Raw genomic sequence first — 288,358 nt, forward strand, 5'->3', positions numbered from 1 at the left:
TAAGGGGGGGGAAAAAAAGCCCCATTTAATTTCCCACAGATAACACACCGAATTTCTAGTTTAACACTACCTCTACTAAGAGGGTAATTCTGGCATTCGAACAATCAGGAAAAAAAAAGCCCCAAAACAAAAAAACCCACCAACCTGAAAGTATAATCAGTCATGCCTAAGTAGCCAGATCTGGCCACTTTAGTCGTTGCTGAAGGCTGAACTATGTTCTTGTAGTGGGACTCTTTCATCATGAAGGCAAAGTTACATGCTCAGGCACACTGGATTTTGGGTCTTTTCTTTTTGCCCTCTCCTCCCTCTGCCAGCATTTGTTAAGTTTATAGACTGCTGTGAATGTGTGGATGTTTCCTTAGGGATCTCAGGGATTCAACTAATAATATCCTCCACTAGAATAAAGTTAATGTGTCTGTAGGTAGCTTTGGATGTGCTAGATGCACCTTGTTGATAATATATTTCAGTTCATCTTCAGTGTAAGTGCGATGGCTGTGATTTTATTAATGTGTGTTTCAGTCCTCTTCCTATCTTTCTATGAAAAGTCTTTAAATTCAATGCAGCCTGCTATGTGATGCTTGAATTAGTAGCTTAATTACCTCCTTTCTCCTATCTGTTATCCATAGCAATGTCTTAGATATATGTGCTATAGCATTGATGGGACAGAAAACATGCTCAAAATGCAATCCCTTGTGAATTAGGAAAATCTCTTAAGTTTTAGAGGAGGCTTTCCCCTACCTCCAAAGGAAAACAGCAGTTTCCAAATGAGAAATGTGCTGCTGCTTTGTCTTCCTTTTGACCACTTGGCACCTCTCAAGGGCAATTTTTATCCAAATCACATGTAAAATTTGTGCTGCAATCATGGTGCCCTGCTACTGTTCCCAACTTTATATCTTGTTTCATTCAATGTTATATGTAACTGTCTTCTAGAACTGTGAGTTCTAGAAAATGGCAGTTCTGATTTGATTCATGCAGTCGTGTCCCACCATGCAGTAAACTGAGGGACCTAGAGGGCAAACCCGCATGTCCTTAGGTGTGCTCATAACCTGATAGGGAGTCTGGGCTTTGCCAGCAAATTATGGGAATACTTCCTCCTCCTCAAGAAGATTGTACTGGTGGAGGGAAAATGGTGATGGTCTCTAGAAAATATTAGACCGCATGAGGAAGATGATCTCGCACTGTACAGTGTTTCTGTAGAAAACCCTGGAGACACAAAGCATGGGACAGAAACAGCTATTTTCACACTTTGTTCTCAGCAGAGCTTTAAATGTGGCTCTAGTTTTCCATGTGCCCCAGCTCCTGTGTGTTTAACTATTTCGTTGCTACATTTAGCTCTTGTCCAGTATTATTCTCCTGCCCTCACCCAGGGAACAAATTCTTCTTCATACATGTTTGAATGTGTGCTTTGCTCTAGTGATTTACACAAGCTGCAGTTTACCAGAAGTGAGTAGCTTGTGAGTAGCAAGATGACTTACTGTAGTTTCCATGTAGTTTCTAGTGTAATGATTAGGAGTAGGCACCTAATGAAGTGTGTGAGCAGGAGGTGCCTTTTTGCTATTGAACTACTGCATAGCTCAGTCCTTGCAAGAGGCTCGATTTGGCTCATGTGAGCCAAACACATCTGCAGTAAACTGGGAGTATTTGCAAGCAGGCTCAAAAAACAGGATTTTCAGCCAGACCTGCACTCAGTTTCCATTTTAGTTGAGGCAATTATGAATGTGCAGGTTTGTACCCGTCATTATTCATTGAACTACGAATAGAGAGATCAGAACCAAGACATCCAAGCTACTTCAAGTGCAAAGTGTTTTTAAGTTTGCTCACTTGGTCATCTATTCACACAGGCATTAGCAAAGCACAGTTTTAGATCTGAGCAGAAGCATTTACGAACGGACCCTTTGAAAGTCTGTTCTGATTCTCCTTCTTCCCTTCTTTCTCTGAAAGCAAGTGAGTTTTTATTTAATTTGTCAGATACAGGGGATGAGATTTTTGTTACAATTTCTTAAATCTCTTCCCTTCCTCCCCTCCCTTTCCCTTTTTTTGTATGTGATGATTTTTTTTTTTAATAACTGGTATTTATCCCAGAGTTCTTGAGTCAGGATAAGTGAGTACTTGCAAACAATTTATTTCCTGTAAATGTGTATTAATAAAAAAAGCTTATGTCATAAGGTTGCTGATTTAATTGATTGTGTTAACAAATACAATTCTGCTGTTTGCGCATCTGTCCTGTTGTGGTGGTGGTGGTTTGCCAAGCCTGCCATGACTTCTGTGGATGTTGTCATCTTCTGTGGCAGTCTGGCTCCTGTACAGCACTGGATGTTTTGGAAAAGTAACACTGATCCATGACAGTGTTGAACTTGACATTTGAAAAATTAAAAAGGGATATTTAACTTTTATTCATATGCCAAAAAGCAATGTTCATTGGTGGACCAGAATCCTATGCAGGTTACTGATTGCAAGCAGTGTTTTGCTTTATTTTCTCGATTCCTTGCTTTTTAAGGCAAGGTGGTACTTTGTTGAAAGCTTGTAAGTAGGGGAAAACTCTGCCCTGTGTTTAGAGAAGGTATGTGTTGAAGATGTCAGAATTATGGCTTGTTTATGCATGCTCACTGCATATTTTCCCAAGGATTGCATTTTGGAAGACTTTGCAAGTAAGTCTGCAGCATGTAACTTTCCCAGCAAGACCACTTATGTAGTCCCTGAATGTCTCAAAAGAAGAAAAGAAAAAAAAACTAACCCAAAAAACCCCACCTGAGTGCTATGCAAGCTTTGGTCAAATCCTCAGATTTCAGACAGGACAGTCTTCTGTTCTTATGTAGCTTATTTACTTGATAATGTCTCATTTGCAGTGAGGTTCTTACCAGACTTGATAAAGATCTCCATTCCTCTTGAAGGTAGGGTATGTCATGCAACAGCTTGTGTCCTCTGAGTAAAACCTCATTTTTACAGAAGTGTGCAACCTGGGCCCGTTTGCAAGATGTGGAAGGTGCCTCTGTTGCACACAAGTGAACTGGTTGGGCTTTCACTGGCTAGTGCTACCATTTACCCCAGAAAAAAATTACCCTTCTGTTTGAGAATACTGAAAACCACTTGCATTTCTGCAGATCTTGGAGGCTGTGCAAGTATACCTCTATTGTTTCTCAACTGGTTAAGGCTATATGACTCTGAAGTTAACCATCAGTAACAAGTTTGGAGAAGGAACAGGAAAAAGTTTGTCACAATACAAAACCCACCAGGATATATTACAGTAATGTACTAATTCACTGCAAGTGCATGCTGGACTTTGCTGTCACTGGAAGGATCTTAAATACTCCTTCTCTTCCTTAACCATATTTCAGGGACTGAGGTGGGGCTTCTGACATGTTTCGAGTTGACCTTCATTTCCCTGGGGTGGTCACCTTACATCAGATTGACTGGACTGGAGGAAATGTTTGTCTTGTGAGATCTCACGTATTTCTAGAGGGGCTTTTCTCGCTTAGAATTGTACATCCCTGATATGCACATAAATTTCCAAAATGGCATAGAAAGGGTTACAAGAGGACCTGTGATGCAGTAAGACAGGCTAGGAAGTTCAATAGTCCTTCTAGATGAAAAAGTCTTGTGGTTTTGGCTTATCAAGTCAGCCATCTTTGTCCAGTCCATAAAATGCTGAACTGAGAAGCATTTGGGATCCTGTTCCTAAATCTCCTATAACTTGCTGTGTGACTAGGTAAGTTGCTTCAGTTTTAGTTTGCTTCATTTTCCCAATGAAATGGGGAAAAAGTGTTACGACTTTCCCTGGTACAGTTCTGCGAAGCCCCAGATGAAAAGCACTGCATCAGTGTTGGTTGTGTATCGTTAAGTGAGGCATCTGCTGTCCATCTGAGGGGTGTTAAAATACCTTTGTAACAGGGAGATTCTGAAGCAGGGCAAGGAGCTGTGATGGCTTCTTGCTTATTCTCAACACCTCAATCCCACCTGCGTAGGAAGTGCTGTGCTGCACAGGATGGTGGTTGGGTGTTGATGGGAATAGGGAAAAATCAAGGTCAGATTCGCCAGGTACCAGTTGCTATATTTCAACATGAATTACATAAAATGCAGATGTCATCGTTTCTGTACAGAAGAAGATGGAGTGAAGCGGAAGAGGTCCAGAGCAATTCTACTTGTGACTGCCCTAGACAAAATTAATCCCACAGGCGCATCTGTTGAACGTGAAATCTCAGGTAAAAATTAAATGGTGGGGATATGTAATGTGCCTGTGATGTCAAGAATGATGGGCGGGTGGGAAGTGGAGAAGGAATAGCATATGGAAAAAATTAAAGCATTGGAATACCTAAAGGTAACGCGGTAAGGGCTGGTGATACATGTGCTGAGATACGTTCCATGCACTCCAGGAAACAGTCTGCAGGAAAAAAAAAAAAGGAATCTCTGCTGCTTCTGATACTTTGGGTATATGGTTACAATGATAGAAAAAAGTGATGTCCTGATTTTCCCTTAGACTTGTTCTGGAAAGAAAGTGCATATGGCGAATACATCTAATAAAAGCTGTTCTGGCAGATGAGAACTCAAGGAGGAACAAAATTAGTGCCTCCTTGGCCAAGCTGCTGCTGCTACTTTTGGACTGTTTCATGGAAGACATGAATTTGATTCATTTCCAAAGACGGCTTGGAAACTCCAGGCAGCAGAGGAAGGGACTCCCCCTTGACTTAGCTGTTTTTCTCTGAATGCATTGCACTTGTGTGAAATGCAGTCAGCGCTGCTTCTCAGGTCATTTCTGGGGGAAGGTCAGTGCATGAGGACTGACCCTTCGTTCCTCAGTTTGAGTGACTTGGGAGCCTCGGTGCCTTAGAACACACTGGACTTCAAGCAGGGTTGGGGAACTTGCAGCCCCTGCTGTGGGCACCTCAGTTAAGAAAGGAAAACTCCCTTTAACTTCGAACAAGAGTAGATCCAAACTGCATATTGGAGAAGCCTCTGTCTTTCTACTGATGGCCAAGGACTCCTGGATCCCCCTCTGGTTGCCTCCAGGACTAAGCTGGGTGATTGGGACTGGTTTAGTCCCTCCAGGCCTCCCTCCCTCCCTCCCTTCAAGGCTGAATGAAGATGGTTGCTGAATTCCATGTTGTTCATTCATTCAACAAAGTCAAACAGTTTTATCCACTTTTAATTTGAAGCATGTATATTAGGGTGGTTAGAAACTAATAGTTGATTTACCTAGCTGAAAATAATTCATGTGAGGGCCAGGCTGCCTAAATAGCAGAGCTAAGAGTAGGGAGAGCATGGTTTGGTGAGTGCTCTGAGAGTAAATTGCCAGCTCTGATGGGAAACAATAATAGGGAGTAAGAGGCAGTAATCAGTGAATCAATACGTATGGTTTGTTTAAAAATACCTCCTTTTTTGTGGCTTTGGTTACAAGAATGCTTTGTGGGCAGCAGAAGAAAGGCATTAATAGTTGTTTCAAACAAGCCATATTCTAATTTCATGTTTCATGAAGTCCCGTGAACCTCTGAGCAAGAGAATTTCCACCCATGTGCGTGTCGGAGGGAGAGGGGAGAGCAAATGGGCAGTGGATGTTTTAAGCAAGCAGTTGCAATTAGAGTAAGCAAGAGCTTCTGTAAGTAGTGCTAGATTGCGGTCAAGGAGTACATTTTTTTGAGAACGGACAGGATGAGACACTAGAAATCCCATTTCAATAGAAGCTCCCAAGATGGTGCCTGAAGGAAATATTTGACAATGAAGTTGCATGTAATGGCCATCTTCTCCCGGGAAATGGTAATAAATAGGGTCGTGTCTCCATCATGTAAAGTAAAACCTGCACAGCGATGAGGATTGCCTGCATGTGCATCCCAGCTGGCTCTGTGCCTTGACACACGACATGCCCTACCTTCCCAGAGGGCTCGTGAGCTTGGGTGCAGCCGGGTCCAAATGCACAGAGCCAGGCCAGGGCTAAGCTGAGCTGAGCACAGACGCACAGCGTGGTTTACTGGCAAACTTTATAAGCTGTGCCCCAGGCAACTGGGAGCTGATTGTGCATGGGTAATATTGAACATGTTCTGTTTGGGAGAGGATTAGCCTGAAGACCTGGAGGGGAAGCTTTAAACATCGAGCGCAATCCTAAGATAAACCTTTAATGCACATTTTCAGACATCAATGACACTTTGGGCGGTTTTGCTTTTTAGCCACCCTTCAAAGGGAGGGTGATCAATATTCTTGGTGTGTCACATGCGTTGCAGCTTTAGGAAACAGGAGCTTTGTATTTCAGGGATGATTTCTATTAGGCCGTGAAGATGCAAAGTCATTCCTGGAGGGAAGTCGTAGCAGTCAGAAAAAGGAAGACCTCTATTATGATACACCTTTCCTTCCACCTGTCGATAATACTTAGGTGTGGGAAGATTTTATGAAGATTACATTCTAGAGAGGAGTAATTTATTTATTTAAACAAGACTACTGATGGTGTATAGCCTAATCTTAAGGTTTCAAAAGAACTTCCAGCAAGGTGGTGTGTTTAAAACCCTCCTGGTATCTGACGGCTTGAACAATAAACATGACAGTTGTTTGACTTATGCAGATGTCCGCTGTGACCGTCTTTGAAAGCAACACATAAAATGTAATGGAAAAGAAAAGCTCGTAGTCATTGCTTGACTTTGGGTTGTCATCAAATTTCTCTTTTTCCTACAGTCTTCTAGAGCTTTGCAGCAATGATTCTCAGTTTCTGTCACTGTTGGTGTGTTGGACAGTTGTGGTGCATGCTTGTTAAGACCCTGAAGGTGAACAGTCATAACAGATAACCTGATCTTAATGGGGTTTGTAATGGCCTGGCTCAGTGAAGGTAAGAGAAAAGCACAATGATGTTTTTAGAAGAAAGCCAAGCAAGGCTTTGATTTTGGTCTGTTGGTTTCCTGCTGCTTAATCACAAGGGGAAAGCTCTACAAGCAAATAGCGGCACCTGTGGGAGCTGGAAGGAAAATTTGGAGGGACTTTCAGGAGCTGCATTAAGTTTCCTGAGAAAGATACAGTGAGGTAGAGTGAAGTTTTTGTTTTGGATTTTCTGAGAGGGCAGAAAAGATGGCTAATATTGTGTGTAAACAGAAAAATGAAAGGAAAAGGACTCTTCTTCAAGAATTATGTTGACTATTGTATCTCAATGCACCAAAAAAAAACCAGTAATGAAAACATGATGACTAGCTGAAGTGATGTTTTAGTCCAGAGTGTATACACAAACTGGCTGCTAGTGAACTGTACTTGGCAGTGCAATGGTTGCAGCACTGTTGTAGTGAGGAGTGGGAATATGAGGAGAGAGCATGAATGCTCTGGTAGAGAAGATTTAGGACTTGCAGACTGAGACTACGTAAGCCCATGCTGACATCTGATGTTCTCCTGAGCAGTGGGAAGCTAGCCCCAGCTTTCCACTCTTTGTACTGGTATTTTGTACTTTAAAGTTCTGCCTATGTGGAGGGGTGAAAGGAAGCCAAAAGTGCAGCTGGAAGATGATGTTGCAGGTGGACAGCCTCTGCTCCCTTAAGCTCTGAGGAGCTTGATTAAAGTGTGCACTAAGTTGAATATATTTTCTGAGTTCTGCAGGTATAACATGGGGGGTTTTTTTGTGCTGTTTAGTGGCACCAACAGTTATCCTCATCCCGAGGCACTGGAGACACCTACACTTGTCAACCTTGTGCGCCATAGCTGCTTCGTGCATTCATAGACTGAAGACAGAGGTGATTCTCTGCTGCTTCTGTATCACTCTGTATCACTTCTCCATGCTGGAACAACCCTGTTCTGCCTTATGGACCTTCCTTGAATGGTCTCTGTGCTCTGGAAATGTGAGTTAATATTTTAAAGTGTAAATTTATAGATTGGAAGTTCCCAAAAGGATCCTTTCAACTTCTGGCAAGTGTCAAAATTATGGGAACTTGGTTCAAGGAGGCCTTTGAGGGAAGAGGAAAGAATTGGTCCCAAGCAGAGCTGGAGCAGCCCTTTTAACACGGGTTCCCAAATGAGCCTCAGGCAGCAATAATGATGTTCTTGAGTTCCCTGCCCCTGTCAGACATTTCTTTTCTTTCCTAATGAGGACAACTTGTACTGCTGCTTCTCCAACAATACGGTATGATCCTCATTTGCCTTACGAAAATTAAGCACCCTCCTTGGAGCTCTCCCAGTCCTTTGTAGAGAGGACGCCTATCCCAGACACAGGATTACTGGAGCATCCAGACACTGTGCTGTCTAACATATTGAGATACATTACACATTAAATAGATACTGGTCTAACTTTCAGGCTGGAATTTAGGCAGATAGGGAAAAACATCACTGAGACCGTGTCCTGGGACTGCTGTTAGTAATATGGTGCTGCCAGTGCTGTGGAGGCTTGGAAGCAACTGTGCCAGTAAAGTCCTCACCCGAGAGATGCCTCAGAAGCCCCGATACCCATGCGTGTGCTGTTTTATGCGGAGCATTTACCATTACTCAAGAAGCACTGTGCCAGCAGGGAATTTTGTCCACATCCCTTTAAATGCTGCTGACTGTCCTTTTCAAAAAATCTTTTAAAAAGTCATTGCCTTGCAGCTGGGGAGGGAAACCTCATAATTCACAGCTGCTTGGGTAGTATAGCAGCAGGCAGCCCATTGCATTGGCAGGACCAGGACCGTCTGTCTCTCTGCAACAGGCAGCTCCTGGCCTGGACACTTTGTCCCCAGCGAAGCCAGTGGGGAAACTCCTGAGCTCAGTGACAGCAGGATCTGGCTTTCGGTGCTTTGAGTAGCAGTTTGTTAAGGCCAACAAGTGGCCATTTCTTTGTTCTTTTTTTTTTTATTATTTTTTTTTTATTTTTTTTTCCCCCTTCTCAAAGCAGCCAGCTGCAGCACCCGCTTGGTGGAAAGGCTAACACAGTAACCAAGAGCTGTAACAGGATTTTGCCTTACATAAGATGAAATCACGTCACTTCTCTACTTCTCATACCATTGCACTATCACAAATAGATCCACCCATCTGCAAGGACAAAAAGTCTGTAAAAGAAAAGGGTTAGAGAAGCTTTAAATCACCAGGCAGGTTTGATAACACACTCTTCACAGCAAGTATTGGCAGCGATTTGTACGCTTCTCAAGAAATAAGAGCTGGGGAGCAGTGCAAGGAGATTTTGGAGGGCTTTGTAAGTCTGGTAGGTCTGAATACGCAGAGGTGTGATAATAAGGAGGGAAGAACTGTCCCATGATGGACCTGAGGTGCTGCAGGAAAACCAGGGGCAAGTTACCCACGCCAGCCTCTTGCTCTGACCAGTAGCCCATGGTACCTTCTTGCTCAGTCACAGCCAGAACTGCATTTGCTGTAAACAAGCACAACAGACAGGTTTTTTAACAGGCACTGTATTTGTTGACCCAATCCACAGCAAAAAGAAACAAAAAAAAAAAGAATTATATAACAAAATGAGTAATGCTAAGTGGGTGAGGGAATTTCTTGGTGTTTGCTGGCACGAAGTGCCTTCAGTAGAAGTGTGCGTGGCTAAGCTTGCATCACTGACAATGAGAAAAACTTTATTTTGCTTCAAAAGGGAAGCATTCGCCCATGCTAGTAAGTCACCTTTCAGAGTATCCTTCCTGTTCATGCTAACCAGGGGTAGCCATGCATGCAGCGATCTCTTTTTTTTTTTTTTCATCATTAGAGAAGAGCAACCTCATACAAAAGTTAATGCAATAGGCCATCCAGGCTGCATCGGCTGTCAACAGTTGCTAGAGCTCTTAACTCCTCAGAAGGTAGCATGGGCCAGCATCAACTGTCAGGCGAAATCCAGAGAATATTCAGGATTTTCCTGAGATAAAGTGAAACAAAGCGAGGTGGACAATGCATTTTAAAAGGGGAGTTTTTCCCATGTCACTAAAAGGAAAGCAGCATCCCCCTGTCACTGAAAATTTCCCTCCCCACCTTTGCAAATCTCCCCTTGGCGGTCAGTGCTTTGCTTCAGCTGCTGTGAAGCAAGCGAGTACAAAACCAACCCCTGCCCATAGGAAACGCTCTGGATGTGTGCACATGCTCTCGCTCGTGCAGGGCATTCCCCGTTCTCCCTGCCAGCACTGGCTACCAAACGCTGTTCTCCTGACAAGACTGGCGCGAATTGCAGTGCTACACTTGCTACGGCCCCCCCTCGCACGGTGATACCGAAAGCTGCTGTGATCTGGAGTGGAGAAAGGTGGGAGGAGATGTGATCACGTATTGTTAGTATAATTTCACATCTTTACTGTTCAGCGAGACATTTCCAAAAGCAGCCAATTCTCTTTTTCCAAGGTGGCTACAACGCTGTGAAGTTTCCTCCTGCCTTCTGACAACATTTCAGCTCTTGTGTATTTTCTCTCACATATAGTAGTTTTGCTCTCCATCACCCAGGTGTTTGCTTGCTCTTTGCAGATTATGGTATGCTCTCTGCATCTTTGCAAATAAGGCTTTATGAGCACTGTGCCACTGAGCTCTCCAACGAAGGAGAAGCATCCCTGAGCCTCCCTCCATCAGGCTTTACTGGCCGGGGGGAGAGAAGTGTGCCTCACATCCAGCTGAGGAGTGATGCAGCCATCACTCTCCTCCCAGCTCTTGGCAGTAGCCTGCTCTTTGGAGAGCACCTGCACCTCCAGCTTTCAGGTCTTCCTGGCAGGTTTACATGTGGCTGGTACCTGTGCAGGGCACAATGCAAGGCAAGCCCTGGGGAGGCCCGCTCCAACCTCCTTGTTCCACCTGGCCCCATGCCCAGGGGATCAAGCATCAGTAAGGAGAAGCCTGGTTACACTGCACCTTCCAACCTGCGCCACAGTATGGAAAACACACACCAAAGCTCCTCTAGGCAGAAAGATGCTGATGTCCTAGAAGGGGTAGATTACTTAGAGCAATTTATTAAAGTTTTGTAGTGTCAGACACTCTCCATTCTCCCATTCTCTCTCATTTATAAAGGCACCTGGCAAGGAGGACTGTAACACAAATGTCCCAATTGTCACAGGATTGCAGAAGGACAATTTCCCCCCTGCAAGGGCTTGTACTGAAGCCCCTGCCTAGGGCAGCTGGCCTGTTGAGCGGTTTGTGCTGCCCTGTGATCTGAGCACTGGAGCTGGAAACGCTGAGGATCCAGTGGTTCATCTGGCGCCCTGCTGTAAAGCGACATTTGATTGCATTTGGTGTTGCAGTTAATGAAGGTGTTTCATGTTTTTGAAAACTTCCAGAAAGCATTCACTCATTTATGTACGTGCTAGACTGATAATTGATAGCAGGAGAAATTCTGACTGGACGTACTTGCTATCCCCCATTCTCGCCCTCCACCGAAATCCTTGTTTACAAAGACTTGTTTCTTTTTAAATCATTCTTCTGCACATCTAATAGGGCTGACCCGCTTCTTTTCAAAGTGAAATACCACTGTACATTCATTTAGGGCTCGCATGCACTCCCTCTAGATTACAGCCAAACTTGCATTGTGCTACTGTGAATGACGAGTCAGGTCTCTCCTCAACAGAAAACACAGGCAGGTTATCTGTGTTGCTACCTAAGGAAGAGCAATTAATAAGTGGATTTTTTTTCTTTAAATAATTCATATTATAGCCCCCCTTGCTTTTTCCTTTGGGGCTGTAAGTTCCTCTTTTGTCAATCAAAAAGAAGGTGGTAACATAAACTGCTAGACCATCGCCACCACCTTTCTCACGACCACCTGCATCTCATCACCATCTGCTCAGTAAATCCAGGCTGAGGATTTACCCCTCACTAATCAAGACAGGATGAAACCAAATCATGTTTGAAATTGTACAGGGTATGCTATACCTATGGTCTCTAAAACATCTCCCTCCAAAAGGATGTATGGGCCACCAGTGATTTCCACCCTACAATGGCCACAGACAAGAGGAGACCTTCCCAGTTTCTTTAAAGGAGAAAAAATCTCAGTGGCAGCCACATCTACAGTTTTCGTGAAACTTCCCAAAGCTCCATCCCTTCTGAGTCCTCTTTGCTATCATTTAAATTCCTGCGTTGCACTGCTTTTGACAGAGGTGATCCAATTCAAAAGGACAGAAAACCCAGACAGTTTTATATTTAACAGAGGATTGTAGTAGGTAGTGGGAGCGGAATGGGCAATACATACATGGCAATACAGATCTCGTGGATTTTTTTAATATTCACTGTTTAGTTTTCAGTGATTTTTCTTCTTGTATCACCCTAATCTCTTCCCTCTCCAAGTCATTTTCTGATTTAACTGGGCTCCTTGCATCTCAGTTTCTTTGAAGTGGAACCTCAACCCCAAAATATACAAAACCAAGTTGATCTTTTGAACCCAGGAAGTGATGTGGGTTTGAACTTAGATACAAATGAGCCCGAGCACAATACTTACATTATGCTGGTCTGAAAGCAGACAAAAAATGGTTAAAGCAAAAATACTTAAAGTGGTCACATTGGCAGCCTCCCTTCCCGCCGAGCACAGGGCTCTTGCAATGTCCCAGGTTGTCCAACAGTTGAGGTGTCATCCAGCCATAGACCCTTGACAAGCTCAAAATGTGCCAGGAATCAACCATCACACCAGCCAGTGCTCAGTGCTCCCCAAATCCCTGGAAATTTGCTTCTTCCTTGCTGGAGGAAAGGACTCGAGGGTGATGCTGGGCAGCCCCACCCCAGTCCATGCACCCAGCTGGCAGCCCCCCCATCACCGGCTGCATCCTTGTCCCACTCCCACAACAGCCATCCTGGTCCTCTTCCTATGTGTCCCACAGTCTGGAAATGCACTCGAAAAGTGAGTTTTTCTGAGGGCATGAATTCAGCCTTTACCTTGTTCTTCACTGTAATAAATCATGTTTAGATCGGGTTCCGCCTCTGGAGCAGTCCCACCGCTCCACTCTGGTGAGATACGATCCCCAGCCTGGTTTAACTTCTTCTGTGATCAAGATGCAATAAAGGGTTTTCTCAGCATTAGTCACATTTGGGATGTTTTCAGCTGAGTGCAGCTTGTAAACTACATTTATGGGCAATGCGCTGAGGACACAACATAGCTGAAGAAATTTGGCCAGGTGGGTTGATGGCCTGAAATCTAGCTGCCTGTCCACCCCGCCTTTTTACTCCAAACAAAGCAGGTTGGATGTGGAAAAAAAAGATGGTAATCCTGCACTTTGGATTTAGAAGGCTCCCAGCTTCGCTGGCAAAGGACCAGTTTCCTTGGCTCACGACCGGCAGTCCCGGGCAGTCCTTGACAGCTGCCCAGCAGAGATGCGAGTCTGAAATTACTTGAGTTAATGGAGAGGTGTTTCTCAGCACCTCCTGGCCAGCCCCGGAACATGAGGCAGAGCTGGCCAGTTTGTTTACTGGAGGTCATTAGAAGACAAATATTTTTGCACTTAAAAACAAGAAAACCAGAAAACACCAAAATAGAAGTTGATAAAATATTCTGTCTGTGGTAAGCAAATAAAAACATGCACATTTTGAAAGCCTTGAAAAGAGAATTCTAACAGGTTTTTCATTTTTTTCTGTTTTGTCAAACATCAAGCACATTAGGTTTTGAGTTTTCACATGAAAACTGAACAAATTTTAAAAAGTGTTTTTCTAAACAAAGTTCTCTATTCTTTTTAAAAAGTGGTCAGGAAAAAGATTTGGCTTTTTTCTCAATCTGCTCTCCATGGTTGAGATTTTTTTCTTTGTTGTAAATTTTAAATTCTTGCAGCAATATGTCATATTCAACTATATGTTTTTATTTTAAGGGTCCCTCCCCTGACTTACTCAGGACAGGTTATCTCTCCAAAGCTTTTGTGTTGGGAGTGATCCTCTAAAAAAAAAACAGGGACCGATACAGGTACTTACTATTATTTAATACAACACATTTTGAAGAATGGAAATGGTCGCACCAGGTGAGTGACCACGTTCACCGGACGGACAGTCAGCGTGATGCTCATCTCCCCAAGGAGAAGGCTCCCTCCCTCGCCTGAACTCATCAGGGAGAGCTGGAAGAGAGGTGAAGGTCATCAACACGTCAGCTGCTCAGACGGTGACAGTAAATAACGATCATGCAATGACTGCTTGTGAATTAAAGGCATTATTTCAAGGCATTAAATGCATTATTGCAAGACAAAGTGAACATTTTATTTGCAAATACATTCATATATCTGCTCAGAATTTTTCAGAAATTCACTTTTTTAAGTGACAGCAACCATGCTTTCCTTATTTTTTTGTTTGAAAACTACTTACAGTTTTTTCTTTTTTTTTTTCCCCAATTTTTCAGTTTTTTTTAAATGATTAACTGCTGCTTGCTGATGAAAGCGGCTGGACTAGCATAGGTTGAACTGCTTTGGGGAGATGGGGATGGGGAGGGAGGATGACTGTATTTGGAAATAAATACAGCTAGCGCAGAAAAAGAGAATGGGAAAAGGATGCTGCTCTGGTGTAAGCCGCTGCACTTCAAATCCAGCCTTGGCACAAAAGAAGTCCAATTTCTTGCTCGTTCAGCAACAAACTCTCAATATTGTTTTTATTCATAACGTTGATGATTTGCAACACTACTCACTCACATGTTTTCATTTCCTCAGCTTGGTGGAATCATCAGATTTGTGTGTCCAGCGTAAACATGACTGCAGAGTTTTTCCAAAGTTTCAGGAAGCTTCACCTCATCTTGTTTGACGACGATCCAGAGCTGCCCTACAGCTTTCAAGGAGTGAAGAGTGAGCTTTAAAAATATTTTTTCTGGAAAATTGGAATTGTTACCAGCATCCTGTAAAACAGGCACACGGGTGTATGTGCAGACACGCAAAACCCCAGGTTTTTCTCCCTCACAAAATTAATAAAACCTAGAGCACCTCAAGAGTAAAGCCCGCTCCTCCCAATAGTTTTAGACTGGAAATGTTCATCCTTTGTGGTTCCAGATGGCTACAACAGGCAGTTTGAACACTGGAGCGGTACCTAAATCCTATCCTTCACACTCCTTTTTACTCCTCTGTCTTCCCAAGGAAAATCCCATCTTTACCATTCGGTTTCCCTGCACTTTCTCAGGGCACTTGGCATTTTCCTTAGACAGCAGTGGTATTTATTAATTACCTCCTGTACCTGCTATAGAAACAAATATATGTTAGATAATAACCTTTAGCAGCTTTTGCCCCCAAGGTTACGCAATCTTACAATGGTTATTTCCAAGTCGTATGGCTTTTCACACATATTCTGCATATTGAAGAAAATAGTCCATAAATCTGAACATGAGTTATTCCTTATTTCATAAATCTGCTCGTAAGACACGCTCTGTTTGTATCTCCTTTCCCAGCTAAGGTGTGAGGTGTCAGAAAGCACCAGAAGCAGGTCATGAAAGGGCTGTTCAGATGTACCCCTCTGGATCCCAGCTCAGCAATTCAGCGGGGCATTTGGGAAAACAGAAAAGTTATTGGGGTACTGATGGGAAGGGGGTTAATAATGATCCGAGAATAACCAGAGATCCCTGAAAACATATGGAAAGGTAAATTAAAGGGGGGGGGGCAGGGAAGAGAGCATGGAAACACCTCTGATTTCCTGAAAAAGTAAATTAATGCTTAGAAGTGCCATTAGATGCGAATAGATTGATTACATTATCATCAAAACAGTCTCCAGCATCCAGCGAATGGCGTTGCTCTCAGTGGAGCTCTTGCTTCTGGCAGTAGACATCGATGGCATGATCTCTCCCTTCAGGTGCCTGATGGTGGGACCCGAGCCCTGGGGGCACGGCTGGCAGGCGCAGACGGGGCGGCAAGGCTTAAGCTGCTGAATCCTGTCATCCCCCAGTTCCAGCAACAGAGCCTCCCCCGAGCCTGTTTTAACCAAGAAAACACCATCAGCCCAACACTAGCTGCCCAAGCAGCCTGCTGCCCAAACAGGAGGCCCAGAGGAGCGGGAAGTCCGTAAAAATTTTGCTGTTGGTTTGCAGGGCTGAAGGCATCAGCCCAGGGTTTCTAAGCTCCTGGCCTGATGGCCCAGCACTGGGGAAGAGCTCCTTGCTGCTCGTGTGCTGTGTTGTTCGGATGTGCATGCCAACCTTTTCTCTTCAAAGGAAAGCCGCAGGATGACTCAGGTCACGCGGTGAAAGGCTATTTTTCATCCCAGGCACAGGCTGATGTACAGAGGCATGAAGGCAGCCTTATGAAAGGCGGTTTGAAATATTCTTGGCTACAAAGCAGAGGGGAAGTACGTGAAAAGAAAACAAAATGTACACCAAATTCACCCAAAATTGTCGCAACTGGACCGTGAGACTTTTCTTCTGAAAAGACATGGCCACGCTCGTCGGTTTGTTTTATTTCTAACAGTTTAAAATGACTGTGTAATTAGTAATATGGAAGATATATGATAGACTAATGCTGTTTCAGAAGTCACTATTTTAAATGGAGGAACTGCAAATACCCTCCCAAAATGAGAAGGGAGGGCTTAGGACATCTGAAGTTACCATGACAGAGGATGCTTAAAATCACTTGTTGTGACTCAGGTTAGACTGCTTGTAGAGCAGGTGGAATAAAAGACAGTAATTGGGAATCTGCCACAAATTTCCACGTGTCTTTGAATTCCACTGATGCCATTCACAGAGCTCTTTCTGCAGTGTGACTTGTGAACTCAGCCCCATGCCTCAGAGCTGTTGACTGAACCGTGGGGTTGTGAGGCTTTAATAGTGCTGCTTCTTGGGGTCTGAGTTGTGCTGCTGCTTCGGGGAGCGGAGGGCTTCATCTCACAGGCATTTGCAACCAGGGATTTGAGAGGGCTTCTGAGGGAAGGTGGCACCCAGTAGAAACTGGTGCCAACAACAAGGTGTTGGGCGCTTCAAAAACCTCCATCTCAGGAAAGGGGTTTTGAGGCAGCTAAAGATGTAGACAAGCAGCTGTGGGCTTTTCAAAACCACTTTTAGGGGCTTAATCCACTTCTGAAAATGCATTTGCCGATGTCATTTTTCAAGAGCTTCAGCACAAACTTTGCTGCGTTCCTGAATACCCTGGTCAGGGTCTGCAGCCATGACTAGAGCTGGACAGCAGGGGAAGGAGCTTGCTTGCTGCCTTGCTCCTTCTCACCGGTGGGTCTGCTCTGAGCTGCAGCGAGTGCACGGGGCTGGGGCGGGGGGTAGACCTTTACTGCCCACTGGGACCTGCCATCAGAAGCACATTCCCACCAGAGCCGCGGGCGGGTGTACAGCCAGTGTGTCCAGGGTAGCCCTTCCACCCCAGGTGGGAGCAGCGCCAGGGAGTGGGCACCCCTCGCTCCCCCTCGGCAGGTTCCTCTTCTGCACCGAGGAACTCCCCCTGTGCCGGTGCCTGAGGGGATTTCTCAGTCTCTGGTGCGGGGACAGCCCCGGAACGAGCGAGTGGCAATCCTCAAAGGGCCTCTGCTGCCAGACATGTTGTCTCCGGGATGTTTCTGACAGGTCCCTCTGGCTTAGAGACTGGGTTCACCAGGTGATTTTTTAAGCAGGCAGGAGAGCCTTTGCCCCCAGGAGACCAAGGGCAACCATCCTGGAGGAAAGGAGGAATAAACTCCTGAGTGCAAGAGCGTTTAATACGTCTGCCCTTTGGCTCAGCACCACAGCTTTCCGTAGGGACCCATTTCCAAGAGCCCCCAGCAGCTGGTCTGAGCTGGCATCTTTCTTTGCTTTTCTGCCTTGGGTGCAATTCCCGGGTGAGTCAGCTGGGACTTCAGAGGGGTTTGGTGAAAGCAGAAGCCAGCTTTCTATGCGCAGAGGGCTTGCGAGCAACTGTTGAGAAGAAACAGTCACTTTTCCTGGCATGCCTTTAGTCAGTGTGACCTTAAGAGTGTGAAAACCAGGGGGCCCGGCGGTGGCTGCTGTGGTTAAACAGCAGCAAGAGCATTTTCACAAGAGGGCTTCAATTCGGTCACCGACACACAAAACTTCCATGAAGGCAGTGGGGCTTTTGGGTAAGGTTTGAAGGATCAGGCACTCGCAATGGTGTGGAAATCACTAGAAAAAGATGAACAGGCTGGAGGTGCTGTAAGTGTTCAGATCACCAGCAAGGCCGGTTAGGGAGGAATCGCCTCTTCACATATGCAAAAAGCACCCAACGAAAGTTTGCCGGCGCACTGCTGCAGCATTTAATGCAGACACCACAGCTGTGTTATTGATCAGAGTTTTCTACTTTACAGACCGAAATGGTGGTCCTAAATTTTTTTTGCCTTCTTAAATGGAAATGGCTGACATCCAGAAACCCCGAGTAATGAAGTCAGCAAAGCTAATGAGATTAGCGTGCCTTACTCATGAGCAGAATTATTTGCAAAGGCCAAGTATGTATGTAGGGGTCTGGCTTTAAGCACCCCCTCTAAAATTTAGGCAACTGGAGATAGTTTTCTAATGGAGCTCTTGCTTGCACAAAGTCAGTAACCAACCACCCAGCCATGTAATTTCCCACATATGTATTGTCTGGATTTTTTATGATTGACGTTGTCTTCTCTTAAAGATTTCTGAATGCGTAACCTGTCTACCTCTCTCTGTATACCTGGATTTCTTTGGACAAGAACAACTATTTTTGTGAAAATATTCTCCAGCATTTGAGAAGGATGGTTTTTTTTTCCCCCTGAAGGGTTTGACCTAATGCAGATCAAATCTGCATGTTTCACACTGGCCCAGGATTTGCCGTCTTAAAAGATGCAAAAGAGAGAAGGCATTAGAAGTGTTCGTTTTATAGTGATAAATTTCAAGATGGTTTTATACTTAATGAAATTACAGTTGGCGCCCTGAGTACCACACCGTCTTGCCCCTAGGAATCAAAATTGGATTTTTAGAAAGCTTTTCAGATGGCTTTTGGTAAAGCTGTGGTTGCTCATCTTGATTTATAGTGGCAGTCACCTCCAATTTCAAAGATGTATTTTAATGTTTTGAAGGTGCCTTAACTTATGACTGAAAAGATTTTGGATGGGCACTGCCAATTCATTTTTTAGAGGATGATGGTGTGTTATAAACCCCTATCTAAAAATGTCCGCACTTCTCACTTCTCCCTCAAAACGTGGTGATAATTACATTTAAATTTCAGAAGATGGCGTTGAAGATTTGCAATTAATATCCTAAACTCTGCGTGTACCCTCCACACCGGCGGCCTGCCAGCACAGCGCGCGCAATGACTGGTTTTTTGATCTGATACGTTACAGCAGAAAGGATGTGGATGTGTGTTGGAGACGTTAAAACAGAACAACAACAAGAAAGTGTCGTGGCATGAAACACGTCTTTGAAACTCGAAAGGCAGTAAGAAAAGACTTTCATGCAAGCCCGCACCTCGCTCCTTCATCCCTCCTCGGCTCCCACAACGTTAGGGCAGGGGACTTTGCAGGCAGGCAAGCGGGTGGGTTCCCCCCCACGCAGCCCCGGCTCTAGCGCCGGTACTTAAGCCGGGCTTTCCTGGGGCAGCATCCCCGGAGCAGAGCGGGGCGGGAGCCGCTCCCGGCCGGGGCTGGCGGCTGCCCCCGGGCTCCGGCTGCTGCCGTCCCGTCGGGGCTCGCTGCCTGCGGGGCCCGGCGCCGCTGCTGCCCCCTACTTTGTCCCCATTTCACACCTTACGGGCTGCGAAGCACGGGGCGGGCTCGCCGGGGGATAGCCTGAGCCCCAAGCCCGCCGGCTCGCCCTCGCCTCGGAGTGGGGGTTCTCATCCCCCTCCGCGCTCCCGGCTCGGTGGCCTGGGCAAAGCCGGGTTGGGTGGCAGGGGGTGCGGGCAGGGGGTACCGGCCCCCGGCGCGGCGTGGGTGGGTGGGTGGGCGGGCGGATGTCCCCGCCGTCTCTCTGCGGCGCCCGGGGGCCCGGCCGGCGCCGTCTAGCACGTTTCTGGTGGGTGTAGCTAGCTGGGTCTTTTACAGTAAAAGCCGCCTGGCTATCATAGGTAGGAGTTTCCCCATGCTATTTATGTGTATGTGTCTGTCTGTATAGATTAAAAAAAAAAACAACGCGGACGGAGGGAGGGCGCCGGGCTTCGCTCCCCCGCGCCCCGCCACCCGTGTTTACCAGCAATGGGCTTGTGTCACTGCCTCAGATGTTTTCCAGCTCGCAAAGTCCCCGCTCCCCTCCGCCGGCTCCACCTCCGGGCCGGGGCCCGCCTCCCCCCACCCCCCGCCCGGCACGACGCCCTCCATCATATAAAGAAACTTCCCGGTGCCACCGGCCCAGTCGCCGTGCGCCCCGTCTCAGCAGCCGTCCCGGCAGCCGGCGGCCCCAGCCCTCTCCCAGCACCGCGACAGAGGTAAGCGGCGGCGGCGGAGCTTCCCCCGGACCCCCCCTGCCCCGCCGGGCCGCCGCAGCGCTCCGCCCGCCCCCCGCGTAGAGCGGCCCCGCCGCGGGACCCGACGGGTCGGGGAGGGAGACCGCGGTGGGCGGTGCGGCACCTCGGCTTTCCCTCGCCTGGACTTCTCCCGGTGCTGTCAGCACCTGAGCGAGCCGGTTGGCCTTTTTTTTTTTTTAAATTTTATTTTATTTTATTTTATTTTATTTAATTTTATTTTATTTTATCTTATTTTTTCCCTAATTTAAAGCAAAAAAATAATACCCACCCCGTGATCTGCTCCCGAGGTGAAGGTGCGCACCGGCCCCTGGCGCTGCCGGTTCCCCCTGCCCTGGGGAGGGTCGCGGGAACAGGTTGGGGGGATCCGCTTCGTGCCCTGTCTAATGGGAGGAAAAGACTTTTGTGGGGTCTTTGCACGCGCTCCAGTGGGCCACGCGCGGGAGAGCAGCGGCCCCGACCGCCCCTCAGGCACATCGTGCCCGGGGGAGAAGCTGGGGGTCAGGGTTTGGTGTTCAGGGGGATGCTGCCAGCTGAGGAGGGGTGTAAGGGGTGCGGAGCTGCCCTTCTGCCCGCCGTAGTGTGCACCTGTCTGACAAGGGTCTCAGAAGGTCTCCCTGTGTCTAGACGCAAAGACTCTGGGCGAGGAATGACTTTTTTTATTAGATGTAATGGGGGGAAAAAACCCACCAAAATAAGCTTTTGGGCATTCAAGCACTTTTTCAGCTCAGGGTGACAAACCTGACGCCAGGTGCCCATCACTGGTGTCGGTGTCCTCACGTTAGGACTTTTGCAGCGGGTGCCCATCACTCTGGAACCACACCGCTCCCAGTGCACGTGTGCACCTCTGCCTGTAGCTAGGGCTCTGTGTGGCTGGCTGCAAGCTCCTGCATCTCTGGGGACAGTGCCCTTGTGCCAGGCTCCGTTGGTTGGTGTCTTTCCACTTTTAGGTATTTGCAATGTATAGATATGGATGTTACTATACATGCGTGTTGGGAGCAGCTGGAGGGGTAGGTGTGTGTAGGACATCATGTGTTCAAATGTGTCTTGCTTAAGTGAGCTTGTGAAAACTACTTTGATGGTATAGTGAGGTGCCGTATAAATCGTCAGTGCATGAGAAGCCCTCCAAATTGTGTGCTGGTGTCTAACGTTACATATGTGCACTGTCATATGCAAATACATCTTTATGCATTTTTTTTTTTTCTTTTTTGGTTAAAAAGTACAACCCCAGTTGAACTCTGAGCAGGACAGGGGGGCTGCGCCTTAAGTCACTTGCAGTGAAAATTTCAACAACCCGTGTATGTTCATGCAAAACAGTGTCGGGACAGGGGGGAAGTCTGTCAAAAAGTCAGCAGCACGAGTGGTGCCTGGGGAGGGCTGTGGGGGGCTGTGCCCGGTTTCCTGAGGCTCTGTACCGTGTTTCCCGAGCTCCCCGGGGCCCCCCTGCACACCATAGTTGCCATTTGGCATGATACGTGTGGCACCGGGGACTGGGGACCGCTGGTGGGGCTCTAAACGGGGACTTCAGCCAGCACCTGACCTATGGGTTTTGCTCTCCCCAAATCCTGCCCCTCTACCCCTCCTCCACAGCCCCCCAGAGAGCTGGTGCTTGTGTGTGTGCAGAGAGGTGGGCTCGGTGAGGCACCACAAAAGCCCCCGGCCCGACCCCTGACACGAGTGGCATGAACTTGGAGCCAGGCGAGTGCGGGATGAACTCGGTGAGCTGCGGCAATGGGAAACTCCGCCAGTGGCTGATCGACCAGATAGACAGCGGCAAGTACCCAGGGCTGGTGTGGGAGAACGACGAGAAGAGCATCTTCCGCATCCCCTGGAAGCATGCCGGCAAGCAGGACTACAACCGCGAGGAGGATGCTGCCCTCTTCAAGGTAGGGCTCAGCCCAGGGTTGGGGCTGTGGGATACAGTCGGGATGCCTGGAGGCTCTGGGGTGACCCCTCGCCATCCCGTCCTCACCACCCGCCTCTGCAGGCTGGCTCTGCTGGGTGCCAGCTGCCACCAGCTGTCTGCCTGGTGGCCCTGGCTGTGCCCAGGTGTCCCCTGTCTTGGTGGGATGAGACCGCCCGCCCTTTCCCACTTCTCTGTGTGGAGCTAAATGCTTGTGGGACCGCAGCACATCTATTTCCATATTCGCCTTGGATCATTTTCTTGCTTCCCTTGTGCCAGCTAAACTGTTTTTCCCACCTTACTGTGCTGCTTTTTTCTTAGCCTAAATCCGTAGGCAGTAAATTCATGCACATATAAGTGCACGCATATATGCTGTTTCAAGCATTGTGGACTTGCACCTTGTAGTTGATTCTTTTTCTTTTTTTTCTTTCCTTTTTTTTTCCCCCTTGTTCTTTTGATTATCTGAAATGTTTCTAGGCCTGGGCTCTTTTTAAAGGAAAGTTCAGAGAGGGCATTGATAAACCAGATCCCCCTACCTGGAAGACAAGATTAAGGTGTGCTTTGAACAAGAGCAATGACTTTGAAGAACTGGTGGAGAGAAGCCAGCTGGACATCTCAGATCCCTATAAAGTGTACAGAATAGTGCCAGAAGGAGCTAAAAAAGGTAAAGCATCTCACATTCCCCATGTAACAGAGTGTGAATATGGCTCATTGTAAGCGTACGAGGACTGAAGCGTGCTTTCCTGGAATGGCCATGCAGTCTTTTACAGTCCTTTAAGGAGCCAAAATGCAGGGCTTGAGTGCAGCTTGTTCTGATGACTTAAGAGGCTGCGTCTGCGGGAGGGCTGCTGGCATTTGAGTTGGAGCGTTGAAAGGGAGCCCTCGCAGAAGATGCAGACAGGCGCCCTGCACATCGCTGGAGGAATTGCTCTTTTAGCTGGAGCCTCTCTGCCAGTTCTGTGTAGTGAGAGCCAAGCCAGTGGCTCAAGGGACAGGCAAAAAAAAAAAAAAATGCTTGCCGGATCTAAGTTTTGAATACAGGGAAGAGCAGAAGTATTTTGAGCCAGACAGTAGGTAACTGCTGTGGGGGGAAGAGCTGGGAGCGAGGGATGCCCAGCCTGCAGCCTCCTGGGCAGAGGCCGGTGGCAGTGCCTGCTCTCCAGGAAGCCCCTGGTGTCAGGCAGGGCTTGCGGGAGGCACAGGCTTGGCAGGGCCCGGGGAGGGCATTGTGGCCCACTGGGTATGGCTGGGCGGCGCTTTTCTGTGGGGCACCAGGGAGCCCAGTGGGACAGACTGCCTCCAGGAGCTGCCTGCAAGGGAGAGCTGGGAATCCTGTCCCAAACGGGCACTGGAGGGCACTTTAATCCTCTGCTTGTTCAAAGGCAGGTTGTATGGATTTGTCTTCAATGTGCCAATTTCAGATTTCCTTAAGATGTGGTTGACACCATTTATTTTCATCCCTCTGGTGAACACAGGTGCAAAACAGAGCATGGAGGAGCAACCGTTAATGATGAACCATCCCTTTCCAATAACATCTCCTTATACTTCACTACCATCTCAGGTATGACATTAGTTACCCTTTTTGCTTGGTGCTTGTACGTTGGGCAGCATCATTTCTGTGCTGTGCGCTATGTCTGTCTTTGTTGGTGTGGCTGTCTAGTTCTCTCTGGGAAGAAACTTTATTATGAAAACTGAGCAACAGAGAAGCAACTTTTCTAATGTCGTATGAGGCCACAGGGTAGTTGATTTCCCTTGGTGTTGTTTATCCCTGAGTAACAGCTCTTCTCTGTTGGGTGATAGATATTAGTGCGCTGCCATTCTGTTGATGCCAGAATGTAAGCACTCAACGAAGCCTTGCTCTTCCAAGCCGACATTTACCAGCAATGCTTTGACTGCCTTTTGTTATTCCACCCTGCTTATTATTTACACTAGTGGTGAGAAGTTCATTTGAAAGCCTCATTGGTGGTGGTGGCGAAGTGCCATTCGTGTAGCCCGGGCAATGCTTAGACCTCCGTGGGCTTTGGCAGAGAAAATCAAGGAGCTGAAATGTGAAAGCTGATGCAACGCTTAGAATTAATTTTGACAGCTGCTGAGTAAAAGAATATCTCGTTAAATCAAATAGGTACCGAACTACATGGTGCCCCACGAACGGAACTGGAGGGAGTTTGCCCCAGAGCAGCCGCATCCCGACATCCCCTACCAGTGCACCGGCGTCCCCTTCGCAGCTCGCGGTCATCACTGGCAGGGGCCTGGCTGTGAAAATGGTAAGATGCTCCCGTTTAGGGTTGCTCGCTGAGGTTGGTCACCTAGAAGGACCACAGGTTTCTGGTTTTTTATTCGTGGCTTTCATTGGAATTAACAGAACTGGCCGGAGATGAGTGCTGGGCTCCCTTCAAAGAGAGCCACGGGGCCTGTGGCCAGAGCCTTTGTCCTGGCTTGTGCTCTCGCTGCCACCATACATGTGGTGTGTGGGCTACACAATCCTCCAAGTTGATACAAATCAGCCCCCAAAAGTCCTCAGCTGTCTCAAAAGCCCTGAGCAATAAAAAGGCAACCAATCCCCCCCCCCCCCCAAAAAAAAAAACCAAAGGGGAATATGTTCTTTAGCTTTGCTTTCTGATTTTGGACCTTTTGAGACACACATCAGTGAGGTTTGCCCTCCAGCCCTGTGGATTAGAATGGCATTATTCTCCCGAGAGCAAAGCTGAAATTATTACTTGATTTTAGTGCTGTGGCAGTGGGACAACTTGTCATGCATTGAGTCTCTCTTGGGGCTGGTACAGCAGAAACAGAATAAAGGGACATTCCCTTCCCCGAAGATCTCACAGTACGAGAGTCTTAACATAACCATGGCTCTCCAAGCTCTGCGTCCTTAGGAAAAAGCCTAAATTGTGAAAACTGGCAACGCTGAAGCCTGCAGGGTATAAAACCTAAGAGAAAGGGAACTGTGTGCCATAGACCCTTGCAGGATAACTCACCTGAGGGCACAGGCTTTTGCTTCGTGAGGAGGAGCAGCTGGTTCAGAAGGGCGGGAAAGGCTGGGAAGCGAGGGAGGACTTCTCAGAGCAGATGCTACATTTTCAGAGGACAGTTCTCTAGAGGTTTTGGTGCAGAGAAAGAAACTTCTGTTTCTTTGGGTCTGCTAAAAAGTAAATGCTCAGTGCACTGCAGCTTTTGCTGGCAGTGTATTGGAACTATTAGGCAGAATCCTTTGCTTTTAATTGAGCTGTTCGCTAATAAAAAAATTGAGGTAGCAAGCTGAATGAACTGTGTCCTGAAGTACATCCTCTGCAGCAGTCAAACACGTTCGGACACTTTGCTGAATTTGGAGGCAGTTGTTAGTGGCTGGTATTGGGTTTCTCATTGGGCTCTAAGACTTCTCCAAGAGATGCGGGTGTGTTGTATCCGCATCGCTCCAGCTCCTGATGGTGGTGGGTTCTGCCATTGGGAAAGGTAGCGTGCGCTTGTCTGCAAGTCACCCGCATCATCCTCCAGAGACTGTTCATTGATATTAAGAAACAGAGGAAAACACCAATTGGCTGCGTCATAATCCACTTAACTGATAGGCACCTCTTGGAGCAGTCTAATAGTACTCCTGGTAATAAAGCCCTAGTAATCTCCTGCTGCACAATGTTCTTTACCTGCTTTTTAAACAGTGCTAATTCCAGCTTTATTGTTACACCTGTCTTCAGTAAAATTCCTTATACTGAATGGATTATTTTATGCAGGCAACTTTTAAGAGCACTGTAATCTAGTGAAAAATGTAAATTATTTCTGTGATAGAATAACACGTTAGGTAAGGAAAAGTACTAGGGGGAATACTGAAATGCCAAGGGAGTATTTCATGCAGACCCAAATAAAAATACAGTCCAAATAGCATCTAGAGAGACTGGGAGTGTTGGCATACCTGGAAGAATTGGGAAATAAGACCTTTTTAAGTAGAAAGAGGGAAGAGAGGGAGTTCCTGGTAGAGCCCAGAAAAACTTGCTTTTGCATTGCTGTGATCTCTGCCTGAGCTTTTCTTTTAGGATTTAGGCAGCCATCACTGACTTTTGTTTGTGAAAACAGGTTGTCAGGTGACAGGAACCTTTTATGCTTGTGCCCCTCCTGAGTCCCAGACTCCTGGCATCCCGATTGAGCCAAGCATAAGGTCTGGTGAAGCCCTCGCCCTGTCAGGTAAGGTTGGTAACCCCCCGGGCTTTCTGGGGAGCTTGACAAGAGACTCCCACTTCTGACTTGCCCTGGCACTGTCTCTACTTGCTGATGGAAAGAAAAAAGAAGAAAAAAAAAAGAAACCTCTTTAATGAATGAATTCAGTGTACAGGCTTAAGCCTCTTCTTGCTAGGATAGCTAAGCACTTGTAGCCCCAGCTCCAAGGGATCGAGGGACTGTGGTTAAAGTTAATGGAAGTGCTTCGCTGGCTCATGGGGTTAGTCCTGGGTTGCTCTGGTGAACCACCGAATCAGGCCCTACCAGGGGAGTCTGGAAATTTTGGGGTTGTCAGTGACTTTTAGCTCAGTTTTTCACTGAGGAGGAGCCCTCACAAAAGCTGGTGTTACCTGGGTGCCTTGCTGTGCTCCTGCTGGTGCCGTCTGGCTTTGCTCTGCTTCATTATTCCTGGTGAAAAAAAAGGCATTTGGGAAAGAAAAGGAAAGTTATTTCAGCCAGGTTTGCAGATGTCCGGGTGCTGGGGGACTTTCTGAATAACTGGGAAAAGGTGTGGGCATGTGCTTTTCTCAGAAATAATGGATAAACCTGTAATGTGATGCTCGGCAGGTTTCTTGGGCGGGCGTGTTCTCCAGAATCAGGGTCTGTGTGTATATATGTTTGTGTGTTTGTGTATATGCGTGTATATATATAAACATGTTATGTACACATATATATATTTTGTGTGCTTATATATATATATATTTTCAGTGCTGTGTGAGTTCTTAGGGGTCAGCCAAGTTGATCGAGTGGCCATTTGAAAGTAAGGCTGGGGATTTCAGGTGCAGCCCAGTTGGAGCTGGAGCCAGCAGTTGCTTCTCTTCAGGCAGCTGAGTGCGAGTTTGCAGGTCCCCTCTGCAGAAGCCTCTATTATATGCAGAATCTGGGGAGAAACACATCTACTTCCTGATTAAATCTGAGGAAGTGTACTGAGCCGATGGGTTTAATTGTGACGTGAACTTGGAAAATGTGACAAACAACCATTTCTTTGTGTGCAGACTTTTCCTTTTAAACAGAAATCTGAAGTTTGCAGGATGTTAGTTCCTACCAAATTCCCACATCAGTAGCCCTTATAATAAAATGAGAGAGCATTACTGCTACCGTGCCCCAAAAGTTTTAGTATTTATATTCTTTAGATGATTTTTTCTAATGCGAGTCTGTCTTCTTGGTGGTGGTGACCACCAGGCTCAGAAATCTCAAGCAAACTTGTCTGTTGGCATTAGTACAGATCTGAAACATAAAACATTTGTACTAGTGTATCACAGTGATTCTTTTTTTCTCCTTGTAGACTGTCGGCTTCACATCTGCTTATATTACCGTGAAATACTGGTAAAGGAGGTGACAACTTCTAGTCCTGAAGGTTGTAGGATATCCCATGGCCAAAGTTACGAAGTCAGCAGCCTGGAGCAAGTTATCTTCCCTTATCCAGAGGATAATGGCCAGAGGAAGAACATAGAAAAACTACTGAACCACCTGGAACGAGGAGTGATACTGTGGATGGCACCTGATGGCCTCTATGCTAAGAGACTTTGCCAAAGCAGGATCTACTGGGACGGGCCTCTGGCACTCTGCAGTGACCGACCCAACAAGCTGGAGCGGGACCATACATGCAAGCTGTTTGATACTCAGCAATTTTTAGCAGGTAATTCCCACTATGGCTTTGATATCATTTCCGGAGATGTCACCCGGTCACTCTCCACATCAGCTTTGGGGGAGTGCTCTTTTCTTGTTACCTTACAAGTCACAGTAAGAATTACCCCTCACTTCTTCTTCTGGGCAAGCACAGTCAAGAGGTAGTTGACTCCTGAATAATCCTGTCAAATTCTGCTCTCTGTGCACATTCAATGCCCCTGCACAAACCGGCAGCAGTGAACTGATGCTCAGCTGGTGACACCCCAAACTTCACATCTCTGTAAGAAGTGTAAGGAGGAACCTAACAAAATAGTCTTTCCACATATTGGGTGACAGAGGAAAGTGAATCCTGATCTTGGATCTGCTAGTGTAAGTCCTGGGTAGGTCTGTGGTCTGCACTCGTACTGCTCTCAACTTGACCCAGAGCGAGCCTGAGATCTTGCTCAGAGTATACAAATATCAGCGTGAATTTCAGTAGAAAGCCTTCTTTTCAATCTGTGCCAGTGTTTAAAAGATATTTGGAGGGTGAAAAGGATTTCACAAGCTCTGGAGTTTCCAGATTGCTCTAACCAGGGAGGTGCATTACCTTCAGGATGGTGCCTTCTCTTTCCAGCCCGTGGAGGCAGAGCCTCAACCCCACTTCCCAGCACTTCTGAGCAGTTAGAGGGAGGAAAGCTGTCCACCCAGAGAAACTGGTGGAAGCTGGTCATTGTCCCAGAGGACAACTTGGGCAGCAGGAATACGTTGTCCCTTTTTTGAGATGTGTGGCATTGCTACAGGTGAACTGAGTGCCTATGGTTTGGCGTGTCTTCCCATTAGAACAGAGCATCAGCACTGGCATGAGTCTCTTAGGAGAATAATGCCTTGCAAAATTAAAAAAAAAAACAAACCCAAACCCACAGCTTTAGCCTACTTTATATTCCAAGGTTGACGCACCATCCTAGCAAAATGGTCAAGCAAAAAATGCGTTTAAAGAGAGAAATCTTGTATGGATGTGAAAATTGACAGTTAGAAAGGGGAATTTGAGGTCAGGGTATTGGCTTGGGCTTCAATCACATGCTAATTTAGAGACGTATAATTCTGCCTCTGATGATGGTTTTGGAAATCCCTTTCCCTTTTCTCAGGTGGTTTTTTAGATGTACTTTGGGTTCTTCCAAACGGTTGACAGGACATCTCTTTTTAGACGCCTAACCCCAAAGATAAGGTCAAGCAATAGTTATTTTTCCCCTCTCCTAAATTACTTATGCATCAGTGCCTGTGCAAACCCAAGCACGTGGTTGAAGTCATAGTCTGCAGTGTGTGCAAAGTGAGTTTTTGCATGTGTTGGTGCTCAGCTAGGTTTGTAAGTGACTTGTCATGGGTGTATCACATTTGCATGTTAATTGACTGTGCTGAGGTCCTGGACGGCAGGCAAGCTTGGGGATTCCCCCTTAGGAAACCAGAGCTTCCTTGGGAGGAGACGCAGGAAACCTCTGCCAGGAGAGGAAATATTGAACAGCAGAGAAAGGGCCAGAAGCAGCACTGCTGTGGACCACAGCTATTAGGACTCTGTTGAGGAGCTGGACCCTGCAATGCAAACTGCGCTGGAGCGTGGAGGCCCGTGCTGAGCAGCCTGTAATATTGAGAAGGCTAAAATGGCAATAAATCTGAAAACAAGTGAAGGGTCTCTGGGGAGTGCTGCATAATCAATGCAGTAACTTGGGCTGGGTAGAGAGTAGGAGGAGAGACAAAGAGAATTTGGGAGCTTGAGGGCGGCAACCAGAGGAGGGTCAGCTTGGCAGAAGTAAGGGCGGCTGGAGCCGGAGTAGCAGGAGATGGGGAAGGTCTGGGGAGGCACGTGGGGAGCCCTGCAGTGCAGGAGGAGGCGCCTGGTCCTGGAAGGGGAGATGGAGCGAGTGGAGGGTTTTGGAGAAGTGCAAGGCTGACCTCAAGCCCCAGTTATCCTGCTGGTGGGAAAGAAAGGGCTTCCTTCTCCAGGTCCATGCCACGGGCTGCTGCGTGGCTCTCCCACAGATATTCAGGATTTGGAGAACTGCTGAGGCCGAGTAAAACTGGGGGAAAGGAAGGTGGCAGAAGTTCCCCATTAGCAGCATGGCTTTGGACTGGCCTTGGGTGGATCATCCTTCCCTGTCCTGTGGCAGCACAGAGGCACGGTCCTATGGAAAATCTCCTCTCTCCTGGCATGCCTTCAAAAAGTTCACGGTACTTTTAGGGGTTTTTGGGGAGACTCTGGGGAGAATTACACTTTACTCTGTTTTTTAAGTGAGCTGCCTGTTGTTTTACTCTTGTAATTGGCCCTCCCAGTAAGAGCAGTAGTCCCAAGCCAGGGTTGGGACACTATTGTGGTAGCCGCTGAATTCACACCTTGGTCTGAAAAGCTTGCAGTTAGAGTAGAAATGTCAGGGCTGTATCTTTGGAAAAGGTGCATTTGTCATGCCAAGTTTGAAGATTCTCCTTTCCCTGTATAGCAGAGGGTGCTTCAGTGTAAGACATCGGTTTTAATATTAATTTCAACTTTTTCCAGAAAGCACAAACAGGGTTATAAATTAAAATGAAACCTTCACCAATCAACTATGTAGCAATACTGCACATAATGCAGACTTTAACGAGGATGTTGTGTTAGATGGACTTTTCTCTTTTCTGGAAGGAAATGCAGTGTCTAAAACACAACATAGTGGTTTTGGTCTGAGGGGAAGTCTCTCATAAAGGCCTCCCCCACTGTCTTTCGTAGGACACTTTGACTATTCGAATAATTATATAATTTGACCTTTTCCCTTTGTGAAAGGGTGTGGGTTAGTGAAGAGAGTGCAGGAGCGCAGAAGACACAGGCTCTTTTGCTGGCTTGGTGCATGGCGTGAATAAGGTCCTTCACCTTCCCACGCCTCCCTGTCCCCCACTAGGCACAGTGATGACAGTGGCTCTGTGACTGTGTCTGGCTGAGGCTGAATTTCGTGCCTGGCAGTACTTTGAGACTCTGGCTCTGCTAAGCCATTGGTTTCAGTGCTGCTGTTGGGTGTCCGCTTGAGTGGGTCCTGGCTACGGCTGGCATCTGCTCCAGGAGGTTGTGCTGTCGAGGCCCAATAGAAATACTGACTGGAAGACATCCCTGTTGGTGTGTTTGAAATGACTTGTGAGGCAAGGCAAATAGAAAAATTGCAGTGTTATAACTAGCTCCCCCTGATCTGTGGGAAAGTCTCCAAACTCGGTGTCTTCTCCTTACCTCTTGTCTTTTTCCTGACCTCTCTCATCCTCCCCTGGAGTGACTTCATCTTCTCCGACTGTGCTCCAGGGTCCTCCATTTGGATCTCAGCCATCCACAAAGTCTTTCTTACTGGCCTGTACTGGTTTTGGCTGGGATAGAGTTAATTTTCTTCATAGCAGCCCATGCGGTGCTATGGTTGGGATTTGTGATCAAAAAACAGTGCTGATAACACAGGGATGTTTTAGCTAATGCCGAACAGTGTTGCACAGTGTCAAGGCTTTCTCCATATCTCACTCTGCCCCCACAGCAAGTAGGCTGGTGTGGACAAGAGGTTGGGAGGGGACACAGACGGGACAGCTGACCCAAGCTGACCAAAGGGATATTCCCTACCGTGTGACCTCGTGGTCAGTGGTAAAACTGGGGGGGAGGCAGTTTGCCAGAGGTTGCTGTTGTTTGGGGACTGGCTGAGCATCAGTCAGCTGGTGGTGAGCGATTGCTTTTTGCATCTCTTGTTTTTCTTCATTTTGTTTTGTCTTTTGTTTTTTTCTTTTTACCTATTAAACTGTCTTTATCGCAACCCACAAGTTTTCTCACTTTTGCCCTTCTGATTTTGTCCTCCATCCCGGCGGCGGGAGTGAGCGAACGGCTGCGTGGTGCCTATCTGCCTGCCGGGGTTAACCCAGCCCTTTCTCTCTTCCCAGAGCTGCAAGCCTTTGCTCACCATGGACGCCCGCTGCCGAGATACCAGGTGGCTCTGTGCTTTGGGGAGGAATTTCCAGATCCACAGAGGCAGAGGAAACTAATTACAGCCCATGTAAGTAGGACTTCTGCCTTACCTAAAAGAAACATATTCCTTGGAGGATATGAATCTGCCACTCAGGCTTTTCTACCTTGTGTGGATTGTGAGGGAGGTAATAAATTCTTGAAAATGCAGCACTGTCCAGACTGGGGTTGAATCCCCAGATCTACCAAGGCCTGACTGGTAGCTGTCAGTAGGGCAGAGCACCTGATTTCCCTTTCCGTAGAGCATCAGTGATCTCTTCTGCGAATCCCTTCAAAACCTAAAGCTGAAAGACACCCTGGAAGAGCTGGTCTGTGTTGTTATTGGCAGCCCGGTTGTGCAGATCCTTGGGCTGACAGGCCAGTGCAGGATGTGGTGCTTTCACAACCTCTGCACCTGAAGGTGCTCCAGAATCCCAGCCTGCATCTTAGGGACCTCAGCTCTTAATGGGATGCAGAGGCTGCCTGTGCAGCTTTGAGGTTAAGGTAGCTGGCAAGCTTATGGGCTGACTGACCACAGTTCACACACACTCAAAGCTAGTGTTTCGGGATGCTGTCTGAGGGAGGGTGATGACGGAGACTGAGACCAGGTACTTTCTAAATTGGCTGTATTGGCCTGTGAAACCACAAGAGAGGTGATAATGCACACATTAGCGGCAGGGCTTAGCTTATTGCATCCTTTGGAAGAAAACTGGTGCCTCTTTTAAATTTGTTGAAAGCTCCTTTGGTAGTAGCACGGGTCCCAAGTCAGACTTTTGTCATAAGCCGTGGCCTCCCCTTAGCTGCGTAACTTTCGTACTGCCACACTGCTGCTTAGTGCGTCTCTGGGGTGGAAGGTGGGAAGCTCACAAATCCATCCCAAGCTATCCACCTCTCTTTCCTCCTATCCCATCTCCAGCCCCTTTCTCCATCTCCTGTTCTGACAGCTTCTCTGTGAAGCTGTACCTCCTGCTTTTTCCAGAGCTTTGCTTCCCCCTTACCAGTTGCTGCTCAACTTCTCAAGCTGTGCCGGCTTGTGGGCTGGTAGGGCTCCAGCATCCCACCAAACAGCTATGCCTAGGAGCTGTCTGGCTCACCTGCCCTGCTGCCTTCCCATCTCCCGCATGGTGGGAGAGGAGGTGCTCAGCTGCTTCCAAATGCCAATGAGAGAAGGGGAGGGGGATCAATGGGTCTGCTCCAAGGCAACAATCCCTTCTGGCTGTCTTCCTCCCCAGAGGTGGGACCCACAGACAGTGTATTTTCCTTCCAAAATGGTGCCCTTGTGTTAACGCTGGGGCTGGCTGACCAGCAGGAGAGGGTTGTGGAGAAGAGTTGTCCGACCTGTCCGTCCCCTGAGAGTAAGGAGAGCTTCAGGTGTTTGTTCTCAGTGTGCACCTTAAATATTTGCAGTCAGAGCCCAAAGCCCTGAGGGGGAACGGTGGTTTCTGAAGAGACAGAAGTGAAGGCAGTGTTAAATCCTACAAAACCTTCTTGGTGATTGAACAGATTCCTCATCAGAACTTGAATGAACAGAAACAAGAGTAACCTTGGTGTTAATTGAAGTCTAATTTCAAACACAGTCATTTGGCGATGTATTTCAGTCTATCTGAGGGCTCCAGCATTTCAAGTTAAGTCCTCAAAGTACTTTACAACGCTGATGAGACTTCCAGCACTTTGTGTATGTATTTGAACACGTCAAGTGGCCACGGACATGTCTGGCCATGTAGGATCGCTCACACCCAGGGGCTGGCTAAGGGGCTGCAATTGCTAATACATAATTTGTGTCACTGGTACGTGCCCTTCTAAACGAAGGCCGTGGAGTTAAGGAGTGTGCGCGGTTAGCAAAGCACTTGGCAGCAGAACAGGCAAGCCCTAGCTTAAAACAGAGATTAGTGAGACCACTGAAACCATTTTCCCATTCTGGTAAGCAGAACTGTTTTGTCCTGCCTTTTTTCTGACTTAAAACCACCGTAAATAACTTAAGATGAGGAGCATGAATTTTTGTCGCATGTCTGATTAACATTTTGTCTGTTCTTAAGGTTGAACCAATGTTTGCCAGGCAGCTGTATTACTTTGCTCAACAAAACAGTGGACATCTTCTGAGAGGCTATGATTTACCAGAACTTGTGACTAGTCCAGAGGATTATCACAGATCTATTCGCCATTCCTCTATTCAAGAATAAGATCCTCAGAAAGAGTGTTTTTAAAGGCACTGTAAAGATTATGCAGAGTGGAGGAGCAGATCTGGGTCGCAATTTGGAGATCCACATCACAGCTGAATGTGTTCAGGGGTTCAATGATAGGAAATTGAACTAGGACAACCATATTGTATGATTCAAATGACGGGTCTTCAATGTTTGGATGCTACATCTCACATAGGTTCCACTGTCACTGAGAATAACTCAAAACTGACGAAACGATTGCTATGTTTACGTTTGCTTAATGTTCTCCCTGGGTTTTGAGGACTGATTCTTACCGAAGACTTAAATCCAGAGTTTACACTGTTACATTTGCAGGGCTATTTATTTTGGATTACTGATCTCAGGGAAGGTACATAAATTTGTGGTGTTCCCAGTTTGAAACTGTAGCTACTATAGGTGGGTAACAAACGTAGATGGTTTATTGAGAATAGCTGATACATGTAACTGGTTATAAATTTAGATTCCTAAGTGTGATGCCTATATTCTTGTATAGAATATTTCAGTGTATTTTTTAAAAACAATGCAATTCTTCAGAGACATATTTTTTTAATGCCTGACTGACATTTCGTCCTGACAATGAATTTTATTGCTGCCACTGTTGTTACTGGATTAGCCCCCCTAATGGCAGTTTCTAAGTGGTACTGTGTTAAGAAAAGTGACCGTTCAGCTCATATTACCTGTGGATTTAGTGGATTAACCACTAAAATTCCAAAGTCCCAAAGAGCAGATTTAAAAATAAATCACATTTTTCTCATAATTGAAAGCTACTGTGCATTTTATATATATATATGTATGTATGCATTGGAATTAAGTTGGCAGACCTTGAAAATAGCACAGGAATGGTCCTGCTAGCCCCTTTTTGATGATACATGCATGAGCCAGGTTAAAATAACTACCATCTCTGGCTTGTACAGAGCCAGCCCTGCTCTTCGTGTGCCCTCGCAGCTTCCTTCCAGTAGTACTGGAATGAATGTGAAGGGAGAGTTCAAGGAGAGCAGCATTTGGCCTCCCATTTTAAGGCAGTCAAGGAAATACTTGTTTTAACATTTGTTTTCAAAAATTTTACAAAAGTATAATTTGATGCGATTTGCAGCTTTTAGTGGTAGGGTGCCGTTAAAGATGAAGAGGTCTGTTGGATATGCGTGTCAGTGAAATTTCCTTGCTGGCGGGCAGACCATGTGATCTGACTAGCTTTAACTCCAGAACACGGGTCTCCCTGTGCTTAACAGACATACTTCGCTTGAATTTCTAAATGAGGAAGAAAAACCGGTACTTGGTCTGGCAGCAGACTTGTGTTCTAGGGACTTTGGATTTATACATCTTAAAGATGCATACTCTTTTGGGATATATTATCCCACTCCTTCTCCACAGTGCCAAGTGGAATTAACAGATCATTTTTACTTTTGTTCTTTGTTACTTGAACTGTTTTTCCTGGCTTAAAGATTTTCATATGGAAGACTTCCCTCTTAGTCATTAAAAGCACTGCTCTAGGTGACTTTCGGAGCTTCTGCATATGTTTTTGGCCTGTGCATGCATTTTACCAAAAGGGATTTTTGTCTTCAAACTGAACTGGTACAATACAAATATTTGACGCGTTTTTCACTTTTTCCGAGTGATCGTTGCTTCGTATTCTCATTGCTTAAGCTCACATCTTAGAATAAAGTCCTTATTCTGTACCAACTCGATTCATATGTGTTGTTTTCAGTAGCGGGGCAAATCTAACGGGCTCGGTTCTGCACTGCAAACTTGGGCAGCACTGCTGGCTAAGTCTATGGGGAAATGTGTTTGAAGCCAAAAGTGCAGGGAAAGGTCAAAAGGTAAGGACTGCTCCTTACAAAAATGTCTGCAGTACTAGCTACCATTAGTAGAAAAAGGGAAAACAGGGAGGTTGCCCTTTGGCTGTTGGTTTCCCAGACCCTGGATGATGCAGCAGAGCCCTGCAGCTGGGGATCTGGCACTGCCACATGCCTGAGGGCTCTGCCCCATCCGTCCGTGGCTTCCAGGGCTGGGGACCGGGGTGGTGCCCCCCCTGCCCAGCCCAGCGCTCAGGGACCCTCTGATATGCAGCTTGCCGGGCTGGCAGCTGGAGCTGGCAGTGGTGGTTGCTGGTCACTCTAGTTTCCAGAGTGCTTCCAAGTGAGAAAAGTTGGGAAAGGGTGTAATGGAGGATGACAAGTGAACTGAAATAGTGAAGTTAAGAATCTGAGTGAATTTCATCGGGCAGACCCTGTTTACTGGAAGTCAGGGTCCCGAGAAGGGTTCTTGGGTGCAGTAGCTCACAGACAGACTAAGGTGTGAAAAGTAGTTACGAGATCTGTGAAGTGTCTGAAGATGGGGGCGGGCATTTTCTCTTTATGTGGAGGCTCCTGTTGACTATTGAGATGCATTATCGGTTTTGGCTTTGGAATGAGCTTTTCATTATTTTCCTTGAAGAACCATGATTTAAAATCAGCAGCTGTGAAGAGGGAGGAAGAAGAGCACCATCTACGTTCTGGCCAAACACAACTTGCTTAGTTTGAATGCAGAGAGATGCAGGTGAAAGACTTACTTTAACCAAGCAAAGAGGATGAGATATTTCTCTTGGAGGGATGGGGCAGGGGCAAGAGTGGAAGGAAAATCAAGCTGTTGATTTGTACCGTAAATTGTTTTGCACGTGAGGACTTTAAAGCTGTGTTTGACTTTTGTGACCATCTCTTACTGTTCAAAATAACTAATGGATACGTAAAGTGGAAAAAAAAAGCAAACAAGAAAAAAACCCTGAAAACATTTTCTCCTCTTAGTATCTTTTTTACAGTCACTACGTGAAAGCATTTGAAGTACTTCCTACTTCTGTTAACTTCTGTTTATAGTTTCTGAGGTCTACTTCCTTCCTGTTATGATTTCGGTGGCGTTATAAATGACATGTTTTACTCCCATCAACGCCGAAGGCATAGCTGGTGTTTTTTCAAACGATTTCAGCGTGCGATGTGTGTCAGTATTGGTTTCTCTGATTTTAATACGGCCACACTTACAATAGCTTCTTGAAAGGATTTCATGCCAGAGCTCTGCAGCTGAAGTACCTATATTCAAAATTTGGTTCTGCTAAGTGGTTTTGCCTACTGCTATAAATTCTATGACCCTTAAAGGGATTGTAGGTTAACCAGAAATGGGGAGATGATGATAGATATTTTAAGCTGAAATACAACGTAACAGGGTTTGTGGAAAAAACACAGGATTCACGTGAAAACCCCCGTGGCCTTTTAGATGGGCATATGCATGCTGTTTACATCAGCGTTTGTCAGCAGCGTGGAGGTGGGGAAACACCACCTTCAGCAGAGAGCTTTCAGGAAAAAGTAAAGCATTTTCTCTTGCACGCTCTCAGATCATTGTCTGTGAATACTTGTAGAGAGGCAGAGGAGGGGGGAAGAGAGAAACAGTACTTACCAAAAAAAAAAAGTTGTTTGAAAAAAAATCATAATATTTACTTTCCCAGGCAGAACTATGTGTCAAGTTTAGCTGAACTCGGACAGCAAGATTTTAGAGATTGCCAGGGTGTTTTTTATCTGAACTCTGATCTGGCTAGTAAGAGGCTAAGAGTTATTTATTTGTGATCAAGTGCTTGCGAGTTTGGTTGGCTCTGATGAGAAGTCGACAGGTCCCTGTGACTCGGAGCAGTCGGGAGGTAGCTGGTGTGCAGCTCAATCAAGCATTGAGCTTTCAAGCGTGCAGCCAGGTAACCCATCCTCTTTGCATCCCAGCAGGGTGGTTACATCCACTGCGCCCCACAGCCAGCTCCACTGCTGGGCTACGGGTCCCAACTGCCTGAATGCCTGCAAAATGCTTAGTGCCTTGAACGTGCTGAAATGACAGTCAAGGAGGAGCCAACTTAGGTATCTCAGAGTAACACACCTTGAACTGTAGACATCGAATAACTGATGAACATGCTGGGGTAGGATAGGATGGGTTGCCATTGCCCTTTTGGCCACTGGCAAGAGGGTAGGGCAATCACCTGTGCTCAAGTGGGAACTGAAAAACAGGCCAGATGCCTTGGTTCTGGGCTTGGATTTGTTTTTCCACTTCGCACTGGCAGAGTCTGACCTGAAAGCTGATGTCTGGGTGGCTCTGCACAGGGTGATGTTTCGCAAAAAAAAAACAATTGTCACGAAAGGGTAGAGCCCAGTCTGTATTTTCAGCTCTTGAGCAGGAGTAGCTTTATGCCCTGGGAAACAATGGAGATCAAACACAGGACTTCATTTTGCAAAGGCGTTTTTACTGTTTCCGCAGCCTTGGTGCAGCACGGCTGCCTCGCACGTCTCTGTGGGCCAGCTGGCAGACTCCTGCCACTCCAGTTATGGTGCTGCTGACTGAGGCCAGGCATGGGACTGTGCGCTGGGTGCTTTTCTGAAATCAGTCTCCCAGGCTTTGGCTATCATTTCCTGCTCCCTTCAAAAGACAGGTCATGAATTTTGCACAAATTCTCTTTCTCAAGCCAAGAGAACAGACAGATTTAAGTGACTTCTTTTGCACAAACCACAGGTAATATGTGTCCTCTGTATTCCTGGGAAGTGGTTTCATCTTTGACCCTTGGGCTTGCTCTGTTTTGGTTTCAGGACAAGCTTCTGCATTATTGCTTTAGAAATGTCTGAAATCCAAAAACGTGTGGATTCTGGTTGGCCTGGCTTCTCACCCCAGCTTTTAATCCCTTTCCTGGCCAGGCAGAAATGATGTCCATGTAGTATCAATGAAACCACCTACCAGATGACGTTCTGTGAATGTCCACGTGAACCTGGTGAGGTTAGAGCAGATATTTGCACCTTAGCAGCTGAAATATGCTTGCCAAGCTTTCTCAGCTATATCAGTACTAGTGCAATGTGTGCATCACCATGTGCATGAAACACATTTCATTGCATCCTCACCATGTTGTCCATCTTGCTCCTTCTTACTTCCTTCGGGAAGAACAGATGTTTAAATCTGGATCAGGCAGCTAGAGGAATGCCCTGATTTCTTCAGGTCTGCAAAATGCAGAATTTCTCTCTGAGCTAGGGATGGCCAGCACAGCACAGGCAGAGGTCAAGATGCTTTCAGGTTCAAGCACTTCTGCTGTTTGTCTCCAAAATGCGTTAGCCTGTCTCTGTCCATGGATAAGTCCTACTCATATATCAGGGGACTGTTTATCTCATGTAGTCTTATGCCTTCTTCTCCTGGTCTAATGTAGGTACCAGCCTTGGCACATGCACATGAAGAAATTTTCTTCTTTACTGGAGGTTGCAGCCATCTAGTAATGTGCGTTGCTAAATACCTTGTTGTGGGTCTAGCTAACACTTCTGGCTCTCTCTTGGGTCCTCTCTCAATCTTCCTCTACATTGATAGCAAAATCTAAAGGCAGGCAGATTTTCTTACTCTTTGGTCAGTGTCAAACATGACGGGGGCACCACCTTTGACGGTGAGCCTCTAGAAAACACCACAGTTCCTATAATCGTGAGTAGGATGTTTTTGGGTCTTGCCAGTTGTGATTCTCACCCTAGAAACCATAAAATGCTCAGTAGAATATAATCGTGGCAATCATTTCTGCTAGGCTTTCCCGTAGGAAGCTGATGTGCAGCTTTTTTCAGTCCAAGCCACCACATTCAAATTACTTTCTCTCAAGGAGGTGATTGAATCAGTTGTTTCTCACGTTCCTGTTACAGCCATTCATTATTCTCTCATAAAAGTGAAGGCTGAGCATTTCCACTTTCTAGCACAGAACATCTAGCTTCAGATAAAATCGCTTTTAGAGCTAGATGCCCTACCTTTTTCCTTTCAAATTTCTCCTGGGTTTCATGATTTTTATATCCTCAGAAACCAAAGTTATGGGTCAGGTCTAGTTACAACTCCAATAACTCATTTTCATTTCCTTTTTTCACACATGATCAAGAGGTTTAGCCCTCTTCATGACTGTCCCCTCCCACAGAAAAAACCCATGCAAGGAGTAGCGAGAGAGAAAGACTGCAAAAACAGGGTGAGTGACCTCATCATGTATTTACTGTAGAGACGTCAGTCTCCAAGAAATAGGAAAGGTCAGAGCTGTTTAGAGCAAGGGGTTTTTCACAGCACAGCTGAAAAACCCAGACTGGGTCTGAAGAATTCATCCTATCCTTATCCCTTAACTCATCTTTTCCCCAAATATTTGGAGGCTTTCCATCCAGAGGAGTTGCTGCTGTGTGATTTTTAACAGAGGTTACCATCCTGAAGCACCAGTCACAGTATCTTTTGCCAGGCTTGGACTTTCCAAAAGAAAAGGTGAAACAAATGCCAGACATTTGCATGGGAATAGTGCAAAAGCTCTTCTTCCTTTTAAATGAAACACATTTTTTTTTCTTCCAGAGCTCCTCCCACCCCCAATATAACCAAATCCTGGAAGTTTTCTTTGCACCACCTTAACAATTTTATTATTTGGACTAATTAGCCTGGATTGTTGCTGGGCTTTGCAGAGCAGATAGGAGGGAGACGGACAAGCCTTCTCCGTGGTGGGGTGGCAGGAAGGTGGAGGAGCCCAGAGCTGCGTCCCAGGCACTGTGGGCTGGGGTCATTCCTACCCGCGCATGAGATGGCACTGACCTGAAGGGTGACTCTGAAGTCTCACTTTCCTTTAAAACCATCACTCTACAAATAAAATGGCTTACCTACAATCCCCACACAGATACAGGCACCGTTTAAATATAGCAAGCATTGATGTCTATCTGTAAATTACAAGGAAATGAATAAATCGAGGCGACATAAACCGCAAAAAGGAAGTTTGAAATCAGCCTGGAGCTGTGATAGGTCAGGTCCTGCCGAGGGACCCTGCCAAACCTTCACCATCCACTACGGCAGTGACACAGCCACCGAACCCGTCTCCCCGCCGGCTCCCTGGCACGCATACCCACGTGCCACCACTCGCCAGGGATCTGGCCCATGTCTAGTGGTCTAGACCTGTGCCATGGGAGCACTTGTGCCCACGGAAAAGCTGGACGCCCCCTGCACCCGGGATCCCTGCTGCAGGGAGGGGATGTGCGGTGTTTTCTGGAAACTAATGAGCTCATTTCTGGGACGCGGTGGTGGGGGGTGCTTCAGCGCGCGAGGGGGTGCAAAGAGGATTAATGCAGGAAGTTGGGGGGAAAGGTTTTCTTTCTTTTTTCTTTTTTTTTTTTTTTTGAAACTGAAGCATAGTTTCTACGCTGCTTACCATCCCGCAGCCTGCTAGGTGCAGATATTTGGCAAGGGTATTTGGCTCGGCTTCATTTTTATTATGAAGGCTGATTTTTTTTTTTCTTTGCAAAGTTTATATTAAAGACAGAATCATTAAGTAAAGCACGAAGGTTTTGCTTACATCACGTGTATGTGTGCAGCTAGCAAGCCACCTTCACCCCTCTAAAATGTCATCTTACACAGTTGGCCAGGTTCATTCCCATGTGAGTGACGGAAAGGGTGCTAATGAGGTCCTAGAAGTTTTATGAAAATATTGGGTTAGGGTGAGGAGAGAAAGAAAGTTCAAGAAGGCACATGCAAATGGATGTCTGCTGCAGGCTCTCGACATGTATTAGGCACTTAATTTTTAAGACTCCATGTGGGGAGGGGTGTGCATTGATGCCTCGTACCTTATTACACCATGGAGGCCACACTATAGGACATGGACAGGCAGGCCTTGCTAACTGTGCTGCTCCTAAACTCCCATCTTTCCTGCAAGATCTTATCAAAAACAAACCACACACTCCAAGGGCCCTGATAAACCCATTTCTCCTCATTCCCCATGCTTGGTGCTCCCAGGATGAAGGCAGTAACTCTGGTACTGCCAACTCCTTCCCCTGGCCACCAGCTCAGGGAGGTGGGCTCGACTTCTGGCGGGGAAGGCAAGTGATCATGTGCAGCCTCTCCTTCCAGCCTCTCCTTCCATCCTCTCCGGCACACCCCTGCAGAGGGGCTGGTACTGAAATTAGTCTGGCGGATGCAAGGATTATCAGCATTGCTGTTTACCATGCAGGCCAAACCACGTCTTCCCCAGGAAAAACTCTCCATCTTCGGATGGATGAGGCAGAGCAGGACCCAGTGGTTGCAACGAGCAAGCGTGGAGGAGGACAGCTGGCTGAGGACAGTTCTCTTGCCAGGTTTAGCGGGGGATCACTTAGGGCCATTTAGTATGAGCTGCTAAGGTGAATTAGCCTTGCCTTTCACAAGGGAAGGGGTGAGCAGGTCTGGAGTGGAGAAGTGGGTTTTGGCCAGAAGGAGAAGTCAGCTATTTCTCAGAAATAAGGCAGCACGTGCAGACGTGAGGAGCAGGAAAGACACACAAAAAAAATAATCAATGCATAAAGACAGGCCCCCCCCTCCCAACCTTCCCCCCCACCAAAAAAAAAGGAAGAGAGAAGCTAAAACCGGCTGGAAAAAAAGAGGAGGGCAGGTATGAGCTGCTGCTTGTGGCTGCACAGGGAGTCGGTTATGGGGGGTGGAGGAAATCGGAACCGTGATGGGGCCAGGAAGAGGTCCGCGAGGGGTGAGGGAGGGACACCATAAGGGAGCAGGCCAGCAGTAAGTCTGGAGGCCACCCCAGGGGAGAATGGAGGAGGGGAGAGGGTGCAAAAGTGATCCCCAAGGGGCAGCAGTGGCCGTGGCCTTGGCCATGGGGGAAGGCAGCAGTGGGGCTGCTAAGTGGAGGTGTAAGCGGAGGGCAAGGGAGAGTTTGGGGAACACAGTGCAGCAGGTTGTGCTTGGAGTAGAGGAGAGAGCTTGAGGAAGAGGCTGGAGGGATGGAAGGGGCAGAAGAAGGCACAGCAAGAGGGGTGTTGCAGCCACTGGTGCTCTGGAAAACAGGAGGAAGGGAGGCCAGGGAAGAGGATGAAGGTTGGTGATGGTCAGAAATAAGGAGCTGATTGTGTTTAGAGGAGTCAGTGCTCTGTGGCTAGGTCTAGAGTTGCTGAAGGAGAGGGTTATTGGAGGGCCTTGCCAGGAGGCTGTCAGCCACACTGGGAGAATGGGAAAAAGCAGATCTTGAACTGGGATAGAGCTTACCAGAATGGACTTGGTGCTAGAGGGAGAGGAAAGCGGGAGACTCAAAGCTGTTGGAGACTTCCTGAATGAACTTATCTGTGCAGAGGGGCAAGGGGAGGCTGAAAACAGCAGCAGAGCCACAGCCAGTGATACAGCCGAGGTCATGGCAAGGCCAGGCAGAGAGACGAGAAGATGATGCTGAGGGAGAAGAGAAGGTGGCCATAGAGAAGGAACTGAGAGCCCAGAGATCAGATAAGGAGCAGTGTGTAGACTGAAGAACATTTTTAAGAGGAGTGAAAGTTAACAAGTGGTCCTGATGTGGTGAAGCCTTAGTGAAAGTGGGATGTTGAATAATTCCTTGGTTCCTCAACAAAGTCAAGCAAAGCTTCCTTGGCTCCAGGTAAGCATCTCCCCACAGCCACCCACATGCTCCTGCTCCTGCCCAGCTCTCTCTAGCTCCATGTTCAGAAAGAGAAGGCAAAGGCAATTCTTCTTGGAACAAAGACAGCAATTCCTGCTCAGTCCACCAGGGAATCTCATCAAGACTGCAAAAGATTTAATGGGCCAGGAAGGCTGATTTTAAGTAGTGAATAGTTGAGTTAGTCATTAATTTTATCGCCAATGACACAAAGGTATGAACTGCCATTGCTAGTCAACACTTCTTTTCTGGGCAGTGCCAGTCCCTTGGACTGGCAATGCCATGACCATGCTCCCAGCAGAAGGCATCACTGTGAGCTGCACGGGTGCAAGGAAACGCGTGTGCCCAGCATGCACGGAGCTGCTTTGAAGCAACTGGTCCAGCAGGGATGGTCCTTCCTCTTCCACAAGTAGGCAGCTAACCCTGCACATCGAGTGTCTCCATCTCCCCCCGAGCCCCTCACAGACACTCTGCGGGCTGGCTGGGGGAACCACCGCTCCTCTACTCTGTCCCATGGGCAGAGAGAAGAGACCAAATGCACCAGGCAAGGGGCATCTACACTGTGCTTAAGAAGGATTCACACTGGCAGGAGTGCCTGTAAAACCTCTCCAAGCTCACAGCCCCTCTATTTTGGGTCTTGTACAAGCACGAGGCAAGGTCCTCTACCTGGCAAGAGGGAAGGTTATCCTGCTGTCAGTATGTGCAGGGAAACGCTTGGTGAAGTTTGCCAAGGGGCAGATAAAAGTCTGCGATAGGTCTAGAGTAAACCCATGATTAAAGGCTATTCAAAGCCATCCTTCCACTGCTGAAATAGTCCTGTGTCTATTTGTGAGAACTTATTTAGATCTGCTTTTAAACACGTTAGAAGCAGGTGAGTTTTAAGATAGATACACAAAGCAAACGTGCCATTTATCACTTCTTATGCTGATGATTAAGCAAAGGTTTTCTTTTCTCTCTAAGGAATATTGTGAGCTGTGTTCAATCATGTTAATGATGGTAGTAACAACAACAGCAGTAAGTATTATTTTAGTGGAAACTGAGGTGTTTGTGAAATGTTTATAGTCTGAGAAGCTGGAGTGGGGCAGGGCTGGGGGGGAGGTTCAAAATCCTGATTCCACTGACTTGGTGGGCTGAGATTTCACCCCAGATAGTGAAGTCTGAGGTTTTAAAAAACAAAGATGACTTCAATTATTTGGGAGAAGGTCTGTGATGTTACTTAACTGCCGAGGACATCCCATGAACCTCACAGCCGCCTGTGTTTTGATGGCCAATTTGGAACCGAAGCGAGTGATGCGGTGGAAATAATTATCTCACCGTCTCATTTAGTCACTCCGCCAAGGTGTTCGCAGAACGTAGCTGCCTTGTATAGGATAACAAAAAAGCAATGGGCTGGCTAATTCAATTAAAAGCAAATAGCTACAGTCTAGGCACTGACAGCATGTGGGAGGAAGTGGTGTTGTTTCCACTGTGACTGGCAGTGAGCGACTCGCGAAAACAAGGTGGTTTGAGGAACGCTTGCGTGTTAATGGCATTTCCCTGTTCTGTTTGTCAAGCAAAGGTGGGAATATAGAGTCAGAATTTACTTGAATCGGTTCTTTTACAAGAAAAGATGGGGGGCTGCCATGGGAACGACAGGCGGGGCTACTACGATGTACAGACAGCGCCCCGAGCTCGCCTGCAAAGCGCGCGCCTGTGCGGCAGGTACTCAGACAAAGTCTCTGTGGGTGAAACAGAAAAAAAATATCGCTGTGCACAGGATCGTCTGGAGATGGCCGTTTGTCTGCCGGGAGTGCTGAGTTGCTCTCGCTCTCTTTCTCTGTGAGGCAGCAGGGCTCCTACCGCCTGCTGCCAGCTGGCACCTTGCACCCAGAGAAAGGCTGCCCGTGGCAGAGCTGATTCACTTCAGGCTCGCAGCAGTTGTAGGCCCATGTTGCAGCCATGGGCTCAGCAGTCTGGCTGTGGTGTTGGGCTGGAGTGTTTCCAGAAGTGAATCAGACTCTCAGCCTGGTGGCCGTATCGGACGTGATAACCCAACAGCGTTTAACAGCATCTTCTTCCGTCTCTGCCTCTGTGTGTGTTCATCTTTCCCTCGCTATTAAGCTAAAAATGCCACTTGTGATGGCATTGGGCGCTCTGCTGGGCAGCCTATAGGATGTTAATTCCCTTCTGACCACCTCAGATGACTTTGCATAAACAGAAAATATTTCTTTATCAAAACTCACTTTAAAAGAAAATTGCCCGTAAATAATTAATTCCAGCCTTTCAGTGGCTTAACCTTTCAGCCAGCATCTCGAGAGAAAGACAAAACTGAGGCGCGGCCTGGAGAGGGGCAGTTCCCGGGCTCACGTGAGGCTGGCAGTGAGCGCGGCTGGCAGCCCCTGCCTGTCACAGGGGTGTTTCGTGTTCCCAGCATGCCCCCCACGCTGAGGGGCTGGCTCCTTCCTTCATGAGCCAGGAAGGAGCCCGGCGGGTACCTTTGTTTTGGCAGGAGCCTGGTTCAATGATGCATGGGGATGTGCAACAGCGTACAGCGATGGAGGGGAGCGTGGTGTGCGTGGGAGGGGGCCCTAGGCAGCGGTCTGAAGGCTGAGCCTTCCTCACTGCTTACCTGCAGCAGTGAGGGGTACTGCAAATGGCGGGGAGCAAACCCCCCATCCCTTGGGCCCCCGTGGAAGCAGCACACAGGGGAGTCGGGGCTGTAGCTGCCTCCACTACACGTCTGCAGAGAACTGAGTATGTGTGTGTAGAGGAGGGGGCAGGAGCTTCTTGGCGCAGAAATTTGGCCTGTAGCTGGTGAGGCACCAGCTGAGAAGTACGTGATGCTTCTTGTACTGGAGCGGGGATTCCTCTGCAGCTCTGCGGTCCTGCTTACAGCTCTTACCCTAGTTCAAAAACTGCCACCCCTGACTGGTACCAAACTCCTCGCTGTAAGTCAGGCTCAGACTTCTCATAGGTCTCATTTCTCCTCAAATGTATAACAGCAAAACCAAAAGAAATATGAGGATTCCTTCCCTCAATTGGCAATTTAAACAGAGGGGAGATGCTCCAGACTTACCTCTGTCATTTCAAAGATGAATACATGAATACTTACATGGCATAAGTGTGGAAAAGCTCAGGCTTGAACTGTCATTACCCATCCTGATCTTTCCATGTTGGTTTAGGTGATTTTTTGTCTGCATCTTGGTTCAAATTAGACTGCAAACTCCTTGGCACAGTGCATGTGCATTTCTCTATTGCTAAGCACCAGGAACTGACAGGCCCAGCTGGGAGCTCTGTATGGTGCCATGCTACAAGGACTCGCCATGCTAGGAGAAAGCAGCAGGGTGTATATAACAAATGCAGTCAAGAACGAGCATTGCTATAGCATGATCTGCTGGAAATTACCAGTCACACACTTGCTGGCATACCATAGAGCACAGACCTCCCAGGCTTGCTGGGTGTCTTGGATGGCAGAGCCTGCAAGTATGTCCTGCAGCACCCCTGCCACCAGCTGCAGGGGCATTCCCAGGAAAATGGTGAGAGGAGAGGCAGAGGGTCTCCTGTGCAATCAGAATTGCCTTAATACCACTGAAATGAGTGTCCAAAGCCCTTGAGGTGGTTTCATATTAAAAAAAAAATCATAACCCAAGGATGTGCCCAAAGCAAAGTTAGTAAGAGCATGGCCATGCAATGTACGTGGCCATACTGCACTGCTCCAGGGCTTTCCAGTCCTGTGCTCTCAAACCATGTCCACAGCTCATGGTATCAGACATTTTGGTTGTCTGAAACGGTTTTCATTCCCACCCCTGGGAAGGGCAGCTCCTGGTGCTCAGTAATGGGGCTTGCATGAGCTGGGGACTGCTGGGGAGGGAGTAGGGTGCTTCACCTCCAGGTAAAACCCTTGTAGCCCTGGTGAACCAGCCGTACAGAGACAGCAGCTACTTGACCACATTTAGTTATGTAAAAAAAAAAGCAGTTCTTTTTGTTCTGTGGTTGGCATCGGGAACTTCACACCAGTGAATTTTTTTTAAAAAGTTGTTGTTTTCTTTTATGCAGTTTGAATGGGGCTACCTCCTGCTCTCCCCTCACTCCACCCGCACCGTTTTGTTATTCTCACTTACTGCTTCTGCCTCCTTGTAATTCAGCACTGCTGGCTGAGGAGGGATGGGTTTCAGGCAGGGAGGCAGGCAAGGTGGCTTGCTGGCGTTCGTTTTTTTGCAGCAGTTGCATTGTCACTGCCTGCGCTGGTTTGGCTTCGGGTCACGTCTCACACAGATGGGAAAACAAACTCCCTGGCATTTGTGTGGCTCTATGCCATGTTAAACTCCTCTCTAGCCCAACTGGATGTGGAAAGTCCTTGTCCTGGGTGATGGGAACATCCCCAGCCCCACACTCCCCAGTACCTCATGGCTCCATGGCCCAAGCTGTGCTCGTAGCAGCAGCATCGTTCTTGGGAATTGAGCTGCATCCCGTGTGGGAGAGGGTTTGTGATTTTTCTTTCTTGTTTTGTTTTGGTTTGTTTTTTTTCCACTGCCGTCACAGGTCTGTCTGCTTTGCCTCTGCCTGTCAATAAGTCGGGGCTGCTGGACAATAAGAATTCTGTTTTGCAGAAGAAGCAGTGAGGTTTGTGACATTTGGGGTTTGGGCTTTTGTTTTTGTTTGTTTGTTTGTTTGTTTGTTTTTATTTCAGTGAGGGGTGGGGAAAAGCAAAATTTCAGTACGATTTTTCCTGGGGGAAAAAAACCTCCAAGAAACAAGGAAAAATATAAGAAATAAATAAAATGAAATCAAAAAGCAGCCACTCAAAAGCTTTGATAGTACTCCACACCAGTAGGGAAGCTGGAAATCAGGAGGCGGGTGCTGGCCGAGCCCAGTCTCCCCAGTCACCTGCCTGCTCTGCTGTGGACACCCATGCCATGCATGGGTGCAGGTGGCTCAGCAGCAGCACTGGGATGCCCAGACACCTCCATCCCTGGAGGAAGGCTGCCCATAGCCAAGGTTGAACAAGGGAAGCTTGAACTCGATGGAGGAGAGGCTCGGTGGTGGGGAGGACACCCCTTCACAGTCTTCAAGAGCAGCAATTTCGAGGCTCAGCCCTGCTGCCAGCATCCCTGCTGCCTGGCTTTCTGGGGCTGTGCCCCGCGGGTGCTGGAGGGAAGCCCAGACAGGGGGATGCAGGTTGGGCCTGCGTGACTCAGCTGGAGCGTGGTTTCGGGTGCTCGGGCGACAAGGTGGGGGCTGCAGGGAAAACTTTTCCTTGGGGCTCCTCACAGCCCTGCAGCAGGCATGCGTGGCAGCGCAGCGGGGCTGAGCCCGCTCAGGGCTCGTCTGCATCACCCGGCTTTTTCTAAAAACAGAAGACTTACTCAGAAGCAGACTCGAGGTGCCACTTGCCTTTACTCCAGCTCTTTTATATATAGTCCCCATTTCTCCTGATTTTACTTCAGCAGTTACTGTATGAATTGTCACTCAGAAGTGGTGGGGAGGGGGAGGGGAGCGGGGATAACTGGGCGCTGCTGGCCAAGCTGGAGCTGCTGGTTTGCTGCTGGATGTGGGGAGTTCCCTCTGCAGGGGCTGGGTCTGAGAGCAGCCTTCATCCACCAGTTGCTGGGGTATGTGAGTGGGATGCTAATGTTACCTTACATGAAATCTGTGTCTCTTCTTTTTCCTGAGGGACAGATCATTAGTATTTTCTTTAGTGTTTTCCTTCCATTTTTTGTGTTGTTTTTCTTTGTTGTTTTTTCTTCTTTTTTTTTTTTTAAAAAAAATTTTTTTTAAGCAGCATAGCCAAGCTGCAAAACTAAAAGCTTTGCTTCCCTGCAATGTAGGATGATGCAGAGCTTTTGCGATACGCACTTGGATTAGCCTCCAGCCTTTTCAAGGGAGGTGCCCGATGCCACCTCCAAGAAGCACGTTAGCTCAAAACTTACACTCAAAGGGAAGGAAGGAGAGCAATGGTGGTTTGACCTTACCCTTAGGCACCTTGATGTTGGAGGCGGCAATAGGCTGCTTTCAGTTTGTCTGCAACTCAGAAGATCCCCAGACCCATCAACCAAATGTCTCGAGGAACCGCAGCGTTCCTGTTACCCTTTCCCCAGCACGCCTCATGGTGATGTATGTTGAAGCTGCATTTACTTCATGGGTTCCCAAACGGATGAATCAACGCCTCTGCTCATGACAGCAATTCAAAACACACATAAATAGGAGGCCAGTTTCTTTCTCTCTTGGCATTTTTACAAAGCTATGCCAACACAAACAGAGATTCATAGCAGCCAGAAGAGAGATCACTGGAGCAATCTGAAGTATTTTCCTAGAAAAGATTCATATAGACGTGAGTCTTTGGTCCATGTTGTTATAAGCAGAGATAAACAGAAACGTCTCTTTTTAAACACTGAGGCTGTTCTACTCAGAGTTAGGGAATTTAAAAGTGAGGGACATCTTTCCATGTTGGTCACTTTAGAGAATCAACCTGATTTTTCTTTTTACTTGTGGTACAGTGTAACTTCTGAAAAAGCAGCATGTCTCTGTCTGATGTTTCCGACTTTGATTAATAAAAGCAGTGCATGATCAGTGCACAGAAAATACACACACACACACACACAAATCAGGTCATCTTCATGTTGGAGTCAAAATCAAAACAGACCCAAAAAAACCCAAACCCAACACAAATCATGGAAAAATTCAGAGGTTTGACTTCACCTTCAGTGAAGGCGAGCTTGAGACCGTCAAACAAGAACTTTCACGCATTTGGGTGCTCAGTTTTTATTAATGCTCTCCTCTGTTTTACTGTCTAGACACCAAACCAAAATGAGGTTACACGGCGCAGTAGCATCTAATAAGAGACATTTCTTGTCCTCAGAAGCTTCCTGTCTAAATCAATGGGGCAAGTGGCAGGAGAACAGTAGCATCACTAACTAGATTCCTCCTCTACCGCCACCTTTGAAAAAATGATGCAAAGAGAGGGTTGAAAACAAAAAGATCAAGGTTTTGATAATTAAAAATAAAAGAAAATAGGAAAAAATTACTCAAGACGTGGACAGCATTTTTTGAATGGAGTCATATGCCTAGAATTGCTGGAAATCGCACCAGGGACCCCTTTGCAGTCTTAGGCACTGGACTTGCATCTTCCCTGGGTACTCAGGGCTGCTGTAACCAGCCCCCCCAGGTGCCCAGACCCAGGCAGCCCTGGCAGGAAGGCCCCATAACTCCCCCTCCTGAGCTGACAGCCTCAGACATCTCCCTTGCCTGAGAAGTGCTGTCCTAACTGGCAGGGAAGGGAGCATTTCCAGGAGCTGATCCTGCTGCTGCTCCCTGCTTGTCCGTGCTCACAGGCAGCCGAGAAAGGAAGGATCAGGCACACATGTAGCTGCAGACAGGGCTGGTAGGATGCTTTTCCGGCCCTATGCTGATAGTCAAGGTCTCAACACAGTGTACAGAGATGTGGGGTTGGTGGGGAGCTTGTGGGGCCACTTTACAACCTGGGACTTTCACATGGGCTCTGAGGTGCTGGCCGGACTGATGGTGGGATGGTGCCTCGCACTTGTGTGGTGGCAGCGAGAGGTAGATGTAGGCTCAGGGTTACCTTAGAGGTTGCTTTTGAATGGACCGAGCAACTTGCTAATGATCACAGGGGAAAACCTGGTAAGCTGGTAGCTAAACTGGGAATTAAAGCAAGCTCCCTTACATCCTTTCAGCTCTGTAAGAGGAAGGTTTCTGAACCACACTTTGGAGAGATGGCGCCACAGGGAAGGACCAAGATGGCAGCAGTGATGAAAACAGACCTGTCTAAAGTAAAACCAACCAACACAAACCCCCAACAACCCATTTTTATAAGCAATTTCAGCCATTATCCTAAATAAGAAGAAAATCTCAGAATTCTGGACAAGGGTTGGGGGTGACTGGAGGAATTACTCACCATCTCCTCCTGGTGGCAGGTACTTCAATGGGTGCAAAAGGAGGCAAAACCAGCTGAAGAATGCAAATGCAGCACATGAAACTTCTCTCTGCCAAGCTAGGAAAGAAGAGCAGAGATAAGGAGTAGTTTTGGCACAGGTCTCAGTATAGAAAGGCCTCGTGGCCCGTGATTCAGAGGTGCTGGTCACCACTGTGGCTCTGTCTGAACTGGTGGGTGTTCAGCTTGTCAGAAAGTCAATCCTTTATTTACAAACCCACTCATCATTTACAAGCCCACTTATTTACAAAGCCTGTTGATGAAAGTGCCTTGCCTTGAGCTCTCATAGGAAGTATCTTTAATCACAGAAGTTTCAGATCGCTTATTTGGTTATCAGGTTGTTTTTTTCTTTTTTTTTTTAATTTCGCATTTCACATACAATATTATGCAGAGAGAGGAGAAAATTATGAAGGCTACATAAGCAAAAGTTAAGAAATATCAGCACTGGACTTGTTTGTGTGGTGTTTGCATGCCTGGGTATGTGGTTCCCTTAGCCTAAGGAGACAGAAAGGAAAGGGAGAGCAAACTCAAGCAACAAAATGTGATTACATTATATTGGACCCTTTGGCTGTAGTCTGCTGCTTCAGCTCATACTCAAAATTGCCGTCCTCATCCAGTATGTCCCCCACATGCTCCCTCCAGACACTTGCTCCTCTGCTGCTCTTTGTCTCCTCCTGGACCTCGTTCCCCCTACTTTATCTCCTGCCCTTGTTTCTCTCTGCTGTTGGTCCCAAGCTCCTTCGAACCCAATTTCATACTCCCCACCCCCAGTCCCAGCAAGCTGGTGAGAGGATGGGGAGCCATTTCCTTCACCGATTTCTACTTTTGCTTCCCTGTCCCATCACCACTACCTCTAAGGCACAATTTCTCCCTCTGTCTTTCATCCCTAGTCACACCCCAAGCCACGTCTGCCTTCCCCTCCACCTCCAGCTCTTTCTGCTTTGCCATGGACAGTGCCAGGACTCAGGCTGCTGCTGCCTAGCACCATCACGGCTCATGGTGGTGGGACCTTCCTCTGGGTGAGACCCAACCAGCCCCAGCCCCTGGGCTGCAACACTAAATTTCATGCAGTGGGGCTCAGGTACAGACCTCGGGGGGTTCACAGGGAGCCGTGAGACTGTAATAAAGCTAGGGAGGACTTTTTTTAGCTGTCCAGATTTAGCAAGTGTTTGTGAGTGAGATGATTTATCTCTTCGGAGGCTTGTAACTTGGCAAAATTTGGATGGAGGTTTTTCACAGGCAAGCAGCACATTCCTGACACACAAGCCAAAATCCTGCCACATTTCAAGTCCTTTTTCCAAAGCCTGGGGACATGAAGAAAAGGTCACCAAATTTCTTGAAGCATGGGGGGGAAAAAAAGAGCATATTTTCTTCCAGCTAAATGATCAGCAACCACTTAAAATTTCCAGGCAGAGAAAATATACTGGGGCAGACTCCAACCTGGGATATTTTAGCCCAAACAGCTGTCATTTGACAAAATTACAAGCGATCATAATTATGAAGCAACAGGTAACTGCTGGATTTGCTGGTGCCCCATTAAATCACTCTTTGTATGTTTTTCAAAGAATGAAAGCTGCTGTGCAGGTGTATTTGCTATGGTTGGGAAGAAGTAGCACTCCACTTTTCTTCTCCGCCCGCCTCCTTTTTTCTGAATGAAAGTGTTTTACAAATGAAAAATGAGGTTTCCTGAAATGAAGGGCTGCCTCTTCTTTTGAGCTGGCTTCCATGAAATGTATTTGAGAGCCTCCCGTCCTTAACTCTGAACTTGCTGCGGGGTGACAAGCGACTGTCCTGTCTGGGTTGGCTTGGCCAAGCAAGTGGCTGGGCTGGGCAGAGTCCTGTGGACCTGGTGGGGCATCTGAGGAGGTTCTGGGCAGCCCCAGGAAAAGGCTTGCCATGCTTTTTGTTGCCTGCCCCCACATTCGGAGTTCAACCCCATGGCTCTCTGCTTCTCGTCCTCAGGGCTCGCGGGGTGTCCTGGGAGGCACAGGCTGCAGGAGGGCTGCCTCCCCGTCACACCCCAGGGCTGCAACCCCGGCCAGCGCACCCTCCTGCTGACGTCCCGAGGAAAGGCTTGGCTGCCTAGGCAGCATCACCCGCCTCGCTTGGGCACCGAAGGGTTTGGTTTCCCCAAGCCAGAGTGCGGAAGGTGTCCCTGGACTGCTCACCAGGAATGACCTGCACTTGCCCTGGGGGCTACTGGTTGACTTGCTCTCCCTCACACTTCCTGACTCATCTCCACTTTCCTCCAGGTCTTTTCTCTCTCTCTCTTCAAAAACCTCCCTTTGTGCCCTAGTCCCTCTTTTCCCTTTCATTGCTATTGCCTGGGCACCACTGGGAAGGGTGGGAAGCAGTAAGGATATGCAACAAGTCCTGTCCCCATGGAATGAGAAAGCACAAGTGCCTCCAGAAGTGCAGCCTGACCTGCACAGCGCCCATGGGCAAGTGACACAGAGAGGAAGCATCGGGCACGTGTTGGAGACTTGCGGGCCGAGGCTGCTGCGAGTTTATCTAGGAACAGCCGGTACACATGAGGGGAGACTCCTGCATGGGAATGGCAGCACCCCAGTACGCTTAGCGGTACTCGGTCGTACAGTGAGCACCAAAACTCTCCCCCACAAGGAAAAAGCGGTGCGACTGTGTATGATAAACTGTTACGTGCAGTTCTTTTTGCTTAGGTTAGAATAGCCTGAATGGCACGTGAGCACAGGAGGAAAAACTTGTAGCTGTTCACTCTCTAACGTTAACCTGTGGACACACTGCCTCTTTCCCTTTGTCCATAGTGCTGATGGGAAAAGCACAGCAGTGCAGCAGAGGAAAAGCCATCTTGATGCAATCCTGTGCAGACATTAAGAACTGCAGGGATGCTGTAGTGAGATCTTCCACCAGGTAGGCTGGAAGGACAGGCTATGGCCCATAAAGCTGGGGCACTTACTCCTCCTCACACTCAGGAAGGCATCGTGCTTTTTAGAGCAGTCCTGCCCTGAGTTTTCATCCTGTGGGGCAAACATAAAAGCAGAAGAGTGTGTTTGTGTCTGTGAGCAGGGGTAGATCTACCAGGGGACAGGTCTGAGGAGACTGAGCCTTTGTTCACTCCTAACTATCTCCTGCCAGTGTTGCTGCCACTGCACATCCTCTTCTTTCCCAGGATTAAAATGGCACAGTTTCTTATGTCACGTAACAGATCTTATAAAACAGATTCCCTTTCGCCAGAGAGAAAATCTTTGTTATGCTGAAGTTAAGACTGAAATAATATATTGGTGAGAAGTGCAAATTTCAAAAAAAAAGACTTTGCCACTGCAAAATCCCCCTCAAGTAACACCTCCCTCCAATAAATAAAATACATAAATAAACCCTTCCCAATAAAAGTCCAAGCAAACCAAACTGAAAACAAAAGAAACACAAAACCCAAACGGACCGACGAGCCCCAAAACTCAGACAAAAGGACAGCAATTTGGTTTCAGTGGAACATGGTGAACTGAGTAGATGAAAACCCAAACAAAATGCAGATACGAGAAGTGGGAAAAAAACCCCACCAAGATGAAGAATAGAAGGAAATAAATGCCTGGGGCATCATTCCCAAAAGCCTAATATTTTGTGGTGTGAAAAGTCACTTCGGATGATGCTCCACCAGCTCCGTGTGGCTTTGTTCCCCTCCCCACTCTGTGCAGCATGATAAAAGCACAGGAAGGATGTTCGATGGCAGATTGGCCATCAGCCACTTTCAAAGGGGAGTCATTTAGTGAGATTCACTCATACTTGTATAAGCTGTAACAAAAAAAAATGAACAACATTGGTAAAGCAACCAGACTGATCTTGCAAATACACTTCATCTTGGACCTGGCTGATGGGAAAAACACTCTGTTATAGAGAATGTAACATTATGAATACCGATAACACCTCCCAGGAAGCCTCAAACACCTATTTCCAGATGAGTGTTTACCACCACGTGGTCAGTCGGGGCTGACCATATTGTGTACAAGTCTGATTATCACAGCCCTAGTGTTGTATTGGTTTTGCTTTTCTCTAAATATAGGTGCGTATGGAGGGGGAGGGGGGCTTTTGACTCATCCTTCATTTCTGTAGCACACTGGAGCTGTCATGCTTAGACCAGAATCTGTGAGCTGTTCAACCCAAAGTGGTCAACCTGATAAAAAAAAGGCTCCCCAGAAAGGCTGAACCATTTTTAAGAGTAAACGTTTATCACTTGCTATCCTTGGTAAAAGCTAGCTAGTCAGACTTAAGGTCATAAGAGATAGAGATAACCCACAGTATTTCTTCAGTTATTTGAGTGATATGCTCCTCCCAGAAAAGCTGAGAAAGCTTTTGAAGCCTGGATAGTTTTTCATTCATGAGAACTGTGGGTTTTTTTGTTGTTTGGTTGGTTTTGGGGCTTTTTTTTTTCTTTATTTTTTTCCTTTTAAACCCCTCTTGCAGATAAAACTTGACACCATTCACCGCTGGCAGGAAACCTTGGAGGGTGCGGTCTGCTGGGTAGAGCAGAGGCCCCGGGCTTTGCATGTCTCACTTCCATCCCTGCTGGTGGCACTGACTCACCAGCTGGCTGGGCATGAGACACCTCCCTGCTCCGTACCTCCTGGGGAGACACCATGGCATACCTGGTGGGACAACTCTGCTATTTAAGTTAGTTAGCACCAGGCATATGATTTTTGGGACTACTGAAGCCAATGAGCAGTGTCCGTTGGCTTTCACAGGTTCTGGTGTTTGTCCCTGCAAAACACATCAGGATTCAGAGATCAAAGGCCCAGGGTGCTACTAGAACTATGCTGGATTTGTAAATTGAGTTTTCAGTATGCTCACGGATTGCACATGAGGATATTGGTTGAGTTAGAGCAATGCTGCCTTCACTGAAGCGTTAAAGGCTTGCCATGTGTTAGCCAACCAGAATTACCATGACTTTCCTCAAGAAGGACTTCCAGGTTCATGTCTCTGCTCTGGCATCAATGCACGTGATCACAGGGGAGGCACCAAGGCTGATCTCATGCCAGGAGGGGAGCCTTGGGCACTTTGTCCCACCTCAAGCAGGGCTGCTCTCAGCCCATCCAGCCCTGGACCATATGTTCCTCGTCCCTGGTTCCTACCTTCTTCCTTGCACCAGCCCTTGTGTTTTGGCAACCATCTGCTCAACAATCTGATGCAATTGATGATGAATTTGAGGAAAAGGTGGAGGGCCAGGCCAGGCTGGCAATGCAGCAGTCTCACACTCCTCAGAGCTATGTGTTAAAATGTTGTGTCCAACTTTGCAATGCCTCAGTCCCACAGCAGAATCCATTCCTAACACATTAAGGAAAGCACCTTAACAAGGTGTTTCAAAAGCACATAAGCTGAATGAGAGGCACCTACATGAGTTGTTAGGAAAAGTCAGAAGCTAATCTTTAAACATTCCTTAGCCACAACATTTCAGCAGTCTTCAAAACTGAAACGTAGGTCTTTCCTTGTCCTTAGTTCTCACTTTAGGCAATCAAACACCACTTTGCTCCTTCTTTCTGACCAAAGAAACCTTGAATTCTTTCCTGCACAGCTTAAACCATGGTGATGGGGACTCCCTACCCCAGCACAACCCACAGCAGAGGAGCTATGACATGGCTGCCAAAGGCAAGGGAGGACACAAAAGCAGAGGCCCTCTTCCTGAGAGTGTACTCTACCCAGGGTCTTGTCTTGAAGACCCAGGCTGAAGCATCTATGTGGAGCTCCTGGCTGTAGGAGGGCACAGGAGGAGTTCAGCTCTAGGACCGCAGTTATGTTTCAGGTATGAGGAGGATGCCTGTAGCTAATCAGCAGTACTCAGCTGCAAGCAGCTACACACACACCCCCTGCAAACATGACGGAAACCATGCGCTTGCCTATCATGTTTAGGAATTGCAGGCACAGGCAAGGAGATGCTGTGTGGCACTCCCACTCTTCAGCTGCTGTTTTTTGCCTCCATCCCATCTTAGGTGCCAAAATCTGCTTGTGAAGATGAGCATATAAAATTATGGGACCGGTGCTGGGAAAGTAAGTACACTAGTTCTGATGTGCTATAAAAGGGTCCCCAAGGGCATTCAGGAGGCTGGACTGAAGTATGATAGGATTAACACAGTTCAGATGGGTCTGTGTAGCGAGTGCTCTCAGGAGAAAAATACATACATACAGCACATATTGTACTGGCACACAGCGTCCTGAGGGAGTGGAGTTTGTTAAGGTTCAAAAAGAGATTCAACATTGTCACCATCCCTGGAGGTACTTAAAAGACCTGTAGATGGGGTGCTTAGGGACATGGTTTAGTGGTGGACTTGGCAGTGCTAGGTTAATGGTTGGACTTGATCTTAAAGGTCCTTTCCAACCAAAATGATTCTATGATTCTATGACGCACATATGCGCGACCCTCAGAAAAATTGTGTATTTTGCTCATGAACTAATCCATGAACAACCTGGGTTTGTAAACCAGTTGCTGATTAAGTGAGCTAGAAATCAGCTTTCCTGTTTGACACAACACTTAAATGATTTCCCAAAAAAGTATAACCTAGGCAGTGCTGCTGCACAAGGGTAAGACATGCTTGTGAGAGAGACCTTCCTCAGAGACTGTACCACGATGAGGCCAGTTGTGTTGCTGACTTTGGAAGTTTCAAAACAGAGAATAGACTTGATCCTTGTGAGACAGAACATTTTGCTGGGGTTTGTTTTATTCAGTTGGGTAGCATTTTAATTATTCCAGAGAAACATCTCGCCTTCTGCACCGAGGTATCACCTTCTCTTGGTCTCCAGCATCAGTGGGCGGAGATGGCTGAAGAGCTGTGGATTCCCTTCCCTGCGCAAGCTGTACCAAAAAGGGTTACAACAGGTGTCTACCAACATTTTTAACCCCAATGGTTCAGAGCTCTCTGGTCTCCATTTATTTTCAAATCTATGTCTGCTCATATTTATGTCAGGTTCTAAAAATAACTAGCACCGTTAACATTTTGAATTTTAATTATCTACTGAATATCTAAAAAGATAAGCTAGAAGGGGAAGCCCCTCTGCGAGCAGAAGTACAATCTAGTTAAATGAGTGAAATTTATCAGAAAAAATGAGTAATGAGCAGTGAGGAAGACTGTCTCATTTTGCTAATTTTACTTTATAAATTATCTGATTTGACATTCTCTGCTAAAAATCTGCCTATGAACGAAGAAAAGCGAGGGACCTACTCCACTTCGCTGAAGCAGACTCTGTGGCCACAAAAATTTTGCTGCATTAGTACTGCAGCATGAAACCCCCTACCACCAAAATGAAGACTCTCGTGGTTGTTTCTAGATCACCATGTCTCTAGAAATAGCTAGGTACACTGGTCTTCGGGCTTGAGTCTACACAGAGCCTCCTGGTTATCTGCAGTCACATCACAACTGCATTAATTTCACTGCACAGGTGTCATCAACGCACAGAAGTGCTAAGCAAAGTCGTCCTTCTCCCTACCTGCACCCCTAAACCCATTGCAGGAATGAAGGAAAAGATAATCCTTAATCCTTATCTTGTATTTAATGCATTTTTAATGAGCTATATTGAGACTATCCGCCCATTTTATTTAGGTGCTTTTGCCTGGGACTGGCAATGAACTTCTAATACTAAAGTTATTTCAGAAGAAAGAGGCGAACGGGTGCCAAAATAGGCTATAAAACCAAGCATGTGTTAATAGCATCTGTTACAAATAAGGCTGGATTCCACTTTCCATTGTCTTACTCCTTTTTCCTCAAGTTGTTTAAATTTTCCAATTCAGAAGGAATTTGGCTGAAGATTTCCCTTACTTGGTCCTGACCTCAAGGAGGGCTGCTTGCAGAAGAGTTGTACAAAATCTATTACAAGCCTTTAAATAGCGAGAGCATGAGAAAAAAGGAACACAGATGTCTTCTTGGATGTTCAGACTAGAAAAAATCAGGCGCAGTAAAGGAGCTCCTCTAGCCCCCCACTGATCCCAAAATTAAACTGCAGCAGATCTGTTAGTGCTGCTACTCCAAAAGCAGCAAGTTCCCCTCCCTGTTCCGTGCAATGATAAATGTCGCAAACTGTGTCATTTCAGTTACTCACCGACACACATTATTTTAAAAAACTTCAAGGGTGCATTGATGACTCTCCAAATGAAAGCCCCCTTGGGTTGTGAAGTAATACTGAAAGAAGTATATAATTTACATGATAAACACCTTGTTCTGAAATAAATATACCATTGTGGACATGTTTTCTTAATATCTTCATTAAAGACAAGCTTTTAGAGCTCTGAAGCTCAAACAGCACAAAGAGAAAGGGAATTAAATTACACAAATCTCCTCTTTAACCTATGGTAGCACTATATAGAAACAGAACTTTGAAAAAGTGAAGACAGAAATGGCTATCATGTTGCCTAATGAAACTGGGTTCCCAGTTTTCCCTTTTATTTCATGCCAAAAAAACTCTCAACGTGTAATACAGGTTGTACAAAATTATTTTTGCCTATAAGTAACCATCTAGCTTTTTTTGATGGCTTCCTTTAACAATATTAAAAGAAACAACGTCATGTGTTAACACGGCAGAAGCAGTCTTAACTCCACAAACATCCTGATGTGTGCACACTTAATACTAAGATCTAATACAGAAGAATAGGAAAAGTGCTAATGAGGACATAGCAGGTAAACTGAACCATCTCTTCATCAGTATACGGAGAGGCTGGGATGTAACGAGGGATAAATGTTCGAGCAGGACTTTTTGTTATTTTTTTCCCTTGAATTGTAAACCCACTGGATTCTCTCCTAAAAACCTTTTACACAAGTTTACAAGTTACAATGATTTTTCTTTTCTTTTTTTTTGGATAAGGGTTGTCACCCAGAACTCCTCCAGGTACACAGTTGGGCCAGAAATGCCAAAAGACTGAAGGACCCAAGTCCTCTTTGAAGTCTATCATCATGTTTAACAAATCCCCAAATATTTCAACCTCCCTGGAAGCCTGACTAATTCAAAACATACTGGTGTCTTACTATTTAAATAATGCATGTGCTGTTGCCTGTTTTGACAGTAGTCAGAGCCTATTACTAACTCCTGGTGGATGCTAAAATTTTAAGTGCCATGCAGGAACTACAATTCCTAAGTCAGGAAGAGATTGAAGATGATGTAACCTCAGGGGTCCCTCTTTCTGTCCCAGGATAAGGTGCACCTGATCAATCAGATCCAGAGAGCCAAAGCTTTACAATGTTAAAGATCCAGATCTGAATTTTGAATCTCAGGCTTCGGCAGGAGCACTGCATTCATTTTTCAGTTTCGATGTATTATGACAAGGTTAAAGATCTTTTCCTTCTAATTTTTAGAGATATTATAGACTGAAAAGAGCAAAATAGCAGTACATTTATAGTGTGTAAACATGTAAACCCCCTCACTGCTCATGAGTCCAGACACATATTCGGACACAAAGATCAGTATTTTCATCCATTGATACCATCAATATTGTATCAATTAATATTCTCAGGAAAATCACAGCGCTTCAAGAGTATTTTAGCAGGACAGGTCCAATGAAGTTGGCTGGAGTTGACTTAAATATGGTCTGGCAGCAAGTATAAATTCCCTGTATAGTATTCTCTCTGATAATTGTGTGTAACCATGGCAAAAGATTCTTGTCTTGATGTTTCCTTCTTCACGAGGCCAAAATTGTATCTAGGAAATTGCAATCTTCTACCTGCTCTTGGATTAGAAGCAGAAAATGCCTGTTACTACATTCAAAGTTAAGAAGGAGTTAAATTTGTGAATATTTTTAATTACATATTTCCTAGGGCTTTGCCTAGCTAAACATTAGATGTTCACAGGCGAGGGACTTTCTGTATGTCATTTAGTAGGCTCAGCAAAGAGCTCCATGAAATTCTTCTATCACAATAATTTTTTTAGAATATTGATCACCATTACACCTTTGTTTATATAAACAATCAATTCTTGTTCTTGTTTCTTCTGAATATACGCAAGAGTATTTTTAACTAAAGCAGAATCAGAATAAGCAATAACCAAGTTTATCTATCTTTCAGCTCCATACTCAGTACAGTATTACACTAGTTTTTGCAGCTCTATTCTATCTGCATCTCTCTACTTACCAATACAGCCACAGAAACGTGCTATTACTTCAGAAATGTTTCCTTTGCTCTGGATGGCAAAAGGCTGTCTGGGTAGAAAACAAAAAAAATCTCACCTTCAACATAAAGTACCCTCTCTTCAGGGAGATGCAATGGCTTTGGCAAAGGTTGGGAGACTGGACCTACTTCTACAAGCCAACAGCCACACGTTATTGCTGCAGCCAAAAGTGCCCCTACGAAGCATAACTCTGCAGCACTCACAGCACAGACTTCTCATTTCCTTCTCTGTTGCCATACAGTGAAATTAAACTGGTTGGAGTCCTGGGTCTTTTTATGCAATAGAGGAAGATGCAAGGGGTTTAGCCCATGGAATAAACTGAAAGAGGGTAGATTACATTAGATATTAGGAAGAAATTCTTTCCTGTGAGGGTGGTGAGACACTGGAACAGGTTGCCCAGAGAAGTTGTGGATGCCCCCTCCCTGGCAGCGTTCAAGGCCTGGTTGGATGGGGCTTTGAGCAACTTGGTCTAGTGGAAAGGTGTCCCTGCCTGTGGCACAGGGTTGGAACTAGATGATTTTCAAAGGTTGCTTCCAACCCAAACCATTCTATGATTCTATGATTACAACTTCCCTGATACTCAAAAGGCAGCCACGTGTGCGCAACATTTGAAGGCGATTTCCTAAGCAAGTTGTCTCATGTCTATTCATATGATTGAAATTCATCACATGCAGGAAACTTAGCAGGACTGTGGTTCTTTTTATATTTTTTAAACTCTCTAAGTGGCTTTTTAAAGCTATAGGAAGGTGTTTAACTTCGACAATGATTCACTATGAGCACATTTCATAAACATATTTTCTAAAGAATATGAATGTAAAACAAACATTTTGTGGGTGAGAAGGGGCAGGACTTCTTAATTGCTTCATGCTACTTATTTGATCTATTTCATTAAGTTAACACCCAGGCATGTAATGAATTTTTCCCTATTTTTTCCCCATTATTTTACTGGGGGATTTAAATATTTTTTCCGTATGTGTCCCCCCTCCCATTACATTGATACAGCATTTACTTTTTATGACTTCTTTGCCTACCTCCTGAACTACTCATGACTATTCAAAATAAATGTTCAAAATACAGTAACAGGAGAATACCTCAACATCTCCAGAGGCTGAATATCTCAACACAGCATATTACGGTTGAATTTTCCTCTCTTTACCTACTTTTAGCAAGATATATTTTACAGCCTTATTAGTTCCTAAATTTTTCTCTTAAATGAGAAATAAAGCTCTCCAGGTTTTTATTTCAGTGTCAATTTTTTCCAGTCTGGATTGATTTTAGATTTTTCTAGAGGTTCAAAGTTCATGTAATAATTCACTTTATGTTCTCTTGTACTGTTTTCAGCACTTACCTTTGCTTTAAATGTCAGAGCCTTTCACTTCTGTTACTTTGATTTCCTTGCTGCCTCTCTTTTCTCTGCAAGCCCCGATTGTGTATTTTGGTGTGGTCTCCCCCTGTTTTTCCACTTCCAATAATATTTTTTAAACATCATTGTATCTTTGGACAGGTTTTTTTTTTTTTTTTTGCAAAAACCACACTGACCACTTCTTGCTTTTTGTAATCTTCTTTTCAGGGGAACTGCAGCCTGCTGTACATTGGCTATGAAGTCCCAGCAGTCCCAACTCTCCTTCCATGCAAAGGGAGTCCAATATATACTGTTGCGGCATGACGCTCACTGAATTCCTTAATTCCACCAAGTGCATTTATTGAAATCCAGTGCTCCGACTTGACTGTGAGCATTTACTTCATATCAGGTTGAATTCAAGTAATATTTTGATCCCTTACATATTCTTCTCTTGTTTGCTCAATGACACATTTTGAAGTGTTACTTCAGAAAGGCAACTAAACACAAACACCTGACTTCGGTTTTACAGACAAGCAACAAGCCATTGTAACAGAAGATGAGTAAGAGAATGATATTACAATGAAGAGATGCCTGAATATATATTAATTCAGTACAGATGATAAAATAGGTTTTCAATACTTCAGAACATGTCTGATACAAATGTAGAAAATGTGGACTGGCAAAATTCATGAAGAAATCACATTTCTTGGAAAGTGAGGAATTCAAGAAGAGCTTATAACCATACTTCTTAATATTTTATTATTCTGAAGTGAAATCCTTCACAGATTGAGCTAAATGGATGACTATTTCAGTTAATACCAGCAGCTGAGACTATGACCAGCTTAGAATGGACAACATTTAACAAAAACATTGCTCCAGGTGTTTAACAATTCTCCCTGAAAGCCGATCATGACATAGATTTGAAGTTTCAAACTTCCATTCAACATGCTATTACTACTTACACACAATTTTTTTATGAGTAAATACATGTGCATCAAACTGTTTCTTCAGTATTTCATATTACAGGAACACTACGCTGTATTTTTAAAGCACATAACTGAACTGGCAAAAGAAAATAGTTGACATTAAAAAATTGTTTGAAAACTCAGTGCACTGTTTCTGAAAAGTCCCACTCAAAATGACTGTAAGTACAGAAAGAATACATTATTACTGCATGATTTACTTGCGAGTCATGATTTCAATTATAAAATTAAACCCACCCCTCACCCCTCAAAACAAGACCCCTTTCTGTTAGTTGCTCTCTGTTACAGCTTCCTGCATATCAAGTCCCAAAGTGAAAGTCAGTGTCACATCCTCCCTGCTGGGAAGATGGTTGTTGACCTTTGTGTAACTACATCTTATTGGCAGGAAATTTGTTCTTTCCTTCTTCATCTCTATTCCCCTGCACACAGATTCAATAACTGGTGGTGAAAAGAGGACTGACTAACAAGAGGGATGGGGAAGACAGTGGTGGTAAGCTTGTAAGAACAAGAAAAGACAAGAGGAGTAAGAAGGAAGGAGCAAAACCAATGACATATTGCACTCCTCCTTACTTCTGACTATGCGAGAGGAGATTAACTATTGTACTCCTTAACACCAAAGAATATTTTACTTGAACTTTTTTTTAAAAAAACTTCTACTACTCTTATAAACTTGGAGTGCTTTTCTGTTAATTGCCAATGAAAGGAGAGCTTATTTCAAATGTGAAGGTTATCAATATTCCAATAGAAGGTAGAAACAAAAGAGGCAGGAACACCTTTAATTAAAAAAGAAGCAAGAAAGTAAAAGCCTCCCAAGAAATCAGACTTACAACCACTGAAACTGTAGATGATAACACCAAAAAAGTGATAGTTTTTAAATGCAAAAGCAGCAGTGTCCTTCTCCATATTGTATCTGAACACTTACTAGTCAGCTGTATGTAGTAATGTTTATTACATACTTCTCAATAGTTTACAGAAGTTGAATCTTCCAGTCACATCAGTATCACTCTACATCTAGAAAGCAACAGATTGATACATTGAACAACATGAGTAATACTCGCATTTAAGGTGACATTTGCTAAAAATACATTTCAGTGTATTTTTAACAAATGAATCTGGGATTGCAGCACACCAATGAATATTTCTTCACGAACATATTGCCAAGAAGCACGTATGTAAAAAAACCCTGGCTTAATCCCCTCCACAGAATGAAATACAGTAGACAGAAAGCCATTTTATAAAGGTATTTACGACCCGAAGTCTCACTCAGCAGGATACCCCATACCATTACTCAGAGTTGTATCTCAATTTCTTTTTCAGTGAAATTCCTTTTGTTTTCTTCAGTCTTCAAAGGAACTGAAGTACAGAAAAAACTGGTGATGTTTAAGCACATAGTCTTTTGAGTTGCCTGCATTGTGTCGTTGTCTATGTTTTCATCATTGCTGATGAGGAAGCTTGAAAACAGGTCAGCTGCAAGTGCATGCTGCTTTTAAATTTGTTTAGCAACTCTTCTAGTAACCTGTAAAAGGAAAATAGTTACAACTTTGGCAGATTCTGAGAAGTGAACAACTACCAAAGGTTTTGCGTATTCTGTCTGTGACTTCAAGTACATTGTCTGCTTAAATAAAGGCCCTAAAATTAGATCTATTCAAATATTATAGATATTTAGAAGTATACCAATGTGTCAGGATCATCTGCGGCCAGAGAAGGACTTAGCCACAGAGATTTTATCAAGGTGATAAAATAGCCCTTTATAGAGCTTTCCTTCCAGATAAAGATCATCTTCGTGAGAGAAACATACTTGCAAAACACAATGGCAAAAGGACTTGCAGAGAGCATCGTAAGATACTTTTGTAAGGAAAATCCAGAAACTGCCAGACTATGTACCATAAAACCAGTATCCCTTATCAAGGCTATGGCTTTTCGTGTGCAGCTGAATTGCGAATTTCAGTTCTCAAACTTGTCTTTGGAAGGTATTTTGTTGATTTCTCTTTAAGTATCACGGCTGAAAGATCAGAGATGGTATGACTGTTCTAGGAGAAACCTTAATTCACTGGCAACCATGTGTTTTTATCCTTCGTAGATAAAAAACCATGTATGAGTTCATTTTGGAGTACAACAATGGTCTGTTTACATCTACATAGCTGCCAAGAAGGTACTTGATGCAGTGGATAATATTTATTATAATTCACAAACTACAGGTGTAGGACCAAGGGTGTTGATGGCTCTGTTGTAGAAGATATTTATTGTAACAGTGGAGATGTATTATGAAGTTTTACAGTCTTGCCTGTGTGTTTTATTTTCCCCTTATTCTAAGGAAGAATGGGTTCTCCAAATTTTTTGCTCTATTTCAAAAACAAGATAGATAGGTGTCCTGGTTTGGCCTAAACCAGGCCAATTTTCCTTTCAGTGATTTTTACTTTCAGCTAAGTCTCCTCTAAGTAACTGCACTTTCTGAAACTAACTGCATGTTTTGCAGACAGTGTCTGCTTCCAGGACTGATAACGCTCGAAGTTTGTAGTTATCACTGAGGCACCGGTAGGGATGTTGTGCAGAAAGGCTCTTGCTGTACTTGTTCTTAGAGAAACCAAGGTCACTGCTAAATTCCTCACTGCTTACGAGTGAAGAATCGAAGGGGGGGTCGCAGCTGCAGGGGGGAGCGGACAGGACAGGTGACCCAAAATTGACCAACGAAGGTATTCCATCCCATACACGTCATTCTCAGTATAAAGAGGGGGGATCACGAGGGTCTCACTCTCTTTCTGCTATGGCCGGTGTCCAAAGAGGACTCCGTCTGTTTTCCTGCTGCCCCCGATCCCGATCCGTGCATTCCTGAATCCAGCTCTCGACCGTCGCTAGGCCCAGCCTGGGCCTTCCCGGAGCCTGCCCTGCAGTGCCGGTGGTGACGTAGCTGACTTCAGGGGAGCTCAATCTTGGTTTTGTATATATATTTGTATATATTTGATTATTTCTATTATTGTTATTACACTCTTTTTCATTATTATAGTTTATTAAAACTGTTTTAACTTTCCAACCCGGAAGTCTCTCTCCCTTTTCCCTTTCCCTTTCCCTTTGCGGGGAGGTGGGGGATAAGAGAGAGCATCTGCCACAGGTTTAATAGCCGGCCCAGCTTTAAACCGTGACAATAGGGTAGACACATATCACTTCAACTTTTTTGGCAAGCTGTAATTATTGATTGGCTAGTAACAAGAAATTATACTGTAAGTTACAAAAAAACCAAACAAACCCAAGAAAAACAACTTGAGCACAAAATCAGTATCTGCTTCCTCAGCAGGTCCTCTGGAAGATGACTATGGCCACATTCATCATTTAGTATCATAGTAATGACTGTGAATGAACAGAAATGAACAGCTCTAAATCACTGCACAAATGTGTGTTATTTTACACAAATGCATGTAGATTACAATGAGCTGCCTGGCACAATGACAATTATGGTGTAACGACCTGGGAAAGATAAGTTTTGCACTGTCTAGGGCTCAGAACTCTGAGGCAGATGTAAAAATGATGCAGTTCTTGATTCTCATCTGTTGCATGAAGCTCAAATGCTTGTGACTAAATGAAAAAAAAATTTTCTACAGGTGTTTCGGAAAGTCAGAGTTGAAAGAACTCTCCTTACTCAAAACTGATTCCTATCTTTAATAAAGCATAAGAGCTAAGTAAGGCAAGGAGGTATCTTGAGACTTGTTGTGGCTAGTGAGGAGTAGGCTTGAATAAATAGACAGAGGACATCTGGAAGAAGGCACAGTCAGCGGACCACAGGCTGCACAAACAGTCTCTTCATGCGTCTACAAAATATTCTAAATTCTGGCTGTTAAGTGCAAACTGATTTGTCTCAGTTCAGTTCCTGAAAGTACCATAATACCAATCTCAAGTTCAAAACATCTATACTTGTACTAATATACTCATCACAAATCCATCCTAGTTTTACCATACTACTCTTTATTAAGCTACGCTTGTAAAACAGACTATCGAATACTAGGTTGGATGCAGCAAAGCAGCTTGGTAGTTGCTATGGTGTGGAAGGAGGAACCCAAAACTCCTCCTGATGTTAAGAAAGAACCACAGACCCTTCTTATTTGTTTTTAAAATGAACCAGGCCCGTTTTGAGAGTTCCCCATATATCAACTGGCAAAAGCTTGGACTTTGTTCCTCGGCCCTTTTTTTAATTGCTGCTAAATACAGTAAGACAAGACAATGGACCTCACAGAAACTTTACGATTGACAAGGAAGGCTAAAATAGACTGAAATTATGAAATAAATACAAAGCTACATTGAACTGACAAGACTAGGATAGGCAAGAGGGATATGCCACAAAGCTGTCGACTCTATGTAATTTAATAGGCCATGATGAACAAGGACTTAGTTTATTCTTAACTCTGTCCAAAGAGACTTCTGCTCTGTAATTCAGAAGGGTCAAATACAGTGAACGTTAAGCCTCTTATAACAAAGTTCTGATACAAGAGTAAAAAGCAATGGCTCCAGAGACCAGGAAGGAGACAAGAAGGTGCATTATACTCACTTTTTGTCAGTTCCACTTGAAAGCTGAGGCAAGGCTTCCAAAGCTTGCTTAAAGCTCGAGCTGCAAGGAAAACAAAAATACCCATATTCCACTGGTACAAGTCTCAGCATTCACAGTTTCTCTCTGTCAATTCCATGGAGATATGCTATATTTCATCCATTCTTATTTCAATAAATTACGAAAATATTAACTTGACACCTGACACTCATGTGCAAATTGAACATAAAGTGGTCATGGGTTCCAGGAGGTCTCTTGACACTCCTAGGGTGATGTATACCATACAACAACAGGAAATGTTAAATCAGCAGCCGATTTAAGACTGTGCTTGATATCCTGGACTCTTCAAGAATTACAGATAGTTGCCAGTCTGCCTTCTGCCTCAAACTAAGTGACCACCAGAGTATGAAGCACAGATAAAACATTGGTTTTGGCTTTCTGTGCTCAGTAGACAGGTCACTGCATTCTCCCCTATAGAAGGGGGCCTACACAGAGAATTACACTAGGTTTGTATTGAGGTAATGTAGATTTATAGAATAATTTAGGTTTGAAGGGACTTCTGGAGGTCTTTGGGTCTAGTCCCCTTCTCAAAGTAGGGCCAACTTTGAGGTTAGCGGAGGTTTCTTGGGGCATTATCCAGTTGAGTTTTGAGTAAGTCCAAAGACTGTGTTTTCCCCATCTGTTTTCTCTCTGGGCAACAGATGTGAAACAGAAGTGCAGAGAATGATTCAGGACCTGCACAGATAGGTACAATCTTGTCAGCAAAAGATGAATATGGTGACTTGTGGCAACTATTACTAGTGATAAGTTCAGGAATAAAAAGGCATCAATGAAGCTCCAGCTTCCCGGGTTCACTGTGTTTTGCCCCGATGCTGATGGGAGACAATACCACTTCCATTTTATCCAATTTGAGCCAGTGCCGAGTAGTTTTCATTTAGAGCTCTTCATCACAATCAGACACTCAGGGAGTCTTTTGAAACAGAATACGGAATGCAGTGACACCATAGGACACTATCTCTGAGACTACGAAGACGCATTAGGCCCTCAAGCCCTGCAATGTCTCCTACAAAATGTTGATTAGGTAAGATGACCAAATTCCCATCTGCAGGAACATGTAATGCAAATCCTTACAGAAGTGTAGGTAATTAAAATAATGAATGAACCTGCCCATATCCAATCCCCAACATAATCACCTAGAAATTTCAATCAATCAGCTTTACTCAAAACTGCTGACAGCTATCACAGTTTGTTTTTACATGCCTTGACTGCATCAAGCACTGATGCTGCTAATGCTTTTCTTTCTCCTTTGATATTTATGTGTGAGTGTGTCCCACATTATTTATCTTTGGTCTTGCACCTCACTGAGAAATGATAAATTGATGAAAGCCTTTGGGAAGCTTTCACTCTAAGAGACAGTGTGAAGCTGAACTCACTTTCCCTGATTTGGTGTGTGGAAAAGGCATAGGGTATTGTACAAGCTTGTGAAGAGCCCTAATTGTCCATATCCCTATAAGGGGATCCTGCCAGTGTCCGGTTCTGTAGCCTCTCTAATGTGTCTGGCAGGTTCTTTGCAGTGCGCTTTATGGGATTGCTGTGAAAAATGGCATAAAACTCAGTGACATCTACTTTTGCCTTGTTTTAGCATCGTTTCCCTAAGCAGCTGTACTGCTGTTAAGAAGTGTTACTTTTTTTTTTTTTTTGAGTGGCAAATACTAGTTTGTGTCTAAAATTCAAATAAAACCAAAAAAAGTAATTATTTTCTTTCAACTGATAAAATCTTGCTTGTAATCTGTTTTTCATATATTTAGCTAGTATATCACATATTCTACTTGAAACAAAATTTCTTAATCCTTAAGTTACATTACGCAATTTTGCATGTTTAGCAAGGATTTCATTACATCGAAAAAACAGACATTGCAGCACATCTTACTTGCTTTCAGGTGTTAGGTATATGGCCACGGTATCTCTCAAGGCACAAATTTCAAGTCTTGCCTAAAGACAGAAATACAAATATTGAAACAATGGCACAATGTCTTTTCATCAAGTGAATACCAGTATCCCAAAGCTTCATCTTTTTTACAGGCAAATATTATTGCACGCTGCAGCTGTAAGCAGCCTGGCTTTTAACAGTTTTGTTTCCTGTATTTCTGGTTGCCAAGCTGCTATGTCGGGAGACTGCTAAAAGGAACAATTTCATACTTTTGATTCAAGTCAAACTGTTTGTACGGTCACTATGTAGCAGTCTAAAAACATCGGTTTGTCTCTCAGTACCAGTAATTAATCTTCAGTTCTGTTCCAACTGTTCTGTACTGTGATAGAAAGATAGAAGGACGCTACTACCTTAATTTGTCTTTTTTTTTTTTTTTTTTTTTTAAATTAAATACAGTGAGCTTAACTTCTCACAGCATGGCTTGGCCAGGGAGGAAGGAAACAAAAGAGTACAAAAATCTGTCAATATACATTTTATTCTTGGTTTTCCTGTTGAATTTATTTTTTTCCATCAGATAAGGAAGTAGAATGGTTGTGCTCTGCTTCTTGTCTGTCACCTGGTGGGCACACAAGCTTCGGGATTTTACTCCTGCACTGTACTGTGTGTCTAGGTATTGATTTTCACCTAGGCAAACTACGGTGAATAATGAACTCAAAGATTAAACAAATTTCATAATTGTCTTTTAGTCTCTGAAAAGCAATCATTATCATCACAGGTTTTATATGAAATTGAAATATTCTGCATGTGATCAATAATTTAAGTAATTTCATTTCAAAATATAAAGTGAACTTCATCCAAATTCATATTCCATTCTTGTTCATCATAAAGATTAAATTTAATCTAGTTACCCATTACAGAAACTGATCTACATTTAGACCCAACTAATATGACATTAATCTTCCAAAACAACACTTTTTATAATGCAACATAGACATCTAACACCAGTTCTAATAAAAGGCTTTGGCTTTCAGGTCTTCCCCTCACCTCTCCCCCAGGTAGGAAGCCAGCTGAGATTTATGCTTTTTTAGTGCCAGAACGTTCTGGCACAAAATACAACATAGCTACCCATCAATTTTATACTCACAAGAAATGCTTTTCTCACTATGGAATGTTTCACCTCTTTTTGTATGGTGCTCCAAGGTGAACAGCCATGGACTGTTTCAAGTCCTACATGTAAGATTCTGGAGTCTTTCCTACATTTTAGGAGGTAGCAGTATCATGGGAAAGTGTCACATTCTCAAGTACCACAGCCTAAATAAACATGGTGGAAGGGCAAACCCTACAAAACTGTGGGTCATGGGATGTGGGAATACAGCTTCAGGCTTCTGTTCGGGAATGGGTATTTTTTGATCAGTCTGACCAGGCTCAGTTCACTCTCACACTGCTGCTGTCTGCCAAACAGGATTTTCTATGTTCAGAGGAACAGAAAATGACCATGAGTGACAAATTTACAGAAGAGAGAGAAAATCCTTTCAATTAATGGTTTAAGCAGCAAGTTCATACAGTGGGTTGTCTAGCCAAGCAAAAATGATATATGGGTAACTTTGTTGCTGTTCATTGATTTGGTTTTAAATAGGCAGTCAATCTTATTTGGCAGCAATCTTTCTACATGAATTCTCTGTCCGATGCAATTACTACCGGAAATTGGAAAATAAGGCTTGCAATTGGATAATTATTTTCCCATCATAATGCAAGAATGCTGTCATGTACAACGAAAACTGGGAGTTAGCTCTTCTTGCCTGTTACAGTCATAGCAGTCGTTGACTCAAAGGATTTTTTTTTTTTTTCAAGATTCTTCCTTAGAGTCCTTTAAAACCTATCCAATAGTAAGTACAACTACCAATCGAGCCGTAAATGAAGGCGGCAGTGTAAGAGTATCTGTTCTACCTATGCTGCAAAGTGCTAATGTAGAAATAGCATAACAGACAAGTGACTAGTTTTGCAAAGACTTGCAAGAGCCTACTGCATCATATTTTCAAGATTTTTAAATCTCAAAATATCACAAAATTGTTTGTTTAAAATATTTTTTGATGACAGGCTAAAGACAGTATTTAATGACAATTCAAACAAGTACCATTATGATGCTTTTTCTCTCATAGGATATAGGTAACCTTTTATGCACTCAGACACAAAGATAACACTAAAATATAATCAAACCCAAGAACCAGTATCCCATAAGCCTGGAATAGGTTGTATACTAATCCTTTTTATCTCTGTGCTTTCACTGCTACAATAAATCCAACAAATACACAGATTATACCTCTCTCTGTTATTCTCAGTTTTCTAGATTCAGATGTTTGACAGTACAAGCATGCAGGTACCTGTAAAGCTCCATTTTTGCTGAAGGATGAAACACACTGCATCAGTCGACTGAGTTCTTCAGAGACTGCTTCCACAACCCTTGACATCACCCGAGGAACTAAGTCTTTGGAAATGGTAAACACCTGATTTTTATGAAAGAAGAATCATGAGCACAATTAACAGAAATATTTTCTACAGTAACATTTCAGTAAAAAGCATTAAACACTTCGATTGAAAGGACCACTTTGTTTTTATCAATGGATAAAAAAAAATTTCAAAGCAACTGTAATATGAAGTATTTCTTTTGCTGCTTGCCCTGTGCTTTGACCAATCACCTCTGTTAACAGCAAGGTTAGCTATACAATATGCGATAATGACAACTTTCTTGCAATGCCTAAAAGCAGCTGGACTTCAAAATATGTGCTCTCGGCTGATGGATGCAGGCAGTCAGGTGGTTGTACAGAGACTGCTCTTTTGTAGATTGCACCTTTAATTCAGGGTTGTGTGACTGACTGACTGTATTACACATTCAACCACTTTTTACCCACGTATGTTGCTATTTCTTCTAGAATCCTTTATATTTGACCACTGTCAAATGGTCAGTGTCTTTATGCTCTGTGGCAGAGATAAGCCTTTGAAAGGGTTTGAGAGTACAGCGGTGTAATGGATTTTCATTTAGATTCTTCTACCACTGCCATTTATTAGTTTCCTCGCAAAAACATTACACCTTGCTGGTTTTTCCATGCATCAAGACCATCTTTTTAACTGCTTATTTGTACAACTTTTTAAACTGGTACTTGGATCCTCCATTTGAGGTTCAGAATAGCAACTGCAAAACAACAGCAACATAAAATTAAACATTAGATCTACCCCTGAAGGAAAGCATGAAGAAACCAATCTTCCTTAAAGGGAGCTTTAAGGAAGCGAGAAATTGTTGGTGAATTAAAAAAAAAAAAAAAGTACGATTTTTCTACACAGAATTGGGGAATATGCAGGCCAAGAGGTTGGAATATAGAAGGAAGTGAGATTATAGGTTAGACAGACCAAACGTGTCAAGGCTTAAACATGATGATAAAGCTGCACTAAAGCTGCACAGGGCTGGGGAAGAAGATGACACAAGGAACTGAAGATGATGTGACTAGAGTGGTGCAAGAAGGAAAATGAACTGCACAGTTTTTGACCACTTGCCCCCATCCTGATTTCTGCTTTAAAATGATCTAAAAAATTAAGTAGTTGAATGATTTTTTTGCTAGAATACCTTTGCTTTATATGAAGTTTAGATCTCATGTCTGATAAGGAAATGTAGTAATTGACAGAAGATATTCATACACATGTGTAAAAGTAAATTAAGGGGAAAAAAAAGAATGCAAGATTCCTACACAGTTTTCAGTGACTTAAGTCATGAATTATGTATCAGAGAACCCATAAAGCTGACAGCTCCAAAAGGCAGGTCTGCATCACTGACCACATATATGTCAGCCATCAGTTGTTATCATTGCTAATTCAAACATGCAGCCTGTTTTAACTGTTTTGACCCACAAAAGCTAAGTGACATACTTAGCTGTACAGTAAGAAAAAAAAACAGTAACGATTTGGGAAGGGGTCATCTTATTCAGCAGTTAATATTGCTGAGCAATTCAACACAAACATACCAGGAACACGCCCAAAAATCTTCTACTGAGAAGAGAATATTTGTGCCCACAACGAGCACTCTTGAAGTTACTATACAGAATCCAGGAAAAAAAATTCTCAGCAATGGTGAATCATCACAAATTTGCAATAAGAAGCCCTTATTTTGATTTCAGTTAAATTTGAATTCAAAGGTAGAGAAACAATTTTCTTTCCACTTAGGTCCATGCTCGCTGTTCAGCTGATGGTTGTTTTGCTGTTTCAAACTACAGAAACTTGCAGCCTTGCTAACTAAACTTAAATCTGACCCAGCTTACAGAATTTCACCAGAAAACAGTGGAAATGGGAGTTTCATCTTGACACACGTTTTTGTATTTCTGTAATATTTCACATGTAGAAATTTATGAGGCAACACTATTTGGGCCAAAATCAGTATCGGTCTCAATGAAGTCAGCAAGGCAGTGCACCTTTCTGCTGCAGCATTTTAATGAGTATGCATGTTCACAGGAGTAGCTCAATAAGTCACAATTGCCTTTGAATTTTTTAAAGCAAAAACTCTCATTTTCATTTTTATGAATTTCCACTACACTGAAAAACAACATTAAAAATGAATGTCGTGTTGGCATATATTTTTGGTGTTGCTTATTCCCTCGTTCAGAAGGATTTGGTAAAATCAGCAATGCTTCTGTGAAACCTGCTATAAGTAAATACTGAAATTCAATCAAAAATATTGCAAGTGATATTTAAAGTTTTTGAAAATATTTTAATTTATATGAATCTTTGTAATCTAAGGAGGAATAAAATAAACAAAAACCTCAAGTGAATCTCATCAGATTTTAAGTAATGGAAAAGACAGAGCAGCTATACTTGTGGTATTTTGAAAGGTAAGAGTGATATTACTACCAATGCTTGTACCAGGAGCAATAGTTATCTGGTAACACCCTTGATGATTAGAAGGAAGGAGTATGTAGAACAGAGACTGTAATTTAAAGGACTATAGAAAATTCCTGCATGTGATCACAAAAGGCCAATTAACTGCAGCTCTGCAAGCATATTATTTTAATAATAAAATTTTAATATGCACTCATTATAAGCCATTACCTACCTAAGTATTTCAAACACAATTTGTGCTGTACAGAGACTATAAAACCTTCTGGTTTTAGGTTTCCACTTCTTATCCTGTGTACAAGGATGACATATATTGCCTTTTCACTCCAAGTGGCATATGTTGAACATTTTTCCAAAGTGAAGTACAAGCTCATTTTCATATGTTGTGGAAAATAAAGTTAATCAGAGAAAGTGAGCATCATATCTATCTATATATCTCTCTATACATATATGTAATCTGCATGAAAAGGGAAGAATTGAGCTTTAGACTTTGTCTTTCCTCTTCATCAGACAAGACAGCGGAAACAAAAAGGTGTAATGGAGTGTTACTGAGGATAAACAGGAACTGTTCATCTCCTGCCCTTAAAAAAGTTAGCAGTTGAATACTTGGTTGGCTAAACCTAACCCAAAGCACTTACATCTATAATAAAGACACTTCAACAGAGGTAAATTTTCAGGGGTGATGAAAACCAGGATTTACCACGCAAAGTACACTGAAATGATTCATGTAAATGTAACCATGAAACAATCTGAAGTTTTTCTCACCTCTGCATGTACAGCAATGATATTCACTAACGCTTCTTTCAAATAGTTTCTGACACCTGCAAAACAAACAGGATAATTACTTTCATTCTGTTGTTTCAAAGCAGCCATAATATTCCACTGTTCAATACCATACTTTTTCTTTTCATTCTTTCACTAGCACTTTTGCAATCAGAGGCAGAAAGAGAAAGTTCCATAGCCACACCACCAGTGTATTTCCTTTTTCAAATCAAATGGAGAAAGGCACATTTCCTTACAGCGAAAGGTTAAAAAAGCCAGCAGGTTCCTGTTTCAGTATTCTTCTTTCCTGCAACCCAATTTCACCAATTTGGCAATTTAATAAAAACCTAGCCTTATTAAAAAATAAATTCTCAATGTCTTGCTAGAATACACGTACCATGGCACAGAACATGCACTACAGCTCAATAAGTCTTAAAGAAACAGAGAAGACAAGGGTTTTAGTTTGTACAACAGTCTTCAAGAAGATCTTACTACTTTATCAGCTTCTCTGACTAAATTATTATTATAGATAGAAATAGCAAGGACTCTTGTTTCTCTGAAAGCAGTTCAGGAGACATTACTTATGGCAGTTTATAGGAGATATCATGCCTTAGTAGAAATTTCCTCTTGGGAAGGGTGGAGAAGTCAAATAAGCGTTTTATTTACCAAGCATATGAAATGTTTGTCAATTTATACTACAAAGGAAATTCTAAACAAAAGGACATCCAGCAGGGTATGCTTTAGTTAGGACAGACTCTTAGTCCCCTATGCTGCTGTAACTCTGGAGTAATTTCCCAGACCTGGACTCTACTTGAGTAAGATCTAAAATAGGCAAAAATCTAAAATTGCCCCATTTGCTTTTCTGGGCACTTCGCTTTGTAGGCAAAGGCAAATTAGAAAGCATTTAACTCATTAAAGTATGCATAGATGTTGGAAGTGCAACACAAAGTAATGAGAAAGGGTTACCTATCCACATGGCCTCAACTTCTGATTTCAATTGTTCTAACACAAATCAGAGAAAGTACAATGACCTCATCACTCCCTTCGGTATATTCAATCGACAGCAAAAGACCAGACTCATGGACAAAGACTTGTAAGACCACACAGCTCAGAGATCACAATGTGATTAATGCTGCTGTTATAAAAATTACAAAGTGAACCTTTAATCAGTTCATCTTACTTGCTCCACCTTTCCTCAGATAACACCAGTGCAGCAACTTAATCCTGCTACAACAAATAGCTTTAAAGGAGTTACCCGAGATCAACAAAATGAGATTCTATGGGAGAACAGTGTCTCACAACTACCATCTGGTTGTGCTCCCTTTATATGGTGGTCCCACAACTCGCCTCAAGATCTAAAAAGAAGACACTCGTTCTTTCTTACTTAGACTACTCTGGACAAACATTTTGTAAGAGTAGTACTAAAGGACGAGAGGACCTCCTTGCATGAGGTACGAACACCTTCATCGCCTGTGCCTATACCGTGCGATGCGATGCAGCCTGGAGTTTAGATTGGAGTGTGCTTCCTGGAGGACTTCTCCTGTTGGAAGTGAGGGTGCTTGGTGGAAAGCGGAGGGAGAGATGTTGAACAATGACTCTTGTTCCAACGTGCAGTCAGGACATGGCTGAGCTCTGCACCCAGGCTTGTGCATCAAGACAGTCTCTGTTTCAAAAGTTTGTAGGGAACAGGAAAGTGTCAAAGAAGATTTTACTGCTCTCACTAAAACCATTTTGGTTTCTCAACATACAAAAGAATTAAGACCTTTTTAGAAGGAATGTTCCATTTTCACTGTGGAAGAGATGCAAATAACTGAAAAAGGTAAAGAAAAATACAAGCCTTTCCCCACCCATTCCAAAACATCTCTAAAGCCTTTTCTTGCTATCTTTATTCTTTTCCTTGAAAAATCTCAGTCACTCTTGCCATTTAAACTAAACCAACAAGTCAAACAGCATAGTACACTAGGTTGCAAGCTTATAATTTATCTTAGTGATTTTTTGCAACAAGGAAGGAAAGGAGGGAGGAATACAATAATATCAGAAATTTTATGAAACTAACTTTTTTTTCTCCTCCCCTGTGACCTGCAAAACAAAGTAAGAATGCTACACACCAGTACTTGAACCACACCAAAAGATCACAGGTATATGTGGAAATGCAACACCCCCTTCCTTTTTCCTCTTCTGCTGTTTTCCTTCTGCTACTTCACTCTGCCCCAGTTTAAATCCTCTGCAGGCTTCACATCACTGAGGACAAAATTTGTATCACGTTCCACAAGCAAATACAACCTGACCAGGCACTAAATGGTGGTATGCAAATCACATCAAGAGGTACAGGGTGAATTTGGGAGCTGGTTTGCAGGTAACCTCAGGATGCAAAGTGTTGATTTTGGTCTGCAAACCTATGCGGTATTCAGCTTTTGGCTGCCTACCGGCCTCATCTTGTGACAGTAGGATCTTTCATGTGGGAACTGTGTGTTTTTACTTTTGCACAAATGCCGTGCAACATTAAGACTTCGATGGACTCCCTTCTCTATGGACACCTGAGCACTGCCAGAGCACATTCATTTAGTCAATCAAAATTTCACTCTTGAACTAAAGCTTCATTTCTTTGCCCCAACTGACTGGTCTCTAATGAAGCATCTCACTCAAACCCCAGTGCAGCTGGGGAGTCATAATGAAAGTACAGAGAGGGGGCTGCTATGTCAAATGGAGAGGGCAGGTGTGTGTCCTACAGAGAGGAGGCCAGCTGGCTGAGCTGGGAAGAAGTGTTACCAAGCAGGCAAGTGAAAAGCTGGAATGTACGGAGACCAAAGTGGGTGGGTTGTGTAAGAGGGTGATGTTCTAAGGAAGAATCCTCATTTCCCACCCATCCCACCTAAGCTCCTGAGGTAGCATGCCTCTTCTCATGCTTTCATGCAACTTGGCTCAGGATAGGAGCTGCTAATTCTGTCTGTTGCTGCTGAGAGCACCCAAATTAAACAATGTTTGACTCTGCTACTAAAAGTTGCCTATCAACTATGTCTGGGGAGACCTTCCACAATGTAATTCTTAAAGAGTCAGTCACTGTGACACTGTAACCAGGTACCGCTAATTTCTACAAGCATGAAATACTAATGTCAGCAACATTAGCACCAGGTGTTAGATACCATTGTCTGGTGGTGCACAACTAAGATTGATACATAAATGATGATTTTATAACTGAAGACTTCAGAATGAATTAACTAAATGGAATTGAGATGGAACCCATAGTAAAAATGAACCGACAGTAGCTTCGTATTGTACACTGCTAGCCCATCCCAGCTGTAAGATAAAATTGTTAACTTAAACCTCAGTGAAAGGGCATAAGCAGACATTTTACCTTGCATCCCTGTACCACGTACAAGGACAAATGATTGAACTGAGAGCTGAAAGGAGATTATTTCTTGCAATCCCAGTAGCACTAATTAGATGTTCCTGACCTTTTATAGCAGGTCCAGTCCTGCTATGACTGCAGGATAGGGGGGCTCAGCACAAGATCAGGTATTTCCTTGGTTTCTTAGACAGGTTTTGCAATGTAAGAGCAGATAATTCAGCACAAACTGTGCAAAGCTGTGCAGTTTAGAGACAGTCTGTGTGTATGAAACCGTAGTTGCCTTAATTGTGGCATCTAATAAAGGTCTAAAAGACCTTGTCTTGGTAAACTAAACAAACCGAAGATGGAAAGAAGATGCAATTGCACTCCAAAAACACCAGTAAGTGGAAGCAGACAGGCAGAGAAGGGAGAACTAGCTAAGCTGAAGAACAATACTGGCACAAGAAAGGTATAAATGAATTGATCACCGTCTGTAAACTTAAGATGGAAATTAAAAGTAACTGTGTAACAGATTTGCTCTAGCTATTCTATTAAACATGGGGTGTTGTGACAACCACTGCTGCCAGGGAGCCAGTTTCCTATCGTGAATAGAACATAAGTAAAAAGGGTATCTCCCCCCAGCCCTTCTTTTTTTCTTATTTGTGAAGGATTTTCATTTTTGCATGTGGAGACAAAGTCAAACATATCTGAATGTCAGGACCTGCAGGCATAGTTAATAACTATACTATATTTTGAAAAATTACAATTAAAAAATATCCAATTTCTGATTTATATCCCTGCACTGTTTGTGGTAGGCTTTGTTGAAGCAAAGTATTACTTTTCTGGAGTATGACTCACTGGAAATACAAGCAGTGGCATCCAACTGTGAATTTGTTGTGAAATTCATTTCAAAATGAAAAAATTCTGTCTAGAATAGAATTTTTGTGCAGCTTTCTCTACGACTGTTCAGCAGCCCACGCAATTACAGTTTTTGGGACACCCTGCTGCCAGTCCTATTATACAGCACTGAAAGCTAATGCACCATATAACTGTAGGTTGCAACTATTAGGCTAATCAAGTGAAACATAACATTCTTAAGTCTAAACCACCTCTTACTTAGCATATTGAAGCACAAATACAATGCCTTTCCATAGCTTCTGACAGAAATGTGTTAAAGAAAGTCTCAACAAGCCCTTGAAATTTCTCTCAGGAAAACGTTATTATTCTGTTACAGCATAAATGCATTTCACTCCCACTCTATTCTTAACACAGAGGACTCTGACTTGCTGGAATTCTATCTGCCACTAACAAAGCCCCAGTACTGCTCTGAAGAAAAATGGATGGGAAGACTTAATACATACAAATGAAGGACAGTTTCAGCCATCAACTATCACAATGGCTGACAGAATCTTTAAAACAGCATTTTCCAATTTGGGGCCCTCCACTGTACTTTTTACTGGTGAAACATCTATCAAAATGGCTCGATGTCCAAATGGACACCAGTGACGAGTGGCATTCCTCAGGGGTTGGTATTGGGACCGGTCCTGTTTAACATCTTTGTCGGTGACGTGGACAGTGGGATTGAGTGCGCCCTCAGCAAGTTTGCCGACGACACCAAGCTGTGTGGTGTGGTCAACACGCTGGAGGGAAGGGATGCCATCCAGAGGGACCTTGACAGGCTTGAGAGCTGGGCCTGTGCGAACCGCATGAAGTTCAACAAGGCCAAGTGCAAGGTCCTGCACGTGGGTCGGGGCAATCCCAAGCACAAATACAGGCTGGGCAGAGAATGGATTGAGAGCAGCTCTGAGGAGAAGGACTTGGGGGTGATGGTTGACGAAAAGCTCAACATGAGCCAGCAATGTGCGCTTGCAGCCCAGAAGGCCAACTGTATCCTGGGCTGCATCAAAAGAAGTGTGGCCAGCAGGTTGAGGAAGGTGATTCTGCCCCTCTGCACCGCTTTTGTGAGACCCCACCTGGAGTACTGCGTTCAGCTCTGGGGCCCCCAACATAAGAAGGACATGGACCTGTTGGAACGAGTCCAAAGGAGGGCCATGAAGATGAGGGCTGGAGCACCTCTCCTATGAAGAGAGGCTGAGAGAGTTGGGGCTCTTCAGCCTGGAGAAGAGAAGGCTCTGGGGAGACCTTATAGTGACCCTCCAGTATCTGAAGGGGGCCTACAGGAAAGCTGGAGAGGGGCTTTTTACAAGGGCAAGTAGTGACAGGATGAGGGGGAACAGTTTTAAACTGCAAGAGGGTAGATTTAGATTAGATATTAGGAAGAAATTCTTTACTGTGAGGGTAGTGAGACAGTGGAACAGGTTGCCCAGAGAAGCTGTGGATGCCCCCTCCCTGGCAGTGTTCAAGGCCAGGTCGGATGAGGCTTTGAGCAACCTGGTCTAGTGGAAAGGTGTCCCTGCCTGTGGCAGGGGGGTTGGAACTAGGTGATCTTTAAGGTCTCTTCCAACTGAAACCATTCTATGATTCTATGAAAATTATCCATTAAATTTAATCTCCGGTTTACATCACCTATTTTTTTTTTTTTTTTTTTTTTACAAATTAAATCTTTCAGAAAGTCTACATTTACAACCAATTTTAACAATACCATAAAGCTGTAGCAGGGATGACTGTGTGAACTATGGGAAAAGCAGAAGGGAAAAAGATTTGTGGTTCTGAGGAGTAACAGAAACTAAACTTCTAGCTTGCCAATGCAGGAGTCATTCAGGAGATCTTCAGATGGCATAGTGCTAACAGTTGTCCCACATGTAGTTCTCAGAGCTATGTTTCCCCCAAGTACTTAGATGACAGCGCTCTACTACGAAACCTCCAAAGTGACTGAACAAGTATGCAAGAGCTGGAACTGCCATACCATATGCGTAATTTTAAGACACAAAAAAGCTACAAAAAACTTGCATGTACAAATAGAGCAGAAGTTGCACACACTGTAAACCTGAACTCATCAGGATGCTTTTTCTGTGCCAGAAGCCAACACAGGTCTTCAAATGTTCCCAGTCCTTCTAGAGTTACTTGATAGAGTAAATAGGAGTGTCAAACATTTTTATGTCTTCTGCAGACTCAAGAGTTCAAAGAATGAACTGAAGTTCAGCTAGGACAACCGAAACACATAGTAAATTTTAACCCAGGCAGCTTGAGTTCCACATACTTTTAACTTTTGTGAGATTGGAACCTCATTTGAGATGGACAACTGGGAAGCTAACCTTGCCGCTGCCTGTCACGGAACAAGCCCTTCAGTTTGCCTGTTGTGCAAAGAGGGGAGGATAAAAGCACAAAACTGTTTAGAAAAAGTAGGTGGTGTCAGCAGGTACCTCTGCTCATTGGCAGTAAAACACAACAGACATGGGGATGAGAGGCTATGAAGGGTCAAAAGAAAAAAAGTTCTGAGGCAAATTTACAGTCAAATAAAAGCCAGGTAGGAATATTAAAAGCTGCTGCTCTTCTGTGGAGGAGTTAGAAAAGCCATCCACAGGAAGTTCTACAGTTTGACAGCTGTCACTCAATTCTGACTGTTTCTTTTTTTGAAAAGCAAAGGAGAAAGATTCACCAAGGAGGAATGAATGGTTCCTTATACATTGACCAAGCTACCAGTCCTGTTTCAAGACTCAGTTGACTGGCTTATTAGAAATCTAAGCTCTGAGGGACTGAAACAGAAATGAGTCTTGGGTAGGCACAGAGCCACCAATTTAGGAAACAACAGAGAGCATTCTGGCCTCTGTAGGAGGTCAGTACTTGCATGGGCAAGCAACTGCTGCTGGTGGTAGCAATGTTTCTTAGTGCCTCTGAAAAGAGAGAACTAAATTTGTTGGCCTTGAGGCTTGAACATGACTTGGTAGAGCTTGGAAAACTGATGCCTGGGAGTCTGAAATTTCAAATTTTAAACCCACCCAATTGTATGCAATATTTTTACAATTTATTGTTCTGTTCAGCGAGTTATGCCAGTAACAGTCAATCAGTCTAAAAACTTTTTTTTGTCTGATTACTTTTTAATAAAAACTTTCCTCAAAAATAATAACAAACAGAATTTGGTGATCCAAAGAGATTAATACTTTTCATACCTAGCTGCACAGCAATGATACTTGACTGTTCCTGGACATTTCATTTGCTATACTGAGAGTAAATTTAGAGGACGACAAATGGAAAAAAAAATATGATTTCATCTGCTCTGTTCTAAGGAAGGCACTTGCTTTTTAAATTATTTGATATATATTCTTTTCAGTTACATTACACTCTATTGCCAGATTTAACTGAATCGATATTGGAAATGTTAATCTCCAAGCTTCAGGTATGTAGTAACAAACTTTACAGCAAGACACACACAAAGTGTTTTGAATTGTATGTCAGTTAAGCTCTTGCAGCTCTTCTCTAAGTTTTTAATCTGCTATATGAAACTGCTGGGAAAAAAACTGCACACATCTACTGCAAGTCGTTAATCAGGGCTGTGTAGTGCACATTAAAATAGAAACTAATGAATGGTATCCACAAAGCCATGTAACTTCTTTAAAGCAGTCTGATTTTAACTGTTAAATTTCCTCTAGGTTCTGGCTGCATCACAGCTGAAGCAATAGCAGTATTTAACAACTGCTTTAACTACACTTATTCTAGCATGATTTCCAGTGTGGTCAGGACACTTTTTCCTCTATGAAATTCATGTTACAAAAGCCATACTATGAGCTAGAAGGATACTCTGTGGGATGGCAGCCTATTATTTGTATTTCTACAGCTCTTGTAAAGGCAGACTGTGCTATGCAGCACACCAAGTGAGCACTGTCCTGCCCCGTGAAGCCTACTCACGGATTTCAAGGTTAGATGGATGCCTCCTGAGAAGCCAAGGTGCCTGACTGCCCAACACATACCACAGAATTTCACTTTTCAATCTAACCAAACCCATAACTTCCGACTAAAATCAAGTAATCTCTTTTTGAAAACTAAAAATACAAACAGGTAAGACAGAATGGGTGGGAGGGGGAAGAGGCACTAAAAAGTGAAACATTGTCTGAACTCGCAGCAGGTCAGCAGAGTAGTCAGTGCTGTCTGCATGCAGAAGTTGCTAGAAGAAATAATAAAAAAAAAAGCTGTGCAGACATATCTGGGTGCACAAATTTTCATTTAAGAGATCTACAGAATAGCTCTAGGCTTCCCATACTTACAGATGACTGTCTGACACCTCCCAGAGCATGACAAAGCTCTGTCAACTACCTTATCCCAAGAAATGAACAAGAGGCAGCACAGACTGAAAATGGAAATTAAAATGAACACCGAAACATTTTTATTTTTAGTATTCAGCATTACAAATAAACATGACTTATATCTTACATGTAAAATATTTCAGAGCCTCAGGTTACAGAACTATGAAGTATGTATAGCAAAAAAAGTTTTACATTATGTTGGTATTGTGAGGCTATTTGGAATAAATTTATTTATTGACTCTTTCAGAGCATTTAACTTGTATTTGAAAAAAAAACCCACAAGCAATTTGGATTTAGAATTAAGCTCCCAGGATGACATGAAAGAAGGTGGCATCTGCTACCCATGAGGACCAAGAGCATGCCTGAGGCTACATGAAATGCATTTACATCAAGGTGTTGTCCCCGAAAACTATTGAGAAATCTAACATTTATAATCAGGGAAAAATTAATGTGACAGAGTCTGTTTAATCCAAATGTAGGAATTAACTGAAATAATTAAAATGCCATTATGAAAAAAACTTTGCATGTTCGTAGAACAACAAACTGTATTTCCCTCATTAGAAAATTCCCTAAATTATTTAATGTTTCTGGAAAATACTTTTAAAAGCCAGCAACCATTTGCAATTACTATAGTGAATGCAATACCTCATTTAGAAAAGTAGTGTTTTAATTTCCAAGAAGCCTATAACTTTCACAACAGTCATCTAACTGTGGAATAGACAGAAACCTAACTTGTTTGCAGACATGAGCCTTTCATGAACTACAGCACTTGCACATGAGTATGTCGTGCTATTTTACTGAAGTGCCCCCACCCACACAGTGATACCATCTAACCTGACACCTCGCTGATGTCTTAAAAAAAAAAAAAAAAAAGAAAAAAAAATCGTTTTGATTCACAATTTTTAAGTTGGTTTTAAAAAGCTAGTAATTAGTAGCTGTCAAAAAAACCAAATAACAAGCAGTGCAAAGAATGGCTTTCACTTCGTTATTGCTTCTGCTTTGCCCGAAGAAATTCCTTGCTTCACTGTAAGATTTATACAGTCTGATTAATAACACTATTTTTACTACCTTTTAAAAAATATGTGCATAGTATGTTAACGAATATATACAGCCCCATGTAAAACAAAGGGTAAAGCTGGAGGAAAGTAATTATTTAAAACCAGTCTAGAACCAAAGATACAATTAGAGTGGTCACAGACTTTTATGGATTCATATGATACACCTGAACCAACTGAAATATCATACAACTGCTCCAACATTACTAAAGCAGAAAAAAAACCACTTACAGACAGTGACTCCAGAACCTCATTTGAATTTAACCAAGAATGTAAAATTTTTCACTAGGCCACTTCCTGCTATTGCTGGAAACATTCCCTCCTTTAAACGGAGATGGATTTCAAGGTACTGTACTGAAGTGTTGTTTTGAGAGTACATTCAGAAGAAAATGTGAACGTGTAGGCAAACTGGAAACTCTCTGGAGAGATTACCCACTTATTTAACCACATTTCCTGTTTTTTAACCCGTTTGTCCTAAGTCAGTCCTTAGACTACTGACAAAAATAGACAGAAGTGTGCTATAAATAGCTCATTAGCAGGTCTTTCTTGGTAAAACTGAAAATGTTTTGATAAATCTATTGTTCTTACTAGCTCCATACTAATTAAACTGTGAATCAGATTAATGTTTCCTTGAAATTTTCTCTGCATAGCTCATGGTAATCATAAATATACAGCACCTTAGGAATCAGAGAAAAAGTCATAAGAACTAATAGTGACCTAAAAAATAGCTATTGACAATTGAAATTTAATGAAGAAATTACTGGTAATTTATGTGGGAAGGTGCTTTTACAAAGCACAGTTCTGAAGCAAGGGAGAAGAGTCTGATCACAGAGAGTCAGAACCTAGCCAAGTATTTTGAGATCTGAAGGCCAGAGTGCTACATCTTTGAATTAGTCACCTTGCTCTTATTTTCAGCCATGACACTACGTTGATGTAACACAGTGAATGTCACTTGAAGGACTTGACACAAATAGCCACAAAACTACTTTCCAAAAACACTAAACATCAAGGCTTTCAAGACTTAACGTTACTTGTAGTTTTTGAACTATTTTAATTCAAGCAATAGAAATTGTCATGATGTTCAAAGAACCTGAAAGTTTCTGTGTTTTCAGCTGGCTTGGAGTAGCAAGAGCTCTAAAGACTGCCAATACTGTGATTAATACCTTTGTCTATGCATGAACTTCAGTCTACAAGAGCAGAACACCAAGAGTTCTGTGCCCTTGTGGGAAGATCAAACTAAGATGTCTTTAAAAAAGTAACTGCTGAGGCTGCTCTGAACTTTCTGCTACTCCATCCAAAGCGCCAGAGGGATTTGAGGGACAGCTGAAGAAGTCTGCAATCCAAATACTTGCTGCTTTCTGAGACTTATCACACACATTAAAATCAACTGCTTCTTGGGACAGAATATAATCTGCTTTATCATTAAGAAGATAAGGATCAAAACTTGTAAAAGCCAAAGACTACAACAGGAAATGCAAAGCCCAATAGCACTTCACTTGGGAAGAAGAGATGTTTGCTAGCAGCTAATACTTAAGAGATGTGCAGGTAGCTGAAAGCCAATTTAATATGTATGCATTTTCTCAGGAGAGTTTTGTTAAGAGGATTTACTTTCATTTCTTCCACAGTAACAAAGTGTAAAGGGCCTTTTACCAACCCAGACCTGAAGGTCATGAGCAAAGGATGCTGCATACCATACTGAGAACTGAACCATAAAGACACTCAAATTACTCTAATTATTCCAGAATAAGCCAAATTTCAACCCGTTAATCTGGTAACGAGAAATGTAAATAGCAAAAGAAAAAAAAATCTAAACCCTCTAAACCAAACGAAAAGCCTATGCACTAATGTAAAAAAAAAATACCTTCTTTGGAGCTTATAGCCATCCATACCTCTTCATCTAAGCATACACAGGTATCAGCTCACCCAAATCACCACTTGTAAACAAACGCATCAATGACCCTTAGCTGAGCCCAGAACTTGAGATGTATGACCTGTAGAAACTTGTCTTTTTGTTGTTGTCATTTAAGTATTAACAACATTGTCTGGCACAGTTACAGGCACTAAACGGTGCTCTACATGCACAGTTGCCACATCAACATGTGGCTGTAACCCATAAACGCAACGTTGAGACAGAATAAGAATACAAACACTTCACAGCCAACAGTGTGCTGCCCCACAGATTCAGCAGCGCTTAAAAAAGTATCTTACCATTTCTACTTTAGCATTAACAGTGTTGGGGCAGTTAAGTCTTTTTTTTTGTTGAATTTAAGGGGCTATATATGTTTGACTTAAGTGGAAACTCAATAATATCAAATAATCACAACTATCAGATATTTAAAGTAGCTGGTTTGAGGTAGATGAAAAAAAATTGCACTATGAGAAAAGACATTTCACACCCAACTACAACATAATATATACTATCCAAAACAAAACCATTGTTCTTCCTGAGTGGGAAATATAGGTTCTGAAGAATGAAATTTATGTGTGAGATTCTTAGCTAGAACAAACTCTCCTTCTTGACAGGAAAATGAATACATCTAAGGATGCCTCAGTATTACCTGAACTTTTTCTACCAGCAATCCATTAGCTGTAGGATGGCTTCCTGAGCAAATACTGCTTCATTCTACCCAAGGAAAACATTCAACAAATTCCCTCCCTCTGCTTCCCATAATTTTCAGCATATGATAGTCACAGCATTATGCATGTAAGTTCTATTATCACTAGATTTCCACTATAAGAACAATTTTAATGCTGAAGGACTTTCTTTTGATAAAGCAGAGAGTGTTAGTAACCAACATGTAAGCTGCTGAAAAATCAACATGGCATATGTCCCTGGCATGACAATGCTCCCACCGATTTTAGCAGTTTGTAACGCAGGATTGAGACCCTTCTGCGTATATCCAGGAAATCTGGCAGAGTGGGAACTTAATGGCTGTTTTCTGGCCGCAGAACATTCTTAAGTTTCCAGTGTCTATGAGCAAGAGAAACACTGAGGCAAGACACAATATTGCACGTAAGAGGGGACAGACTACTTAGTGTATATACATTTGATATATATTGGACATGCTTTCAAAAAAGCCATCTGCATCAACAGTTTTCTCATGAAATAAAGTCAGAGTATGCTGACCAAGAAACTGCTCTGCTGCTTAAACGCTCTGGGTTTTTTTCAGATTTAAGAAAAATAGAGAAACTGTGGAACAGAGCAGCTGGTGGGTGGTGGACATACTGAGTATCATCATCTTGTAAAACCAGTACCTACGTCCTTCTGTAGCCTGGTACTCATATCATTTCCAGTACTGTACCCTGTTTGTCATTTACCTAAAGCATTTTCTAAATTCTTCACAAGTGAGCCACTTAGGAAAAAAAGAAACCAGTTGTACCTCTTCACAATTTTGACACAGGCTTCGAAAAGCCAATAGTGTGATAACTCATCATACTTGGTGGTCCTTGCCAGTCCCAGACACATCTCTCACTTTACAGATGTGCAGGTTAATGCCGAGCCACACGTTCAGTGGTGTCAGAGGGGGACAAAGTCAGCAACACAGACTAACTCCTTCACACTGCCCCCAGATATCCCGCTACAGGAGGATTTATATAATGGCAAGAAGTGTCAATTTAAAAAGATGTGTTTCACAGATGAAAGAGGGTAGCTATATGCACCATAAAGATACAGAATGACCAATTCAATGGGAAAAGCAAGTCACTTCTTGAATTGTAAGGTATGCTAAAAATCAGCATCTCTATCAAAACTGAGAACAGTTGAATCTAAAAATCCCAAGCAATATTTCCTTTCATTAACACAAACCAAGCATAGTCTGCAAGAATATTCATTTATTTCTTTCAAACACATAATTTTTAAGGCACCCTGAAGGTGTCCTTTCATGATTTTATAAAACCTAAAATTATTAAAACCTTTCAAAACACAGGCTCACTCAGGAAACTGTGTGTTCTTCTCATAATTCCTGAAGTCACTGGTACTGTAATAATAGCCTGTCATACGCAAAATGACAGCAATTTCATAAATGAAGAATGGGCTTAGAGATATACTATGTTTATGAATTTACTTTGGTTGTCACTCAAAAATTATTATCATAAGAAATAAGAAAACTGAAGCCAACTGATCCAAAAGAGACCAATTTCACAAAGAAAGTATTTGGAACAATACAGACACTAATATTTTTAATGTCCAGTTATGTTCTGCACCTGTCTAACCTTCAAGCTACAGGAAAAAAAAAACTTAGTCACCAGTGAAACATGTCCTGTGTTTATTACAGTGACTTAAGACAGATATACTTTGTTAAGTAAAAGGAAAGACAAACATGGCAAAAGGAAGTAGAGTATGGACTTTTTAAAAGAGGGGTTTTTTTTAAGTAAGAAACTTTAAAAGTGGTGCTTTGAGCAAAAAGATTACTAGCAGCACTAAGATACACAATTTTCCTGTCTTTTATGGTGTAGTTTTGTTAGTACAATTAATGATTTTTTTTAAAGTTGCTATTTCTATTGAACTATATCAGAAGTACAATGGTAACAAGCAAGTGGCACAGACATAAAAAATCCAATACTTTTGGAACCTGATTCTGCAAAGGTCTGTGAATGTTCCTAACTCAAAAAATGCAAGCAGTCAGTCACCACACTGAAAGAAACCACAGGACTGGCTGTTAATATTTTCACATACTTTCTTCCAAATTGCTTTGTGTACCATTTGTGGATACACAGACTTTTTATTTGTCCTTAGTAACTAAACTCAGCAAACTGGCAACCAAATCAAAGCCAGGGTATTAGCTTACGAGCAAACAGTAATAGGTAGCAGTATTTTATAGGCAAGTTGGAAGTATCGAGTCATGGGAAAGATCTGATCAAAGAAAGGGACCTTGGTTGCAGACGTGGTGGATTCTTTGGAAGATGCAGTAGGAGGTCATGCTCTGCTTCATTTCACCAAATTCTCAAATTTGAGTTCTATGGTAAAAACTAGTGGTTTTTTCCACAGACTTGGTAACTTGCAATGAAGAGGTAGTCATAATTTTGACTTTCAGCTAGTCCTTACTTCTACCAATGTATGTATTTAAAACTGCACCATGTACTGCATGTAGATCAGCAAATCAGTAATAATTACTCACAAGAGTATACCTTATATTTATGGCAAAAAAATTGCCATAAACTGAATTTCATGTAGAATTTTATTTATCTATCTGTTTGAGTAAGCAGTGAGTTGGAACCAGACCACAGCAGCTTTTAGAGATGTTACTGCAATAAAAAACAACAACAAAACAGCTGAACCAAAACAAAAAAACACCTTACTGCCCTCTACTCTGCTAGGAAAAAGAAAAAAAGAGATAAAAATTGTTGCGAGGCACATACAGTATTCAGTGAGATTGCACATTTATTCTATTTATTAGAATGAAGGTGAGAACTTGCGCTGGCTTCCAGCATTACCATTCCACAGTTTTTCACTTCCAAGTTTCACTGAATCCCTACAGCATTTCAAAAAGGGGATGGATTTGAAATGAAGAATGTCTTTGCATGACCTGAACAATAGATCCTTAAAAATTGTTCAAGTCCAAAATTAACATTTGGAAGCTATCTGAACCCAGGAGTGACCCACAATAACTGGAAAGCTTAAGATTTTTCACAGTTCAAAGCAAATGCTTTTAATAATTTTGAATTACTTCAACCACTGAACAAGTCCAGCACTATAATTTCATCCACACATCAATAAAGTTTAAGTGTTTCATTAAATTTAAATTGCTCTTCATCGTGTAAAGAAATTTTAAGCTAATGAAATGCTTTTTATTACAATGGATCTGCTGTACTGTTAGAAATCTATCATATTTTCCCACTTTAAAAGTAAGAGTTCAACGGCTTGATAACTTGGCTACAGAGAGAATATGCTCCAGGGTGAATTTTGTATAGAAATTTTGTACAGAAAGCTGAGACTTTTTGTTACACTAAAATTTTCAGTTTAAAAACACGCACACACCTCTGGGCAGAAAGTGTTACTGAAGCACTGAGCAGACAGCTATTTCCCTACTCTGCTAAGTTTAGCTGTCTGGTGCCAAGGTACATCTTGGAGATTGTATTTTCATCAGTGTTTTTAAAAACGTTAATAACTACAGCATCCTTAACTACTGCACACATTCAGGGATTAGAAAATACTCGTTTTTATCACTCCTATTTCATCTTGAATTCAGTGTTGTTTTATGCTTGACCATAAACCCCTTATGCAACATTTCAAACCATAACCAAGAATGTTACCAGAATAACCAGAATCTACTCTGCTCTCGTGAGACCGTACCTGGAGTACTGTGTTCAGCTCTGGGGCCCCCAACATAAGAAGGACATGGACCTGTTGGAACTAGTCCAGAGGAGGGCCATGAAGATGATCAGAGGGCTGGAGCACCTCTCCTATGAAGAGAGGCTGAGAGAGTTGGGGCTCTTCAGCCTGGAGAAGAGAAGGCTCCAGGGAGACCTTATAGCAGCCTTCCAGTACCTGAAAGGGGCCTACAGGAAAGCTGGAGAGGGACTTTTTACAAGGGCATGGAGTGATAGGATGAGGGGTAATGGTTTTAATCTGAAAGAGGGTAGATTTAGATATTAGGAAGAAATTCTTTCCTGTGAGGGTGGTGAGACACTGGAACAGGTTGCCCAGAGAAGTTGTGGATGCCCCCTCCCTGGAAGTGTTCAAGGCCAGGTTGGACGGGGCTTTGAGCAACCTGGTCTAGTGGAAGGTGTCCCTGCCCATGGCAGGGGGGTTGGAACTAGGTGGTCTTTAAGGTCCCTTCTGACCCAAACCATTCTGTGATTCTATGAATGTGAACTGACCAGTAGGTTTACTAAGTGTATCAAGGCTTTTGGACCTCCCCTGCTGAGTTGTCTGGGGCAAATCCCAGGTATTTTAAGATGATTCTCTGCATCTGCACAGGTGGTACTGTAATGCTATATTTTGTACGGCCCTTGAAGAATCCCCACACAAGACACTAAGCACCTTTATCAGGGGAGAACACACACTGTTATGGATTATTTCTAACTAGTACCTACATTATTTCTAACTAGTACCTACAGGTTAACAAGACAAAACCATTCTCTAAGCACAACAGTATGAATTATAGGAACCATATAGGCACCTCCCTGCACAGACAAGTCTGGCAATTTTGATACAGCTGAGTTTACTCAGACCAATAGCAAAGTTTTAACTTGGGACTCCCCATTTAAATATCACACACAAACCTCTGATCCTTTATAATTTGAGCTAGAGGACTATGACTTAACTACAAACAGCAGCAGACAAACCTCTACTACAGATCAACCATGAGCCTTAAATGAGAGCCACAGTCACCTATGAGCAGGTAACAACAACACTAAAGTTTCCCAAATATTATTAAATATCTGTAAATGCTTCTTGACCTCACAGTGCTCCCATGCACACTCTGTCTTCTGAAACTGTGTCTATGACCTCAGTATGACCTAATAAACTCTTCCTCGGTTTAAAGTTCCTCAGTTTCTACAGCATATCGGTTTGCCTTGAACCCAACTTTTAAAATGGATGCCTTGATTTCCATGGGATCTTGTCCACAGCACTAACAACCTCAAAATAGGAAATGTAATTGTATGCATTAGCCAATACAGTATGAAAAATGCAACCGTTCCAAGCGAGCAAAAACATTTAAATATAAAATAAAGAGATGACCCTGAGAATACATTTAATCTCTCAGTAAATAAATGCTGTATAGTAAAAAATGAATTCTGTCAATATAGAAGGCCAAGACCCATACATTAATTGACAGTCACGTAACAGCAGTGAAAGCAGGAATGCCTTGGGAATCTGGCTAGAGACTGCCAAAGCGACTTTAAAACAGTTCCAGGTACAAGAAGAGAGCAGTCCCAAGGTCTTTTAGCAGCAAACACTACCCAACTGGATATTACGCGAGAAATAGCAAAGCATCTACAGTGAGCACACCTGTGGAAATAAATCTTTGTCTGAAGAGAATGAGCCCAAGCTAAAAAGTCTAACTAAGGAGGAGTCTAGGACAGGCCTGATACCACACTTCGGGATTACAGGTAATTTTACTTTTCATGTGACTTTCTTTCCCCACTCTGCTTGTTTCATTACACCTCAGATTGTTAAAGATGGCCACAGAAACTGCCTTGAGCATTACCAAGATAATAAAAATCTAGTTTCTAAAGGTAAGGAGCAGTCTAACACTGAGCCCCCTCAAACACTTCATTCAAAACCAAGGTTTTAAATTTTTTTTTGGCTTATAATCAAACTAGTAATCAAATAAAACCAAATAATAGTAATAGTGACTATTGACTTAAAACTCCAAGTTTTTGGTTTTTTTATACTATGACCTTATCGTACCTCCCCCACCTCCCTCATCTTCAGTTCTGGCTCCCAAACCCATCTGAAGCATCACTGAGTTCTTCTTCTCCCATCCTTCCATCCAGCCATTCCTACGCACTTACTCAACCTGCAAACCCAACCTTCCAGTGCTCCAAAACGGTTTTCTGCCTCATCCCAGTAACACTGGAGTACCCAAAGTATTCAGTAAACCAATGGTAAACATTAAGATGGCATTTGTGCCTATCAAATGCAAAGTAAACATGAAAGCATTCACCATGCCAACAAGTTAGACCACTGAGTATTGTTCTGCTGATGACTTATTTATTACCACTTATGTTTTATTGAAGGGGTTGGGGAAGTACAAAATTTGTGTGGATATCCCCTCCTCATTCACACATGTAATATGGGGTGCTCAAAGAGGAAAAAATGATGCTTGCCCTTTATCCTCTATGCATTATCATTGATTCCAAACCCCGATTAATTTTCTGGTTTGAGCAATGCAGAGATCAGATGCTATTACCAAAGACAGTCAGAAAAATACTAAATAATATTCTAATAGCTTAAGTGTTTCTCAAAGACTGTGCTTGAGGGTCTAAAAAACCATTTAGGTTTCCTTGTAACAAAAAAGAGATCGCTGACATTAACACATGTCCACCCAGACATGGACTGCGAACTAACGCTGCATGAACAAGAAAACGCTGAACTGATGACAAGTTTCCCAGGTCAAGATCAAACTGGGCTTTGAAATGCCAAACTGGAGAAAAGTATGGTACAACTTCCTACAACTGGCTAGACAAAAGAGACTTCTGAGTTGTCAGACACTGCTGTTAAGTAAATCCTCTGGAGCTGTGATAACTATAATCTCATTCAGGTATTAGAGTGACTTCTAATACCATCGGTTAGAAAGGGTACATGAACAGACACAATTCTCAAGCTACAGCAAGACTAGGATACAGTATGACCAAGGAGTCACAGCAAGACTTCTTTTTAGAGATACAAGGCTTTTGCGCTCATGCTCCTCCCATCCCTCAAGCAATATAAATGAAGCCTGTCTTAGGTCTTCAAAACTTTCAGATGAGAAAGATTTTTTTTCCCCTATTATATTTATTTCCCTTCTTAAAATACTGCTTTAAATATTTATTTTTATTTACAAATTCGCTGACCACTTAAGTTTGCACTTTGTAAAGAATGCAGGTTTTCCAACTTTTAATGAAAAATACTGAAGATACAATGTTTTTGGAGCTTAATTCATGGAGCTTAATAGCCTTTAGCAAAGCACAGGCAGAAATGCCACAAGGTATTATAGATGGTCTAGACGTAGGGATTGAGTGCACCCTCAGCAAATTTGCAGATGACACCAAGCTGGGTGGGAGTGTCGATCTGTTGGAGGGTAGGAAGGCCCTACAGAGGGATCTGGACAGGTTAGATAGATGGGCCGAGACCAATGGCATGAGGTTCAACAAGAACAAGTGCCAGGTCTTACACTTCGGCCACAACAACCCCATGCAGCGCTGCAGGCTGGGGGAAGAGTGGTTAGAGAGCGGCCTGGCAGAAAGAGACCTGTGGGTGCTGATTGACAGCCAACTAAACATGAGCCAGCAGTGTGCCCAGGTGGCCAAGAAGGCCAATGGCATCCTGGCCTCTATTAGGAATAGTGTAGCCAGCCAGTCTAGGGAAGTGATCGTCCCTCTCTACTCGGCACTGGTGAGGCCGCACCTTGAATCCTGTGTCCAGTTCTGGGCCCCGCACTTCAAGAAAGATGTTGAGGTGTTGGAGCGAGTCCAGAGGAGGGCGACCAAGCTGGTGAAGGGTCTGGAGGGTCTGACCTACAAGGAACAGCTGATGGAGCTGGGGTTGTTTAGCCTGGAGAAGAGGAGGCTCAGAGGTGACCTTATTGCTGTCTACAACTACCTGAAGGGAGGTTGTAGTGAAGTGGGAGTTGGCCTCTTCTCCCGGGCAACTAGCGATAGGACAAGAGGACATAGCCTCAAGCTTCATCAGGGGAGGTTCAGGTTGGACATAAGGAAGAATTTCTTCTCAGAAAGGGTCATTAGACATTGGAAGGGGCTGCCCAGGGAGGTGGTAGAGTCACCATCTCTGGATGTGTTTAAGAAAAGACTGGACATTGCACTGTCCTGGTTTGGCCCAAACCAGGCCAATTAGTCTTAGAGAAACCAAGGTCACTGCTAAATTCCTCACTGCTTATGAGTGAAGAGCCAAAGGGGGCTCGCACCTGCAGGGAGGAGCAGACAGGGCAGGTGACCCAAGATTGACCAACGAGGTATTCCATCCCATACATGTCATTCTCACTTTCCTATTTATCACTAACCCACTGCCTCCTGGAGGTGGGGCCCAGGAGGGAGGGGCCCTCCTGTCTCCCACTGATTGGTACCAGCTTTGCCAGTTTCCAGTTAAAAGCCTGCAGGTGTGATGGCAGGGAGCTACTGCATTTTCCCCTCTGCCCATGCTGGGTGGAGCTACTGCATTTTCCCCTCTGCCCATGCTGGGGGAGCAACTCTGCCCAAGGAGGATTTCCAAGCTCTCAGTCTTGGTTTTGTATATATTTGATTATTTCTATTATTGTTATTATATTCTTTTTCATTACTATAGTTTATTAAAACTGTTTTAACTTTCCAACCCATAAGTCTCTCTCCCTTTTCCTTTTCCCTTTCCCTTTCCCTTAGCGGGGGGAGAGGGTTAACAGAGAGCATCTGGTTAATAGCCAGCCCAGCTTTAAACCGTGACAGCACTTAGTGCCATGGTCTAGTTGACAGGGTGGTGTCAGGGCAACGGTTGGACTTGATGATCCCAGAGCTCTCTTCCAATTGATTGATTCTGTGATTCTGTATTGCAGGAAGGGGCTTGACATGTAAAGCCAAAGAGAAGCTGAGAGAGATAATGGATGACAGTCTAGTAGACAACTACTGGTAGGCTTAACAGCAGAAAACACTATAAAGCAGAACTGTAAGTGAAGGCAGACCTGTGCAAAGCAAGAGGAAGCATAAGAAATAAAATAGTTAAGTTGCAGATGAACTTCTACTGGATGCTTGCACATGTGAAGTCTACAGTCTGCTGAGACCAGCCAACAAGAAACTCGATTCAAAATTAGCAGCAGAAAATCTTGCATGCAAGAAGTGTGCAGAAGCACAAGAAGGTATCTAATAAAGTCTACATGCATGTGGCAGGTAGGGACTGGAAAATGCAATGTCTCTCCATGACAGTCTCTACTGGGATTTCTGTAATAATCAGAAATCAAAGATAACTTGTTGGCAGAAACTACAGGAAGCTGGAGAAACAGCTCGTTCTCCTGTTCTCATCTTTTGCAACTGTTTCCAAGGACAGAGAGGGTACAATGTCCATTCCATTTCACCAGCTAGAATGATCCTTAATATTTATAATTCAGACACCAATGTAATATGTTAAAGAAATCTCACTGCTGTCAGAAGTGAGAAATGTAATGAAACCTGAATGTCTGAAAGTGAAATTGAAGAAAAAACTGAGGTTAAAATGAAGTTACACAAATGAAGGTATTTTGAAACATGCAGTGAAATCTGTGCTTACGTTTACAGCAGAAAATTAATTTTTTTTTACAAAATTAATTGAAAGGCTACAATATGATAACCCTTGACTTTAAAATTTTAGTACATTATTCTACCCTGCGAAGAATTGTGTGTAGTAAACGAAATGCAAGAACTGCAGTCATACAACACATAGATTGTTACACTTGCTGGTTCAACAGGTCGTTTAAGGATGCTGACTTCAATTCATCCTAATAAAGATTTAACTGTTGATACAGACCATAGTTATTATTTCCCAGAGAAGTTGTGGATGCCCCCTCCCTGGAAGTGTTCAAGGCCAGGCTGGATGAGGCTTTGAGCAACCTGGTCTAGTGGAAAGGTGTCCCCTGTGGCATAGGGGTTGGAACTAGATGATCTTTAAGGTCCTTTCCAACCCAAACCATTCTATGATACTAATGTATGTTGTAAATGCAGTTAGTTTGAATGAAAAATAGCATATTTTAACTGGAGTACTTAAAGAGTATTGGGTATAAGAACACTCTGGTCTTGCAAAAAGTTTATCCACAAAGGAGCAACACACCAGCACAGACACACAGCTGTTTCTTCAAGTGCTGATTCCCTTTTGTGCAACCTGTGTTTATGCAGTCTCTGTTTTTGAGTTTGTTCTTTTGGTTTTTTTTGCCTTCATACATCCCAAATGAGCTTGCTGCAGCTCAGTTCTTCCAGGATGTAGAAAGAGACCCAGCTATACTTTAAGCTTACCTGCTGGAAAGAAAAAAAAAAAAAACCCAAAGAAAAAAAACCCAAAAACTTTGCTGATGCAATTGCTATCAGTTAAAGACAAGTTCCCTTTTCAGTAGCTAATGTTGGCACTCTCACCAATGCTGAACCCCCTGTGCACTCTAAATTGTGACCTGAGAAACACTGCAAGAAAATGAAATACAATGGCATACAATCCAAGAATGCACACACAGGCTGTAAGACACGTAAGACTTCAGCCTGTACCCTCTACTTCTACTCTAGTAGCTGGATGAAAATAACTAGCTAATGGAATATATCTGTGACTGTGTCATGAACAGTTGAACAACTGGCATTTTGTAACAAAAAAAAGCACAATTGACAAGTCCTTTAGCAACTTTATTTGCCAATGCAGAAATATGGCATTTATTTCTTATATGCAATAGAAATGAAAATGCGTCACTGTTTTCTTCCTGTTCACATACAAAGACTAACTGCCACATTATATCCCTGCATCAAAATAGCAGAATTTGGCCTTACTAAAGCATAAAAGGACAGATAATTCCTAAACACAGGACATCAATAGTTTGAGATTTGTTGGAGTTCAAAATCATCTACATCTAGTAAGAGAATTCTGAAGCCATCCATTTGAAGTGTTAGAAGAAATGTAAAGGGTTACAGAGATTTCAAACCAAAGTATTTTGCACATTTCAGTCAAAAATTAATTGCCTATTTCCCAAAAAAAAAGATTTCTACTATAACCAAATGTTTTTAAATGCACTTGTCATCTTTCACGTAAGCAGGGTGCTGGTGCCCCAAATGACAAGTATGTCTGTGCGTAACCACAAATTAAATATGCCTTTTGGTATTTCGTTTTTAACTGTTGAGTACCTTTCCATCAGGCTATTGCTATTAGAAGTTTTTTTATTAGATTTTTAAATTAGACAAATAAAAGACTAAGAGATGTGACAACTATATAAAATCTGATTTAGCAGATCTGACACACTTAATCTTTTACTGTAAGAGTGGCATTTGATATATTTGAAATGTTTCAAACAATGCTCCCTTAAAATGCCAAAGAAGAAATTCAGATTTAAGTCTATATTCAATTTATGCCAAGTACAGAATGAATATCTAAAAAACACAACCAACTTTCAACTGAAAGTGCGAGATCACCTGAAATTTTCAATGCAAAAAAAAAATTTTCAATACTAACAAAAACCCCCCACCCAATATCTGACACCACCAGTGTAACACAGAAAATACATATTTTAAGAAGATTGTTAGACTAGCCTCTGCAACTCTGTATGCTGTGAACTTTGAGTGAATATTGGCTAGACTGCACAGCAGCCAGCATTTCAAAAATAATTTATGAAGAGATTGCTATATCTGAATTCCTCAGGAAAATAATGAACACCCACTTTGTGTGGTACACTTCCTACAGTCTCAAATTTACGTAGTTGTTGTATATGTGAACAAATAAAATATAATGAAACTTACCACATTAAAAATAATTTGACATTTGCATGCAAAAGCTCACACTAATAATCTAAAAGATTGAATGCCCACATACTACAATTACTTTTGCTTGTACTGCACAAACTTCAATACACAGAAGTCTTTTCTATCCAAATTCAGAGTAATACAACCACCTCGTTCACCCTCCAAAAGACTATAGGCTTGGAATCCAGAAGAGATCACAGAGCCTAATTTTGTCAGATGAATAAGACAAAATATATGCATTTAAAATAGAATTTTAAAAAGTCAACAAAACACAACCTACTACTGAAAGAGAGAAGAATGAGCACAAATGAAAAAACCTTGTATGCTGAACTAGCAGATTGACCAGTATACACACAAAAAAATCTAAAAACATACTTGGCAACTGATTAGCATTATGTTTCCCATTATTCCTTTCATCTCTTTTAATTCTGTTAATACTGTAGATTAAATTAGAACAATGTTTCAAACGAAAAAAGAATCAAAATAGATTTCATTGTTGCTGCATGTTAAAACTGAAGTCTTTGTTGTAAAGACTCAGAAGTCGACATTGAAATTAAAATGAAAATTTAAATAAAAGCTATTTATTAACAATAAATCTAATTAAGTTAATAATACTGCCTTCTAACACCAGCAGTCACACCTTAGATCAAAATAAAGGGGCAAATGTATAATTACATTGTGCACAAGTTCTTTCTGTCATTTAGAACTTTCATATTGAAAAGAGCATGTATGCTGAAAAACTAAACAATAAAAGTTTTAGCACGTAGGCTAAATTAAAATTTGCCCCATGCAAACAATTTGCCCTTCCTTATACTTAAAACCATAACAAAAAACATATGCATAAGTAAATACCTGATAATTACAGGACAATTGCTTAAGTGAGCAAGGCATATGCTTTTTGCACACTGACAGAAACATGGTACAAAACTAATATTACGTATTTTTCAAAGCTTGCTCAAAAGGCAGGGTTCTTAATTTCATTCTATTTTCTTCAGAACTGTTCATTTATTACAGTTTTTCTTATTCTTCTATTTTCCCTCTATTTCCCCATGAATTATATGACGCAAGGAAGTATTGTCCTGATTACTTACAGACAGATAACTGCAAAGTTGCCAATGATAAATAGATTGTCAAGGTTTTTGAATAAGGTTTTTCTGAATATTCTACATATTACAAGACTTTAGGTAGTCAAATTAAACATGAATGTTCAAATTGACAGGAGTCAAAGAAGGCATTTTTGAAAATAAATACAAAAATGCTTAAGTGACATGACATAGAAAACCTTGCGGAGGCAGGGACAGAATCCTGCCTCCACTTTTTTTTCCCCCCCTCTCAGATTATGCTTCACTCACTTCTCAAAATCTGTACCAGCTAAGGACAGATTTTTGCCTGTAACAGCTCCACTTAATACAAAACCCTGTTTTATTTCCAAAACAGCCTCCATTTCATGAAGCGAGTCAAGTGTACCCACGTGGGAAAAAATGTTATTATTTAAGGACTGGATTATATTTGATTGTCGTTGTGTATTTTTTTCTATACATAATTTTTACTGACATTGAAAAGAAAGCAAACAAAAAAAAAACAGAATGGAAACTAGAAAATTCTCCTACTGCATTGGTCTATATGGCTCAACAACAGAACTGGCAATACATACATGTAACTTCTGTACAATAGATTTATATGGCTTTGAGTCATTTGGCTGATGTTGTAGACCTTGACTTTTGTAGCCTTGATTCTAAAAGAGAAACAAGGTTGATGGCATTGGCAAGGTAAAACATTTAGGCCATTGTTGTGTTTCTCAGTGGTACTGCCTATATATAGGCACATAGCATTGCCTGTAGTGTTACTATAAGTATATAGTAATATATACATAACTTCTGCCAGCTGTTCAAAGAAAGTGATCAGTAACATTAAGAGGCTGTCATCCCTAAAGGACAAAAGTGCAAGATTGAGGGGATTTCTTCAATTACACTGCAGCTTCTGGTAAGCTCACTGATCCAGCGAGTATCAGACCTCTTTGCCCTTTTATTTGCACTTCAAGTCTGTCTCCTGTTTGTATAATCCCCTTCAATCCATTTCTGTGTTAACTCTATTTCTAAATCCTACCCTCATTTACATTTCTACCTTGCTCATTCAGTCCTGGTTTCCCCCTTGCTCCACCTTTGTTCCTTGCTTGATACCAGCCTTCACCACAAGCTTTTTGCTTCAGTCTGCTCCCTCCCTTGGCAGTTACCTTATTTTCTACCAGCATTGGTATCCTCCCATGAACAATTCCATCTACCCAAAAGCATTATCTTCCCAATAGTCCAGATCAGGTGTTCTCTACATTTCACTCAGGCTTCCAGCTTCTTCATACTACTCGGTAACAGCAGGGGGAGCATCAAGAAAGGAACATTTGCTAGTGCTTGACAGGTACAATTGCTCAAAAACAGCTGCAGTCTTGAAGCTCTGGGCTGGACTAGCAACACGGGAAGTTCATAACCAGAAAATTCTTAATATTATTCCTAACCTATTCTGGAGCATTTTCATACTCTCATTTTTCCAAGATGTCCTTTGCAAAAGATGTATCTGCGGCATCAACATGCCCCCACTCTGGTCAAATTTTCAATCGCCAGATGGAATGCTTGAAAGTTTCAGACAGCATCAGGGAAATTATTTGCCTTTTACCTTATCTTTTAAAACACGGGCAAATTGATGCCTTTTCCCTCTCCTTTCCTTTCAAAAAAAGAACTGTTCTTGTCAAAATTTGCCTTTAGTACTATTTAGTACTCACTAGTACTATTTGAAAGCTAATGCAGAAACACCATATAAAAATGACTGCAGCCCAAACTATTATGGTCTTGGTGATCAGGCATAGTTGTATCCACTATGGAACATCAAGTAACTTTAATTATGCAACACTACACATCACTGATAGTACCACTCAAGAACACAACTGAGGCCTAAATGTTTTGCCTTGCCAATGCCATCAACTTTTTTTCTTTTTTAAAATTAAGGCTACAAAAGCCAAGATCTAAACCAGCCAAATGACTCAAATAAAATCTTTAAATTTTGCAGTCATAAAGATTACAGAAGAACAGATAATAATTTCTACTATAGAAATAATTTTTTTTCCTCAACAAATCAATGTGTCGATGTGTCGATCTTTAACAAATCCTTGAGTGAAATGTGTGTTTTACACAGTATGACCCACTCCCAGTCATCTGTATGCTATTTTAGTTTAAAAAAGTAGATATTTTTCATGCTGTACTTGGAGATGAACTGTAAAGTAGAGCTTTGTTTGTTTGTTTTGGGTTTTTCTAAGAGGAAAATGAAAAGACAGTATATCTACCACAGTACTAACTGCATCTTTTAGATTACATAATGGTATATTTTCTCAGCTTTAATCTTGGTGTACAATTTAATTTTGTTTGTGAATACTAGTTTATAGGAAAAAAATCAATTATATGCTTGCTGGCTGGGTTTTTTTTTCATTGAATAATGGAAAAAGTCAGATTCTCATATGCCCCATGAAGACACGGGTGGTTGTTTTTTTTTTCCAGTCCTTTTCAATAATGAAGTTCATCTACCTCCTCTGAGAAGGAGGCTTTCCCAGTCACTTACTAATTTTATCTTGAGAGCCCCAAATATTTTCAGGGTCAACTAACCATTGCTATAAGGAGACAAACTGGAGGTACTCAAAGTTACACTTTTATACCAAGAGTCAACAGGGTACATTTGACAGAATTTATCCATCAGAAGAATAGATCATCAAGGTGGGGAAGCATGGAAGAAGTGACTATGTGCTCCTTCTTAACATGTCTAGCTTGAGGAGTAAAAAAACCAAACAAACCCCAAACAACTTTTTTACTACTTCAAATTGGTACCTCTTGGTCAACACTATGATATGTAACCCTGAAGAGGAGTCTCTAATAATCACCATTTTCACTTTGATTTTTACCAAAAAGTTGCAGAGAAAGTTGCAGAGAAAGTACTTAAAACCAACAACACAGACTAAGGCACACCTCTAATAGAAATTCAGTATTCCCTTTAAATGAAAAAATACTACAGCATAATCCTAAAGGCAACTTGAGTCTAGTAAGTAGATCCCAATGCCCTAGATCAAGAAATGAGCATATAAAATCTGACACAACAACTTCTTTCTCTTTGCCTTTGTTAGCTGGTGGGAATGCAAACATGCCAAGCAAAATCATGCTTTAAACATGATGAGAAGTTACGTATTATTCAGATACAATTTTGAATGTGCAAGATTAAAATCTAAGTTATTTCCGCTATAAACTGTATTAGAGAATATATTCTGAGTACAAAAGTACTAATGAAAGATAAAAGAGACACTTTTCTTTAAAGTAATAAACCCCAAGGTCTTTGTGTTTTTAAGGCCCAGCAAGCAAGCACTGCAGCTCTTGATTCACAGATTACATGCGTGCTTCTTGTAACTACCTCCCTATCAAATTTTAAAGTACCACAAAATTTCTGCTAAGCTTGCCATATACAACTCTACGAAACAAACAAAACAAGAAAGTACAAATTGTCACGTCAATCATGGATTTACTGAAAATTAATACAAGATCACCTTCAAAATGCCAGGTACTATGCTATTGCAACTATTTTCTACTTGGTATTAACCAGGCATTCATGTGATAATTGATTTAAATGTATTAATTTTAGATATGACAAATTAGGTGTTCAAAGGACCTAAATGTTAAGATGTGCACAGTATTCACTACTAAAAAAAAAAAACCAAAACCAACTCATTTATATTATGCTTCCTTAAAATGGAGGCTCTTAAAGCACTTAATTAATGACTAACATCTCAGTCATTCTAAATACCTTATACCTGCCCTTCTTCGATGGTTTAACATTCTTTGCTAAAGTACTGTTATAGTATGCATTTTCTCATAATTTTACCTTTTCAGAACTGTAATTACATCTATTACAAAAGTGGCCAGATTCTTTGGAAAAAATCCCAAACAACCTCAGTGAATTTCGTAAGAAAATAGCAAAGACGTCTTTTATAATTCTTTCTATTATATATAAGCAATGAAGCAAAATAATCACAAAAAACAAGTATTAAAGAGATTATCAATGATAAAAGCTCCTTTAATCATTTGGGGTATTTGAAAAATTATTTAGGAATCAAGTCTGTGAGAAAGAACTTACAAGAACTTGTCAAAAGTTAAAAACAGACTAGAAAAAAGTTTTTAATTGTACATTATATTTTAGCTCCTATCAATCACTGTTAAAATAATTTAAGAGTTTAATAAGCAGATATTTACCTGCTGGAACAAGACAATCTTTCCAATCAAAATATCCTGCATAAATGCCAGGTTCTAATGACCCAACTATTGGATCTGCCTTGAATTCAATGTACATTTCAAACAGTCTTTGATCCAGCTCTTTCAAGGATTCCATACTAACCTAAAAAAAACAAAACAAAAGAGAGAAAGAACATAATAAATAGTCATGAATTACAAGAATTAAATCACATACCCAAAAAACTTACATCATGTCTTCTTTAATTTTCATTAAAGAGTAGCAATTACACATTTCAGTTCATAATTACACATATAAAGAACTAGGAACTTCCATATTATCTGTCCATCATACCCAGTATAATTTTTTTTTTTCTGATTGTGCTCAGTAGCAGACATTTTTGGGAAAGGTCCAAGAAATGCCAAAGCAGACAGATCACTCCATAATTGTCTAATGGCATGATTTTTTTTCTGCATGTCAGGAGGTCTTGATCTTGCACCAAGTAAACAACTGAATTTTGCCAGTGCTTTAAAATGTGCCCATAATAATTTCCATCCTGAAACATGAAGACTTTCATATAAAACTTAAAATCTACCAATTGTAATATTACAATTTCTCACTATCTACCCTATACCTGAAAAATACAGAGATTTATTTAGGAGTCTCTGCTTCTGAAACCGTACATGTGAACTTCTTCCCTCTACTTCAAAGCACTGCTGTACAACAGATGTATGAGCTACAGCTCACAAACATCTGCAGAATTTTTAACAGCTCTCTGAATGGCTAAAAATCGCATCAACAACTTACCCACACTGAAAGCTAAAGGAATATGCCCAGTTTTCTCATTGTATCCGAACAACTTTAAATTTGATACAAGACTTTTTTATTAAACATAGGTACCCCTTGTAATTGTAGTTTCTAAAACAATTCTGAAACACAATGCGTATCAAAATGTTAAAGTAGAAAGTCAGTATTTTAGCATGATAATGGATGCTAAATGTAAATAAACTGTGCTGAAAATATCACGTGACTTCTACTTAAATGTATTTATAAGTAAGAGCTCAAGAGATAGCAAAGTAAAGCTTTTAAACTATTACTCATTTTCCCCAACCATTAGGGGAAAAAGCATATATATATATTTTATTTTTTTTTTAAGTATATATATATAAAAAGGGGTTTAAAAGAGAGGAAGAAGTCAAGGCTCTAGACCAAACTGGGAATTCAGAAGAAAGAAAGTAAAGAAGAATACTGACTCCTTATCATTCCTTTCTCTGTGAAAGACAAAAGATTTAATGCTACAAGCTGCAGAATAAAGGATGAAGCTTATTCACTGCAGGGATGTCTCTAAACTGGGTTCTCCTCTGGCATGCTTATATTGTTAAGTGAAAAGGGAACTGAAATATTTGAGTCAGGAATAGATAGAGAGATAAACCTTCAGGAATGAGATCATAAGTGCAAGGGAAAACAGAGGTATTATTGAGGTCAAAGTTGCTGTCAGGTTCAGGAAAGTTGGGATGGTGAAGCTGATGCTCAGAAACAGGAGACACTAGCACTTCCTGCTTTTTTATGTGATGAACATCCTTTAATTTGTCCCAAGAGGATCTATATCCCAAAGACAGGATTTTCATGAGGCACTGAGAATTTGGTCCCAGGAGAAGATCAAGGCTATTTTCTTCTTTCCCTTCTACCCGACAGCCTGTTGACACTCAAGACTTGAAATAGACCACACTAAAAAATGCACAAAAATCTCACTAAACCCTCTTTTTTCCCTTACACAGGATCACAGAAATGTAAACCCAGAATGGGTTTCAAGACGTTTTTCATTTCAACTTCTTATGATTAGGGAGAATAACTATCCTTAAACCACTCCTATTCAGGTTTGAGTTAGTGGGAAAAAAAAAGCACAAGTTCCAGTGGGAAGTCCCTGCCAACATGCACCCATTCAAAGAATCTATGAAACAACTGCTTCAGTGGTCCTTAAAGTGTTTTAGAATTAAGTAGTTCCACCTTCCACTTCCGCAGTCATTCAATACAAAAGATCATCTGCACATTCAGTACAGGTTTTTTGTTTCATGCAAGTCCTCTTCAAGCTGTTTCAAGTTCAATGCACAATTAAGATAGTGGTGGGTAACCTTCAACTGGTGGAAAGATTAAAAGAATGAACAATTCATCTGAATGTTATTTTGAGCTCAGGATGGGGGAGTGAAGCAGAGTAGAAGTCCTCAACAACGTCCGTTGTGTATACCCATGTTCCTGACTCTCAAGTGGGGTAAATGCTCATAAAAATACACAATTCTTTCATTGTTATCTTTCTGCTGTGAACTTCCCTGTAACTAGAGTTTTCAATTTTTGTATTAAAGCCATTTTGAGCCTCTATCCTAGTAAACCCTCTGCCTTGTCTAAGTATCAGAACTATGGAAACAATTCTATTCACAAACTTAAATCAATAAGCTAGGATAAATGTTACGGAATACATAATTTTTTCTCCCCACTTGGTAATTTACTAAACTGATCATAAAAAGTTGAATTAAATATTCTCCACAGACAAGCACTTAAGAGTTACATAGAAATTAAACATAATTACTGGTAAGAGAGTACCATAAGCATGCGCCAAGATGGCACGTGCTAAAGCAGGGTGTAAAATTTGGCCATTTTATGTAACTTTGTATTTGCATATTAAGAAAAAAATGGAAATAACCACCATGTAGAATGTGAGGAAATTTTCTTGGTTACCATTTTATGATTTCTGTACTGTCCGAATATTGATTTCCATTCTAACAAAGGCAACTTTAAAAAACCCCCAAACAAAAAAAAGATAGTTTTTAACAATATACACTACAAAACTAACTTTAAAAATCAATTTATAAAGCTAACAGAATGTAAAAGTATAGCTTTGTTTCAGTCTTCATGGATAAAAACAAATTCTGTTTTTCAAAAGTTTTGTCAATTCTTTATTGAAAGTTTTTTATCTAATAAATAGTTAAATAAATTAAGAAACTTACAGAAATTTAAGTGAGAGAACAAAAAACTGAAATAATCAACCAACCCCCCATAACCTCTGTGGGCTTCTAACCTCTCTTAAAATTAATGAAGGGTTCAAAAAATTGCCATCTTAAGATGATTAACTATCCACATCCTCACAGCTAGCATTACTGACTGATGTGTCCCATATACGCAGTACTGCACCAGTCAGTGCTTTCAAAGGGTTAACACAGATTTGAAATTAATCTGCAACTTCAACATTCAAATTTTGTCATTTATAAACCTACCAGACTTTTAATGGCAATACTTCGACATGGCTGTACAAGACAAAGTGTTGAATACGTAACAAATGTCTTATTTGCTTACACAGACAACGCTGTGTACCTAGCTCAACTCTCAGTTGTCTCAGCAGCAAAGAATGGCAATATCCAGAGTAATTTTGTATACTGTACTAACCATACAAATCATATCAACCTCATTTAAATGCTATTCGAAATGACTTCAGCCACAGAAATTCAAACAACATTCAGGCAGAACAGGGCTAAGGATGTACTATATAGTAGAAAAATCAGTTCAAGTGAAATATTGTACTCCGTACCGGAAAAGATAACGTTTTACTTCCAACCAACAAATGTTTCTGGAAATAAACTAGCTTTATGGTCCTAAGGATTAAGTCACAGCATTTCTCATAAAAAATGATTAATCTTTACAAAAAGGCAGGAAAATGAGACAGCTACCGCCGCCCACTTTGACATTTTCGTTCTTTGAAAAAAAAAAAAAAAACACACCAAAAAAACCCAACAAAAAACCTGATCTAGTTTATGAACAACAGCTATCAGTAACAGAGATTGCCAGATGAAATAATTTATCAAGTATATTTCTGAGATAACAATCTTTCATCCTCTGCATTAAGAAAACATAGTGACATTAAACAGCTTTTCTAAGAAATCTGATAAGCTTTGCCATTGACATGAGTCCTGAATAAGAGTTCGCATTTTCTACACCAGCTATTTAAGCCTTATAGGAACACATACAACCATATCGTTGTTGTTGTGTCCAACTGATGCTTGGAGTCCCACTCATTTGTAGAAGGCTCACCCAAGAGTCCTTATGGCCATACGAACCCATGCACTTAATTTCCACAGAAAGTAAAACAAATAAAAACTGTTTCCTTCAAGCAATGATACTTCATTCCAGTGCTCTCACTTACTTGAGTTATTTTCTCAACACCTTGAAAGCCATGTTTCTCAAAATGTTCAGCTATATTTAGGAAAGTATGACGTTCCAGATAACGACAGTTGCTGAGTGCAATTAAAAGCCTCTGTTCCTAAAAGTTTATTTTAAGAGAAGGAGTATAATGGTTAGAAAAAAGAAATATCAGCATGACCAATACTGTAAATGTATAGTATTTTATTGATGCTCTGTGTGATAAACGTGCTGATAAATAGAGTGGTGTTTACAAATATTTTTGTCAATAAAACACAAAGAACTGAGTGAATATCAGGTATGATGACTGAACACGTATGCTTTTTCTTATGGGATCTGGAGCATTCACTGGAATAGCTGTGACTAATACAGAACCGTGGTTAAGACTTCTTTACAAAAATTAGGTTTGGACAGCTTTCCAGGAAGCTGTTTCTGGCTTTTACTTTGTTTCAAGAAATATGCTAAGAATTATGACCATCATAAAAATGTAACTGAAGATCATCTTCGCTTTCACATGAAGCTGGCCAAAACAAAGGAAGCAAAACAAGTACTGAACAAATGCACTCACCCATTCTAAAATATTAGAAGGTTCAGAAGTACATAATACAATTTCAGCAGTTAATTTGAAAAAAATTCTAGGTGGTTGTAACTCATCTCAGTCCTTCATGATTTTTTTTTTTTTTAAGTACAAGAAGGTCAAGTACATTCTGGAGTTGAGATGTCAGGAATGCCTTTCCCTGATCTTGGTGCAACAAGGTGAAGTTTCCAAAGAGACAAAGAACCAGACAAGACAGAACTTCTATTTAAACAGATTTGGACTTCCCTCTTCCCCTCTTCCTTTCCCCAATGGGAAAACATTTTTCTACCTCAGATGGAAGTTCAAAATCAACAGCAGCAAATATTTTGAAAACAAAATTATTTGGCAATGGAATTATCATAATACTGCAGATCTGATTAAAAATGGTGTTGGTTTTCAGACCCAGAACAACTCCGGACAGTTTTGTATTCCAGTAATATGATGCCTAATGTTGAGATGTGCAGTTGTCTACTACTTCACATTATAATCAGTTGATACACAGACTGCTCAAAAAATGAGCATTTTAAAAATACAGTGACAAATCTTACTTTAGTCATTCACTTTCTCTGTTCTCATTACTCAATTAGTAAAGAGAAGATGAAGCATTCTGTGGTTTATAGAAAAAAAATAATAAGACAATGTTTGGTTTCCATAGTATCAAAAATTGTTGATGTCTTCTTTTTTATTTAAACATTTATACCTATGGCATATGGGAGGAAGTCTGGAACAGCTACAAAAAGTTACTTTGTCAACAACTAATATAAAAAACTGCATGTTGCAAGAATAAAATTATATAAAGAACTAATTATTATAGTCTGCAATTCAGAAACTTGGTCTGTTTTGGCAATCTGTGATTCTTTATTGTAGTGGGAATGCTTATTGCTCTTGTAAATGAGGCAAAGCTGGGCTTCTGACAACATTTAAAACCTATACTAAGGAACATGAACCTCAGAAGAGGTTCTCACTAGGTTTCTTACAGGGAACAACTACATTTTTTCCATCAGCCATGGGACTAGAAGAAAATACACTAACCAAAGTCAAAGTGTCAAGAATATTAAAAACAGAATCACAGAATCAATCAGGTTGGAAGAGAGCTCTGGGATCATAGAGTCCAACCATTGCCCTGATACCACCATGTCAACTAGACCATGGCACTAAGTGCCATGTCCAGTCTTTTCTTAACACATCCAGAGATGGTGACTCCACCACCTCCCTGGGCAGCCCCTTCCAATGGCTAATGACCCTTTCTGAGAAGAAATTCTTCCTAATGTCCAACCTGAACCTCCCCTGGCAAAGCTTGAGGCTATGTTCTCTTGTCCTATTGCTAGTTGCCTGGGAGAGCAGGGCAACTCCCACTTCACTACAACCTCCCTTCAGGTAGTTGTAGACTGCAATAAGGTCACCTCTGAGCCTCCTCTTCTCCAGGCTAAACAACCCCAGCTCCCTCAGCTGTTCACAGAATCACAGAATCATAGAATGTTAGGGATTGGAAGGGACCTCGAAAGATCATCTAGTCCAATCCCCCTGCCGGAGCAGGATTGCCTAGACCATATCACACAGGAACACGTCCAGGCGGGTTTTGAATGTCTCCAGAGAAGGAGACTCCACAACCTCTCTGGGCAGCCTCTTCCAGTGTTCGGTCACCCTCACCGTAAAGAAGTTTTTCCTCATATTTACGCGGAACCTCCTGTGTTCCAGCTTGCACCCATTGCCTCATAGGTCATACCCTCCAGACCCTTCACCAGCTTGGTCGCCCTCCTCTGGACTCGCTCCAACACCTCAACATCTTTCTTGAAGTGTGGGGCCCAGAACTGGACGCAGCATTTAAGGTGTGGCCTCACCAGTGCCGAGTACAGAGGGACGATCACTTCCTTAGACCAGCTGGCTACACTATTCTTAGAGGCCAGGATGCCATTGGAAACCTTTTTTCCAGTTTCCTAAAAACTAAAATCAAACCCAAACAAGCCACACAAATAATCAATATTTACTCTCAGTAAAGTAATTTTTCAGGGAAAAACTACATTACTGAATATCTGTATCTTCATGGGTTTTAAAAAGTAACTAATAATCAGACCAGTTCTTGTCATTTAAAACAAGGTGATAAATCAAAAGTCAAATCCTCAGCTGTTTTAACATCACTGCTATTTTCACTGATTTCGATGATGCCATTTTAGTTTCTGAGGAGAACCTAATTTCAAAAAATGTCTTCATTAGTTACTTTAAGATAGTATACTAAGATATCATAAATTAATATTAAATTTCACATCAGCTTTCAAAAACAGAAGTCAAACTTACTGAAGAAAGACTTGAGTCTTCATGAATGCTTCCAAACAAATCTGGAGACGAAACATCAACTGAAAGACTAGGAATATTGTTTAAAAAGTCAGTAGTATAGCGATTTTGATTATCTGATACATGGTGGATTCAAATGAACAGTTGGAACAGAATAATGGAATCTTGTTTCAAGCCCCATCACACCAGATAATGAAGCAGACCACATTGCTCAGTTTTTCTAAGGTGTCCACCAAATCTGCAGAAGCTTTGTGGACAGACAGTACTATTCTAGCTACAGACCTTTCCTTCTTAAAGCATTTCCATTTTCTATAATTTCTCTGGTTTTCCGCAGATTCTGATTTGTTTTTACACCTATCCAGCCAATGGAGTTATCCAATAGCCAAAAAGAAAGTGGCATTAGGAACACAGTTAATTTGCCTTTTTCTAATGCACATATTGCAGGTCGCAATATTTGCCAACTCTCTGGCTTTTCACAAAGAAATGATTGGTACTCTTGGAAACTCAGGCTATTCTGACTTGTTTTGGTCTCTAAACTAAGTGGCTCAATGAGCAATTATGGAACAAACAAACTTTCAAGAATTCAGCAGAAATACCAGTAGAACCAGTCAAAATAAGAGGGAAGAAAAGAAAGACATGGGCTGCTTCTCCATGAACAGACATTACTTAGTTACAAGGGCAACTCTTTCCATGTAAGGTCATGACAAAAACAACATACCTGCTTCTACACCACACTACAACTCCTGTCATTGAATAAAATGGTATAACTAATACTATAATCACTATATTGTACAATATTTATTACATGATGTCACTCAACTGTTTGGCATAAAAAGTATCTACTCTTGTTTCAAAGCATCACTAACCAGAGGCAAAATTATTCACAAGAAATATGAAATACCAGAGAGGATAAAACCACACCACCACTGAAATTTGAGACTTGCACCCACCATTTCAGAATACTACACCTAGGTCCTATTTATTTTACTTACTGTGCTGTATCTATGTCACCATCAGGTTTGGTGCTCAGTTGTTCCAAACAGTCTATAAAGACCTAGGGAACAAAAAAGCAAGATCTACATTTTCTGTCAGAACTAAAAAAAATAAAAAAATAAAAAAAATAAAAATTAAATTAACTTTTACTACAGTCAATACAAGCAGAACAATCATTATCACCTTTCTTTGTCTTAAACCTTACATACAGTAACATTTTAGTTACATCTTTTGAATGCATATTTTTAATTTATATGTATCACTGTTTACTTGTAGCAAAACACAGGAGTTTTAATCCTGCTAAGTGATTCTCATCATGCATGGCTAAAATTATGCAGTGATAATCTACTGATTTGCAAAGAAGGCATTGTTAATAGTTTTCAATTGTTCAATCTGAACAGTTGGTCCCAAGTAAACATCACTAAAATCCATTTTTTGCTTTGGCTCATGATTTCTTATTTGAGAAGACTATAAAAATGCTTCAAAAGCCTAAAGCATGCGATGACCTAATTTCAAGTACATCAAAAAAACCAGATTTTGTTACAAAAAATATTGGTTTCTGATACAAAAATTAAAAGCTAGATCTTCAGCTGATGAAAATCAGCATTGCTCCTTCTACTGTAGATGTTAGACGACATCAGCTCAGTGTCTCTCAATCATCAGTAAAAGCTTGAACAGTCACTATCAGTAAAATACTTGAATATGTCACTTACCCTCTGAGGATTTGATATCATTAGATTCAGCTAGTAATCTCTACATAGTTTTAAAGTCAAACGTTTCTCAGTATTCCAGAGTGTATCAGAGGAGTAACAACACAGTCATCAACTTAAGCTACCTTTTGGAAGGTGGGGAGGGTACAAAGCATACTTTTTTGTTGCTCACTTGTGTTCAAAATTTCATACTTCAAAGTGCTTGAGTTACCTGCATGATCCCAATGCTTAGCTGGCACACATCCTCCTGTGTTTTCTGCTGCTGGAAAACCTGAAGAAGCAAGCATATTATTTTCAGCAAAAAAGCTTCACGTGGCCTTATTCTCAAGGAAGGCCTGAGTAACCTATTCCTAAAGAGATGACACAATTATAGGAATGGCTGCTGGGACACAGTGTTTTCTCATGGATCAGTTTCAATTCTTCCCCACCCTAAAAATGGGGAGAGAGAATACAAGTCCCAAGAAACAGTTTGACAAGCATGAGGAGATAATACACTAAAAGGAAAGAAGTTCAAGTACCTACTACATGTGATATGTACCATTGTTGGCTAATGGAATTGCAGCAAAAGCTCCCAGGATATTCAAAGATCTTTGCACCCTAACAAGAAGGATTCACCATGCACTGCAGATTCTCTTGAATAATGTTAAGAAACTAGACAAGCTAGCCATAAAAATTAAAATAAGGGAGGAGAGAGAAACAATGCCCATACAGAGGGGCCCAAGGGACTTTGGAAAAGTGTTCAACTTCCTTAGATCACTGAAACCTGAAAGAAAACATCAGTACCACAAACAATCAGGGCCTCAAGGTACTAAGTGGATGCAGACAATCAGGACTCCTGATTTAGAATAAAGTTTACAGAAGTAAAAAGCTGACTTGAAGTTCTGCAAGTAGTTTGGATGCAACACTGAGTGAAGAGTAACTGGTAGGAATGGCCCCCCTCCCTTTTTTTTTTTCATGTAAATAAAGTCACATCTACTGCTATGTGAAAATTACATTAGTAGCATTTTTTCAAAAGAACAGCTTTAAAGATTTAAATATAGGAATAATCTGCCCCATACATACAGAATTACTCCTAACAAAGGAAACACAAACAGAATTCTAAAAGCTAGCAGCAATGAAAAGGGTGTACATGGAAAAATAAAGAGGAAAGTTAAACCCCTGTATCATTCTCAAAGTTCTTGTTCTGGAACACACCAGTAATTTACATAAAAAGAACGAAAATAAAAGCAGAAATCAAGACTTACGCTGGTCTCTCCAGGTTTGCAGTCCAGCGCAGTTTTAAGAGATTGCAATGAATGGATAATGCACTGTTCAAACTGGGATGGCTGAAAGGCAAATGACTTGCTAGCTTTAGATAAGCACGTCAAATGTATACTATAAATACATTAAAACTTCCATGCCATATGGTAAGGTCTTTATTTCTATATTATCCCAAATAAGGGAAAAAAAGAAAAAAAAAACCAATCATGATTCATATATTACCAGAGGACCCTTTTGTAGTGATATACTTTTGTACTTCTCTACAGAATTATTACCATATATCAATGTCCATTTCTCTTTATCTGAATGAGAGACTTCTACACCAATCAGCCTCCTCTAAAAGGGTCATGGAAGACTTTTATAACTTGTTTGTGATAGCATATATTGACAATTACATTATAGATGCCTGTGACACCCTCCCTCCTCCCCACCTTGATCTAAGTTGGAATAGAATTTCACCTGGAATATCCGATATTACCGCATTTTATTTCAGCAAAGCGTTTGTAAGAAAAACAGACTGAAATTGCTTTCACATGGAGGAAAACGACCCACTGGTTTGGGAGGCTTCTTTTACCTTCAGGTTTCCAAACCTGAAGTATGTGTGTCTTGATGCATGTATTAATTTCACTCTGAAAGTGCAAACGAGTTCACAGCATCAGAGTCATTAGTCAGTTTTTCCTTGTATTTCTCTCTTCCCTGTTAAGTCACACCTTTTTTTTTTTTTTTTTTTTTTTGAGGCTGCTTGCTGGTATTAAGCAGGAAGCTGTTGTACAGTGCAATGTGAAGCAGAGAGCTGTCGCTGTCTAGCAAAGAGGACATCATCCTATTGGATTTGGATCAGTGAGGTGGGGAAAAAAAAAAGCTTCTAAGCCATGTAAACCTGCTTTTCATACAGTAAATAGTTTATGGCACGTCACCAACTTTAGGCTTAGGAGTAACTTTTATTTCTGTAAATCCTGGAATGGAGGTGGATCACAAAAGTGATGCCTGCATGGCAACCTGAAAATCATGAAAAAAGCCACTAAGACAATCTGTATTTATTATTTTTGGATCAGCTTAAAAGAAAAAATAGCAGTAAAGTGCTGCTTTTGCTTTTTTGTTTCCACATAATAAAACATCACACCTCCAGAGAAGAAAGCTATTCTTTGGATTATTCTTTGGATATTATGAATCTGGGGAAAGTTGGTTCTGTGTCTTACTGTATCTTTTACTTGGAATATAAATGCTAAAGGGGTTATCAACCAGTATTTCCTACAAACTTAAAATACAGTTTCTATTTCAAGCCTAAAATGTCCCCAAAGAGAGTGTCTGGCCCTTGTTTATACTCATTAATTTTTGCTGTAATATTACCACAAGGAATTCTACTTTAGTAGATAAATAACCTTGCTATGACAAAACATAGACAACTGCCACCATTAAAATTCAGCATGTCTCCACCATGGCCTCACAAGGTATCCAGGGAAGTGCTGTACGCAAGGAATTCATGGGTGATTTCTAAATACAAAAAAAGACTCAAGCATTTTTAAACAAAGATGGGTTAGGATACAGCAAAAGCATAAAGGAACAGAAGCTTTTGTGGAACGTCCTTCCTCCTCCCTTCGTTTTACAGATGAATAGAGTGAAAAACAGAAAAAGTTAAGGGACTTGCCCAAGTCAGCGGCAACTGAAACCAAGACCAGAAGCTGTAAATCTGATTATAATACTACAATTGCCCAACAACACTCCTTCCTACAATGCGTATATTGTGATTGCTTAATGCCCTCCTACTCAACTTCAAACATATATTTATAGAAGCAAATAAGAAAAACTAAAATGTCTGTGGAGCATTCTCATCAATAATACACACACACAAAGCAACTCTCCCTCCCACAGGCCCTTTCTGCTTTCGCAGATTGTTTTTAAGTCACACCTACAACGTGCTTGCTGTGTTTTAGGCATTACTCATTACTGTTTATTTCCAGAAAGCATCTCACTAATTTATCTGAATTTGGTTTCAAGTCATTTGTTGTTTGTGTGTAGGCAATCTCCTAAATTAGTTGTTTTTCAGTTCAATTTCTCATTATAACATATGTGTGACCTATTTATTTAGCTACAGACCAATTCCATGGTAGTGTGCCTACTAAGTTATGAAGCATTTTGATGTGAACTGAACTTGTTGTGACCTCAAAAATAATTTTTTACTTCAGTAAACCATCTCTAAAATAAGATGCTTAACAATGAAAGTTATTATTGTTTATCTCAGCAAAACCATACTAGAGGTCAGCAATAATTATACTGATACATGTAAATGACCCTACTTATGGTAGAAAGTCATGCTACATACCTTGATGCCCAATTCTTATTTATTTTTGTCTGTCAATACACGGCACAAATCTGCAAAGCTTTTATTTATGCTTTTTTTAAAAATGAGTACTATCTTCTATAAAATATCAAAATAACTTTCTCTGTGATTATCCTAGCACATTTAACAAGTTACTTTGTTGTATCACTAACTTTACATTCTCTTTTGCAACTTAAAAATATTGCTGTCTAGTAGTACCCTTATCACCTGAAGTTACTTCAGACATAATAGTTTAAGAAGTACAAATAAACATTTTGGAAAAAAAAAGAAAAAAACCCCTTTGTGTTTGGTGATGGGATCTGTTAGGAGTACTGCAAATAAGTAACCATCCGAACAAATAAATTTGGTTTTTTTTATCTTCCTATATTTTCATATTTTAATAAAACTATAGATAACTATATGTATGCACACATATAGGCAAAGTTGAAAATAATTCAGTTTTTGGAGAATATAGGAACCAGTTCCACTACACTTGCAAAAAAAAAAATCCAGCAAAGAAACTGCCTACAAGACACACAAGTATACCCACCAACGATGTCAAACCTTCATTGTCAACAACCCAGTCTTCCTTTTCAGCTAACCTCTTTATATCTGTAAGATAGGGCGGGGGGGAAGGGGAGAAAGGAGGTATTCATTTTCATTATTAAAAACTCCTTGAACTTGAAAAGATAAACCACAGACATCGGGACTGCAATGACTAGGCATACAAGCAAATAGCACTAAAAGCTTCAAAGCTTTCAGCATTCTCAAATGACTAAGAAGGTAACTCGTACATGGTATGCTGGTGACACCACATAGAGAAGCGTATCTATGATACATGGCAAGAGTTGCATGAAGCGCATCTTTTACTGGAAAGCTTAAAATTAAAGGAATATTGTGAAGGCTTTGTTTGTTTTGTGGTTTTTTTTTTTTTTTTTTTTATATTTTGTAAATTTTTAATCCCAACATACAATACCGCATGTAAGAACCCAAGTCTCTAGTCTATTATATTCCAGCTCTTAATTAAAAAGGAAAGAACAATTGCCTAGCATTTTAGCAAAGACAGAAAGGACTGCATATAATTCATAATTAATAACTATAAAAGAGACCTGGAGTCCCCACTCAGGGTCAAAGATCTATGGTGCTAGACTTTCTTCAAAAATACATGAAGGCATATGCAAAAAGCACTCTTCGGCTACCCACGAGGTGCCAACTTCCACAGGCTTACTGAAGCTAACAGGAGCTAAGTTAGGATGTGAATCCAAAGCTCATGCACCCTAAACAAAATTCCTCTATGGAAGCATGCATTCTGCATCATCACCTTTTTTGGGCTTAATCGACCTATAAACAGAACAAAGATTAACTGTGCGCAGTTTGTGGGGGCTTTGACAACAGTTTTTCACACACAAATTGTGCATCAGAACTGTCTGTACATCATGAAACTCCCTTTTAAATGAGCAAAAATTTCGGTGAATTACCATCTCTCCCCAAAATCCAAAAAAGGCCATAACTAATCCATGCTGAAAGGTAGCTTTGCTATCTTGGTGCTTTAATTAGCTAAATTAAGAAGCTTGGTTATGTTGTCGTACCCTGCAATTCTACATCTCATGGAAGTATAGGCTTAGTGTGGATAAAAAGTATCAAGGAATTACGCAGAATAATTACTCTGTTCACTTCCCTGTTTAGTAAACCTCTTAATTCAACTGATATTCTTTAGACTGCACTGGTCAGCCTTTACCTGGTTTTGCGGCTGTTCACTTTTATGTTGTGTTCTGAGCCAATACAAATACAAAAGAAATAAATTTGTTTCTCATATTTCACTGCTCACCAAATTCCAGTCAAATACATTCATGTAAACCCCCTGTCTAGTCTGGCATTCACATAATTTGGCTTTCATGACCTTTATGACCAGTGATCACATACGAGAGGGAAAGAACACAGATTGCTTCTCATGGCCAACATGAGTATACAGTGTTTATCATAAGATAACAAGAAAACCCTGTGTCTGGGCAGATTTGTCCTATTTAAACAGCTAACAGTAGAGTGCTCTATTAAAATTAAGAATTTTAACTGATCCGAATGCCTTTACCAACTTACAACACGCAGCAAGAGATGAGACTGAACTTTATATCAGCAGTCTATGCAGCTCATATTTCAGAGAGATTATAGAAGTGAGATTCAAGTCCTGGAGGAGCCTTTTGGACTTATATGTTACAGATATAAGTACATCTGAGATCCATTTACACAGCTCCATGAGAATATCCATTAACTGTTCTTTCACTGGTTCCCTGAAAATAACAGTTTCTCCAAGGGCCCAATTAACTCAGTCCTGTCCAGAAAAACTATCTAAACACATTCAACACATGGAATTTTGCTTTAGTTGGTAAAGAACAAAAAAAAGGGTCCCATAGATAAGGCACGCAGTGCAACTACATGGAATGAGAGTCATCATACAGGCAGGCATCTTTTCTCTTCTCTTCATTGATGCTATGGCCAGTACATAGAACTAATTTACTGCTAGGGGATGGAAGAAGCAGTCAAGGAAGGCTGCTGTTATTGACTAGATGAAAGAGATATTATCCAGCCAATGTAACATACCAGCATCTTAAGGGATCTGATCTCTTGATTCAAGAAAGAAAAGTATGAATAAAGATGTTCAGACCAAATGAAGGATCATTTACACATACACTGGTAAATCTGCTTTAATTAAAAACAAAATCTAAGGTACAGACGACCACAAGAGTTTTTCTGCCACAGAATGCATGCGGCTAGCAATCAGGATGTAAGAAGCAGAAACTCTTGATCTGAACAAAGAACTGGGCTATTGTTACAATGCAACAAGTAGGCAAAACTAGTAAGACAGCACACTTGTTGGCTGACAGCTTCATCATTAATCACGTATCAGAGCTCTCTGGACTGCACTGGAAAAGCTAGGTGGATAGCTCACAGAGATTTGATAAGCTACGGATTGTCAGCAAAACAGTTTGGAGCTAGATACTTCCTTTTAAACAGTCAGGAAATCTGAGGAATCACTGAATTCCTAGACAGAGGGCAGTCAGGCCAACAGGACATCCTCATGTCACAATTTAAAAAAATAAAATAAAAAAGTATTTTTCACCTACCACTAAAAAAAATTAATCGATCTCAACTGTGTTAAGTGAAGAAAAGCAAAGAGACTTTCTCATACTACAAGTGAAAACTGAAATAGTGGCAAAACTTTCCCTATAGAGTTTTAAAGACAACCTATGTACTTGTATGGTCAACTAGCTTGATATTAATGCAGAAAAATAATGCTAATGCTGAAATGGGATTCAAGAAAAGAATTAAGAGCCAAGAATAAAATTCATATCTACATTGTATCACATAAACTATAGAGGCCTTATGATTTGTTGTCACCAAAAGTTAAAAAATTTGCTTAATATAGTCACCTGCACTTAGCACACTTAAGGCTTGAGTAAAACAGCTTCATGTCAGCCTACAAAATAATGATGAACCATATGTTAAAGATTAAAATCTGATTAAATTGTAAGATTAAAAAGCTCTAATTTTTTTTTTACATTGAGGGTAATCAGTCTTTTTTAAAAAAAACCCTGCTAAGTGAACCAGTAGATCAATCTGCCCTGATGTTAAGAGAGACATTTATTTCTGGAAGATTTACTTCATTCAAGTTTCAGAGTTGAATACAAGATGGTAAGATGAATGGCCTCTGATGCACATAGAGTCACACTAGATTTAGAGAATGTGTTACTGGCCTTGACAATCCAGACATTTATGGCAAAAGCTATGTACGCAGTAGGAAGCCTGGGGATTACAATGTTAGTAACAGGCCTTGGAAAACACACAACTAAAATATTTCAAAAAGGACTGTGGATTTTTTTTTTTTATTGGGGGTGGGGCATTGCCTATTTAATTCTTCACTTTATAGAAGGACGTGAAAAAGAAAATGAACGATATTTCCAGTACAGAAGAGCTGCATCATGAGATAAATCACTTGCATTGTAAAACTGTCTCAACTCAAAGGAAACAGATCTAAACTACTGTATTCATTAGACTAAGGAAAGAAAAGATTCATGACACACATTTCTGTCAGAAAAGTGAAATACTTGAGTAACTCTTGTGAGATATCACAGAATTCAGAGGAGTCCACTGCTGTTACAATATTTGTAACAAACATGATTATCTTCCAGAACGTGGTTTGGCTTAATTAGAGGCAAAAAAATATGACAGTAAACAAAGAGACCTGCAGCCTTTTATTACCTTCAGCTGTGTGTTGTAAGGTCACTATAATGCAACGTACACGAAGGTCCAAAATAAGATCCTGGATGATCTGAAGCATATCATTGGGTATCTCGAGTGCAGTAAGAGACTCAGAACTAAGCCTGGAAAGCAAATAAAATTATAGTGAAGTGTAAATCTGCAGGGTTTTTTAAGCTGATATAACTTCACTGAATTTTTTTAGATGTTTTCTCTGTATGTGAATACAGTAGCTCCATCCACGGTGAGTCTTTGAAAACTGATTATCCCATTTAGAGAAGATTAATTATTTGCTTAATTCAGAACCTTGCAAATACAGATTTATTTTTCTGTAACATTACAATAACGTCACCACAGCAACATGCCAACTTTTCCCACTGTCCTCTTGCACTTCCCTGCCTACCTTTCTGCATCCATCTCTTGTCTTATGATCCAAGAATAATCCTTCTGGGGCAGAAGTAGCTTTTTTGCTGTTTTTATGTCAATGCCTAGATCAAATCTTAGATCCACAACATGGTTTCTGATATATCATTTACCTGCATTACAACAGTAACAGCCATCAAGCTGCCATAAATGGTGATATGGCTCTGCATCAGATTGCCAAGAGTACACACATTTAAGGAGCCAAAATATAGCTATTGCATCACCTGCAGAGTGAAGAGTGAATTCATTCACTGTTTTGCTCACAGCTCTGGGCACAAATCATCAGCTACTATAGCTGAGGATGGAAACATTCACTTCCATTTTTTCCTTTAGAAACAGTAACATGGCAGCTGCTTACAAGGAACAGCATTTCAGCTTTTAAGTAAAAGGCTGCAGTTGTGCTCAGACTTTAGTTAAGGGCACACAGTGAGGTTCACTGTTTTTATCCAACTCTTGGATATTTAAGCAAGGGCAATTCAAATGGCAGTCATTGCCATTTGCCCTGCTGCTAATACTGAGCAAAGCACAGGTATTAGAAAATGTCAAAGAACAGTACGAAGGCACAAGCAAACAAGTTGGAGTAATAAGTGGAACATTTCCAATCATCCACCTGTAGGTTCCCATTCCTTACCCCTTGTGTGGGGCACAAACCACCAAAACCCCAACATTAACCAGACTGCTATCTGCTCAGCACAACTACTGAATTAGTAGGTTACATAAATCTGCACTATCTCAGCCATCCAGGAAACACAGGATGTAAATACCTATCTCTGAGAAGTTTAAGGGACTTTAGACTGCACGTAAGTCCTGTACTTAAAGAGTTGATTCCATTTCTAAGGGAGCACGCAGCTGTCACATCCCTAAGACCATGTTTTCCTCATATAACTCACCCTAACAAATACACACCTTTCTATCCTTACAATAAGGCAAAAGTCTTGCTAATAACAGCTTCACTTTATCGCATAGCTCTAATTTATCCTCTGGAACCTATTCATACTGTGCAACGACAATGACGTACAAGAGAAAGACCGTGCAACCACCCCACTTTAAGCTGTGTGATACATATAAACAAGCAGAAAAATTAAGATCACACAGATGTAACGCTATCTCCTTGTTATCTAATTTTGTAAGGCTTAGCATTCTTACATACAAGCAGAAAACAGTAAATCATTTGTGAGACGACTGAAAAGAGTAAAATCATATCACGTGCTTCACGATGACTTTGTTAGGAACTATAAAAATAATACTTTAGCTATTACATAACTTGGCAACAAGTAAGGTTTTTATGCGACGTGTAGACTCTTCATGAGAAAAGTCCACCTTAATCATTGGTGTGAGTCACAGGAATTTATTAGATTGTCAAAGTGTGGGGGCTCGAAAAGTATTTGCAGCACTTGCAAAAACTTCTGACCGGGTCATCACTGGTCAGTACCCCATCATGGTATGTTCAGTTCCTCTTGTCCAGACTGCTCCTTTTCTTCTCTACTTCGGACTGCTTTGCATTAAAAGTCTAGTTTGCTTTAGTAAAGTGCCACCACAGGCATCAGTAAGAACATGAGGTGGGGAAAAGAGTGGGAAGGAGAGAGAATTTCCCCAGCTCTCAGTTCAGTTGTTCATTACCAGGGCAGTGGCCAGAAAGCAAGAGGAAATTCTCTGAAAAAGAGCCTTCACACATTCTATAACCTCAGCCTGCATCACCCCTCAGAGGGCAGGACTCTAAAGCACAACCAACCTTTAGAGAACCTGTTGGTTAGACTTCCAAGCCAATATTACAGATGTGCAAGTGTTAAATTCTAGAATTTTATAATTTGAGTGAAATTAGATTGCTTCTCATAGAAGGGCAACACTGATGCCAAAGCCTGTTCCCTCGCCCCTTTACATCTTTTTATCAAATGCCAAGTCAGTTCCTTCTTAAATTGGAAGCTTTCTGTAAAATTCAGCCAGACTAAGAAACTTCACATGGATTTTTTTTTTTCTGAATGGTTGAAGTACAAATAATGTAACTGACAACAGGCTTCGGGAAAGTGTTGAACTTGACAACAGTTATGTATCATTGGTAGCTTCATCCACAACAAGAATATCTGTATGTGATTATACCCCTTTTCTTCCTCTGTGCTTTGCCTGTTACCTACTTTGAAAACGTCAGATAAAAAGTACAGTATCATATCCAGGTATTACTCAAGTTTCCAAAAGACAATGACAATTCTATATCCTCCATAGACAAATGGAAGCGAATTCTCTATATTAATAAGACATTTTGTAATTAATGATGTGCACATTATTAAATTTACAAACATAATTACAAGCAGAATGACATTATAAGCAGGAGTATCACCTTCCATAAAACAACTGTAAAAGTAAATTATGATTTAAGAACAGTATTATAGTGAGAAGCATGCTATTTTCACCCATTTTGGCAGATGGGAAGATGTGTAGCAAATGAAGCAGATAATTGCTTTCTACCCTAAAGAATCAAATCCTGTTTCATTTATGGAGTGTCTTTGCTGTGCCAGGCAAATATTTTATCCAAACTTTTCCTAAGATGCTATAGAAAAGAATAAATATATCATTATGTAATAAGGCTCTATCATGAGACATTATTAATTACACTTGCACATAGAATCCTAAATCTGCCATAAGTAATTTTTTTGTAATCCTACTTTTGAAAACGTTAACATTCTCACTACTCAAGAGTATTGAATGCAATAAATAAAACAATCTGTCTTAACACATATTCCAGGAACAGCATCATTTTGTAGATCTACAGTTCCATTTACCTTACAGTCTGGATAACATGTGTTAGCCACTGGCCTGAAAGTTCAGATTTCATCTCCCAGCCACCGTACTGTCTTGATTCTCCTTCTCTGAGGCTGAATGGAAGCAAAGCTCCACGGATAAGTTTTACTAGAGAGTGCATCACCTCCTGAATCATTTTCTGCATCAGAAGAAGGGAAAGAAAAAAAATCAAGCAAAAAGCTCTATCAGTGTGCTTAAGCAGCCACGTACTTGCTATATACAACAGCTTGGAATGTATTATTTACAGGTGGCTTCACGTGGTAGAGAACAGAAGAGAAAGAGGTATAAGGGCACACAGATGATTTAAGAAATCTGATTTTCAAGGTGGTGACACTAAAGTATCTTGCAATGAAGGAAAACTGAAAGAAAGCAAGGTTTTCCCTCCATAACTTACCTTGAAATCATTTTGTCTTTGCCTAGCGTTTTTCTTTGATCTTTCCATTTGGCCAGATTTTTCAGCAGTCTTGTGAAAATGAGAAAATTGAAAAGCATGAGTATCTCATAACCACTGTTAAAATAATTCTGAAAAAGGGGGTTTCAAAGTGAAGAAGTGAAAACCAATAAGTTTATGATGCAATTATAGAAGCTAACTCATATATATATAGTCTGCTTATTAAGATGCCATATCAATAAACTCTACTTACTGTAGATCAGTGTGCTAATGTTTAATTCTGAGAAACAGTGTGTATTTAAGACACAAGCATAAAAGAGTAGCTCTAGCAATACGAACTTCATGAAGTCCAAGTACTCTCACTGCAATGTTACTGAGAGCCAAAACATAATGTAGTCCAACTGTGCATCAAGTTTATATCAATAAACTCTTATTTTCTCAGCATAGAAGCTGCCCAGAGGAGGACATCGATGTGAAGTGGGAGACACTTCTTGGAATGAGGGCAATTCGGAACTGTAACATGTGAGGGGGAGGGTTGAGGGAGTTTTGTTTGTTTTTAGGAACATCATTTTGTTGACAATGCTCTTTAAATAATTCAACTAACTCTAAAAGAGACTCTGCAAAATAATCAGCATCTTCATGGACAGTTCACTTCTTTGAAAACCGAGGAACATGTGTACACGTTGCATGAGACAGTTACAGTTGAAGAAAAATATGGTTTGACTAATAGTCTTCCTGTTTGTAATTCTAGCCTTCTGTGGAGTCTACTGAGAACACAGTAAATTAACCCAGTATTTGGAATAACTTTTTCGGTGTAAGTGCAGATACAGAATTTTATAGTTAGAAAATCTCCTATTTTATGTATTTACAGCAACATCTACTGGACAAGAAGTGCAACAACATGACAAGAGTGTTATAGAGAATCCGTTTACTTTCAAGTAACTAATTTGAAATGCTGTATTTTTAAAATCCCCTCTTTAGCCAAAGCATTTCAGATTTTGAAGGTAAAATAAATAATCTGAAGTGAACAAAAATTAGAGAAAAATAAAACTGTTTAACACTTTTGGAAAATACATAGCTATACGAAACTCTTGTACTTTAAAGCTCTGAATTATAGAGTTTCAGACAAGGAGTTATTGCTGCACATAATACTCATTTCTCTCTTCTAATGCCTTAAAAAGAAAATAAACTTTATTCCTTTAAACCTCAGGTGTCAACTTAAAATTCACACTGTTTTACAGCTGGTTTAAAGAACAGCAAAAAAAATTCACAGATCTTTGATACTTTTTTTTTTCTTAGTGGTTTTGCTGAAGACCAATCTTAAACCTTTCCTGCACAGACAGACCAAAACTATCTTGTGGTAAGACCAACGGTTACTACTCACATATGCTACTTCACCTAGAGTGATTCAAAGAACTCAACTTTTTAAACTGTTGAAAATACCACATAAATCTTTAACTGACAATATTTTAAGGCACATAGCTAACCTTTCAGAACTAAAAAGAACACCCCCTCAAAAACCTACAAACCCAACCAGAGAAAATAAATATAGCTTGTTATTCATTTGTGGGGATTTTCTTTCCACATTTTTAGAGTGTCTTAAAGACTTGAAATAAGCCAACTGAAATGACCCTCTATATCATTTTCACAGGATTTTTCTTAAAAAAAACCAAACCAAAACAAAACGTAGCAATCACCTTGATTCCTGAATGACAATAAATAGCAAGCAACATGATAAAAAAAATTCTTCATGGACAACTAAAATCTGTATGGTTTCTGATAGAAAAACATATAAACCTTGAATCTTGAATGTGATGTGGTGGCAGATTCTTAGGTGCTCTAGAAGTCTTCTAGCTTATGTCACCCCCTCCTCCTCAGATGACTGTGGCATGCAGAACACAGAAGGAAACTGAGGGCACCATCCCTTCCCTATCCCCAAGAACTTGGGGGGTTTCCATAAGGACCAAAGGAGCAGAAGAAATCAAACATATGTGGATTTATTTCTTACAAGCTCAGAATCTGGCCCAACAGAAAAAGAATAGATGTACCTTAGAGACTAATAGGAAAACTTCCCCCCTTTTTTTTTTTAACATACATGGAAACAATGTTTTGTTCAGACATGACATAAGTTCTCTGCATTTTCCACTTGCAGTCATTTTCATGAGCAGAATTTCTCAGCCTTGTTTACAGTTCAAGTATCTGTTTCTCTAGAAATTGCTTTCTTTTTCAGTGTACTCAGAAAAAAAAAAAAAATCACAATAACAGGTGAATTTGTAAAGTCTTATTTCCAATGGTACTGTTGTCAAATATAAAGGTTGTCAATTCCCTTATGAAATTAATTATTTTTGTGAAAGTCAACAGTACTAAGGTTTATCCTTGATTCTACTTCCTTCACTGAACATTATGAGTAAAAATCATATTTTTCTTTTGATTTTACCATGTAAAATGAGGATCACTAATAGAATCTACTTCACTGGGGCTATAATGCTCTGTATATTGTGTTCAACGTATAAAGGGCTATAGCACCTATTAGTATCATCATATGAAAACGTTATATTAATTATACAGACAGTGGCAATAAATAGAATGACCACTTGAGAAATTAATTCTTCAGTTAGTCAGAGAAAAGGAAAATGACAAAATAAACTTCCAAATTTCCTTTTCCCAAAGTTAATTTGTTTTGTTTTCTACTAAAGCTGTAAAGAATAGTAGATGGTTATAGCTGTAGTTCTGCTTTAGGGATAATTTTGTAGTGGAATAGTGTAGCTGTGATGACTTAAGGATTTAAGCACAGCAGGACACTGTAAGCATGGCAGGATAAAAACAGTCTCAATAAATGAAATTATACAGCAACAGTTAAACAGGGAAGTTTTAGATGCACAAACTTTCAGGTTCAATATAGAAGCTGATCTGAATAATATGCATGTCCAAAAGCTTGCTTATTTTTCACCTGCTCTGTAGTATCCTAACTATCTCTACATCTCTTTACAGACCTTGTCTTCAGAGTTTTTTAGGACCTGGAATGAATAAGCCCAAGCTGCAGTAAGCAGGACTTCCCAGTGATAGCTATACAGATGAGGTGTGAACTAGTGCCTTATCATCTGTTGATGGAACAGAGAGCTGCCTTTCACTTCACTTCAATCATGTGTTTGTCTTTGTCAGACTTGCTCCTTGGGAATATGCCATCACTACAGTTCTTCTTCTGGAGAAGAAACAGCATGGCTCGAGGATCAGAAGTGAACTCTCTGTAAAACATAATGTAATTATGTTTCTATGACAAAGTGACCTGCTTAGTAGATGAGGGCAGGGCTGTGGATGTATTCTGTCTAGACTTCAGTAAGGCATTCGACACTGTCTCCCACAGCATCCTCCTAGACAAACTGGCTGCCCGGGGCTTGGATGGGTGGACTCTTCAATGGGTTAAAAAGTGGCTGGATGGCTGAGCCCAGAGAGTGGTGGTGAATGGGGCAAAGTCCAACTGGTGGCCGGTCACTAGCGGTGTTCCCCAGGGCTCAGTTCTGGGGCCGGTGCTGTTCAATATCTTTATAGATGATCTAGACGTAGGGATTGAGTGCACCCTCAGCAAATTTGCAGATGACACCAAGCTGGGTGGGAGTGTCGATCTGCTGGAGGGTAGGAAGGCCCTACAGAGGGATCTGGACAGGTTAGATAGATGGGCCGAGACCAACGGCATGAGGTTCAACAAGAACAAGTGCCGGGTTTTACACTTCAGCCACAACAACCCCACGCAGCGCTACAGGCTGGGGGAAGAGTGGTTAGAGAGCGGCCCGGCAGAAAGAGACCTGTGGGTGCTGATTGACAGCCAACTAAACATGAGCCAGCAGTGTGCCCAGGTGGCCAAGAAGGCCAATGGCATCCTGGCCTCTATTAGGAATAGTGTAGCCAGCCGGTCTAGGGAAGTGATCGTCCCTCTCTACTCGGCACTGGTGAGGCCGCATCTTGAGTACTGTGTTCAGTTCTGGGCCCCGCACTTCAAGAAAGATGTTGAGGTGTTGGAGCGAGTCCAGAGGAGGGCGACCAAGCTGGTGAAGGGTCTGGAGGGTCTGACCTACGAGGAACAGCTGATGGAGCTGGGGTTTTTTAGCCTGGAGAAGAGGAGGCTCAGAGGTGACCTTATTGCAGTCTACAACTACCTGAAGGGAGGTTGTAGTGAAGTGGGAGTCGGCCTCTTCTCCCGGGCAACTAGCGATAGGACAAGAGAACACAGCCTCAAGCTTCGCCAGGGGAGGTTCAGGTTGGACATTAGGAAGAATTTCTTTACAGAAAGGGTTATTAGACATTAGAATGGGCTGCCCAGGGAGGTGGTGAAGTCACCATCTCTGGATGTGTTTAAGAAAAGACTGGACATGGCACTTAGTGCCATGGTCTAGTTGACAGGGTGGTGTCAGGGCAACGGTTGGACTCTATGATCCCAGAGGTCTCTTCCAACCTGGTTGATTCTGTGATTCTGTGTAATTCTGTGACCAAATTTTAGCAATAACACAAACCTAAAAGTGATTGTATTTATCTGACAACTATTATGATGGTAAGCTGTATACGACCCATATCAAATTAATTATGAAATGTATCCTTTCAAAATCTGTTAATAGTGTGCACATAAAAACAGCACATCATGAATCATTACTTTTTTTTTTCCTGCTTCTCAGATTATCAACAATATGTTTTATTTACATAATTTGCAAAAAACAGATATCTGAGCAAGAAGGACTAGAAGCAAGCACAGGTGATTGAAGCTGACTGCACTTAAAGACTAGACTCCCTATAGTATGTCTGTATACACCACTCTGGGCCTTCATCATTTTGCAACTCTGGTGTTGAACCTATCCTCACTTCCAAATACTTAAAGCTCAAGAAATGAGTCCTCTGGTTCTAAAGAAAGGAAATATTTTTTTTTCTGTATGACTTCGTCTTTTACACATTTCTATCCTTCGTGCAACTTGCTATTTCTTCAGACCACCAATGAAGGGCAGCTGGCCAGCTATGAGTAAGAGGTGAAACTACACAGATATTGACTCCAGCATCTGGAACACACACAGACACATCACTGGCAGAATTCTAAGTAATTCCATTGTATGCTTTTATTCTTTCAAAATAAAATGGGGAGTCTCACTTCTGTAGGTTAGAATTGCAAGACAGGTTACTAGTCAAGGTAGTGCCTCTCAAATATGTAAGAGTCTACATATTGTTTTATAAACCTCCCTGATTAAAATAAGCCCAGTCACTTTTTTCCAGTGAAATATAACACTTCAAACATAATTATTAATGAGCTTTGTTACTTAAAAAGTAATTTATATATAAGAATCCATACCTCACTGAATAAACTTCCATTCACATAAGAAATCCAGAGCTTCCAGAAGTTGGGCAGCTGACTTACAACAAGTTTTGTCAACTTTTCAACAAACACAACTTGCTGAGGAGCTTTGTATTGCCAAGCTAAAAGGGGGAGAGGGGATGGAAAAAGCAAAATTAAAAAACTTTGAAGAAAAAAATGTACTACTAGCTTGCTACTGCTTCGTATTACACATGAGTATATAGTGTATATATAAAACCTCTCAGGTAGGAGTGGAAAAATTTACAGCTCAGTCCGTATATGTGTACACAATTGGTACACATGCAAGCTCTTTCTTCTTTTCTTATATGCTTACAAGGTGCCAGCACTATGACAGTATATAAAGAATAGGCCCCTTTGTAGGGGTATCCAATGCAATCCACCTAACAATACATTCAGCCAGTCTTCGGTCTTCAAACCACTCTAAAAGGTAAGGTAACGTGAAAGCAATCAAGACATTAGGAGTTTCAAATGATGAGGTGCTGATGCTGAAGAAATAGGGCTGCTAGGATATGCTAGTGATTAAGGCAAACAATGGGAACTAGAAGATCTGCTTTATTTAAAGCTCAAAAAAATTTCCATTGTGGTCTGTGGCAAGTTGCCAACCTCTCATCTTCATTTCCACTTGTTTGGTAAAATCTTCTATCTGAAAAACAGGGGAGATTCCAACATTTTTGTTAAAACTCAATAAACCTATCACTAAGTATATATTGAGATTCTTGAATGAAGGACACAAGCATGACATATAATACTGCGGCACCTCTCACTTCACAAACTTTACCGGCACTCCTGGTACACTGGCTATTAAAACACATCAGGAAAACAGCTTACGTTTTGGCAACAGATAACTTTTCTCAGTTTCTTATCAAATGGGGCACAGGGAGGTTGTGGGGAGGAAAGTAAAGAGAAAGCTGAAAGGGGGCAGAAGAAAGGTGCCTATTAATACCGAAAACAAAGGAAACTGTGAAATACTTTTCCATAACCATCTGCCTTCTCCATTGAAACTGTCTTGATCATGATGTTTTTAACAAAACAGGGTACACAGACAATATAACAGTGATAAGATACTTCTATTTCAACTCAAGAACCAGAGTCCACTTTAGAATGTTGGGAAAAAGAAGTCACAGATTTTTGAGGAAAACCACCAACCAAAAGAAAACAAACCAAACAACAACATTTAAATAGGTCCATGTTTGTGGGATTTTTTTTGGTATAAACTCTGGTCTTTTGTAAATTATAAAATTAGAAACATGATATTATCCAACATAACTCTGTGGAAATGCAGAAAAATATTGGGTGAAATTGCACTTTTTGTCTTTAATCTGTTAGGAAATATTGCCTACACAGAACAGGAATTCACCAGTTAGGCAAAAATAGCTGCCTAATAGCATATTAGGTAACTAGTACGCTTCACCAGAGCCTCAGCATTTTATTGTGTTGGTAGCCAGTCTTGAATCTCCTTGAAGCACAGCACGCTTTCAGCAGCATCCACTTGAGATGCAGGTCAATTATGGGTCCATTTCTTTAGTGGACAAACAAACATCTACACTACCCAAAATGTTCTTTTTCCTCATGACCAGAAAGTTTAGGGATACTGGATCAGTATTTGAAAATCCAAAAAATCACAATGGAATCCCAGAGTTTGGAAAGAGACGGACATAACTGAAGTGTAACTCTGCTGATAGTAATGCATGTTCAGAAGGCATGAAAACTTCATGAAAGTTCAACCAGCAAAGCTCATAGTGTGGACACATATAGGATGTCAGAGCACTACTTTTGCCAGCTTGGTTTATGACTGTCAGAGAACTGGTCTAGACCCAGTAGCAGAGAAACTCCTCTTACTAACATAGGCTGTGACTATGCCAGGAAGCTGTGCCAACACCGCTAAAGCAACAGAGGCTCCGTAACACCAACAAACCCCAAGATCTAACCAAAAGATTTCAGCTCCTTTGAGAAACCATCTCATCTTTGCCAAAAGCTCCAGCACCAAACTCAAGGTTATAACCAGGGATGTCTGTTCCTAACTGTAAACACACAGCCAAGATTTACTTCACAAAATTATTTTCCCCTCCAGGAAGCATACTTCAGGCCTATTTCAGAGATTGCCTTAGTCCAGGGTCTCCAGACAGCAGATATTTATTAGAAGAAGCTACTGCACATCATGTCAAAAGGACATTCTGGCCACAAATTCAGGATATTTTGACTTTTTTTTTTACTAGAGAAAGCTCCAATCTATATTAAAGTGGAAATTTTCTTTTATTCTATTTATTCTACTATAATCTGTGCTGTAACATCCTAAAGATAAAACTAGAGCTATTGTTTACATATCCTCGTGAACACGTCTCAAGCAAGAGCTGAATGTTATTTGAATGCTGCAGTTTCAAATTCAAAGTAATTTGTTCAATATCATGGACAATCATTGTCAATCACATCGGGAAAAAAAAACACACCAAAAAAACCCAGAGATGCTATTATTTAAATTTGCTAAAAAACAAAAGGATGCATAAGCAACCTGAAAACAGAGCACATCATGGCATATTTGGAATGGCAGCTCCTGCACAGGTATCGTAAGCGGTTGGTTTGCTTTGACTCTCCACTCAGAGAAGAGCAAGGATGGAGCTTTCAGCTTGTTCCCAAGCATGCGGTGGGCACATGCACCTAAGTACCAATGAACTCAACCCACAGGCAACTCATTCTAACTCTAGGGTCTTCGCGGTAGATTGGGCTCCTGAGGCATTAGGATGCTCTGATCCTCCAGTTTTCCTTTGAATCTTGTTTTAAACTGCTAGCTAGAGAATCTGCAAAGCTTGCTGAAGACTTATCTTTTCCAGTTTGTAAAAGGTTATGGATCCATATCTAAGACTCTAAAAGCAAAGATAACCTACTGAATTGAAATTGCCTTCCGTAGATGCAACTATTTAAGCAGAGACACATGCAAAAGAATTCAAACAAGAAAAAAATAAATTGGATTTTGGATGTTGCTTGCTACATTAAATGTGGCATGCGTATTAGTAGATGGTATCAAACAACAACCAGCTCAGTAACACTTGTTAACTTCATGCAAGCCTTTGGGCTCAGAAAGGACAAGGGTAACAGTAATACAGTAATGTAATTACTTGGTATACTGTATGTATATTTTGAGGAGTCTGTGTAATTTATATTTTGAAATACAAACATTCAACCTCAAGCTGTGACACAATTTAATTGTCTTGCATGTGAAGATACACTGTGGCAGCACAAGAACGTACAATTCTCATTATTCTTCATTCTATGTTTTGAAGGATTCCCTTCATTCCTCTTCTTGCTCAAAAAATCAGATATTTATAGATGGTTTTTCAAGGAAGTCCACCGAACTGGGAAAAGAGCAACATCAAAGCAGATGAAAGCCAGAAAGTTCTTCATAAAAACCCTCTTTCTGCAAAAAAGTACTTTGGTAAGAAATGACCTATCCTGTGAAAAACATGTTTTCTGTGATTTCACCATTGGAAGACTCCTAGGATGAAGTCGTTTGGACAAGGGTCCAAGGTTGAAGACACTTATGACACACAAGGGCTCAGCTGGTTGTGGACACGCTGCTTGAGCTTAGTCACACAGTTTTGTTTCCCTTTCTGGGTTTACAGAATTAGAGAACAAGGATGTGAAGCCACAGAAAAAGCAAGTGCAAGGAGAGTCTTAGCAAACACACACAAAAAGCATGACAACAGCAAAAGGTGGTAGGCAGTAGGTGGTTATGTATACAAAAAAAATAATTCTGGTTTTGTAGAAAAAAAAGACTCATTACCTCGACTACATTTTAAGAAGCAGATTTGAGCTATGAACTGCTCTTTGCTTGCAAAAAATATAGAGGACCCCTTTAGTAAGCAATGGTAACGCATGGGAAGAAAGAATTTTATTTGGTAACAAACGAAAACAAACACACAGAACAGGGGTTTCTGTTTGGGTTATTTTGACTACACCACACACTGGACATAGGGAACTGCAGCTTTTTTTTTTTTTTTTTTTCCAAAAAAACCCAGATGCCTACCATCATCGCGGCCAGACTGGAAGCTGCTGCCCCTTTTCAATGAAGCAGTTTGACTGAGATGGCCAATTGGTGATGGACGCACATCACTGTCCAGGTCTAACATGGGACTGTGGAGCAATGAGTTGCCTATGGAGAGGGGAAAAAAGTCATAATGATTTTGCACATCATTTGACAGGAAACTGCATGCTGCATGTGGAATTCTAATTTAATTCAGAAGTAATACAAGACAAAAGTTTTCTAGCAAAAACATCCTTAATCTTGCTTATTTAGACTGTTTGTTCATCTACATCAACACTATTCAATAACACCACTACTGACTCCTGTAGCAAAGCCATAACCATAAGTACCATGTCGGAAATATCTTTCTTTGGTCTGTGTGTTTCTCTGTTTTTACTTTAATTAATGCCCTACAATTACTTGCTTGAAAGCCATGGATAAATATGTATTTATGCCATCAATGACATGGCACACACTTTTTTTCTGGTGGATGTCTAAATATACTTTTCAACAGCAAAAGTTTCCTGTGCCTCCAGCTGAAGCAGTTAGGGGCAAAGTGTTCAGCTGCTTCTTAGCTGTTTGACCACTATAGAGCTCAGGTAGAAAGAATTCATCAATCATGAAGCAGAGGAACTAATGGCACTGTATGCTTGTGCATGTCTGTAAAACACCCTGTACTTGCACTATCTACAAACACACAAAATATTTCCCAGTGTATCAAATAATTATTTTTTCATTTGGGTGCCTCTCCATATGTAGGTCACTATTAGCAAGTCCTAAGCAATAATCTAATCTGATGGAGGCAGATACTTGGAGTCCAATGTATGTTTTGGAAAACAACCATACAATAATGAGCAGACCATGATGATTTTTTTTTTTATGTACTGTAACACTGCCAATATTTCTTTTAAAGTCTAAATTGCTGCTTTACGCATTTCACCTTACAGATACATTTCTGAAAGTAACCATCAAAAATTATTTCAGCATTGGTCAACTGAGCTGTAACAGCTAAACTTAAATTAATCACAATTCACAGAACTATAAAACAGCACAGGTTGGAAGGGACCCTGAAAGATCACCTGGTCCAACTTTCTGAGGGAAAAGGAGCCTAGATGAGATTATATAGTACCCTGTCCAGTTTCATCTTGAAAATCTCCAGCAATGGGACTCTACCACACCCCTGGGGAGGTTACTTCAGGGATTGGTTGTTCTCACAGTACAAAATGTCTTTCTTATATTGAGATGAAACCTCTCCTGGTAATCCATGCTGAATTTTGTAGTGAGAATCTTTGAGTGATCTTTTCCATCAATACCTACACTTAAAGTAACAGGAAGGCCACACAGTAAGAGCACCAGCTGTTACACTGCAATTCTGATTCAAGAGTAAAACAAAGTAAAAAGGATTTGAGGAGTATTTATTCTGAATTTATGCTGCTCTCAGACTAGTATGGCAGTAAAGATACACCTAGTCACTTTATTTCAACAGCTGGAGCTTAAAGAGCAATATTAAGTATTGTGAAACTTATCGCAAACTTCCAGTAGGTGACAGTATTGGGTTTTAGGTCCTTTCAAAGGAAGTTCTTCTTCCCATAATTCTTTAATAGCTTTTAAAGAGATTTCCTGTGGCCTTTCACCGTGGCATTGTCATTACTGAGCTAAATGTTGGTTCCTCCATTCATCTTGTTACTGTTCATACTATAAGACACCCAAGTAAATAGATCCAATTTGCTACATCGTTCACAATCATGATGGACACACTACATTAACTGAGTTGGTGAACGCATCCGTGCTATCTTTAGCCTGTATTACGATTCTGTTCACTATTCAATGCCTATGCAAGTTATTAAAAACACCTCATCTTTATAACACCTTTAAAACCGAGGAGTTTTCAGCAATATAGAATTCACTGAAGTGATTTAAGTGTATTGTCCACCATCACCACAGACAAGACCTACAAATTAGTTCAAACATAACTTTGGGGAAAGAGTTTTCCTTCTGAACAAATACAAAATAATGAGAAAGTACAAAACTAAAGCTTTCAGAAGTTTTTTAAGTAGGTATGTATGCTGCAAGTGCAAACAGTTAATTACGGACATGTACTATGCAACTACCCGTATAGCAGAGATCTGTGTAAGGTCACACACCATCGGCATTTATGATTTAAACACCTATGACTTCGAAAACATATCTTAAATGTTGTAAATTTGCAGTAATTAACTTCTGTGAAAACATTCCAGCAACCTTACAGAATGAAGTAAAACCAAAACAAATTGATTCCTCTCCAGATTAAAAAAAAGTATGCATTTGACATCTCACAGAGATTCTACCCAGAATAAAAAGAAAACTGTATAGAAGACCCTGAGAAATTTTAAGTGCCTCACGTAGTTCTTGGGCTTCCACAAGAATTTGACTCAGATTCAATATATCTGTGTTTTATTTGGACAAAAAAAATGTATGCCAAGAGGGACAAATCAGAGTTGTCACAGGCATTGCTAGTTGAAACATATACTAAAAAAAACCCCAAGAGTGCAGCAATGCTATTTTCACAAAAACTACAATTAGAAAAAGACATGATGCACCAAAATTTCCCTCTTTGATGTCTTTGCATAGAATTTAGGTTCTCGCCTTTCAAACACCTTGTTAATATGAGGAATTTCTTGTAAACAGATTGTGTCTAAAAATGACAGTGCCAATTAAACCTCAGAATTAAGAAAAACAGACACACCAAAACATCTTAATGTGAATTAGTTCAATTAAAACCATTTGCTTGAGGTAGCTGAAAACCTGAAAATTCTGTATTGCTGCTGATACACTAACCCCATGCCACCCGAATGGTTTATATATTCACCAGCAACAGAAAACATGTAAAGAATACTCTCTTGTTCCAGCAGAAAAACCACATCATCAGTCTGCAGCCGTACCAGGAAAAGAAAGTTTAACATGAACTAATTTCTTAATTGGTTGTCTAGCATTACAAGCAAGTATAACACAGCAGCAGGGAACTACAACAGCACATATACCCTCAGGACTAATAAACATCTGGACTACATTAGCAAAGCTGATCTTGCTTTCACCCTACCAGAAGATAGCGCTTGAAGACTGCACACGAACGCATAAATCTTGTAAAAAAGTGAGCGTTAACTTACAAACAATTTTTCTCCCAGCCCAACTCATTCCCTCTCTGGAGCCAGCAGCTTAAATTTAGCAGCATAATGTAATAATACAATGAATTAACAGTAGTATGGACTGTAGACAATAATATTTATAAGCCTAAATAAACTACCCAAATAATAATTTACTGCCTGTTCATTATTTGATTTGTGTACTATTTCTACATTCCTAGATCCTGAATATAGGACAGCAGCAATCTAAAGTTTCAAGAAATTAACTTTTTACTGTGCTAACAGGTTTTAAGATGTTGCATAAACAGCATGAACAATACTTTCCTGGCAGATCTTCATTTTTTAAAAATATACCGCATCTTTGAAGTTACAGAAGTATTTTTTTCCAAAATACAGCATCTACATGGAGCATATCTGTCAGTGACTCCAGTGCCAAATGTATATTTAACCAAGGAAACACAGGAAAAATAAATATGCTACATTCTCTTCTTCTACCAAAGTCACGACAAACCAGAAGTATAATTAAAGCCTTATTACATTTACAACTGTAAAATCATGAGAAGAACAAATAAGAAGTTTTAAGGATCTTATCATTGCTTTAGATTTTTTTTAAAGGAATTTTACTAGGTTTCAACATTTTGTGCACAGATATTTTATAGGTATGTAGAATGAAATAAAAACATTCAGATACTCTCTGAAATATAAATAGTTCATGGGTTTTGTTCAGACCTCTTCTGTTCTAGAGCAGTAAGATCTCACCAAAATAAGCATTTAAAAAAAGCACAATGCTTTCTGAGGTCATTTATTTAATTTGTGCTTTCACTTTCTATAAATCAAAAGTCACCTGTGCTGACCCCTAATTGCAGGTTTACTCTAACTTTTATCAGTACTGGAGTTGTTACAGGGTACTGAGCTACCTACAGTACCCATGGCTCACGTACATACCTTGACCACATTTTTTGAGACGTTACCTGCACGCAGCATGTTGCGGCCTCAGTGAAAAAGACAACTAACATGAAGTTTCCCTAAAACAGATTTTTCCATGGTCTGCAAACCAGTCAATGATTTAAATCTTTAAAATCTAAAAATCTTCTTATTCCAAAACTATTACCAAACTGAGTGTAAAAATTGTCCTGCAATATCCATCGCTCCACAACTCTCCTTGTTTTTTTTCCCCCCCTCGCAGTCTGACAGGAGGAGGTTTCTCGTGGGAGTCAAGCATCTCTCGCCTCCCTTGCGTAACTCAGCGTCAACCACTCTGCAATTCTGCCAGCCCAGTGCATCACTTACATGACATTCAGCTAAAGCTTTTTACAAAAGCTACTGGTTGATCAGGGGATAATATAGCACCAGTACTTTTTGCAGTCATAAAGAAAATTGTTAACAAAGTGACCAACCTCAGGCTGAGTAGTTTTTCAGTGTAATTTTCCATGGTAAGTCAAACATCAGTCATCACACAGACTTGCTCATATGCATGCTGTAAATGAGCAAGGTTAAATTAAAAAAAAAAAAAAAGACAATCCTACAGATGTGAATTCACCTACCAGGTGAATACAGTTACTGTATTCTTTTATCCATTATGTATCTTACAGTGAATTTTCTCACAGGCTACAATAGTGAGGGAAGGCTGATCTATAGCCTCCAGACTCTCTGAAGGGCGGCAGACTTCCTTACCACCCTTAAACACCTTTGAACATTTTTTCCTGTGCACAGCGGGCCCCTGTCCTGTGCTACAGCCTGACCACCCACTGTTGCTTGTTGACCAAACACACAGTGCCTGGAGCCTGCACCGACACAACCAGGATAAGATTCCTTTCAAGGACGCCGCATTGAGAATTTCAATTTGTCTAGTTAAGAAATTACGCAAGCAGGAAAAATTACCAAAAAATTAAACCTGTTCAACAGATGAATGACTGCATTTTATTCTTTTTCTTGAGTACTTCTTTTTTTCCCTAGCCTTCCATTTATTAGGAATCTGACACTTTTAAATGATCAAGAAGCAAATGAGTTGCATTTCTAGCAGAGATGAGTGCAGAAGATTGAAACTGCTGCACTTGATGGAAAAAATGTTTTTGGAATACATTTAAAAATTAATGCTTTTTTAAATCTTAAAGCTAGTCTCCATTATACTAAATACATTTATAATGAAACTATTTTTCAGTTTACCACAAAAAGGGTAATTGGGCCTATTATTTCTAGCGGCGTTCTAAGTATTTCACAGCCTGAGGGTAAGCCTTACTGTCAGTCCTGCCGGCCAAAAATTACTGAAGCAAGAGCCAAACGCTTCAAGTTCAGCCCATAAACAAAAATGACGTAATTTTACTAGCACTAGCTCCAGTGGACAGTATGATCATCAGCAACTTTGAAAACAGCCTGCTTTTACTTAATTGCCCGAATAAGGACTGAAAAGACTAGAGCAGATACCAAGGTAAAATTCTGGCCGGAGAAAAGTTTCACTTTATCTTCACTAGTACTAATATTTTCAATTTTTATTTTAAACTACCCATGCTGCTTTTTAATCACAATATTTACTGCCTGATTTTTAATAACAATATTTACTGTCTTTATAATACATTAAATATTATTTAAAGTATTATATAAAATAAGAAGGCCCCCTGCACTTCTGAACATGTCAGATTCTACTAAAAATTCTAAATAACAGCAAAGTTACAGATACAGGTGGTAAAAGAGGAAAACAAATCTAGTGTCAGATTTTGTACTGATTAATTTTTTTTTTTTTAATTAATAACCCATTAAGGGTTTGCTTGACATCTGCTGTCAAAAGGATATTTCTGCTATGGACAGGGGATGTGGTTTAGACATGAAATGGCTCCCAGCTGCAAGAAGTCTTCTTCCAGATGTACAGTAAGCAAAGGCAATGGAAGAGAACCAGCTGCTAGGATAACAAATTGAAAAGGCCCTTTTGACACAAGCCTTGTCGGCCTGTCTGATCTAACAAAGATGGATCATTCATTGCGAGGTGAATAGAATCTCAGTGTGGCACAGAAGAAAGAGCAACGTGGTCTAAGCATCCATCTTTCCCCTTCACACTATGCACAGCTGCTCTTACTCTGGCACAGAAAAACCCTGCATAGCTTTTTACAATATCTGGAGAGCTGTGCATCATACTCTGAGTGCTGTAAAAACGGTATTTTTTTTTTTCCAGCAACAAGAACTACAGCAAAAATCACAGTGACCAAAGTAGTACACTCCGGTTTTGAGAACTGTCTCCATGTTGGGAACTTTAATAGGTTGTATATTATACATTTTGTAACCCAAAGGGCAGCAGAAAGATTGCACCACAACTGTATTAGTGTTTCTATTTACAGTTTTAGTTTCTAAAGGGTATTAACAGACAGCTTATTTGCAATAATGTTACTTATCATCTCAGAAAGACCTGTTAAGAAATGAAGACTTTTTCAGTCAGTTTGATGATAACTGGATTAGAGTCCCTATCCATTTTAGCTCAAAGGATCATGAAACCTACTAAGCCACTATTAAAGTCGAAGCAAATAACCACTGGCCACACAGAAAACAGTCTTAACATCCATAGCTTCTTTCCCTGATACTCATGTTAAAAATCCCACTGCTTAACTCATTTTGGCTATCTGCCCAGGTCCCCAGGCAAATTTTAAACTAAACCTCATTTATTTACATTTATTTTCGTGTCATTTTACGTCATTATATCCCCCATGCTTCCTGTACTCCAACAAGTCTGGGAAGCATAAACCATAGTGAAAAACTACAATTACGCCCTAATAGGGGAATTGCCAAGTAAAGTTAAAAATTACAAATATGTAAAATCTTAATTGAAGGAAACCATATACTGTCCAGGTACCAGGTGTGAAAGTCCCCAGACTTCTACAAATCACAAATTCAAAGTTCAGAAGAAGTAAGTCACACTTTAGCCAATACAAGGCATAAAATACCAGCACAATTCAGTTTATCATTCAACTCTCTCTTGCTAAAGATTTAAGAAATACTGTTTTGAGTGAGCATGGTGCTTTTCCATGTTAAGGTTTATATTCATAGCCTTCAAAGATGCTCTTTTTCTTGTCTATTCAGTCTCATGCATCTCCCTCTCTAACACATTTACATACTAAGTAAGAGCAGCAAACTATTTTTGCCTACTTCAGGTCCTTCCAGTGGGCAGCTACAGTGAGATGCGATCAGATTTATAAATGGAATTCATCAATGCTTCAGGAAATAACTTCATAACCATAAAAAAATAGGTTTCAAAAAAACAATAAAAGAGCATAACTACCTATTCCATTACTAAGGCAGACAAACACTACATACAAAACATAAAAAGTTAACAAATCCATATAATTAGAAGCACTACTACATCAGCAGAGCTAAAGCTCCTGCCAGTTGCACGTGGGTCCTGTACCTACAGCTGCACCTTTAATGGAAGAATCTGACCATCAGAGAAGGGCTTAATGTAAGGACACGAGCATGGGAGCTTTATGATTTGGGCATCCCCTGTACTGCCTCATGCTTCCACTATGACATGGGCTATGCTGTTTGGTCTCTTTACCCTGGCTGCTCATACTTCAGAGCAGGAGAAATTTTGATCTGCTGTTGTATATGCCTATTCACTCACCCTTTAAAACACATGGGCTTGGATTCCAACAGTTTCTCATAATATGAACATCATCTGCCTGCATTTTTTTTACTTCACAAATGAGGAAGGTCTGCTATGGCTATACAGAGCAAGAGAGATAGGCTTAAGGCAATGATGGGTGAGTAACAACAGCCATATCTGAGCATGTAATTACCAAACATTAATCTACATAATTCATGACTAATCAGCAAACCAAAAGGGTTGTTTAAGGCTGAGGGGAAACAGTACGTTAATACACACACAGAAATATTCCTCAAGGGAAATACACTTCAAAATGCTGCTATAAAGTACTTCATACACAAGAATTGAGAAAATTCCCCATCCCACTTGTACCTGTTGAAATAAATGCAACCAATTAGCTCATGATCAGATTACTCCATCTTTTACAATTAATAATTGTCTACTAAGCTCAAAGGAAACATCCAATTGAATAACTTGCTGTTGGTAGCTGTCAGCCTTTAAGCCACACTGCCAAATTATCTGACAAAGCTTAGCACAGCTTGATATACCTTTCAGTTTTTGGAAATAACATTAACACAAGTTGGATTAACTGAAAACAGACGGTATTTGAAACACATAGGACTTCTGCTAACCCGTGAAACAAATTCCAGGAGAGAACTCAAAGACCATTACAGCCCCGTAGACTTGCCACAGTTTCTTTGTTCAGGCTGCATCAGAGATTGTACTATGCTATGATACTTTACAGTTTTAAGACATGTTTACAACTGCAGAGTAGTTCTACAAAATGCAGTTAATCTCTAGTAATATCCAAGCACACAGGCGCTTTTTTTTTTATTAAATTTTCATGTGATACTACTACTGAGAGTGAATTATCTCACTCGACTCTTCAGCTGTGCATAGGAGAGCCTTGAAAGTACAGTTATTAACAAGAGAGCAATCATCAGACAAAGATAAGGAACCTATAGAGGATGGAAAAAAGTAGATTTACTTCTTCTCAATATTGGGCATTTGTCCTAACTGCCATTACTAGTGGCCTGGATGAGATGATACGTCGCTAAATCTTTTAAAAAGATAGGAGAAGATGCTATTTCGATACAAGAAAATGAAATTATTTCAGTTGTGATGTCTAAAGGGTCAACCTCCTAGTAGCATGGAGACAACTGAAATTTTGTCCCACTGAGAGTACACTATTGGCTTGTCGTATCACTGACTGAATTTGGAGTAAGATCTCCTTAGATTTCACTTAGGTTTGGGTTCTAGCTTGTTTAGCAAATAATTGCAACATTAACCTTCCATTCCTGAATACATCATGTCCAGCAAATAAATTCTTTGGTAATATTTACTGTTTGACAATCAGCTACAAAACTCCTGTCCAGAATGTCTAATAGAGTTTTCAACAAAGACTTTGCAAGGTAAGAAAAGCAGGCTTTCACCTAATTCCACATCCATTTCGGGTAGTAAAATTCATCTGTAATGACTCAGGACACAGCTCTGCATTGAAAACTAATAAAATAGCAGCAAAATGCCTTGCCACAAACTCAGTTGAAACTTGAAAAACTGTGCACAAATGCAAAAATAGATACAATCTGCTACTGAGGTTTAAGTTTACTATGCTGAAAAGTTTTGACTCAGTCAGTTTGAACCCACAGATTCACAGTCAGCAGAAGAACTAAGCTAAGAAAGCCAGAAATTGTTGGTATGTTCAAGGTGTAATTGCTGTCTGCTTATTCCAGCATCCGCAATATGAAGACTACCGTCTGCTAGAAACAATATCTATTATCCCTGTTGAAAAGGGAAACCTAGAAAAATACTTAATGCCATTTTCATTAGAGTATCACACTTATGACCCACCTCTTTCTCCAAATTCTTGAAACACAATCTTTTTTGGAAGCATGTTTTAAGTGGAGGACTTTCAATGTTTGAAAATTTATTACTATTTTCTCCTAAAAACAGCCTGTGAATTTATGAACATATAAACCACATTTCTGACTTATTTAAGTTGATTAGATTCCTTTAAGTCTTGCATAACCAATTTGATATCAGTAAAAGCCCACACTTTTGCTGTTTGAAAAGCATACATCTATTAAAGTAGATTAAAATAATACATTCCATGTCTCTGATCACAATCAGCATTGTTCTACTTGGCAGTTAATACCAATTCTTCTAAGTTTTCTTTTTTCCTTCTCCTGTCTGGTGTATGCCAAAACTAAAGATCTATGGAAAGGAAAAGCCATGTTTAGCAACCTCCCTTTGTCCTACTAGATACTAAATGAGAAATTTCATCAATTAGGATCAATGGTTAAGTATTTTATAATCTGTACAAAAACTACATTTGTAAGGACCACATAAAAGGCTGGAAAAACACTATTGAAACTTGATGACCTCTCTAATAAAAGTGATAACATATTGACATTTGTTTCATATATGCACTAAGTATTAACTATTCATACATACATTTACTGGGCATTCAAGTTATTTAAATTCCCTCTTCTGTGAGCCAAACAAAGCTGCTAACATAATAGCCCCTTTGATATTAAGGCTGAGGTAAGAAGATTTGTTGCAAGAAAAACACCAAACAGGTTGAGAGTTTTCAAGACAAGCCTAAGAACTCAGACACATTTTCCATTCATTTACTGGAGCATGCATATCAAAATCATATAGACTACTACAACAAAAAACTCCCGAGCACTTAGTATCTTCATGCCCCTATTTTTCTTGCTAAGAAGCTAAGAAATGGCTACATAACATTTTGCAAGTGAGTGGAGAAAAAGAAAGCTTAGAATTGCTAACCGGGGCTGATTTTACAAGTGAGTTTTGCTCCTGATAGCTCTATGTTGAGGGGGGAGGTGGTGGTGGTGTCTCAGGATTTTGACAAGGAAGGAAGATGGGTAGGTTTTGGAAATGTTCTGAATTTTGACCAAAAGGCCAAAAAACCATCCTGGTGTTCCAGCTGGTCCCACAGCACTCCACACCGTGTTGTGGAACAAAGATGGTCTGTGCATGCTTTAAGCTAAAACTTACTGACATCATTGTCATATGCGATGCACCCTGTGAACTCTATACCTGATGTCATAACCTCTGCTAAAGGGAGTTCAAGCCTCCTGCAGCAATTTTACAGCACATTTCTGCAGCAGTTCCAACTCAGTAAAATTATTGCGGTTTCTCAGAAGAGAACACATTATTTGGTTTGGGATACACATGCACTAACACTAAACATGGAAGTTGCCTATAAGCCAACAGAGGCCAGATTCCAATATGCCTACTCATTTCAGAAATAGCAGGAAACACAGTAAGACTTCTCGAGAAACAAGGCACTACTTGTCATTTTCTAATTTAAAAATCCAGTTTTCAGATTTTACTACTAGAAATGCCAGGCCAATAGCCTCCCACCTATACCCTTCTGGAAAATACTCTAATAGGATAAATCATGTTAGCTGGCAGCTAAGTTGCTGCCACATCTGAAAGCAATACCTATGAGCATACATTTCTTTGAGGAGCAACACTGGCAAAGACAAAGACAGAATACAACTAAGTATTCATATTGTTCTTAATATAACATTGGTTAAATATCTTATTTGTCCAACTCATAGGTCTGTGCCCAAACAGTGTAATCTGAATTTTGAAACTGCACATGAACAAAGAACAAGAGAACACCGTATTATCATTCACTGTGTATCAAGAAATTACACATTATTCCACTATGCCCCAACACCCTGCATATCCATATACTAACGGCATTATCTTGTGACAAAGAAATCTAACTGGCAGATTCAGACAACAATCCAAACTTCATGTGACCTCAAAGAAGTATTTTGAGAGGACAGCAAACTTCAGATAAATGATTGAAATTTAATGCTTTTCCCATGTAAAGAGCTTAAAAGTTACAAGTTAAACAAAAAGAAAACTCCAACTGCTGTTTTGTTTTTATAATAGAATAAAAAAAAAATGCAAGTCAGTATTCAACTTTGTAAAAAGCTATCAAAATTGATGGGGAAAAAACCTCAAATATCATTTGTACGCTAAAACTTGTCAAATAAAAGGCAATGCCAAATTCCTAAGTGTCAGATACATATATATAAAACAAAAATATATCCTTGCCTTTTTGTTCTTTAACATAGCTCTCCTTACAGTTGTGCATGAGCTGCAGAATCCACTGATGCTGAGCACCAATGCATTGCCAAGCAGGGTCCCCAGGCGCATGAAGATCAGAAAGGTATCTGTAAAACACAGTCCAAAAATCACAGCTCTGACTTGACATACTAAAGGCCTCATTAAAACAGACCAAAGATGTACTAAGAAATACTTTCTTTTTTAAAAATTTTTTTACATAATTCTAAAATTTCAAGAATAGCTGTTGATACACTCATATCCAATGCAAACACAAGCTTTGCATTCTCCCTTTCTCATTCAGTGAAGCAAAATTCCATCAAAACAACCTGCAGAAATAAACAAAAACATACGTATTTAATATCACATTAATATGTATTTTCAGTTGCGCCTCTAATAAAGTACTTGTGAAATCAAGCTCTTTATCTGCCAAGGCTGCAGTTCAGTACTTCACATTTCACTTGGAATCCGTGATGACATCTCAAGCACATAAAATATGGTATTTTTCTTCCCACTTTACATGTCCTGATTGTATCACCACGTAACCTCAACAAGTAAGTACAGAAGGAATTCATTTTTGGCAGCTCATTAATTTTAGCACACGCATGCACAAACAAACATAAACCAAGCTCCTGCTTGTTTTGGTTTTGTTTGGGGTTTTTTTTTGCTTTGTTTTTTGTTTTGTTTTGTTTTTTTGCATTAGGATGTGCACACACAGTCTGAAAAAAAAAAAAGTGGGGGAGAGATAATGAAAAGGATTGGGACCTCTAATATGCGGAAGCAAAAAACCCTCTGTCTTTGGGAAGAAAGGAGTATAAGAAGCCTGTGTTGTGATTTCAAAGAGAACACAGAAGTAATATAGTTTAATGTACGGCATTCAAGACTATCTGACAACAGTACTTTCAAAAGAGTATTTTCAAAAAGCAGTAGCTGCTCTACTATTTAATGCGCTCCATTACGTTCTGCATTACCGAGACTCAGGACAGATTCAACAATTCAAGATGCTCAAGGTGAAGTACGCTGATTTATTACCTTAATCAGTGCAGGGAATGTTTAACTCCTTCACAAAAGCTGTATTACTACAATACCACAATACCTAAAGTTAACTAGGACTGTGTTGTAAAATTCTGTCTTCTTTGAGACCTGTCTGCAGTACTTGACCAAAAAAATAAACTATCAAAGTAGGACTGGTTGGATGGATGAGAACATTACACAACCAACCATTTTGACAGAGTGACATTTATAAATTATGAGCTTAAGTCTTTCCTCAGTGTTAAGGGGGACTTCAGTCTTTGCTTAGACACAAAATAAAAAAAAATTACCACTGGTCTTGGAAAAAATATATCTGCTTGGCTGTTAAGTGATACGGTAAACTGTTTCTGAACAGTATAAAATAATTAGTGTAAATACCATAATAAAATGAGAGGAAAATATGAACTGAAGCCTAATTATAAAGGTAAACATTGAATATCTGAGGGGGAAAACCACAGTAATTCAGGTCTTGCTCAGCCTTAGACATTGGAGACATACAAAACAAACATATCAAGGAAGAAAAAACCTCATAAAAATAGCAGGGTTTATGCAAATAATTTTACAATTAGGATTTTGTTAATTTCCTCTTAGCTGCAGTGCTCTGAAGAAAACTTTCTTCACAGCATGCCTCCAGAAAATTTACACTAGTATAACCACACTAGCATATCTAGAGTAGTGAAACTTAATTTAATCGCTTTGAACGCTAGGATTCTGTTAATTCATTAGAACTAAGTTATTTCACATTTTTCCACTCCCTGCTCTCCTTCATCATACTGTTCTACATGTGGAATACATTTGGTAGTTACATTAACACAGTCTGCTTTAACATAGGCTGGGATATTTTTAAAGATTCAATACTTCAAGGTAAGCGGCTAGAGAAAAGCTAAAAAAAAAAAAAAAATACAAAACCACCCAAAAAAACACACACCAGAATCAAACACATAATACAACTCTGATTCTTCCAAAGAATCCTTAGAAGAGGTCATAAGATTTGGCTTAGATAAAGAAGGTGCTCTTTAAGGGTTTTGAGACTGACACAGAAAGGAAACAGTAGTGCCTTCTTCAGAGACACAAAATGCTTAACTACTTACCTTAAAACGCAAATCCAATAAATCAGCAGTATCTATACAGCACCCAGACGAACGAGAAGCACTCTATATAAACGTACACTGGTCACTGTCCTCAAACTAAGACAGTGTAAAGGGACCTAAGATACTAATACCGCACTTTGTCCTTTGCGACTGTACCTGGTGAGCATACAAAACATTGAAGACCTCATGCAGGTGTCAGAATTTTAAGAATGCTTCTCACACAATGCATTTGGTCTACATCTTTTAAGATAACTGAGAAAAGCACTGAGAATGTCAAGCCACACTAAGAGCCCTAGTAATGTCCAACACTCAAAAGCTTTCTAAGTAAAGCCATCAGATGTTCCAGAGCACTCTAAAGTTTGGCTCCAAGGACTGTAAAGCAGGTTAAGGTCTACCAGTAGAAGAAGGTTCAACCAACTCATGTCAATATGTCTATAGCAGACTTTGACATCAGCTTTGTGAATGACAGAAAATTTAGGAATTTCAACAAAAACTGGGGAACTGGTTCATGTTCATGAAATATAAAGGAACTACATTAGTTAGACTGAGTAATAAAAGAGCCAAAGCCAAATTTAAACAACAGTCTGGATCAAAACCTTCCTATTAGCTGACTCAGGATGATTCCATTTCAACACCAAGTCAAGCTGAAGTGTAAGACAAGTTAATAAGGCATCTATTTTGAGATCTGCAACCTATAAGTGCTCACTTCAGACGTTGCTTGCAATATGATGGTTTAGAGGAAGCAATAGAATCCAAACACGCCTTAAAACATTTTATAAAATTAAATTCAATCTCAATTATCCTTCATTAAATTGTTCTCATTCAAGAACTGCTTTTTCAATAAACAATCAAGAACCAATCCATTGCCATTATTTACATAATCATAAAATCTCAAAATAATCTACTTAGACCTTTAGAATTAGTATTTAAACCATAGTAAAAATAGTCACTACCCTAATTAGGAAACAGATTTAAATACACGTCTAACACTGTATGCCTGATGAAGATACTAGTCAAATGATTACCTTATATAACGTTTCTGATCATGCAATGTTGACGGAGTTTCAAGCAGCTTATCCAACAAAAGTTCTCTTAAAGCTTCAATTCTGGTTTCAACTTCAGCATAATCTAGTCGTAGGGAGAGGAAATAAATCCAATGTGTGCCTTCAGCAGTGGTATGAACTTAAATTTCTGTTATTTTTCTAGGACATCAGACACTTCTGGAGTTAATGTGGAAATCAATATAACTCATTTTATAACAAGCCACATCTGAAAATTTTGTATACGACAGTTCTACAAAAACAGAAAATTGGACTTTGAAGTCTTTCCAACAACATGCCAGTGACAGATACCCAAAGTCACATTTTAATTACTGTAACCTTTTATGTCCACTAATACCAAGCCTTAATAAAAAAAATAAAAATGGCTGTGATTTCACGTTTTATAGTATACAAGTCACTCAGACAACTTGCTAGAAGTACTGCTTAGAGTAATTGGTTCCTATAAATCCATAATTTTTATGGATTAAAATCCATATAAAACCCACATAAACCTCTTTAGACTACTATGTGCTTTTTAGCCTTTAAGTTAAAAAAAAAAAAAGGCAGCAAATAACAGAACCCATCTTACATTTTTTGAATACTTGAACCTCTGTCTTCCCAAAGAGTGACTTGGCTTTTTCGTAGTCATTAATAACCACATCATAATCGCCCTTAAATAAAAAAGCAAACAACAAACATTTATATTTGTCAAGAAAAAGGTAACAGACTATTTCAGCAAATAGAAAAGTACTTCTAAAGGATTATACCTTCTGGATATTTCTTTCAATATTCAAGGGAAGGTTGAAAAGAAATTTAAAACGCTGAAGAACATTAAGTGCGTTTCTGGTTGAATCAGCTTTGTCCTTGCGACCCAGCACTTCTTGGAATAAGGTATCTGCTGTGTTACTGGCTCCTATTTTAAAAAGGATGAAAATAAGAAAAAGTAGAGTAAGTAATCAGTTCAAATGGCATACAGATTTTCCTCATTTTAATGAGTCCTTCAAGTTTTTTTAGAGCAAATGAGTATTGCTCGTTTTTTATACTTTTTTGTTCAACTGTGTTTACATTTTACAACTGATGAAATACTATTTCAAAGTGAACCACTTAGCATTTTAATGTGGTAAGAACCCTGTGCAATTAAAAACAATCACTCTTTCCTATTTCAAATGCTTAACTTTGCTGTAGATATTTTATAGTTTGCTTTGGCTGCAGATCTACATTTTACAACTAAATTATGCATCTCAGGATATGGAAAAGTCACAGAAAGTTTTCTTTTTAGAAAAGTGTCATTTCATTATGTTAATTAAAGTCATAGCTTTAAGAGGTATCACTGGGTTTTGCAAACAATTTTTTTGTGTTTTAAGTCTTCTAAATTATTAACAATATTTGATATTTAAGTGAGTCATTTAAAAGTACCAACGATTTAAGTCAAAGACAATGGCATGACTGAAAAAAGTCTAACTAGCCAGTCACTGTAACAGAATGAATACAAATTGTCTTCACACTGCATTAAAAGTTTTACTCGCTTCACTGCATACAGGATCAAGCCTTGGTCAACAATTTCATGCAATTAAGTTTCTATACTATCTGTGAATAGTCTTCAATAAATACATTAAATATAGCCTTAAAATATTTTTTTATCCAGACTAAAAAGCATTCTACTTTTTAATAAGGATAATTTCCTAACAAAGAATAATAGAGTTTAATTTATAGTAGGGAAGATTTACATCGCATGCGAATATTTGCATTTTTCAACTCATGACTTATTTTTAATTAACCAAAGAAAAAAAATGTGAAACTGTTCTAGCCTTTTTGATCGTTGCGTGTAGAAGTTTCTACATTATCTGGTCTAGTGACTATACTTTAAGCAAAGATGAAAAAAAATTACATCAGTCTCGCTGGGTGGCTTGCATGCCATTTTCTCTAGTCAACACTGTGGGTGGCCTGCTCATGTTAAAAGTAGTCTTTGTAAAATAATTGTTATATCTAAATAATGTTTAAAGTTTGTTGAAATTTTGAAGCCTTGATGCAAAAAAAGTCTTGTCAGGATAGCTATTTCTACTGCATACTATTTAGCATAGAACACTTTAATCCATTAAGGAGAAATACACAACGAAAACAGCTAGCTGGACATTTAAATACAGACCACTGATAAAGTATGATTTTTCTCTTGAGGTTATAATAAATTCTTGTTTTGTAAATCCTTCTAGTAAGTAACATTTGTTTTGTTTGAATTCATATGTTTCTCGTCCATTCTTTTAACAGCCAAGAAGCAGTGTACTGTATCTGGGAATTAAAGCTATATTCATAAAGCATTTTTTCAAATCAGTACAAATGTTTTTAAAAGGTAATTGACAACTGCAGGAATAGCACAGTGATTTCCATCTTTAGTTTAAAACTGCATGCCTTCATCTCTTTATGAATTAATCTCCTGTAGGCATCTTCAAGTAAATGATTTTACTTTTTTTCCTATGGGCACCTGTTCTATTTTACATAGAAATAGAAATATATCAAATTATTTATTAGTGTCTTAATGAAATTCAATGCTTAATGCAAAACAGGTCTGTCTTTTTAGACTTAAAAAAATATTGTAAGATTTCCTCCCTCCTCACCCCTCCAAATCCTTTCTACATTAACAATCTTTATCTCTTGATTACTGATTAATAGTCTAAACCTAAATAATAAAGTCCGTGGATAAAGATTCAGGTCCTATATTGACTATGTTTTCAAAATAGACGATTCATCTACTGTATGCAATTTTTTTTACTTTGAAATAAAGCTCTCGTTATCCAACAGTTGTCTTTCACAGAGACTGACAAAACCACCACATAATGGAATTTGATTGACCGCCATTAAGATAGAATTCTTTGTGAAATTCATTCTAGCACATCATATATTTTTATAAATATACATTTAATAGCTTGGTTAGGAATCAAATTTAGCAATTTAGCAAAAAATCCGTACATTTACAATTCCACCTATAACACGAGATTGTGCTTCCACTATCCCATACCATTTCAATCCAATAATTTGGCACACTCTTAACATACATTCGAGTGCTGTGGAAAACATCCTTATTCTTAGGAGCTTGTAATCAAGCTCACAACACCAATTGTCTCCCAAAACTATGCACCTACAGTTCATAAAATGTAAAATTCAACTAAGGATTTGAAGTCTTTTTTGAAAGCAGGCCCTGTTACTCATGGATTATGGAAGCTTTTCAATGGCCAGACAAGAAACAAAGCTTTGATCCTAAACTACTTTGCATAATATTATTTACTCTTTTTAAATCCTTGTATTCCTACTTCCCTGCCTCCCACCCGTCATGACTTGCAAAGTATCGGGAGGAAAACCAGCCAGTGCTTTTCACAGCAGAGCCAAACTTAATACCACTCTGAAGTGTCTGGCACAAGTTCCTCTACAGATCCAGCTTGAAAAAGACAGTCTGCATTATCTGCATACGATTTCAGCCACCATTTATCAAATGAAACAGCGATTATATATTATAGGTAAATTTGCCTCATATTAGTGTGTGTAGCAAAATGTCATGGACCTAAATTTCTGCTGTTTTATTTAAAATCTGTCACAATTTTGTCAAAGGGAAAGCGCTCACCAAGGAATCTGTACGTGGTACATTTATGACATGACATAAACACAGAGCACAGAGCATTGAGGACTGCACTGGCAAATTTCAGCAAATGCTTTTTTCTCCTACCCTATATGTATCAAATATTCTGCACACTTAGACACACACTATGTATATAGTGTGAGGTTTTTTGTGGGGTTTTTTTGGTTAGTTTTTTTTGGTGATTTTTGCTTTTTGGGTTTGTTTTTTTTTTCACTCCAGGCAACAAGATGGTGGAATAACAATGTTCAAACTACACCTTTATCGTGAGCATTAATGAATCTCTACTGAAAAGAGCTAGAGCTGTTCACAAAACCCCCTGCTTTCTTTGTGCTCCCCACACAAACACACATACAGTCACTGCTTTCTTCATACAAGAGAAGAAAACCAGTGAACTTCCATGTCACTTTCTTGATTTCATAAAATACACTCAGACTTTCCAACACTGAGTCAGCTATCTGCATGTCATTCCTGCTTATTGATACAGCACTAAGGGAAACATCCCTTCCTCTGTGAAAAAAATCACAATGAAACAAAGTAAAATTATCTTGGCAGAAGTCCCAGAATTAAAAAAAGTAACTTTTTTGATCTGATGAAACACATACCGAATTGCAGTAAATTCAAGCCATCTCTCAATGCAATCCTACAGCTAACACAGTGAAACAGAAAAGTAGACAGCATTTCAAAGTTTCTAAAAAGAATTCTAATTCCAAGTAGTCTAAATGGCAGCATATTAAGTGAAAAAGATTCTTTTCATAAACTTTGTTATTACAGTTTGTATCTTTTTTTCCTCTTTTGCTCAAAATTCTTATAATCCTGGTATTTAGCTTTGTTCATCCTTCTGCTGTTCTGTCTATCCATATAGCTCCTGCTTTCTTTGTACACTTAAAATTGAGATGACACCAGAATTCATTTAAAGTGCTTTAGAACTCCTTTATTTTGACATTTATTCCCTTTTCTACCATGAACGCCACTGAAAGCCATGGCAAAAGCTGCCACTTATTTCAAAAGGCGTACCAACACACCCTAAAATCACTACCATCAAACAGGAAAAGACAAGAGACTGTACTGTTTTCTACTTTCTACCATATTCCTAGGCATATATTAAAGTTTGTTAGAAAGTTCAAAGTCCATAAATAGTTGCTGCTGGAAGGACAAAACTTACTGTTCAGTACATTCTCCAGTTTTTGCGTCATGGATCCTTCTACTTTTTCCGTTCCATCCGCTTCCAGTTTTTGATGGATTGCTGGAATAAAGTGTCTAGTTAAAATGCAGAACATTTTAATAGGTGGGAATACATTACATGAAAGTGACACTTTTAAACATTTTTAAAATTAAAAATAAAGTGTTATTTTTCTTGTTAGACATAAAAAAATACAAACACGTTTCATGGCAGCAGAGTCTAGTGGAGGACAGGGCTTAGAGCCAGACATTGCAGAATTTTAACCATTACTTTGACACAGACTTCCTGTATCTTCTTGAACAAGACACTAATGCTCAAGGAAAAAAAAATGGGGAGAGAATAATCCCAACTGGCTATCTTGTAGTACAATTCAATTTAATATTTTGAAAAGTAAGCATCATTTAGGCACAAAATACTTTTGCTTTGTAAGGCAAAGTTTTCACGCTGATCTCACCAAAAAGGAATTACCAATAATTAAAGGGTAGAAAGAGAGTCATGGGTAATTTGGATGACCCCAAAATCAAGTGCTAGAACATTCCCCCACCAGTTGTTTTCATCTATAAAAACGCACTCTCAAAACACACAATTTAAGAGTAGCTTGTAGCAACACATTGCATTAACCATTACACAGAAGCATTGCAATGCTTTTGCTCAAAATAACATGAAAACGGAGGGAAGTTTGCCTTTTTTTTTTTTTTTGAAGATACTATTTTTTTCCTGCTCTAAAATGCAAAAACCCCAATTCTTGTTTCCATGTGGTATTACTAATGGATGTGGAAATGCATAGTATCAGCATTAATTTGCTGTTTTATTATAATTTCTTTTTTCAGGAAGGGAGAGATCTACCAGCATAGCCTTACTACACTATACCATTCTGGAAATATGAACAGTGAATGGAGTGCAGATATCCTTTCTTCTATTTCCCCTCTCTCTTACACAGCCCTCCTTCCCTCTTCTCTGTTTAGTACAACCGGCACAGATCAATGTTACTTTTTTCTTTTCTTTTTTCTGTTAAGGTAGTATTCCTGTATATATGCATACAGCATATAGAAAACAATTACTTTAAAATATGATTTTCCTTTCAAATTTTTAAGTAAAATCCACTCTATGAAATAGCCATTAGTTCCTGTTGCTTTAGATAAAATCAAGGCTTCTAAAAACCCTCCTCCTGCTTCCTGCTGATTCTCAGTAGAACGAAGTGAAGCTACGCTACCCTTGAAAACAGTGATGCTCAGTGCTTTGAAGAAAGCCAGTAACAATATATTTTAGTCCAAAACACAAATACAGTTTTGAAAACAGTCCTCCAATTGTTCCAGCTTATCTTGCTTTGGTTTGCATGGCAGAGCAACCCGAGTCCCTCAACTGGATTCTTTTAAGATGAAACAAAACTAAAAGATGCACTCCACGAGTATACCTAATGTGCTCCAGGAGATACCTGGAATTCAATCCACTGGGTGATACTCAAGCTAGTCTAAAGTATCACCCCAAACTGCATATAATGTGCACATAGAGATGTCACTGCCAGTTTCCTCTACAATGGCACCCCTCCTTGCCCATGCTAGTAGATACAAATTAAGAACACACACAGACAGAAACTACCTTTAGTAAGGCAGCCCTGCAGCTTCAGTTCTACTGTAAGCAGTGAGACAGAGTGGCTATTCTGAAACAGGATGGCCCTTGATAGTCTCCAGCCTCCTTCAAAGGAGGAATTTTCAGTCAGGTGGCGGGGAAGAGGGCGAGAAAGGGGGGTGTGTGATTAAAAAGGAAAAAAAGAGAGAAAAAATTCCATTATCCTCAGACATCTAAATCTGACCCTTCAATCCCTTGATCCTACACAAAGAATTTCAGGAAGCCTTGCTTTCCTGAAAATGCAAGAGCACCTCTTTATTTTTGTATTAAAGTCATCAGAGGGGGGAAAAAAAAGAAATCTAATTTAGGACACCATATTTCTTAAGACAATCAACACTTAAGTGAACTAAAACTAACAGATTCATACATATTTTATGGAACAGAGGTCTATATTAAAAGATGGTGTATTGTTAACTGTAGGACCTATTTTATGTATGACTTGGACACCACTTACCTACAAGGATACCTCTACAATTTTATGACAAAAACATTAAAGCTTCTAATGATATTATTCCATTTACATACATCAGCTCCAGTCATGGGCAGCCAATTTCTGTACTGCAATTAATGTTACATACTGAAAGCCAAGTTCAGCAGAACAGCAATCACAACATGAGCAGATACTTTAAAACCAAATGTTGCAAGTACTATTGGAACCGCATCAAAGTGTAATGATTTCAATTTAAATATTTTGAAATCATTCTGTGACACATATTTTTGAAAGATACTTTCTAAATGGATGTGGATTTAAAAAACTAAGTTATATATTGCCTCAAAGATTTTAAATATATAGTATTTTGGACATAATTACATAGCATTAATTGCTGACCAATTAACTATAATGTTACTTCTGAAGGGGGTACACCTAAGAATTTCCAAACTGAACTGTAACATCTAAACCTCTATCAAAGCACCTTTTGTTGCCAATATATGTAAAACATGATGACAACTTCCTTTAGCGTACAGAACAAAAGTTTTGAAAGAGCATGATTTACCATGTTAGCACTTTCAAAAATGTCAAGTCATGAACTGTAGTTTTTTATTCTGAAGGCAGCTTATTTAGAAATTGAATCATGATCATTAACGCATTCCTGAAAGTTTTAACATCTTCTCGGAAGCAGTTCTCTTTCTCATCTCCTTTAGATAAGAATATACAATAGCAATACTATTCCCTCCTCTTCCTTTTAGAAGATGGAAGATAACATTTTTCACACTGGTAGCATTTAAAGTTAGCATCTTAGCATAAAATATGAGATTCCTAGTTTGAAAATAGTAGTGATGTAAACCCAGGAAGAATGATACCATTAAGCCAATTCATAGGCATGTTCAGAAAGAGAAAAAGATGCCAATAGGGAAAAAATAAAAATAAAACAATGTATTAAGTTCCAGAAAGGTGGAAAGGACTGTGGAGTACAGATAAAGGCATATTAAACACATGTAACAGGTAGCGTGAAACAGGAGGGATTTTTGGACCACTGTCTGAAATAAGGTATTTTAGGACATACTAAAAAGTATAGACCTACCTAAGTTACTCTGTATACACACAAGAGGATTTGCTGTATTACCTTCTACATGTCTAACATGCTACTTTGTTTGTGTACTGAAGCTATTTCATATATGTGTACATATATATGTGTACTGAAGTCACTCTGGACTTAACCGATACAAACTATACAAGTTGGAACAGCAGTGGGATGCCTAGGAGGGCCTGTTTAGCATTATTGAGGAGCTTTACTGTAAGAAGCATAGAATAAATGAAGATTAAGAGAAGCTAGGTCTAGATCCTTCAACTAAGGCCAGAAAATTAACTGTATTTTGTATCAACGTTGCCAATAAGCGTTTAAGCTTCCCAACTAAGTCAGAATATTTAAACACTTGCAAACTTCAGAGTTGTAGTGAGATACTAACTAATAATAGTGAAGAGATTAAGTTTAGAGCTCACAATCTCTAAACGGTGACTAAATACTTCAGAAGTGGTTATTTTTGGTCAAATCACAGGCAAAAAGTTAATCTGGCAAATAAGCCATAGTACAGGCCTTGTAGTAAAATAAACTGCAATTAATTCATTGCTGCTTGTGTCGAAAACAATTTTGTTTAATCTAAGGAAAGATATGGTTTTCTACTTGGCAACCGTAAATCTAACAAATTAAACCACACTTGCCAGTATCATGCAGTTTTTGAGACTTGCAAATACCATTCTTGATTTACTTATTAGACATTTTTAAAACATATTTTGAGATAGGCACCAAGAGTGGTATTCTCAATATTTCCTCAGCGTAACTCAGCTCAAAACAAAATAGATGCAAGTTTTCTACCATTTTCTGATTTAAAGATGGCTAGAAATGCATTTGGTATATCTGAAAATCTTACCCATTTCCACAGAAATGTGGTTAAAGAAAAAAAAAAAGAGGTACCTGAAATGAATCAAACCCTTTTAGTCAGATGTAGAAAATAAGAGGGGGAAGAAATACAAAAAAGGAAAGACTGACTCAAAGTATTTCTGAAGATCTGATGTGGTAACTATAAAGAACTTGGCACCAAAGCACAGTAACAGAGGGATGAAGAACACATGTTAACATGCTGCCAGGATTCACGCCAATGCATGAATAAAAATGCCTTTTGTTCCCTTTATCAAGAGAATAGCGATTTTCTGTAGTTTGAACAAAACTCAAGAAGGCTATTGATGAGGACAGCACTCCTATGTAGAGTAAAAACTCTTCCAAATGGATTCAACAGGAGTGCATAGTTGTATATAATGAGCAACGTGATACATAAAGACAGCATGTCATGAACAGACCTGGTAATATATTACACTATGAAAACCTAAAAAACCCTAAAGCTTGTGACTATGGCCAACAGTCAATAGTGCTAAGTTTTTTCTGGTTTGGTTTAGGTTTCTTCCCCCCCGAGATTTCTAGATATTTTTGCAAATTGCATGGTAAAATTGGCTTTATTTTGGTAAACATTTCTAATCCAAGCAAAAATTACAAAATATTGAACTAAATGTAATATTGTCTTTAATTGCCTTTTTGTGTTTTGTTTCTCTAGCATTTACTTTTTCAAGCTTGCTTACCCACAGTGGCAAAAATCAAAGAAAATGGACAGACTTAAAATGATACAAAAAAAAATTAAAGCACAGTGCTAGGAGGGAAAGTTTTAAGGAAATAAGAGACCAAAAACTGTAGTCTAACAACATTGTGAGGCCTGATAACTTTGTTCTCACACGGGTTTACATTTAAGCAAGCGTGACATTTCTAGACAAATATCTCAGAAACAGATAGGAAAACAGAGTTTATTATTCTGCTTATGGATGCACTAAAAATTCCGGGACTGGACCCTGGCCTTTGCCAGGGTACTTGAGAATTTTAGAGTATGGGAAATGCTATTCTCTTTTTACAAACATAGTGCTAACCTTCTGGATCTATGAAAGCTAACGGTAGAAATAAAAGCAGCTTTTAAATGTTGCATGCATTTTAAAAGTGGTATGGAAATCAAAATGGAATGACATAACATGCAATTAAGCTGGTTTTATGGCTTGTAGGACAAGTCTGCCTCAAATTTAATCGTAGGTAATTTTTTGTAGACTTGTAATCAAGTATTTGCTATTTGAAAACTGCAATTGCAAAATTAATCTTCTTTCTTTTTCATGCTTTACTATTTTTCAAATGCAAATAAAAAAGAATAACTTACCTAAAACTAGAAATTCATAAAACCTGACAGCCACAGAGTAGCTAAAAGCTGCCATGACTGCATACATTTGGAGAAATTCTGCTAGCAATTAGCTTACATCTCTAAAACAATTACTGATTTAAAAGAAGCTATATGAGCAGTCAGCATAAAATCAGGTACAGTCCTGGGCACAAAAATTTCACTATGGACTGAGACAACTCCTGCTTTTTCACACTTTTTCAAATCAGACTCTCTCTCTTGCTTGAGACACTGAAAAAAAAGACATCCCCTAAACAATGCTATACTAGAACCTGCATTAAAAGAAAATTTGAGCCTTTTATCAATCATGATGACATAACTTCTGCTTTTTTAGAGTTGCATTAAGATAATAATTGGTCTGCTATAGAAATTGATCATAGACATCGCATGAAGAGAAAGCATTCACCTGAGTCTAAACTACCTACCACCACTTCCAACCCTATCCATTCTGTCATTCTGTCACTTACATACTTTACTGGCACTCCTCTGTCAGGTCATCTCTCTCAGCATACATTGCTCATTGCAACGTTCCCCTTGTTACCTAGCATTGCAAGATCAGAACACAAGTTTTCAACAATCGAACTTAAATCAGCACACCTATTTTTCTGTTGTGCCTACATGAGAAGGCCCGTAAATGTAAGGAGAAAATATGTACCAATGACAATGCTATTGCTTCTTATTCAGCTTTGGTGAACAAGTGTAGCACAAGGATACTTCAAGCCTTCAGACATGAGCATCCACTTGGAAAGCTAAGACAGGGAGCTTAGAGCACATGAGCTATTGCTTCATGACTACTTGGAGGCATGATCTTAATTCTTAAGCTTAAATAATATAACTTGCCTCTACTGTGGGGCACATACATGCATGTAAACTGTTACTCTGAAGTGACCGATATGCTGTTAGACACATGCCCGATACATGCAGCATCTTAGTTTATCCTCGCCAGCTTGTTTCCATCACCCTGCTCTTTCTTAACATCCATGAATTGCCATATCAAAAATTACAAGCTGTAATAGCAGGCTGTTCTTACCCTGCAAAGCCTATACTTTACCACTTGAAGTGGGATGAGGAAGATAACATTAACAGACACACACCACACAGAACACTCAACACAGAGCTATTTTAGCCATTTCAAGTCAGCTGCATAACATTTAAGTAGTAATCATGTTTGAATTTGATTTACTCAAATCCTTATGTTTAAAAAGAATTTATACTATTTGGGAAAACGTATATGAGACTGACGTAAAGCAAAACTGTGCATTACATGTGTTACAAAACAGGAATGTGACAACAGCAACACCTGGTATAATAGCCTGATGCCGTACTACCTAGCAAAAAAAGTCACGGACTAGCATTCATTGGACAAATAGACAAAGACAAAAGAGAGTGAACTGTGATAAGAGCTAGCAATGTAAAACCACTTCAAAGTTAGTCAGTCATCAGTCTAGTTTGCAAACAATCACTAATGAAAAATTGGCTCTATGTAGTCTCTTTAAATTCAAACATGACATAACTGCTCAAAAGCCAGCAGCAAAGGGACACTTACATGATAGACAAGCATCAGCTTTTAGTTTCTCAAATTCCCTGTCTGCCTCAGAGTTGAATATAGATCCAGTGGTTTCTTTTGTTTAAGTTTCAGAGAAAATTAATTTAACAGACATAATGGCAACAGAATATGCTTATTCACACTGAATCAGATCCTGGATCACTTGACATGCTCATCCTAGAATGGGTCTTAGGAGATGAAGTGTAAAAACATTCTATAGGAAGTAAAAAAAAAAAAAACAAAACAAAACCAACACACACAAAACCCAACCAAACATAAAAAAAACCCAAACAAAACAAAACAAAAAACGTACAGGCACTGACCAGATATAGGATCATTTCAGCCAGGTAAACATTATCGTAGCATATGTATTAAGTAAGGTATTAGACAAAAGGCCAACTACAGTTAAGTTCCCCATCATACTGGCATTCCTATAGGCCACATACCTAACAGGAGTGGAAAGGGAAAAAAGGTATAGTGATGACATAGCCAGCAGCACTTCCTTTGCATAGATTTTTTTTTTCTGAAAATCATGTAAAATGTGTTTGTATTTGCAACTGCACAAGAAGAACTGTTGCCATAACAAACGAGTCAAATCTAAATCTCAAATTTGTTCAACACACATCTGCATTTCAAAGACAACACAGCATCTTCTTTACTTGCCAATACAGATGTCGTACTTGCACGGTTTTGCATAATCGAGCAACTGAAGTGGTCATTTCCCCATTTTTTTCCCTTTCATTTAAATAAAAAGAAACTCTGCAGCCTAAGGCGCTTTGTAAAGAGCACTTCTAAAAAAGTATATTCAAAGTAAATTAATTTTCTAATTTCCAAAGACTTCTGTGCAGGACATGACTTGCTCATGAGACTAAAACAAGACTTGTCTACAAGCATATAAACAGCAGCCCTTTTAGGAATGCTACTTTCTAGGTTGCAATTAGAATTATGGGAAATAAATCAGCTGAACTCCCTGATGTTGACAAGTGGGTCAAGTTGAGGTAAGCCCAGTTCCCCTCAACTCAGTTTACAGCTCCCTTCAGCTGACGAAACAAACTTCCTGTCGAACATCTCTGCAGCAAAGTCACTATCAAACTGTCAGCCAAGCTAACGGGCAGAGAGACATGAAGATCTGATAAGGCAATTCTATTTTCCAAGAAATTAAACCAAACAAGCAAGGGTTCTGGCCTATTTGACCTCTTATTTTCTTAGTAAACAGTTTCTAAATCACAAAATACAATAAACATCTTGGGATAGCTTTTTATGGTTTTCGTTGCTTACTTGTGAAAATATCAACGCTCATTTAAAAGTGCAATACAGTCTGATAGCACACTTCAGATCAGACTGATCTTACTGATCCCAGCTAACAAAAACGCTGCACCATACTCAGTAATTCAGGGTTTCCCAGACCAAGTCCATGTATTTGAAACAAACATTGTTAAAAGTATATGAGTTTAAAAAAGCAGGTATAAACAGGTGTGCAAATAGATGAATATGAAGTACCTGGTAAAGCAGGTGTTATACCTCTTAAAGTGAGCCTCCAACAAAAGGTAACATCCCGTACCAATTTAGGGAGACCTAGGAGAAATAACTGTACACAGATAGCTCTGCTCTACAAAAACAACAATGGAACAGACCCACAGTTTATAAAGCGCTGGGTTTGGAAGTTGTATTCTAGGATACCCGGAGGGGAAAATTGAGAGCCTAAATTTTTGCCCATCAACAAAAACAGAATCACAGAATCAACCAGGTTGGAAGAGACCTCTGGGATCATAGAGTCCAGCCATTGCCCTGACACCACCATGGCAACTAGACCATGGCACTAAGTGCCATGTCCAGTCTTTTCTTAAACACATCCAGAGATGGTGACTCCACCACCTCCCTGGGCAGCCCCTTCCAATGTCTAATGACCCTTTCTGAGAAGAAATGCTTCCTTATGTCCAACCTGAACCTCCCCTGGCGAAGCTTGAGGCTATGTCCTCTTGTCCTATCGCTAGTTGCCTGGGAGAAGAGGCCGACTCCCACTGCACTACAACCTCCCTTCAGGTAGTTGTAGACTGCAATAAGGTCACCTCGGAGCCTCCTCTTCTCCAGGCTAAAAAACCCCAGCTCCCTCAGCTGTTCCTCTTAGGTTATACCCTCCAGAACCTTCACCAGCTTGGTCACTCTCCTCTGGACTCGCTCCAACACCTCAACATCTTTCTTGAAGTGCGGGGCCCAGAACTGGACACAGTGTTCAAGGTGCAGCCTCACCAGTGCCAAGTACAGAGGGACGATCACTTCCCTAGACTGGCTGGCTACAGTAGTCCTAATAGAGGCCAGGATGGCATTGGCCTTCTTGGCCACCTGGGCACACTGCTGGCTCATGTTTAGCCAGCTGTCGATCAGCACCCACAGGTCTCTTTCTGCCGGGCCGCTTTCTAACCACTCTTCCCCCAGCCTGTAGCACTGCATGGGGTTGTTGTGGCCGAAGTGTAAGACCCGGCACTTGTTCTTGTTGAACCTCATGCCGTTGGTCTCGGCCCATCTATCTAACCTGTCCAGATCCCTCTGTAGGGCCTTCCTACCCTCTAGCAGATTGACACTACCACCCAGCTTGGTGTCATCTGCAGATTTACTGAGGGTGCACTCAATCCCTACGTCTAGATCATCTATAAAGATATTGAATAGCACCGGCCCCAGAACTGAGCCCTGGGGAACACCGCTAGTGACCGGCCGCCAGTTGGACTTTGCCCCATTCACCACCACTCTCTGGGCTCAGCCATCCAGCCAGTTTTTAACCCATTGAAGAGTCCACCCATCCAAGCCCCGGGCAGCCAGTTTGTCTAGCAGGATGCTGTGGGAGACAGTGTCAGAAAATGCATTGGATTTTAGAAATCTCCCCAGAAGAGAATTAATAAAACAAAAAAAAAACCCAAAAAAACCCAACAAACCTCAAACCAAAACAAAGCAGCTCGGGAAATTTAAATCCATTGGAAGACAGTATTCAGTAACAATTTTCCCCTGAGTCACACTTTTAATCTGTGACTGTTGCATGCTCAGCATCAAATAAAAGTTCACAGAACCAAGACTATGTCCCTAAGAGTTTGTGCTGACACAGTCTTTCAGCTTTCAAATATAAGCTATTCTTCACGTAGCTTTGTTTAAATGCATAGAAATTCTAGTTGCACCATTTTAAAGGAGAAAATAAGACACACAAATTCACCCTTCCATCTGTAAGGACAGAAAAGTACCATTATATCACCTTGCACAAACACTGTATAGCCAGAGTATTATGGGATTTTTAATTTCATGTTTTTCTGTTAAAAAGCTTGAAATTCATAATTCCATGCCTAAGAATTAATGGGGTTTTTTGTTTGGTTGGTGTGTTTTTTTTGGTTTTTTGTTTTTGTTTGTTTTTTTTTTTTTAATTTTGCATCTGAGCTGTTTCTCCAGGACAATGCTAATAATGCTAATAATGCTTACATTTAATTCTCGTCTTTTTCCTTTGAGAAAACTGTAGTTATCAAATGTTCTGGAGAAAAGCTTTGACAGGAGGGCTGGATGATAGTGTCAAAGATATCCTTTTTTTCCTGCTGCTACTGGAAGCCTCTCCACATCAACTTAGCTGCTGATTGTACCTATCACAGGTTCAAGTCTTCCAAAAGTTATGCAATTTTTCCAGCTACGCTCCCTCAAAAATATTCCGCATAAGGGGGAAGAAAGGGCAAATAAGCAGTTCTGCATTACAAAGCTGAAATTCATGTGCAATAAAGGGTTTTTTTTTGACTGAAAAGAATCAAAACCCTTCTGCACATGCATTTAACAGGAAATTTCAACAGAGAAATGCATATTAATTGCTATAGAAGGCAGCTGTGATCTGCACTGTACCCTCATTGAGAATTTAGTTTCAGAATTTAAAAACTAAATATTTTATTGATAAGTCCCTTGAACTCCAGTATTACAGCTTTGAGTTTATGAGAGATTAAGACTTCAAGTCTCTAATTTTCTTCTACAACAGCATCAAGGCCATTCTTTCTTAGTACTATTTTAATTCACTGTTTATAACAACACAAGCCACAAGTCTGCTTTCTTTTCAGCACTTGAGTAGGATCACTGGAAGGAAGACAAAAACAAGTCATTTTGGTTACAGACAAAAAGTGGCACCAAGAACCACACGAGTCATCTCAAGTTTGGAGTTCATAATTTATCCAAAGGACTGTCACCGATAAACTCTAATTTTACTTAAAAATAACACTCTGATACAGATAAGAGATGCAAAACAATATTATAGCTACTATAATTTTTTTAAATTAAGAACATAGTATTTAGTGAAATAAATTAGTTTGCTTTCCCTATTATTATTTTATTAATATTTTTTACATTCCTACTAGCTCTCTGACCTCTTCATTTATCAGGAAATCAGTCTCCAAAGGCAAGAAGCCTATACTGCAATAGATGCGACAAGAGAAAAATCACCCAGTTGTGTTCAATCTTTCTAAAACCCCACAGCATTTATGGGTTGCATTAGCTTTCTGTAAATCCTACTAAGTCTTTGCTGGTCCAAAAAATAATCTTGCAAGTTAACACATATGTCCGCCGGCACTACTTTTTATCCATAGCAGTAACAGTTTGGAAACAGAACTCCAAATCTTTTAGTGTGTTTGATACTCTAGATGCAAAGCAGATTTGGTTGTGAAAAACAAGTCACATTTAAATATTTGTTCAGGATTATTTAGGATTTTGAACTATTTAAGACAAATTAGGATTTCAACATTTTCAAGATACAAAACTTATAAAGAAATAGCCTATTATCATTTTTCCTAGGATTTAATAAAAACTCAGCTTAAAAAAAAAAGTTAAAGAATGCCAAATACCAATTATTCTTAGTGTGTTTTCCTATGACTACCACCACATTCCTTAGTATTTCCACTAAATCCTTTAATACTTGTATTTTGTTATTGAACTTATCTAAACTTAGGCCAAGGTTTTCCAAAACTGATCAGTAATAGGTCAGTTCTGTGTGGGGTAATAAAGATGTTAAGATTCTTCACAGGAAGAATCTTCAGATGTCTCAAGAAGAGGTTTTCCCTACCAAAGCTTCTATGTTCACACTTGTGGGAAAAAGTTCTCCTCTTAAAAATTTCCAAATTAGGCAGGTAGCCAAAAGCTATCAACCACTTTTGAAAATGTTGTCATCTGAAGGGCAGGTCACAGGTTAATCTGCATGGGGCAGGAATACAGGTGGACCACCAGGTGAGATAGCACTACCTTCCCTTTTCCCTGACCCATGGAAGTGGATATCAGACAGTTAGTGAGTGGCTTGCAAGTGGGTCAAGAGAAAATTGGTACTTCTCCAAAGCAGCGTTCCTAAAGCCAACAGAAGTGCTAGTTTGGCTGAGGCTATGAGTAGATACAAGTTTTCTTACTCCATGGTACCCATAACACAGGATCCATGATCAGGAGTGATAATCCTGCAGTATACAGTAGCTATGGAGGACAGTATAGTGGTAAATGTCAAACATATTGGGGATGGCCCAGCACTGTCACTTTATCCAGCACAGTCCCTAACTAGACAGGACTATGGTAGCCCACAATAGCTTTTACCTGAGAGACATTTTATGCTTTAAGAATGTGTACATATATATATATATATGTAAAATAAATATAAAGATATGCATAAAAATGGCACAGACAACTAAGCTAATCTCACTAGTGTGTTGCATTTTCCCTATGGCAAGCAGAATATAAAGGCCGTCTGATTTCCCAAGTTAGAGTGTACTGAATATTCATATAAATATTACAGTCTGACTATGGGATAAGGCATCATAAAACCAAGTTTTGAGGTTGCTACAGTTTGTAAGTCATCTTAACATTATTCTCCAGTTTAACATTTCCTCTCTTTTCTGGATTTGTGATCTAAAGTAGTTTCATCAAATGCCTCAATTCCTGTAAGGTACATTCGGTGCCATCTTTTGCAAATATACCACAACAATCAGCTAGCCAGTGATCCATACAATACAGATTTTATACCCTTCATTATACACTTTTAGAAGGAAGTGCAGAGAAAACCAGTATTTTTTAATATTAAATTCAATCATACATGCAGATATTATCTTTTCTTTTATACTGTATTTAGTAAGTGCAAAGCATCTTTACCTGACAGAGCATCTTGTGCTTCAAAAAATGTGCTGAGACCTCCTTTCACATAAGCTAGACTCCCCTCATTTTTCTTATTGGCTTGTTTCTTCAAATTCACAACAGCCATTTTGAGCTGATCAAAACTGAAAACAAACAAGAAAACACCCATGACATTCAAACAACAAGTAAGGTCAGCTAATGAATAAACAGAACAAACTACTTGGAAAATAAAGCCAGCTACTTTTGCAATAACTATTAAGAACTGACTAATTGCTAATGAGTGTGCTTCTCGATAACGACAATTTACTCTTAGTCCAAAGAGTCTGTCTTTTTCAGTTTTAATCCTAAATGGAGGGCTCCTATCACTTGTGATGGAATGGACTTCTTTATAAGACAAATTAGTCAAGAAATTTCTTCTAAACGTGCAACACTGCTCTTAGTTAACTGTCTGCACTACATTAAATAGGTGACAGTACAATTCACTACACTTAGTACACTAGATTAACTAGTGGGATGTTAGAAGCCTCTAATAATGACATTTGTTCAACTCTGCAGCTTAGTTCACAACCCTCTTTCAGTTTCTGAATTCCTTCAATATTTTTACATTGCTTTGGACATACAGTTTAGAATTGAACACAACATTAGTGCAAAAATAAAGAAAAGCTGAAGAGATGCCTGCTTTACATAAGTATGTTTCTTATATATAGTCTACTGAACTGTTTTTGAAAGAGACTTCATAGGGGAATATTAATCACCAACTTGTTTGTATGGCAGGTTTCTTTTTATCTTAGTTTCCTAATATTTCTAGATTATTACCAGTTTACATTTGATTTCACATTTTTATTTTTTGCAAGCAGCTGCAATTATTTTAGAAGCCTTATGTCATGACTAATTCCTCATTACTTGAATATCATTTTTTTGTTGATGATGATGAATATGATCTCAGTAGTTATGCTACTGGATTCACTATAAAAGCACTGTCACGATCAAGCTCAGAAATACAAATATGACATGTGATTTTTCATCCTTCAAGTCTTTTCTCCCACCTGCAGGCCAAACCCACCTCCCTAATACAAACGAATCAAACAAAAAACTGCACTATAGCTCAGTGAGGAGAGGGAAACAATGAAGTAACGAAATTAAGACACAAAACAATTCCACCAATACGCTTTGCCCATTTTAAACAGTGGTAGACAGAGACATATGAAGAGAACAAACCAAACTTCAGCCCAGGCAGAGAGGCTGCTATCACCACCTGCTGGGAGACAAACCACACTGGTGCACTTACAGGCACTTTCCTTTTTGATGATGATGATCTCACAACATTTTGCTTTATTTCCTGTTTCCATCTGCTGGACAGAAATCACATTACTCAATAGCCAGACTGGTCTACTTGGGCATACAAGAAGTACTTACCAGCAGCATTTCCAAACTAACAAAAAACTGTACAGTTCTCTTTTTAAGCACTGTTTCATGTTATCTGATCATCTAATAGGATGTCTAAATAGTTTATTTATATTTGTCAGGATATTGCCAGGGGTAAAAAAAAAAATTAAAAAAGATGTTATTTTGATTGCTTAAAAAGAATTTCCTTCAAGGAAAAAAAACAGACATAAGCTAACCAAAACATCAGCGCACCACACATTTAGCACTCCCAATACCTGAGGTTATGTAGAGGACAAGAACTAAACCATTGCTGTGTGTTTCCGGAAAAACAGCACAAATTATATAGGGCAGATAATTCTACAATTCCAGTATATTTCTAAGACTACACATTTTGAAGTAGGAAGGAGAAAAAAAAAAAAAATCAGTTTTGCTTCTTTATATAAAAAGCTATTTATAATTAGATTCAAAACATGATTGGATTCACCCTACCCTTTGAGTCATTCTTTCTACTGAGTTTTATGCAGCTTTTGCACCTTCAATGCTAAGATTTAGATATTATAAACCAGTATAAACTGAATTAATATGCAAAAAAACAGCTTTAATTTAAAAACAAAAATTAATACTTTTATTCCACTAGACTGAGGGGACCATGACTTCAAACTGTTGACATGCAAAAATCACAAATCAACGAAAGCTTTTTTTTTTCCAGGAAAGATGAAGAACTTAAGCTGATACTAGACAAAGTGTTAAAAAAGTTTTTTCTTAATAGGAAGCTTCAAATTTACATGAGAATGGCACTGATCCATTAGCATAGTACAAGTTAAAGAGGGGCCATGCAAGCTAATATATTATTTAAGTTATCAATTCATAGTACTGATAACCACAAAAATCAATGTTTTTACTGACACCTTGTTAAATTAGAGATATAACCATTACATTATGCTGTTGTTCATATTCAGTGGTAATTCTGATAAAAAGAGTAATTTAATCAATTCTAAGAAGTCATTTAATTCATTTTCTGGATTCACAACATCCTTAAATATACCTAAGCCATTTTCCTGGTTTGGCCTAACCCAGGCCAATTTTCCTTTCAGTGATTTTTACTTTCAACTAAGTCTCTTCTAAGTAACTGCACTTTCTGAAACTAACTGCATGTTTTGCAGACAGTGTCTGCTTCCAGGACTGATAACGCTCAAAGTTTGTAGTTATCACTGAGGCACTGGTAGGGATGTTATGCAGAAAGGCTCTTGCTGTACTTATTCTTAGAGAAACCAAGGTCACTGCTAAATTCCTCACTGCTTACAAGTGAAGAGCCGAAGGGGGGTCGCACCTGCAGGGAGGACCGGACAGGGCAGGTGACCCAAAAATTGACCAACGAAGGTATTCCATCCCATACACGTCATTCTCTGTACAAAGCGGGGGGATCACAAGGGTCTCGGCCCTTCCCCCTGCCCCTTCTTCTGCTGTGTTTGGGTGTTTCTGCTGCTTCGGGCTGCTTCTGCGGTGTGAGCCTTTGGACAGTGTCCAAGGAGGACTCTGTCCGCTTTCCTGCTGCCCCCGATCCCGATCCGTGCATCCCTGAATCCAGCTCTCAACCGTCGCTGGGCCCAGCCTGGGCCTTCCCGGAGCCTGCCCTGCAGTGCCGGTGGTGACGTGGCCGACATTGGGGGAGCTCAATCTTGGTTTTGTACATATTTGTATATATTTGATTATTCCAATATTATTGTTATACTCTTTTTCATTATTATAGTTTATTAAAACTGTTTTAACTTTCCAATCCGTAAGTCTCTCTCCCTTTTCCCTTTCCCTTCGGGTGGGGCGAAGGGTTAACAGAGAGCATCTGCCACAGGTTTAACAGCCGGCCCAACTTTAAACCGTAACAGCCATCTGTGACAGACAGTCGTCAAATCAAATCTCAGCACTCTCCAGTGATGGTGATTCTGCAGCTTCCCAAGTTACATTGTCCCAGGGCTTAAGCAATCTAACACTGTTTTTATTCTGCATCTAGCCTAAATCCCCCTTGTTACAAGCTGAGACAGCTCTATTCTTCGTAAACCAAGAACAACTGATGGCTATCCTTGAACTGACCACTACGTATTTCAGAACATGCATTCTGTATTAATTTTGTTTCTTTACTAAAAGCACCTAATTCATTCAAGCTGTATATCCACAGATATTTATATACTTCTATTCTTGTCTCATATCTTTCTTAAAGCAGTGGCCAAAACTGGGCAGAGCACTTCAACCACAGCTTTAATAACACTGTGCAGAATAATTGTCCCCATATCTTACGCTACACAGCCTTGCTGATACACCCAGATGATTTGTACTAGACAGCCAACTGCTATTTATGGCATGTTACAAACACCAGATTGTCTTCTGTACTACTGTTGCCCAGCCCCAGGTATGTACTCTGCTACTTGCCTTCCCCACACCCCTTAGAGCTTTGCACTCAACGATTTCACAATTGCTACAGTCAAGGTTGCCACCAGTTATCCTGTTCCCTGCCTTGCCTGCAAGAATCAGATTTAGGAAAGTAGCACCCCTGATTGCCCACCTAGCAGCTACGTTACAAGTCATTCCCAGAACTATCCTTAAGCCTCCTGGATTGCTGCCTTTCCTGCAAATATCAAGGAGGTTAAAGACTTGTACAGGAACCAGGGTCTGCTCTCTGGACACTTCTTCAAGTTGCTTAAGGAAGCTTTTGTTCACTTCCTCATCCCACTGCGATGTCACCCTTTCCAGCCTCTTCAGTAAGCTCTCAACCACCCTGCTACCTGCTCCATAAGAGCGACCATATATTTATTCAAGCTTTTCCTTCACACAAAGGTCAAGCCCCTCTCTTCTTTCCTGGGTATCTTCCTCAGAAGGCCTCTTCCCATCCATCACAGAACACCAGGCGCATGAGCTACCCTGCTTTATTCCAGTGATAGGCTTGTCTAATTCCACATGCGGAGCTCTGGCTCCTCTTACTTGTTTCCCAGGCTGCATGTGAGTGTGTAAAGGCACTTGAGGTTAGACCCTTCCAACTGGTTTTGCAATTCCCAACAGCACTCTCAATGCCATCACTGAACCACACATGTAGCACTTTGTCCCTTCATTTAACTGCAAGGTGTTATCACATCCCGATATTCCTAATTTGAAGTCCTTGTCACCAAAGTGCAAACCTGCTGGTAAAGATGCTCCGGCCTCACTTTTTCAAATGAATCCCATTTCTCACTAGCAGTCCTTGTTCTTTAGTAATGGATCCATGGCTACAGAAGTAAAAAATGCTGCCTTTGAAACCAGTGGTACAACCATCTATGAACCTACAGGATGCATCCACTACTACCTGAAGTTTTCCCCTTTCCATTTGATTTCCATCTGTAAATCAAAGAGAATATGTGAGCTCCCATGTTCTTCACTTTTGTCCCCAGGGCTTTGCAATCATTCTCAATGCTGTTCTACATCTGTCTTGGCAGTGTCACTGGTGGCCATATGAATAAGCAACAAAATGGTAACAGTCAAGGGTCAAACGTAAAGCAAATTTCTTAAAGACAGATACATCAAAAGTTGTTTGTTCTTTCTCACTTTATTATACCCTTGGCATTTTTAAAAACTTGATGATCCCAAAAGTTATCAGACTGTAATAGATAGAATTAATTTTGAACCACTCTTCTTTTAGTTAGTTGATTTCAAAAGATACTATCATTATGTGTGTATTAGGCAGTAAATTCCTCTTGGTATTTTGGCTCTTCAATCTACCATCACTTTGAAAGGAAATTGAAGTAGATTAATGGTTATCTCTGGAGCTCCTAAAACCAAATACTCCCCCCCCCCTCAAAAAAAACCAACCAACCCAACCTGTTTCTACCATTAGGTAACAAAAAAAAAAATTGCAAAGTAGTATTTCCCTTCAAAATGCCAATCAGAATACCAAGCCGAAAACAACAACCAAAAAAAAAAGGCTCATCCTCTCTACTAAAATTAGCTTTCAACATTATCTGAACACCAGCAGGTAAGTTTCAGAACCGTCATACATGCAAAAATATATTTACGTAATGCATTCATGTAAGTACATATTATGAACTAGATTTAAAAATGAAGACATTAGTGGCCAAGATTTTAATATGTTTACCTCAAAGATTTTACTTGTCCAGCTTTGTTTACTATAGCATTTTCCACAAGAGTTAACTAAACGCTAACTGATACTACTAACAGTTTTACTCTTAGTCAGTTCAGTGCCCTTATCCTGAGCCTCTAGCCATGACTTCAGTTAATATCTGGAATTTCCACTCAAGGCCATGCTGCCTAACTTCTTGATTCATAAAGGGCTTTAGCCTGAAGCAAGACAACTTCCATATGACACTGGGGACGGGGTGGGTAAAGAAAAAAAAAAAAAAAGAGGCTGTAAATTAGTCTGGTTAAAAATTAAGTTTTCCTCATAACCACACTGAGCAAACTGGTTGCTTCAAGTTTCCAGCCAAGCAGAAACACCACAGGCAGTAGAGACTACACATCTATTACCGTAAATGTCAACCACCAATGACACCTCTTTTGTATAATGAAATAACATCAAAAGACTTGCATTTAAAACAATTATTTATATGATAGCAAACCTTGTTGTTGAATGATTCTCAATCAGGTACCAGGCAGCAGAAAAGTTTTCACTAGTGAAATCAGCACTCATCCCAGGAAACAGTGCCTCCAAATCTTTTTGAGGAAATCTGCCTCTGAAAAATGAATATTTGTTTCTTCAGTGAGACATATTCTGGTGAACAGCTTACAACTAAAAGTGTCACATAAAAAAACCCACACAAAAGAACAAAAACCAAATCATGTTCCAACAAGATGTAAATATAAACTTGTATCTCACCATGAAATTAAATCTATTACAGACATATGTAGCATGACTAGGAAAGAAAAGATTGAAATCTAGTCTAAGTAAAACTAATTTTACCCTTTTGATTTCACCATCACACATATGACAGAAATGTTGCCTGTACAAAATGCTTCTAGAGAAAGAGAACTGCTGCCTTCAGAAAATGGGACTAGACAGACTCACCGTGATACTAAGAGCATTCAAATGCAGGACCACTAATGCTGAATGTACTCAAAGTCAACTCTACCTTTTAAACAGGAAAATCAGTACACCAAGCCAAGTAAATAAGAGAGAATATTCTCTACAAGCCATGAACCAGTATCTATCCAACTTTAAAACAACAGGACATCACCAGGTTGACAGCTTATAAGCGATCTTGCACCATCATTGTCTATTGGTCCATGTGCAGCAGAAGTCCCATGAAAACATGAAGGAAGATACACAGAGTATACTTCCATTATATACAAACACTGTAAGAAATCTCAAGTTAAAATCATCCTCTCGCAAAACAGAATACACTGATCTGTCTGTTCATAGTATACAAAACATAAAAGTGTGCATGTCTCAAGTGAGAAACAGCATGCTTGCTTTGTTTTTATTGTCTTATAAAGCATAAAGATAGCATGCAAGCCAATTCCTTGTGAAAGCAGTTTCTCTACAACAGTATTTTTGAAACTACAAGTAGCTTCTAAGATACTCATACAGAAAATGTATTCCATTTATTTTAAGTCAGCGTAATAAAAATATTTAAAGCAGTTTTTGATGAACACATGACAATCTTCACTCCTCAGTCCAGACACACACTTAACACTTGGCCATATTCATTCCACCACGCACTCTCAGTACATCACCAGGTGCACTCACCACTCTACCACCAGCTGCATCTCATCTTCAGAAACTAACCACGGCAAACAAGTCTACTTTTGGTCAGCCCTGAATTGGTCAGGCAGACAGACTGGATGATCATTGTAGGTCCCTTCCAACTGAAATATTCCATTCTAAAAATTTATTATGTCATTTTCGGATCACAACATCAAACTCAAAAGTCAATAAAATCCCTCTCTGATGCTCACAAGCTAGGTGAGCTCTGCTATACAAAGTACACTGTACACAAATACAAACCTGTCATACTTTGCATTTGAGATCAAACTTGGGTGGGGGTAGCAACCCAGAGTCAGCTATTGGAATTACACTGAATACGTATGAAAAGCCATTTGAATGGACACGAAAGCAATGATTTGTTAGTTTTGGTTTTTCTGTAATCTAAACATATTTCAAGATAGCTAAAGCTGTTTTTATTACAAAAAGTAAACAGCAAATTAAGTGAAGCAAATCTAAAGGCAGGCACATTAAAAAGTACAATTATATAGAAACAAGAGTTGTTTTCTGTAAAGTTCTATTCATACCCAAATGGACGTTAGCACAAGCAGGTACAAAGGATCTACATACATAATGACATGATACAGAAGTCTTTCATCAGTAGCACCTGATTACAGCAGGGGCATGAAACAATACTTTAAAACAAGCAAAAAAATCAAATGAGATGCAAGGAAAAGTGATGACAGATGTGAAAAGCACGAGAGACAGAGAAAATAGTGTGAGCAACAAATGTAGCAAGTGAAAATGAAGGTCCCAGCATTTCTCTGTGTTCAATAAAAAAGTGATAATGTTAATATAAAGACTTATAAACATAAGTAGTGAGATTCAGGATTACCAATGACCTTGAATTTCACGAATGCCAGTTAGCTAGCAGAAAATGCTGATGGATGCAGGAAGGAGAAGAAAGTTTCAATTTACCTTTCCTTCAAAGATATTTTAAGATACCCTATTTTTCATCTGAATTAGTTAGAAGTGCCCAGAATGCACATGAATTTGCAGGACAGTACTTCACATGTGATACATGGCATGGCTATCCAAAAAAGCTTTTATATTAAATCCACACATGGTGACATCTTTGTGGTCAACTACATTTTTTAATGCTAAAAAAAAAAAAACCAAAACAAAAGAAAAACAAACCAAAAAAACAATGAAAAACTATCAGTTACCTCAAAAGAGACTTAGACTTTCAGACTCAGACTATGTAAGTGCATGCACACAACACAGAAGCAGAATTTTGTTCATATTTTTCAGAACTTCAGTGTATTTTCTCAGAAGCCAAAAGAAACAGATGTAACACAAAAAGCACACAGACTTAAGAAATATACCACTACCAAACGCTACTTATTATTGCAAGATTGTAAGACATATGCATGACAGTTTAAGCTTATGCATGAGCTATACAATTCCTAGGGAAAAAAAAACCCTATTTTTCATATATATTGAGATAAAGACCAACAATTTAGCTAGGGGTGTAATAAATTCCTGGAAATGAGTTTTGCCCACAGACAGTGCAACAGAAATGAAGAGGTTTTTTCAGTTTGATGTTTGACTGCACTGAAAAGTTATTAGGAGCTTTTTTCCAGCAGATGTATTTGTGCAGAACCATAAATTAGCAATGCATTTATGGGTGCTTTTATCTGTGCAGACATATTACAGACATAGTCACAACAGAGTAGAAACATGAATGTGAATGTGTGCGGTATGTTAACAATATGTTATACTCTGTGGTGTAGTATCCTTATTTTTATAATAAATTTTACCAGTAGTTTTTCCACTAACAATGACTTGCTGCAGCTGTCTTCACAACAAGCTGCTCACTAAAAAGTTCAAACTGAAAGCAACTGTATTTCTAAAATGTCTGGCTAGATGCATCTAAAAAGAGACTGACTCCACATACACACAAGTTTGTTTCATTAACTTCCATTAGTAAATTAAATAAATAAGTCTTTGGAAGTTGTTCTCATGAAAACTTGCTTACCATTTACTTATAAACAAGCACATATGTGACTTGAGAAACTATTTCTGTTTTATTCATTTCAACTTTATGGGGTAAGTATGAACTAGTAGCAAAAGTTGAGACCATGCTGATATGCAATAAAGTTGTTGATCATTTTTCTGTCGATTTGCTTGTTATACAAGAATCACTTTAGGAAGCAATTCTGAATACTTAATCATTGATTAAAAAGCAATCACTGTAAACACTGGGAACCACAAATTGAACCCAGAAAACCTCAGATAAAGAAGAGAGAAGTTTGCCATCCTTGACAACTATGCATTTTGCTACTTTTACAATTTCAGCAAAAGTACACATTGGATTTATATAGCAGTACTTTCTGCTAGGCAGACCATCTTAATTAAAACAGAACCAGATCTGGTACTAGACCTCTAGTTAACATTTTAAAGTAGTCTTATTCATCCATCAGCAAGAGTTTTAAATATAGAAGTAACTAAGATTTCACATACTATTTATTTTCATGAGAATTATAATAAAAATAAATTTGTTTTCAAGCCACTATACATTTTTCACTTCCCTCAAATATATTTTGAGTATATTTCATACAGCCATGCAGCATTAGATGTAGTGGTCCTCACTCCCACGTAAAGGGCATACATATCTACTTCGGATTCAAAGCACATAGGGTACAATCAATTCACTAGTGCTGCACGCGCCCATCAATACAAGTCCCTCCCTCCACTACCGCAAACTTTAGGTTCTGTATAGCCTGATACCTAATAAATCTAATTTAACATCATAGCATATATCGGCTCTTACAAATTCTATTAGAGAACTTGTGCATATACAGAGCATTTATATTCTCCGGAGTTTTAAGATTAGCTGTAATCTCCATGGGCAAAACACAGCCCCGAAGCAGTCACAATTGAGTAATAGCAACAGAATGCAATGGATACAAACGAGCAGAGCTTGACTGTGAACGCAGCTTAGCAAACTGTAATTTTTCTGTACAGATTATTTTGCTCCCAAAGTTTCAGAATGTCATAGTATGCTTTTCAGCACATATGACAATATTTGCTGATTAAAGGAAGGTCCCAAAATAGGACATAGCCACCAAAAGGTAACTTGAACCTCAATGCCACAGGAGTTTATAAGTCAAAAGGAGCAACTTTAAATAAACACAGATTCTAAATAGCAACCAGCATAAACAAGCTCCAGCTAGAGCTGCTGTACACTCCCTCCTCTGTCTGGTACCAGTCAGACTCTTAGAAGCAGGCTTTGTACCAGCTGTACTGTGTTAATCATGCGTGCAAGACGACCAGCGTAAGGGACACTGAAGTAGACTAAACATGACAAATCAGAAGGTGTTAACAAAGGTCTCTCCAACAACCAAAAGACAAGGATGCACTGTGGCAATTACTCCCTAGTAGCTTTGGGTTTATCAGAAATATGACAGCAAAATGAGAACCATATTTGAAAAATGGCAGAATGTGGTAAGAGACATCTATTAAGAGATTATAGTCGGGTAGCTGCAACTGATGTATCAGCCTTGCAAGCAGTAAGTATTACTGTATTTTCTACGGTCATTAAACTAGGACTATATACTACTATTACTGCATCCCTCCCCTCCAGGTTTTACAATTTTTCCACATGTATCTCTCTGATAAAAGTTTCCACAGTCCATCACATTCAAGGATGACATTGACTGCATTTCCATACAAGCCACTTAAATATCAAAGCCTCCTGAAAGTCTTTTCCTATCTCATGGTAGCAAGCTGACGTTTACCATTAGGTGGCAGCGTAAGATCATATGTTCCCTCCTCCCAGATGAACTGTTTTGGAAACTGGCGTGGGAAGAGGGAAGCATCTGTATTGAGTGGGTGGATACAGAAGTATGTGGAATGTACTTAGCATGTCAGCATTTGCTTTCCTATACGAGATGGATCCACCATAATGACCTCTGCTACATGCAAAACAACAAACACTAATCAAAAAAATTTCTAACCACCACTAGGTCTGATTGCTGTTACTGCTTTGCAAAGAATGTATTTTCTTGGTCTGACAGAGTAGGTAGAGGAGGCAAGGAACCTTTGATTAACAAGTACTTGTCGTGCAGGAGGGGAAAAGTATGTGGTACATCTGAACACGCAATGAATTCACAAATCTTATGGAGATCTAATTTTTCCACCAACAGATTTCAACCAGTGCCTTTATGAGACAGGCATCACATATTCTCTCCCAGAGCTGTTCAAAATCCTGAACAGTCCCTATGTTGGTAGGACGTAACCTACCAAACTGCTCTTCTAAAAGCTCTAAACTGTGAAAACCCACCGAAGTACTGCAACATCGCTGTTAATGTTAGCATTTTCATACCAGCTTTCTACATTTCTCAGACTGAGGTGACTACTCCGTATACTCTTTTTCTTCCTGCAAGCTATTTAAGCCTTCTGTAAGGGTTTCTGGCTACATCTGCATAACACCACAGCCAGAAATATTCCTTGAGGAGGAAGGTGGCACAGATCTACTTTGTACTTAAAGCCAGCATAAAGATGGGACAGAAAACTAAAGCTTTTTATCAGTCTTTACTCCATTCTAAAAACTAAAAAACTGGAATTCAAAGGTTAAATATTTTAAATACCTATTTTCTGGTGAGAATGAAATACTTCATAGCATACACACAACATGCACTAAGTGATAGCAACGTAAAAAAACCTCATCTAATTGGATCCATTCTGTGCTTCGAGAAATTAAAAAACCACTGTTAGCAGGGCAGCAGAACAAATGTGTGCAAACACTCTTCTATGAATACATTTGTGACTTTAAAGACCACCACTGAAACGCAATAACCAGCAAGTTCAAGTTTCATTACAATATAAATTATTTTATTATTTAGTAACTAAGATTCTTAGTTGGCTGTATGGCACAGGAACAGCAATTAATTCTTGGAAAATACTAAGAATTTATCAGTCAGAAACTATGTATACTTACTACTTGTTAAACTTGCAGGCTGAAAGATGATGGCTTGAACACAGTGCACATATATATATAACACTTAAAATATCTTGACTACGTAAAAAACAACCAGGAGGATGAGTGTGTGTGTCCAAAGTTCTTACTTTGCATCCTTGCAACACTTGAATATGAAAAGAGAATTCCAGTGCATATTTTGAGCATATATATTACTCCTACAACATATCTACAGGCAGTATTCTAATTATTAATAGAACATGTTAGACCCACTATTATCTATTTCCCTTAATTCACAGTTCAAACCTTTTGTTCACTTAAATCCCAGTCACTCCCAATTAAATACCAATCTTAAATCTACTGAATAAATATTTTTTTGTCCCTGTCCTTGCCTAATAGTTTAATGAAATGCTGTACTAAAGCACTTCTCTTCATTACTTATGGGATCTTTTTTTCTAGTATTTCCATGTCCCATCTGCAACACCTTGAAAGTACCCACCTGAATGAATCAAAAGCTATGATTAATTTTTAAAGACATTTTAATTGGACAAAGCACCATAAACTATGTTTAAAAAACTCACAAAAGGGAAATTTTAGAACTAAGTATAACCCATATAAAAAAAAAAAAAAAAAGAAAAGAAAAATCACAACAGATAGGTGATCTAACTCTTTCCCATGCTGCAGATTGTCTTTTATGTATCATTTGCTGATGACTGACAAACACTTTCTAGAGGGAGGATTTTTCTCTCTTTCAGTCTGTAGTCTACCCAATTCCTGCCTTCTCTTCAGTGTGCTCCCATCTAGCTTATTCCTATCCTATTTTCTCACATCTATTTTTCACTGCTTTTCTCCCTGGTCCTCTCTTTAAATGTTTGTTTTGTTTGCCACTATTTACATAACCAATACAAGGCTCTCCTTTCCCTTCCTTATCAGCCATCAGGCTGCAAGGGTTGTATATCCCACCAAGACATACCAATGCCCAACGCTTCAGCTTCAAAATTAAAATACATGTCAATTTGCACCCATTTAAAAACAGTTTCAAGAAGCCAAAGGTATTAATAAAGGAGAGACCCATTATGCTGCAGAATCCCATCTCCTTGTATACACAACTGCTCTTCTTCATATTTGGCTTTCTTTTATTTTAAAGTATCCCAAAATTCTAACAATTTTTATCACTTTTAGTGACAAATTATTCCCATGCCTATTAACAGTTAATGCTAATATCTTGCTTATCCACTCCCTTTCTTAATTTATAATTGCTTTTTTTCACTACTTTGTACAATTTCTCATTACTTACCCATCCCATACGTCAAGTATTTGCAAACGTGAGTTCAGTTAAACTATATGGTATTAGAGATTATTTTATAAAAGTAAACATCACATTGCTCCAATTTTTCAAGCAAATTACGACAGCTTGTCCATTGGGGAGGCACTTTTTAAACACAGAACGCTCCATCTATAATCACAACTATTAACACTGTGCCGTCACCCATAGCATGAGGGCAGACCAGGCTTTTCCTCTCTTTCCCTATCTCTCCCCTCTCCACAACTTACACCCCTCAATCCCTCTACACAATTACTTGTTGTATTGACTAGTGTTCCTTCTCTCAAACTGGTCACTTTCAATACCAGTGCTTGCCATAAGCGTCACGCTTCACCTCCAATGAACTTGGAGGTGAACTTGGAGATCAATGAACAATGAACTAGCCTTGATATTATGCTTTCCCAAATATTTTCTTATTTCCCGCCCTCACAAAAACCCTATCTGTATTTACATATTTCTGACATTTGTTTTTCACACAAAATCTGAGGTTTCATTAATATATTTTCTAATGATTTCAGATGAAACTTTTATAATATAATATCATTGGTTTCCTATTTAACAAACATCCAAACAGATGACTAAATTAAACCAATCCTAAACTAATGCTGTTAGGGTTTCTGGAAGATAATTCTTACTCTATCACATTGACACTGTCTTAACTGTAAGAACTATCAATTTTGGTTATGAAGTCAAACACTACATTAAAAGTTTTGTTAAAATAAGAACAAATCAAAAGTAACTGCATCATAACCATTGTATTTACAGAAAGAAGTATTGTGAGATACATATGGATAGAGGACCATGCAATAGAACTAGTTATCTTGACTTAAATCCCAGATAAAATAATGGAAAAGCTGTTGCAGCGTTCAACATACACAGAATTAAAGCAGAAAAAATTAAGTTTTAGTGTCAGCCAGTCACAACTGTTTCATACGATGCTTGAGAACATATTATATGGGCTTTGAGATTAAGTGCTTCATTGAAAAAAGTAACCAGACAAAATTAATATATTGTCATTTTAAAGGAGACTTGCTACCATCACATTGATTAAAAAGTTGTATGCAATGCCAATAGAATACATCACATGGATTAAAGAACTAACTACAAAAAAACCCCACCACAATCTGTGGAGAAACAAACCTGAGAACATCTGCAAGTGAAGCTTTACTAATGCTCACATTACTCTTTCATCAGTATTTGCATCATCACCGATAATAGCTTTATCACCAATGATTTTTTAGAAATAGTTGGTAAAAATATTAAGAAGTAAGACTGTCATCTGGACTGAGAAGACAGACTTGTCAAGGAAGCAACAAATAGAGAAATATGGTCAAATGCAAAAGGATATAGCTAGGATAAAGGAATCCAGGCCATCCCTACAGAATAATGAGTGACCATGCCAGCAGCAAAAATAGCAACTGAAGAGAATCAGCTAACAAGCTACTTATTGCTAGTTGCCAGTGCAGCACTGTGGTAAAAAGGATTATTATGGTTTTTCAATTCACGAACAGGGAGGGATAGTATAGGAGAGACAGGAGGTCTTCTGGTAATGATACTGCAATACTGTCCACAGTCCTAAAGTCCACTTTTTAACAGGGCTGGAAAACTGGAGAAGATGAAAGAAGTATCTATCAGAAGTTAGGTCTGAGGCTGGAGAAAAATACTTCAAGAGGCAAGATCTTCAGCTTATTTCAAAAAAAATTGGGTCACCACTTTGAAAAGAAAGAAAAATACATATTCAAACTAGGAAAGAAATGCACAGTCAGAGGCTGGGAACCTGATAATGGATCCACTAGAAATCCCATACAGGTTTTAGGAAAGTGCAGTTTCCCCATCAGAACAGGGTAACAATGGATGCTGCAGATTTTCTCCAGTGCACTCCTCCTCACAAAGTGTTCAGCAGATGAGACCCACAGTAATAGTTTAATTTTATATAGCCTTTGTTTTTGGTAGAGCCGGTATCTTGATCAAGAGAAATATTATTCCTGATGCTATTTCTAGGAGTTGGTCAGGTTTGGAGCCCTAAGAGTGCCGCATTTAAAGCCCTCTAATTCCATTTATCACTCACTATAAAGTTTCTATTTCAGAAAAAAATGTCATAAATTCCACCATACTTATGAACGAAAGTAAAGAAGTCTGTGGGTTGGAAAACAGTATTAATATTTCAATAAAATAAACTAGTTGATGTGGTATAATAAATTACATTTTACAGTGCAATTTTAGCAACAGATAGCAATCTAAACATCCTTAAAAGCCCCATGAAACTCGAATGCAACAGTAAGTATTCCATAACTACAATGTATAAATCCAAAGCCTTAGGTTATTTACCAGTCCTCAAAATCTAAACATCACTGTGGTTCAATATATCAGGCTTTTAGATTATCTACAGTTCTAATCGATGATCCAAAAATGAGGATTATGAAGCAGGAGAGAATGTGGACCAACAACTCTTTTTGAGTACTAACAGCCAATATATGTATGTATTTTTAAATCTTTCCCTGCCCTGTAAACTGTTAAACTTTTCTGGAATTCACAAAAGCACATATAGAGAAAACCACTAAAGAAGGGGATTGAAGGCATTTGCTACTCACTTGTCTATCTCAATACCAAGCGGATTAGCTGGACGTAGGGACAAGGGGGGAATCCCTTTGTTCCTATCAGTGCGCATGTCATAATAGTTCATTTCATCCACCCAGACAGCAGACTGATCCAAGATACCTAGAGAAAACAAAGCACAGATCCTTAAAACAACAAGGGCAGTCCAGCACCACCAACTTCTAACATACTGAATTAATTTGAAAAATCCTGATAAATATAAAATGCATACCTAGGCAATATATTGGAAGATACATGGCAAAACAACCTGGATGCAATTATGCTGAATTATTTTATTATAGCTGCTGAAAAGGTATTCATGGCTGGGCATCAAACATTACCTCTTACAGAGTGCACAGTTTCATGTACATCAAGAGCATTCTCCTGATCACAAACCATTAGTATTTTTCATTCCTCCAAGTATTTTGGTATCCATCCAAACCTTGCCATCCATTACTTTTAAAATGAGCAATTACCTGGAGGTCGTCTTATTTGCATATTTTAGGGAAGATCCCTTTTCTGTGCCACTCACTAACCAAAAAGTAAGTGAACTTTGCCCACATGCCAAGATGGATAACTCAATGGACACAGGACTGACTTTGTTTCCAAAGCCTTACCACAGACAATGTGTAAAGGTCAGGCACAACAGGTCTTGGCCCTCATGCAAAACTGTAGCCAGCCAAATTTTTGGCCATGCCCTTCTTTAACATACCCATCAGATACTCAACACTAGAAATTACCCCATCCCCACACTTACCCATTTTTTAAAATATCAGTTCTCCTCTCCCATCACCAAAAGCTTCACTGTGTAACATTTTCACCTGATTCACCTTTCTATTATTAAGAACTTTGTACAGCTTGGGAGAAATTATGCATTATTTAACTGTCACTGAACCACAGAGAACAAAAGCCTAAAACAGTTCTTGTGGGAACCACTATGTTAGAAAAGGTAACTATCCAACTTCATCAATGGAGGTGTTCTGAAAGAAACATTTTCAATCCAGAGGGTATTTAGACTGGATTCTAGATTAAGCAGAGGTCCTAGACTGCTTGGCAACGTCATTTTAATGGTTAAGTATCTCATAAGATATACTTAAGACTTTACATCTTGCAGGATGGTTTGAATTACAAATAAGAAACAACACTGAGGACTCAACTTTCTTTAAGGGATTAACTGTCAGCTCAGGATTTAGGTGTAAAGCTCATGAGCAGGTTTATATTTTGCATCTATCTAGTACACTTAAGAGTAATTACTGGATCTGTTATGAACTCTTTAAAAATTTTAGAAGTTTAGTGTTCCTCCTTACAGAAAAATAAATGGCTACCTTTCATTAGTCATTGAGGGTTTTATCAGGATATTGAGATAGGAGGACTAATTTCAGATATACCGTGAGTTTATCTGTGTTTATATTTGCACATTTTATTAATATACTCTGCTTTTTCTAGACAACTGAAGATTGTCCTGAGATGGTAAAACATTTTATTTAAAGAGGCAGTCAGTCATATATTTGTTTAGCAAAGAAAACAGATGTGAATTTGAACAAGAAAAATACCTATTTTTTCAGGCTTAAGCAGTTTGAAGGAAACAGTTGAAGTTCCTTTGCCACCAGACTTTGTAGTAACAATAATGTCTCCCTTGTCATTTTTAGCCTGTCCAACTCGACACACAATTTTACTGGCAGACATCCATTCAGCAGTTAGCAGACAGTTGTGCCCACAGATTGTTAAACCTGGGAAAAAAGAAAAAAAGAAATACCCTACTGTGAGTAGAAGTATCTTTTGAAATTCTGTAATGTAAATACATTTACGATGCTTCATATATTTTACATAAATATATGACCCTTCTCTAGTCCCTTACAGCCAACTACAGTGAAAGAGTCATGACTATGTTTTTCAGATATTCCCTAAGTGACTTCAGGTCTTTTGTCCTAGTGCCACTTCATGAGACACACGCAGTGCTGCTTGAAGCTTATTTTAATCTCTTCCAACAGTTACGGGTTACTGCAACTTGTACTTCACATCGTACAATAGATCTTCTGTCTGCAAGACACTAGAGAACTGCTCTTCAGTATTGTACTTACATGAAACTTCAATCAAAACTGCATGCAAGAAATCTTTGATAGGTTCACTCTGTATGACTTTGCACAGGAAAAAATAAAGAAACTCCGCAAAATATTCACAATGAAATGTTTCTTCAGCCTTTGTTGTTTAGCAGTACTTTTGCGGACACAGAACGTTTTTTTGGTCGTAGAAGCATTAATTGACAAATAATCTGTCCCAATCTCTTCTGTACAAAATCCATGATGCAAGACTGATTCTGCCGAACAAGCTGCCCTTGTCACTAAAGAATAGTCATGTAATGTTCATCTATTCCCTTTTCTGAACTTTCTCATAACAGAAGTACAAAAGACAAACTATGAAATAAAAAGACAACATATATTTTAGCCGTGAAGATCCTTCATAGGAAAAGACTTGGCATATTAAAATATGTCAAGCTTTAGTGCTTAAGAACAGTTCTTAACACTTGAGTAGAGGTACACCTTAATGAAAGCTCCGAGGCTTCCTCAGACTTCACATCAGGTCAGTCTGGCCAACTGATCAATCTGTCTGATTAATCTGATCGATCCTGGTCAGATCAAGACTCCAGACGCTGGAATAGATGGGATTGTTTTCTCAGATCTAGAACAACAGTCCCCACATTCCTAATCAGAGTTTTGTTTTCCTGAAGAGTTGTCAAGATCCTAATTTCTATAGTATCAATTTGGAGAACAACTTCATTAGGTTCTTCTCAAATAACACCCTTACCTAGAAATACTCCCAAAAGGGCAAGGCCATAATAGTGTGTTGGCTGTACTGGGAGTATAAATTAGTCAGGCATAGCAGTTCCTCCCCTTTTGGCTTAACTTTTTCTTTTAATTTCTAGAAAGCTCTGACCAATTGAAAAAATACTTACAGACAGAAAAGGGTCAGCATATGTGGCTCAGTACCAAAGCTTCACACTCACTTTTTTCTCACAATTTAAATCTCTAACATTATACAGCAGACAAATTTGGCAGTCTTCATGGCTGTCAGATGTAAAAATACTTTACTCCTTGCCAAAAACTATTTTGAAAATGAAAACCAAAAAATAAAAAAAAAGGCACTGAATCTTATTACAACTGAAGGCAATTTTACTTGAGCAAGGATAGTACATTTTTTTTCTTAGAAGATGCCTGAATAAAAGGCAGGGGGTGGGGGGACACAAAATAGGATACACACACAAGAAAAAAAAGCCTTACAATAAAAAATACTTAACAATGCATGGGTTTTAACCTTAGGTTATACTATTACATCTCTTTTGGTTTTATGCTGACAACTTCTCTGAAGGAAAAAAGATTGCAGTAGGAACTAAGGGTAACTGAAAGAATTTGTCTGAACCATTCATACAGAGGATTTCATGCTAGAATTTCAAAGATCTGACTTCATGCTTAAATTAAGAAATATGTTAAAATCAATATCTAAGCTATAGCAATTTAGTAGGGCAAACATTTTTGAACTGTTTTAAAGATCCTTGTACTGATTAGTTTTTACTCATAGGGTGTTCCTAAAGCTCTCGAGAGAACAAGATCACAAGATCCGACACTTCTGAAATGGAGGGAAACAGTCTTTGTATCTTAAAAATGCAAAAGAAACTAAGTCTCTATACCACACTCAATACAGTAATGGCACAAGACAATTTCTAAAACAAATAAAGGCATGTTGGGGGAGACCTTTTGATAGTACAGATATAACTTTTTTTTCTCCAAAAAGAGAAAACTTTGCTTTAAATAAAACTTCATTGTAACCTGTTGCATGGTACAAATATCTTTGAGAACATCATAGTAATTCTCTTACTGAGATTTCCCAATTTTGGTTAAGCTTATTTATTGACAATTTTACAACGCCTATAAAATACAGCTGCAAATGTCTTAAAAGACAAACTAAACCTTGAGAGCATAAATGTTGCAGGTATCTCCTGGATTTGACTTTTTGTACCCTGAGCTATAGAGTTACAAATAAAAAGTTTATTTGGTTTCAAAGATACAAACAGATTACAAGAAGGCTCTCCTAAACAAAAAGTATATTCTTCTATTCTGTGATATTCTGTTTATATATAAAAAAAGTTTCTTCCTTTTCATTTTACTCTAATATATCCCAAATAGCATATTATAAATTTTACAAAACCCTCACTCAAACTTGCTTAAATCTCAAGCCTACAAAGGCTCACTTCTGGAAGTATTTCCATTCAAGTCACAGGGAATATTTACATGCCTAATTTAACCATGAAAAGAAATCTTTAAATGTCTGGGGCCTTAGTCACTGGAGAAAGCTCAGTATTGAGCTAAGGAAAAAAAAAAGTCAATCCATTATTTTTTTTTATTTTTACCTCAAACATGAGATTATTAGCAGCTATGTGTTCCAAGAGTTACTCTAGAAAAATATGAGGAAAAAATTTTAGCAGTTAATCAGCTGTAATACTGAGGCACAGTTCAGAAGATGTCTTCCTTCCAAGAACCTAGCACTGATCACTTCTAATAGGATCACACCAATGGACTAATGAGGTTATTGAAGTACATCAACCACACAAATATACAGAAATATACTCACCTATAACATCATCAGTTATCTGATTATTTCTCAGTAAAGATTCATTAGTGTACCACAACCACGTCTAGCAGCTCAGGAAAATACTACTTCCCCTTTTGAGAGACAGCAAACTGAAGTGAAGGGGAAAACTGTAGTAGCTTATGCTTGGCGACAAAGTTCATTGTGGTAGCCAAGAATGGAATTCGGGAATCTTGGTTTACAGCCATGAAGTGAAATATTGTTTCTAGCAAAGCCAAACAAAATTCCAATGGACTTCAGAGGAGTCACGATTCCACAACAAATTAGATAAATTGTCTCTAACATGAACACTGAAGTACACATATGCTTAACTTACAAAAGAAATAAAGGGAAATTCCAGTAGTTACAGTTAATTTGGATTTCCAGATGATTTTACAAACTCCTTCTTGAAAGGCTTAAGAAAATTAAGCAGCTATAGGATATGATCCTCAAGTGGATAAATAGCTTGTTTAAAGATAGAAATAGGGTTACAGTAAATTGTGTGTTTTCACTGAGGGAAGTTTCCACAGGGTACGTGCTAGATTCGCTTATGTTCAATATATTAATAAATGACAAGATAAAGAGGTTACAAAGTTTTGTTGATTACATGAATTTATTCAGAATGTAAAGACTAAGACCTAGAAAAAATGTGAAACAGACCTTATGAGACCGCGTGGATGCACTATAATGCAGATGCTATAAAACAGCAGCTGAAATTCAATGAACAAGGATATGATGCACACAGGCAAAACCTTAAATTCACAGATGACAGGCTCAAACTGACTACTAACCCTCAAGTATTAAATCATGGGACTAGAATAGGCAGAACAACAAAAAACATTAGTTTTATGTTTAGTAGGAGTTTAATGGAAAACAGAATCCTACGGAAGTAATACAAAACAAAAGTGAGAGTACAGTATTATGTCACAGTGCATTCACATCCTGAACTCTGCATGTAACCAAGATGTTGTTCACCCATCATAGGCAGTGAAACCAAAGAAGATTCACTGAAGAGCAACAAGAAGGGTCAAAGATATATGCAGAAAACTTAAATACACTAGGACTTTTCAGCCTGGAAAAGAGGCAACAGAGCAGTGATGATCAAGATCTGTATGGTCAGGAGAATCAGAGAAAACTGCGTGTTTCCTCTTTCAATGCAAGAGCTATGATGATTCAAATTAAGTTATGTTAAAATCTCAACAGCGAAGGAAAAGGTTCTTCACATAATGTGTAGCTAAATCACTGAACCCACTTTGTCATAACTGTTGCAGATACACAAATTGACTTTTACACTAATCCAAGGAATAGCAATGCTCAGTGACTTTCTCAATACATTGAAAACACTTTTGATATGGAAGTCTCCACGCTGAAATTCTCAGTGCCTGGGAAAGTAACAAAGCAGCATCTCGGTACATCTACCCTCTTCTAGTACATTCCCATAGGCATTCATTCCTAGCTAGTGTTCAGCACAGGATGTTGAGTCAGGCGAACGGTCCACCTAGCAAAGTACGGTCATTCTGATTAGTTACACACCAGGCAGCATCACTGAATTTATGGATTCAAGCATGTATTTGTGAAAAGGGCATTCCTCATACCATGCAACATAGATTTTACCATGCAAAAAAAAAAAATTACCTTTAATTATATCCTAAATGTGACCTTCTATGGTTCTTACAAGAAGTTTTTTTTTCAACTTACCTATGAGGTCTGTAGGCCCAGTCCCCAGATTTTCTCCTCTAATTGTCACTTTTGTCCATGAGATGCCTTCATTGGGAGAGATGCCAGTTACAAGCGGGGGCTGCCGTGCTCGAGACATGATGTCTATTCAGTTACTGAAAACTGAGTTGATTTTATCTGTTCAGCAAGAAACAGTAATTTAAAAACAATAATTATACTATGTAAACATTAAAAACCTTTTAAGCTGTTCTTCTAAAATGATAGAGAAAAACATGAATGTAAACACGGAACACTGAAAGTCTTTTTTGCCACAGAGTCATAAAACAATAAAGAATACCTACACCTTCTTTGCATTTCCATTTTTTTTAAGTATAGCTCTAGTTCTGAACTATAAAGTATATTCAGAAAAATATTAGACCTTCAAAATGCTTAATGAAACTATATACACACACAGTCCAAATCACTTATGTCAGAATTCAAATGAGCCTGTTCAATCCTCTATCAGAAAATTATTATTGTATTCCTTAGAAAGTTCAGAATTGCTAAACTAAGTAATAGGCTGTGATTCCATATTCGGATTACTTCCCCATCAAAAGTAAATGTACTGGCACAGAGAGTCCCATAGGGAGAAGCCCACAGCACTTATTTGTATAAAGCATCAACATTTACATAAACTGAGAAAATTAAAACATTACTTACAGGCACTACACTAGCAGAGAACATCAACAAAACAAATAACATCCCAACAGATCAACAAAAACATCCATAAAATTATCGAAGCAGCATTTCCAGAAGAGTATTGCTTTGCACCTGAAGTTGAGAGTCAACTCAAACTAGTTTAATTAGCTCTGTAATAGAAACAACAATATGGCGTGCATCTTACGCAGCCTACATTTAGTTTACTACGCAACTGATCACAAATTCTTACGGCTTATTAGCAGTTTCCTTTGCGCAGCTCTGCAGCTCTAAGAAGCAGATGAATATACCCTGAAGCACATTAGCTCCCACCAACTTCTCCGCATTTACAACACTTACTAAACACAGAGCCTGCCCATAGGTACACAGGTCCTACAGCAGTCATAAGACATGCAAAAGAAGTTTCTTTTAATGACTTCCACGGTAATTTTGCGTCACCTATTCCATTTCATGACTCCTGAATTCTTCTACTAAGACACAACAACTTCCTTAAAATTCCTAGTAAAAGAATTTCACTTAGTATTCATAAAGTTATCCACGATTGGTTTCTAATAGGAATTTGTCTGCATTGGAAAGGTAAGAACCAAAAATAACCTACACAAAGAATGTTTTTAATTCTAAGAAAATGCAGGAATGGTGAAACAGGTCAGTATTCAAAAACCTTATGGACACACATAGAACACTTTAGTGCACACAATTTTAAAAGTTCAGGTTGGTAAAAAATATGTGGAATATAAACCAAGCTTCATAAGGCTTCTCTTACCCATTTTTATTTTGGATCAAGGTATATTTTCTATTTTCTCTTGCAAATAGTCAAGTCCATGAAACCCAAAACCTCTGTAAATCATCCCTAACAATAAACTGCAGTAAAGTTGCAATTTCCAAGCACCTGCAGTTAGGAAAGGCAAGAATTAAGTAAGCTATCTTTGTTTCAGCTGCTTCTGCATGTACAAAAGATATTCATTGTACCATCACACCCCATGCTTCTACACAACCTCCCCAAATTTTTAAGTGTTATTAGATAGATCTGCCATTAGGATCAAAGAAGCTGCCACTGACCAGTTTACTTCTTCATGTTCCAAAGTTGGAATGCACACTGAAAATTAAGACGGAAATTGGAAAGGCAGGGAATGCTGCACAATGCTCCAAAATATTCAGGTCCTAAACCACCTCAAACCTATAAAGACATTTGATCTTAAATGTCTGTTTCTCAGTTTCACATATTTAAAATCGGAATACTATCACACACCTCAAAAGTTATTTTGAAGAAAAATTCATTGATATGGAAGAAACATTTGGATACTCTGAACACCACAGGACTATTAATATCTTCAGAGATATAGTCTCTTCTGAGACTACCTTTGACGAGTGTGCAATAAGAGATGCAGTTTCCTGTTGAAGAAGCAAGAATACAATAAGTTGCACTACGTCAGCTATGTCCAGTACATGAAGGAAGTCTGGTAAGAGCCCATGACACACATAACATGTCTGGAACTAAGGTGGTTTGTTTTGGTGTTGTATTTTTAACTGACAAACCTCATAATATTTCTTGACTGGATGACATCGCAACATTAAAAATTACATGACGTTTTTAATAGAACATTAATTTTTCATGTTTTTGCAAGCAATAAACTGATGAAGAAGGAATTAAATTAGCTAGTATCATATGGATGCTCTTCTAAGTCTGTATGTAAGATACTGGAACCTTTTACGTGAACCCAACACGAGGCTAGAGAAGTGAGTAGTCAACAGATGCAGTCTATAACCTGGGGGGTAGAACAGCACTGAAGGAGAGGAGGACTGTATCAGCAGATTACAAAGAAATCAGCTGAGAGTCATCTCCAGCTACGAAGAGGAGGTTGTGCTCTGGCAGGCAGAGTGCCCTCCCTCCTGTTCAACTCCTCTATTTCTTTCCCAGCACTGTTCTTCCCCTCACATAGGGACCGACGGTCTCCGCCTCACTCCAAATCTGAAGCCGGGTCCTAATCTTGCAGCTGAACTATTTCCTGCCCTTATCCTGCTGATCTGCCCTCTGACTTCTTATCCGTAAGTTCAAAGAGGGAGGAAGACAGGTGTTAATATCCCACTTGTCCTTTCAAATCCTGACAGCTTGGTAATTCCTCTTCCTTACCCTGAGTCGTCCTGTCCAGACAGCCCACCTGCCCTACTACTGATCCACTTCTTTGCCACAGGCGAAAAAGATAGACCCAGTCTTCTGTCAAGATCCCTAGTCCCAGAGTCACAAGGCTTGCCCAGCTCTCCTCTCATCTGCGCTCCATTCAAAGCTACATTACGACAGCATCGCCTGACAAAACAGCAGGCAGCACAGTAGAAATAAGCTTCCCAGTTCCCACTGTTAAACCTGGTACTACCTGGAGCAATCAGAATCCAAAATTTCAGGAAAAGTCTTGTTTTTTCCTACACAATTACAAGATGCACACGCACAGAAATTCAGACCTTTCAGAATGTGACGTTTCCTCTGGAGTCCTGTGCAAAGAGGATGTCAGAGAAGAATCCCGTGCCTAAGTTTACCTAGAGCGAGGAGGACAAACTGCATCTATTCCTCATGATCTTATCTTTGTAGCCTTTGCAGCTTTTCTCACAGATCCTCACATCAGAGCTTGAAGATATACAACAGCCGTAAAGAAACAGCGAGGTTACGTCCCCACATACCCACCCAGTCACCTTCTGCAGGAAGCAGCATGTGTCTAGATACCAGCAAGCCAACATAAAGCACCTCTTTTACTTTTGAGCAATTTTTTGTCAAGATTTATATAGAATGTTAATCAGTTACACAGATGTAAAAAAGCCATCTTCAGGAACCCAGTGGTAATACGGAAAGGAAGAAATCTTGAGGACAACAAATAAAACAGAAGCTATTTTGGTATTACTTGGTTGATTTCCCCCCTCCCCAGTGTTACGGTTCCCTTGCATTGCAGCCATTGTTTCTTTCAACATACTTAGGCACACAGGTAATTGGTTTGAATCAATACCAAAACTCAAAAGTAATATTACAACATATTTTTCTGGATTTCAGAAATTGGCACTAGATCTCCTTTCATGATGACCTGAATAAATGTAATAAAAATGCTGAGCCTCCTGAGGTCTAACATTTCTTCTAAAGTATTTCCATACTTACTGCAGAATTGCGTTAAAATACCTCACTGGAATGAGAAGACCACAGTAAATCTCAACACATTACAAAAGCACTACAGCACTGAGACACTCTATTATTATTTTTAAACATCAATTGGTTTCATTTATTTCAAAGAGTGAAGTGAAGGAGCTCCATGGAATCTGTCCTTACTACAATTATCAAACAAATGCTTGGGAACCTTCAATTCATTTATAATATTTCCTTTCCCCCTTCTCGTGAAAAACATGTCAATAGCTAAAATAACTGAATTGGGAAGCCTAGCCAGTACACTACTGTGGCACAAAAGCAAGTTTCCAATTTTTTTAAAAAATCCTTAAGGCAAAGCTGAAAAAATAATTACTTTTTTTCATTTCATGAAAAGGTACAATAATATAATTAAGAGCTTTTTGTTGTAATTCTATACATTGCCCTAAAGATAAGTTCTATTCTTTAAAAATATGTATTATGTATAAAATAATAATATAAAAAAAAAAAGCAGCCTTCTTACCAAAAGACTGGTTCTTGTACAGACTAGAGGAGATTGCATAAAGAGTTTTCTACAGAAGACATCTCCTCTGAGGAAGCAGGCTCAATGAAGAAGTGTTAACAAGACTATTTTTTTTTTTGCAATGGACAATCTTCTACACTAACAGAGGTCTCTTTCCCTCTTTACTTGCCCCCCCACCCTTTTTTTAAACTTCATTTCCTCACAATATCTCCCCCAACAGTTTAACATGGATGACATCTGTTTGACTGCTCTCATGATCTTGCCCATATTATTCTCTCTATTATTCTGTCATCATTCTTGTTATGAAAGTGCAAGGAGTTAGAAAGCCTTTGCAAAGACCACCTACTACAAAGCCATCTTGAAAAATGCCTTTCATAAACATCATCTTTGTCCATACATGAGCTTCTCAAATAAACTGTCCTCTCATGAAGGTTTGGTCCAAAAAAAAAAAAAAAAATCCAGACAATTCTGAGCATTACAAGCTTGCTAAAGAGGGACATCTTCACTCTTTACCCTAAGAAAAGCCACTGTAAAAACAAATAACGAAGAAATGAAATATGGCCCAACACAAAGGAAAACAGAAGTCTAGTTGCTTTTTTGGCTTTTGTAAACCTTCCGTAGGTTTAAACAAGAATTCTTAAATAGGTTTCCCCGTCCAACTTTCAATGGCGAGCAGAGAAGAAACACAAAGTAAACCACCAATAGCTACCGTTATCTGTTCTCTGAAGCAGAGTCCTGCTTACCAGTCTGGAAGAAGTACCAGAATATGAAATAAGCGAACAACAGAAGCTCAGGATTTAAGGATGTTAAATTGACTGGTAAATTCAAATCCCAAAGGAAAACTACAAACATTTTGAAGGCATGGAATTTCAGAAGACGAATAACAATCAGGTGCCACCTTACAAATTTCACCAGTGGAAAAATTAGCAGTTGAAATATTTTAAAAATGAGTTTCTGACTTCTAAAAGAAGGTAGCAAGTTGGCTCCAGTAACTTAAAACTCGGGTAAGTTTCAGTGGTACTTTGTCACAGACACTGAACTTAAAAGACTCTTGGAGGAAGATAGGCTCAAGGTCAATGCAAGTGCCATGGTCATCTAGCAAAGGGAATCTAAGCTGTCAAGAAGGGAGGAAAGAAAAAGCCTATTTGTCATCACTGAGAAAGTCTAAGCTACAAGCAAACACGACTGTCTTCAGGTATCATATATTTATTTGTTCTCACTCATATATACGTGACAGAATACAATTTTTAAAAATCTGAGGCAGAAACGACCAAAGCATCACCCATGTTCAAATCACAGTATGCCTCAGATGTTGTTGTTTACTTTTTAAAAAACAAACCAACCTCAAGCCAGTAGGTGAGATACTCTTATCACACTAACATCACAGCATTAAATGCTTTCCAAATGAACAGATTTATGAAACGCCCTTTTTTAAACAAGCAATAAATACTCAGATTCCAGAACCTAGGTGATGGCCTTTTCACCTTAAACTATGCAAACTTGGCTTCTACTAAATAAATCTAATAATTTGTTTTCACTAGAAAACCCAAAGAGTCCCCTGAGTACAACACACTATGACAGAGTCAGTGAAGAGACACAGCAAATGACCCCAAGGAGGACAACAAAGCAAAAAGCTTCCTACTCAAAACCATTACAAAATGATGAAAAACACTATCGCAACCTTTTCTGTGCTTTATCTTCCCAACAATATAAATTCAGACAGACAACCTACATAAACCAAGATTTAAAAGCATCCAAAAAGCAGCACTGTGAAAATAACTGACATTTATTAACCCCTCTGGAGATCTTCAGCGCCCTAGAATTTCCACAGCCTTCAACACTGCATTAATAATACAAAGTCCATTCCTGCAAGCCTGCCAGAAAAGACTGGGAAGTGAATAAGCTAAACAATGCTGAAATTCCAAGTGATATTAAGAATCTATGCATGTTTATTTAAATAATAAAAGAAGACTTGTCAATTTAAACAAGAAGTGCTCACGAATCTTACGTTTAGGGGGAGGAAAAACCTCTTCAAAACACCACTAAGCTACTTATAATGAAAAGATGAACAAACACAAAAAAGGGGGTAATTTCACCGTCACACAGGAAAAACAAAGCCTCATTTGTCTTGCCCTGTCATATCCGGCATGTTGATTGAAGCCAACATTAACACTGACAAACATGTTAACCTACAGGACAATGCTACGTGCCAAAATCGGTTTCAATTTGGGAAGATGTGCAGGTTTTGCAATGGAGAAAGCAAATGACAAAATAAAAAATTTGGGGTATTAAATGACATAACAGGATACACTTCTTTTTTTAAAAGGCCTCCTGAATATTCCAGTCGGTCAGGAAGGGTGGGCTAGAGATTTTAGTTTTAGGGTAGCCAAGGAATAAGCGCAGCAGTTTTGCTTTCGCAACAGCCATACTCGCATATTTCCTCAGCATCTCAGAGGTCCCGCTTTCCTTAACCCAGCAAGGTACATCTTCACGGCTATGTATCTTGACAGAGCGAAAGCAAAATAATCACAGCACTCAGCGATGCCGTTAACATTTCTGAGCCACAAGGGATTAAAAGGCTGGACCCGAGGCAGATGCTGCGAGAGCCCTCGGCGGAGGAGCCCAGCGCCCGTCGCGGCCTGGGCTGCAGCTGCGAGGGATTGACACCGCTGACTGTGGAACCCAGCTCGGGAGAAACTCCGGGCACAGTTCCGGCATCCGAAATAAATTAAACTAAACAGCGTTGCTCTCTCTCTCTCTCTCTCTCATCCACCCTGTTAGCAGCCTCTCGGTTGAGCTGGAGGACCACACACCCAGACCACACAGCACCAGCTGAACTCACTCGCACGCAACATCTAGAAGCTGTCACTCCGTGGAGGTATGAGGAGGAGAGCGGGGGGCAGGAGCGCGAGTGTGTCTGTGTGGGAGTGTGTGTGTTTAGAAAAGCTGCTTGCTCTCTCCTCCTATCGTTACAGCTGGTTATGTTTTGTGCGGTTGGGAAGGAGGGATAAAAAAAGACCTATAAACCTCACTAAGAAAACATACTGGTCTTGGCCTTTTGTAGTAATGATTTGCACTCCTCGGGTACTAGTTTAGTAGCTGATGAAGGGCTAACAAAGCATCCATTTAACATCAATTAACCTTCTATCTATCACACGTCAAAAAAAAAATCTAGACTAGTATAAATCCATTTCCTTGTATATATTAAATGACAGCATCTTATCAGGTATGACACACAGCATACCTGTGTATTGATGTATTTTTACATCAGGAATTTTTAAATGTTATTTATCTGGGGAGGAGAGATTCCCCACAAAGGACAATTAACTGCACAAATGCTGTTATGACATCAAAATGCTGAACTTTCCCACAAACATTGTTGTAAAATGAAGTTTTGTTCATTAGTATCTTACACCATAAACAACTTGAAGGAAATTAACGCGCCTACATATAATACCGGGTTTGTGACCCATCAGCAAGAATTAAAAACAGCAAACCTCTGAAAATAGATTAAAAAGAACATTAATCTGTAGTATAGATGAACAGAGACTTTTAAAATGGGAAGCTGGGGCAGGGGGGAATTCTTTGTTCCTTTTAGTTCAGAAAATAATTTCATCTGCCTATTATATCACCTGTTCAAACAGAAAAAGCTGAATGAAACATCTGAAGAATTTTGAAATCTATTTTAGTCAGTCTACTTTGAAAAAAAAAGTTTCCCTTCCCTCCACTTTTGCTACCACAAACACATATCTCCTCCATCAAACTCACCAGTACACAAATTTAACTCAATCCACATACACAGTCTAAACAGCCCAGAACCACAGTCACATTTTCACCTCATCTCAAAATCTATTTACCTAAGTGACAACGACAACCTCCAAGTGCCACTATTAACCAAAACCATGGATACTACATTAATCCAAATGTCAATATTAGTCCTATAAACTTGGATTAGGACATTTTTGTTGGGGAAAACCTTAAGAAAAAATTCCTACAAATATTTCACCTTATAATTTTCAAAAAAGTTAGCTTTAAAGTTCCATAACTTCACACTGAAAAGAAATTATTCCCCCAATTTATTAATTAGGTCTACATACAGGTTTATACCAGTTCTTGAATGAACACTTTTGCTAGTATATTCAATGCTACAGCACCTATTCATCACCAAGACTCAAGTCAAACCAATTTAAGTTTTCTGAATGTCTATTCTGGTCATACTGAATTGGCTAGAAAAGGGTGATAGTGTAGAAGAAAATGTAGTTCAAGGAAGTCTGAACACAGATGTTTGTCCCCAAAATTTCCGCTATTTTCATTATAAATTGCATTGCAACTCTCCCCAGAAATTAAGTCATCCACTTGGTTAAAAGCTTCTGTATTTATTACGTGACACGTCACTATAATCTAGCTATGTTGTGAAGAAGAACCTTAAACATCTATATATAAACACATATATAGAAGAAAAGTCAACTCAGCTTTACACAAAACCGTACCACAGATGGCCATAAATCTCCCATTAATTTCTAAATTCTCACAAAGCACATGCTTTCCCACATCTGCTTCTACCTCCAACATCCCACAAATTTCGCTTCATCTAGAAGCCATTCTCCTCACTGTTCTCCAGTTAAACCATTCATCCCTCTTTTGTTCTAAAGTTATTCATAATTTTCTGTGCATTATTTTAGTTATTAAGAAAATGGTAAAGAATCTTAATATCCTCATCATCTCTCTATCTTATACTATTCACAGGCAGAAATTCAAAAACAATACTTTAAGCATCAAAACCTTTCAAATATGTTTATGCAAATGCATTCAGAAAGATCCAGAAGTTCAGAAAAATAAACTAAATAAATCCCAATGGGATGGGATTTATTTTTTTTCTAGAGAAAAGAAACAAGACACCACAGATTTTTTCTAAGCCCTGTAACTATACACAATATTCTTTATAAAAACACTATATAACCACTGTAATTACACATGGTTAAAGTTTTAACTTGGGTGCTTGTGGGCAGGACTGCAACACTAAATTTAACATTTGCCGTGTGACTTTTTTGGCAGTTCCTTTTGTTTCAAAAATATTTAAAAGATGAGACATGCATTTGTGTTACTGAGATTCCTGTATTTTTCATGTTCTCTCCCAAACACCTCTTTCTGGCCTCTGCTCAGTGAAGTACTCAATCCATACGCTATAGCATCTTTCTCTATTCACATGGTCAAACAAGCGCTCAAGTATTTCACTGAGAGCCTGTGTGCACAGGTATTTTTCTGACATATCTCAGCCTGCCTCTGCCTTACATGCTCTCAATCTTCATTTCCACTCAGCCGCCTAAAATCCCATCTCCTGTAGGGAACTATCATGCTTTCAGAGTAGTGAAGTTGTCTTGTGAGAAACAGAAGCTCCCCTGCCTTCTATGCTGAAGGAAACATGAGAAAAAAAAAAAAAACCATCAACTATATACACAGCTCCTTAACTTTTTGCCAAAAAATCTAATGTTCAGTTTCCAGCAAGAAGCAAGGTACACGTTAAAACCACAGTGAGGTTCAAAGTGTCACAAGACTCACAGAATTGTTAAATAGAAAATTGAGAGTCATTGCTTTTTTTAATCGAGACATTTTAGGATTACCTCAAAAAATCAGTTTAGTTTGTCCTCAGTACAAAAGTGGGCATTTAAAAAGGAACTTTTGCTCAGCATAGCCCTAAATCTTTAACCACTACAAGCTTTTTTATGAACTTCCAATTACAGGGTACATTGCTTTCGGGTTATCCACGAAGTGAAAGAAAAAATACAAGTCTAAATATACCTAAAAATCACTGATTTATATTGTAATCTGATCCACAGACACTTTTACACTGCCAGAGTCCCCACTGGCTTCTGCACAATATAGGCTAAGGTCTGCCTTTGAGAATTAAGCTGAAAATCTGGGAATATGTAGTTCCCTTAAGGTCAAAAGAAAACCAGACCCATTAAGGGCTTGGTGTCTCAGAAATTTTGTTTTCCTTAAAACCAAAACAAACAAAATTAGAAAGGAAACACAGGCTTTCACACCCATCACTGAGTGCAATCGCAGTATTTTCTACTGAAAATGCTGAACATACCGTCTGTACTGATTAAGTAACAACTTCTGTTGTCAAAAAAAGGCTACACAGACCAACTTCCTTTTGAAGAAAAAGCACTAAATACTTCCAAAATAATATAAAAAGTACAAAGAAATTTGTACTGAGGGAGGAGAAGTGTTTGACTTATTCTTGTCTAAAACATTAAATACTTAGCTTACCTTTCCCTACGCAAAGCGTGTAACATAGCAATCAGACAATTAATCCTTATTTTCAGGCATTTCCCTCATTGCTCAGTTTCTAGGAAAACTGCTTCAGGTTCTGTATTTTTTTTTCCCAGGAGATCACAAAAATGAATTCTCCCTCCTGCCCTTCCCTCCTCCTCCAACTTTTGACATTGCGAGAACAATCCAGCTGCTTTTGAACTGAAACACCGACAGGAATTCTAGAAAATAATTTTCAAGTTAAGGTACAAAAATTTTAATCAGCTTTATTTTTAAATTGATACTTTCCAAGCTGTAAACACAGACCTTTGCTTTCGTGTTCAGTGCAAAAGATGAAACATCAATCTGACGTTACTGCACTGTGCACGTGCTGTCTAATCATCCCTCATCCTACAAGCACCTTTACAAACAAGATTTCCCCCATTACCAAGTGCCGTATTTCTCCACTGGGAAAAGTAATTTGAAAGACAATGTTGCACAGCACAGATTTACAGAATGTAGGTGGTCTAAGACAGGAGGTCAAAGTTAAGCTCACGAGCTAACGTCTGACTTCTCCTAGAAGATATTAATTTAGCCATTTTCGGATTTTGAACCTTCAGTGTGCAGCAGATTCCACTCTTGCTGAAAAGCTCACATAGAAAATAAATTCCCTGTAATACGTAGTCTTTTGCATATTATTTTCCAGTCCTTCATTGTAAAATCTAGTGCTACTGATTTCTCCTGTGGAAAAACTTTCTGTGCCTGTTTGCATAACTAAGCAGTGATGTACAGCCATTCAAAACACATACAGGTAGCTTCACAGGCTGTTTTGTCCTGGAGTACAAAACTAACTCTAGACTATTTCATGGATATTTTCAACAGCTGTCAGAGTCCACGTTTTTAAGAACACCTTTTATATTCAGCCTTCTGTCATAATCAAATCGAGATATTACGTTTTTCTTTTCTTTTTTTTTTTTTTTTTAAGTGAAGTAGGAAAGCAGAAAAACACAGAATAAACAGAATTAAAATAACTCAAAACTGATGTCTAGTTTCAAGTACAGTGCTTAAGACTTACTGGATTTACAGCTAAATATATCAGTACATTGAAAGAAATTGATTAAGTATGGTTTAACATAACATATCTAAAAGTTTTCATCGCTAAAAGAGGTCAGTGGCCTCTGCCTTTCTAGTCAACCCACTTAGTCTGCTTCAGTCCATCTTCACTGTGAGGAGTAGCATAATAAAGAATGGACTGTATCAGTGGATAGTTTCTTTTTAATAGGACCTCAGGAAAATAATTGGTGGATTATTTATTTTAACATCTTTTTTGGCCATTTTTGCCTCAAATACTATCAACAGCTAGCAAAATAACTCTGCTCACATTCACAGGAAATCCTACAACGCAAAAAAATAAGATCTGAATACAACAGGTTCAAAAAGACTTAGTGAACAGTACCTTTTGTACTGAAGAGGAAGGAGTTTCTCCATACAATATCCACTGCTCAAAGGGCAAGGTGTTAAATATTTTAAAGGCTTTTTTTTAAGTTCATGACTTGGAACTTTAACGGGTTTTCAAATGGATTTTAATAATGTCCATTATCTTAGACTGCTATTCAGCACTAATATCTGACAAAGCAATCACAGCATTAAAAAAAAAACCCTATCAAGTCTGTAAAAATAATGTAATTTATTGAATGAAGGCCATGAAAACACAAGACAACTTTACATTGTTTAAAAAAAAAAAACAGCACAAGTTTGATTGGTAACATGCTTTTAATTAAATAGTTTCACCTCTGACACATACTAAAAAGTTACATTTTCCATATAGTAAAACCCCTTACAATGTAAGTTAATGGTATTTTCACTGAGAGAAGTCACACCAGTATATGAAAAGCATTGCATCCTGTTTTAAATGATGTTTAAGACAACAGAAATCCCATTTAAGTAAAAACATTGTTATCCAAGGGTGGGCATAAATCACAAAAACTGTAAACTAAGCTATCCATGGGAAAGAAAGCAGCAGGACATGCCTTTTGCTGCTGCTTGCTGGGTCAGTGCAAGCTGTGATAGATAGTACAGATAGAGGGAACGAAGCATTATAGAGCTTTTCTTCTTCAGGTGAGCAAAAGGTAAAGCAAGAAAACAGACCTGTTTTCCTAAGCCACAAGTTTGTTTACTTGCAGTTTACATTAAAAAACCCAAACAAACAGAAGTCCTTTAACTGCTCTGACAACTTTATCAAAAGCAAAACCAAACCAAAGCTTACAGTAATGAAACGCACACAAATCACTAAAGGAGAAAAGAGAGTGTGTACTTAATCTTAAGAATTATCAGAAAGCCTAGAAAGCTGAAGTGAGATTATGATTTTAAACTAAACTTTAAAGAATTAATATTTGTAGTTTATATTTAATCTGATGCTCTGTCAGAGCGACGATGGCTTATTACTTCACTGGCTTTCAATTCAACGCTTTCGAGTGCATGGCTAGAAGCTGTTAATCCACCACGAGCAAGCCAACTGCAGGAAATAGAAAAGGGGAGGGGAGGGGGAAGAGAAGGAAAAGCTGACAGTGTAGAAGGAATGCTATCTTGAAAACCAGCAAAACTGGACAGAATGTGAAACTCCCTTTTGGAAATAGGATCATCCTCATTTTCAGACATCTACTCCTCTTGATATGCGATCTTTTTCAGGTTGCTAATTAAGATATAGAAGAGGCAAGGAGGAAAGACGTGTGGTCACCCAGCTCATGGACCCTTCTGGACTGCAATGCAGTCCAAGTGAGGGAGAAACGTAGAACTGAGTGGAAAGTAAAAAAAAATTAAGTGATAGAGGAAATGTAACACTTCCAGCTAGATATCAATGAAAACAATCGTGTCTCAAGCAATATATGTTATTTTGATTTGTTCCACACTCCTTACTACAGTACTTTCTTATTGTACTTGCCTAAGCACACACTCATTTCGGGGAGTTACTTCTGAAGCTTCACAGTACCACTGAACCTCAGCCCGACAAGTAACCAGCTCTTCAGAGGTTAGACCTCGCCTCTCCCCTCCTTATTTCCTCTACTCCCCACCCCGCACACACACACATAAACACTGCATTGACCCGAACGACAGTTCTAGACCACCCTCGTTTCACCGCACAATAAAGCGGGCCCAGGAGCTCTCGACAGAGCGGTGTCAGCAATGAGAAACAAAGGCAAAAGCCCCCGAACCGCTGCCCTGCCCGCTGGCTTGCGGGGCCGGCCCCACCGGCGCCCAGAAGGGCTCCCTCCCAAGCGCACCCGCGGCCAGAACACGGCGCTCCCCGCCCCGAGCGCAACCTCTCGCAGCCACCGTCACCCAGCAGACGCCCACCCGCCCGCAGGACACCGTGTGTACCCCCCGGGGGGGTCCACAGGTGACGGGGAATCCCCCTGCCCCGCCGGCGCTGCCCCGTCACGGGGCTGGGGGAGGAGGAAAAGGGAGCTGCCGCAGCCGGGAAGTCACCGCCTCGGCAGGGCCCGGCGCCCGGCCGCCGTTCTCCCCCAGCCCCTGGCCTCGGGGAGACGAGCGGGGGCCCGTCCCGGCGCTGCCAGGCCGGTACCGGCGCAGCCCCGCGGCGGGGCGGGGCCCGCAGGTGCCTACAGGGAGGCTCAGGAGGGGCCGCGAAGTGCGAGACAGCGGGAGACCAGCGACGCCCCCCCCCACCTCCGCTCCCGGGGCAGGGGCGGGGTCTGGGACGCGACACTCGACCCCGCCCGGCGGGCGAGAGACTCGAGCCCCCCCCCGCGGGGGAGGAAGAAGTGGGGAGGCCGAAGGGAGGGGGACGGCCTCCGCCCCAGGGAGCAGGAGGGAAGGAGCCGGAGCTGCCCCGCTGAGAGCCGGCTCTGCAGAGCCCGGCGGAGGAAGAGCGGGGCGGGAGGCCAGAGACTGTCACTCACCGGCCGCCGCCGCCGAGTTCGTATCCGGCACCTGCAGCAGCTCCGCTCCCAGCAGCGCCTCCGCGTCCGGCGGGCATAGCCACCTCCAGCCGCTGCCCGAGACAATCGATGGAGCACGGAGCGATCGAGGGCAGGGGCGGGGGGAACTGCTCCCGGCCGCCACCGTGCCCCCGAGCCCCGCCTCCCTTAAAGGCGCCGCCCTGCACGCGCGCTCGCTCTCTCTCCGCCGTTTTCCCCTTGGGCGGGCGGTGGTCGAGGTATCGAGGGCGGCGGGAGCTGGTCCCCTCGTGGAAGAGGAGCAAGGGAAAAATAAAATAATAACAACAATGGTGACAACAACAGGGATAAGGACAACAGTAATAAATGATGATAAAAACATCCCCGAGTGCTGTATCAAGGTCCCTGCGGCCAGAAACTCCTCCAGCGGCAGTGTGGGGACCCCAGTGCTGTGGTGTGAGGGGAGGGCCTGGGGGTACCTGCCGCGGTGGGTGCGAGAAGGAAGGGTGATGGGGAAGGGCCCAGGTGTGAGCGGGCGGGCAGCACTATCAGTGATGAGTAATGTGCATCACGCCTCCTTTTCCGATGAAAAAAGTAAAAATGTTTTTTACCCAAGTTGCTGGCCATGCGGGGGGCCTCTGAACACAGGCTCTTCTTCCTTTTGGAAAGGGTCAGGAGGTCTCCTTTTTCCCTTTTCGGTGGGGTGTTTCGAAATTCAGTTGTGAAAGCCAAGTTCAGACAAAATCTTAATGGGAAGGAGAGGAAAAAGCAATGAGAAAAAAACACAGAAGGAACTGGTTTGGCTCAGTTTTGCCAAACCAGACCTAAAACAGGACATAAGTGGGAAAACAAATTACCTTTCGTAAAACCTCAGAGAACTTAAGGACTGTAGAAAGCATTATGGCCAAGAAACATAATTTTCCTCACTTTTTTTCCAAAGTTTAAAGCCACCCAAGTTAAATTAGTAGGCTGTAATATCTCGTCACATGAACAAACAGCACTTTTCTGACTCTTTTCTCTAGGCTCTGTAAAACGTTACACGGCATCTCTCCGGGGAAAAATGAGAGCGTCCAGTACCCCAGTACCTATCTTTTCTCTAATTACCTCCAAAGTTGTTACTAGTGACTCTGCAGGTTTCTGCTAATAGCCAATGCAGAAAGAGCACTCTTCAGTCCTCCAAGAAAAGGAAAGTTGGCATTGTATTAAAAAAAAAGTGTTATTTGCCACCCGTTTCAAAATTATGTTTATCCTCCATGACAGCTTGTTTGCATTTTCTCATTAAAAGCCTGTCATCAGATGTGCCAAATAAAACCACAACTTTGAAAGGTTTGGTTGATACAGAATGTCCCACCCAGCACTCTACACACCTGGGTCCCAGCCCTGCCCGGTGCCTGTGAGTGGATACCTGTGCCCAAAAAGCCCATTGACTTTAGTGGGGTTCTGTAGAGGGAGATATCTACCCGGAAGATTTTGCGATAAACAACCATGAGTTTAGATTTAGTTCAAGTGACAAACTTCAGTGCCAGACCGAAGTTCTGTTGCAGAGTTGGCTGCATCTTTGCCTCTGTTGTAAATGCAAATAACCTAAATAGATGAATCGTTAAGAGGAGGGAGCCTGAACTTGAGAAGAGACAGCCACCCACGTTAGCTGAAGTGAGAAAAACCTGCGAGGCCTTTGTGCTTCCGAAAATGTCATCCAGCCTCCCCATTTAGAGGTTTAAACCAGCTGTTTCTGAACAGCTGCTCAGCAGTGGTTTTATCCAGATCTTGGTCCTAGGCAACCTGTCAGAACAGCACAACCAGGCTGAACTCTGCAACTACAGAAGCCCTATAAGTGATGTATGTGGGTTCATCACAGGCATCCACATAGGCAAATTCTCCTATCGCTGAGAGCAGCATCCAGGACTTTTATGATCTGCAGGGGCTCTGGCTAATATTGTCGATGAAGAACGCCCTGTGTGCTGCATTTCGTTGAATCTACTGTGGTGGGTGGTTTTCCCAGCTGGTGTGTGGTGACTGTGTGGTAACCATCACCTGTCCCTTCAGTGACTCTAGAACAAAGCGGACGGTGACTGAATGTAGATTTGACCCACTGGAGGGAAGAAACACTGCCCCACACATCTCTTTAGAATAAAAGGAGGAAAATTAGTGCTGTTATTATATATATCTCTCATATATATAGCTTATAATGTGTATACCATAATGTATAGTATATACTTGCTGTCATATATAATGCTGCTAGTATAAATATATTACTCCATGGAACTCCAGATGCTGTTAAAGAGATTAATCTATGCTGTTAAAACTGAGGAAAAAAATGACAAGTTGTAATATAATGACCTGGTAAATACTAAGTATTATACCTCATAGAGGTCACAAGAGTAATTGCTCATTCATGCCTTTTCCTAATCCATTTATGCAGATTTGACAGTGATCTGTAAACATTACATGTCTCTACAAAGTTGGGTAAACAGATTTGAAAGCCAAGAGAGATTATTATGATCATCTTGTCTAACCTGAATATTGAAAGCTGTAGAATTTCCTCCGGCCATTCCCGCACCAAGATGTTTCTGTAGTTGTTTCTTAGAAAGACATCTTCATTTTATTTTAAAGAGTTCGAGAAATGGCGAATCCATCACTGCACTTTTGAAGATTTCTCAGTGATTACCCTAACATGTACCATGCTACCCTAACATCTAAAAAATAACTGATAGAAATAGAAATGTTGTTTATATTAACATTAACATATATTAAAAGGTAAATTCATCTGGCTGCAGCATCTGTCCATTGCAAGCATGCTTCTTGTTAGCAGAAATATCTTCCTTTTGAAGATGTTTATAAAATACAGCAGATTTACTCCTTCACCTTCTCTTGCTAAACTGTATGGATTAACTTTGATTCTGCACTGTATAACTGCCTTTCCAGAGCTGTTCTCTTTTCTGAACGCCTTCAGGCTTACAGCTATCACCTTACTTTTTTGACATGTGGGCGTCCAAACTAGACCTCTCCCTACTTCTGTTTGAATTTGTGAGGTGAGTATTATAACCGGGGAAATCTAAGGAACAGAAAAAAAACTAAGAAGCATAAGGTTGAAAATGACCTTAAGAAATCACCCTTTCTAGTCCTTTCCCTTGCCCCAAGACAGGATCAACTACTCCTTTGTTATAACTGTTTTTTCAATCTTTTTCTTAAAGACTTCCCAGTATGGTGCTTTTGCCATCTCCTCAGGCAATCTTTCCCAGTGTTTCCCTGCCCTTATCACTAAAGGTCTTTTTTCTAATGTGCACTCTGAACATATCCCCTACTGCAATTTGAGTCCGTTAGTGAAAGTTCTTTCTTTGCTGGGCCCAGAGAACAGACTGTTTGCTTCCTCCCTGTAGCAGTCTTTTACATATTTAAAGGCTCTGTCCCCTGTATGTTCTTTTCTTCATTAATCCAAACAGTCCCATTAGTATCCTGATATTTAATATTTTCTGGACTGGTAATCAAGCTTGATCGCTGCTGCACTATTCTCCAGTCACTCAATGTCGTTCTGGAAGTGCAGTGCCCCGAGCCAAGCATGCTCCAGGTGAGAAACATTTTAAAAAGAGGAAAAACTAAAATGGAAGTTGTACCATGGGTTAGCAGAGCAAAATAATTGCTTTGCCTATTTTGCAGGCTGTCTTCCTGTTCTTACATCTACCCCCTTCTTATGGCGTTTGCGTTTTTACAACAGCATAACAGTGGTGACTCGTGATTAGCCTGTGATTCACTCTACATTTTTTCTATGCAACTGTAATCCGGCTTACTTTTCCCCTTCCTGTATCTGGGGAACTGATCATGCTATGTCTAATAGACTACACTTGCACCTATTGAATACTATCTATCTTCTGAGTTTTTCTTAAAAAAAAAAATCTCCAGTTTGACAAAATCCCTCTGAATTCTAATTCTGTTCTCTAACACACTTTCAGCTGTTCTCTTCATGTCCTCTCCAAATGTAACAAGCTTAGTCTCTATTCTGTTCTTCAGATGTTTTGTATGTAGTATCAGATACAGGATAGACCCTTGAGGAACCTCTTTCACTACATCTCCCCATTTTGATAGTGGCCCCAATTTGCTAACTCCTCCTCAGCCCTGCTTTTTCTGACCCCATGGGATTTTCAATCTGGACCATATTGTCTTTTCTTATCCTTGAGAAACGTTGCCAAAAGCTTCACTAAAATGAAGATACATGACTTTTTAATACTTCTTTCCTTTGTATAACACCTATTATCTTATTGTAAAAGGAAATCAGATCAGTTTAACAGGATTTGTTCTTGACAAATCTGTGTTCGTTGTTACTTGTCTGTCTTCTAATGCTCACAGATGGTTTGCTTGATAATTTCCAGAAACTGAAGCTACCTGATCTATAACTTACCAGCTCCTCCTTTTTTATATGTGTACTTAACTGTAAGCCTGATTAAAATTAAGAGGGCTGCTTCCATGACTACGAGAGGTGTCTTCTGAACCGGAGATCAGTAACCTGCCAAAGCCGTGGCAGCAGAACCAGGAGCAGAGCCAAGAAGCCCAGCCCGTCCTTGCCTGCTCTAACAAATCTATAATCCCTGCACAACCTTTCTTCACCTCATTGGTTCCACTTCCCTTTACTTTCTTGATCCATTGATGGAACATTCCTGCAGATATCGGCTTCTAGCAGCTGCCATAGATTTTATGAAAAATTCATACAGATATTTCAACTTCCAAGCAGATTTCCTGTGTTGTATTATGCTGCCAAGACCAGCTGCTTTCTGCTTCCTTCTAAATTGAAAATCACCTGGATCTGTGTTGTCAAACCAACATCCAGGAAGTGATCTACTTAAATCTTATGCTTCTATTTCTTTTTTAAATAAATAGGTACAGAAATAAGTTCTTTGACCTTGGCAGCATTTTGATCATTATCCGTGAGTTTAAGGCAGAAATCTTCATTCTGAAGTGAAACATATTTATCTTAGCTGGAAGGCGAGAGAGAAAGAAACAACTTACTGACCAGTGTTTTCCCCCAGATGATTTCTGGTATGCTTCTAGAGAAACAACATATAAATTAATGCACACAATATTTTGAGTTTTCTTCCAGAACATGTACAGTCACTCTTTCCACATCAAACAAAAAATATAGTCTTTTGCACTTTAAACCATTTCCAACAGTACACAAAATTCTCTCACTTTTCTACTTTCTTGGCTAACACCACCCTAATTCTTCCCTTTCAAGGCCTATCCAAGGAATCTGTGCACTACTGACCCAGAGGCATTGTTTCTCTAAACAGCACCAACGAAACAAATTATTAAATTACTTTCTTCAGCTAAAAATACTGCATGCTGAATACCACAGCTCTGTCAAGGGTGTCACTACTAAGTTGCATAAGTTTAAATACTTCTTGGAACCAACCTTCATCTATTGCATGCATTTTAAAACAATAGATGGGGGAGGGTGGGGAAGTTGAAACCTAAACCAACTTAAAATTTTGCCACATTCCATTCTCAAAGAAAAAAAAAACAACAAAAAACAAAGACCATTTGACAGTTTTTGTACCTCAAATTCCAGGTGAAATTTCATCCCTCTTTTCCACAAGACCAAACTGTGGCACAACTGCTTTCATTTCCATGCTTTTAGGAATAAGCAGAGAAAAGCTGTTTGTTAGGTTTTTTTTTTCACAGACTTCTGAAATCGTGTTGAGTGAGGGCGGAGATCAGATCTCCTGTTCTGAATTCAGCTGTACCCGTGGGATAGTTCATCGCTGCCTGCACACCCCGGCTCCTCTCCACTGGAAGCGAGCATACCTCTGCTCCGGTAGCAGCCAGCACTTCCCAATACATCCTAGTGAAAATCAGCTGGAGTAACAAAGAACTATTATTTAATTATCAGTCAGGCTCATGTTGATGGAACCAAGTTGTTTCCCTTGCTTACCCCATTCAGTGTCTCTGCTGACACGTGTCTGTAGAGAGAAGACGTGACAAGCAGCCCAAGGTCGGCTGGGTTTTGCCACTAACAGTGTTTGCTTGCCTGAGTGCCTGTCAGCTTCTAATTTCATGTGTATGTGCAATTTCTTGCAGGAGCATGGCTTTATTTTACATGCATTTCGGGGGCAGATCCATTTTGCCATTACAACTGTTCAATATTATTACAAAGGGGACTGTTTTTTGCCAAGTGATATGTAACAATAAATAATCAGGTATGATAACACAGTAAGTGTATCACATACACACATACTTGCAAAACCACATTTATTTTAAAGGAAATTATGCAGGGAATTTTGTCTTTAATGTTACAAATAAAGATTCCATCTATTTCTAAACCCTTTCTTGACTGTATTTTTTTCCTTCCTAAGTTTCCCTGTCTGCCTCTCTCTTCGTCTTTCCTCACTTCTTGCTTCCATCCTCCTGATCTCTAATTCTCCTATGGTGAAAAAGGAAGGGAAAATTACAAAATAGGGCTGGGGAAAAGGGAAGAAGAATGGCAAAAAGTGGTTAATTAAACTATGCAATCTGGGCCAAGTATAATTGTTCTTTCAAAAATTTACTTTTTAGTTAATTTATGTTCAAATTAGTATCACAACTGTATGCTATTAGCAAGAGATTGCATCTTACATCAATTAGATATAATTTAGAAGTTCCTTTTAGAGACAAAAATTATTTTAATATATCAGACAAGCAATTAACATTAAAATGTGGATTTTGATCTATGCCCTAAATGTATGATCAAAGGTACCAGATCAGACAGCTTAATCTGAAACCCATTAAATACATGACAATATTTGATTTTAAAGAACTACAGTTCTAGTCTTTAATGTTTCTTATTGACATTTATTCTTAGACACAGAAGTACATTTACATGAGAGAGGTGTTTGGCCTTGACTTCAGATCTACAGCAATTTCCACAGAAATTTCTGAGAAGAATGTTGGTCAGTGTTTTAAAACATAGGGACCTAAATTTAGATCATGAAATCTGTATTTAGCCCTGCAATGTGCTGAGCACTCTGGCTGTGATCCAAGAAAGCACTTATGCATTCCCATCAACTTTAAAACACATTCAGGTCTATTATTCACTTTAGCAAAAGAACTGAACTAAAATACTTAAAATTAAACATGCACATTAAGTGGCCTGTTGGACTCAGCCTTATACAGCCCCCAGTCCTGTTCTGCCCATAGCTAAGACCCTGACTCACTTTATTTGTGTGACTTGCCCTATTGCAGTAGTGGGACTGGTTATAGCCACAGAATTACTCAAGCCCATTACAGATTTCAGGGCTGTTTTTTCAAAAGGGCCAAGTGCCCACCAGGCACACTTTCAGAACCTACTTTGAGACACACATTTTAAAATATACACTATGGTCAGTATCTGAATACACTTATGAGAATATTCTGTCCTGTTTCTACTTGTTGTTTATTATTATTTATTGTGTCTTGCACATCCAAATCCAACTTGTGGGCAATATTCGCCCACTTCTGAAGGACTGATAAGAGTCACACGGCAGTGGTTAGGAGTCCGTTTTCCATATCTGGGAGGGACAGGACAATAAATAAGAGACACAGTAACAAAGGGCATTCAGGTGAGGTATTAGGAAGAACTGTAACACTAGGGACAATGAAACACTGGTGTAGGCTGTTTAGGAAATGGGCTGAACCTCCTTCACTGGAAGCCTTTAAGAACTGGCTAGATGAAGCACCTACAGGAACGATGCTATTCCTGGTGCAGTGGTCAGTCCTTTAAGAGGCAGGATGTACTAGGCAAGTTCATAAGGTGCCTTATAGTCCTGTGCAGCTATTAGTATCAGTACCAGGCTTCTATTTGGCTCTTGCTGTGTACTGGCTAGCCTTCTATGCAGATACCCTTGCATTTGCCCACTTAGGAACTGTGTTGTGATTCAGTTATGAGCAAGCACAGGATTAGACAATTTTTTGTCTTATGCAAGTATTTCTAGCAACAGAAAAAAGATGGCATGCGAAACTGGCTAGAAAATTTCCATTTCCCTTTTCCATTTCCCAAAGCGATCAGCTGCAGTTAAAGACAACATCAGTCATGATCTAACAGAATTCCTGGTGTTCTCTTTAAAGGAGTATTTGCAGAAAAAAAAAGCAAAATCAAAATTAGAGGAGGTAGTACATTGATGGTCATTTGTGAATATGATAGTCGCTAGTTATTGTGCAGGACTGTAAGAGAGCCAACCTGCAGCTAAGGTATCTGCTCTCTCCTCCAGAGCGTAACCACCAAAACCCAACACCCCTTGGTGCTGTCTTCACCAGCGATAAAGGAAAAAGCCTGGAGGAAGGATCTTCTAAAGCAGATTATGCTCTGACGATTATACAACGAGGATTTCCTCTATGGGCAGCAAACCCACTTTTAAAAGTGCCCCTTGTGCCCGCCACACATTCCCTCTCATCCCGTGCCGTGCCTCAGTTGTGCCAAATGCCGAGCTGGCAGCGTGGCTGCGTCCTCGACAAGGGGCAGAAACCCTCGGTGGGGAGAGACAGGGCCGGGGGAGCACCATCTTCTTTCATTTTAATCCATTTTTTCTAATTGATTACTGCTCACATTTACAAAGCAAAATTAACCAGCCATAAATATAAAGGGAAGTGTTCACTTAATCACTGGTGTTACACTTCAGGGAATTTGTAACATCCAGCTGAACTAGAATTCACTGTTAATTGTAACGAGGCACAATATGTACAGGCGAGATACACTTTGATCGATAGCTACACTACCCTTAGCTTGGGGCACTTTTTAACTGCCAAAATCAACCTTCTCTCTGGGAAATGTATGGTGAGAGAGTTTGGAAATAGGATTTGGAACAAGCTGGAGAGGTCCACTCCAAATCTGAACTTCCCCAGTGGGGAGATCTAGACTTTTCAAAGAAGTAAATGTCTCCATTCTGAAACACCTATAAATTCAAATAGTTGGGTAATCCTTAAGGTGGGTGCCCGTAGGTAAAAACAGACTCCATCTTCAGTTCACTCTTCCTCCAAATAATTTCTGAGATACAAATCAGCATCTTAATGGCATATTTATTGTTAAACATTTCCTTATGCTTGCATTCTGGGGAACAAAACATTATCCCCAAAAGACTTCAACAGTTGCACTTAGTGTATTAGGAAAAAAACAAACAGGATACTATTTGTTGATGTTGACTTGGTTGCACCAACCTTTAATTTTTGCACGCTCAAAAAAATGGCAATAAAACAAAATAATTAGGCAAGAAGAGAAAAAAAAATTATGGAGGTTTAAAATTTTGAGTAGGGATTGGGGAAAATATTTGATCAAAACTTGAAATCTAACGCAGACACTCATACCCAAGCATGGGCACCTCCAAGCACAGAGGTACCAGTGACACACTAACCCTGGCTGCAGTGGGATTACACTCCTGCAGAAATCCGGGGAGGCAAAGTACAACGCTAGTGCCAATGGCACATCCAGACATAGCTGGAATTTTCCTAAAGAGTACAGGAGGCCTGCTTCTCTCTACCCTCCATGCACATTATGTAGCTTGAACTACGCAAGACTTGCAAAGAATACACGTTATATTATCTTTTCATTTCCACGGTATCTGTACATTTAAAGTTTCATGCCTCATTGTGCCTGCATGTGATCATCTTGTACATGTATTTAAATTGCTGCTCTTGCCTCTGATCTTGAGAGACAAAAGCAACACGGAATTCTTTTTCCATTATATATTTTTACAAAAGAACTACTGTAAAAATTAATCAAAGGTATGCTGGTTTTTATTGTTATTTTTTTAATTTTGGGGGGTACTTTTGCTCATATTGCAGCGGTTTTGAAATTGAAACGTTGCACTGCTGAGAAAGTGCCATGAAAATATAACCCGCTACATTCCAGGAAAATAAATAAGCAAGGCCACCCAAATTTTCAATTAGTGCTAGTGCAGTCTGCAGGAAATGGCTGGAGAACCGTCAAAGTCAGCCTTAGGCTGGGTCGTGGACACGGAACAGTGACAGGAAGGTTTGAAGCAGGAATACAGGCTCAGTGTGAAGATGGCTCCTCTCCAAGGAAAACTGCATGCTAATAGGTTAATACTGATTTCCTGAAACATACAGCCTGGGTATTACATGCTGGAATTTACATTCTGACAAAGGCAATTGCTGAGCCTCCAGACTTTGCTTTTTCGGTGATGAAATAACACTAGAAAGTTCAAGCTGCATTATATATTTCATGTTTTAAGCTTATTAAACATTCAAAGTACAAACCGTGCACATATTTTTAAGCCACCTGAAATAGCAACAGCCTCTCTAGTTTGGGAAACTAGTATGAGAAACATGACATTTCAACAGGTCAGGCTTGTCTGGAGTAATACTGTCAACAGATACTGACCAAGATGGAGTGATGCCACTTTCAGGGTAAATCTGCCCAGAATCCAGAAATATTGTCCCATCAAGCAGGCAAGCACAGCATCAGGAATGAAACACGCTCCTTTTAGCACAGCCTTTACAGACAAAGCGGCATTTGGAATATATCTGAGGACTGAGTTGGACAAATCTGAGGACTGAGTTGGACAAAGCACTTCAGAAAATGAAAAAACTAAAAAGCACAAAAGAGGACACTACATCTCTTTCTACAAGTCAGAGGAAGGGCTCCCGTTGATGACAGAAGGAGCTGTGCCAGACCTTCATCCTGAACAAAATGAAAAAGGAAAGAAACTTAAAGACCAATCCAGCTAAAGAATCCAGCCAACCTTTCTCTACAAGCTTCCTCCTATTTTACTCTATCCAACTGATTTTGCAACTGTCAGCTGAGGGTGGCACTGCAGCATCACAGGAGACCCTCATCCCACCAGCCAGACCCATGTACTACCTCGGCTGTCTTTACAGAGGCTGGCTAGCAGAGGAGCACGCAAAACAAATGCAGCCATGAGTGGAAGTGAGGAAGAGATGGTGGGTCTTCCGTCAGCCTCTGTGGGGCCAAGATCTCTGTGTGTATCCATCTTAATATCAGCAGGCAGTGTTAATAATGTTTTTACCCCACTAGTAGAGTGGGCATGATCCCATGTCACAGCAAGCAGCCAGTGGTGCCTAGCTATGCTGTCCTGACCCCCAGGCACCCATTTAAATCACATCTGTGCATGTACCTGATTGATCGTATTCATTTAGGAGGTACACATCGTTGTCTTTCACCATTCAGAGAACTGGAAGCCATCCTGCGAGTCTTTTTAACAGTCCCAATTGCACTAAAGTCACTGGGAATTCTGCCCAGATAGAGCCTGGAAAAACTGGGCCACAAAAAGAGACCCTAATTATTTGCATTAGGAGGGAGAAACAATCTCCTTGCAGTTCCAGCCCCTCCCTAGGAAAAGTTCTGTGGGATTGAATGTGCTGAAAACGACTTGGGATCGTTGAGTGATGCACTTTCCACCTCTTCTCAGGGAAGCTGTTTTAAATAAGCTGTGTAAAAATTTTAATCAGCACAGACTATTTTAAGTTCCAAGTACTGTACCTACCCTGGAACCTTTTTAGTTTAAAGTCAATAATTGTGTCACTTGCCTATGAAAGAGCAATTAACAGAGCAAGGAAGGAAGTGGAGGGAATTTGGGGAGTTTTAATTTGTTTTCACACATAATGGTACATTTTTTGGTCATATGTGATAATTATTTAATCAAATGGAATTTGCGCGGTGGTATTTCACATGACACCCTTGCCAATCACCACAAAGCAAACAAATCCTTCGGGTGAAGGGAGAGTTTACTCATCTGTCTTCTGGAGAGCTGCGTGCTGTGAATGGCAAATGGCACATCTAATATTGCTAAAGTGATCCGTGGGCCGCTAAGTGGAATAGGCACCAATTCAAGGCAGCATTTTTGTGTTTTGGGGAGTCTGGACAACTTCCACAGAACTTGGACACGCGTGTAAGGCTGGGTATACGATCAATCATTGTCCTGAATCAAGGTGCTCTGCTGAATTGAGGCCACAGCTTTTATGAAAAGGTACTTCTTCCCTATAGAAAAAGAGCGCCTCGTTTCCTTTCCACATGAACACTTGATCCATGATAAATGTTTATAAAGTTTTCCTTCACCAAGTTTCTTAACTGCTGAAGAATAAATATTTAAAGAATCACAAATACTGTAATCAAAACCATGTAAGATGCTACAAGAGTGTTCCCTATTGTATGAAAAAACAAGGGAGCTGAAGCTTGCAGAAAACTTAATTTTCCCGGTTTGAAAACTGATCTACTGTACAATATAGCATGTATTATCTTTGTGCAGTATTTTTAAAACAATACCTTAAATGCCATTGGCTTAATTCTTACCATATTACTATAACAAAACTATGGAAGCTCTGCAAAGACCAATGGAGAGGAGGTTTGGGGGTCGCATCTGCAGGGTACTGAGCTCTTTAGCTTTGATTTGGTGAAGTCCTGGGGATTAGACCCGTGTTTAAGATTAAGGACATGCCTAAGTGCCTTGCTGGATGGGAGTCAGAGTGTTCAGTCTTTTGCAGGACTGAGCCCTTTGCTGGCACTCAAGACAGAGACTTTGAATATTGAACAAATTCCTTAGGTGGGGTAAAATTATTAAAAGAAAAAAAAAAAAGGCACATGTTTCCTCATTGTAGTATGCAACTAACACCTGTAATACTTACTCTCAGGAGCAGTGGGCCACCTGATGGGAACTACCTACAGATTTCAGAAATATATTTATAGGTGTAGAGTTGAATGATGAGACTTTTAGTTAAGTCATTAGTGTAAAAATCCTGGTTACATGGAACAAAATTGGAGCAGTGCCATTTTTGTCACAGGGCCAGGATTTTGCTCATCCTTTTTACATGACATAGGCTGATTTGGAGACGGCTTCTAACTCCCAGTTTGAATCTAATATTAAGTTAAATGGCAATTTCCTATGGTCAATGACCAAATTATCCAATGATATCGCCTTAATACAATCAAAATGAAAAAGGTGGAAGTCATGTTATTTTAAAGCAACTGATTTGTTTCCTGAATTTTAATCAAATGGGACAGAAGGATCAAATTAGTTAGATAAAAAATTACAGTAATTCAAAGGTATTTTGAACACAACCACACACCTTTGAACAGGTAAAACTCTTTCTCAGTTCTAAGTCTTCTTCCCTTCTTTCATTCCTGACAACTATTGTTTATGTCATGTCAAACACAATGGAAAAAAGCTTTTCTACTTTGTAAGGCAGGAAAGTCTATAGGAAGTTTAACCACGGTGCCTCTGGACTCGTGCAGATCAAAGGTAGTTCCCTGTTTTCCTCTCCAGACGACCATGCAATTGCTCTGGGAAAAAAACGTGGGGAGTGATCATAGCAAAGGGTGAGGGGACTGTCCCAGAGACATTCCTGGGCTCAGATCATCATCACCTGGTTGCCCAGACGCTACCGAAGCAGTCACACAGCAGATGCGCAACCGGTGTCCGAGCATCCTGGTTGCAAAGTTTGGGCTTCGGCCCCCACGCACAGGCCTGCACTGAAATTCTAGCCCGCTGCTAGACCACCTGCAAGCCAGCGCCGACTTCCACAGAAGTAGAACATGATTAGAAGCAATTTTCACCTTGCATGTCCTGTATGTTTGTGTAGCTGTGAATTAATACGGAACATTCCTATACAAGTTCTCTTTTCGCCAGCAAAAGGCATATCCATGTATTTGAGCCTGGGGAGAAAGAGAAACTTGTTGATGTCAATGTTTTCTTTCTTTCCTTCCCCTTCACCCTCCAGATATAAATGCTACATTGAGAAAAATCACAGAAATGGCTGTTTAAGAGCAGGGTCTGACTCTATATTATTAAGTTTCACAGTAGCTACCAAGAAAAAAAATTTAACAATATTTTTTAACAGTAAATAGCTATGGAGTCATTTCAAATCCAATGCCGGAGATGAAGGACTAGTAGAAGGAGGTGAAGAGCTAGGAGACACATGCGGGTTTTGCTGGTGAAACCATTTTCTGCACTGGTGAAACCGTTTCTGTCACTGGTGAAACCGCACCTCGAATACTGTGTTCAGTTTTGGGCCACTTGCTACAAGAAAGACATCGAGGTGCTGGAGAGAGTCCAAAGAAGGGCAAAGAAGCTGGTGAAGGGTCTGGAGAACAAGTCTTATGAGGAGCAGCTGAGGGAACTGGGGGTTGCTTAGCCTGGAGAAAAGGAGGCTCAGGGGAGACCTTATTGCTGTATACAAGTACCTGAAAGGAGGTTGTAGTGAGGTGGGTGTCGGTCTCTTCTCCCAGGTAACAACCGATAGGATGAGAGGAAAAGGCCTCAAGTTGAGCCAGGGGAGGTTTAGATTGGATATCAGGAAAAAGTTCTTCACAGAAAAGGTTATCAAGTAGTGGAACAAGCTGCCCAGTGAAGAGGTGGAGTCACCATCCCTGGAGGTACTTAAAAGATGAGTAGCTGTGGTGCTTAGGGACATGGTTTAGTGGTGGAGTTGGCAGTGTTAGATTAATGGTTGGACTCGATGATCTTAAAGGTCCTTTCCAACCAAAACGATTCTGTGATTCTGTTAATGAAAGCACAGCCCCTTAGCAGAATTATCTGCCTCATTGCTCTCTAATACATCAATATGCATTTCTCCTCTCTCAAGATACATCACCACAGTAAAATGCCTCGATAAAAAAACTAGATCAACTTAAAAACAAGTGTGGTGACAGACAGAGGAGCAACTAGGCGTGCAGCCTTCTGCAAACAATCAACAACTTATGCACAACACTACTGTTTTTTTGATTTATGTGCTCTACTAGTTTTCTGGTTTTCAAAAACCACCAGAGGGAGCCCATAACCTCTCATAAATATAAGTAAAGGCATGTTGGGGCTGGTGATGAAAAAATGGAGTAAGAATTAAGCTGTCTTTGGTTTCAAAGAAATACACTAATTGCTGATTCACCAAGATCCACATAGATGCAAAAGTTCTGGACAGTGACACTTGATACACATAAAACTATATTAGAAGACCCTTTTAAATTTGGTCCTGGCAATCATTAATACAACTCATAATACTTCTAGTATGCCAAAAGATACACATTATAGGTGAGGATGAAATGATGTAGGCAGCCAAATGCATACAACTTATGATTGTTTAGGAACATGCTTTTGAGCTCTGCTGCTGGATCTGTGTAACACCATCGGGTGCATGAAAATACGAGTGATGTTATTTACAAGCTGACCTCAGGGGCTGCTTCACATGATTGCCAGGGTCTACTCCCTTGTAAGTGCTCATGGCTAAGGTAATAAGTGGGGAAAAGCTGATTCTTTGGATGAGAGAGTGAGGAGGATGGTGTCATGAAGCACTGAGGTGATCCTAGAAGCGTCTACACCTTAAATGTTAGTGATTGCAGTGACTATCATGGAGAAGTACTTCAAAATCTGGACAGACATACTGTATGACTTGCTACCAATTTGGCTATCAATCAGCTGATCATTGATTGATCTGACTAAGCGTTACCTTGACTGGAATACAAAATAAGTAAGAAACTGTGCAAATGGTCCAAACAGACTTACCAAAACCAATGATTAGGCACTTTTACCAGAGAAGGCTAAAAATATCAAGTATAAGTCATGAGTCCTCACTGTAATTACCTGATATGAAGGTTATTCCAGAAGTTCAATAGGCTCTGATTAAAACAAAAGTAGATCCTAGAAAAAGCCCAAGAAATTTGGCATGATGATACAGCACATTGCATATAATTTGTTTGCCCTTGCCAGGTCAGTACATTCAGGATGCATGTCCTAGCGTCTTAGTTTAGCCCGCACCCGGGGCTAAACAATAACAGTTTTCCTCTCACCCAGTGTCCCTTCCCCAACCAAGGAAGGAAATTGGGAAAAAGAGGGAGATTCGTGGGTTAAAATTAAATAGATTTAATAAAATAAAGAAACCAATATACAGGATAACACAAAAGTATACTTTGCTGCAGTGTTGCAGCAGGTTGTCCATGAATACCAATCATCAGCAATGAGGAAAAAGGGAGGCCAGAAGAGAGGAGAACAAAACCAAACCAAACCAAACCAAAAAACCCCCACAAAAAAAATAAAACCCCCACAAAAAAAATAAAACCCCAAACAAACAAAACCCAAAAACCACAGCCCCACCTCTCCCCAGCAAGCCCTCCCTTGTATAGTGAACTTGATGTCAATGATATAGAATACACCTGTGGGTCAGCTGCCCCAGATTTAACTGCGGAGGACCTCGATCACCATGGCTGGCCACAAACTGAAACAAAATCCCAGTGAAACCAGGACACCTAGTTTTAAAGATATGGAAAAAAATTAAAAGCTTGAAGCACAGAAAACCTAAGAAGAAGATGAACAAAAGGTAAGATCCAATAGCAGGACCTGACACATGAAAACAATTTCTTTAAACAACCAAGTAAAATTAATGAAGATTAGATGAGCTCCATTTGCTGTAGCCAAGAACTGAATCTTAACCTTTATTAACTCTCAGGAAAGGCTCTACAACACACTACTTTTTTTTTCTGGGCGTATAAGAGAAGACATCTTGCATACATCTTTCCCTTGAGGAATAGTCACAGGTTTTAATTGAAACATTTTTCAAACCAAGCTTCAACTAATAACTGGCTAAAGCTGTCTGCAAGAAGTTGTGTGTCTTTGTGACATTTTGGTTCTGGAGATGCGCACAGAACGTAATTACCCACAGCTTTTGCAGATGTAATTGTAGAGCATTTTTTTCAGCTTTTACAGCAAACTCTTACCATTTGTTTTAATTCCACTCCTGTGACCTCAGTGATGGAGGAAATAGTTCTTTCCCAGTTCTAGCGCTGTAGTCCTCTGGGGAAGAAGATGCTTTAAGCAATGCCTGAAGTGCTTAACTAATATGCAGTTCTGTTTACACACACATTACAAATATACTAGTCAATGCCACAAAGCAAAAGCCAGTAAAATTCGAATTGGTAATATTCCTGCCGTGCACATCTTGACTACAGTGGTGAGTTAGTCCCGTAACACTACTGATCTCAACAAAAAAGGGTCTAATTCAACATTCAAAATGAGCACTCTCATCTGATCTACCTTACTTGGTCCATAGGACAAGTCATTAAAGAGAAATAAATAATAAATAAATAAAAGGAACAAAGGTAACATCATGTTATCTCTGGCCTCACTTCCTTTCTAGAAGAGGCAGCATAGAATTGCAGCCGGTTTATTATTTGAGTATTCTGCGCATGAGGGATCAAGTAGAGATCAGTTAATTAAAAAAAAATTTATATTATTAGAACGTCATAATTAAGGGGGGAAATTGTTTGAAAGCCAGGAAATTCCTCCTTTAGTTTTCACAAAGTCCTGACTGTTAGAGCTTCCTCATTAGGAGAGAAAACTTGTTCTACCAGTGGCTACACAGATTACAAGGTGCAGAAGAGGGTGCAGGAGAAGAGCTCATGCCTCAGTCAGGCAAAAAAGGGCATCCCATCGGTGGAGAAGAGTCCACCCTGACAAAGAAGCTCTGCAACGGGCCAGTGCGAAAGTCCCAAACATGACTCTCATGTCACATCTCTTATGAAACCCCACAAAACCCAACCCACGTCTGCTCTTACTGCTTTAAAGTGACAAAAGACGGCTATTTGCAAAATGTAAAATGAGGGCAAAAATCTCTTGTTCTTCACCCAAGTCGCAGCCACTCTTCCTCCCCCTCGGACCATCCCGGGAAGGGCTGCAGCCATGGCTGGAGCGTGGCGGCGGGTGATGGTGTGCCCGTACAGCTGGGGAGGGCAGGGCTGCCGTGTCGGGGTGCTGCGCTCTCTGCACAGTGGCCGGCACCCCACGGGGCCTGCCGAGGCTCTGCTGGCTGGGAGGGCAGCTGGGGTCACCTCCAAACCACACGCGTAGCACAGCCAGGCATGCCAGTAAGCCTGGGAGCTGGCTATGGGGGGTTGCATTAAAAATCCTACGCCCAGGAGGCAAGCGTAGGACTGTAGCTGTTCCTGAAGCTCGGCTTCCCCAGCCTTAGGCTCCTTCCTCACCCCCATTCCCACGACTCGGCACAGTTGGGGATCGCTTCTGCTGCCTCGGCCGACTGTTGCTCCCTGCCCATCTCTCTTTGAGCCCGTGAGTCACTTCCTCTCCTCAGATCCCACCTTTCAAAACTTCCTTTTTCCTTTTCAGGGGTACATCTGAAAGCCTTTTCTGAAAGCGGGCGTTGGGCTTACTTATCCATGGACAAAAGCGCCTCTGGGAAGCAGCACGTTCTCATGTCTGGAGACGTCCAGCCAAGAGCAAACAGCCACATTTGTGCGGTCCCCATCGCACCAGTGCACACAGCTCCACACTAACCTTCTCCCGTCCTCTGCTTTGACATGCTGCGGCTGTGGGATGGTGCCAGAGGGCTTCTCACCCTGTCCCCTGTCCGCAGCTGTGGGGCAGACAGAGGAGAGGAAGGAGAAGCCCAGCTTGCCCCAGCTCTGCTCGCCAGTAGCTGCCTCTTGTTGAGAGAGCAGCAGCCCTGGGGTTCAGCCACAGCTGGAGGGAAAGCAAGAAAGTAAAACCAAAGCAGCTTTGACTTTGAAAATGGGGTTCCTTTCATTTATGCTCTGTTTTTTGAGCTGTTGGGAGTTCAGGTTTTAAGGTTTTTCTCTGCAGCCACAAGGGTTAGAAATGTGTTTCTTGGAGAGCAGCAGTGGACCCTCCTGAAATCAGTGACAGGAGCTGTTCTGGCAAGCCACCAGTGCCATCCCCTGGGAAGCTGCTGGCTCTTCGCGACACTCCCTCACGTGAGACGGAGAGTTCACGTGTTCCTGCCCCTCACAGGCAACTAGCACCAGGAAAGACAGAGGGCGAGGAGAGTGTGGATGTGAGGGGAGAGGTGTGGGGGTGAACCTGTCAGGGTTTGAGTGGTGGTTCAGGCACAACTTGTTCCCTGGGAGATTTCTGTGTTATCAGCAAGATAATCACATTGGCTAACAACCTATTCTGCAGGTACGGAGGCCAAATCTGCCTGTGCTCAGCAATTCAGAATGAAGCTATGAGTTAACTCTCCTATTTGTCACTGTATTTTCGAGATTATGCTGTTGGATCAGCGTGCTTTGACTTCTCCAGCCTTCAAACTGCTTGGAAGGCTATGTTTTCTGCTCCGGGACATCTGAGACCTTGTGGCCTGATGTTTTGCCTATGTGTAAGGCTGTTGTCGCATCTTTACCACACGGCATTATTAGGGCAGGAAGCATAAAGCTATTGGGGTCAGATTCTCAGCTGGTGTAAAACCACATCTGGAACGGGGGGTTATGCACGTTCGTGCTGGCCGAGAATTTAGCCTGTCAAAGTTATAACAAGAATTTTCTTGTGGAAGAGATCATTTGTTTGATTGTTCTACAGCAGGGGCATGCAGTTTTTCATGCTAATTTCATGCCACGCTAATTAAGCCACCGGGCAGACAACTGCAGTATTTAAATTAAGCGTGCAAATTGATGTGGTGTTGAAAGATACTGTTTCATTAGTATCTTCCATTCTCAAACATTACGATGCTTTTCATGGCCAAATACACCCACACAACTGAGGGGGAACACAGAGGAAATAAACTGTGTGCGTAGATTCCCATATGTCGCCATCCTTCAGTTACAGAGCTGCATCCTTTCTGGTCACTGGGTTTTGGTCCTGGCCAGTCTGCCATGTCTTTGGGTGCACTGACCTGATACTGTGACATGAGCCCTACTGACACTGTGCTCACTTTCTTAGTGATCTAGCAATACAGATCAAAAATCATTGGTTAAAGAACATCATCTATATCCTCTCCAAAGCATGCTAGCTGCTAACAGTATGGAGGCAATGCAAATCTATTTTAAAATTTTTTTTATTCCCTCTCCACAGCAGGTAGGAGAAGCAGGCTGTGCCCCACAGTTCCACGTTTCTTAAAGCCCACCCAAACTGGCAAGGTGCTTAGGCACCATGGCTTATTTTCTGTTACAGCTTATTTTCTGACAGTGTAAATGTAGATAACAGTTCTCAAATGTACGACACTGAGTAGTAACTGAGAGTATGTGCTCCTCCACCACTGCTAAAGGGAACATCTTGTCAACCAGCTGTGGTCCCTGCTCCAAATTATCCCCAGAGAAAAAGAGCCCAGCAGCCAAACTAGATGGAGGGAATGAATTAGTGACACAATATTCCCACCAAAGCCTTGTACGCCATATCACCTAAAATCTGGTTTTGCTACAACACGGAGCCTTTCTGCTCACAGACCACATTTCCCTGGACCCTGATGTAGGACAAGCTGGTCATTTTTTTCCCCATCTGAGAATAAGAGAATATCCCCAAACTGATGAATTTCAGGAGATTACCAGATGGTAATATTACATTCTTGCCTTGCTGAAAACTTAGCACTGTGCGTTTGGGTCACTACGTAGTTTTCTAAGGCAGCAAATTAATCAATCAGGCATTACAGGACTGTATGGGCTTTCCTAGGTAGGAATAAAAAAGTAGCAATAACCAGTGCTTGCTACTAACATTGAGTGGGCAACATTAATATAGATAGGAGCAAAATTTTCCAGGCGAAGAAGTGCCGATTTTACATAGAAAGATAAATAAGTGACCATGAAGTCAAAATAGGAACACCCCCTGAGACTTTTAAAGTTGTTTTATGGTCACAAGGTTTTTATACAGAAACCAAAAAACGCAAACCACATCTTACTGCTAAATCGAAAGTAGTGTTTATTTTTCAGGGGGATTTTTTTCCAATACTGTGTCACTGTAAATTCCGTATCAAGAAGTAACAAAGAAAGGGATTTCTCTTTTCAGATCAAGAGAGCAGCTTTGGTAATGCCTATATTCATTCAGCTTTTCATTCCAAACATCATCCATCATGCCATACATCCCTTGCACCAGACTTCAGAAGACATACCACAAATTCTACCTGGAACAGCAATGCATCTTGAACAAAGCTGACTAAACTCAAAATTAAGTTTTCAACAACTGCATGTTAAAAAGAAAATCAATGAAAGAAAAACAGCAAGCTCCACTGAACAAACATCCTGCAGTTAAAAAAAATATATTTTGATTGATGAAGGAAAAAGCCATGACATTTTAGGTGGCCTAAAAGAAATTTCAAGGATCATATTAAAAAGAAAGCTGGCATTGTATTAAAATATAGTTATCCCAAGGGATAACTGGAATATACTGGGAAACCAGGACATAAACTGCCTTTACTCTTTTCTCAGAGCAGTTCCTTAAATCTTGCTTTCTTCATCTCGTGTCCGCAAGTGGGGGAGTTTACCTTCAGGATCATCAAGTTTCTTCGTTGTGAAGCAGCTCTAATCTACTACCTTGATCCTCCTGCAATTGATTAATGCCATGCTAATCCTGTCCTGGCCAGGCACAATGTGGAAAACTAAATGTATTACATTATCTACAAGAAAAGTATTCAGGAATCTAGATCTGAATCCAAGGCACTTTTACCTCTACAGAAAGATCAGGATGAAACACTCGATAAGATTTACTGAGCTGCGATATCTACAAAAACAACAAGGTAAGCTCTGAGGAGAAGCAGTATCTTTCATCAGATCAACTGATACAGCTGGAAAAAGCAGACAACCTTTCAGGCACAGAGAGTCAGGACAGCTATGGGCAACATCTGAAGTTTAGTTTAGATTAGCCCTGCAGTGAAAACAAGTCTTTTGGCATTGGACATTTACATAATTAACCCTTTCTAAGGGAAATTTTTTTATACTCTTTATGGAAAACATTTTTGTTGTGTAATTAGAAATAAATTCCCGGCTTTTATTTTTATGACAGCAAAACCCCAGATACTTCCATAGGATCTTGTATGCTAGAATCATAGAAGCAAACAGGTTGGAAGAGACCTCTGGGATCATCAAGTCCAACCATTGCCCTGACACCACCCTGTCAACTAGACCATGGCACTAAGTGCCATGTCCAGTCTTTTCTTAAACACATCCAGAGATGGTGACTCCACCACCTCCCTGGGCAGCCCATTCCAATGTCTTATGACCCTTTCTGAGAAGAAATGCTTCCTAATGTCCAACCTGAACCTCCCCTGGCGAAGCTTGAGGCTATGTCCTCTTGTCCTATCGCTAGTTGCCTGGGAGAAGAGGCCAACTCCCACTCTGCTACAACCTCCCTTCAGGTAGTTGTAGACTGCAATAAGGTCACCTCTGAGCCTCCTCTTCTCCAGGCTAGACAACCCCAGCTCCATCAGCCGTTCCTTGTAGGTCATACCCTCCAGACCCTTCACCAGCTTGGTCGCCCTCCTCTGGACTCACTCCAACACCTCAACATCTTTCTTGAAGTGCGGGGCCCAGAACTGAACACAGTATTCAAGGTGTGGCCTCACCAGTGCCAAGTACAGAGGGACGATCAGTTCCCTAGGCTGGTTGGCTATACTATTCCTAATAGAGGCCAGGATGCCATTGGCCTTCTTGGTCACCTGGGCACACTGCTGGCTCATGTTTAGTTGGCTGTCAATCATCACCCCCAAGTGTCTTTCCACCGGGCCACTTTCTAACCACTCTTCCCCCAGCCTGTAGTGCTGCATGGGGTTGTTGTGGCCGAAGTGTAAGACCCGGCACTTGTTCTTGTTGAACCTCATGCCGTTGGTCTCGGCCCATCTATCTAACCTGTCCAAATCCCTCTGTAGGGCCTTCCTACCCTCCAGCAGATTGACACTCCCACCCAGCTTGGTGTCATCTGCAAATTTGCTGAGGATGCACTCAATCCCTACGTCTAGACCATCTATAAAGATATTGAACAGCACCGGCCCCAGAACTGAGCCCTGGGGAACACCGCTAGTGACCGGCCGCCAGTTGGACTTTGCCCCATTCACCACCACTCTCTGGGCTCAGCCATCCAGCCAGTTTTTAACCCATTGAAGAGTCCACCCATCCAAGCCCCGGGCAGCTAGTTTGTCTATGAGGATGCTGTGGGAGACAGTGTCGAATGCCTTACTGAAGTCTAGACAGACTACATCCACAGCCCTGCCCTCATCTACTAAGTGGGTCACTTTGTCATAGAAGGAGACCAGGTTGGTCAAGCAGGACCTGCTTTTTGTGAATCCATGTTGGCTGGCCCCGATGCCCCGATTGTCCTGCATGTGCCATGTAATGGCACTCAGGATGATCTGTTCCATCACCTTGCCTGGCACCAAGGTCAGGCTGACAGGCTTATAGTTCCCTGGATCATCCTTCCAGCCCTTCTTGTAGATGGGCGTTACATTTGCTAATTTCCAGTCAGCTGGAACTTCTCCAGTTAACCAGGACTGCCGGTAGATAATAGAGAGTGGTTTGGCAAGTTCATTTGCCAGTTCCTTCATTACTCTGGGGTGAATCCCATCCGGGCCCATAGCCTTGTGTGTGTCCAACTGGCACAGCAGGTCACTAACCAACTCCTCCTGGATTACGGGAGGTTCACACAGCGCCCCGCCCCTAACTTCAGGCTCTGGGGGCTGAGTCTCCTGAGGACAACCAGTCTTGACATTAAATACCGAGGCAAAGAAGGCATTGAGCACCTCTGCCTTTTCCTCATCCCCTGACACTACACTACCCTCCTCATTCAGCAAGTGGTGGAGGCTCTCCTTGACCCTCCGTTTGCTGTTAATGCAAACAGCAAATTTAGAGCTAATTAGAGCTAATAATGCAAGTGCATTTGCCAAAGTTAGCTATATTTTTAGTATTGGAAACCTCTGTCCAGTCTTACAAATTCTTAAACTGAGTACTTCGATTCCAGAGAATTGCTGGTTCTTTTCCAACAGCTTAATTTCTATTCTTACAGACAATATGAATCTTACACTTCCATGAGAAAGTATAGGTCAATGAAATTACTATGCAAAATGCAACTTCTTGTTGAGTGAACTTGCCAAGTGAGTGTCTTCACTTATAATACTTTGGATGCTACTCTGAATGGTATCCTTGCAAAGCAATACTGCTTTGGTAGAAGCAACCAGTTGCTTTTCTTCCTTGTACGTGCCTAGGCTTATTTATCTACTTCCAGTCAGTTACACAGGCAACAAGATGGCAGAGGTGTCCACACAGGCATATCACTTTTATGTATGCCATCTTTGTGGAGCTAAAACTTCTCTGAGAACAAAATTCACGGAATTTTGTCCTGAATTCCCATTCCTCCTGTGCATTATCCGTGGGATTCATGAGTGTTTACTCAATCCCAGTTGGCTACAGCTGTGCAAACCCATGGCAAGTTCCTACTCTGTGTATAGCAGCTGCCATTGCAGTACTATGTCCTATTTTATTTCTCTTTCAGATATATAAACAGCAGAACAATGTAAAATCATGGTAACAAAATCTCCCAACAAAAGAAAAAGCCACCATTAAAAAAAAAAAAAAAACAACGAGCAGCTCACTGCATTCGTATTTTTTTGTTCACAGACTGCCTTGCCAGCACAAAGGAAATGAGGTGTACTCACTGAAAAGAAACAGGCCCCTTCTGCAAGGCCAGGGCCCCTGGGCTTCTGCCGGTGAGGCTGGTGGTACTCATGGCTTGGGTTCTGGAGGAAAACCCTTGGGACCTTCTTGACTTACCTCCCTCCTGGGCAAGTGCAGCTTCCTTCTCGCTGGGTGGTCTTTCCAGTGATGGAGGTCTTGTCCTTCCGCTCCTGGTGTGACCCAGGAGTGAACTGAGCTCATTAAATGTACTTGCTTTTCCTTTGAAAAAAAGAAAAAGGGTGGAAATCGGTAGATTCAGGTTACGATACTACATTTCTATTTTTAAAAGCCCAGATGTTGTACTTGTTTGTAGAAATCAACAGCATTTCACCCATGTGATGCATTTTTCTTGAGAAACCAGAGCAATTGTCAGATCAAGCATTTCAAGACACGTCATTTCCAGAAGAGAGGAGTTAGGCACACTCTTGATCGTGTGCTTCTGTTTATTCTGTGTAAGGGATCTAGGACACCTGTGTTAGTTTTAAAGCTACTACATGTACAGCACTTGACTGCTATATTTTGGCAAGTCCCAGCTGTTATTTCACATGTGTGAACTAAGAAAATACCCAAGGTAAACACAGACTTAGAAGAAGTACCAAAAACATTTACAATAAAGTGCAAGTATGGCCCAGTATGTTAACCTGCTAATATATACAGTGTGCTGGCCCTGATCTATTTTCCTTTAGAAGCAAAGGAAAAGAGGTGTAACAAAGCCTGTACGAAATACCACAACCGGTTACCAGTCCTTTCCTCTGGAGGAGCAGCACCAATATGAATCTCTCTTCTAGTATTTTTCTTTACTTACAGTTGTTACCAGCAAAGCTTACCCAAATGCGGGCAATGCAGAACAGAAACATTTTTTTTCTTCTCATTTTGTGCATCTGACAGCATTTAACCTAAAATCAGTTTAAATCCAGATTACTTACATGTGTGCACATACAACTCCCTCTCTACACACACAATGTTAAAAGGACATTACTGATGATCATTTATTTTTCTCTGCTCTTACTGCATGTCATAATATCCTTTCTCTCTTGAAATGCTGCCAGACAAGATTGTCTTTAATACATTTCAGTGGTGTCAAAAGAACCTCAGGAAATGAGGACGGGGGTGAACCTAAGGTCCACTCTATGCCACCAATACTCTGATTATACATACTGCTTTGTACAGAAGGTAAAGATCTGTACTCCCGATGTCCTGCCTTCAAAAACCAATATTCTGTCCTCTTTCCGTCTCCTCTAATTAAAGCAAATTACTTTGACCTGCTTGGTTTCTCCTCCAGAGGCGATGTTCTATTATTACCTACCCTTGCCCACAACTGGGTTTGAGTTATGCCTCAGAAACTCTTAGATTTCACCAGAAATGAGTTTTACTGGAAAAACAGGGTTTCTTTATCTCCATGATTTCCTGTATATGGGTCACATCCTTTTAAATATGATTATCAGCTCTTTAAATACTACCCTTAGAGGTAAGCTTTAGAGCTGCTGCCTGACATATCCTGACGTAACCACGTGTAATCTGTGAGCCATAGCTTCTACTGGGCAAATAAATACAAAAAATGAGCTACTGATTCAAATTCAAGGGGCCAAATAAGTTATTTCCAGGCGGCAGCCTGAGCACAGAACAATGTTTCCTGAGGTATTTCAGAGAGTATGAGAAGCTGTAGGAGAAAAAGTTCACTTCTTGATTAGCAACAAGATCAAAACATTGTAATGGGACGGCGGGACTTTGGGTTACCAGGGTCAGCTCAAGCTCCAAAGGAACAGTTCCCAATGTCTTAGTTCTCACTTGCCAAATTCAGCCCTGATGTGAATGAGAAATGTTCTGCTGAAGTGATGCAATGGATGAGTTAGCTTGCTGTGTTAAGAACCACACGCCATTTTGTGATTAACTAATTTCTTGCTCAAAAGCGTTCAGTACTTACAGACGAATATCGTATTTGTCCCATGTTTGACATGGCAATGTTCGGTTGAAATATCATGTCCCGCTAATTATAGGCGCTTCAAACTCAATAATGTTTTGCTTACATCAGTCACTGATCATTCACTACTTCCATTCATCATAATCCTGGATTGCTCTAGTTCACTCAGCAGTAATTCTAGCTGGCTTTCATCATTCCCATGGAAAACAAATACCAACAATTACATCTCTCAGCAGAAGGAATCAACCTCATTTGAAGGTTTATAAAAGGACTGAGGGGAAAAACCCATGTATATATTTATGTGAGCAATAGCAATGAATAAGTATGTAAATCTGATAACAATACAGCTCATTTTGTCAATAGTGAAATGTTAATTTGATGGATTCAGGCATTTTATCTTTCTGATGCCAGACAATGCAATGCATTTTAGAGTGATAGGTGTAAAGATTCTTGAGAGCTTCCTGGGTAACCTGAAAAGAAGAAGGAGGGGAAAAAAAGACGAGGAAAAGGCATATGCAGTTATCTATAGAAGTTCATAGAAAGCTACCAATACAGTGCAATCTAGAAAACATTCCTTTACTATAATGATAGAACTATGAGATAGTTAAATATAATAATTAGAAACAGTAAAGTACATCCCATAGGCAAGGAAAGTAGATGTCCAAGGCAGGGAAAATTTCGCCTCTCTCATTTCTTACCCTCGCAGACTTTGTGCATACTGAACTCTGGCCAACACTCTCCGCTGTCCATCCAGTTCCACCACCTCTGATGACTTGTTTGAAGTCCTGCAGAGAATCCATGTGAGGGCTGGGAATTAAGCAAGCTATTCTGTCTTCTTGTCCCATGCTGTAAGCATGAGACCACCCTCCTACATAAAAGCCTGAAGATACCACAATATCAGGTGAAAGGCACTTCTGTAGCTTTCCGTATATTTTAGCCAAAACAGCTTTGCAGTACTAGAGGATAAGCAGTGAGCATAACGGTTTGAGGGCTGATGGCTGTCAAAGAAATATTTACATCAGATTGATACTGGCTTAATATGGTCTTTACTAGCTCCTATTGTGATGATTTATAAGTCCTTCCAAGTCTTGAAAGAAAGAAATGAGGCTTAGCATTAGCTTTCTAAAGACTACAGTTGTGTATCTATAGAGAAAGCATAACTGGCGGGTAGCTGTCTGTGTGTAGATAATGTTAGTAGTGAAGAAGTGCAAGTGGTGCTCATTTTGTGTTTATATATACAAGATGTAGTAAAACGAACAAGATGAGAAGCTGCAGAAACAAGTTGTTTTGGTTGCAAGAGTTAAAAAAAAACACGCTGCAATAGGAAGCATGCTCAATAAAATAGCAAAATAGGATTTGATGAAGCTAGTGCCCAGGCCACCATCCTATAGGCTGCTGAACAAAAACAATCCCTCGTGAAGTAGAATGTATGTAACTTGGAAGTTTTTATAACTCACCAGTATTGCAAAAGACACTACAGTGTAAGAAGATCATACTTAGAGTCACAGAATGATTTAGTTGGGAAGGGACCTTTAGAGGCAGGGCTAATGTTAGGTCAGATTTCGTGCTCATGACTGAAGTTCCTAAACCAAGACAGACAGATTTTTTTTTTAATTCTACCCGTAGGTTATCTGTCAGTACTTCAGCTACAGCATAAGCCTAGCCTGACCCAGAGACGTCTCATTTATTCTTGTAGGCTTGGTTTAAACCTGTGGCATCCAAACCAGAGATGGTTTCAGAGATCAGTTTCTCTACTGACCTGATTTCAGTGTCTTCAAAAAAATCTCTTTTCTTCCAGCTCTCATGGAGACCTGTTCCTCAAAGAAACATCCTAAACCTCCACCAACTTCTTATTACTTCCATCATGGACCAAAAGCACTGAATTGCTTTTGCCTTCCAAACGAATGCTATGGTGCTGGAGAGAGCAAACCCTATTCTAAAGATCTTACATGTGGACTTTTAGCAGGACGTTCTCCCAGAACTAGCTTTAGTAGCAGGAAGAGTTGTTTCCGTCCACATTTTCTGATGGCATGTCTGGTTTGTATTTATTCTGTGTACTGCATTTCATTTCAGATACAAATCTCCCTCTGTCCCAGTGCCTACAAAACAACTGAAAATGGATAAACAGCTTGGCCTTCTTCGGACTTCCAGTGGTCCTTCCGTTGAGTTCAAGAATTGTGTATCATTTTGTCCTTCTAACACTACAATGTTAATGCAGTTAATAATATATTCATGCAGGCCTTGGTCCTCCTAGCTCGCAGGTGTAATGGCTGAAAGTGCTAAGAAGAGGAATTGAGTTTAATTTTTCACTTTGCATCACATGGAAAAAAGATTCTTCCAAGGACAAGTAGGTACTAAGAGAAAGCTGTTTTGGAGCTACAAAGCCTTATAAGGTCCTTTTCAAGGAGTCAGACCCATGCAGAACTATCAGTGCTATGAGAGATTAGTACTATGAGTTAGGAAAAGAAAGTGACTGCAGCATCTTAAAAGAAACACTCTGTATTTATTGCCTTTTAAACCAATTAGGGATCAGACCACCAGCATTCCTACATCCTGCTTTTGCTCATGGTACTCATGGATTATAAAAATGTTGACGTTTCTCTTCAACTTTATAAGAAATTGTCACGGTTTAAAGCTGGGCCAGCTATTAACCCGGTGGCAGACGCTCTCTGTTAACCCTCTCCCCCCCCACCCTAAGGGAAAGGGAAAAGGGAGAGAGACTTATGGGTTGGGAAGTTAAAACAGTTTTAATAAACTATAGTAATGAAAAAGAGTATAATAAGAATAATAGAAATAATCAAATATATACAAATATATACAAAACCAAGATTGAGAGCTTGGAAATCCTCCTCAGGCAAAGTTGCTCCCCCAGCATGGGCAGAGAGGAAAATGCAGTAGCTCCCCCTGCCATCACACCTGCAGGCTTTTAACTGGAGAATTGGCAAAGCTGGTACCAATCAGTGGGAGACAGGAGGGCCCCTCCCTCCTGGGCCCCACCTCCAGGAGGCAGTGGGTTAGTGATAAATAGGAAAGTGAGAATGACGTGTATGGGATGGAATACCTTGTTGGTCAATTCTGGGCCACCTGCCCCATCTGCTCCTCACTTGTAAGCAGTGAGGAATTTACCAAGTGACCTTGGTTCCTCTAAGACTAATTGACCTGGTTTGGGCCAAACCAGGACAGAAATGTTTCATAAGTAGTGTTGTAGCTATGATGGTCTAAGGGTATAACCAAGGCCAGGTGTGTAGAGAGAGACTACCTATTTTAGACTACCTAAAATAGTTGAAAACATAGACAAGATTTAGAGCATACAATCACTCCTCAGGTAAAAAAGAATAGAGTGCCCTTAATTGCATCAAGTTAAACTGTGGAAAGAGCTGAACTACAAGGTTACAATCTCTGCCCCCATTGTACAGGCTTACTGGGAGGAAGAGGCACGAAACATATCTGTCATCTGCACTGTTCAAGAGGAGTCCCCATTTACAGTTCCTGATTCAGAAGAAGTTTGGGGATTGCTGTCCCCAGAGACTGAAGGAGACAGGATTTTTTTTCTCTTTTCTCAGTGTCATGTGTGACAGGTTGCTTTGGTAGGATTTTTTTGCTCTAGCAGTGGGAAGTTAGGAGGCAGACACACATCTTGTTGGTCAATACACATTTGTATGGCACATTTTATCTTTCTAATGCATCTGTTGGCAAAGGATGGCAAACGGGGACTTTTCACTGCAACCCCACTGCTTACCTCTTTGGCTGGTAGATAGTCCAGTTCAAGTCAATGGGACCAAACTCAAAGTGTGACATTTAGGATGGATTTAAGTCTTTGAAGAATTGGGACCTGAAAGAAAAAAATTACTGCCTTTAGAAAGCCTGCAGATGGCATTGCTCAAGCAAGCATATTTGAATTCTTCATTAAAAGAAAAACATATCTGAATAAACACTATCCAAACAAAAAAAAGCTCGTAACAGTTGGTGCCTTCTACTTTCTAGTATATTTTTCCTTGGATTCAGCTGCATTTAGGAACTGTATATAAAACAAAGCTTTGGGTCCTGAAGCCTACCTTTGTATCCTTGCTCTGTAAAAGTAAATAAATGAATAAGAACACTAATGAAATGTTGTTAGAATTTAAATGAAGGGGCAGAGATTTAGTAAATGTTACTAAGCTACAGTCTTTTAAAAATAAATGTACCCCATTTGGAGACTATTCTGTTTCCATTCTAATGTAATTAATAGAGATGTGTTCACAAGTATTTCACAAGGAATTCTTGTGCATGAATCCAGACAGGCAACAGAAACAGTGCTCTCAATTGGCCAGCAACTGTGAGTGAAAAAGAAGGTAATAGCAAATGCTGTGCATTGGAAATAAATGCACAAATGTGAAGTTCTGCAAAAAGACGTTCTAACAGTGACCACCCTTGAAATATGGGGCCAAAAAGGGGCTAGAACTACAGATAAATTAATTATTTCAAATTTTTCTCATGGATTAATATAGTGCTAATTTGCTGGAATGCCTAATTTCACAAAAGATAGCATCTTACAGATGATGAAAATATTATGTTATGGCAATAACTTTTAACATTTTTTTATCATTTGTCCCCTGTTAGACTGTTGCAGAATACTCAGCTTCAGGGTGGGAGATGAGAATAGACAATTTCCTCTAGTTCTGGGGCCCGTCCCATGAAGAGTAAACATCGACATTGATACAGCAATATGTGCTTGTGCTTATCCATACGATAGATGAGAAAGGCTAAACAGCCCTTGGGAAAGGTTCCTTTGGGAATTCTGGCAGGATACTTGTCAGATTTGTTTCACGTACTGGCAAATGTCTTAATTCTCCTTTGGCTCGTTGGATAGCTAGCTGTTCAGCAATGATTCATCTGGTTAAAAAGTTCTTGAGAACTTTTTATGTACCGTATCATCTCCACAAAGAAATGGACATCTACATTTGCTCCAGATGGTGAAGAAGGCTCAGAAACAACAAACAATGAATTTTCTCAAGGATTACACTTAGGGAATTAAGTTCTTTTTTCCTTTTTTTAAAACATTTTAGGTAGACAATATTAGCAAGATTTTAATGTTTATGTTTCTAATGTACACACACATATCTATAGAATGCATGTATGTGTGTATCCATATGTATACAAATATAATTATATAAATACAATTATAATACAATAATTATGTTTAATAATTTGATAATACTTATATGATTATTATAATACAATTTATATGAAGATAATTTACATGGGATCTTTTCCTATACATGTAAAAATCCACCAAGAAATTATGGAATTGTATGTTATATCTACGTACAAGTTTATTGTATGTCATTGAAATTAAAGCAGTATTTTTAGTGAGGCATCCTAAAGAAATGAATCTTCTGGGATGAGATATCTGTCTGGTCACACCTCCTTCTTCCTTCTATCCCAATAAATCTCAGGCCTGTTTCAGTCCAGTTCAATATTCCACAGACAATGGTGTTCCTGTTAGTTTTATGAAATGCAGAGGATAGAAACCTAGGACAGCAATGTGAATTGGTCTGCTTCATAGCTTATGAGTTGGCAGCCAGGCAGCATGGTTGTACTTCAGATCTGCCACTTCACACCTCTCTCTTGTTCTGCTAGAGGCATCAGTCTCTAGGAACCTGGTAGTTCAATTCCCTGCTGAATAATCCATGAAGATTTGCAGTATCTCAGAAGTGACATTATCATTAAGACCATTCAGTCCTAGGTGCCTGTCAAAACCTCTCTCGTAAGCCCTTGGCATGACAAATTTCAGTTTACAAACCACATTTGAAATTCCACTATTAACCCAGGAAAAACGTTGTGCAATATCAGCACTGATGGACATCTACCTGCAGAGAAAGGGATGGCATTTTTCCAAGCCACTTATGTTCCCATATCCTGTTTAGAGCCACAGAATCACCGTGTACAGTGTTAGATTATATCCAGCATTTAATTTTCCTCTAAGAGATAAAACAATGGACAAACAGCCAACATGCCAGACCTATTGCTATTGATGGTACCTTGAGACCAATTTTTTTATTCCTGTAGCTGACACCCTTTCCAGAAACCAGCAGAAGACTCACACTGAGCCTCTGGTACCCACTGCGAAAGCATGTCTTCTGCCGCCCTCACTTCTCTGCAGCAGGGCCCCGCGGCCTTCAATGAAACGTATAACCCTGAAAGGGGATGTGGAACAACACAGTGTGTTACAGAGACAAGGTCTGGTCCTCACTGACTGCTATCTTTTCTATGGCACCCTTTTCCCTGGCTCATTTATGTTAACTATGTCAGGTACTGTAATGCCAGTGTGTATAAATCACTATGGGATAAACTGCAACTCTTCAGCAATGTGAATGTAAGGACCAGATTTAATCTCCATCCATCCACATGCCTGAAATTAATATGGGCCTTTGCATTGCCTGCAATGTAAGTTTTATCTCCTCTTTGAGTTGCAAGAAATCTTTGCAGTGAAAATACAACTGCAAGCTAGGTCATGGTGTTGTTCTGCGGGAAAAGGAGAATCTGAAAATACAAATACCTTTTGCAGACTAAGAATGATTCCACTGATCTATAAAATTATCTTAGTATTAGTGCTGGTTTCTCTTACTGTGAGCTGCTTGTGTGTATATGGACCTTGGCAGAATATTTACCGAGTCCAGGCACATTTTTATCATACGCTTAAGTGCTGAAGCAGTATATCAGCTAAAGGCCATGGAGCCATTGACAGGTTAGTGCAGGTGGTGGCCAAAGAAGGGCTCACGATGAGCTCTTCTACTTGCCTTCTTCCCAAAAACCTTCTCAAGTGTGGAGAAGTCACAGGACCACAAGGAGTAAGGTAAGTTTATGTCCAGTGAGGCAAGGGATGTAAGTCCAGCCCCAGGGCAAAAGTGTGCACATTAATCCTATATCACGTGAGGCTGGGAGGGAATGGTGCCAGACCCTGGAGTCATTCTGCACTACAACAGGCAGATTACTTTAATACAAAAAAATGTAAACCATGATAAATTGGAGCAGATTTTAGCTATGATAGTCCATGTAGCTTTCAATGCATGAATTAATTCTTTGATGGAAGTCTGAGCTATTGTCATTGTTGACAGATACATTTCTGTCCATATGGATGGTTTTATAAAAATTGATCATATAAATAAAAAAGTATAACTTAACTAGATTGTCTTTATTCTCCAATTCAAGTTCCTTTAAATGAAACATTTCATTTTTACAGGTCAAAATATTGCATTCTGATTAAAAAACACTGCAATGTTGAGTTCTAGCTGAAAAAAGTAGCTCAGGTCCAAGATGTTTAAAATATCTGAGCTTTATTCTGCTTACTTATTCCTTAAAGAGACAAAAAACAAAAGAAAACTCAAATGCCCTAAGTCAGAAAATCCCCAAAACCTAGCCAAAAGAAATGTATCTGTCCACTTTTTAGTGAATTAATGCATTGTCCAAAGATCATGTGCTTTGTACATATAAAATTCTTTCTTGTGGTGGTTCCAGCTGTGCAGCACAGGACCACCTGGAATAACAATGGAGCCACTAGAATTACTTTTTATGCATATGCATCAGTCAGGATTGGGACCTATCTACACACAAGGAAACTTTTGCTTTTGAAGATGTTCCCAGACAGCAACAACTTTATGAACAGCACAAGTTGCAATTTAAATACTTGAGTTGTGTCTCATGTCTGTTCAGCACAAGCATACTGTAATTGACTGGTTCTCTTGATTAAATCTACTGCCTGACAAGGAAACCCTATAAAACAAAGTCTGTCTTTAACATTCCAGCTAGATGGTAGAATTTTATACGTACTCCTTACTCTAGCCTCCAGTAGAAATCACATTCTTTGAGTTATGGATAGGTCTCAAGGCAAAAGGGAGCCAAATTTCTGTCTTCCATTACCCAATGGGAAATGGGAAAAAATAAATGTATGCTGAGTGGTGCCATTAGCCAACATCACATCTGAACCCTTCCCAATAACATAACAGAAAGATTTAGGGGAGGGAATGGATACGGAAAACACCAGGATACATTTTGCAAGTGTTTTACAAGAGTATCATCCACTAAATGAAGAAAAGAAACTTGATTGGTAGCTGGCAGCAATGTTAAGTGCATCTATTTAAATACCTATATACTTCTAAAAGATTCCCAACCCCTCTCCCCCCCTTTTTTTTCTTACACTCCTTATAGTGACAAAGCCACCTTTTTATAAGAAAAGCCCTTAAAATGTCTGTTTCATGCCTTCCACAGTCAGGAGGTTTTTTTTTCTACTTTTTAATATGATTAATAACTCTAACAGGTATTCTCCAAGCCAAACAGCTGGGTTATTGCTCAAGAAACAGCTGTTTCATTGCTAAATATATCCTTATTTCACCAGCCATCAGCTTGCTGAAGCTTTGCTGGTTACTTGCCTTTAAACATTTGCTGATAGCGAGAAAGTCCTGGTACTTAATCATAGCTGGTGCTACAAAAGCCGGACCTACTTTGAAAAAATAATACACAAAGAAAAACACTGGCAGAAGGCTTTTTTCTTTTAGGGTGGGGAGATTTTTTTTTTTGTTTCAATGCCACACATTAGGTTGCAACCAGATGTTCACATTATAGATCCTGCCTGGATTAAAAAAAAACAACAAAAACCCCCTTTTTATTCAAAAATGTCAATATCATTTAACAGCAAATGTAATATAATTACAGCATTCAATAAACATTTAACAAGACACAGACATTTTCTGCGGGAAAATATTACCAGAGTGAGCCTTTTAGCAGTTTAGCAGTTAAATTAGTAATTTCTTTTATACCATCTGGTGAGCAGTCTCTAATTTCTGCAGTTTTGGAACAAAAAGAAATCGGGCAGATTTTGAGTTATGAATAATTTGCCAGTTGTTTACCTTTATGCCAATCTAATTCTCCCCTGCATAGATGCAATTGAATACATTACAAATGTGTTTTCCATAAAAATCCCTAAAATATGGGAGGGGGAATGTAGAGAATGAGTTCAAGCAACTCTGGCCCTTCACAGCCATTGCCATGCCTGTCACCGTTCCCGCCACCTCTCTTGACACCTGATGGAGGCTCAGGACCCCACTCTGAACTCCTGAAATTTAAGAGCGCCTCTGTGCAGTTCCTCAAACCAACACAGCTGACCTTAGCAGGAATCTTTCCATAAACTGTGTGGACTTGGGATCAAGTCCAACGAGAAGCCCTCATATCAAGAGGAGTCTCTCTGGAAGTGGGAGTGCAGCAAGGGACCATCTGGGTGGAGAAGGACAGCCCCAGCCACCTGCTAACATGCTTCTGTCCAGCCCAGGGACACAACCGTTGGGGTGGGGAGGGTCCTTCCACAAGGAGAGGTTGCCAAGACACTAACCCTGTTCCTGTGCTGAGAGCTTTCCCTGGGTATGGTTCCTCCCTAATATCCCAATTCTTCTTGCTCTGTGTTTTTCCTAACTTGGCTGAAGATCTCAGATCTGTTTGTAGCAACTACCCTCCCCTTCACAGTTCAACCGCTTGCCTGCACTGCAGGCAGGGCTGCAGTGGTTGTAGTGATGGCCTCCACTGCAGGAGTTAGGTCAGTCCACCACATCCACTATGTCCACTCCTGTCTACTGTAGGAGTTAGATCCATCCTGCGTTACAGCCACTGCAATCCAGTGTGTAGGGTGAAGACAGACAGCAAGTAATTGATGTACAACCAGTGGTCCGTAAACCAGATGTTGGAAACAGTGTGATAAATCTTTCTATAACTTGTTGATTTCCAGAACATAGTTAATTTATTGCCCTTTGTCTTGAATGGGTGATAATATTAAAGTTTATAAAATTTACTGTTCGTCATCATGACATCCATCAGTACACAAAAGATACAACATTTTTGTATCTTTTAGATGAAAGGTTTGATTGTTAGCCTGTTTCTAAATGCCATAATATTTATTCTTTAATCCCCAAAATTAAACCTGCAAGATTTTTTGACATATTCCTAACCATATATGTTCCATACTTGCTCATAAAACTGTAAAAATTTTCTGAACTCTCAAAAAAAATGGGCTTTCGAAGTATCCCTCCTGGTTTTTAAAGTATCAGTGTTGAAAGCCCTTTTTAATATCCAGTAAAGAGTACTTGTTTAAAAATCATCATGGGCTCAATGCACAGAAGGAGATCTCTTCTTGCAGATGCTTTTGTTTTACGCTATGGCAAAGCATGGCCGGATCTTATCTGCCATGTGTTCTCCATTCATTGAAATTATCTGAGAGTCCTGCAAGTACAGGCCAGAATGTCACCTGGTGTAAAGCACAGGAGTGAATTTTTAATGCATCAGATCCTTCCCTTTCTCTGACTGCTTTTTTCCTTTCCCCTAAAGTTCAGAGGAGACACCAGTAAAGCACACAGGTATTTGTGAGGGGTTTGTGCCTTGCTAGATGAGCTAGTGTTCCAGCCCCCCTGCAGCTCATGCAAACATAAACAGTCCAAAAAGAGGAAAAAGAGATAAAAGAAGAAACAGAAGCTTAAGCTAAGCTTTGTTTTGCTCTCAATACCTCACTTCCACATGTTGGAAGTGAGTAAGCTGGATAATTTCATATATAGCCTGCAACTCCAGTACCATTTATATAGCAGAATGAAACAACATATTAGCGAACGCCAAACAGCATCAGAAATTAGAGGCAGCACGAACCATTTTCTTTTCAGAGAACTCAAGCAAGCTGGATCAGTACGGAAGGGCACTCAGAATCCAAAACCTGCCAAGGCAGAGTGGGACTGAAGGGCTTTTCATGCCTTGTGACAGTAAAGGATCAGTTGTTTGCCAATGATAAAAGTGCAATGTCTGTCCAAATTCTGTGCTGCCTTCACTGCAGGTGTCTGTTGCTCTCATGACTGTGAAGATCCCTTCTGCACAGTGCAGCTAGTAGCACTGCAGCTAGTGCAGCCTTCTCTTACCTATAGGATTGCACCTCATTGCTATATGCTAGACCAAGAAAAAGGAATGTAAATGGAAGGAGACAGAGTTTAGGATAAGTAATTCAGTAAGACTGGAGACATTTTAATGGAGAAGGTGGGGTTTTGTATGGTTTTGGGGGGCTTTTGTGGTTTGTTGTTTTTTTTTTTTTTTGGCATTTCTCTGCTGCTGCTTTAAGCAGAGCATATCTGGGATGTGACGCTCTGTGGTAAGTGCTCCATCCAGCTGCAATATAAACAGAGCTTTTCGCTACACATTCTAAAGCTGTAACATTAAGGAGAATAATGGACGATGCCTTTTGATATCTTTGTGTAAACGAAGAATTTTATTACAGTGAATTACCATGTTAATTTATGAAAAGTAAACAAAACCAAGTGCAAAACTGATTCAATGTATAACCTAACTTTTCTGGTGCCTAATGAGGTGACAATGATGGAATCAAAACAAATATCTTTATGTTTCATAAATGTAGGGAAAAATACTTCTGTGTTTAATCACTGCCTGAGTCACCGACAATGCTGCACACTGACACCACAGGTTTTTAAGTAAATAGAAGTCACTTTGTCTAGTGGCTGAGGATACAGGCAAACTCACTGTGGACCACCATGGATTGTAGGATAACAAGGATGCAGGGAAACAGCAGATAAGGCTCAGAAGTAAGTACTTGCACCAGTCTACACTTAGGTAATATACCTTCCCCTGTTATTATCCCCCCATTCATCTATAAACTATTGCAGAAATGAAACTGTGCAAAACACTTCAAACTGAGTGCCTCCCGTGGGCCAAAAATTGCCTTTGGCTTCCAACAGGGTTTTTTTTCTGGAAGAAGACATCGAAACCTGGGCCCATGGATGACAAAGTGCTATCACTGCCCATAACACGTTATCCCTCTCACATTGGCAAATTTCTTCCTGTGATGGCATGAACTAGGTGCAGGTCCTCTAATATGTAGGTCCTCCAGAAAACTATATGACCACAGGAAAACTTCTTACCCAGGGTGAATCTTTAATAAGAACGTTTTCCAGACCTCTCTGGGACAATTTGGATGGATCTGTTGCTCTTTACATCTATTCTCTCAGATGCTCAAGAGGTGTATGTGTATTGCTGTTAACACAGAGTTGGGATTTGAGTGTCTGCAATAGTGTAATCAACAGGTTATCATGTGCTGGTGTATACCCTCCTAAGAGGGCCAGAGGAGGAGACGCCACCACAGCTGCATGCTGGAGAGTGGTTCTGCACAGGGGTAGGAGCTGGTAAACTCGGTTCTCCAAAACCAGCTCCAGTTCAAGTCACACTGACGAACAGTCATGTAATGCGATAGAAAAAGCAGTATCATACCAACTGGTAAACTAAAGTTGGTTAAATTTATTGTGGGTCTGAGAGACATAACGAGAAACTGGTTTAGTTTTTGCATCTCTGGATTGGACTTCTATGTTCTTAAAAGCTGTCTAGAGAGCAGCCATTTTTGTCCTCTACCTCTTATGAGCAAAAGGACAGAGAAAAAGGACAGAAGGCACAGCCTCCCTTAGGAACTCTTTTCTTCTCTTATTTAACGATAGAAACATTTTCAGTGAAAGTAACTTTTTTTTATATGGAAACATAACAGAGAAACTGGGGGATCCCTGGCAGAGTTGGGTGTGGCAATTCCAATAGCCCCCTACACAGCCAAAGGTAAATAACGTACTAAAACCTGCCATTTGACAGCTGTCAGCAGTGACAAAAATAAAGCTGGTAAAGAGTCTACTTGTCACTGTCTACATTTCTTAAGCTGATTAGGAATCCGGGGTGTTGGCTGGATGCTAACAAACAGTCAGGCCCTTGGACTCAGCCTCTTCTGGTTCTGCCAAGACATAATCACTCTAACATCCTGGACAGCCTAACCCTGCCTCCTTTTTAATAAGCTCTCATTTAGGAAAACATTTATAGATAAAATAAGGGAAAATTATTGAGCTTACTTTATATTCCTGAAGAAGGAAAATGCAAAGTAAATTAAGTCAAATTTGCATGGACTTTTGAACACGCACAGATTTGGATATAAACTATGGAGCAGACAGAATGTTGTAGCCTTTATAGTCAATATTTTATTAAATTTTTCCTTGTAAATTTTGCTGTCTTTATTGCATTCATTCAATAATAGGAGAGCTTTCCTGTAGCTAATTCTATGCCTTGAAATTTCCCTTCTTGTTAACTTGTGACTGCAGTCTAATGGATAGAGTGTCTGCCATACAATAAAATAAGGGTAGATTCGGGTACCAAGGTGACTGTATTTTTTATTAAAATACCTTTTTATATGCTCAGTTTCAAACTGATGACTGCATTTGCAACACCTAATTGCCACCAGTATCCACAAATACTTTGCGTTTAATGAAAATATCAAACCAAGTCCCTTATTTCAGTTGAAGCAGCAGGTTGTATTACGCAGTGTAAAATCCCATTTTATGAAATTTCATAGAAATACAGATCTAAGTTTGCACTTTTCATTCTTGTTTGAACTTTACAGTCTTTATATTGCAGGGCTTTATTAATTTTTTTCATTGTAAGTCTCAAAATATTTCTGTTGCATCAGGGAACTAAATTAGCCACAATGGGGCTGCCTAACACCTGTAAATTGCCATGGCTACCAACCAAACACTGTCTAGCTTCATAAGGTAAGTATCTATTTCATGTTTTAAAATAGTGGTGGATTCAGTTCCAGTGGTTGTATCTTTTATTAAAAATTCTATTAACTTTATTCATCAACAGCATCGGGGATCACTAGGAGCACACAACTTCTCACACTTTTTTAAGGCCAGGAGGGAATCACCTCAGTCAGCCAAGGCTGACCTTCTTCATACCGTGCCTCATAGATCCTCACCTAATAACATCTGAAATGGATTTTTTTTAAAGATCAAAAAAACCTTTTCTGCTTACAAGAGTGAACAAGAAAAAACAGTTGTGCTATTTGAAGACTTGGTTAAAACGAGGAGCAGAAAGAACTGTGTCACCTTTTGTTCTGTCCTTCACTCCACTTTCCTCAGAGTACAGCTTCATCAGACCTGATTTTTGATAAAGCCTAACCAGGACGTGAAGGTCATCTTACTTATGTGCAGCCACATCCTCTGCTACTCAACCGTACTGCTAATGCAGCTTTAGACTTGCTTAAGGTAACGAGTCCCGTCTGCATCAGGTGTGAAATGGCATGGTACTTACAGCCTAATGAAAGGCATGACTCATGGATTTTAGCTTACCTTATAAAGGAAAACCAAATCATAGCAGTACAAATCAAATATTATAATTCTTCAAACTCAAAGGACAGGCAGATGCCATAAAAACAGAATTTTTAATGCCCAAAGATATCCATTATATCTGTGCAATGTGAGCATGATGTCCCGTAAGTGATGTCTGAGATCAGAGACTGCCCACTTTACAGAGACCGAGCTGGATCCCACCAGCTGGGAGACCTGACAGAGGTGAACCCAAAGGGTCTCAGTTTCATCCTTATTCTGTACAAATTATACCACGAGAAGACAATGAAGCTCCATAACTTACAAGAACAGAAACTCTGCCTCCATCCCTTAAACAATAAAGAAAAAAAGATAAAGTACAGTTACCAATAAACAAACTTTTCTAATTTAGCTATTTAAATATTTTTGGGTCAAATTCTGGATTACATCTAGATTACATCTAGATAACACTACTGATAAAGTTCATTACTGCAGAGACACTTGGTGTTGAGAGAACTGGTGAGAAGGTATGAAGAATGATTGAAAGGGCAGAAGAACTGCATCAAAAAAACCCCTAACCTCTGCTTGGTGTTTTGGTTTATTTTCTTGGATAGTTTTACCTCCCTGGGGGTACATGTACACAGTCCTGCTTCTCCCCCTCCCAAAGGTTGGTAGCCTCACTCTTGGAGACAACTACACCTCTGTAACTGGCAGTGGTATTTGCAGGGTGTATACAAAGCATCCCAGAGCACCTTGGCCAGGGAACAGGAGAGCACACAAGAAGTGGGTAGCACTCCGTATAGGAACATGTGCCAAGCACTTTAAGCTTTCCACTGGCATTGGCAAGGGGATGGAAACGTGACTTGGGCTTACACAGACTGAGAAAGTGTGGTTCTGGATCGGAGTCTGCAGCTTGACCCATTGCTGCTTTGCTATAATCTCTTCTCTGTCAGACAGGCAACTGGGGCAGCACGAAAACAGCGCAGAAATCAGGTAACTTTGGTGCTGCAGTTCTAACACAATTAGAAGTTTAAAATGAAAAATGCAGAGATTTGCAAATGGTCCACTAGAAGGAGATTGTAACAGAGCCAGATATGTTCACTTCACCCTCCTGATTTAGTGGGAATTGGTCAGAAAGGTCTCATGAAAAATATACAACACTTTCAAACTGAAAAAAAATAAAAGAGCTTGGAATACATTGAAAGGAGAAATGAGAATGTGGGAATACAACTGCACTGACCTCTTTGATCATGAACCCAGTAGGAATGTTCCTTATCTTTATATTTGCGACAAGATTGTGGGATTTCCTTTTCAGCAAGTCCCTTCAAAAGTAGAGGGAGACTGTGACATAACAAATTGTCACGGCTAATTCAGATGAGGAAGGCTTCCTTACACGTACTGTATGTATCTTAGCAATCCTGAATGCAAATGAAAAAAAAAGAACGGGGAGATGCTTTTCACAGGACACGTAACACGCTGCTGTTGTGCTCACCAGTTATTCCACTGACTTCAGTTTAGTTCTACAGATTTTCTGTGTTAAAAACAAAACTAAGCAAAAGACCTAATTCTCCTTTCATTTATACACACATCATGTTATATGGCCAATCCACTGAAACTAGTAGTCTATGCGAGACTAAAACCAAGCGTTACAAATGATGAGTTCAGGTCCTGGGTACCAAAGCAGGACTGAATCTGCAAGCACTTATATAATATCGGCACTATATAACACCCAAGGTAATTCTGTTCATTCCTGACTTACTCGGGGGGGGGAAAAAAAAAAAAAAAAGACAGAATCAGATCCTTTCTTTAGGATTGCTCGGAATACATCTATAGAACAAACCTTAGCATCAAGATGTATTCATCATCTCACTTCTTTCTACGTTTCCTCTCTTCTTTTTTATTTCTTCTTCCTTGCTTTAACTGTTGCTCTGCCTCCTCCTTTTCTAGGCACCAAGTGTCTCTCTAACTCAAGGAACTTGCAGTGATTTGGATTTCTCAAAAATCAGTTTCTTTCTTTTGAAAAATTTCCACTGACAGACTTTCCTTTGTGTTCTTATAAAAACCAAAACCAATACCTGTCAAAAAAACCCGAAAAGCTTTTGTTTCCGAGAGTCAAAAAGGTTAGGTGCGCTAAAAAGCAACGAATATTCCCTTTTGCTGTGTTTTCAAAGAAAACCTGAAAGAAGGCGATGACAGAGTTTATGTAAGAGGAATTCTTAAGAGCAGACATGTATTACATTGCTACCTTCTCTGAGACACAGTTTATAGAGACACTAAGTTCTTTCAAAATGCAAATATTTTTCTTTGCACATAATTTTAAAATATAAAACGTTTTCAAACCCTTTTTAAAAAAAATAACTCATTAAAAAAAAAATTCTTCCGTCAGGACAACAAAACGCTGCGCAAGGATCCAAAGCCGTCCTTCGTGAAGCGACGACCTGAGCTCCAGCGTCGCTTTGAGCGATGCAGAAAGTGGAAGGCGACGGACCGAGGGCAAGCGAGGGCCGGGGAGGGGGGGACGGACGGACGGACGCGGCCCGGGAGCCGCCAGGGGGCGGGCGAGACCTCCCCAGCACGCGGCCCTCTTCAGCCTCCCATGGAAGATGCATTTATAGAGTCGTTTTGGGTGGAAAGGACCTTTAAGATCATCGAGTCCAACCGTCAACCTAACCCTACCAAGTCCACCACTAAACCATGTCCCTAAGCACTACATCTACTCGTCTTTTAAAAACTTCCAGGGGTGGTGACTCCACCACCTCCCTGGGCAGCCTGTTCCACTGCTTGATAACCCTTTCAGTGAAGAAATTTTTCCTGATATCCAATGTAAACCTCCCCTGGCACAACCTGAGGCTGCTTCCTCTTGTCCTAATTTCAGGCTTTTTCTTCGGGCTGAGTGGGGGAACTAAAGCAACCTCACCAGCCAGCAAGTTTATTATGTGGGGAATGTGTTTTTATGTCCAAAAATTTATGCAGAAATGATGGATATAGGGGGTCCAAAAATTTATCCAGAAATTATGGCTATACTGGTACCAGGCAACAAATTTGAGCTTCTTTTAATTCAGTTCACATACAGCTCGCTTTGTTTCAGATTAAATTCTTCACGGAACTAAAACTAAAAAAGAAACACAGCTAGCCAAACAGCCCGAGATCACAACCCTACAATAACAACCCAGGACACACACACAATAGAAAAGAAAAGCTTCTGCGGCAGCAAGGAAACAGACTTCAGCTCCAAGCTTCCAGGGGGGTTAAAACAACACTGAGTTAAACGTGCAACTTTGCATAATATGAAAATATCTTGGTCTTATATTCCCTCAGTGAGGAGCTGCAGAATCCAACTAGAGAAATTGTGTAGTGTAACTGAACCTGCGTTACAAACCCTGGGTTTGTTTGCATGTGGAGACAAGATTTTTCCAACGCTAAGTCAAGGAGAGGATCTGAAATTGGGGAGAATGCTTATGCACGCACACTACAACCCAGGAAAGTCCCTGAGACTGAAAAAAGTAAACCTGCATGTATTTAAACACTTTCCTGAACCAGGGCCAGTGTTTGTGGTAATAATTAGAGCATTTTAATAATCAGGATATTTTAATTAATATTCAGCTGGTTTTCTTTTTCATGTAAAGAAAACACACACTTATAAACATACCCCCACATATATTTTTATGTCTTACATAAATAATTTTTTAAAGGAGGGATTTCTTTCCTAACAATTTTTTATCAGATGAACAAACACAATAATACAGCTAATACTTACGATAGTCTAGCAAATTGTAAAAATAAATCAAATGCAACGAAAAAAAAAGATTTTTCTAATTTTCTGACCAGCTCTGGAATTGCTTGTGCTTGGAAAAAACAATTTACTTACACGTTTTACCATAATTTAGAACATTTATATACGCCCTCCTGCTGTGATGCAAACTGTTCTTATTATTAAATACAACAGCACTGTAAATATAAGAAGGCATTTCCCATATTTTCCGTATTCAATCGTTTTTCCTGCTCTCAGTAACTACTTACACTGAATACAACATTGTTCGCTATACAGCTTGTTTATAGAGGATGAGGCAATATCATATCTCTCTAAAACACAGTTACAGCTTTATTCTGGCTCAACTAGAAAACCAGTCATATATTTGTTGTAGAATTATTTACTTCAATGTTGGAGATAATCTTGAGGTCATCTTCTGTTATGAAGTTCTGTCTTTCTTTGTGAGTGCTCATAAAATCGCTGTAATTCAGAAACATTTCTGCCTCTTCCCCAGGAGTGATGGTTATGATCTAAGCTTGAGTCAGCCCATGCTATATCTGGAATTTCTCAACATCCAGAAGATTGGAGAAAATTCAGAGTCATAATTCTACCAATATAGCAATTGTCAGTGTAAAGACAGGATTAATTGGATCAGGCACTGACCTGCTGAAGGTGGGCACACATTCAAAGCTAAGGACACTAAGTAGATTAAAGAGTGGGATGTCATCACTTATAAAATTTACATCTAGCTCACTGTAATATTTGCAAATTCCAACTTCCTCAACAGCCACTCCCCATTTGACATGTCTATATATGTACATGTGTGGACATTTATGTACTACACAGCTACAGACTTGAAGGCAGTGAATAACTTCTTCCAGATTTCCAGAAGAACATCATGACCTTTAGGTTTCTTGACCCCTGCAGAAAACTTGAGCATCTCATGCTCTAGTAGGCCAAACTTTGAAACATTGCTCCATTTCTCTAATATTGTTGGAGCACTGCTATAAATCTTTGATTGCTAGGAGCAATGGTGAGGAACCAAGTTCTAGGTTATATTTTCCTAGAAGAGGCTAAGCCAGTTCAGTGGAGTTGTGCCGATTAACACTAGCGTGTGGGTTGGCTCAAATATGTTCCCAATCAGACTGGTATTTTTTTTATACAGCCGTAGCCTTTTTCCATCAAAGGCAAGGGACATGACCAGAATACTTTTAAAAGGATGTGTTTCATGGGAAGTTTCAAAACTTTATTGGGAATCATTGTTTGCATAAGAAATTGCTCAAAATTGAGGGACTTTTCAAATAAAATTAAGCAGGCTTTGTATTTTGGAGGACTGGAGCCAGACTAGAAACTTGTGTTAGAGCAAGATTTCAACAAAGCTGCTGTGCACAGGGTTTGTAACAGCATTCAGAGGTGGCTGAACGGTTGAAGAAGAAAGTTTATTTTTCTTATTTTAACTGCTTGGTCACAGCAGTGCTGTGAGGGTAGAGCACGCCCTACCTACTGCCTGCCATGTGCCTCTATTTCCAAACACGGTACAAGACACGTCAGTCGTTACTGGCAAAAATTATGAGATTTTTCTTCTACTGGAGAACTTGGTTGGCTCTTCTCCACACTGCTCTGCTTCCAACTCCCTTGCACCTTCCCTCTCAGACCTCAGCTCCCTTAACCCTTTCTTCCACATCCAGCACTGCTCCCGTTCCTTGTAGTATTCCCCTCCGGTTTCAGCTCATTGCAAACAGGAGGTGGTGACAAAGGAGAAGCTGCAAACGCACCTCTGAAGCTTTCAAAGAGAAAAATCCAGTCAATGTCTGAAGTGGAAAATTTCAGCCCATTCTACTCTCTTTTTTTGCTCACGGCAACAGCACAGGTGACCCAAAGCCTTCAGGAGGCCAGAGAAGTGCACAGTTAGCTGATAGCAATACATGCACACACAAATATAAGTAGATGTACATATGTGTGTGTGTATTTAAAAAAAAAGCTGCTGGCTTACTTCCCTCTCTTCCTTTGCTGCTGTCAGTGCTCCTAGCTGCATTGCTCAGACAAGCTCCCTTTCAGGATGACCTCTGCTTCCCAGCATCCAAATGAAGAGACCCTCCCTCTGTGGCTGCCCAGGGCTGGGGCAAGGAGTTGTGCCTTTATCCAGGCACAGCTGGACTTTAGGAAGGGAAGGTGACACTAGAGTTTGAAGAGCCCATCGGTAGGGCTGAGGCATGAGCCCACACTAAAGAGGACACTACCGCATGTACAAGGTGACTGCTGGCATGTTTTTTGCATTACGACTGCTGCCCAAGAATCCCAAAGAGAAATCTGTACTTCTACAAAGAACTAGAAAATGACCAAGAGCTAAGCTACAAGGATCAAAGGCAAACAGCATCCATGTGAGCGTGGTTGCTCAGACAGACCAAGAATAGCAAAGCTGTGCTGCTACTGGAGCATGAAGCAACTCCAAGGGACTTAACAGCTGTCAGTGCAACAGGCTGGAAGGTTCTGCCAGGCAGCCAGATGTTGTTGTTGGGGAAACATATCCAGTACAGCTCGGCATCTGGGACCCATGATTACCACTGAAATGGAGGAAAGCACTAGGATATGGTGGACAAAAGGCTTACAGGGCTGTACCCCACCCTTCTTTCAACTAATTGAGAAACATTCTTGGAAAGCTGGGGTGCTAGAAAGGGCAAGTCTTAAAACACAACTGAAGAATAACTTAAGCTTGTTATTCATATATTTACAAAACCATGTGTCTCTTATTAAGGCTTTTTATTCTTATTTCTTATGAGACCATTGTTTGAGAGCTGGGAAATATATACTGAAATTAAACCACTCACTAATATTTATATTTTATTTATAGTATGATGTATATGTGTGTGCGTAGGAGTTTTCCTATAGGTGATAAGTCTGTGTCTGAACCTACTCCCAGTTAAATCCAGGCAAAACTTCCATTAACATTAATAGGAGGAGAACCTGACCTGGTGAGGGTCAGTGAGACTTCCCCTGAGCTCAGCAGGCCCTGAGTCAAGTCCAAATGATGACTGGATTCATGGAAGCTCATTCAAATCCACTTTGCCTGAAGATGGTGATAAATCACTTGCTATCCTAAGTCAGCTTCAGGGAAACTTGTATCCTCTCATGCTTATTTGTGCCTGGCAGAAAGCAGAGATACTGTGTTGGTACATTAGGAGTGGCGTTTGCTAGATTTCTGTTTTCCAGTTTCCGTTTTACACATGAAACACAAAAGCTTTCAGAAATGCTAGCTGTTTTTTGCTGTTTTCTGGGAAACATCTGATTTTTGAAAGCACTCTTCATTTACTGTTCCTATTGAATCTTCCTGCAACGAGGAGTGCTCATCAGCTCTAAAAGGCTCTCAGGCTCAAACTGAACAGACAAAGTAGGAGTCACCCACATGCTTCTCTTATAAAAAAAAAACCAAAAAAAGTACATAGAAAACAACAACCTGAATCAACAAAGTTCATAACAACACCTAAAATCTTAATAATCCTTCCCTGTTCACCCAAGTGCTTCAGCACATGCTGAAGTGCTTTGCTGGGAATTGGATGTGTCTAATGCTAAGTATGTCCCACAGTGCTTTGGTGGTGGATGCTCAAGCTGAGCTCCCAGAAGATGGAGCCCATCTGTCCAAGGTGGGCACAGTACCACACCTAGATTCCCAGCCTCAGTCCCTGAATGATGTTGCAAAGACTGAACTAGCAAAAGGACGTACTGTTTTTTCACCCTAAATATATAAGCAACCATATGAACCCAGACAAACTTAAACCATATCAAAATGCCCTCCTCTGATTTGCACTTTGAATAGCTGTGACAGTGCTAAATAGATGAAAAGCATTATTAACAGCAACAGGAGTGAATTCTGCTGTGCTGGCATGTCCAGTGCTCTCATACAGGTGGGACATTATGAGACAGTGTGCAACAGTTTGTACCAACAGCAACAAGCACAGATTTGCTGGGGAGAAGGGAAGAGGCAGGAGGAAGAGTAGCCTCTGCCCTGATCAGATGGAGCCAGACAGAGCAAAGTTCACACCGTATGATGCAGTTGCCTGCCCAGCCCCTGTTCCCCTGTTACAATGGTAAACCAGAGCCACTGTAGGGAGTTCTGCAGCACAAGAATAGGGCAGCAAGTTTTCTGCCCCGCAACAGTTTAATTTTGTCTTAACTTCAACAAAATAGGGTTATATGTAACAAAACAAAACAAAAGACTATGTGAGGGTAGGGAAAAAAAGACAGATTTTTATTTTAATTTCACCCAAGACAGTTTGTATTAATTCAAACAGCCTCGGTCTTTATTATTTGATAGCTGAAATGAAACTGGACATAACCCCTGAGCATCATTTCAGAGAGTTACTATGTCAAACAGGGAAATAGTACTAAAGTATTGACTAAGATATTTGCTATGAATATCTAGACAGTCAGCAGCTCACAGCTCATGGAACAGCTAGAAATTCTTACTGGTATAAACAAAGAAAACTTAGACCTGCCATCCTTGAAATTTTGTGTCACCGCCCCTGAACTGCTACTTTTTTATGAAGCACTGTGGGTTCTAAGCGGTATTTTAGGATAAAACATTGGTGTTTAATGAAGAGATGTCTTTAATGCTAAGGTTAGACTAGAGACTACCACATAGAATGCATATTTCATCTGTACAGCCCTGGACATGGTGGAGATCTTGAATGTATCCTCCTTTGTAACTGCACTAGAGAGGCATACACTCTAATCATTATTATAAATAATAATAATTTAAAAAAACCAAGAATAGGTTCCATTCATTATTTCAACATTTTTCTCAAACTGGCACATTGAAAATTCTCTGTCTCATATCTTACTTAAGCTAACAGAATGCTTTCTGTGTCCATTCTATCAGATCTATGATTACATTTCCAGACTCTCAAAAATTACTCTTCTGACTCATATGAGTTACAAGGAAAACTTGAGTGGCAAGAAGAAGGAATTTTAAAAAGTGCCCTTCAGAGACACTCAAATATTTCAGAATTAAAAAAAAAAAAAAAAAAAAAGGCAGTGAGTTTTTCCAAGTTGTGCCTCTAGACCTTGATACATTTTGGCCCCTCCGATGGTTTCCACACAATGTTTTAACAAGGTTTCAAATTATTAGAATGTGAATTGAGAGCAACTTTAAAAATATGGTGTGCAAGAAGCTCTATGAAGTACGTTAGACTTCTTTCTTTTAACCCAAAACCTGTTTTGGCCTCCATAGTCTGTGCTTGGAAAAGATTTTGGGCAAGATGCAGTTGGCTCACTTCATAGCCACGTATTGTACAAGCAGACATCACACTTACAGGCCAGCCCTGTATAACCAGAACTCATAATAGCCTTCAGCTTTCAAAACACTAACCTTGACCCAGGGAGGTAAAGGAGCCACTCTGTTTGTGCAGTCAAGGGGAGGGAACCTAACATAAACACTGAGGAATAGCTTTGATACTTTCCAGTTTATGGACACTGACAGCACAGATGAAAAAATGCATTTGACCTTTATTCATGAAGGACCCTTGATTTTGGGATCCTTATTGATGAGGATGGAAGGTAGTATGTGCACTTTTGCTTTGCTTTTTGGGAAAGGAGAATCAATATGTAAGTCTGATTCTGTTAAATGGGGGAATAGCACTCCTGCTATTCAGGAGTGACGCTCACAGTATAATCTTGTGGTATTGGAATTCCAACACAGGCTTATTTTTCTGCCCACACTTTTTCAGAGGAAACTGAGCATACATATTATCAGTTGAGCAGCTGGCCTTGGTGCCTATGCCCTCCATTGACTGGGGATATGTTTGAGGACAACCCAAAGAAATATTGCATTTGTTCCTATTTTCAAACACTTGCAAGGTGTCCAAATACACAACAGGGCCATACAGGAACCAGGATGAATGCATGAGGGGATGGACTATAACAAACCTTAACATTGGGCAATGCTTTCAGGAAAAGCTTTGTCCGCATGGGCAGCGGTCATTGTTCCAGAGGTTCTTTTAAAAAACAACAGAAGCAAAGCAAGGGAGTTGATATAGCATTTGAAGTATAGCATTTGATATAGCATTTCCATTTTGAAGTATCACACACCATGCTGCAAAATAAGCAGCCCTTAGACTACTGACAGGCAACTCAAAAGAGTATGACAGCCAGTTCTGACTGAAAGCAGAAAGGTTAGACCTGTTACTGAAAAAAGCTACTGCTTTAAGATCAGTCCATCAGAAACCCTCTCTGTTGACATAATTCTGCTTCCACTGAAGCTGGTGGGAGTCTTTGGAGGACTTCAGAGTCACCAGAATAAAGCTAAACATAATTTTACCCTCTGAAAATCCCATTCGTTGTGACCACATTTCACAAAAAGGATTTTGCTCTTTATGCAGAGGCACCTGCACAGAGCTTAGGGAATCCAATACTGGACGAGTTGAAACACATTTATTTATGTTACATCTACTACATTACATCTGAGCTTAGTGTAAAAGTACATCACAGCAGACGACAACACTGCAATCACAAAATGGCACCTAATCTAATCTAGCACCTTCCCTACACATAAATAAATTTGCCATTTACGAACGGGCCAGGTTAGAGAAATGAGTGCACATGTCCTATGCTGCGTTTGTCAAGTTGAAACTTTTCAAGGCTTTGAACATTTGTGACCAGAAGGCAACATGATGATCAGCCACAGTGCCTTCCTGCAAAACACCAATCCTAGGATTTCGCTCTACAATTTTTGTAGAAAATGTACTAACTTGTGGTAAAAGTAGAGAGTTTAAGACATTACAGTGAGTAATTACACTGTTAAAAAAATCATTTACATTTGCCTTGAAATGAAGCTACAAAACAAAGAACCTTTTGCAGTACTGATTGCAAAGAGCCGTAATGCTCTCTTTTCTCTTCTTTTTTCAACATATCACCTTTATGACATTTAGCATGGACCAAATCAAAAAGCAAATCAACAAAGAACACACCTATTGTGCCAGACACCGTGGTAAGATCTTTCTGAAACATGTACAAACTGTTTCTATCTGCTCTTCTTTAATGTTCATATTTGAAAGGAAAAAACAAAATGAGAAATAGTTTGCCATTTTACTTCTAATTTAAAAATTGCTCTATCTCCAACATATTTTGGAGAGAAATTAATTTTCCTGCACATTTTGTCTGACAGAAGAATAAAATCTTTGATTTGTATATTCCACAGATGTTAAACTGTGATTGCTAATGTTGTTCATCGTAAAATTACAGACTGCTTTTAATCCCTAATGCGATTTAGCAATCTTGACCTAAGCATGTCCCTTATGTGAAAGACATTAGCATTGAACCGATTTACAGTAAAAAAAAACAAAACCCAAAAAACTTCTGTTGTGCTTTTTTGAACTGATGTGTCTGGTTTTTTGAAACAATAGTGAATCAAATTAAGAAATAAATCTAAATAAACAAATAGAAGTAATAAAAATATAACTGAAATTTGCACACTGATTCAGGCAGGTTTGTCTCAGAGGTAGCTGGATTGCCATGATTTCAAGTGGATTTCAAGACTGAATTCTGTGGAACTGGAATCTTTGGTGATAAGACTAGACTTTCACTTACTTTTATTCCCTTATAAATTGCTACAGTTGATTAAAGTATATTTCAGCCTTCCCAAATATTTCCATTAAAGGTTCTTTGTTTTCATTAAAAGTTCTTTATGGGAATGCCAAACCTCAAACCATACCCCGAATCAGCTGGATCAGGCAGCTTTTCAACATTTCTTTGAGCCCAGGTCTATGAAGTCCTCAGCATTTATCTATATGCAACTCGCTCTGAGGCTTCATTAACCATATGTTGGGGGCACCAAAAACTTGAACAGTCAAACCTATATTTCTAGAACAGCAGTGGAGCGGAAGGCAAGGTTTAAACCCCAAATGGTGAAAACATGTTTCAGGAAGCTACAGGGCTATTTTGGGCAAAAGGACGAGGCAAATTCTATAACACCAGCCTATTTTACAAAATCCCATTAGGTCATGCAACCTTTTTGGCTTCTAATAACAAACCCGCAGAAAAGAATCTCAGTTACCTTCAGATGCACATGAGTAACTCATTGGTTCCAATAAGTACCAAGGCTGTGCACATGCTTTTGAGGGCAGTATTTATGAATATACTACCAGACTAAGATGCTGGCAAATTTACGTGCTGGATGCAATTCTACCTTTCAGTAGAAGATGAAGGCGAGCATCCCCTACCTTGGAAACAGCACCTATTCTGTAAGCACAGGAACAGCTTTTCTCAAGATGCGTTCTGGATAATAAGAGGAAACCTCAGATCTGCAACACCCCTGGTTTTCTGTTATGAGACATACATTCATTGCAACCTGTAAATCAATGGCATGACAGCTATGCTTTGCCTGAATAATGAAAGAAGATTGATATTTCTAAATTACATATTAATAGAGTGAAATTGCTATAGGCTTTCATGAGGTTTTAATATATTTCTGAACTGAGAACTTAAAGACACTCTGGCAATGCCAGGAGAAAAAAAGTGATAGAGAAACTTAAAAATACGTCGAATATTTTATCATTTCAGCTCAGGAGACATTAAATTTGACTCTTTGTTATTACTTAAATATTTGCAAAATATTAAAATATTTAATATTTAATAAAATATTGCAAGAACTTAATAATGAAACTCTGACACAAATTACACTGCATGGTTGGAAAGAAAGGGAGGTTAATTGTTGTTTTACATTAACTCTGGGTCATTTTCCCCCAGATTTCTCCAAAGGTCTGCTGGCATGATCCACAGGAATTTTAAAAGTCTAAAGAAATCAGATAAAAAAAGAGTAGCAATTACTACAGTAAAACTTTGAAGTGGGAAGAGCATATTTGTGCTAGATTCTAAGGCTATGTCAAGACTGCTAAATAAAAGAGGTTCAGGGAGTATTCCTGGCCTGGAGACCAAGTGGCCCTATCTGGCTACATCCACAGTACTTGGCCTTGATCCTTCCCACCAGCCCACCTTTATCTTTTACATTGTGCAATGGTGGCCCTAAGGCATAGTTAAAATTTTTGTGCGTTTTTTTCAGTTCAGTGTGCCTGAAATAATACACAGGTCCACCAGAATGGCATTTTCATCACAGGAGTCTGATGCATGTGTTGCATGAGGACACAGAGATGTTGGGAGGTGCAAATCCTACTGGACCTTGGAGATCTGCCCTGGCAAGAGGGATCTAAACTTAGTTCAGTCTTATCTATATTCCCTATCAGAAATGGTTTCTGCTCTATGCTTCCCCTGCATCAGGCCTAGGCATTACCTTAGATATCACCACTTGGCAAAAGCCAAAATGACCAGGGAATGTACTCAAAATTAAGTGGCACAGATGCTCGGCAGTCATTACTCGAATGCACTCCCTGCCCAATTCTATTTAGCAACAGAGACGCACCCCAAATGATTAAAGGAGCTTTACCACACCCACAAGAACTGCAGGTTGTGATAAAGGTCAAAATGCCATTTATAGTACGCAAGCTTGTCTTTCTCTGTAATTTTGTTACTATTACGGTGCCCACTTCCAAGGAAGACCCAAACAGTTGTGTGTGAAGGAGGCCACATGCTCTGGGACGAGGGGAAGGAAAGGAGCCACCCAACCAGGACACATTCCTGTCCTTGCCCCTGCTTTGCTCTGTGACTACCTGACACAGCTCCTGCCACAATTTCTCCACCTGCAAATGCAGGTGATGATCCTTTCTAAAGAGATCGGAAAAGGGGTTGGGACTGTTTCATGATGTAAAGAATAACATGATAAAAAAGGAAGCTCTAGCGGTTTTAACATTAATATGGTATTTGTTATCAGGCATAGCATTAAAACAGATAGTAATTTGCTTTCCACAAGCACTGTAATTAGGAGTCTTTTGGCTTTTTCATTCATGTATGGAGCAGTCTTTCATTTCTTGAGGAAGGGAAAAAGAAGATGCACTTTCCATTGATCCTATTTTTTATATGCATATATCTATATTGTAACATTCAAACCTTATTCCTTTATTTGAACACTTGGTGAGCCAGTATTGCCTCACATAAAAAGCCATTCTTTGCTTTCTGTTATATCTCTTTAGTGTGAAAATGACTGCTTAGTCACCAATTAGTGTTTAAACATTAAGAGGAAAGTTTGAGAGCTCAGGTGGGAAGAGAGACCAATAGAAGAAAATGACCCAGGGCTAACCTCAGCATTGATTCTGACTGCAACTTAAAGCATGTCACATTGGTTAACAGTTTTGAAAGGTGTTTAAACTCATAGCTCAAATCAATCAAAAGCAGTAGCTTCAAAATAAATTTTTTCAAAAATTAGGACTTTCACCCAACTAAACTTAGATCCCAAATCCAGTACGAGTTCTAAAATAAGTCTTGATTTTTTTTTTTCACATTAACTGAGGTTAATACAAGTTATGCCACTGTAAACAAAGGAAGAATTTCACATAAAATTTCTGTATGTTGTGGTTAAATCCACAGCTATTCCCTAAAATTAAGGGTAATTCCTCACAATGAATAACACCTATAAGGAAACAGAAAGGCAGAAGCTTCTTAAAAGAAGTCAGAGGTGAATTATACTTAGTGCTGCCAAAGTATAATATTAGGAGTCCTTTATTCCATTAATAATTTTTTCATTATTTATTTTTAGGTTAAAAAGCTAAGAGAACAACTACTATATTGAAAAAAATATATCCTCTAAACCAGATGTGATGGTATTATGGTCAGAAAACAGTCTGCAAATAAAGCGGTTAAAAGTACATCTTTGGCTACTATTATTTCTTTTATTTCAATTAGAAATATCTTTTACTCCAGTTGCTTATAAAAGTTTGGCCTGTTTTTTTCAAGGAGCATTGGAGAAGATGGAGGTATGGTTCAGTGATTTTATCACCCCTAAACCAAAGGGAGCCAAAAAGAGCTACAACATCCTTCCCTCCTGAATGTGGGCTGGGTAGCACCTCCTCCCTACCTTTTTCCTGTCTGTCTGGAGGGCTTTGAGCTTCAAATTTTCTGGGACTCCAAATGCTGGTCTTCCTGAGCTTCTCCCATGGAAGAAGTAAGGTCCATGGAGGCACCATAAACATTGCAAACCACACCTTCTGGGAACTGTCACCACAAGACAGCCCATTAGAGGCATACAGGCACACCTCTCCACTTCTGAACGCCAAGTGGGCAGAAAGAGGACCTGAAGACTTGTGGAGTCAGAACAAGCTGCTGCAGGCAGAGCTGTTCCCTCTTTCTGCCTCAATGATCTGTAGTTTCTGGGAGAAAATTTCTGACCACCCCATGAGCTGGAGCATGAGCCAGACTGGCTTCTTCGGGCAGTCGCAGCTATGTGTTTGGTGAGGGTTTCTGGGACCATGAACCTACCTGCCCTTGGGTTGCCCCTTGATGAAGTTTGGGCATATGCTGTCAAGTTACGGGCTGGCGGGGCATACATACACATGGCAACTGATGAGGTATACCATGCTTTAGCCTGTTTCCTGTCCCGGGCTGCCCCAGCTGATGAGGGGCTGTTGAGGTGAGCCTCACATGTTGCCTTCTTCCCTGCTACCTAGTGGTGGAACAGGCCCTCCCTCCAGCAGGTTTATCCATAGTGATCAGGGGCTTTCTTCAAAGAAATTGTTGCCGAAGCCCTTTTCCACCATCCAAGCAGCTCAACAGATAATGTCTGACTCATAACTTACCCAGCCCATTTATTTCACTTTTAAGTGGTGTGACCAGCTCTAAGAGTATTATAACTGATCTGTCACAGAGTTTAATGGTAAGACAATTTATTAGGGCTGTATTTTCAAAATATAACTTTTGTATTTTATTTAAAATAACAACAGAAAGTCTTCTATCAGTTCAAACTTTATGCCTTTCAAGCCTGTGAACTGTCCTCTAATCCTTCTGTTATGAGTGACTAAACAGGAGCACTAGATTTAATTTCTTTCTGCCTCCTGCTATTTTATACACCTTTAACTGCTCCCTTTTTCAACTTGAAAGATAATCTTTTCACTATCCCTTCTCATGTGGAAGATAAGCCAGGTCTCAGAATATTTTGTCAGGATCGGGGGTTGCCCACGTACAGCAGTCCTGCAGCAGAGATGGGGCAGAACACTTTCTGACAATAACGATGGGAAATTTTTGAAACTCTGTTGAGCTAAACCAGAAAAACCCCAATCTCATTTCATAACTGTGTGTCACAGGACAGCTGTTCCAAAGTCTGTTGCTCTTTAGCATCCTATTTTATTCTGGAATAACATCCATATTTGATTAACTCCTATTTCTCATTTGCGTCTTCATCGTCTCAAGGTGCACAGTATGTCACAAAATATTCCCTTGTTGACAGGCTGCTTACTTATGGCATTATGATACTGACAGTGAGGCTTCTGTGGCACGTTTTTTAATCCTTAGGCAAAAGGTAATATTTAAAAAGTATATTGTGCTGTTATTAAATCTTCCCACTCTTGTAGCTGAATAGACCTTTTAAAAGGAACAGAGAATTCATGTCTATGAGTTTGACTTTCTATAACCACATTTAAAACAACAATGTTGGTTCCAGTAATTTCTGTATAAATTTCTGCTTGTTTCTCTGTGTAGCTAAAATTCTCATCAAAAGAACCAAACCTTTAATATGTGCACTCACTAACATTCATTAGTAGCCAAGGCTGTTATTTTAAGCACTTTTAAAAATTATATATTTCAGGGAATGTTGAAGAATTACATGCAGAAGAACATGCTGCTTTTCATGTTTATTTAATTTCGAGTTTTACTGGGGTTCCTGGCTCTGCATGTTACTAAATTTACAATAGTGATAATAATAATAAAATCTTTTAAAACTCCCTAGATAAATCTCACTCAGAGGAAACTTTTTTTTAAACTGGTAAACATCTGAATGTAAGCTGTTTTTTTAAGAGAGCACTTCAAAAGAAAAAAAACATATGTTGTGGCTGGCCTTTGTTATCCAGTTAATGAAGAAACTAATTCATTGTTTGGACAGGCCATTGAGTAAAAAGTAGCTGAATTTTCTGGGGGGAGTTCAAGTGCTTAATACAACACATGATTTGTATCAGCTTTGATTTGTAGGAAACATATAGTGAATTCAAAATAATTTCAAAGTAAATATATTAGAAAGCTTATGGAGATTGTCAAAAGAGATTTTTTTTTAAAAAAGACCACATAGCTACTGTTGCTCCCAAACATCACATGAAATATTTTGCTACTTCAAGCACACAAAATGTTGAAAGTAAAAATGTTCTTTATGGAAGAAAGCATAATAAATTCTGTAAAGACCTAGAGACTGTGCCACTTGGGGAGAAATTGAGTACAGAGGTTGCAGTTTTATTGTTAGCTTGCACAGAACTGTATTTCACTTGAGACAAAGTTCAACTGTGTAGTCAGGCAGAAATAAACAAAAGCAAGCCATTTAATATGTACACTAACAGCTTTCATACAAGAGAAAAGACAGAGGGCTACCTTCAGCAAAGAGCACTGGTGCTGGGCAGCCAGATGGGCAGCACCTGGGGAGACATCCACATGGTCACTGTACCATACCTGGGGAAGGGCTGTGCCCCTCTGCCAGGTTTTGCTTCAAAGAGCTGGCTAGGGCTGGCCTCTGCTAACAGCCAGTGTGACCCTCAAATGCCCCCTCAGAAACCTCCCCTCGCCCTGCCGGGGGACACGTGCCTCCCATGCTCTTTGGGTTTGCCTTCCCTGCCTGGGGAAGAAGCGGACATGGTGGTGCCTACATTTCTCAGCCCAGGCTTAGGCAGACGTCCCAGCCACGTCCCTGGGCTGAAATTGGCATTTTTGCCTCCTCTTGGGCCTCAAGCTGTCCTTGGCAGAGGCTCAGCACCCTCACACAGTCCTCAGCACCCCCACCCTTGGCAAGCACCACCAGGACTCTTACGGACAGAGAGACATAAATATTAACCTGTCTTCGTAGGCTAGTGACCAAGGTAGGAGCAGTGAGGGCAGAGAGGAAACCCTGAGGTCCTTTCTAAATGACAGAGGAGCAATGGTGAAGTATTATTTTTTTAAAAAAAATCAATCCAAATCTAAAAACCCTACAGAAATAAAATCAGGTAGCCATTCTGAGGAACAGATTTTGTTCCAGCACATTTAACGAGTCTCAGCAAAAAAATGTGCAGAAAGCAATGATCAGTAAGTTCTTTACCAGCAGTGTAACAAACTATGAAAATGTATTTTTGGAACATAAGAAGCATTGCTAAGTTATAAAAGCAGCATAAGCAATAACAGGAAATTAATGAACACTCACAATCTTCAGTTTTGGATAGCTAGGTATTGGGAGCCAGAGATGACAGCAAATAATTTAAACTCTAAAATAATAATTTCTTTTTGGAAGTAATATCTTTTGGGGGCCATAATTGGTTATCCTCCAAACCAACAGTGTTTCTTATAATTTCCAAAGCAAAGAAACTGCTTGCAGATCAACAGCAAATCAGTAGTCAATTGCACCAAGATAGGTATCACACCCAGTTTCCAAAAATGACATTTGTACTGTGAAACCAACAAATTGGTGAGTTCAAAAATACATTTGGTATCCACCTACATGAAGTCACTGAGAAAGTCAAAGATGTGCACAACCTTTATTCCCCCCATCAGAATTTGGGAAGGCTAGTGGAACCAGGGCTGGTGCCCTGCTTCATAATTGGAAGACCAATGTTCCCAAAAGACAGTATGCACCAGAGAGCATGGAATTCCCTGGAGAGTCGCTACCAACCAAATTAGCCAATCTGTGCTGTAGAGGGAAATTTGAATCAGCTTTCCAGGATATCTAAGTTTATAGAGGAACTGGGAAATTACTCTAATTGACATGTGGCAAAATTGAAGCTCAAACTTAAAAAAAAAAAAAAACCAACCGTCCCAAGAAGCGCCGAAGAAACTAACAGCAAAAAGCTAGTGCACAAAGTGTAAAAGCAGTAATTTCAAAGAAAGAAGACTAACAAATCAGAGTTACTACAGTTAGATTCACCACCAGTAGTCAATATTGATATGTCACTGCTCTTTCCACATGACAGCATTGTGTATTTGGCTAAAACTGTAATTGTTCTCAGATGAGGAAACCTAAAAGTGAGGATAAATGAGACTATGAAATCCGCAGAACGCTTTCAAGAGATGCCAAACAGATCAATGTCATAAAAAGGGATTGATTTAGACAACAAGATTAACACCCAGAATTATGAAGCACTATATCTCATATCCAAATAAAGAAATGGAAGACTTAGTAAAACAAATAACTGGAGAAATCGGCACTTACTGACCAAGTTAATGTATACAAGAGAAGATAATTGATATGAGAAAAGTTTTATATCAAGACTCAATTTACCAATTAAAGAAATGCAGCACAGACCCCCACTGTCAAACTAGAACGCCTTCCCTCATTGCTCTTGTTTGTCTTTGCCATCAATGTCACTATAAAGACAAAGTGTAGATGAACGCAACACAAGTATTGCATGATTTGATGATATTACACCAGGAGACACACAGAAATAGTGTAATAATCTGTAGCTCCCATGCTTGACAACTTGGTGTACATGCAAGTACAGACAAAGATTTTGTCCAGGGTTGCAAAAAAGAACCAAATATATTTTTGGAAAAGAAATGATCTGCTATAATCTTCACACACCACATCCCAAGAGAAGAATCTAACAAGAACCTTGGCAGATCCCAACTCCAGCCTATGTAAGAAGTCTGAGTGGGTGAATCTTGAAATATGGAAGGTATCTCGAAACATGGAAGGAATTTTAATGTCACAAAAGGTAACAACTGCATTTACCGCAGTAAACTAGATTTGTTCATCAAATGTCTGTATCTTAAGCACTAACTACAGATTTTCAACTTGATTATTATTTCCGTGTTGGTATATGGATGTGAAAGCTGGAAATGCATCAGAGATAAAAACAGGTGCCTGTATGCTTCTGAAAGCAAATAGTTAGGCATTTAATGGAACAAACCTCTGGCAAGTGTCAGGATGAATCTGGTTGATAGCTTCACAACCAAAATTTATCCAGGAAAGTAGGAGGAAATTTCTAGGATACATGTTAAGAATGAAGATAGAGCATCTGCTGGGAGAGGGATATATAGGGGAGCAGGGCCAAAAAACACTACTCAGCACAAGAAAAATGCATGAACTTCATAACACAGAGGACAAGCAGAGCACAGCCAGAAACAGATGGGTATGGCATCTCACTCATGCCTGTAGCACATCTAATAGGAATGGTTCACCTGTGATGCAGGCTGAGCTAAACTCTAACTGGACTGAACTCTAGTAATTCACAATTCCTCTGCTGGCACATTTGCTCCTAAATTGAAGGAGAGAATAAAAGGGAGGTGATGGAGCTGTGGCTGTAATTGTGGCCCTTATGACTATACTGACCAGTGTTGCTAATTCCTTCCTCTATCTTAACTCATAACTTCATATGTTAGCTCTGGGTACCAACATCTCCTTTCACCAAGAACTGCAGCCCTACCCTTTGTCCAGCCCTTCACCTGCAGGTCTTGCCCTTGCTGTTTTCCCCTGGGCCACGCATACTCAAACCCAGGAGCGGGCAGTGGGAAAGCTCATCTTCACCCCCTTCCTCGGAGGGAATGGGAAGGCGTGTGGATGAGTAATAAGTCAAACCACCATATCACTCATTAATCATACTGTTCCTTAGCAATACCCCTCCCACTGCACCAGCTTCCTTGCATGCAAATCATCACCGGTTAAGGAGAAGACATTTCCAAGAAAAAATGATTAATGCAGTCTGCCCATCCTTGACAGCTATTGTTGCAGGACTTTTATTATGAAGCAGGAAGGAAGAGTGTGTTAGTTTGCAATCCCCTTTGGAAAAGCAGCTCCAGCTCTACTTCCTCATAGTGTAATGGAAGGAGCAAACTCTCACTGCCTCAATGAAAACGTTCCCAGGCCATGATTCTTCGCACACTGACCACTGCTGCCCAGAAGTGTCCTACGTTTGTAACTCTTGACCTCAGCTTCATTCTAACCCTCTATCATAATACAGTGGTGTGGTTACATAGAACATATCCTGGAGTTCCCCAAGGCAACACAAATGACAAACTGCTCTATTTTACCCATTTGGAAGAGTGTGATTGCATCAGATGAAGCAATTAGATATTCTAGCTAATCTCTAAAATTATGCCTAGAGATTGGATTTTTGTTTGAGTGACTACTCCCCCATTTACATGAAAATTCAGGACAACTAAAAGTAAATGAGATTGTAAAACGTACTAACAGTTTAGCTCATCACTATGAGAGAAACTTGCCAATATGATTGCAAAAGAATAACCTGCTGTAATTTCACAGAATCACAGAATGTTAGGGATTGGAAGGGACCTCAAAAGATCATCTAGTCCAATCCCCCTGCCGGAGCAGGATTGCCTAGACCATATCACACAGGAACGCGTCCAGACGGGTTTTGAATGTCTCCAGAGAAGGAGACTCCACAACCTCTCTGGGCAACCTGTTCCAGTGTTCGGTCACCCTCACTGTAAAGAAGTTTTTCCTCATATTTATGTGGAACCTCCTGTGTTCCAACTTGCACCCATTGCCCCTTGTCCTGTCAAGGGATGTCACTGAGAAGAGCCTGGCTCCATCCTAATGACACTTGCCCTTTACATATTTATAAACATTAATGAGGTCACCCCTCAGTCTCCTCTTCTCTAAGCTAAAGAGACCCAGCTCCCTCAGCCTCTCCTCATAAGGGAGATGTTCCACTCCCTTAATCATCTTCGTGGCTCTGCGCTGGACTCTCTCTAGCAGTTCCCTGTCCTTCTTGAACTGAGGGGCCCAGAACTGGACACAATACTCCAGATGCGGCCTCACCAGGGCAGAGTAGAGGGGGAGGAGAACCTCTCTCGACCTGCTAACCACACCCCTTCTAATACACCCCAGGATGCCATTGGCCTTCTTGGCCACAAGGGCACACTGCTGGCTTATGGTCATCCTGTTGTCCACTAGGACCCCCAGGTCCCTTTCCCCTACGCTGCTCTCCAACAGGTCTGCCCCCAACTTGTACTGGTACATGGGGTTGTTCTTGCCCAGATGCAGGACTCTACACTTGCCCTTGTTATATTTCATTAAATTTCTCCCGCCCAACTCTTCAGCCTGTCTAGGTCTCTCTGGAGGCTGCGCAGCCTTCCGGTGTGTCAGCCACTCCTCCCAGTTTTGTGTCATCAGCGAACTTGCTGACAGTGCACTCTATTCCCTCATCCAAGTCATTAATGAATATATTGAATAGAACTGGTCCCAGTACCGACCCTTGAGGGACTCCGCTAGACACAGGCCTCCAACTGGACTCTGTCCCATTGACCACTACTCTCTGGCTTCTTTCCTTCAGCCAGTTCACAATCCACCTCACTACCCGATCATCCAGACCACACTTCCTCAGTTTAGCTGCGAGGATGCTGTGGGAGACCGTGTCAAACGCCTTACTGAAATCAAGATAGACCACATCCACAGCTTTACCATCATCTATCCACCGGGTTACGTCCTCATAAAAGGCTATCAAGTTGGTTAAGCATGACTTTCCCTTGGTGAAGCCATGCTGAGTGCCCCTAATGATCCCCCTGTCCTTGATGTGCCTAGAGACAGCACCAAGGACAAGTTGTTCCATCACCTTTCCGGGGATGGAGGTGAGGCTGACCGGTCTATAGTTACCCGGGTCCTCCTTCTTGCCCTTTTTGAAGACTGGAGTGACATTCGCTTTCCTCCAGTCCTCAGGCACCTCTCCCGTTGCCCACGACTTAGCAAAGATGATGGAGAGTGGCCTAGCAATGACTTCCGCCAGCTCCCTCAGCACCCGCGGGTGCATCCCATCAGAGCCCATGGATTTATGGACGTCCAGATTGCTTAATTGGTCCCTGACCCAGCCCTCATCTACCAAGACAGATTCCTCCTCTATCCTGACTTCTTCTGGGGCCTCAGGGGTCCGGGGCTCCTCAGGACAGCCTCCAGCAGTATAGACAGAGGCAAAGAAGGCATTCAGTAACTCCGCCTTCTTTTTATCCTCTGTCTCCAGGGCCCCCACCTCATTCATCAGTGGGCCTACATTGCCTCTAGTGTTGGCTTTACCTGCAATGTATTTGAAGAAGCCCTTTCTGTTGTTCTTGACCTCTCTTGCAAGGTTTAATTCCAAGGAGGCCTTAGCTTTCCTAGTTGCCTCCCTACATCCTCTGACAACAGACTTATATTCCTCCCAAGTGGCCAGCCCCTCCTTCCACGATCTGTACACCCTCTTCTTCCACTTGAGTTTGCCCAGCAGTTCCCTGTTTAACCATGCAGGTCTCCTGGTACCCTTTCTTGACTTCCTACCTGCTGGGATGCTCTGATCTTGAGCTCGGAAGAAGCAGTCCTTGAATGCTAACCAACTATCTTGGGCCCCCTTACCTTCTAGTACCCTGTCCCATGGGATTTCCCCTAGCAATTGCTTGAAAAGGCCAAAGTTGGCCCTCCTGAAGTTCAGGGTTGTGATTCTGCTAGCTATTCTGTTCCTGCCACATAAGATCCTGAACTCTACCATCTCATGGTCACTACAACCAAGGCTGCCCTCAACCTTCACCTCTTCAACCAGACCCTCCTTGTTAGTGAGGATAAGATCCAGCAGCGCTCCTCTCCTAGTTGGCTCATCCACCATTTGCATCAGAAAGTTATCATCAATGCACTGGAGGAACCTCCTGGACTGAGGATGGCTGGCTGAGTAGGCCTCCCAGCAAATATCAGGGTAGTTGAAATCCCCCATGACAACCAGGCCCTGTAATTGCGAGACTGCTCTCAGCTGCCTGTAGAAGGCCTCATCACCCTCCTCATCCTGATCCGGTGGCCTGTAATAGACACCCACAACAGTGTCACCCCTGCCAGCCTGCCCCTTAATTCACACCCACAAACTCTCAACTCGCTCCTGATCCGCCCCTGGACAGAACTCAATACATTCTAGCTGCTCACTCACATAAAGAGCAACTCCACCACCTCTCCTTAGCGGCCTGTCTTTCCTGAACAAGACATAGCCATCCATGACCACACTCCAGTCATGCAAGGTGTCCCACCAAGTCTCTGTAATTGCCACTAAATCATAGCCCCCTGACCGAACACGGATTTCTAACTCCTCCTGTTTATTCCCCATGCTGCGTGCATTGGTGTACAGACATTTCAGGGAGCGAGCTGAGCACACCGATTTCACCCCAGGGGGATGGGAGGCCTCCTGGTCTGCCTCAACACTAGAGCGTTGCCCCAGTGGTGCAAGCCCAGCTACTACCCCATCCCCCTTCGAATCTAGTTTAAAGCTCTCCGAATGAGCCCTGCTAATTCCTGTCCCAGAACCTTTTTGCCCCTACGACATAAACCTTTCCCATGTATTCCCGTCACGCCTGGTGTCTTATAAAACCAGCCATTATCAAAGAACCCAAAGCCCTGCCTGTAGCACCAGTCTCGTAGCCAGGCATTAATAGAGAGAATCCTACTATTCCATTCCACGTCATCACCTGAAAATGGAAGGAGGGAGGAGAAAACAACTTATGCCCCAGACTCTTTCACCGACCGTCCTAGGGCCTTGTAGTCTTTCTTCATCCCCCTCAGACTATGGGATGCAGCTTCTTCCCCACCTGTCTGGAAGATCAGCAGGGGGTAGTAGTCTGTGGCCTTCACCAGGTTGGGGAGTTTCCTGGTGATATCCCTGATTCGGGCTCCAGGCAGACTGCAGACCTCCCTGTGATGGGGGTCAGCTCTGCATACTGGGCCCTCAGATCCCTTTAGGAAGGAGTCTCCAACCACTAAAACTCTTCTCTTCTTCCTTGTGGAGGAGGTAGCTATACGCCTGTCAGGTTTTTCTGACTGTGGTGGGACCTCTGATATAGGTTGCCTCTCCACCACATCCCCACTGGACCGGCTGTATTCCACTAGGGCTTCATATCTATTGCTCAGAGGCACCTGTGGAGGCGAGGTAGGCAAGGAGGGCACTTGCCTTTTGCCACGGCCATAGACTTGCCTCCACTCACTACTCTCCTCTAGGTTATTGTTCTCCTCTAGGGTATTGTTTTCCACCTGAGAGGGGCAGAGTACAGGGGTCCCTCGATCCTGGGAGCTCTCCGGCAGGTGCTCCCATTTTTGTTGCAGGGAAGGCAGAGCCTGGCTCCACCAGTCTATCTCCATTTCAGCCTCCCGAATGCTCCTAAGCCTTTCTGCTTCGGCTTGAAGCCTTTCAACCTGGCTTTGCAGCTGTGCCGCTCGGCTGAGCAGATCATCTACTTGTTCACAGTGCACACAGCCCCCTGTCACCACAGAGACGCTGAAGCATTCTCTGCAGCCTGCGACCTGCACCATCGCCTCCTTCCGTGGGAGCTCTGTCTGGGTTCCCACATCCATTTTGGTCTTCTTCCACCGGGTAGATACCATTGTTCTTTCACTGAGCTGGGAAATACCTGCTGGTGACACCCCTGGTTCACAGCTCCTTGGCACCTTCCTCGCTTTGTGCTCTGGGAGGGAGTCAGCGCCCTCCCGCAACGAGCTGCAAACAGCTGTGGCCTCCCCTGCCCTGGGACACACCCAGTCACTGCTGAGTCTCTCCCCTCTGGGCAGGGACTAGTCCCTGTCCTCCAGGAGGCTCTTTATCACCCAATCAATTTTTGTCTTTTTTTTTAATTTGTCTTTCAAGGACCTACACCCTTGTTATGGTCTGAAAACTAAGACAACCAAGACATAACTAAGGCACAGATTGTCTGTCAGTTTGAAAGAACACCTCCCCTCAATGTAACAGAGCAAAAGTCTCTCTCCGTGGGCACTTCGTAGATTCCTGCCCATGTTCTTCACATGCTAAACTGGGATTATCGCATCCACACTTATATGTTGAGGGACCAAGTAAATCCCTCCACTATCTTATTTTTACTGGGACTGACCCCCAAACAGAACAGGAAATCTCCTTGTAAGCAAATTCCCATAACCAGTCCCCTTGCTGTTTAGTCTGCATTGGATTAAGCAGGGACTTGCTTGCTTCTTTGATTGGCAACTATAGTGCTATAAAAACAAATGTACAGAGCAAGTCTCACCAGAAAAGCCTCCCAATCTGCAGACCCTTTCAGCTTTATTTGGACTGAAACTTGATGATAGCTCCACTAGACAGGAAACACTCACCCCTCCTTTCTAATATGGCACTACCAGGAGGACACATTTTCTCACAGAGTAACTGAGTGGGGGAGAGAGCAGGAACACCAGAGACCTTCTATAATACGTGTCTCAGATTCAAACTGTTGTAAGAGGCAGAAGCTGACAATCCTATTTATTTATCCTAAAGTTAATTCTTCGATTGATAAAAAATATGGTTTATACCGTGCTTGAAACTGGGTGAGATATGGAAAAAGCAAAGCATCCCAGAATTTTAAGCCCACCATACTGTAGAAGCTGGAAGGAGTAGACAGCTGAGCAGTGAAGCATTTTGCTTGTTTTCTCACTGCATGTAACATGCTGCGTGTTAAGAACCCTTTGCAATGCAGTAGCACCACGAAGCCCCCCTAGGGGGTTAGGGCTCTGCCTTTGCAGGTACTGGAGGAATTCACAGACATGCAGAAGGGGCAGTCCAGCATCCATCACTGACAGAAAATATTAAGGTAAGTGTACATGAGACAGAAAAGGAGTTAGGCGCATTATCCTGCTATTCAGTAGCCCATCTATTAAGACATGTGATATTTATGTGAGGGAACCACAGACTGAAAAGTCATAAGAATGAAATATTTCTTTTTGAGGCCAAATCAGAGATGTCACATAGGTGAGCTGGCATTAAACAAAGGAGCCACCAGCAGGTGAGAGGTGCAAGCCCTGCCTTCCTTACGCTTGCATCCTGTGCATTTGGCACTGCTGTCTAACTTAAACCTCATCAGCCATGCCAGCCGATTGCCCCAGTTGCTTGCCTGAACATCGCCTCTGCTACATATTTGATACTGGGCTATCTGTTGGAAAGATGTGGGTTCACCTCCTACTGCTACCACTGCAACCACGGTGAAGGAATACATCCAAGAACTGGAAACTACACAGGCAGGCACAATTCATCCAAGTCTAGATGGCCGCAGACAATATTTCTCCTGCTGTTTTATCACTGAGATAAAAGATTTGGTAACAGATTTGAAATCATGCAGCCACCTACCTGTGCGTGACAACGTGCCTCCGAAGAGTCCTGGCACTTTGACAAAAGTGGATCTCAGCTCCATGTCTGAGTCAGCAAGGCATTTGAACTCAGTCTGGCCATGCTAAATGCTGGTGCCTAGCTATGCCTAACTAGGCTAGACAAGGTCCAGACTGAGGTCTCCTACCTAAGAGGAGGACACAAATAAAACTTCTGTGAGATTCTCTGGCTTTTTTAACTAGAGAAGGTGGAGGTGGCCCCTTACTACAAAGCAGCAGGGTATTAAATCCAGAAAGCACCTGGAGGGCCATGGGCTCTTCTTTTTCCCTCCCAGTCCTAGTGTGCTCTGACTCTTTGTCTCACTTTCCTTCTGCTAGGTCTCTTACCTGCTCTATTTAGCATTCACTGTCCTGTTGATCTCCAAGATTTCATTTGACAGAGTGAAAAGCAAGAAGGGGGAAATGCCTCCATCACATTCACATGATTCATATTACTCTGAAGCACAGCTTGCATACAAGTCAGCTGAAGGCTGTTAAAAAGATACTAGAAAAAGTAATGTGTGTGTCTGAAAGAAACCACCGTCCCTCTTTCCTTTGCTGGCGACAAAAGTAGCTGTCTCACATTGGCCTGCACCCTCCTTTGATGTAGGGTACCTAAGTTAGCCCCTTCTCACGAACATCAGTTTCTGTATGAGATGGCCACAGGCTGATTTTTGCAGATCAGCCACTGAGCTGCTTCTGTGAAAAAGAAAGAAAAAACAGTTAGATTTCTTAGTTTTCTCTGATGTCTAAAGAAAGTCTTTGCTGGGGCTGGCAACAGCTGATCACCGTCAGCATGGCTGCTCGCGACGCTTTCTCCCAGACAGCTCTGGGGATGGCTGGATCCCTTCACAGGATGACACAGCTCACTAAACCTGTGGAAAGCTATACCTGCCAAGAGGAGGAAAAAAAAAAAGTCTTTCTGGCATTTTAAGAAGTTGAATTGCCTCAGCAGAGGCCAGCGATGCCAGAACTGCCACAAGAGTGGGCAGGGGTCGTGACCGAGGGGTGTGGGACAAGGAACAGGGCTTCCCCTTTTTGGCAGCTGTTTCAGCTGCCCCTGGAAGTGCAGCCTGAGCCTCCTGCCACCAGGGTGTTCCCCGGGGCAGGCAAACGGCACAGCTGGCTCGGCAGCAGGGCACGGGGATACTCGCCAGCTGGGGCAGAGCTCCAGGGACATCCCCCACCCAGCTAAGAGAGGCAGGTCTACACCCTGCAAGACAGCATCAGCTTTGGCTGGAGAGCCCTCATGATGCCCTAGGCTAGATAACGAACCATGCCTTCTGCCTGGAGCACAAGGCAGAGGGAGGACCTGAAGTCAGGTGTCCTGCCACCATGGAGGGGTTAGACTGAGATGAAACCACTATTTCCACCAGCTGTGCAACTTTTTTTTTGTGGTCAGTGGACAGTTGGGGCTTCTCAAAGGACGTCTGTCAGAGCTCTCATTCATGGATGCCATCAAGAGTTAAACAGGAGCTGGGCGGGGAGAAATTTAATGAAATATAACAAGGGCAAGTGTAGAGTCCTGCATCTGGGCAAGAACAACCCCATGTACCAGTACAAGTTGGGGGCAGACCTGTTGGAGAGCAGCGTAGGGGAAAGGGACCTGGGGGTCCTAGTGGACAACAGGATGACCATGAGCCAGCAGTGTGCCCTTGTGGCCAAGAAGGCCAATGGCATCCTGGGGTGTATTAGAAGGGGTGTGGTTAGCAGGTCGAGAGAGGTTCTCCTCCCCCTCTACTCTGCCCTGGTGAGGCCGCATCTGGAATATTATGTCCAGTTCTGGGCCCCTCAGTTCAAGAAGGACAGGGAACTGCTAGAGAGAGTCCAGCGCAGAGCCACGAAGATGATTAAGGGAGTGGAACATCTCCCTTATGAGGAGAGGCTGAGGGAGCTGGGTCTCTTTAGCTTAGAGAAGAGGAGACTGAGGGGTGACCTCATTAATGTTTATAAATATGTAAAGGGCAAGTGTCATTAGGATGGAGCCAGGCTCTTCTCAGTGACATCCCTTGACAGGACAAGGGGCAATGGGTGCAAGTTGGAACACAGGAGGTTCCACATAAATATGAGGAAAAACTTCTTTATGGTGAGGGTGACCAAACACTGGAACAGGCTGCCCAGAGAGGTTGTGGAGTCTCCTTCTCTGGAGACATTCAAAACTCGTCTGGACGCGTTCCTGTGTGATATGATCTAGGCAATCCTGCTCCGGCAGGGGGATTGGACTAGATGATCTTTCGAGGTCCCTTCCAATCCCTAACATTCTGTGATTCTGTGATTCTGTGTCTATTTACTGAGCTCAGGAAGGGAAGGGGGGGAAAAAAAGAAGAAAGAAAAACCAGAGGCAGTCCCAGGCATGCCCAGGAGCAGACCTTTGGGCACCTCAGGAATTTTAGTGGCAGGAACATAGGCACTTGCAGACTTCAGACGTCTCCAGGGTTAGGCAGTAGCTGAACAGGGGTTTTGAGGATCTAAATATTGTCCGCAAAAGCCTACAGAGGCAGTTAGGCAGAGCTTACATGACTAAACCTTTTTTGTGGCTCTAGCCCTAAACTAATATTATGGAAAAATACCAGCGATTATTAGGGACTTCTTATCAGATTGGATACATATTGCCTTTGCATAACTTTACCATGGCCTCATTCATGCGGTGCTTAGAGAGGATGAATACCTGTCCTGCGTGAGTAATTATGCCAAAGGCTTATGTGAGGGAGGTAGTTTATGACCGCTGAATAAGGCCAGCTATGTTTACCTGTACAGCTTCATCACTTAAACTGAAAATTGGTCTTACCGCCAAATCTCCCTTGCCGCTTCGTTTGTCTGATTGCAAACAGATCCCATAATATGCAGTTGCACTAAGATGATTGATGTCAAGATGCAGCACTGAAAAGGAAATATTCTTTTAAGTGTTATCACGTCCATGAGCATAAGTAAAGCATGTCACGTGACAAAATGTAAATAGAGCATTTCTTAGAAAAACCATTTATTTGCCTCCATGATTTATTATTCAGTGACATGTAGGCTATTTTTTCTTTGTTACTGGCACTCATGTTCATAATAACAAGGTACTTGACTTGAAGGTATTTGGCCAACCTTTCCAAAGTGCTATGTAAGCAGTAATCAGAGAGAGCTAGGTTCGTGAGTCAACAAATTGCTCTCCCATGCTGATCAAACAGTCTTGGCATCTCTATAAAAAAAATACAAAACCAGATTTTGGACTAGCCTACCTAGTTCTCTCTCTAAAATTATTTATTGTATTTGCATTTGGCAGAGTCCAGGCTTAAAATAACCAAAGGTGCCAGTTGTTTTATTAATAATATTTTCCATGTGATTTTCATTTATATTTAGAAGGATAAATGAGATTGCCAGTTAGCCTCCACAGGTTTTGTTGCCATAAATTGGGTTTCATTTACTCAACCTAGGGACAGATACTTCTCTCATTTTACACCATACCTCTATAGCCTGCAGTAGAAAGCAGTCTCCTATTTGGGTCAAAGCTAGTCAGGTCAGTAGAGCTGAGGCTTATTGTGGAAAGCTTTCATTCCAACCCGCAAAGGGTTGTTACTGTTAAAGCAAGTAACAATCAGATACGCTGCACAAGCTGCAGGAAGGAATTCAAATCTAAGTGGGATTTGTTCTCAGTTTCTATCATCTATGTCCATCATATGTGCTCATAAATCCAGGCCCTGAATTTGAAACATGTATTCCCACATTTAGTCTTGCTACTTCACTGTGTAAATGAATGCCTTAAAATGAAATATATGTATTTGTGTATGATCTCACTGCTACTGTGTGCAAAGTGAGTAGGGCTGCATGAATAATTGCATTTATTTTCAGTGTGACTGCTGAATTGGAAATATTTTGGAAGCTTGGAGTAAAGTGATGCAACTCCCCCCCCCCCGCCCCCGCCGCCTTTATTTACTTGAAATGAAAAAAAGAGAAAACGTCATTTTGCTTTGAAAAGCTCCTTCTGACCCCAAAAATGAAACACTTCGTTTTTGGACACATGTAGTAAAAGCAAAGGAAACGAAAAGGCTAGATTTCACAAAGCAAGAGGTACTGTTCTCCCCCTTTTCATTCAGTAGCCTGGGTACAAAAGAGAAATCCCTTGGCTTCCTGAGGTGTTTGAAGCCGCTGTCGCTCCTGCCTGGGGATGCCACTCACCATCCCTTAGGTCAAGAGGGACAAGCAGACTGTGTCTCTCCACGCAGCCCTCCAGCTGGGCAGCTTTCCTCCATGTTGCCTGTTTTGTGCTGTCCCAAATGTGGAAGCAACACACAGGGAAATGAGGTGAGGTGCCAGAACTTGAACAAGCTGCCTCCAAAGGAGCAGTTTACCCTGCCACAGGTGAGATGGTCCCTTGAGGTACAGCACTGGGAGTGAAAGTACTTCCAAGCACCCTCCTTTTGGTTGTATTTCAGTGTGTCTGTGTAATTAGTTGTTCCCTGAACCCAGAGGTTGCTTATTCTCAGGGAGGGAGTCCTTCCCAGCAGGCTACACAGTTATGCTGCTTTTTAACCAAAGAGTTGCTTCAGCATTTGGTTTCTACCAAAGTGCTGTTAAAATAGTTTCAGTTATTGCAAGACCACAAACATCTGTTAATTATGGGTTTGGGGTTTATTTATTTATTTATTTTAATAGCTAGGTCTTATTGACCTTCACTTAAGCACTTTTGAACATTTTACCCCATATAAAGACTGCTGTGTTGAAGAGTGATAACAATTGCCATCATGAGAGTCTTGGATTCAAAGACAGTTTGCAGACCTCATTAAGCCAATGAGCTTGCCAAATCCACTCTTTTCCGTTCAGTGGAAGCAATGCTTAAGTCCCTTCATATAGCAAACCAGCTGCTAGCAATGGAGGCTGCCTCACATGGACAGAGAGAACTAAGCTCACCCAGGGAGACTTGTCTGTTTTGGTACCAGAAGATAGTGGCTCACGCTGGAAACAAAGGGAGCTCTGAGAAGAACCCTAAAAAGCAGCAGGATGACAGGGCTTTTCTGACATAGGGCTGATCAGTGAAGCAGAGTCAAGATCTCTGAGCTAGAAAAAAGTCTCCTGGTTGTCTTGTGTCCCAGGAAACATGACTTCTGTATAGTCTCTGTCAGGAAGCAGTTACAGTGATGAATCTATACCAATGCAAAGCAAGATTGTCAAGGTCTTCCAAGTCCAGCTAGTGATGGGCTAGCATGCTAGAAGGTCTGCATTATGCCATTGAGTAAGTCTTGTCGCGTGTGCAGGAGAAAAGCAGATTTTTGAGAAGTTTCAAGAAAGTAAGATAAGCAGAACCAACTCTTCAGAGAGTGGTAAGATGCTCTAGGCATTCAGCAGATCCAAAAGCCAGACTACGTATTTGTGTACTAAATATGGAAGTAGGAAAATGGCTCGGGTTAGACAACAGTGTTTCTATGCATGTAACGCTTTTCAGCTGTTTGCATAAAGGATACACTAGTGTACAGGCACCCAGCTAGATCAGTTCGAGTGGAGGAGATCAATCACAGTATCACAGTAATATGCACAGGACAGGAGTAGTTTAGAAGGTTTCAGTCTAAAGAAGTGAGACACATAGATCATAATAGTGGCATTGGTGTTTTATCAGGTAACTCAAAAATAAGAAGGCAACGCACAGATTCACAAAAGAGTTGAGGCTAGTGAATTCAGCACTATTTAGGCACTTTTTATCTGTGACAGAAAGGAAAAGCTGTGAAAATTCATGACATGTATCCTGATTCCCAGGCCAGTGCTGTCCACAAAGTCCATCCTTCCCCTCAGTTGTATTATCCTCAGCACAGGATATTTTCAAAGGGCAAGTCCCCTTTCTACTCGCAGTGAAGTTATGAAGATGACCCTCATGTTAACTCAGCACAGTTCCTCAGGATTTGTTTGGTCAAAAGCACTCTATTAGATTTAGGATTCTCCCTACATTTTTATTCAACCATACAACCTTGCAAGCACTAATCCAGTATGAAAACCAGAAGCTGCCCAATCACAATTCCCAAGAAGTGTGATATAAGTGAATACTTCACTATGGCATGGCCATTAACAAGTGTTATAGAAAAAAGATAATAAAACAAGATTTGCTCTGGAACACAAATACATGATAAAATCCCTTAGTGAACATTTTTGAGACATTGTTTTTACATTTAATTTACAGTTTCCAAGTGTTTATCTCTTCAGGTGGGATTTTACATATTGATCATGGGTAGAACACACCCCATTTTCTAATTCCCTTATCTTACTTAAATAGGAGACAGATAGTGACTTCTATACATGTTCACACCTTGCTAACAGAAAACAGTGATGTATTGAAAATTTCCTTATCGCCTTCAGTTCCCACACAGGTGTTCTTGGTGATAAACTACTGAATGACATAAACAGTGATTTCAGGTAAAAAGTAACAATTGGTTAACAGGAAAGGAATAAAACCCACAAATTAAACCACATTTCCTGAGTAGGATTTGGAACTAAAAATACTCAAATACGGGAGCATATGTGTGAATTTTGTCACTGTGCCTGTGAAACACAGAAACTCTAGGACTTCTCTTTAGTAATGTTTTCTCTCTCCTCTCACAACCTGCAGGCATCTTCTCTTGCATTTTGAGATCTTGATCTTGATGGGCAACTCACAGATATGATAAGGAACTGTAAGATATTCCCTCTGGTTTTATCCAATGATATGAAAATTGAAAAAATATTCATCTGTTCACCGGCAGGTCTGTCTCCAAGGGGTGTTATCACAGAACAGCTGTTCTGCAGCTATTCCTGAACAGTGTCAGGAGGGTAATTCTGGAAGAAGAAACCTTTGTTCTGAGTTAGCTCTATCCATTTCCAGCCAAACTGTTAGTTTTCCTGTGATTGTTCTTTAAGATGTAATAGAGAGCATCTAAATGTATTTTAACCAGTTTACCTGTTTTGCTGCCATTGTGCAATGAATATATCAGATACGCAGAAAATTGTAAGAATTTATTTTCTACATTGCCTTTGAGTATTTTCATTTTTTTATTCCGAGGAAAACTTGTATTCTCTAACCACTCTTAATTTGTTCCAAATGAACCACTAGAGGTCTAAAAAAAAAGCAAATGCATACCTGCTGTTGTAAAAGTGCATGGCCAAGTTTTTGCTCCTGTGAAGGCCACAGATTTCTGGCCAGTATCATTAGGGACAAAACTAGAAACTTCAGCATGTGATGATGTTTTTGAAAATCCAGCCTCTGGCAATTTTCCACCATCTGCATTTATTATCTACTAATGGGATCAGCTGAGATTAGTAATACATAAAAACTTTCATGAAATGTAGGGGAATTGAGTATCAGTTTAACAGAATCAGGAATTCAAACATACATTTAATTTCACAAGAGACATTCCAAGACTGTCTCTAGGACTTTCTCTGGAGCAACACAGCCTCATGCTCCCTGTCAGGACCGGGCTCTGGCTCTACATTTATTCATGTGGCACTAGCAGGCTTCAGTGGCTGCACTCAACCAGGCAGGCATCACCATCACTGGACAAGAGTACCAGACTCCTTAGTCTAAAGGACAGCACTGCCATTCTCTTATCAATTCCCTGTAAAGTTTCTGCCAACTTACCAGCAGTAAAAGGTACTTCCAAAAAGTGGTCATTTTGCTGCGGGAAAAAGGGATTTTTTTTTTTTCTCAGTGGCTTATAGATTATTTCTCTAGTACTAGCTGGTAATTGAGTCTTACTGCGTAGGGAAATCCATCTTTCTTAGATTTTTGAGGTATCTTTTTGTATTTAAAAACATTAACGATATAAGATCTATCAATTTTTTTCTTTCTTATTTCTGCCTCACATGCTTTCTGTAATGATTTTATGCCCCAATCTGCCTCCATGTGGAGAATGTCTTGCCAAGCCTTTCCATAATCAACATCTTCCACATCTAGGTGTCTACCCAGCTTCTGGAACTTGGAGTTAGACACCTTGTTAATAAGTTGATTTTACTTTTGAGAGGATAGCTAAAGGAAGAGATTCTTTGCCTTCCTTTTGTCAAAGCCTACCTAACAGTTTAAAAAAGTAATCTTGGATATTTTCCATAAGGTCAAGTGTTGTCTGAATAGGTTTCTTTTGGCATCTACAAGAGTAACCAAGTTAAAGGCAGAGGTTTCCAAGCCCAGAGTGCGTGATTTACTAATGGCAGGATTCAGTGGACCTCAGGTTCCTAATGCTTCCAGTTTCTCTATGAGATGCACAGAATACCAGCACATAGGCGCAGCATGCCACTATACAGCTGAACAGTACCATCCTTACAATATCTACGTAGCAAATATTGCTTTCTCAAACCCTCTCATAGAGGATTCTTCACTCAAGATGGATGAGAGTAGGAGCTTAGGCCAACAGCACTGCTGGCAGAATAATTGTTCCAAGGGCAACTGTACAGAGTACCAAATATCTCTTGATTATTCCTGAGCAATCTTGATAAGCATCAGATATGCTTAACACTTCTCAAGAAATCTTTTCACAGGATCAGGACCCCACAGGCATAATTTAATATGCATTGACCAAAATGGAATAAAGCTCTTGAAGTGTCTTTGCATTCTTGAGACTTGTTGCATTATTTTTATCTGGAGTAGCCACAAGCAATCGCATAAGTATTCTTTATTCTTGCTGCAGTTCTTGTAACGTGAGTGTTGGCTGTGGATTATGCCTCACACTCCAGCACCACCAGTACTGTCTCATGTCATTGACTCTTCCTTACTTTGCTCAGTCAGGGTCCAGTTGGATGCCACCATCTGTCAGAGTCCAAAAGGAGGCACGGGGTCTGAGAGTGGATTCTCATGAGAAAGACAGCAATGTGAACAGGAAATGTCCCACCAGGAATCCTTTCTTGGGACAGGCTCCTGTGGAAAAGAACAAACCCTTATTGTCACTATTGCAGTTTTAACTTTATATTCTTGTGCTCATCCTTTGATTCATTCTCTCTCCCCCCACTCTATTCCCATCTGACGGGTGGGAAACAGGATATTTTGTGAAATTCTTTCCTTCCTGTGTGGGTCTACATGACATCTTTAATTAGCAACTCTCTGCAATGGAAGTGAAGAAATAAAAAGCACAACTGTCCTGCTGAGAAGATCATAATAAAGTTGCTTTTTGAACAGGTATTTAAGGCATCGCTTTCTGTCATTTACAAAGATCAGTGATGTTAATATTTAAAAATATCACACGCACACACAAAACTTAAAACACACTTCCCTGCAGAATGAGTGGTAGGGAAGAGCTTTACAAACATTGTCCCTCTTTGTGTCCCACTGGAGAAGCTGGGCTGCAAAGGAGTGATGGGAGGGAGACCTCTGCCTCCTTCCCTGGGCAGTGCTCCAGCCAGCTGGCACCTGCCATTTCTCCTGGAATGGGTAGGAACACTTGTTTCATTAACAACTTTACCTCAGGAGCTGATCAGAGCGGGGTGGTGTGGCCTTCTACAGACAACCACTGTGGCTGCAAGGACTTTTCTGAGGGTGGGATTTGACACTATGGAGGCACAGAGAGCAGTGCTGCCTTGGAAGGAGATCAAAGTAGAGACGAGCCTGGCAAGCTCAGAGGACCTGGACCTGATCCTTCCCTGCCTTGCTCTGTAGAATGGTAGGTGTAAAATGCTATTAAGTCTCATATGGCAAGACTGTCCTTAAACACCAGCAGTCCAAATGATAGCCCTCAACTTCTGGATGTCCTACAGGTTTGGCCTACTCCTCTCTCCTAGATCCACTGAGCTGAAATTTCCTTTTCTTGCTGGTACGGCTGTACAGCCCCAGGGGACATTAAGATGATCCTGCTTTCTGATTTTCTTTCTGATTTTCTTTCTGATTTTCTGTCTTTTTTTTTTCCTTTTCTTTTCTTTTTTCCTTTTCTTTTTCTTTTTAGTTTGATTCTCTTATGTTTTACCTGGCACCTGGGAAAACTCATTTACACCACTACAGAGCAGCATGCGCTCATTTCATGAAAACAAACAGTAACCACACAAGAAGCTAGGTCGGTGAAAAACCTGGCTCCCTGTGCCAGTATGGCATTCCTTCAGCGCTGAAAATGCAGGGCTATGAACCGAGAAAACTGCAGAACGAAGTACAGAGTTGTGCTATTGACAAAATATCTATCATATCCCAAAGGTGTCCTAAGGCTGGTGTGCAAAACTGCGTAGGATCTTACTAGGTTGTATGTCACATCTGGGAAGAGTCTCACAGAAAGAAATAAGAGGACATTTCATGCTGAGCTTATGCACCAAATCTCTCAACTTCTATCTCGCATTGTCACAGCAACAGGTTTGTCCACAGCTACCTTGTAGTATAAAGTGACTGGAGGCACTGCCTCCTGATTTTCATACAGATCTAATCATGAAACAAGAATGTGCTTGGTCATATTCATACTGGGACTGCATGTCCAAAGTGAAGTTTGCACACCCCGATAAATTGGTTTGCAGCAGAAAATAGAAACTGCTGCTGGTAATGACCTAACCTATAACTGTGAGCAAAGATTACTAGTGTGTGAATATTGCTAATGGCATTAAGTGTCTTTATCACATCTTGTAAAGTGTTATCAATCAAACTACAGGTGTTAAGCAGGTAAAAGCTGTAGCTTGAGGCAATAGATAAGAACTTTTCCCTTGGATCTTAAGCACTGTTCCCTACTAGAGCTTTCCTTAGAGAAAGTGTCAGGATATCAAAGGGAAAAAGAAAGGGATTTTTTAGGCCTTGGGGCAGAAGAGGGAGGGGAGTTTGTAGACAGTTTTAGGAGAAGCATTATAAACCTCTCAGAATGACTTCCAATACCAATCTCCTCCCCAATCACAACCAGATGTTGCTTATATTTATGAAAGAATCTGTCTTTTTTTTTAAACAAGAATTTCCTGATATTATTAACAGCTATGAGTTGTGAACTTGTGAAATATATGTGGAAAGAGGGGCAAGCATATTTGAGTCATGGGAGCTTATTATATACCATAGGCAGCCAAAATAAAGGGGTGGCAACATTACACTGAGACTTGTTTGCTGTACTGGGATCAAACGCACATCACTTGGCTTGCTCCAGCCCTGTACCGCAGCAAGTGTTACGCATATTGAATACACAGAAGGTAAAGAAATCAATTTCAAGGCTATAATTGAAAGCCATTATAAAATTCCACTATTACTGCTATGCTGTAAATTACGTATGTTATTGATTCCTCCAGCCTCTTTTACAAGTGAGGTGACTTGGTGGGTTGGGGCCTCAGCCTTTTATTTGCAGTCAGACCCCGCCTGAGGTTGGGAGTGAAAATGAATCTGGTGGCCTTACTCTAAGCCTCCATTTGGGTACGGTATAAACCCACCAGCATGGTCAGGGCTCCTGCAAAAGCAGGCTTTGCAGAAAGGGCTGAGGTACCTCCACAGAACCACACAAAGACACTCTCAGAATCGGGCCCACATTCTCTTTTAAAATGCATAGTCCACTCTGCAAGGACAGAAACAGCTGCATGCATAGAAGGAAAAAGCAGATACCTATGCCTGGCTCTAGTTTGAACCATGAGTTTGTATTTTTGAGAGCTGAAAATCTGTAATTCAGAACAACCAAATTTTTTTTCTGAAACAAACAATTTTTTTTCTTAAACAGCTTACTTTATACTTTCTTCTTATTCCAAGAAAGAGAGGGAATTACCAAAAGGAAAGATTGGCATAATAGGTACAGGTCCTAAACAGCTTAAAAACAGGGAGATAAGTAAAATATCTTTCACTTCTGTACTCAGTCAAAGGTTTCAACTCGTTTTTAAGACAAACACTTTGACAGCTGTTTTAGAGTCTGGGAAGAGAGGCAGGGATGTACCCAGGGACCTTACTTGAGGCAGGCACTGGAAAGCAGAGACCAGAAACTTGGCCTCAGATTTCCAGTCCTGAGTTTCAGATACCCGACCTGAACTCTAAACCATGGGAACTGCAAGCCGAAACCAATCACGAAAAGGGTAAAAATTCAAAAAAGCTCAGCTAAGAAAAAGCTCTGCAAAATTCTGTACATATAAACCGGTATCAGAACTATCTACCTCCTAACACCAACCACTGCAGATGAAAAAAGCCAACTTCCTCATACACGGGTGCATTTTTAAATGAGCTGATTTTGTCAGGATTATCAGCCAGCAGCTGAGCGTACTGCAGGTTCAGTTAAACATTTTTAGTAACAATCTCATATCGCAATGAACATCTCCCATGGCCTCTCAGCTATCCCAAAGAGTGTTACAGTATTTTTTTATCTAATGGTATAACTCTATTCGCAAAGGCAATGCCCCTGGAAAGGCGAGAATTTTTCTGCACCCAAACCGGCAGTGGGTCACAACTCAAACCCTGACTCTGAGCCCTTTGGATGCTGGAGACAATAGCCCTGGACTTGTGAGCCCGGGTTATAGCTGTGTCATCGTGTGGTCCAGATAAGGAAGAGCTAGCTTTCCCGATGCCTAGCCACATCATTAAGAAATACGTGCCAGTTAATTTACCCCATTTACTGCCCTAATCTAATAGTAGCAGATCAGCCCCTGATCTGAATAGCCCAACCTCAGTTACCAAGGTTGACTGATTGGAGTAATTGAAGCGATGTTACTTAATGTTTGCCTAAATGATCTGGCAGTCTGATTCAGATAAGATTTCAAACAGTCTCTGTGCTTTTGATCTCAAATTAGCTTCAGGATTAACTCAAGCTTGGTTCAGACACAGTAAAAAAATCCCTCAAGTATATCCTGCACCGTAACCATGCTCAAGCCCTCTTCCTGATTCCACTAGCTTAATTAAATCTCATCTCAACCTGGTAGATCTGTATTGAAAAGTTGTGCTAGGAATGGTCTGAACTGTAGGACAGTGCTGGGAAGCTGAGGGGAGCAGCAAGACAGCACTTTCAGAAACTCCTGTGGCTGAGAAGTAGAAGCAGGAAGGAGAGAGACCCATCTGCCTCTTTCTTTTAAATGCTGTGATTTGCTGGATGCTTTCTTGTCTCTCTGGTATACAAAGAAAAGTGCCTGTGAGCAATAAGATCAAGAGCCAACATGCCCTTTCAGCACAAGTGACACTAAATTAATTTATACAAGACACCAGTCAAAAACCATTTCTACCAGTGAAAGCCCAAAGCAAGCCTGAGCCTTTAAGGAGCTTTCCTTCTGCCTTCTGTTCGCTTCACAGGACTGCTTCAGACAGAAAAGCTTCTAACATTTTGAAGGCACGCTACACAAGACATACCATTTCTTTTAACATAAAAAGCCCTGTTTTGTTATAAGTATTTGCTTTTAACAGCTCTGTTCCTTTGCGCATTCCTTTCCCAGGTACAGTACAGGTGCTTCCGGGCAACCCTAAAGACAGTTTTCAACAGTGACTCAGGAGCCTAACTACCAAGCGTGGAGTGCTTAGCACACTGGTTTTCTAAACAATGTGCTAGCTAAGCAGACAGACACATGCCTGTGAAGATATTTCAAGTTACTTCTGTAACTAACCTCATACAATAAACTCGCCCAGGCAGCTTATTTACAACCTGAGGTAACAACATACCTTTGAAAATACTTTTCTAAAGGTATTCTGGCTCACATTGCTCTTCATGCTTAGGCTTTGTGGTGTTAATTCCCGTTTTTAAAAGTGAGGGAGGTATCTAAGCTCAGGTTTTTAAAAGTACATAGGTGCGAATAGATGCAGATGTGCTCCTGGGTACCTCAGGCTTACTGAAATCCGTACCTATAATTTGCATCTCTCTTTTTATCATTTACCCTTTGCTACTGTTGAAAGAAGCAACACATAAACACTCTGAAAAAGCTGGTCCTAAGTCACAATATTACTTTAGAAGGTGAGTTTGAGGTTCTTAATTCCCTTAGAAATGCTCCACTTTTTCTACCTCAGGTCTACAGAAGTGGTTGTTATATCACCTAAAACCACAAAGCCTGATTTTGATTAGGCTGTGGGTACCACTGCTACGTTATTATTCTAAGATAGCATCATGGAAAAACTTCAGTTATAACTTAATTAATTTAAACACTATCATTACTTTTGAATGGAAGGATTTTATCCAAGCAAAGGATCACCCATGAATGACTATATTTGTACTGTGGAATAACTACGGCTCTAGGGTTCAGCTAAGGTCTTCAGTCAAAGTTATTGTATTAACACTTATGTTATACTGCTGCCTACAGGTCCATATTTAAAATTAGGGTGTTATGCTAACTTATGTTTAAACAAGGCTCCTGTCCCAAAGCTTAGAAAACAAGTAAGATAAGAAAGGTATGGGAGAAGCTGAACCCATTTTATCTTTTCATGGTTATGTTTGTATATGTAATTGAATGCATTTCTTCCACTGCCCTGAAGCCAGTACAGAGGGGCTGGTTTCGCAGCAGAGCTGCATATGGGAAAGCAATCTAAAAGGAAGAAAGGGATGATGTTGGTGCCTGTATTAGGGGTGCTGGGGAGGAAAGCACAGCAATACCTCGAATGGCAGCCCTCCACACAACAGGCAGGTAGGTATCTGTTCATCTTTGCTATGGTGTTTGTCACAAACTGTGATTTCCACTTGTAGACAACTGCAAATTTTCTAAAGCAAATGAAGACGTATTTTGAAATTCCCACATGTGTAGGTTGTGCACAGAATATATGGACTGTCTTTTCCTAATTTGTAGTTATACAGGTGCCTTACAAGTAGCCTATGAATCTCAAGGGCTTCTCATGTTGCATCTCGCTATTATGTTGAAAAAAATAGTGGCACATGCCACATTTTTCATCAAAACAGAAACATCATTCTTGCAGAGGCTAGAGTGGAGAGAGGTAGTTTTCCTCTTCAGTTCATGTATGTAGTTTTTATTTGGGTAACTAATTGCTACGAACATATTTTGGATTTTAAAATATTTTCTGAATACAAGTAGAAGAGATTTCAACTTAGTGCCTGTAAAGGAGCCAGGCGCTTCTGCAGGCACTTCCTCTCCTCCTTACAGAACTGATTGATTTTGGCAATCCAGGATGCTGCTGATTTTGGCTAAAGCTAACAGCAGCTGAAACGGTGTTCCTCCATGCGTCACAAATTAATCTTTTTTTGCAAAAGGAGATTCCTTTATTTGAACAATTAGCAAAACGCCATCCTCTAAGATCATGTATAGTAATAGAAATGTTAGCAATTAGCACTCAACATCCTCTGCACCCTAGAGGCTGGATAAGGTATTAGTCATCTCTAATTAAAGTTATCTGATGCCAGGCAGTCCCCAGTGACTGCCACAGTACAGTTTCCTATGTAATCATTGGTCAATTTGTTGCAATATATCATCAGGATTACTGAATTATTAGTTATAATTACAACTGCAGGGTCAATAGTAGTGTCACAGCAAGGGTAAGTAAACACTACAAAATTCCAAGGGATAGGAATACTTTCCTAACAGCTACACCATACTAGTAATACAGAGACCACCCACCGGAACAGCTAGGCACAATGATAAATTCCTACTTTGAGAAGGTGGAGTTGGATATTTTCCCCTTAATAGACCGCAGTCATCTTGGTGACATCCCCTATAAGCTCTTCTCTGGTTTCTGCCCAACAGCTGCAGAGCATGCGTGTTAGGTGGTTTAAACTAGGTAAAAACCATGCAACTTGCCCGGCTCAATTTTACAGCCACCACCGTCAAACTATTCGCACAGAACATCCCCAAGGATACACCTTCCAAAGGTCTAAAAAAGGAACCTCCCAAAGGTCTGCACCCCATTTTCCTATGGCGCTTCAGTCACCCCAAGTCTCATTTTCAGAAATGGTCTGAGGGATCAGGAGCCCACCTCCCACAGCCTGTCAGGCAGACACCAATGCTTCATTCTCCAAGAGCCACTTCCTCAAGCAGTATTTAGACATTTGATTCCTGATATGGTTGGCAGGTTATGAACTCTTGGAGAATTCAGCCCTTATGTATTTCTGAGAATGGCAATACAAGGTCCTCTACAGAAGAAAAGTTTGATAGAAGTGCCTACTGCTTTTCATTGTACTTTTCAAGGAACAACATAGTATTTGCTGTTAGTATTTTGACTAACAGGAGAGCCACTTTTCAAAAAAATTCACAATTTCAAAGAATGCTTTGAGTTTGAAAAAAAAAATTAAAAAGTATTTTTCTCCAGATCAAGTCTAGGACTTACAGGGAATCCAAAGAAAAAACATTCCTGATAAGATATTTCAGGTTTTACTCTAAGTTCAAGGTGTGTTGGGAAATGGCCTGAGAGTTCAGTGACTGGAAACATGACTAATAAAGTTCAGCATATACTGCAAGAACCAAAGTCTAATTAGTGGAGTTGGTCAAGCTTTTAGCTTATCTACTTAATCTCCAGCCATGGCCTCAAAGGTTGAAAATGTTACTCCATCTCTCTAAACCAAGAAACAGGTCATTAAAATTCAGGCTGTACAACTAACATTGCACTCATTTAACAAAATAAGAGTTTGAAACAAAAAAAGTTTAACTCCACATCAGAGACATTTCTAGAAACCGCAGACTTAACGACCTATCTTCCCTCCATAGGTTTCAAATGAAACAGGCACAGAGGCTTCTTTTTGGCACAGCCTAACCCTGTTCAACTGGGTATGGGTTTCAATTAAGCCACCCTTGTGCAGGAATTTGAAGTCAAACATTTATAAACTTTTTTAATTGTTTTGTTGTTGTTGTTGTTGTTTGGTTTGTTGTTGTTTTTTTTAAAAAACATGGCCACAACAGTCACACTGCCGAAAACAGCAAGGTTGGCTGCAACAGCAACCCAGAGCCAACGAGCCGAGTCACAGCTCCAGCTGCGCGCGTGCTTGTGGTCTGCTCTGACAGCTCGTAGCCTGCCTCATTGGAAAAGAAAAAGTGTGTTGAAGCTCAAGCTACAGGGAAAGTGACAGGTGGCTTGTGAGGGAAAGAAACTACGGCTGTAGCCTTACACCCTTTTCTGGAAATCTGGCACAGTCATTTGTGGGAGAGAAGGTCTCGATCAGAGCTGGCTGGGTGACAGTGGAATAAGTCCATTCCATAACTGAGCAGGTTTTCCAATTTTGTCATATGGTCTTGAAATGAAAAC

The 288,358-nt window shown here is 40.7% G+C and overlaps 2 protein-coding genes across 3 annotated transcripts; one reads left to right on the forward strand and one right to left on the reverse strand.

The window, feature by feature from the left end:
- Nucleotides 1-21,859: 21,859 nt before the first annotated feature.
- IRF4 (interferon regulatory factor 4) lies at nt 21,860-34,062 on the forward strand. Its single transcript, XM_068397019.1, has 8 exons — nt 21,860-22,063; nt 22,558-22,744; nt 23,556-23,641; nt 24,203-24,344; nt 26,149-26,256; nt 27,575-27,928; nt 31,822-31,934; nt 33,919-34,062. Exons 1-8 carry the CDS (start codon nt 21,860-21,862, stop codon nt 34,060-34,062), a joined length of 1,338 nt encoding a protein of 445 aa, XP_068253120.1.
- A 29,536-nt stretch (nt 34,063-63,598) lies between these two features.
- EXOC2 (exocyst complex component 2) lies at nt 63,599-204,112 on the reverse strand. Of its 2 annotated transcripts, XM_068396278.1 has the most exons (28): nt 204,028-204,112; nt 189,534-189,689; nt 184,766-184,942; nt 183,209-183,335; nt 173,231-173,344; nt 167,265-167,389; nt 154,229-154,309; nt 150,206-150,351; nt 150,028-150,109; nt 149,424-149,526; nt 146,267-146,385; nt 134,465-134,590; nt 130,420-130,544; nt 125,094-125,162; nt 124,681-124,838; nt 121,484-121,605; nt 117,777-117,838; nt 114,891-114,971; nt 113,858-113,917; nt 112,936-112,997; nt 111,947-112,013; nt 109,079-109,195; nt 104,910-105,051; nt 75,956-76,011; nt 72,694-72,816; nt 70,313-70,374; nt 68,386-68,445; nt 63,599-65,364 (listed from the first exon to the last, which is right to left on the reverse strand). In XM_068396278.1, the coding sequence occupies exons 2-28, from the start codon at nt 189,649-189,651 to the stop codon at nt 65,271-65,273; spliced, it is 2,778 nt and encodes a 925-aa protein (XP_068252379.1). In that variant the 5' UTR covers nt 189,652-189,689; nt 204,028-204,112; the 3' UTR covers nt 63,599-65,270. The 2 variants fall into 2 exon arrangements, with proteins under 2 accessions (XP_068252379.1, XP_068252380.1); XM_068396279.1 differs by lacking the exon at nt 125,094-125,162.
- Between the last annotated feature and the right edge of the window lie 84,246 nt (nt 204,113-288,358).

This window comes from Nyctibius grandis, chromosome 3 (assembly GCF_013368605.1).
Source record: "Nyctibius grandis isolate bNycGra1 chromosome 3, bNycGra1.pri, whole genome shotgun sequence".
NCBI classification, from domain to species: domain Eukaryota; kingdom Metazoa; phylum Chordata; class Aves; order Nyctibiiformes; family Nyctibiidae; genus Nyctibius; species Nyctibius grandis.

Bases quoted from the DNA above. Each gene is read 5' to 3' on its own strand.
- IRF4 (XM_068397019.1), top strand. From the start codon at position 21,860: ATGAACTTGGAGCCAGGCGAGTGCGGGATGAACTCGGTGAGCTGCGGC. The intron at 23,642-24,202 runs GTATGACATTAG...TAAATCAAATAG, and splicing joins ATACTTCACTACCATCTCAG to GTACCGAACTACATGGTGCC. The intron at 24,345-26,148 runs GTAAGATGCTCC...TTGTGAAAACAG, and splicing joins GGGGCCTGGCTGTGAAAATG to GTTGTCAGGTGACAGGAACC.
- EXOC2 (XM_068396278.1), bottom strand. From the start codon at position 189,651: ATGTCTCGAGCACGGCAGCCCCCGCTTGTAACTGGCATCTCTCCCAAT. The intron at 125,163-130,419 runs GTATGGATTCTT...CATTTTCACAAG, and splicing joins ATGGAAGTTTATTCAGTGAG to ACTGCTGAAAAATCTGGCCA. The intron at 112,014-112,935 runs GTAAGTAAAATA...CAATATTCCTAG, and splicing joins GGTGACATAGATACAGCACA to TCTTTCAGTTGATGTTTCGT.